Source organism: Oryzias latipes, chromosome 12 (assembly GCF_053564925.1).
Source record: "Oryzias latipes strain Hd-rR chromosome 12, Olatipes_Hd-rR_3.1".
Taxonomy (NCBI): Eukaryota; Metazoa; Chordata; class Actinopteri; order Beloniformes; family Adrianichthyidae; genus Oryzias; species Oryzias latipes.
Window position 1 is genome coordinate 23,458,141 of NC_136248.1, and position 288,358 is coordinate 23,746,498.

Sequence of the window (288,358 nt, forward strand, 5' to 3'; positions counted from 1 at the left end):
GTTTAGCAGCAGAAATCTTTAAGCAGCTACGGTCAGCACATCTGATTTCTCCATGCGAGTGTGTGTGAAGGTAACCGTAAAAAAACAACTTTTCACATACATATGTGTGTGTTTCTGTGAAAATGCTTTATGTTGATTGATTTAATGGGATCATAAGCTCTGTCTTTATGTTTTTGCAAAACCTGAGAAATAAGTGGTGATTTCTCTACAGTATTCAAGTTGAATGAAATTGTGTTATTTCATGAGCTAGAACCCCAATTTATGTAAAAATAATCAAATAAATAATTGAAATCAATAAAACGTGGGGCCCTGAATCTATATTATAAAAATTTCATTTTTTTAAATGGAATTATGGAAACAAATACACTTTTCTATTTTAGTCTAATACACTGTAAAGCTGCTTTTATTTCACTCCGCCGTTATTATGTTCGTAAATCTCAATACGATTTAAATTGGATTTTTTTCCTTCCTTTCTTAGTTTTGCAAACTCCAGTCCTTCCTTCTTGTCATTTCTTTTTGTCAGCTGAGTCTGTCTGCCTGCTCCTGTCCGATTTCTCACTCTCAAACCTGCAATTGTATTCAAGGCCAAATATAGGGGTGGGAATGTTAGGGTGGGCTGCTTGTGTGTCACACAACAAAGCTTCACACAAGGGTGTAGCCCTGCGCCTTACATCCTCCCACCTAACCGCCCGGCATGGCCAAGTTGTTTGCATGGAAACGCATCTGTGTGTATGTGTGTGTGTAGTCCAAGCTCTCCCCACCCTCCTCTCCTCGGGTGAGACAGAAAGATTACTCTCTCCTTCTGCTTTACTGCTGCTCTTCTTTTTCTTTTTTGGACAGATTTATCTCCCGTCACTCCTTCTGTTTGCAGCACTGACCTTTACAGACCATCTTTTTATCAATTCCCGACCTTCATCCACATTAACACACTTTGAAGTAACCTTTTTAGACATTCACCATCAAGATTTCTGTTAGGTTTTGTTGTTTTCTTATATCAGTGCAGCCACATGAAATGAACACTAAACAGGGAACCTTCGATTTATGAAGGACGTGTGATTTGCGCAAAGTTACAAGCTGCTGTGAGGTAAGAACTGGATGTTCCCCGTTATTACATGGTAGAAAAAACGAGCAGCCTTTAATGTTGAGACATGGAATGGAAGATGATTATGGTTTATGTGTGAGGGCATCCCGATTGTGTGACCGCAAAAACCCCGCTGAGTCACATTTAGGTCCAGATAGGAAGTGAGTGGAAAAAACAGAAACAGACCCACACAGAGAGAGAGGGAGAAACACATCCAAAGGGCAGCGCAACATTTTCCCAGTCATTACTTAATCACAAAAATATGAAGCAGTTACAGCTCATTTCATCATTTGGGGAATAAAACATCAATTTCTTATTTTATTTCTATCAAACAACTTATTACTGATTTAATGTGTGACCTTGAATTTAAACAAGTTTCAGCAAAATAATTGATTTTGTAAAAATGACTCAATGACAAAAGTAAATTCAGCTTAAAGTAGTATACAGTAACACCAGCGAGCATGAATAAAAAAATAATAAGTACAATATATTGCATCAGTAGAAACCTTTTTACTTTATATTGATGTTCTGTTGAATATTTTTTACTGGGAATGATAAATAGATAATCCAAGTTTTTAAAAATCCATTTAATAAACAAACTAAAATCAAAAGCCTAGATAGAAAACTTGAAATATTTAAAAATCACTAGTGAAATGAGTACCCAAAACAACAACTGAAAGCAAAAAATAAATATCTGTTGACTCAGCATTATCAAAGCAAGTGACAGGTGATCCTAACTGACTCCAGGTGAGGCAGGTGATAGGAAGAAGCAAAGCACAGAAGCAAATGACCAACAGAATCAGTTCAATACAGTTGAATCAAGAACACAAATTCCCACTTTTGTTAGCATTTCATGTGAGAGTAAAGTCAAATCAACTTCTTTGTTATTATATGTTTTTCTATCATTTCCTCCTTTGTTTCTATAACACATAGAGGAACTAATATCAACTGTTTACTATTAAAAATAAAAAAATATTTTAAAATAGAAAAGTCAGATAAATGAATTATTTAATAATGAATCTTTATTCTAGTAAATCTGGCATCGAATTAATTTAAATGAACTATATTTATATGTGTGACTGTTGTTGTTGATGCTCCAAATGCATTTTGGTTGTTTTCATTGACAATGACAAATTAAATGAATCTTGAATCAAGGGCAGGTAATATGACAGCAATAATGATCAATTAATAACTAATACCACAATCGAGTTAGGTTCTGGTTTTGTGTTTTTGGACAGAAAATTTTGGAACATGTGGATCAGAAATAAATTTGGGTTTCAAGAATGGGGGCATAAAAAGAGACTGAAGAAGAAAGAGAAAATGACACATTCAGGAAAAATAATCTTACTGATTTTTTTTTTTTTTTTCAATCTTAGTTTGAGAAGACACATCTTAATGACTAGAATACTTTTTTTAAAATAAAAATGCAATCAAAAGAGAAATGTTTCAGACTAAAGAGAAAAAATAGACAAACGATGTATTCAGCATGTCATCTTAGCTTAGTAAAAAAAAGAAAATCCAACATGTAAAATCTAGAGTTTAAACCTAAGTTTAGTAGCAGATCATGGATAAACATATTTTGACATGTGATAACTTTTTGCAAATTTTTTGACAGATATTAACGGAAATGTGATCCTGTCGTGTTCATGTTTAATCCTAACTATCCTGGTGATGCTGTCAGTTTTCAAGCTGCCTCCCAGGTTAAATGTTGTGCAAAAGTTTGGGAAATTTTTGAAAAGTGGTGGTAAAATAAATTAAAACATCTGTAGCAGCCAGATTTCTTAATATGTGTTGATGGAATTATCCAAACCATCTAAGTGTTCTGAGAACTTCCTCACAACAGATCGCCTGAGCTCCACTCTGACGTTCTTCTCACCCTCATGTTTTTTCTTAGAAAGCACGAGAGCAGGATTTTCCTCCTGTCTTCTGTACACGTGTCTTCCATCGAACAGGTCCTCCAGTCACGTCAACACCGTGAAACGCATGAGTTATTTGTCTGACGTGCAAGAATGCACACGGTGTGATTAGATGTCCCTTAACCCCATGATCCTGCTATTTAAACATGCTGCAAGCACGTTGACGACTACACCTGTCTCACCTGTGAAACCCTTCCCCCTCTAAACCCGTGCTCATGCACACTGTCCATGTGCCGGTCACTGACACCAACCAGGGTTTGGCTCAGGACGGGCTGAGGTGCAAGACGCCCGCCTGTGTTGCTTCAATTTTCACCTCCCCCACCATGATCCTCCGCCATTGGTGACACAAGCGGCCTCCTGCAGCACGGCTCCACTGCCGTCTGCCGCAATGATTCTCGTCTCCTCATTTTGCCCGCTCATCTGGTTTATTTCCTTTCAAGCCAAAAAAAAAAAAGAAGAGGTTTCAGCGTCTGTATTCACGAAACAAGACACAACAAGACTCGCCGAGACAACAGCACACATGACAAATGCAAACAGCGACAAGTCACAAAGGAGGGATCTTCATGTCTCTGTGCCTCTCCCTTTGTCTCCTCCTATTTTGTCTGCTGGAAGATTACAACAGCAAACATGCTGAGTTTTTTTCCTTTTTGTTTTTAAAGAAATCACTGCCAATGCATCAGCTAAATTTGATCTAGGATGCATTGTTGTGTTCCTGTTTACCTCATGAAATGCACTTTGTGGCACGGTCAAGTGGAAAGCCGCAGCAAAAGTTTGCAGATCTGAAAGGAGAACCGCCTTCTCGGGGATCTTCTGCAGTCTGTGTACCGCATGTGTGTCTCTCATCAGCTGATGAGGTGTTTACTGGGTTCTGTCTTTAGCCTGGAGGGAGCCCAAGCACACCCATGTCCCAGCCACCACACACTGGAGTAATTGGTCTTTTCACCCTGCACAAGCTTCATTACGTGCACATATTTGCATTGCACGGTGAAATGTGGCACAAATTATAGGTGCCGAATTCATAAATAGTTTGGGCTTAATTGATTTTAATAAAGATTTGGGATGCAAGACATGCCACGAAGAATTTGGTGGATCCACAATATCTGCAGCAGAACATCTCTCATGCGTTTATCAATGGAATTTTTTTTGTTCCAATGTTTTGGTTTTAAATTCTTGGAATCAACATTTTTTACTGTTAAGATCTTTCAAATAATTAAATAATAACAGAAAATCTTTAACCTTTTAGTGTCTACTAGGAACATCTGTTTATTTAAATGAACACAAATAGGACGAGGAGTTTTGTTAATTCCATAATCTCATTTTTTTAAATCCCAGGTATAAATTAAAGGACACATCTTGAAATAGCAACTTGTGCATTTGTTCCTGCTGTAACCTTTTGACTTTATTTGCTCTAATATTACTGGATGCTTCCCAGTTTGCAGATTACATCAAATTTAAAAACCTTTTTACTTTTTTGTTGATGTTTTTTTACTTTTGGCACATCTTGTGCAAAATCAATAAGCTTTTAAAAACGTATATATATGCAAACCTAAATATTTAACAGGATGTTTTTGCATCAATAAGCAAATTGGAATTATTTTTTTACATAAAATGTTCTGATCTTTTCAGCAGATTTGAAGTTCATCAAAATATTGTATTTCTTCAAAAAAATAAAGACGAAAATATTGAGAATGTGGAAATAAAGATTTAGGCTCGAAAAACAAACTGTATGTAAGATTCTAAGAGGGTCATGACAGCCATACGTTCAAAAGTCTACAGAAATTTTTTCTACATAGAAACTATTCCAGATCATAAATGGTTAAGTGTAAATGAATAAATGTTCACATTTTAGAAACACAGTCCTTCAATGATCCAAACATATTAGTGGGTTAGGAGGTTCATTTTCTTCAGGGCACATTTACAACCCTAATAGGCTGGCAAAAAGAATCAGAAAATTGTGCAAAAACATAAAAAATTATGAGATTATTTTTATGCTATAACAGGTTTAATCAAGTATAGATGTTCAGATATTCCTTAAGGAGAAATAGAAATTTAACGCTAAGAGGAATAAAACTGAACACAAATCATGTGTCAATTATATCTATTTTTCTTGTTTCTTTAAATACATACACCTATTAGAGACATGTGCCATACCATTAACATGCTGCATCCAGCCCTCCTGTAAAACAATGGCAGCGACAGCGGAGAGGGCATGTGTGACTGCTAATAGGCAGAGGATGTGAGGGTGAGTGGCCGATGCTATTTTAGTCTGAGCAGGGCTAACAGGCTGGACTGTGAGACAGCTGGAAACAGTAATGGACAGAGTCTCCTGGGGGTCCGAGGGTGAGGTCAACGCCACAAGGCTGACTTTCTCAGGCGGGCAGGAAAAAGTTCCCGAAGCGGAGGGGAGGGGAGGACAGCAGGGTGGAGGGGTGAGGACATGGAAACAGAACGACTAAACCGGCGAGAATCTGCAGAAGCTTCTGCACGCGCACCTCACCTGCACACACACTTAAAAGACGCCTGCTGTGAACGCTCATCCTGCTGGACGCAAAGAGGACACGTTTACCTGTTGCCATGGAAATACCCATTAGGACTTACAACATGGCAACCAACAAAAATTCCAACGCATCAGATTTTCTTTCAGACCTACTCTAATGAAAATCTTGTTTTTTGTGTTTTTGACCTGGTGGATATATAAAGAAAATTATGATTAAAACTCTGTTTCTGAGTATTTCTTTATTCAAACTGATGGGAACCAGGAGCAGATGAAAAAATTGCATTAAAAACAGCCTGTTGATGATACGTAGAAGCTACAATCACCCATTCACCAACCACCCTCCATTCCAATGCAGCAACTCATTAGACGATTAGATCCATGAACTTTTTACTTGACTGAGCTGGTATCTGGATCAAAACTGTACGGCTGTATAACTCCAATATTCTTGCCATTTTTGTTCCATGATAATGTTAGGTTGGGGCTGTGAGGGGCTGCAAAGGGATGATGGGAAATCAAGGCAGGGTTGCTTTGCACCAACAGTCCCGGCCACAACTCTGATACATTTCTGAAGAACTCCTGCCGCTATGCAGAAACGATGTCCTAAAACAACTCAGAAGTTTTAATCTAATCCAAAGACCACTGGGGGCACTATTACAATAGATCAGAAATCAATCCGAGTTGCTCTTTATGAAGCATCAAAGCACTTTTTCCTTTCATTCGCAGATCACTTTTGAACTTTTTAAATCAGCATTCTGAAAATAAGTTTGTGAATTCTCATGTTGTTCCAAACAAAAAAACAAAGTTCGCAAAAATGTGATCAAAGCAAAGACGTACGCAAACTGTTGAGTAATGTATAGTTCATTATTTCCAAATACCTAATCAAAAAAAGCCTCAGTTTAATCTAAAGGGGCCATCAAACGCATGAGCGTCTCATCTGTGTGATCAAAATGAACAGGCCCACCTCGCAATGGCGTGATGACACAGACTGCCTGTGACACCACTGCTAAAATATAACTCTAAGCAAAAAAAAAATCACACCGGCAGACTTTCTCAGAAGAGGACATACGTGCTTATCTGGCTTTCGCGAATAAACACCATAATCTGAACGTGATTACTGGACTTCATGGTGAAAAGCTTTGCGCAGGATAAGAATCACAGTGGGTGTAAAGGCCTGAGCCTTTAAACCCAGATGGTTTTCTTCATTCTGAATGATAACATCTTGTCAAATCTGACGTTTCTTTGTTCAGATGTAGACGGTCACAAAAAAAAGATCGAGTCCAGTGGCCCCTTATATCTACATGTTCTTACTGTGGAGAATGATGAGCTCATTGATAAGAAAAAAGTACGTACATTTTTATCGATGCTTTACAAATGAAACTTATTCCAAATGTAATCTTCCTTTATTTGATTGGTTTTCTTTATAATTATACAAAGTCATTTAACAAATCAGAATCATTTATATTCAGTGTTTTTTTCATTTGTTGGCAACATCTAGTTTATGTCTTAACTCTTCGACTGCCTTCTCAACCAAATGGTAGAAAACATTATTAAAAACATGACTCTCTCAAGGTAATTGGCAGCAGAAAAAACACATTTTTAATTGATTTTGTCTCAGTTGGCTTGTTAAAAGGGTTAAAATTTAAATTGAAACATATTTTTCCATTCATTTTTCAGATTCTTTACAATTTTTTGAAAAAAAAATCCTTCAAAGTGGCTAAATCGCCAACATGGCAACCTAAAAGAAACAGGTTTTAGTGAAGCATTAGATTCATGTTTGTGCGTCAGAAAATATTTGTGTGTCTGTTTGTGTGTGTTTTGTGAGTGGCAGTTAATGGGACAGCGAGAGTCCCGGGAAAAGATTCTGGTGGTCCCAGTGAGGCCTTTTGTGCCGTTGGCCACAAACCGTTGCCCAAGGAGGTGATGTGATTAGGTCTTGTTCCCGGCACAGCAGAGCTGAGCGGAGCCGGCTCGAAGGGAAAACAGGACAAACGTGGAAAATACAACAGACATTTACAAATGTGATGTTGTGTCATTGGTTTTTGATTTTGTAACCTGGAAGAAGCCCGTTGTGTTAAAATGACCTGAAAATACATGTGTTTGGTGTATTTTAATTTATTGCTACAATCATTTTCTAATTTTAGGGGAGTTTGTAACCCCCCCAAAAAAAACTTTGTGTCTTCGTTGTGAAAAATAAAAGGAATTTCTCCAAAATTTTCAGAATTAAAGCTCTTTAATTTCTCATGGGTAATGCACATGAACTAAAAATGAAAAATGTATAATAAGGATGCTATGACAGGACTTTCACCAAATTTCCTTTTACAACGGCGCATCAGCCCAGCTGATGTCTTCAGCCCCCATTATTAGGAAAGTATGTTGAATAAGTACACGTGGGCTGATTAGCTTCTTGGTGTTTTTATAAAGAACAAAATGACGTACTATGACTGACTTCTTGCCAGTTTGTCATTAAAGCTACTCCCTCTAAAACAAAGCACTCTCATAGATTAATCCTCTGCGCTTTCCCATGATGCACTGTTCTTCCTTCCTTTCTTTGTCCTCATTTCTTCCTGTTCTGCCTTTTTTTTTCCTTTCAGTTTTGTTGTGTTTTATACCCACCACCTGCCTAATAAATGTGCTTTATTTTAATCTGACCATGTGTAACAGTAAGATTGCTACTTTACTTTTTGATTAAACCTAAAAATTTGCTTTTAAACCTAAAGTCACCATCATGCCTTCATCTAAAAAATTAATGTTTCTTAAATGTCTTGATTAAATATTTTTTTTAGATTTGAGAAAAAGAAAACATAATCAATCCCAGTTTAAATTAATAAAGTTGATTGCAGAAAAGAAACTGATTGCATAACTCTTTAAGCTGAAAAACAGAAGTTCTGTAGGTTCATGATATTATTTTTATTGTTTTACTTATTTACTTTATTAGGATGTGTGAAGCGTTTCTGTAAATCTTGGAACAATGAGGAATTTATTAAAGAATCAATAATAAAGGTATGCAAAAATGTACAATGTCCTAAATCGTCTGTTCCATTTTTTAAAGCTTTAACTATAATTTTAGATTGATACAAATAAAACATTTAAAGCAAATTTTAAAACAATCATAGTCTTGTTTTACCTGGCTCAGCAGTCAGGAAATACCCTATCAGAGGATCAAAGCACAAAAAACACAATTTGCTCGAACACCTCCAGCGAGAGACGTCTTTGCCATTTGGCTGATAGCGACAATTGTGTTATCAGAATGGTCCAAAGCCACATTCATGCTGAACAGTTCCTCACTTTGTCAGATTGTTGCTCAAGATGTGCTCCATGCTGCAAACAAGTCTTGAACTCTGCATCGACTGGGGGAATTCAACCCAGTTTCAATGGAAAAAGTTAAAAAAAATATATTTCTAGATCATTTGAGCCTTTTTAACAGCACGGTGATGTGTAGTTTCTATTTTCTTTAACACTTCTTGTTTCCACTTTGAGTTAAAACTTGAGAAATATACGAGAATACAGGCTTAGGAGTTATAAAGTTGAATTGAAATAATTCTGAAAAAAAGTGTTCTGGTTTTATATTCTCAGATTTATGCTGCATGTTTAATAACCTTGGGCTGTTAAAATGCTTCTACATAATGTTTATAAATGTAGTTAACTGCTTTGTTAAAACTAGTTTTTTTTTTCTTTTTCGATCTTTTGTCCTTTAAAGAAAAGAAAATAAATTCACAAAAGCGTTTTTGCTGTAGCTTTAGAGTCTCAGTTTTTTAGAATAACAAACTGGAATTGTATGAAAATTTACAGTATATAATCCTAAATGCAGTGCCTCTTTTCTTACACTATACGTGAAGTGTAATGATTTAGTTTAAGGGGTACATATATTCGTCTGGGACCGTCTCTGTGTGCTATGCGTAGGTTTTCTGTGGGAGCTCCAGCTTCCTCCCACAGTCCAAAACCCTGCTTCATAGGTTAATTGATTATCATAACTTGCCCCTAGGTGTGAATGTGTGTGCTTATATATCTCTGTGTTGTCCTGTGATGGGTTGGCAAACCACCTGTACCCTCCTTCATCTAGCCTGTCCCCATGCCCCCAAGGGATTTAGCAAGTTTGGAAAATGGATGGATGGTGTCATGACTAGCAGAACTAAACGGACCCAGACGCTGGAACCCGGAAGAAGACGCAGGAGAGTTCTGGAATGGTTTGAAAAGGGTTTAATATTCAGATCTTGGTTTAGAGGGTAGTGAGTGAAGCGGCAGACTCCGAGGAGGACCCACGACGAAGATGGAGGGTTTACGTCGGCTCGTGACATCACTGGTGGTTGCGACCGCGGCTCGTGATGGGCTAAAGGCTCGGCAGAGGCTCGTGGTGGATTGAAGGATTGGCAGAGGCTCGTGGCTTGACAGGAGGTATTGACAAGGCTGTATTCTGGAAATGCTGCAGACTTAGGCGACCACTCGTGGCAATGGATTCCTGGAGACAGGTAAGAGCAAGATTTTAGGCACAGGCTTGAAACAAGGGCAAAGAACGTGACGATCATGTTATGCACCATCAGGGGCAACGGACTGGCGATGAATACTGGTCCTGGAGCTCCATAAGAAGGCAGGCAGGTGATGAAGTAAGTGGTCGCAGCTGTGTCGCATCAGGAGCCAAGCAGAGAGGGGAGGGGGAGGAGTCTGACAGAGGCACCATGACAGATGGATGGTGAGATATAATCAGACTTGAGACAAATTTGGGTCACTTTCAAGTTTTCGGTCTCGGATTGGAGGCCAACCAGGAAACATCGAATGTAGCAGGTAAATCAGCAATAAGTAATTTCCTCAGAGCATATGTGTTTTTAGGAATGTGTTTTTAAACTGGAACGTGGTTGGATGCAAGAAAAGCCCCTTTTTTTTACCACAGCTCAACCTGTAGGCCATATTTGGCATGTTGTTAAGGCAGATGAAGCAAACCTTGATCAATGGTAATCCCACTGAGGGCTTTATGTTCACTGTTCTGAATCCCACAGGTGAATGGGGGGTCAGATAGTTTCAGTCCAGTTTTCATGTGTCTATTGTTGCCTCTTTTAAGGCCAACCAACACCAGGCAAACCATTCTGAACTAAGTTGGAGCACAGAGCTGTGGCTCTCATTGTCCATAATTATTCACCTTAAGGACAATATTATAGGATGTTCCCAGAACCAACTCCATAAACTAAGCTGTGCCAATTGACTGTCTTTGAGAACTGGACCGAGTGACCCCTCCTCGGGAAGGGCATCTGGTGGAAAAATCTCTGCCAAACCGCCTGTGCAAACCGGTGAAAAGCTGATTTGCTGTAGCAACCCTTGAATGGATAAGCTGAAAGGTGAACAACAACTGAAGGAAATCTTCTCCCTCGTGTTCCAAAAAGGAAGTACCCGCTGATCCCAAAAAGACAAAATCCCACAGACTTCCTCTGAGAAATAAACAGTTATTACTCAGTCATTCTATTTATCAGAATAACCAGTTCTCATATTCAGTCAATGGTTGTGGCAAAGCCCAGACCAGAGTCATCACAATGGTCAAGCTAATCGTTGCTTTGGATCAAGCCTTTCCAGGCATTATACAGAAGGCTTGATGTAAAAGGCCCTCAGAATCTTTGGATTAATTGATAGAGTGACTGACAGAGTGATGGACTGATAGATTGATGGCTCGATCGGTTAACTTTATATGCCATATGCACAGCTCTCATTGGCACACAAAATACTACCAAATGTTGACTGCAAAGTTTTGCCTTTGGCTGTTTTTGGTAAAAATCTACACATTTTATTAATTTTGCCCTCAGCAGCACAAGACATATACAACATTTTTAAGCTCAAGGCCATGAGGGTGTCAGTGAGTAGAGACCATCCAGATGTGTCTCTGCCTACAGAAACAGTGTGTTGTACATCATCCAAGATGCAGCGGATTATTTTCTTTGACAGAATATTCCCATGCTCCAGGTGGAATGAAAGGGCAGGCTCAGTTACAAAACAGAACCAGTGAGACTTCCTAAACACTGCTGCTTGGGCTGAAGGATCATCTCTGTAAACACTGAGCCTCACCGCTGACTGTGACTTGGGTGATTAACAAAACTGGCACCATCTGTGAAACCAACAAGCTACTTGACCATCAGGTTGATATCTGAGTTTCAGCAAATCTTTGCCTTTTGTCTATATACAGGAGATTCACTTAATTTTAAACAAAAGCACAAAGTAAGCCCCTCTTGCATATAATTCCCCTAAGTGTTCCAAAGCTAATATTTTACCTTACAGGAACATAACTCTAACTCATAACGGGCAACAAACGGAAATTAATAAGTCACCAGAGCAAATATGTGAAAAAGTATATCAAAATAAAAGTTTAATGCACCCATTTAAAATGTCTCTTTTTAAGGTGTTTTTTTTATGCTGTGCATTTCCTCAAGTGAGCTGAGGATGTTAGAGTAAGGAAACAGGGATTTTTTTGTCTCTGGCTGTAACAAGTGTCAGAAATATCAAATAAAAGAACTTTGAATTGCTATTAATTTGCACACTGGTTGGATATTGAAGATAAAAACATACAGTATCAACAAACCAAACCATACCAAACAGAGAGTAGACAATAGTAGAAGATGCTTCTCTTGGACGATGAATCTAGAATAAAAAAAAGTACACTGCCATTAAGCTCTGGAAAAATTAAGCTGAAATAAATATCACATCAAGGTTTAAAAGAAGCACATTTTTGAATATAACTTTTTATTATAGGCCTTAGTCATATGAACCTGTATAGGGGGGTTGACCCAAACGGGCTCTGTGGGGTTTTGGTTTGGCCTGTGAAGAGTTGTAGACAGGAGGAGGCCGCATCTTACGGGGAGTGAAAGTGTGCCTTGAAGCTCGTACGGTCACTTTTTTTGGGCTGTCGTGAAAATGGAAAGTAGGATTTTTGTGTGTATGGCAAGTGTATCAGCAAGAATTTGTAAGGACAATGTTGAAAAAATGAAAAATCTCCATGACACACCTATTTTATCCTATACTTTCCCCTTCCAAATCTTATGTGTTGTGTAAGGGTTTGCTATGACATGTTACCCGCAGCATGCCCACATAAAAAATGTGCAGCAACATTTTCTCTCACTACAGACTCACAAATAGTCTACAATTTTAATATTCCTTGCGGGCCACCTGCATACAAGTTTACTAATTTTTTGCCCGTAGAGAGCCCGCATCCACGGGGCAGTTGTGACTAATGCATAAGCAAATGTAAAACCCAAAAAACAATCATTTTTAGCTCCAGATATAACATTACTTTAAAAAAAGAGAACTAACCTGAGGTTGATGCCGTTTAAGTAAAAAAAAAAAAAAAAAAACATTCAGTCCCTATTGACTCTAGTGTAAAATAGAATACATTTACAGTAGACTTTATATTTTTAGTTGAAATTAGTTTTTTGGTACAAATTTCAGGGATTTTCTGTTCTAATTTTAGACTTTATTTGGAAATACACACAAAAAGGGGCAAAAAATGTGAGTTTCACAAGTGTTAATCAAGTCATTAGCTTCCATATGCCCATCGTCTGATAATCTAAGACCAAAGTTAAAATATGAATGTAAATTGTATGTATTTCTAGGATAAGCAAGAAAGACGTTCTTATTCTACTTGATAATTATCTGATGCTGCAAGCCAGGAAGCAGGAATTTCATTCTTATAGGAAAGTTCCTATAAAATTACGCCAACAAAGCTTACCCTTGATTATAAACAAGTAAAGTTTATGGAAAATCAACAAACTCCTCTATAGTTCTGATCTAAAAAGCTTGAAAAGTTTCCAATAACCGAGGAAAGCATCACATTTAGCTAAAGATTATATAAACACTTACATCATAAGGTTTTATTAATTTGCCCACTTGCGCAGACAGAAACTGTCAATATTTAAATGCAGAAATCTGTTTTTGAACCCTGTCAGTTTCTAAAAGCAGAAGGGTAGAAAAGAAAATGTTGTTATGTGAGACACGCTCACATCTTTGCCACGTAAAGCTGATAACAAGCTCTGAAGGTGAGTAAAGTGTTGAAAGAACACAACAACCATCTGCGATACGGCTTCCTCTGCACCTCCCCCAGTTCATAGACGTCTTGCAACACAACTGTAAATCAGTTGGTTTTCCTTCTGTAACATAAGAAAAAATGAGGGCAATCGATTGAGCTGGAACGCCAAGTGCAGAGAAGACGCTGCTGACGGTGTGTGGCCCGGCGCGGAGCGCGTTGCTACTAGGTCTTCGGGTCACACACCCACCCACTCCTCATTTCCCATACTGCACTGCTGACATGGCAGAGCACAAAACAGTGGTGGGCGGTGGCTTCTAAGGTGAGGTTTGGGTTGAGTTTTCCCTTCATTTAATGCAACTTAGCAGTTTTATTTATTTATTATTTTGCAGCATTTGCTCTTAAGCTGAACAAATTGTGGTGGGAAAAAAAATCAGGGGGGGGGGGGTCGCACTTTTGTTTGTTCTCAGTAGACACAGGGGTGAAAAGACAAAGCTGGTAATGGTGCTTGTTGCTGTGGGGAGACATTTGACCCACTTCCAGGTTCTGAACACTTTGCAGATTCAAAACTGCATGCCTGTGTCTCCTTATTTCATTTTTCAAAACTCAGTTACTGTAAGACATGATGTATTAATCAACTTTGCAATGTTGTCTTCCATTCAGTGGGGTGCCAACCAGGAAGTGGGTTATTATACACCCCTTCACTTATCGTGTTGCAGCAGAGAAGCCACCACAGCAGAAAATAAAATTCAAGTTTCAGTTTTAACGAAGCATAAAAACAATTTGGGGGGTATTTTTTTACATTTTGAAAAGTAACAGTGATCCAACTTTCTTTGTTTTAGTACTGCTTTTCCAAACAGACGTTTCTTTGCCAGATTCAGAAGTTTGATGAAGATCAGCAGTGAGTTTAACACTTGCTTAACTATAAAATTATAAAGGTATTTCTATCCTCCCAGTACATAAAACATCCCAGTAACAACTGAAAATTTTTGTGGTTCTTTTTCTGGACACACTCCTTTTAAAGACCCATTTCGATGAGAATCACGTTTTTTTTAGGGTTCTTGCAGTGTTTTTCTCACAATGGAGGACGTATGAAGAAAATTAATTTTTGAATCAGGAGCAGACAAAAAAATTATGTTGGAAAAATCTTGTAGGTGTGACATAGAAACTACAACAGCAAGCTCTTGGTTTTCCTCATCTGAGCTGTCGTCTGGCTCAAACTGGTAATGTTACGGTAGGGTTGTGTGGGGGAGAACGTGTTAACAGATGGATGAAGGGATAGTAGGGACTGCCTTACTTAAAAAATTCTAATGAACCTTTGCAGCTCTGCCGAAACTGTGTCCTTAAAATGGCATAATCATAATTAAAAGACAGCTGGGAACGCTTTTACAACAGATCAAAATATGATGGGAGTGGGACTTTACCTGTCAATATTAAAACACCTCCTTCCTGTGCTTCTTTGAGTTGGTTATACAGACAAACTTAGAGATGCTGATAAAAATTCTGCACAGCTTAAAATGTATAATCAAATACACTGCAAAAAAAGAAAAGTTTTGTGTTGGAGTTTTCAAACTCATTTATCTAAGTTCTTCTAACTCAGTTGTAAGTTGTATGAACTTAAAAGTTCAAGTTGGATTAATCGTAATTTTGACCAACTCCGATGTAAGTTACAGTGACCTAAAATGTCATGGAATCCTAACTCTGAATCTTAACTTTTCACAACTCAGGCTTAGATGTACAAACTTAATTTTTCAGGCCGTAACAACTGTAAATTCCGATTATTGGTGACTTCACCAAAGTTGAAATAACTTAACTTTGAGTTTTAAGAGCACCTCTGTTCTTGACTTTGAATTCAGCTTCATAATCACACATACTTTTTACCCAGCCACATTTCCATGTTTCCACATCCACAACCACAACCCAGAGCTTTTCAAGATCATTGGGGCACAGGTGAGCAGTTACAGCTCACCTGCATGTGTGCAGCAGGACAAATATTTAAATTAATCCAAACTCAATCACGGCAACAACATGACGGTCACTTCTCTTCACAGCCCTCTAACTCAAGGTGTGGGAATCAACACTTCCCATGAGTCTTAGTTGCCATGGGCGGGGCTAAGGCCGGGTTCACCAAAACATTGTTTACAAACTGGCTGAAGCCCTGGGGGGTGTTCCAGAAAGCAGGTTATAGTTATAACGGTAAGTTTGAGGCTAAGGAAGTTGATAACCTCAGCTTTCAGTTCCAGTGTTTCAGGATATGCCAAGTTGCCATAGCAACTCATGCTCTGAACATAACCTGGTCTGGAGCAGGTTTAGTTGAAGGTTAGTTTGTTTACAGAGAGGTGAAGCAGCATGGCGTGTCCATTTGAAGATGATTTAGTGGATGAAGAAGCTCAGATAATACTTTTTCCACCATGAGAGGGTGATAAGACCACATATGGATGTTGGAAAAATAAACTTTTTTACTTTGATCTAACTTAGTTATTTGCTTCAGTTAAGATAAATATATTTCTTTGTTTAGTCATCTTAAAAATAACATGTAGTTATCAGACAGTTATTTTACTTTCATTCAAATTAATTCAATTAAGTAGGTGTAACTTTGATGCTGCTGTTAGATCGGCACCGCAAGGAATTGTGGGATACAACGTACTTTATGTACTTGCTAATACTTATGTCATTAAATAAGAGTAAAAACTTCTGCAGACGCTTCTTGACAAACCACTCAATCAGTGGACAATGCCAACTCCAAAAGTTGGAATTCCCGCATTTCACAATTAAAAAAGATAAGTTCACAGAACTTTATCACACTGTAATGAACTGCAACTTAGATATATAAGTACAGACAACTCAATAAATAATGTTGAACTGTACGACTACCTTAACTTGCTGAACTGACTTAAATTGTTGAATTGATTAGTAGAACTTAGATTATATAGTTATTACAACATAAAAGATTTTGTTAAGTCAAAAATTTAAGTTGGATTTATTACAGTGTACTTCTGCAATCATCAGCTGGCAAAAAGTACTGTATGTGAGTGATTTGCAGGGATGTGAGGCCCTTTTAAAAAAAATATGTAAATAGTTTTGAGGGGTGCAGTTGTTGTTGCAAGTTTGCCAAAAATATTAAGAAGAAAAAGGCAATTTGATCAATTTCTTCTGCAAATATTGGGAGGACAGCTGCTACACTTACAAAAAGGGCTGAAGCCGCATCCCCGGCTTCAGGTTTAGCCTCGTAGAAGTAGAACATTGGTAGCAAACTTTTTTGTCAATGAACACCACATCCTGAAAACTAATTCCCGGTGAACAGGCGACAGAGACTGAGCTCATTCTGAGCGCGAGCTGTTGTTTTGTGAGTCAGCTCTTCTGTTCTTGTTGATGACTTTTTTTTTTCTTCTTCATCGCTGAGTCATTGTGACACACAAACAGCTGATGGATTATTTATACGGCGACTGAACAGACATAAAGTGTTTTCATTACCATACAGTAACTTTGCGCTTTAATCCCATAGTTTTGCATGAAAAAGTTTGTAGACTTTCACACCTGTTTGTTCAGGAGGGCATTTGTAGACGTTGTCAATTTTAAATTGTGCTTCCAAATAAACTCTCTTTATATGAAAGTTTAAACAACAAACGTTACCATTGACAGGCGAAGTCGACACTGAAACACTGTAAATGTGGCACACAGATAGTATGAACTAGGATCAGATTGGAGATGAAAGCTCGGGATATAGGAAGAGATGGATGGATGAGGGAAGAAGGGAGAAAGCAATGGAGTGAAAAAGAAAAGTGTGAGTTTGGCTCAGTGAGAGCAGCTGTATAGAGGACACTGTGGGTGGAAGTGGTAGAGTCGTGGGTGAGCTCAGAGTTTAACTGCCAGCCCTCTCCAGTCTCTCAAACTGTCCGTCACACGCCCGCGTGCACACACACACAGTCACTCATAGTGCTCTTTTTCACACAAATACACTATCACATCTGCTGCAGAGTTTCAACTTGACAACCTGGAAAACTTTGTGTCATTAAGTGTGTGTCAGACACAAAAGGAATCTGTCTTTGTAATGAGATGTGCTTTCTGTGTCCCGTTGCTCGCACTTAAGCCACTTAAGCCAAATATCGCTGCATAAAAAGGGGGCAAAAACGGTTGTGCCCATGCATTGTCTAAGAATGCAGACACGGAGTGTGGACTACAGAATGGAGGGCGTCGGTGAGGTGAGGGTTGTGCCGATGCATGTAGTCAATTGCAGGCTTTCCTTTCTTGCTATGACTTCTACTATGATAAATAATGAGAGCAGCATATCCTGAAATAGAGTACCCCCCCCATCCCTTGTTCTGTGGTCCGCTTATGTGAAGCTCTCGTCCAGCCGTGACTTTTCCAAGCGATCTCCTCCCTTCTGCCTCCTCCGTTATGGTTAGCATGCCGGCTAAATCTGTAGCCATGTGCCTGTAATTAGGCGCTGCCTATGCTGGATTGAGAGCTGCACACTGGCAGCTGGTGAGCCGGGGATATTGTAAATACACACACTCGCATGAACGGCTGCACACGCTTTATCTCATGTGTAATAAGTGGATAAAGGACGTGCCAGGACAGTTACAGCACTGGGTGGAGTGCTGGGGTTAAAGGGTAAAAAAAAACTCTGTCTGAACCCCCCCCACTATCATTTTCCATTTTCCCAAAATTCCTCCTTCCCACTTCTCTTACCTCCTGTCCTGCTAAGCATATTGCATCCCAGCACTGTTGAGTGTGGAGTGGGCAGGTTGACCTGTCAACATTCAAAAACCACAGCAGTTACAAGAGCTTTTTAGCTCCAGCTATATGCACTGCTAAAAAAAAAGGAAAAAGAAAAAAAGAACCGAAAAGTGTGATGTTGCCTCAGATGTGTTATCACCTCGAGCATTCTCGTGCAGGAGTGCGTGCTGGTGCACAGAGCGGCTGCAGGTGTGCAGCGCACGTTCAGCAAGTGAAAAGCTACGCCCACATGAGGATAAGAATATTCCTGTCACCTAATTCTCAGTAAGAAGAAAGTATTCTGAAGCTTACATGAGCATTTTGAGATAAAAAAAAAAACATTTCCTGTTCACCAGCATCTCTTCTGCTTTCACTGGCACAGCCTGACATTGAGAACTTGTGCTTTTGTGGCGTCTGATTCCCTTCGGGGATGAAAGGCATCCAGGCCAGTCATTTGTGTCGGTGTGTGGTTTCATCCACTACGCCAGGACATTCTCAAGCTTCACCGGTCCCTGTAGTCACATGTCCAACCAGAGGGATGGTTATTTTAGCTGTTCTGAACTGCAAAACCCACAATCCTTCACTGACCAGTACCTTGTCCTCTCTTTGTGCTGCCACATAATAATTATGTGGATATTGAAAGACCAGGGGGATTATTGTAGTCCACCACCATGGTTTTCTACGGTCTAACATGTGACTTGCTTGATCTAAAAAAAATAGTAAACACCTTCTTATGCGGTCTTTTTACTTTCTCTTTAACTGTTATGTCTCTATTGAGCTCTTAGTTTGTGTTTATATTTAATTTCATTCAATAAAAAATATCAGAAAAAACTTTAATCCCCCTTTGTGGATGTAAAAACGGTTCTATAAAATCCTTGCACTATTTTTTTTACAATAAAAGCTTGTTCTGCAATTTTTAAAACCGAGGCAGAAGACCTACGACTCATTTATAGCTGGTAGTTCAACCACAGACTTCTAGATAAAAGGGGCTTTTCCAAACCTTTTCCTGCTTCTGTCTCCTCCCTGTGTCGCATCATGTTGCAGCTGCTCTACCTTGAAAGGAATGAGTGCAAAGCTGTGTCACTGAAATTAACTGAAGCACGGACAAAAGATGGAAAGGCATGATTTCAAAGTAAAAGCTTGTTCAACATGTGGCTATACTGTTTTGTCTATGCAACAGAAGATCATTATGTGTATGTAAATGAAGCTTCTACCAACTGTTTCTAAGTAAACTAGAAACTGTCAAATGTTGCAGTTCCTCAAATGACCACTGGAGGTTGGTACCAGAAAAGAACAACTTGCTGTTGACTCCCTAATGGAACGTTAGATTTTACACAAAAAATAAACATATGTATAATATCATTGATGAATATTACTCTATTTCTTATTTATGACAACTGTATAAGTGATTTTTTGGAAAATAATCAGTAGTTGTGAATTTATTAAAGCTCAAACGTCTACATATTTAGGGATGTAGTATTTGATTGACAGGTGAGAACATGGGAGAACTAAATAGATATTCAAAGATTATTTTATTAAGTTAAAGGAACAGATTAATAATCATTGTGTAGAAAATGGCATTCAAGGGACTTATAGATTAGGGCTAATTGATGACAAGTTTCAACTTTGTCCAGCCCAACTGTTTATTATGAAACGTTGTTAATTTAGGCGGGGTAAACTCTGGTCAAAGTGCACTTCAATTCAGTGGGTGACGTCAGAGATTATTAATCCAGTTTAAATATATATCATTACACAAAAAACAAATTTAAATGAAACACATTTTTTTTAAATGACACTTATTTTAGTTTAATTTCAGTAAAAATTAAAAGAGCTCCTACTGTATATTGATCAACAAGTTGCTTTAGGTTTGTTTTTATCCTGTAACACTTCAAAAAAGGTGGGTGTTTTTCAGCCCAACTAAACATATTATGAACACAACTTATGTTTTAAAAAATGACATTAAAACTAAATAAAAGAAATAACCAAGTTATCCTCCTATCTACCTTCCATCAGTTGACAGAAACATGCTTAAAGTTACACTTAAATGACAAGAAGAATTAGATTTCATTTGCATAGTCTGTTGTAACACAAGTTATGAAATGTATGAGTAAAGCAATGCTAAAAATGTAAAATTAGTTACACTGTGTAGTGTAATGTTACGATAATATACTTACATTTGCATTGAGTAATTCCCCACAATGCTCCTATTACAAAATTGTGGTGTAATTTTGGTCATGAGTTACAGGAGCCAGGAGGTGCAAAGGTCAGGGAACTCCATGATTATGGAGAATCACAGAAACTGATTTTATATTAATATTTGGAGCATAAGTGTCAATATTTCAGTGATATTCAGCAATATTTAAAGCAGCTGATCTAAACGAGACTTTCAAAGACCAAATGTTCTATGTAAGACTGTACTTCATGTCTTTTTGCGTCTATTTTTACATTTCAAGACATTTATGACCATTTATTTCCAATCTGATCATTGTTTTTACATTATATCTTTTTAGTTTTATTTTGTAGTTGTTGTTCTTTGCTTAGCTTATCTGCTACTATGAAATTTACTTTGGTGGAGTCACCTTCATTTAGCCACGTTACCCCATTGGGGTGTGGGTTTAGGCTTAAGGTGCGGTCTTTATTTCTTCACGCTCCAAATGACACAATCACTGCTGCAATTTAACTTCAAATAACCAATAAAACCTCTTATTTGTGCTACAACCATGCAAAAAATAGATGGTCTTTCAAAATAAAGTTACCCTTTCATTCGTTACATCCTAGACTAAGACAGTCTGGAGCTACGTTCACACGGCCCTCAGCAACGGCCACTTCCAACACGCCTTGCTTCTGGTTCCAACCAAATTAAGTCAATTTAGTCGCCATTTTTCCGCGATATGTCCTTCGCAAATTTGGCACTAGATGTCCTCAGTAAGCTATAATTGACGTATACTTGCATAGCGCTTTTCTACCTTCCTCGAAGGTAGTATAGGACAGTCACAGTCCCATTCACACACAGACATTGATGGTGGCTCCGCTGCCGAACACTGGCGCCAACTTTCCACCAGAGGCAAGGTGAGGTTCATTATTTTGCCCAAGGACACTTCGACATTTGGGCAGGCAAGCTCAACCGCCCTACCGCTGCCCTACCACGGCCGCCCTACCACGGCTGCCCCATTTATTGTCCTGTTTCTAGGGCAACCACTCTCTCCAATCAGGAGTGAGCACATCCCTACCACTGAAAGCAGGCTTGGGAAAATCTGTCAATCAAACACTTCAAACGTTCAAAGCAAGGCCACCTATTTTTTTTCGAGGCTTCTGATTGGTCTACTTATAACTTAAATAACTTGCACTACTAGCAAAAATATAATAATAAAAATAGGATCAGCAAGAACCTGTTGATAAAAGGAAGTAGAGCGAGAATGGTTTTTCTGACAAACATAATGACTGAGTAATAGCTGTTTATTTCTCAATAGAAATTTATGGGATTTCAGCTTTTCAGGACCAGGACCAGCTGAGTACTTCCAATTTGGAACACGACAGGGAAATTGTTCACTCCAGTTCTTATTTTACTGCCAATGGTGGCTCCTTACATACACCGTACAAAACATGCCGCTACTGAACGTGCGTTTAAAGTTAAACCAGGTCAAACTCTGAACAACCAGGGACCCAGATTTGGTAGTGATGTATGAATTGCGTTCATTTTGAATTCACAGAAGTGCCAATCATTTTGAAGTTGATCCCTGAGGAGTAATTAATAATTGCTGTTTGTGCTTGGCTGTAATTCTATGACACCAAGTCTTTTGTATATCGGTATAGTGCTGTGAAAGAAAAAGGCTGGAACAAGATTTGCGCCTTTTTGACATGTCACACCAAGCCTCTTCTAACTGTAGGTGGTGGACCCACGCTAGTGAAGAGTAGAAAAAGAAGCCCCTCCCTGCTTGCCCAGTGTGAACAGCATGGGCTAAACACACATTCAAGAACCTGTATTTTCCACATTCCTGAATGCGTGTCGGTTGCCCGGCGTGTCCATAGGTTCAGATTGATTGTTGTCATAATTATTCTTTGTTTTCATGAAGTGACATGTTTTGTGGTTTCATGAAGTAGATGTAATTTCTCATAGTTTAGTAAATTGGGTTTTCATGTAATTTAACAGTATTTAAATATGAATATGTATGTGTTAAACCAGGTGTGTCAAACTCATTTTCACCAAGGGCAACATCAGCATAGTGGTTTTCCTCAAAGGGCCAGATATAACCTATATATGTAACTAAATGTAATGAAAAATAAATGTAACTACTCCTCAATGTTAAAGAACTAAAGAATTATTTTTTAAAGTGACAATTACAGTTGCATAGAAAACATATGTTTTCTTGTTACTCTAGCATAAATCCTTTTAAATTTGAATTTAAAAAGGGTAGGTTATATGGACAGTGTTTAAGTCCTAATGTATAGTTGCCCAATCTGATATTTCAAGTCTGATTCCCCCTACATATGAATAAATACAAACACATTTTTATTTTTTATTTTAAGAAATTAAAAACTTTTCTGCTCTCACATCAAATGACATGACGGGCCAAATGCTAATCCCACGGGCCTTGAGTTTGACACATGTGTGTTAAACTATATTCACTCTGTAAAAACTGAACATAAATAAAGTTTTGTAATTTAGTTCCAGTTTCTTGCTTTCACTAAAGCACAAGTGATGGTTTTTTTAGTGGCTTTGTGTTCAAAGGATCTGTGCTAAATATCTCTCCTAATTGGTGCTGTTTAGGAAGTGTGTGGGTTTCCACAAGTTTTGATGTTTTCTAGAAGATGTGGGATAGGCTTAACGTTTCACATAAATGAATTAGTCAAAATGAGTCAATGAGAGGAGAGTTTTGACAGCCCGTTTTGTTTGTCATTCTAAAGAGTTGTCACATCTGCACCGGCGTCAGCGGTGAGGCCCACAGATGGATGCTGTTTCTGTTTGAAGGCCGCGCTCAGAAAAACCCCAAAAGACTGATGGCAGGTATCGAGACCTGCTGATAACAGACACCCTAACCTTTAAAGGTGCAAATCCTGCACCACATCCTGTTGCCCCAGCGTCATCGCAACCTCAAAGAGACTGCTGCAGACATCAGCACAAAAGAAGTGGAGCAGAAGAAGAAGTGAGCCGAGGAGGCAGGAGGATCAAAACCTGGAAGAATTTTTTTCTCAGACCTTGAAAACATAGGATCGTTTGATATTTTTTGCTCTCAGATCTTAAGTGGAGCAGTCACAAGGACCGTCCCTCGATGATGGCGGTGTTGCCCACCCACCCAAAGTTCTCCCACCTCCTCTCTCAGTGGGTCATCTGGGCCCAGATTGTGTGGGATGCTTGTGTGTGTTGACAGAGATGGAATCTGTGTGAAAATTGTGTAGGAGAGGCTCCGAAAAACAGTACGGCCTGGCAGTAGTGGTGATGGGAGTGCAGGATGAGGAGGAGAGTCGGGGGAGGGAATACTTGGGGGTGGGAGGAGAGGGGCGGGACAGAAGGGAAGGTAGGAGTGTGCGTTTGCGTGTGCGCACGAGGGTTGGGGGTGGCTGCTGAGGTAACATCTCAGGGAGTGTGGTTAGATCATGCTCCTCTCCCTGTCCTCTCATTCTGTGGCTGGGGCTTTGTGGCTGGAGGAGAGGGAGGGGATGGGGAGCCGAAGAAAGAATGAAAGAAAGAGGATGAGGTAGGAAAGGACACGATGGGAGGCAGGCGGAGGGGGCTGAGAGACGGCCGTGTTGACGGTTCTCACAAGAGCTGCACCCCTGCTGAAAAAGCACAACTGGTTCACACGAGTTCCAGCCAGCGCAACTTTCACGTCACATGAGCAGAGTCAACATAAAAAGAGTTATGAAATCACCATTTCCTTCACTCAGACTACCTCCGCAGTTGATAATGTAAATTTCAATCATGTTTTCAACACAATCCGAATCTGAATACGGTACTTTATTTATCTCAGGAGGAAATCGCATTTTCAGGACATTTTAACATGGACAAATAAAGAACAGCTATGTTACAAATACACTGCAGTGCACATTAGTGTGTAAAAGGAAATACACGATACTGTCAGGTGGTTTTCTGAATTAATCAGGTTTTCATAGAAGGGTTGAATCTCAGAAGACCTTTCTTTGGCGCTGAGTACTTGTTAAACAAAATATCACTACCTTTTGAGGACAAACAGGCCCCACCCCCCTTTTTTGCTAATTAAGTCTGCTCAGACCAATCTCTCATTTTCCCGCTCACAGTCACTCAGTTTCACACCAGCTGATGCCCGGTAAACCCCAGATCAACCAAAGGCCTCTGAACATCTCCACTGATGCAATTTGGATTAGGAGCCTTGCTCAAGGGCACACAGTGGTGAAACCAGGGTGGAGCAAATGCTGTTTGGCACTTGTGCCATCCGGTAATCCTATTGGCACAGTGAACCATCTGGAGGACCATGTCGGAGATTCTTGCTGAGATCCACCAAAAATTCCTCCACATATCACGGAACTGTGACTGTGTCCAAATAAAACCAAAAGATGCCTACGCAGAAACCTGGCCATCAACTAAGAACCGTCTGACCTTTGTACTAGCTAATGAGTCTTTCCGGCAAGAGGGTTCAAATACCTTTTTTCCACAATGAAAGGCAAAAAAATGTATATAGATTATTTAAAGTCAATTTCTTTATTTTCTTTCTAATTTTCTATCTCTCACTGTTCAAATAAATCTACCATTAAGATGACAGACTGTCAGTTTTGTTTTAAATGGGCAAACCAACCAGATCACCAAGGGATCAAATACTTATTTCCTCCACTGTTGGACAAAAGCATCTAAAGTTTTCACTTTAAAGACAATAACTCAACTGACACTGGTGAGCTTTCTGGATTTGAAATGTCCTATTATCTCCTTAATCGTATAAAGGTACGTTCACACTTCCGTCTGCGACTCACGATTACTTCGACTTTTCATTGACAGTAGTTTCTTGTGTTGAACGTTGATTGTGTAAACGTGCGTTTCGGGCTTTCGTGGTCAAAACTCTTGTGATCATGTGTCGCTACACAAGTTTTTGCAACCAATTTCGGGCTCTATGTGTAAAATGCGTGGCCATTGAACGCATGTTGAAAGCAAAACCAGGTCAAACTTTGACCAGTCAGGGACTTGGGTTTAGCAGTGACGAATGGATGGCGTCCCTTTTAACTGTTCAAACATTGATCATGGAGGAGAAATTAATAATTATATGACACTAAATCTTTCATATATTGGAATAGAGCTGTAAAAGAAAAAGACTGGAGCAAGATTTGCACCGCTTTCAACATTTTACACCAAGCCTCTTCCAACTGTAGGTGGCAGACATGTGCTAGTAAACAGAAGAAAATGAAAAAGAAGAATCCCCTCTCTGCTTGTCTGGTGTGAAATTGCGTACTTGAACACATGTGGCATTCAAGCTTGTGGACCTGTGGGTTCATTGGCTAATCAACACTGTGTGACATGACTGCCCAACCCTGAACCTTAAATTTGGATCAGATAGTTTCCGATTGACCATAGAAACCTAATCCAGGTCATCAGCAGCATGTTAAGGAACCTGGGAACAAAAATGGTAGCAGATTTTAAGGACCACGATAGGGCAGACCTGCTGTATAACATGAGAACCAAAGGTGCCCTATGCGTATGAATGTGTGAGTCTGCCACAGACTGGCAACCTGTTCAGGGTGTACTCCACCTTCAATAAACAGTAGCTGGTTTCACTCCAGCAATGGCCTTACATGCCATGGCCCCAAAAGGTGTTCAGCAGCATCAGAAGATGGACAGATGAGAGCAGCTTAGGAAGAACCCAACGGGGGAGAAAACCAGGAAGGTAAACTTCAAAGAAAGAATCAAAAAGCCATATCAGCATAAAAAATAGCAGACCTGAATAAACTGGCATACACCGCTGTCACATTTGGTTTGTGTTCATCAGTGAGTGCCTTGTGACACATCACCTACATCCTCTGTACACCTTCAGCCGACCAAGCACCACATCACACCTGCATGCAACAGGTTTACAGATTTGTTATATTAGTTGAATATCAAATAAGTGATTGCTAAACTCCTCCCCAGCCTTTCAAATTACATCCATTATGAGATCTTTGTCTCTCTCTTTCATCACATCATCCACTTTTCTGTGTATTCAGCCTCTTTTTTATGAGTGCAGCCTCCATGGTTAGACAAGTTCAACTGGTTTTATGACGGTTATGACGCTCAGTTATGATTTAGTCTACGCAAGGATCCATCTACTGAGTGATGAATCGTGGGACTTTAGCCCCTTAACCAACCTATACCGGCTCAAGCAAATCCTACTTTGTCACGAACAATTGCTCCCCTGGGTGTGTTTATTTAGGTTTTATTGCACAATCAGGTGAAATAGAAGAATGAGATCACGTAGTCTATGCAATGGCTATTGAGGTGGGATTGGAACAAATGAAATCTACAAAGAAAGAGGACAATTTAACACACAAATGTTACCGACAGACAACCGAGTCAATACGCATGACCCATTTCCCATTAACTGAAAGGTGCATCGTACGTTTTTTTTTTTTTTTTTTACATGGTAGCCACAGTGACAATGTTTCAGTAATTTTAAAAATGTACATCCTATTTTTTGATAGTGTATTTACTGATTTTATGGTTATAAAGGTTTTTTTTTGTTGTTGCTGTTTTTAGTTGGTTTTCTGATCACAAACATTCATTTGACCTAATGGAATATTTGTAATTCAGCCGTTCATATAAAAACAAGGCCGCTCTGTTAGGGTGTGTTGAGACAGGGAAAACGTTTTTTTCCGGATGGTGTCCAGAATCTTGCGTTTGGTCTGTATTCAGACTGGCATCAAGTTGACCATTCTGTTACGGACCGAACCCTTTACATAATACCACTTGACTAAAGATCTCATCAGTCATTGGGCAGAAACTACAAGGGCGGGTCATAACAACAAGAAATAGATGGGACTGTTAACTTATTCAAACTTTATATTTCGATTACCATTTTTGAGTGTCTGGAACAACACTTTTACTTGCTGCTTTGGTACGGCGGAGGCATGCTGCAATGCGGTTACTGGCAAGGAGACATGCCGTGTGGGCTTCAACTCAGAGGACGCTAGCCATCAGTCCTGAGGAGATGTGGGGTATGAAGGAACGCTGCTAAGTATGTTTAAGTGTTTATGAAATATAGATTGTCAGGAAAACAGTGTTAGAAGCAATGTGTGTCACATTAAAATTTGTTTTAATGAGCCTGCATTCATCTGACTACATTTCAGTGAGTTACTGTGCCTCATTGTTGTGGTTTTATGGCGTTGGTTTTAAGAGAATACTGTCAAGGAAACCACAGCAACGGGACACAGAAAAGCATGTTAGAAGCACTTTCAGCTGTGTTAAAATAATCGTTCTCAAAAATAAACAGTTGATAACATGGCAATCGTTGCTTTACATTTGTCCGCGGCTCATATTCCTATTCATTCGTCAGATACGGTGACCATTTTGGTTCAGTTGTTCCGCTCCGAGAACAAATTGTATTCAGACTGAGGAATCTCCGAGTGAACCGAAGCTCAATCCGTTTGGAAGCGTACTGAGACCACCTCAAAAGATGGGTCCGAAAGCGGTTCCTGATCCCGCACCAGGATCGGCTTGGGTGTATTCAGACTGAAAAATTGTTCCGGATTATCGGGGGAAAACAAACTTTGGTTCATGTAAAGCAAACTAAATATGCCCAGTCTAAATAAACCATTAGTTTGGGTGTAACTGAGATCTGTCCCTGCTGAAGAAACTACTCTGTAACCCAGCCCTTCAGACTGAATATACGTAACTTTTGCAGGTGTAACTATCCAAGCTGTAAACAAGGATTACTACACAAATTAAAAATCATGATTTCTTTCTGAAGATAAAAAAGCAAGAGAATTTAAAAATCATACACCCTTCTCCTAAGACTGGAGCTCAAATTGATCAATCTGCTGATTTTGCCTTAAACTGACTCATACTGGACAGTTTTAGAAAAGAGCTTAGAAAAATCAATACAACTCAACCAGAACCAGAATCCTGAATCCACAAATTCCCCTTCTGTGTCAGAAACGTGACTTTGAAGGCACAGCTGAAGATCTGTAAAGAATAATCAACCTTTAGCTTTAGGGGTTTCCCCTAAACTGTTATAATTAAACATGTTAAGAATTAATCTTTTGACTAGAAGAACATATATCTAGTTTTGTAAAAATCTGTGTTAACTAGCCATTTTTACAGATTAAAAAGAATTAATAAAAGAATTTAAGGATTTAAAAAAACGATTATTTATTTTATGGTTAATTCATACAAATTAGACTACTACAAGAATTCTGAGAGTATCTTTGGAGTAATGTTTGCCCGTTTAGGTTAGAATTCCATGTTTACCAAGAAAAATTCAATACTTATTTAATACTACAGGTAGAATTCTGCTTGGTAAAACCAAACACCAGAGAGTCTAAGTACTAATCCAATCATCTTTGATCAATTGTAAAAGTGTTCCCAGTGGTTTTTCAATCATGATTATGCTAAATCTAAAAAGCCAAAATCTAAAACCTTTTAGCGTTTTCTAGGACATAGTTTCTGCCGGGGGGCAGTAGTTCATTAGAAATTCACCACTAAGTTGAGGGCTGGACTGTTGACACAGAGTTAGCCTGCTCTCTTCCCATCATCCATCTGTTTACATACTCTCCCGCTAGCCTACAGCCCCTCACAACTCCAACCTAACATTACATGAGCAATGGTGAGAATTATTGGAGCTAAGCAGCCGCACAGTTTGGAGCCAGATACCAGCTTAGACAAGGAAAATGAAGATGTAAATGTCTTCTCGACTAGAGTAGAGCAGGAAGTTTGTGGCCCCGCCCAACATATTTTCTACGCAAAAAATAAGCTTTATTTACAAATGGCATTTTTTCATCTGCTCCTGATTCATGTTTTAATAAAGAAATACTCAGAAATGCAATTTTGAGCTTAATTATCTTCATAAATTTCTTCATTGTGAGTAAAATGCAACAAGAACATAATAAAAACACCAGAAACACCATTTTTTTAGAGTGGGTCCTTAAGTCTTCAGCTCTCAGTGGCTTACAGACTTCCCATGATGCATTGAGCACCTATTTCCTACTGTGTACTCCCCAAATTCTATAACACAATGGTTAAAAAATAGATAAAACATGATTATAATTATAAATAGACTTTATATTAAACAACTCATTTTCTTCCAGTCACATAAAATATTTTTTTAACGTGTATTTTATCTAATTATTTGTACTGCTTCATAAAAACTGTGCTTTATTCTGGTTTTAAACAAAACAAATTTGATAGAAACCAAATGGAAAAATTACTTGGGTTGTTTTGGCAATACAAAGAAAATCTTTGCAACATTTTTTCAGAGTTTCATCATTTTTTTTTTGTTTTAAACCGGCCTCTCTTGTTTTGTCACGCTCTTACTGAGTATTTCAGTTTTACGTTTCATGCATGCATGAGGTCTCTGAAGGGGAAGGGTCCTCCACTTTAAAACGTTCTCTGCTGTGGGTGCCTTGATGTTCTGTCACTTTCCTTTTTCCTTTGACCTGAATGAGTCACTGCCGCCAGAAAAGCTAAATACTTGAATTCTTTTTAACTGCTTGCTCAGTTTTTGACATTTCTCAAAATGATGCAACAAGCCCAGAACGAGGTGCACTTTATACTCCAGCTGAAACAGCACCCAAAAAAACGTTTTTCTGCAAGGCTCATGCTGTCAGCCATCGTTTGTTTCAGCTTCTGCAAAAATAATTAAAATATACTATGCATTGCATGTTAATATGTCTATTTATGATTAAGAGTGACAATTAAATTATTCACGAGTGTTTATGGATTTATGTGTATTTCCAATCAACGTCACAACTAATTAATCTGAGGTTTGAAAATGTGTGTGAATAGAAGCTAGACAAACAGGATAATGAGGGCATGCAGGCTTCTTTTCCCTACGTGTGTGTAAACCACATGTGTCAAACTCAAGGCCCGCGGGCCAGATGTGGCCCTCCATGACATTTTATGTGGACCCCGAGAGCATAAAAGTTTTGGTAACACTATATATTAAGATTCCTTAACAAGCTTTGTTAACACATTAACAAGCATTATAAATTAATTTATAGGGTGTTAGTAAGACATTTATTAGTACAATAAGTCTAATAAGGTTTATTAAATTACTTAGTTAACACATTTACAAGCATTATTATTAGGATGTTTTCAAAATGCTAATGATGCATTTACTGATATTATAGGTGCCTAACAAATGTGTCAGTGTTAATAAGCTTAATAAGATTTATTAACAACCTTTGTTAACAAATTAAGAAGTATTATTATTGTTTTGGGTTCTAGTAAGATATTTATTAGCATTATAGATGCCTGACACAAGCATGAGTGTTCATAAGCTTAATAAGTTTTATTAACTAACGTAACAAATTAATAGGCTTTATTAATGTGTCAGATGCTAGTAAGATATTTATTAGCATTATAGATGTCTTGCAAATACCTGAAAGTGTTAATAAGATTTATTAACATCTAAAGTCAGACCATTGTCTTCTAAATACATATTACTAAACTGCTTATAAGCTTTACAAATGTATTAATTAACTTTGTTAATAGTTTATTAATTGTTTTGCAGCACCCCATCTAAAGTGTGGACGTTTTTTAATACAAACAACCACAAAGCATAAAGATTGTAAAAAGAACTTTATGACATTAAAACAGACTAAACATACACAAATTGTTCTGTAAAAGATATATAAAAATTTAATTCAGACAAATAAAATCATTTTTAAAACATATATACTGTTGTTGGATGACTCTAGCATCATAGCTGATAAGGATAAAGTATTAGCATCTATCCTGAGTGAAACATTCATTGCAAATCCCATCACCAGGAGACAATTCTCTGCATTCAATGCCAACTGCATTCAACCACTGTTGCCTTGCTTCAAAGTCCACAAGAAAGTTACACAAGCCAGTAATTTTTGAAGAACGAAGACAATAAACCTACAGGAGCCATGCTAAAGCTAACACGCTAACGACCGACCGGTGCAGAATCAAAGATGGGCGGGGCTTTTTTGTCACCTGTGTGAAAGCAAAGTCTAAGAGGCCATTCAATTGGCTGAAAGTGAGCACGCCTGTTTTGCTGATGAGTTTGATTGACAGATTCATTAGTCAATGGTGACATTAGTTAACCTGCCCATCTTTGATTCAAAATCAAAGATGGGCAGGTTAGCGTGTTAGCTTTAGCATGGCTCCTGTAGGTTTATTGTCTTCGGTCTTCTAAAATGACTGGCTTGTGTAACTTTCTTGTGGACTTTGAAGCAAGGCAAATGTGGTTGAATGCTGTTGGCATTGAATGCAGAGAATTGTCTCCTGGTGATGGGATTTGCAATGAATGTTTCACTCAGGATAGATGCTAATAGTGTGGCGGCTGCTCTCTCTCACGTAGGTCAGGATGGAGCAGAACTCAGCTATGCTAACTAGCAAGGTGCTAGTGCCTGTCGCCTAAACTGTTTTAGTAGGCTAAAAAGTGAGCTAACCTGTGCCCCTTACACCGCACGACCCCAGGCAGCTGTTATTTTAGGAGGCACAAATGAAATGGCAGAGTCCAATGTCCTCAGATTAACCATTTATTAGGCCTTTTCAGAACTAAACAGAACAGACCAACATTGCAAATGTCTTTACTGGAGATACCCAACTCACTCATGGTTTCAACAAAGCAGACAGAAAACTCCCATAATGCATTCCTGCCATGGGCAGGATAGCCACATCGACAGGATCACTACACAGCCCCCCTCTCAGAGGGTTAAGTGTCCTCACAACCCTTAAATGTCATCAAGTTCAAAATCTTGTAAGTATACAGGCTGGCGGCGAACACGCACTGGTCTTCTCTTTGGTGTGTCACCAGGACCATGCCCAGCCCTGAGTCTGCTTCCACCATTCTCTGCATCAATGCTGAGGGGCATGGGGCTTTCAACAACCCCGTCAGTCCGCTGCAGAGGGGCCATGGGTCTGTATGGTGCTAACCGGTCTTTATGGAGAACCACCTGCCGTCCACGACCTGGCAGGCGGACCCGGAACACCACATCAGAGATCTGGCCCATGATCTCCCCAGGTCCCTGCCAGTGATGTGTCAATTTGGGGGAAAGCCCCCGTTTCCTCACTGGGCAGTATACCCAGACTTGGTCCCCAGGTGCAAGAGATGGTCCATGTGCCCTGGAATCATACGCCCGCTTCTGACGAGCTCCAGCGTTCTGTAGAGTCTCTCGCGCCATTCGATGCACCTCATCAAGCCGCCCTCTCAACCGCCGCAAATAATCCAGTTCAGGGCCACCCGCAATCTCAGGCTCGGGTGGAGGCCCAAACACCAACTCCACGGGTGTTCGTAGTTCCCTTCCAAACATTAGGGCCGCTGGAGTGCACTGACTGGACTCCTGAACAGCAGTGCGGTAAGCCCACAACACAAGGGGCAAGTGCTGGTCCCAGTCTCTCTGGTGACGGCTGGTAAGAATAGCAAGTTGAGTGGCCAAAGTGCGGTTAAACCGCTCCACCAACCCATCGCTTTGGGGATGAAGAGGTGTGGTCCTAGTCTTTTTAATCCCCAGGCGCTGGCACACTTCAGCAAACAGCCGACTCTCAAAGTTCCGTCCCTGATCACTGTGTAGCTCCTCAGGAACTCCAAACCGGGAGAACATCTCATCCACCAACCTTTGTGCAGACGTGGTGGCACTCTGATCTGGGACCGCATATGCCTCTGGCCATTTAGTGAAGTAGTCCATGGCTACCAGGACGTATCGGTTGCCAGTCTCAGTGGTAGGAAAAGGGCCTAAAATGTCCACACCAACCCTCTCCATTGGTGCTCCCACCAAGTACTGCTGTAGGGGCCCTCGGGAACGCTGGTTAGGTCCTTTCTGCGCAGTGCAGGTGTCGCAGCAGTGGACGAACAGTTCAGCATCTTGTCGACAACCTGGCCAGTAAAACCTTTGTCTGAGCCGTCGCACTGTTTTGTTGTTTCCAAAATGCCCTGTCCCAGCTGCACCATGAATCCAATGGAGGACATCTTGGCGAAGGTTGCGGGGCACCAGGAGTTGAACACGGTCAACACCTGCACCTGGTGCCTGCCACCGCCTGTAGAGAACGTCGTTGTGAAGCTCCAGACTGCCCCACTGGGAGTGCAATACTTTCAGCTCTGGTCCTTGGAAGGACACAGCTTGCCAGTCTGGTCGCCTCTGGGCCTCCAGCCAACCCCTCACCTCAGCCAGCACCTGATCAGCCTTTTGCTGCTCTTTGAGCTGTTCTATAGAAAATGGTTCCCTTTCAGGGATGGTGATAGCTGGATAGGCTGCAGCTGCCAAGGGTCCCAGTTCTCGTTCCTCTTGACGAAGGCAATGGCGACACTCATCAGTGAAGCAGGGGCGCCTGGAGAGAGCATCAGCATTGCTGTGTTGACGTCCTGGGCGATGCTGGACCTCAAAATCATATTCCTGCAGGATCTCCAACCACCTTGCCACCTGGCCCTCGGGCTGTTTAAAGTTTAACATCCAGGTAAGGCTGGCATGGTCAGTTCGGAGCGTGAACTTTGTGCCAAGGAGGTAAGGCCGAAAGTGCCTCACTGCCAAAATTATAGCCAGCAACTCCCGTCTTGTGACGCAGTAATTTCTCTCGGGCCGACTTAAGCTGCAGCTGTAGTAGGCCACAACCCGTTCACCAGTTTCGTGCTGCTGGGAGAGTACGGCTCCTACCCCCACATTGCTTGCATCAGTGTCCAAAGTGAACGGCTGACCAGGGTCAGGATAAGCCAGTACAGGAGCATCAGCAAGGGCAGACTTTAGCTGCTGAAAGGCTGCTGCGCACCCCTCAGACCATTCAAAACGCTTGCCTTTGTCTGTTAACCGGTGCAAGGGATTGGCAATGGTGGCAAAATCCTTTACGAAGCGGCGGTAGTACGACGCCAAGCCAAGAAAGCTTCGTAGCTCTGAGGTGTTTGATGGTGTGGGCCAATCCCTTACTGCGACGACCTTAGCAGGGTCAGTTGCCACTCCACTCTCGCTGATGACATGCCCTAGGAACTGTGTTTGGCGGGCCAAAAGGGTGCACTTGGCTGGGTTTAGTCGTAACCCAGCCTGGCGAATGGCTAGAAATACTTCACGCAGATTGTGGACTGCTTCTGTGAAGTTCTGGGCATGGACCAGCAAGTCATCCAGGTATACTACACAGCGTGTGCGGGGAATGTCTTTAAGAACCCGTTCCATAAGCCTCTCAAAAGTAGCCGGGGCGTTACACAGCCCAAATGGCATTACTTTAAACTGCCATAGTCCTTGGCCAATGGTAAATGCTGTTTTAGGCCGGGCCTCTGGTGCCAACTCCACCTGCCAGTACCCGCTGCGTAAATCCAATGAGCTGAACCAACATGAGCCAGTCACATAATCCAGTGCGTCATCAATGCGGGGCAAGGGATATGAGTCTTTACGAGTCACTGCATTGAGGCGTATGTAGTCCACACATGGACGCCATCCTCCGCCTTTCTTGCGCACCATGACCACTGGTGCAGCCCAGGGGCTGTCAGAGGGCTCGATAATGCCGTTAGCTGCCATGTCTTTGATCAGTTCTTTAGCCGCCTGGCGCTTTGCTAGCGGCAGACGGTGAGGGCGAAGGCGGATTGGATTAGCCTCACCAGTGTCAATGTGGTGCTGGACTAGACCTGTTCTATTGCAATCCTCTTCCCGAGCAGCAAAGATGTCCCAAAACTCTTGGAGTAAGCACCCAAGCTGTTCCTTCTGTGTCCCGCTAAGGTGAGTTTTGCTGCGATCCTCCATATCCTTAATTGCTGCAACTGTTTCAGGGGATGGAGCAGTAATTAGAGAAGGGTCAGGTGCAACAATTTGAACCCCATGGCTTCTTTGGTGTTTCTGTGGGCGCTGATGGTGACGCGGTTTTTGTGCAGGTTTGCTGTGTTGGGCTGCAGTGCTCTGTTGCTCTCCCTTGTGGTCTCTTCCGGATCGCAGTTGAATGACCTCAGTGTATATGCAGAGTGAGGATTGTGGGACATCAACGCATGCCCCCCAGCGACCAAGGAGGTCAAGCCCTATAATGCAGTCATCTTGGATGTCAGCCAGCCAAAACTCATGTTTAGACATAATAGCCCCAACTGCCACCGACAACAATTTCTTCCCTGGCATGATGGTTCGCTCACCTGTCACTGTGAGCAGTGCAGTCTCAGTATGAATCCAACCCTCTGGGAGAGAGCCTGATGTCCCTGGCAATAGTCCCTTCTTCACAAGACAGATGGTGGACCCTGTGTCCACCAATGCACTGCAGGGCTGGCCACCAATGGAACAGTCCAAATATAATCCACGTGTTGGGCCACAGCGACCTACCATTGGAGTGATGGTTCCAAGGGGGGTTGTGGTTTGGGGTGAGGATCCCCTTACTGCCTCACCCCGCTGGTGTTTCCCTGAAGGGACTGAGGTCTGGCTCTGGGACTGGGTGCTGGACAGTCTCTGGCAAAATGTCCTGGTTCTCCACAGCGGTGGCAGCAATTGGGCGGCATCTGGCGCCGTTGGGTTCGAACAGCTTGAGCTTGACTGAGCTCGTCCTGTGCAGAGTCCTCCAACTCATGGTCAGCAGCCCTCACCAGTGGAGATCGCTCAGTTGACCCAGCACATAAAACGTCCTCCGCCTGTTCACCTCCTTTCAGCGCCTCCCCCAGGCTAGTGGGAAAGGAGAGACGCACGTGTTGGCGCAGAGGTTCAGGTGTCAGACCCCGCAGAAATGCATGAAGGCTTAGCTCTTCCCTGGCAGCACTTGAAAAGTTAGGGTAGCCATGTCGTATGTGTAGTTGAATGTCAGCGGCATACGCTCCCAGACTCTCTCCACTACGTCGCTGTCGTCTGCTCAGCTGCTCTCTGCTCTGCTCACTGGACACTCTTTGGCCAAACCTTCTGTTTAGGGCCCCAGTAATGGCTTGTAGGTCACTACGTTCTTCTGCAGACAAGTCTACTAAGACCTGAAGTGCTGGACCCTCCAGAGCAAGGGCCAGGTGGATAGCCGTTTCCCTGCTGCTCCATCCATCATGCAAGGCAGCTAAATCCACTTGGGCAAGGAAAGGCTCAAGAGGAGTCAGGCCGCTAAATCTCGGTAGCTTTGCCGGGGTTTGAGTAATGCTGCTCCTCAGCTCTGCAACCGGAGGGGTTCGAACAGTCATTGAGGTTTCTTGAGGTCTTGCTCGAGTCACCGGGTGTGCTAAGCGGGGAGCACTGGTACCATCCGGTTGACGGTGTACCGAGGCCTTTTGTCTTGTGCCTTGTCGCAGGCGTTCCCGAAGCAAGCTGTTCTCCAGGGTAAGTCGCTCTATATCACTAGCTATCTGCTCCATCATTGCGTCTTTCTGACAGCAGCAAAATCCCTCTTCTGACACCAATGTGGCGGCTGCTCTCTCTCACGTAGGTCAGGATGGAGCAGAACTCAGCTATGCTAACTAGCAAGGTGCTAGTGCCTGTCGCCTAAACTGTTTTAGTAGGCTAAAAAGTGAGCTAACCTGTGCCCCTTACACCGCACGACCCCAGGCAGCTGTTATTTTAGGAGGCACAAATGAAATGGCAGAGTCCAATGTCCTCAGATTAACCATTTATTAGGCCTTTTCAGAACTAAACAGAACAGACCAACATTGCAAATGTCTTTACTGGAGATACCCAACTCACTCATGGTTTCAACAAAGCAGACAGAAAACTCCCATAATGCATTCCTGCCATGGGCAGGATAGCCACATCGACAGGATCACTACAATAGTTTATCCTTATTAGCTATGATGCTAGTCATCCAACAACAGTATATATGTTTTTTAAAAAAAAAATATTTGTCTGAATTGAATTTTTATATATCTTTTACAGAACGATTTGTGTATGTTTAGTCTGTTTTAATGTCATAAAGTTCATTTTACAATCTTTATGCTTTGTGGTTGTTTGTGGTAAAAAACGTCCACACTTTAGATGGGGTGCTGCAAAACAATTAATAAACTATTAACAAAGTTAATTACTACATTTGTAAAGCTTATAAGCAGTTTAGTAATATGGATTCAGAAGACAATGGTCTGACTTTAGATGTTAATAAATCTTATTAACACTTTCAGGTATTTGCAAGACATCTATAATGCTAATAAATATCTTACTAGCATCTGACACATTAATAAAGCCTATTAATTTGTTAAGTTAGTTAATAAAACTTATTAAGCTTATGAACACTTAGGCTTGTGTCAGGCGTCTGTAATGCTAATAAATATCTTACTAGAACCCTAAACAATAATAATACTTCTTAATTTGTTAACAAAGGTTGTTAATAAATCTTATTAAGCTTATCAACACTGACACATTTGTTAGGCACCTATAATATCAGTAAATGCATCACTAGCATCTTGAAAAATCCTAATAATAATGCTTGTAAATGTGTTAACTAAGTAATTTAATAAACCTTATTAGACTTATTGTACTAATAAATGTCTTACTAACACCCTATAAATTAATTTATAATGCTTGTTAATGTGTTAACAAAGCTTGTTAAAGAATCTTAATATAAAGTGTTACCAAAGTTTTTAATTTCTTGGAATAAAATATAAAAATTGGTGTGTATTTATTCATATCTAGAGGGAATCTAACTTGAAATATCAGATTGGGCAACTATACATTAGGACCGTCCATATAATCTAACCTGACAGAATCAAATGTAAAAGGACTTATGCTAGAGTAACAAGAAAATATGTTTTCTATGCAACTGTAATTGTAACTGTACTTTAAAAAGTTATAATAAGTAAATTTATAAGTTATTTAGCATCAAGGAATAGTTACATTTATTTTTCACTGCATTCAGTTACTCTTATAAGTTTTTTATCTGGCCCTTTGAAGACAGCCACTATGGTGATGTGGCCCTTGGTGAAAATGAGTTTGACACTCCTGGTGTAAACTGACAAAAATTGTTTAAAACTAACCTGACTGATCCTACACACACCTACACACCTCAGTGTTAGCGTGATGACCAAACTCCACTTTTCCCAGTGAGAGATAAAATAACAGATGGATATCTGTCATTGCAAGAACAAGAAAAGTGCAAAAAATTTTGGCATATAACCTTATAGACACTTAATTTGATTTGATATACGTTTGTGGTGCTACATACTGTTTACTTGCCTACAGTGCTCTCAGAAATATTATATTTAAGAGCATGTAAAATTCCTATTTGCCCATTTTTCTGCATATGAGTGGGGAAAAACCCTGATAAAAACAGGTTCTTAAATGATTCCACCTGATAGAGCATTTCATATAAGCAGACCAAAAAAAAAGATCAATCTGACAGATTTGGTGGATGGGATGGCGACACCCACTCTACAGGTGGCGAGCTGAAAGCAACAGCAGCATGTGGGTGTAACTAAGTTGTTGTTTTATATATTCTGTTAGCCTTTTCTTCTAGAACAAGCGCGAACCTGGACCCCAAAATTCATGCATTTAAGAGGATGCACATCAGAGAAGAATACAATTCATTCCTAAATGGGAGATTTCAGAGTCTTGTGGGGAAAAATTGCTTTTATTCATGTACATGAGGAAACTTTGGCAACTTTTTTTTGCGTTTTTGAAGTTATTAGGATTTGTTTTTTACCTTTTCTAAACAGAAGCAATTTAAAATGCTTTACAGGGGCGCAAAAAACTCAGCTGCAATAAAACAACAAAAACAATAAAAATAAAGAAATAGTTTGAGTGGTACATGTTCAGTTGTGAACCTATTTCTGCATCCTCTTTAGATGAAAAGTTTTCTGCATCAGTTTGCCCCTAGATGATGACATTTTTACCAACAAAGCTTAACCTGTGAAAACGAAAGCTGCAGTGGTTTCAGAAGATGCTGCTAAAGTGCACATATCACAAACCCACCCATGCTGTGGATCTATTTAACTCTTCTCATGCCAAGAATAGCACCTTAAACTGATTTCTTTATTTAGAAAAATTAGACACATCAATACAGTCTGCGTTGATCATTATGCTGTTTTGAGCCAAGAAACTGTGTCATAGGACCTAGTTTCTACAGAGCGACAGGAGTTCATTAGAAATGTGTCTTTGACACTGTTAGCACAAAGCAACCCCGCCCCCTCTTCCCCTCCCTGTTGCTGAGAGCTTGCTCGGAGCAGAGAGCTTCTGGTCCGCCCAGTGTATTTTCTAGGTCACATTCTAGGTCTAGCATTTTTTCATCTGCTTCTGATTTACAATGATTTGAAGAAAGAAATACTGATAATAAAAATAGAAATAATACATGTAATTTTAAGCATTTTATATATATATATATATATATATATATATATATATATATATATATATATATATATTTATAAATGTCCTCCATCATGAGACAAATGCCACAGGAACATGTTGAAAACACTTTTTATTAGAGTGGGTCTTTAAATACTGCAGACTGATAAATACCACAACCTCAGAGTTTTAGCCACAACACATTTCAAAAGTAAATAAGTATATAACATTTATTTTATATCATAATATATTTATGATATATAAAATATGTATAATATTTTATTTAATATTTAGGGTGAAAGCATTAAGAAAGAAAGAAAGAAAAAAAGAAAGAAAGAAAGAAAGAAAGAAAGAAAGAAAGAAAGAAAGAAAGAAACAAACAAACCTCATTAAGATAATGCAAAAAGTATGATTTTAATAGTCTTTTTGTGGATCTAAATAAACTAAACAAGAAGAACTTTCAAAATGACGTCAAAACGAGTGTTGTAATGCTTCTGTATTTTATATACCTCTACAAATAAAAAATAAGTTTAAAAAATTTCCACATCATGACACAAAAATCTCATCAGCATGACCTTTAGTCCTCATGCAGCAAGTCTAAGCTGGTCTATTTGGACATTGAAGGCAGTTCTTTCATTTGTTAGACGTTAGTATGACATTCATGATGAAAAGTGAAAACATTCACCTAATAAAGTGTTTAGAAGTTATTGTCCAGCACACAAAGCTTATATAATCTCAAAAAAGAAAACTTTAGCACAAGTTATTTCTCTTTTAGTCGAGTTAAACCTTGCATGTTTTAAAAAAAAGAAATGATATCTGATTGGACATATAGCAGATTTGAAGAGGTGCTTTCTAAAGTCACAGTCCCATTATCTGTCACACACCTAGGTGAGTGAAATTTGTTCTCTGCATTTGACCCATCCCCTTAGGGAGAGATGGGCTGCAGACACAGCAGTGCTCGGGAACCATTTGGTGGTATAACCCCCCTCCAATCCAACCCCTTAATGCTAAGTGTTAAGCAGGGAGGCACTAGGTCCCAATTTTTTGGTATGACTTGGCCTGGATTTAAACTCACAACCTTCCAGGCACAGGGCATACACTCTTCCACAAGGCCACTGAGCTAAATCTTACTTTATTAATTTCTTAATTAATAAATCCAAAAATGTAAATACATTACATGTTTATAGCATATAAGGATTGGTATTTCACCTAATGTTAATCCAAACAGGAATATTTTCAGTTCAAAGAAGCTTTTATTTCTAAGCAAAATAATGGACAAAGATAAACAATGTCTTAGATTTTTTGTCTTATACCCCATAATTTTCCATTTCTTCCCCTTACAGCATGTGATGTTGAATGCCCGAGGAGACAGGCTGAATCGGGTAATCAAGATGTCCCTCTCCTCAGCCATGATTTTCAGCAAATCCCGGGGGACTCTGAGGCATTCCATGGCCACAAAAATATGTAATCCCTGCAGCAAACTCTGTGTCTGACCTGGGGCTTTTTACATTCGGGTCCTTTCCTAAAAAGACACTACAGACTCCATCTACTTTCATTTCAACACAAACATATTTTTGATGGCTCGAGGTGAATAAAGAAGTTTAAAACAAATTAAGTTAAAGGAACATCACCAAGGCTTCATGAAAACAAGTCATCTTCAAACACAGTGGTTTTAATGTGTTTTGTTGAAAGTTTCCTTGAAGTTACTGAAAATTAAGATTTTATTCACTGATGAGCTTTGACTACGTTTTTTAAGATATAAGCAAAATATATCAACATTTTTTAAAGTACAGCAGAGATATTAGGTAGGTTTTTTCAGCAGCAACAACTATTTTTTATGCATTATTTTTGGGCAGTTTTAGTTTAGGAAGCTGCTTTAAAGTTCACTTTGAAAAATGATGGTTGAGATTAGAGTTAAAGGTTAATCACTTGTGGTGATTTGAAACTGGTGTCACATGAGTGGAGGTCTGTGCATTACCTGCACTAGTGCAGTAGAAAAGGTGGCAATCACTAAATGCCTCAAAGAGATCCATTTTTGAAAATACAACTATGTGTAAACAGAAGTTCAGCAGCCTGTTACTATATTTTTTCTGTGTCAGTGATGACATTTTAACATGATTTATAGAGTTCTACTTTCCCTTAACAATCAGGGACAACATGCTTCTCTGTTATAAAACGTCTCCCGGAATTAAAAATCCTGGAAAAATTATATTTTTTTGGAAACATCCAAACTTTCTAGATCACAGAGTCAGGTCCCGTTTTCTCTAATGGCAAGACCAAAGTTTTATCTGAGAAGATGCTGAAGCACCAAACTCCTCCCTCTGGCTAAGGACATTAACAGCAGAACGCAACAAACAGCAGAGCTTGGCAGCGATGGAAAAGTTGGACAAAGAAAAACCTCTTGGTAGAGTAACCCTTGTGCTATCCTAGGCACTTTAACATTGGGAGTTGGGTCATCTAGACCCACTAGACAGTGTTCTGAACCTTTTTTCTTCAATGATTTGTGATCTTCACTGGTGTCCATGGATTACATGAAATCTTTCCACCTTTATCCACCTTTGTCATGGTAGGGAGAACATGTCAATGTAAGGGTGGGGTCATCTAAGACAGCACAAGGGTTAAACAGAGAGCTCTCAGCAACAGGGAGAGAAAGGGGGTGGCTCTACAACAACGGACCCGTACATTTGAACTACTGCCGCTCTGCAGAACTAGGTTCTAGAAAACGACACTTTTGATTTTGGCTAAAAATGACATTATCATTATCATTACTAAAGGACCACAGGAAACACTTTATAGGTCAAAAGAGGATCTGAATGGAACATTAAGTGACTCCAGAAATAATGAAGGCAAAAGTGTAGGAAGACATGACTGAGACCACTGCAAATCCCATAGTCTCTGTTACACAAAAGTCACAACATTTTTTCAAATATATATTTATTAAAGGGGGTGACTGTTTTATGTCTCATCAGGATTTCCAAAAAAAAAAAAAGAATATTAATTCAAATAATTGCATTTTAATTCTGATCTAATTTACAAGAAAAAAGCAGTTCCAAAATTATTGTTATAAAATAATAATTGTATTTTTGTCATCCATGAAATAATTCGTGGATTAGACTGCTTTGGCACAAAAAATAATGTTTATTTATTAAGGGGTTCTTTGTGATTGAACAAAGTATCTCTGTTTTGGCAAAGTATGAATCACTCTTTATTTTTGTGGTCAATTACCCACGAAAGCAGTGGTTGTGACCAAAAGTAGACTATTATTATTTCTGTCTCCCTGGTCTTTGTGTTGCATCACTCTCAGTGAAAATATAGGTGCCCACATTGGCCAAAACTCATTGTGTACTTAAATATAGGTGGACTCAACCCTCAGAGGTCACAGTTTCTCTTTGGGTTGTTGCTAAGTGTTTTAGTCGGCCATTTGGTGCTAAGCAGGTGGTGGATAATATATTTTTAGGCTTCGTGTCTTGTAGAAAGCATCTGTCTCTTGCAGGTGCTATGACAACAGGGAGAGTTAATCAAGATCGACTAAAAGTTGTTGCCAGTTGAAAGTTTTAAAAACATTCCGGGGAAAGTTCAGGTTTGACTAAAGGACTTCAAAGAACAAGAAAAGGAAAACCTAGAATAGATGGTACAGTAAACCCTTGTTTTTCGCGGGGTTACGTTCCAAAAAGAACCCGTGATAGGCAAAATCCGTGAAGTAGAATCCTTTTTTTTTTTTTACAATTATTATACAATTAAATACTCTATTATACATTGAAAATAAAGAACAAACCATTTTACAGGCTCAAGCATTTGTTTCACAAATAAAAGTACTTTAAAAACATTTTTTTCAACAAATAACTGTACTGTCAAATAATAATTTTACTCATCAATGTGAACAGAAGGTTTCAAATTGCGAAGATTAGCCCCGCCCATCGCGACCCGAGTAATTGGATTAAACGGGAGAAAATTTAAAATGATTATGAAAAAAATACAAAGTACAGTCGGACAAATAGTGACTCAGGTGTAATTACTGCTTTTCAGACTGAGCCGCTGCATCCTGACTCCACTCTGCAGTGTTTTCTCCTTTTGAAGCCCGCGGTGCAGCTGTGTTTGTTCGGGAGAAGAACATGGTGATTGGCAGTTGTTGTCGCTCTTTTTTCTATGGGTTTTAGAGAAACTCGAAATTGCAAGATGATTTGCACGTATGTAAGTTAAATTTGGCAAGCTGTTTTACGTACATGTACATATTAAACTGCAACGTTATTGACGCACAGGTAGAGAAGAAGCGGAGTGACTTTTTAGCCAATCAGAATGCAGAACATAATGCACGATGCAAATCCGTGAAGTAGCGAAACAGTGAAAAGTAAACCGCGTTATAGCAAGGGATCACTGTACCTCACTTTTGATTCATTGTTTTGGTTTTTTAGATGACTTCCTGTTTGTAAAACTCAACAAAAACCTGTTATTTATGATTTGAAACTTGAAATTGAAAGAATTATACCTACAGTCCCACTGTGATCATCTTTTGATCTATTTTGAGTGTTCCCAGTTGTCTTTTAATTATTATGCTGTTTTTAGCCAAAATAAAAAACCCTGTGTCATTTTCTAGGACGAAGGGCGGCAGGAGTTCATCAAAAATTTGCCTATGAATTGTGGGTGGGACTTTTGGTGCAGAACAACCGCGCGCCTACTTCCCATCATCCATCTATTTACACTCTCCTGCCAGCTTGAAGCCCGCCACACCCCCCAATCTAACATGAACTGTGCAACCAAAATGGCTCGCAATACTGGAGCTATCCAGCCGTAGAGTTCTGATCCAAATGCCAGCTCGGACGAGGAAAACAAAGGCCTACATGGATCTAGCCGTCTACAAGTGGATGCATCAGAATGGAGCGGAGCAGGACGTTTGCTGATGTAGCTTCTACGTCACCCCTACAAGATTTTTTAGAACATTTTTCATTTTATTTGAATAACTCAGAAAAACTCAGGAAAGCTTATTTTCTTCTATATAAGTCCTCCCTCACATGAAAATAACCCACAATTTTCATCGGGGAGGGTCTTTAATTTCTGATTAATTTATTTACCTACACATGAATCAACTTGATCTCTATAACCGTCTTTTGCTCCATTGTACATTGCTTCGTGTCTTTAAGTTACAGAACGATGCCGTCTTTGTGGGGTTTGTTTGATGATTATTAGACAGGTTCAGCAGAATTTACAGCTCTGATTACACCCTCTCATTACCTCCCCATTATGCAGCATTAAGAGCTTTAGAGCAGCACAATGGGTCCTACATCTCAGCAGGTAGGAGCTGCGCTGCAGCACACACCCTAATGCATTCAGACGCTGTCACGGCCTCCCTGTCACACCATCCTTCCTTCAGCTGGAATGTAATTTTGATACCTGACATGAACCCGAAGCAAAGATCCGCCCACTGCCTGGAGTCTACATTATTCCCAAACCAGCCTCTTTTTTGCTACGTTTTTTTTTTCTTTTGAAGCCAGCCAGCCTCTGTATGGTTGTATTATTACAAGCTTGAGTCTCAATTCTTTAATTTTCTAACCCCTTCTTCCGGCTCGGCTTTGGCCCATCTTTCCATCTCTGGCTTCGGACCTACCAGCAGCTGACCTTCATCGCCCTCCGATCTAAAGCCTTAGCCCTGAGGCTGGGCTCTGTCTATTCTCAGTCCTAACCATAAAACTCAGTCCAAGTCTGCAAGCAGGTTTCTGGGTTTGGCCCTTGAGTGTGAGTGTGTCACTCCCCTCCCCTAAGCACAGGTGGACTTGAAGGGAACGCTGCCAAATACTTTTGGTTTAGAGGGAGGGAGGGGTGTTGGCTGAGGTTGGTGGGTGTAGCAGTTTTTGTTTTGTTGTGTTTCTTAGATAACCGTTTGGTGAAACGCCACCTTTTCACTCCCCCAAAATCACTGACACACCTTCAGAACACATTTCAGTCTGTGTCTTGCCCGCTCTCACTTTCACAAGTCTGCTGGTGGTGAGACAATGTTGAGCTTCCTGACAGGGAGTGAGAGCACGAGAAAGGAACTGAAATCAAAACTTCTCCTCTTAAAAGGTCAGTAATATGCTTCTGTGTTGCCGTTTCTTGCTTTTCTTTCATGCACTATAAAAGAAAAATCATAATGAGAGAGCTAAAGTTACTCTCTGGTGTAGGAGAAAAATGAAAAAGCAGGTATTGAGCAAAATCAAAGTGAAAGAAGGCTGACCTTTGAAGCAGCAATGATCCTCTGTGTTCTCACTTTCAGGTTGCTTCAAGTACCATCATATATAAAATGGATGTAAAAAAAAGAGCAGGACAGTAAGTTTGTCCAGTAGAAACCTGACTTGACCCAGCCGGAGGGGGCTGACAGGCAGATACCATTTTTCTCAAACTTGTTAATTCAGCAACAGTTGGTAACAGGATACTGATTTAAAAAAAATAAAAACTTCTTGCATTGCCTTAAAGAGTTTCCGACAAGTTCATGCTGAGCGATTACAAACCTTTAAATTAACTTTAGTTTAAAAAGATTCTTCAGATTGATTGATGGTGTAACATTTTACTGCAAAGATTTTATTTATGCATTTAGTAATAAAAACGCCCACGCGTGAGGCTGAGTGTGCACCAGATGAGGGGGCAGATGTGTCAAAGTGATTTCCCTTTTGATATGATCCTCCATCAACATGCATGAATACTTGGTAACCTTTAGAGGTTGATAACACAATCGGCTGCTCCGATCTATCAGAAATCAACATGCGAGTTGAGTGTAGGATCCTTTCCCTGCAGCTGTTCAAGGTAAACGCTTAGCTCGGATTGATGAGACCTTCGTTGGGGATTTTTAACAGATTTACGTTGAGTTTGAGCGCGACGAAACTTATAGAAAACACCAATCCTGTAGACTCGCACAAACCATTGGAGTGTGTGAACTTATGCCATAAAAGAAGTTGTTTTAAGGGGGGTGAGATCAGTATTGAACATCTTTCTTGCTGTACAAAGTGCTCAAAACCAACTTGAAACCTTATCAGTCTTTCTGTCATTAATCTAAAAAGAGCTCTCTTCCTGTTGCAGTGGGGGTTTGATGAGGATGAAATAAAGTAGACAACGCCCCACCTACTTTCGTCATCTGCCCTGACTGTAGCCCTCTGTCTGTCCTCCTGGATTATCGTAATTGAACCTGATCCTCACGAGTTTGTGTTGCAGAGGCCTCTTTTGCATCGAAGTGTTTAGCAAACATTCTTTAAGGCCGATTTCATTCATGTTTGTACAATCACACCTAAAGTACACTGTACATGATGAGAAGTCACCGCTTGAGTCGCTTTTTTTTAAACAAATGAAACAACAGAGCGACAGACACTGTTGATGTGCTCCGTGAATGAAGATGTGGCTTCAGATTTTAAATAATGAAGCATGTTTGTTAAGTGTGAACGAGTCCACACGCCTTCTTTCCACCTGACGGCGTGTGGGCACATCCATGCTGCACCGGGACAAACGATCGTTTCTTAACCTCCAGCAGCACAGATTTTAAAATGACAGACTGAGTTTGGATGAATCAAATCTTCACCTGCCTGCAGAAGCTCGAAAGCCCTGCATGTGTTCACATTAGTGCGCTCGTGATTCTGCAATAGCTCTTTCGTGTGTTTGCACGACTGCATGCCCGCCCTCCTTCGTGGGTTCGAGGTCCAGGTTTTGTTGTGTGGAGTCGGGCTGGGTGAGTAAGCCGCCCCTCACAGATGAATAGAGGATGGGAGGAGGCTTGGAGAGGCTGCCGTGGGTGGGAGGCCCAGGCCCTGCCAAAAAAACGCTCCTTCTGTGGGATTTGTGTACTTTTGCGTTCCTCACGATACACAGCGCCTGGCTCTAACGACAAAGCAGGCAGGGAGGCAGGCACTCGCATTCGCAGAGGTCGACACGCTCGCTTCGTCTCCGTTTTTAGGCTCCTTGTCCAGTTTTTTTAGGCATTCTATCGCCCTCAGATCCAGGCGCTCCTTCCCCACACGCTGCTGTTCTCCTTTGTATGAGGGGCTGATGATGTTTACATACTTAAGCAACTGGAACGGCTGCTTGAAATGCTTGGATAGTTTGCCCCACACCAAGCTTTACCACCCACCATGACAGAACACGTACTTAGTTACTGCATTTTCCAAATATATAATCAATACTTCTTCAAGAGCCAGTTGCAGAAGAAATGCAGTTTTTCAAAAAACATTTAGATGTCATGTTTATTTCTTGTTCCAGAATACTTGGGGAATTGCTTACAATTTATATTTACGCCCCCCGTGGTTCTGTCTGTGGCAGCTGCAGTTCATTATGTGGTTGTTCAGAGAAACGTTGTGAATACAAAAAGTGGGCGTTTCCTGAATGCCACCTTGATTTTAACATAATGTAAGAAAGGTCCCGTGACAAGAGAAAGCCCACCAAGCTTCGGCTCAGCGACTCCTAACTAAGCCGTTAGGCGAAATGATTACCATTGAAGTGAAAAAAAATCAGGGAACTTCTCTACAGAGCTCAGTTTAAAGTCGGAGTTATTCTGCATCAGGGAGTAAAAAAGCAAAAAGAGAATGATTTCATAATGTCTAAAAGAAAGATCTGGGTTGAATAAGTGGGTCCACCCACCTGTGTGAGAGGCAGAGAGAGAAAGCAAGGTTGGATGGCAGTTTTAGAGACATGAGTGTGTGGGTTCGGCTCGCTGGCCTGCTTATGCTATCTAATCACTGGGAGAGAAAGGAGCGCAGGGTGCCTTGATCCACCCACCCACCCCAAACAAACAGCAGTTAGCCTGCTAAGTACTGCATGTGGCCGCCTGCAGCTCTGTGTTGTACATGTGGGGGATAGAATGTGACAGAGTGTGCAGGTAACAGACACACAACACAATTACGCCACATTGTCTGCTGGGAGGGAGACAGACGTGTCAATCTGGAAGCCACCACGGGTCATATAGGAGAGTGGGACATGCTTGCTGTCCAAAATAATCATGGGGGGTTTGGTCCGGATAATCTTTAAGTCACCTGTTTTCATTTTTCGAAAAGTACTTTTTTCATTTCGCAGACTAATTTTAGATTAATTTCCTTTGTGATGTGGGTAAGAAGCAGATTTGTTACCTGTGTGATATCAGAGTGGGTGGGCTGCGATTTGCTTTGCATCTAAAAATAGTTGACCTATGCATCACCATTGTGTGTTTGTGAGGGTGAATGCGGTTCACAGGGCGCTCTCTGCCGCCCTGTGCATGTGCTGTGTGTGTGTGTGTGTGTGTGTGTGTGTGTGTGTGTGTGTCATGACAGGCATCTGTCTCCCCTGCCCTGCAGCCTGACTGCTTTTAATTAGTAAGTGCCAAAGTGCCCAAGGGCTCTACTGCTGACACAGACATGTACACAAGCGTATACAGACCCACACACACATACACACACACACAGTACCTGAGGGCAGACAGAGGCTGTCCCACCAAGGCAGGCCTCCCTCTCGTTATCACCATAAGGAGCTGTCCTCGTTCACCTGCAGACCCTCATACAACACACTCAAATACTTACTCAAATGGCACGAACACAACACTGAAATGCATTTTGGGGGTTGCGTGTTTCTACGGTGGGAAGGGGTTCTGACTTCTCTTGAGTTTTGTTTGCAGATTTAAAGACTGACTCAGATAAAAAGCATGTTTCTGTTGTTTTGTTGTATCGTTTTTCATTATGGAGGACTATAAAGAAAGTTACGCTCAAAATTGCTTTTTTCAGTATTTTTTTACTTAAATCATGATTCAGGAGCAGACAGAAAAAGAGCTTATTTGTGACGTAGAAAATACACAAGGTCCCTGCTCTGCTCCATTCTGATGCATCCACTAGAACATATAGGTCTTCCTTGTTCTTATCCGAGATGTCCTCGTGTCCTTTCGTTTTAAAATTTGATTATGTTTTTCTGTAAAGCATGTTGAGTTGTAAACGTGCTATACAAATAAAGTTTGATTATATTAGATTTGATCTCCAAATCTGTACGGCTGGATAGCGCCAATATTGCCCGCCATTTTTGTTGCACCGCTAAAGCTTTTAAAATAGATCAAAAGATGATCAGAATGGGACTTTAGGTTGAAAATGTGTCATATTTTGGCAAGATAAGAATATATTTCAACTTTAATCAGTCACTTTTTCCGTTTCACACACCAGAGTTCATACAGCATGTAACAGCCACCTGTTTCACAGTGCAACTCCATCGGTTCCCAGCTTGCAGCGTGTGTGCTTTAACTCCCTTCTGGCAAAGCTTCCAACCCTGATTAGGTTGTTTGGAGAGAAGACAGAACAGGAGAAAGTTGAAGCGCAAACAGACAGGTCAGCAGAAAGGAAACGCCCCAGTTTCACTCATATGAATGGCATGCTCCTAGGTGAGCTCTGATAACCTCGATGCAATAAGATGTGGGCGTGTGTCGCTGCGACTGAGTAAAGTGGAGCTTACAGAAGGGTTAGCATGAGTTACAATCATATTTCAGCTGAGAACAGGTCTCTGTCCTTGGACTCCTGAAAAAGGAGGGGACTCATGGCGTTATCTCTAGAATGTTTGTAAAACTTTGTGTTTGTGTGGACGTGTGTGAGTGTGGAGACCTTCCTTTTCTGGGTCTCTCCCACACAAGGCCACACCTAGATTTTAAAAAAAGAGAAGCGGTAGAAGTCCCCCCTGAGTGAGTTGGTCTGCTAATGCAATTGTTTAATCCTGTAAAGCCGAATATAATAAAGTATTGACAGAAAATTCCAATTTTGGGGGAAATAATGTGTTCTTTTGAACTCTTTGACACAAAAAGTTTTATGAGATACAGATGGTATCAATTATGATACGTTGGTTGATTTGGTACATGTTTTACTTACAACAATGCTAGTTTGGATGTAAAAATATTGACACGGGTGTTCAGGAAAAGAGCACCTTATTTAACTACTGTCTTACATTTGATCCACACATTTTTAACATGGTGTAACTATGTTGTAAAGAATTCAAAATCAACCAATTTTACAGTCTTACAATACAGTAACTGGTCATTAAAAAATAGATCAGTCATGGTCACCATAACCTTTAAAAAATTGGCAAAACTTTTCCCGCCAAAAGTGTTTTTGAGATTTCACAGAAGTAGGCATTTTGACATAAGCGGGAAAAACCCTTCTACCGCCCCTAGTGGACGGATGATGCACTACAGGTCAGAAAGCATGGACAAAGTTATATACTTTGGCTTTATATGTAAAGTTTATGCTAATGAAATGGGGGGTTCAGAAATTGGTGTAACAAATATGCACTAATGGATATATAGGGTTAAAAATATATACAGTAATATACAGTTTTAATTGCAATAAATCTGAAAATAATCTTAAAAGTTGATCAGGTTTGTCATGAAAACAGGGCACCTTCAGCGAAACATTTTAGTTTTTTTTCTAAAACCACTTCCACATGCAGATGACTGTGAGCATGAAACTAATGATATCAAATGTTACAACATCTGTCACATTCAAATGTTCATTTTCAGTCCACAAAAGAGATCAAAACGTTTTCTAAAGTTTCCCAAAGTCTCACTTCTTTACTAATGCAATCCTGGAACATGATAAAGATATTAGCATTTTTATTTGATGTACGCTTTCCCCCCCATTGAATTACATCAAGTACCAGTGAAATGTAACCAATGTGTATTTTCACTTGGTTTAAAAGCTTTTCTGAGTAAAAACTACCAAACCATCTGCACTTTAATGTTCAGAATACTAGTAAAGTTTTATTTGTTACCAAATTTAGGATTTTGTCTAATCTTTCTCATCAGATTACCAAGAAAGTGGTAAATCACAAGTAATTTTCATGGAAATAAACAAAAGAAAAACTACAGAGTACATAATTAAAAAATTTCTATCTTTAATGAACAGTTTACATTCAGAGTGTTTGGACAAATTGGTTACATTTAAAGAAAAATATATTTTGTTGGGTTAAGCAGAAAAAATGTACTTCAGGTTTAGAGATGTTGCAATCAGATGAATCTGCAAGTTTGTTGTTTGTTTTGAAACTGAAACATCTTTAGTGCTAACTATTGTACAAAAAAAACCAAAATGCATCTTCGCAGTCCTTTAAAATCTGGGATTTTAGGTCATTAAATGCAAAGTATGTCAGTCTGATCAGCAAAATACAAAAAACGGGGGAAAAAAATCTTATGATGGCTTGTAGCGTTGAAGTAAAAGTTTGATGGTAGAGCACTGGAAGCGTCACTGACTATCAACCTCTAAAAACGACATAGTACCTGCACCTACTCAAAAGATTCAAATGACCCAAGAAAAAACTTGAATCGATGGACGGTTTAACACAGTGTTTGATGCACCAAAACAAGCAGAATCCATATCAGATTTCACTTTTAAACCAGAGGAACTTGAAGGATCTTGGGGCTTGTTTCAAGACAAACCCCCTTTTTTTGCTTTTTTTAAAAAAGACTTAGAAAAGTTGGTTTTTGAAAGCATAAAACCCCAAACATCACTGACAAATACATTTAAATAAATTATGAGTGTGAACATTTAGAACCAAACAACTAAACTTTAAAAAAGAAGTTTTAAATATTAACCTTTGACATTCTTTGGACTACCGTAACTCTTAACAGCAGTGAAGTGTTTACGCGGCCAACAACAATCAGCTGGTGCTAAGAAAAGAGGTTCTGCACAACACTTTACATTAGTAATATGCGTGAACAGTCGAGGAGTTCCAGTGTGTCACCAGCGTGTTAAAGGGCTCACTGAGGCTGCAAAAACAAGGTTCCAAAAAGTTAATGTTAGGTTGATTTGACCCAAACTAATTGTTGCTTGATGACTGCAGTAAAGACACTCGGAGATATTCCAGGAAACCGGCTTCAGCCAAGTTGAAGTTTGCGATCACTTCTTTCGCCAAACGCGGTTCTTTGTTTGAGCAAAGTGAGTCAAGCTGCAGACAGCGTCCTCATAACTACATGTAATGATGCTTCACACCTCACCCGTCCTCCAAAGTGCCAATCTGGTGTCATGGTACGAGCATCATGCTGGGAGCAGCAGGGGGCCGTGAGCAGGTATACCGAGAGCCCAGTCAGACATGCAGACTAAACAGATGACTCTTACTCAGCCCCTTGGATCCTCACGTCTTCTGAGTGTGAGCATACTGACTGAGCAGCAGGATGTGCCTGTTGACATACTCAATACTGTTTATTCCAAAAACAGGCACAAAAAAAAAAAGTGAAGCTCAGTCAAATTCTATCCATCACATGAACTTGATTCTCTTCTGGAACATGGAGGATGTCAGTATTTTTCTGTCTTTCAGCTTCTCTGAGGTCCCTCGTTTTTTGAAAAACCAACCACCCAGCAAGGCAGATCCATATGAGGTGCTCCATAACATGCCAAGTTACAGGGACAGCCATGACACCTTTCGGTTACAATAGCAGTTCAGAACAAAGCCGTTCTCCCAGGTACCACTTAGTGGGTTGCTATGGTGGCAGCAATGTGTTTCCAGCAGATAGCCGAACCTATTGACAGACTTATGCTGTTTTTCTGGCTGTCTAGCTGGACTGCTAGCAGTTAGTGGCTAACCAGGTTTATATATACTAGATGCCAGTGAGAGCTGGCCTCCACTCTCACCCTGTACAAAACAGCATAAACCACCAATGGCCTAGGCTGCGGTTGACTTAGCTCCACGAATTCCCTTGAGGGGGAAGAGGGGCCCCGCTGTCAGATGTATTTTGATGTTTATGGACTCAGTTTTACTCCTCCCACACCCAACTGTCAGTTATTCAGCTGGAAGCTGCTCCAAGAAGATCAATTTGTACTTTTTCTTTGCGTTTTTTTCAGAAATAGCAGTATGTTTTTTCCTCACCGCTTCATAGCTGCAGAGGTGCTGTCAGACCTGTTATCAAGGACAAGGCGATACTTTATTTCAGTGAAAGGAGATGACCTTGCACTCTTCTTATTATGGCCAATTTGAACATTTATCATTCAAATGGACAAAAGAGAAGCCCTGTAGAGGTTGTAGTTTCATTTCTGAGGCACAGGAAAGATCAGTGGCTGTTTCAGCTTTTGTCATAAAATTTGGCTCGCCTGTGAAACAAAAGCAAATATTCAAACCCTCCTTCAGTTTCCCCCTCCCATCAAAAAAAGGGTCAACATGAGTCAATTCACACATTTTCTGGTGTACAATATGTCCCCAAAGCATTCAGACAAACCGGCTCGCCTTCGTCGCACACAAGTTGTCTAATTCTACACCTTTCAGCATAAACGACCTCCTCCTCTCCACAGACTGAGGTGGTGGTGTGCTCAACAACTGCTGCCTGCTTCTGACTCAGAGTTAGAGTCACAAAGAGCTCCTGGTTTGAAACCGTACTTTGAATAACGGCCTAACAATGAGCTTGAAAACCCACTGTTGCTTGTGGGTTTGTTTGTTTTTCAGTGTTTGTGGCAACACTTTTTTTTTTTTTTTCAAATTCACAGAACAGATTAATTCAGACATTTTTTAGGCTTCCTCGAATTCAGTTATCTAGCTGCGACTATTTATATAGCTGTGACTATTTTGAACTATTGTAAAAGTGTTCCCGGTGGTCTTTTAGTAATGATTGTGCTGTTTTTAGGCAGAATCAATATAACCTGTTGTTTTCTAGAACTCTGTTTCTCCAGAGCGGCAGAAAGTTTGTCAGAAATTCACCTCTGAGTTGTGGAGTGAACCTGCCCTGACTTCACATCATCCCTTTGTTTACATTCTCCCCCACTAGCTTACAGCCCCTCACACCAACCTAACATTACTGGCGCATCAAAAATGGCAAGCAATATTGGAGCTAATCAGACATACAGGTTTTATCGCGATACCAACTCAGACGAGGAAAACAAAGATCTGGAAAGGAAAACATGGATCTGTTGGTCAACAAGTGGATGCATTAGAATGGAATGGAGAACCTATGACACAAATTTAGTCTCTTTCTGATTTACAACATTATGAATAAATAAATACTAAGAAATGCAATTTTAAGCTCTGTGTTCTTCATCATGTGAAAAATGCCACAAGAACATGTTAAAAATACAATTTTCATTGGAGTGGGTCTTTAAAAACTTTTTGATAGAGATTTTTTAAGGAAAAGTCAATAAAAAGCAGTGGCCGTTTAACGTAAAGCGACTGTTTTGCTTCTTCTCAGTTATCTCAGCTCAAAAGTCAAGCTTTTAAAATGTTTTTCAACATTTTTCTTTTTTTTATCCTTTCCTGTTATTCTTTTTGTTTTTAACCCTCCCTGAGTCTCCCCTCCTATAGAGGTTTTTGCCCCTGTCCCTTTACACCAAAATCCACTCTAACACAACTAAAAATTCATTTTGTCTGACCTAAATCAGAGGGTGTCTGCACCATGGGCTTATTACACACTGCACTTAAACTTGTGTTGTGGAGGAGGATGGGGTATTATTATCTTCCAGCTACCCACCCTGCTATAAAAACTAGTGGTGCGACATCTCCTCAGCGCAGTGCTGCTGCCCTCCCTTCCTCTCACTCCCTCGCGCTCGTCCTACACGAGCCGCACACAACAGAGCGCTTGGCTCTGAACTCCACTTCAGCCACTCAGCTACAAAGACAGACCCAAGACTCACACTCCACTCTCCCCTGCTTTACTTGTCGCTTGTGGATATTCCTTCCAGGGTGTTTTTTTTTCTCCTTTAGAACTTGATTTTTTTTCTTTTTTTCTGAATGGGCATCTGAGCCCGGTGTGTGGAGCGTGTGAATGAACTGGAGCGCAAAGAGAGCAGCAGCTTCTTGTCAATTAGGCAAAGCGATGCTGGGAGGTCAAGTGAGGAGCAGCAGGGCGTCTTGGTGATCTGGAAATACAGCGAGAGGCACATCGAGCAGCTGAAGGAAGGTAGGTGACGGCTTCTGAGAGCTGAGGAATGCCGGGGAGCGGATCAGGACATGTGCACCTTTCAGTGGATGCCAGACTTGTGGAGCATGGGTGTGTGTGTCTCTTAATCAATTGTGCATCACAGTTTGCATATGTGTGAACAAGCTTGCGCTTGTGTGGTGTTGTAGTGTGCACGTGTGCCTCACTTTTTTACTAATATTGATTGTAGCCTCGTGCAGTTCACTATCAAAGCCTGACAAGGTGAAAAAAGCACATAAAAGGGCTTGAGTCCTCCTGTGGGATAAATGCTGCTTTTTAAAACTCTATAAATACCACGGGCATTTATAGTATCACAACACATGTTGTAAACGCCAAAAATAGTAGATTTCAGTGTTATGTGTGTGCTTTGTCACCTGCTGTAATTACACCTCAGTTTCCCCGGCAAATACTCAGGTCATTCATGAAGTTGAGGTGGGTGTTTGCCAGTGTGGACAAAATAAAAACATGTTATGGATTTGAGACTGAGCTGCAAATTATTGTTTACAACTCATCTAATAGACTTCCTACGTCACAAAACAACTAGCACATTAGTTCTCCAAGGACTGCCATTTTTGTTTTTGTCAATGCTGAACAACATATGGCTCATCATAAACTTTTCTATGATATAGGTCAACATTTTGATGCATCAGTAGCTTTAAATGCTAAACTATTGTTGGTGTCTAAAACACTGGAGGCACAAACCTTCCCCCCTTCCTCTTAGAGTTTGTTTTCTATATATAAAGTTTTAAAATTTGAAACAAACTACTATTGGAATCAGAGGTTTAGCATAAAAAGCATTTTGCCTCAATAAATAATTTGGATTTTTTTTCTTTGCAAAAAACTTTTTGCTTTAACTTGTTTCTTAAGAACTGTATAAAATACAATAAAAGTTTCATCTGTATGGAAAGACTGTCTAAAATCAGCAATTTGTTAAGCAAACACAAACAAAGTAACATACAAAACTAAGGTTTTTTTTGTGTGTTTCAGTTCATATGTTTGGCTTTGGGCCCCCCCTTGAAGGCTCCACATCTCACATTTGACCTCAGAAGGCACTTGGACAAGCCAGCTAAATTTAAAATTTAAATTTTCTTTATTTTTGTATTCTTGGATGTAAATTAGTTTTTAGTTTAATATTTTGGGTGCAATTAAAAGTCACGATTAAGGATAAATAATTATTTGCACATATGTTAAAACAAAGTGCACAATTTAGAGGGAATAAAAAGGCTCTTAAGCCCTTCCCCTGACCATACTGCTCAGCCGAAACTTTGTTTTTTTTGTGCGTCGGCGTAAATACAAATTGTATATAAAATTGTATACTTGCAATTAAAAGAAGTCGCCAAACAATCCCCAACTTTTCCAGAAATCCTGCAATCAATATCAGGAATCTGACCCGGACATGTCTTCATTACTGGGTAACTGGCATTTATCCAGCTTCCCCCCATCCACTGTAATTGACAGCATTTATGAAATGCGGCTGGAAAGTTCACAGCACAAAGCGTAGGTAACAGGTGCACTGTTTATGGCGGATAATGGAGTGGCTTGCACAGCAGCTCAAATGAATGTCCTCTCCTAATAAGGGGCTGAATTTGGACTGTCAATAATAGAAATTATTGGCTCTGCAATTGTGACAGTTGTTTAGCAGACCTTTGCAGCGGGCAGTTGGTGACAGGGGCAAACTCTGGCTGATGGTGATTTACCATGTGGGTCAGGTGTATGCACTGGCCTGACAGGAATAAACTAGGCTTTGGCTGTTGTGGCTTAGAGGCCAAATGAGCGTCTGCCTGTGACGAGGGTTGAGATGGACATTAGCTGCTGATTTGTGGCCTGAGCGGTCAGGGCTGGGGAAGAGTTGGCCACTCTAGTCTGGGCATAATGATGATGCTGCAGCAGGATGGACAGAAAGAGGAAGAGGAGGAAAGGGAGAATGATTAGGAGGAGGAGGGAGGAGGCGGTGGTCAGCGCGCAGAAAGCAGATGAAGTTCTTGGCGAAAGATGACACTGAATGGAGGTGACACATAATTTGAGGTGGGAGTGCTGAGATGAAAGTGTTAGTGACTAAGTGAGGCGTGACAGGAGGGCGGGAAGCGAGACGAACAGAAAGGTCTTTATTTGAGGTTACTTTAAACAAAAAAACAAACAAAAAAACTTTGAGCCAATCCAAGATTTATTGATAATCTGGATTAACATTTGATCCAACTGTGCTTAAAGAGATGATAGACTATGAGTCATAGCACTTTAAAAGTAAATATCAGTGCCATCCACACCCTGGCTGCTCGGATGGGTGGGTGGGGTAAAAGCGGCTTGGCTGATGAAATGTCATGCAGGACCTTGTGGTGGGAAAGCTGTGCCCTCCTCCCCTCCCTGTCTATGTGGCACATCCTCCTTAGATCCTCTCCACACTGTAATTAGGGGCCGGCCACTAAGAGCTAGCGCGAGCTGGTGGCGAGCAAACAGTGGGAACGGAGGGGAGTGGCGCACACTGGGGCACCAGGCGGGCAAACAGCAGCACGTGTCCCACAGCTCCAGAAGTGGGTGGGATGGATGAAGAGCAAACGAAAGACAGTGGGTTCGCCAAACCCTCCCAGTCTTTTTTTTTTTCCCTTCTCCTTATCCACTCAATGTTGTTCCAAGCGCTGCACTATTGTTTGCCTTGGCAGGCTGTGGCAGGAGGGGCCCCTCTCCTGGTGTTTGTGCAACCTGTTCGGGAACTTTTTGGGCCATCTGATCTCTCAATCACTCCCCGCCTGAAGATTCTCTCACCTTTCGCTTCAGGGCTTTAGCTTTGAGGGTGCTTTGCAGAAAAAAAAAAAAGTTGCACATACTCTTTTGAAGTTGATCATTTCTTGCTCAAAACTGCCTGAAGTCGGATGTTTCATTTTCTGTTGTGCTCTTCTTCTCTTCGGCTTCATTCACGACAGAAACTCTTTTGTTCAGTTTTTTCCCAAGTATAGCAGACTCGCTGGCCCTATATGCTGCACCACCACCCCCTCCATGGACATTTCAATTATGTCCATACTCTATCAATGGCACGAACACAGCCAGTTCCCTAGCAACAAGATCGACAAGAATAAACTACATGTAAGATTCGTTTCCAAGTTTTTATACCTGCAACTACTTGATTTAAATCTTTTTAGTGTTTCATATTGTACTTTGAGACCCTGAGCAGCTCTGAGGAGAAAGAGAGACGCTTCTTTGTGTGTCTTTGTGGCTTCAACCTGAGCCAGTCAACAATGCAGCTGCGGTGTTTGGGGCTGCTTCAAACTATTAATCTACACATGCCTGCAGTGACCACCAAGTGTAAATGGCTGAGTTTAAGCTCTATTCATAGATGCGAATGAGTGAGCGCCCCTGCCAGAAGAGGCTTTATCACAGGCATTGAGCGCAGTGAATCAACAGGTAAGAAACCCCGGCTTAAAGTTAGGAAAACAACCGACCGAGTGGAGATCTGGCTTCCTGCTGAGACTGCTGTACGTCAAACCAGCCAGGAGACAGACTGCAAGTAAGCATTTTGACAGGACATAGTATATCTAGAGAACAATCTGACCTCTTTTGTTGTTGTCTTTGCGTCTCACCACATCCAAATTGTGCTTTGTTTGGTTCACGTGAAGAAGGGGGGGGGGGGGTAGGTTTGCTGGCATCTACGAGACACAGAGAAGGAGGGATGGACACGATCGCAACCATCACACCTCAGGGTGTCAAACCAAATCTGCTAAAGCAGGTTTCCCCGACTCACACAGATGTTACGCAAGAATCTAAAATCACACCGCTGAGCATAAATATTACCCAACATGATGTCTTATCCTATGAGACATGCTGTATTTACCACTTGTTGCACAGATGGAACACAAACAAACATGGCGAGATTGAAAGAGGCTCGAATGTCACTGCATCAGCTTCCTACCTCCGCCTGCTCCAGCAGGAGCGCTTCTTGCAGAGCCTTCATGTAATGAATGCATGCTGTTTCTAATCAGTGACACTTCATTTCAAACCCAGATGTAGGTGTTAGCCGAGCTGCAGAGCCTTCGCCTCACCTACTGCTCTCTTTAAATAAGTGTTGCAGGACCTGTATCCTCATTTCTCACAAGGCGGCCTCATTATTTCTTGGGGGAAAACTTTCTGTTCTGGAGGCGGCAAAAAAGTATGAAATAAAGCAAAAATAGAAGAAAAAAAAACAATGATGTGTTTAGAAGGCAATAAATGTTTAGCGGTTTAATTCACATAAGAAATGTGACCTATCAAAATGTCAGCAGGAAATCAAACAGGCTGACGCGGTTTCACGTTTGTAACGGGGTCAGAGTTTGTGCCGTTAATGATTGAATTCAAGTTTCAGTGGGAGTATTTTCAACTTGTATGTTAAAACACTCTTTTTGCTCCTAAAGTCCCACTCCGATCATCTTTTGATCTATTTTAAAAGCGTTCCCAGTGGTCTTTTAATTAGGATGAAGCCATTTTTAACAAAAACCTTATGTCGTTTTCTAGAACATAGTTTCTGCAGAGTGGCAGCTATTCATTAGAAATGAGCTTCAGAGTTCTGTGGGGGGGACTGTTGACACGGAGCAATCTCACCCCCTCTTCCTGTCACCCATAACTAGGAGCTACTGTCCTCTCACTAGCCGCCAACTGTATTTTCTACGTCACTTCTTTTTCAAACTGCACTTTTCATCTGCTCCCGATTTAAATAAAGAAATCCTCCATCATTAGAAAAATGGCACAGGACTATGTTAAAAACACAACATAACTTCCATTGACGTGGCTCTTTAAAAATGTGTTCATTTAGACATTTCTAATGTGTCTTTCACTACATGTGAACCCTTGCAACTGTAAAAGATTGTTTTTATGATGTTTTTCAGTTTGCGGTTTTATTGAAGCAAACTTTTCCTTTTCCCTCTTCTGTCTCCATCCCAGCAGACACAGGGAGGAGAATGGTTCATCACAGGGAGGAAGACTTAATCGGGATCCCATTCCCAAATCACAGCAGCGACGTCCTCTGCAGCCTCAATGAGCAGCGGCGTGACGGGCTCCTCTGTGATGTCATCCTCATTGTGCGTGACCAGGAGTACCGCACACACCGCTCTGTTCTCGCCGCCTGCAGCCAGTACTTCAAGAAGCTCTTCACGGTGGCTACCACCGATGGGGGGGACGCTCACCACGCCGCCGCTGTGTACGAGATTGACTTTGTGGCTCCAGAGTCCCTCACCGCCATCCTGGAGTTCGCCTACACGTCCACCCTGACGGTGACGGCGTCCAACGTCAAGGAGATCCTGAACGCAGCTCAGATGCTTGAGATTCCCTGCATCATCAACGTTTGCCTGGAGATCATGGACAGCGGGGATGGAGGCGGTGGTGGGGGAGGAAGAGAGGAGGAAGAGGACGAGGAGGAAGAAGACGAGGAGGAAGAAGAAGAGGAGGAGGACGATGAGGAGGAGGATGTTGGGTCAAGGAAGGATGAGCAGGAGAAGGAGGAAGATAACGCCAGTGAGAGGTCGCTGGAGAGCAAGGGTGAGCCGATGCATCTGGGTGCAGAAGATTCGCCGCCTCCCAGCACCTCCACGCTCCACCAGCGTCGAGAACCGAGCCAGGCCCAATCTCCAGGGGGAATGAGAGGCAAACAGGTACAATTCTGTACTTTTTTCCGACTATTTTATCGCTTTCCAAGTTAAAAACGGTGCGGAAGTCGCTGATGGAGCCGTTTTTGTTTTACAGGAAAGTATGGAGAGTCGAGCCCTGAAGGACTTCTCCATCGACTCCCTTCTCCAAGAAGGGCTCTATCCCCGAATGGCCACAGTGGACAGGAAGCCCACATTCTCTCCCCTCATCCCGGGCTTCTATCCTTCTCTGTGGGCGGAGTTTCCAGCATTTCCCCAGCAGCTCCTCAACCCCACGCATCCCCACGCAGGAGTTTCACCACAAGTCAGGCTTCCTCCACCCTTTCCCCCGTCTGCACCAATTGAGCCTTCAAGACCGCTCGATCTGGCAGTAAAGAGAGAAATCATCAAGGAGGAGATGAAGGAGGAAGTCCCACCCTCTCTGCTGCACAGCGACTTCCTGAAAGAATTTGTCAGCTCAGGATTGGGGAGCACCATAAGCCCTGGGCCAGCACCTTCAGAGGGTCACCCGCTGGGTCCGATTAAGAGTGAAGCGGACTTCCGGTCCTACTTGAGCCTCTTGAACTCTGCGTCTCACCTGGGGGCTCTGTTCCCTCCTTGGCAGCTGGAGGAGGAGAGGAAGATGAAGCCCAAAGCATCGCAACAGTGTCCCATCTGCAACAAAGTCATCCAAGGAGCTGGGAAGCTGCCACGGCACATGAGAACACACACAGGAGAAAAACCTTACATGTGCACCATCTGTGAAGTGCGATTTACCAGGTATGTAGGCTTCTAATCATTCAGCTCATCATCAGTTTATGTAAAAAAGCTGGGCTGACGGAAAAGCACCCCGGCTTTTTGGGCTGAGGTTAATCTATTTTCACCTCATCTGAATATCAAAGCCAGATAGTGGAAAGCCCCCTCCATTGCTTCTCTGCATTAATGGTGTCACATCGAGCTACATCCTCTAGAGACTTAATGAAATTATGAAGTGAACTTATGGGTGGATTTGTAAACTTTGAAATCTACAACTGTTTGCTTTCTTTCAGGCAGGACAAACTCAAGATCCACATGCGGAAGCACACCGGCGAGCGCCCGTACATCTGCCTCCACTGCAACTCAAAGTTTGTCCACAACTACGACCTGAAGAACCACCTACGCATCCACACGGGCGTCCGGCCTTACCAGTGCGAGCACTGCTACAAAAGCTTCACGCGCTCCGACCACCTTCACCGACACATCAAGAGGCAGAGTTGCCGCATCTCCCGCCCCCGGCGAGGACGCAAGCCGGCAGCTTGGAGGTCTGCGCCCGCCGGGAACTTCCTCTGTCCTCCCGCCGGCGCCACCAACCCACTGGGGGAGAACGGCTTCAGTCATGCGTACCAGGGGGTCAAGGGTCATGGACTCGGGGAGTTGCTCGGTCTTGGCAGCAGGGGTCTGGGGTTTAAAACTGTGGACGCTTCGGTCAGGGAGGAGCGGCAGAGAGAGGGGAAAGACATCCGGGAGGAGGAGAAGGCTGGAGCACGGAGGCAGAGGGGGGTGTTTGCATTTGCGCTGGCCGGAGAAGACATGCTCACCCACTCCCCGTTTTATGCTGCGCCCTCTGACCCTTGGACCATGAGACTGGAGCGGGCTCCTCCCATCCCAGAGCCAGCCAAATGAGCTCCACCCTGTGGAAAGAAAGAAAGAAAACCCAAGGACAGGAAATTCCCCCGAGCATCGGTGTCTGCTCCACCCCAGAAGCTAAAGCACCTTTTAGAAGTGTCATCAATGAACTTTGTGAAGCCTGCTGATGATGCAGAGGTTGAGCCGTCAGCGCGTTAAAAACCAGCGTCAGATCTGAGAATGTGCACAGAAACGAACTGCTCGCTGCAAAACTGTTTGCATTATTTTTTAATCTATAGTGGTATTAAGTCAAAAAGCGAATAACTTCAGTGCAACCAACCCCTCTAAAGTGTCAAGTTTTGTTATGCAAGAAAACGCACATCTATGCTGAACAGAAAAAGGATTTTCTTTTATAAAAGACACATCTACAGGAACGTTACAAAAAATAAAGGTTTCATTTTTTTATTGGCTGTTTAAAGCTGAAAAACTACAACTTCCAGATAGTTTTTAATGTTTTTAGAACAAAGGAAACCCACTTGAAGATGAACATCATTCCTCTGCATTTAAGCTCCTCGTCTGCACTATTGTACATAGCTAATGTTGATTACAGTTGATGTAAATTTTGGAAAAAAAAGGTTTCTCACAATTATATATATTGTTCTTTAAGAAATCCACCCAAAGAGGAGTACTTTGACATTTTAAGACTTGAATGCGATTTTGTTTTTTTGATTATGTGTCTTTAGAGGATGTACAAGTTTGACTAATCAGCTGCCGCTTCAGTTAAACATGTATGCTTGTGTCTGTTTTTTTTCCAATGCGACAAATTAAAAAGGGTTTGAACTCCATTTCTCCCACACAAAATTCCTCTCCAATATGTGTTAAAAAAAAACGTACATTTTGTTTTAAGTCTAAACAGGAAAGTATTTTCTTGCTATTTATGCGTATTTAAGATGAATGAGCTCTGGATATATTTTGCAAATCTGTTTTATAAAGACACTAAATGTTGACCTTTTGTTTTTGGGTGTATCGTTTTTGCAAAAGTACCAGTTTGTTCAAAACAGAGATGTGTGCTTTATTTCTGAAACGCGCGTGTAATTCAGTCCAATAAACCTGCTTCGTTCCAGGTTTGAAAGAAATAGTTTGGATGGAAAAAAAAAGCATCTTTGTGAGCTGAAGTTTGCAGTTTTATAGCTTGGAGAGGAAGAAGATGAGGCTTAGTTACTTACAGGCTTCAGATTTCAGCTGGAGTTTACACCTCAGTTTACACTATGTGTTCATTATTTTCATCCCATAGCTACAGTCTATTGACAGAGTCCAAGGCCCCCCAAATAACCAATTGGAGCTCTCTGCATGACAACTAATGGTGAACTTTTTTTTTAACAGAAATTAAAACCAGAACAAAAACATGACAGTAAAAACACAATTCAATATGCTCACTACCACCTCTGATACCAAAAATTAACTTTGATGCTCCTCACACACAGACTATGAACCAAGAATGCAAAACACTGACATTTATGTTAAGTAGTATACTTATAGATAGTAAAAAGTATGGAATAAAGGGTTGAAGCTGTTGTGCTTTTTTTTGTTTGTTTGTTTTTTATACCTTAATCAGTCTTAGAAAAGGTCCAAAAGTAGCATTTTACCCTTCTATTTGGCTATACTACTTATAAATCAGATTTTGCGCCTTTTTAGCACGTTCCTGCTTCTTTGCACTGCCCTCTAGTGGCAAATTAAATCCATTGCATCTACATTTTGCTGTAGTTATTTTTCTGTGCACCAGAGGGCAGTAAAGATCTGAATTTGGCTTCAGTTCTGTAGAGACAGTAAGTTTAGACGTTCCTAAAATATTTATTACAATACACAAAGGAACATTCAAATAAATAAATAAAACACTCGAGTAGTGAGATTCTCAGAAACATTATTATCAGGAAAATGTAGTAGTTATTTTTTTCCCTTTTGGTTATGAACAGGGGCAGACTTACCATTAGGCAAAGGCAGCTGATCGCCTTTGGAGCCCACCTTCCTAGGGGCCCCGAGCTGAAGACTTGTTGTCTTCCTCACCTGCATTTATGAGATGTAAAGTCTACTGATAATAAAATAATCAGTCCACTAACCTGTTCCATAAATGCAATTGATAAGTTTGATTCTAAACATTTTGATCATTTCTATCCTCATAAATGGCTGTATTTTGCATATTTCCTGTTTAATTTCAGCTCAGGCTGCAAGCTCTGCCGCAATCTTGAGTGAAGTCAGGTTAATTGTTTCTTTAAGTTTACTCAGCGTATGCTAATAATGTAACGCTTATTATTATTTTTATACATTCCAGACATTTCTATTCCATGTCCTGCCTTTCTATCTAGTCGGTCATGTATTTCAAGTCAGATCTAATGTAAATCTGCGCTGAAAACAACTTAACATAAACAATAGGTCATTTGTTCATTCATTTGTTATGAAAAGAGAAGAAGGCAAAGAGAAAGCAAGAACGGTGTTGTCATACTTTCAAAAATACTGGTAAACAAGACCAGAATAAGAAAAACTGTTTCTGTTGCCCTCTTCAGTAAAACCTGACAAATGCAAGAAAAGACAGAAAATCGTCGTTTGTCTCTTCTAGAAAGTGAGGGATGCATTTAATAAACGCAATGTTTATCCAAGAAAAAATAGTGTATATCACGTAAAATACATTTCTCTAACATTAAAATGTGATTTAAATTTTTAAATCCTTTAAAAACATTTGGATTCTTGACTTTGATATTGTCTAAAAGCAGATCAGTAAGGAGGTTTTTAAATGTTTTACCCTAAAGATAAGAATTAAAATAATGCCCCATGTTATTCTTTGCCTGAGGCCAACACACTGTTAGGTCCGCCACTGGTCATGAGTAAATACTAAAGGGCAAATAAAGATTTGTTTCTATAGGAAAGAGTCTGCATCTCTGCCTCCTGATTGTTAGCCCAATTTGTTCATTTGGTTTATTCATGCAAGACAGGAAGCTCCAGAGCCACACTTGGCTCTATTAATCCCTCATTGTGGCTCACTGGGTAAAGACCAATGAAAAAAGACAAAGAAAAAAAGTTTTTTGTTTTAAAAAGTAACTGTAAAGTTAAAACTAAGTGGGAAACAGACATACAGAAATATAGCTAAGTAAAAAAAAAGTGAACTTACCAAACTTTACTTAGCTCATTCACAAAAAGTTGAACTACGTGTGTAAAACATTTAAACCGCTTTTTGTGTGCTGCGTTCCACAGATAATTAGTTTGAGATAAGTAAGCACAACCGGATTTAAGGTGCACCTTCCATATTTTTTTGAACAAATTCAAGGATTTGAAGAGCACTTTCTTTGAAAAATACAGAAAGGGTGGCTAAACTAGTTTCTATTTAGTCTAGGTTAGTTAGATTTAAACATTTCTGGCTGAGATGCTCACTGCTGGCATTACATCACCAACTATTGCTTTTACAGGACAGAGATCATCTGTGACACACTGCGTCTTTTATTTTGAAAAGATATCATGTAATCGTAACAATAACACAAATACAAATTGGTGTCTTATATTTCTAAAGAGTGAAGTAAGACTATGTGGCTCCAACTGGGCTCCAATAGTAGGAAATCAACCCGAATGGCTCTTTTAAGCATCGAAGCTTTCACACCGCTCATGTAAGAAAATGCTAAAATGATGTCATGACCATAAAAAACCTCAATAACCACAGTTAAGCAAAAACAAACTCATGTGACCCTTGTGCTATCTTAGATGACCCCACCCTTACATTAACGTGTTCTCCCTACCATGACAAAAGTGGATAAAGGTGGAAAGATTTCATGTAATCCATGGACACCAGTGAAGATCACAAATCATTGAAGAAAAAAGGTTCAGAGCACTGTCTAGTGGGTCTAGATGACCCAACTCCCAATGTTGAAGTGCCTAGGACAGCACAAGGGTTACAAGAGGATTTTGGTAATCAGTTGCTAAAGCCCCTTAAAAAAAAACTGACAGGAAATTAGAATAATGCTCAAGCTTTTTTTTAAGTGGATGTTCCAGATAAAGAAGCCCCTTTTTTGAAAGTGTTAAAGCATTGACGTGACCATTAGGTGGATTTTAGCTGCCTGTGCATGTCTGTGTGGTTTGCAGAGACAACTAAAGTCATATATTTGTGTGACAAAACCACCATCTGCTCTACTGGGACTTTCTGCAAAGCTTCTTGCTTATATTTGAATAGAGCACAGCAGAAAAGCATGAGTAGGTAATGAAAGTGAACTGACCTACAGGCGATATACATTTCATGGCTTTAGTTTCATACTTTCGGTGCTAATCCTGCCCGTTTATTTGATCACACTATTGTATTAAGAAGCAAAAACCCCCACTGTTCTGCTGCTTCTCTCTTATGTTGCTTGCTTATGAAAGTTGCATTTAAGTAAGAATAAATTTAAATTGCATTGCTGAGTATTTCTTTATTTAAATTGTTGTGAATCAGACAACTGCCGTTGGAAAAAGACTGTATGTGTGACATAAAAAATATAGAATTCTTGACTAAGAGCTGCTTTCTCTCTATTTGGGAACTCGACATTTCCTTTTTTTGCTTGAAGGAGGTTCTTTCTTTCCATGGCTAAGGGGAGTGAACCTTGGTCTGTGCCTCAACGGCGCCTCCTGGCAGCCGTCTCCTAGTTTACGAATGTCGCCCCGTCTACATTTTTCTTTACAGTCATTTTAACAACGATTTGATCCACATCATAATTTGTGGTCGCTGATCCGATTCAGGGTCAATATTTGTTCTTTTTTCGTCATAATTCCTTGTATCTCTCGAAAGATAATCAAGTGTAAATTAAATATACGTACAAACAAACAAGTAAACAAGAATGAATGTCAAATCCATTCACACTTTAGCGTCCTAAAGTTCAGCCCACTGTTGTTTTTCCACATCAAAACAATCCAAACAGAAGATTATTAGATATATGGTCACGTTTGCTAAATTCAAAGTGTTTCCACGCACTGGACTCATTGGCTTGATCATTTTTTGCTGTCACTACATGTGTGTTGCCCGCTGTGACGCAACTTAAAAAACATTCTACTCTAAGAACTTGTGCTTTTTTTTCAGAAACAAATTTTTAAATGTTTGAAAATTCTGAGCCATCTGTCCATGGTGTATCTCATCTTTGCCCAAAGGTAGCTGGGATAGGCTCCAGCAACGCTTTAACTAGGGGTGGGCAGATCAATCGGAGTATCAATAGTATCGAGTATTGGGTGGCCGTGGTGCAGGGCTAGGGCAGTTGACCTCAGATTGCGGGTTCGATTCCCACCTTGCCCGCCCCGTGTGTCGAAGCATTTTTGGCTTTGCTTGTTAAGAAAATTGTTAGAAAATTTCAGAAATTGTCTGTTTTAATTCAGTTTCTTTCAATACTTAAGCAAAAATCCGCCCCTTAAATGATCAACATTCACAGTTAGCCAGCACAAATGCATATTTCCAGGAAACCAGAGATTTACTTTTGAAGTATAAAAATTCATTTACAGATTTTAAGAGAATGTTTCTCTAAGGTTTTTTTCTTCAAAATATAATAAAGTCTTCAACAAAGCTTGGTTGTTGTTGTTTTTTGCAGCTCTCACAAAGTAGCTGAGCTAAGTGTCAACACCAGGTACCATGACAACTTTGGTTTGTGGGCAACATGTTTCTCGTAAACCTTCACAAGTTTCCAAACTCTTTTTCCGGATCATAATTGGAGCATTGCTTCACATGAACTCCGCTCTACCCTGCAGAAAAATCTGCAATGACAGCCTTCACTTTTCAAAGGCGCATTGGGTGGTTTGGGTTTGTTTTAATAAAATAAAAACTGGAATAAATCTGCTCCGGTGCAAGCTTCCAGACTCTATCCTTGGAAAGAGGAGAGGACATTTTTCATTTATAAAAGTCCAAAAAGTGAACTCTAACTCTACTTCTCCATCCCTCATGATGTAGGATTTGTTGTTTTTTTTTACCAATGCTCACTCACTTTTCAGTGTAGTTAATGCACGAATGACACACAACAATCAGTGTTGTGTGTTTTGTGAGCCTGCACATACAAAGGCATTTCTGAAGGGACATCCTCTGAGGAAATGACCAAGCAGGTATACAATGCAACCACAAGTGATACAAGAAGGACGGCATAGCTTCATGTTCTCTCTTCAGGCGGCAAGGAAGCCCCGTCCCAACAAACAACCTCGAAATAGCAGAAGCTACCCCAGGCAAAGATCAGTAGGGACTATTTTTCTGAAGAAAAAAAAAAAAGTCCAAAGGAAGTCTACCATCAAGTCAATTAAAATTTTCTAAGTCCTCTTAGCAACATGCAGAGCCTATCCGATGACTGTAACCGTGGAGCATAAAGAAAATTAAATGGTTAATGTATTTATCTTTAAATCTTTAAAAAAAAAAAAAACTTCCCAGTAAACCTTTAAAACATACAGAGCCCCAACATGGACATAGAAGTAAAAAGGAGAAAAATGAATACTGGTTTCTTGTGCATCTGAGAAACTAACCCATACGCACGAGATACTAACTGGTCATTTCAACCCAAGAGATATTTTGTGAGTGACTCACACTTACCTGAAAGCAAAAGTACGTGAGCTTACAGAGTTTTTTTTCACTTTCCAGAATCGCCAACAAAGACATTGTAGATTTGTTTGCCCAGCACCACCGTTATGTAATCTCTGAAGCTGTGGTCTGTTTCAGTGCAGGGGATCCACCAGCTTTGATGAACTGCTGCCCTGCGCATGAGTCTGTGCAATCGACTTACTTTCTTGTGTGCACCAGACAGTTATAGTGCGCACAAAAAAACAGTAGTACTGTTTTAATCACTTTGATGTTCTTTTAGGGGCTCCATAAAACACAGGCAGTGCCAGATAAATATCTGCAAAGCTCAACACACAAATCTGGAAAATGTGTTATGCCTCACTTGGTAATTAAATATCTCAGTTCAATGCAATTAAAGAGATCAGATCTGCATTTACACAATATTATAAATCTAATTTGCATTTCAATATAGAGTGCCTTGCAAAAGTATTCACCCCCTTGGATTTTTGTCCCTTTTGTTGCTTTCATAAGTCACTTATGGTCAATAAAATTTGTGTTTCCTCATAAAAAAATTTACTAGAAAAGAACTTTCAATGTCAATGTGAAAATAGATTTCTACAAAGTAATGTCAATGAAACAAAAATATTAAATGAAATATAATTGTTTGACTAGAGTCAAACTAGATTTTGCCAAAAGGCATGTGGAAGACTCCGTGATCAAGTGGGAGAAGATTCTTTGGTCTGATGAGACCAAAATTTTGCTTCTTGGCCATGAGACAAGACAAAATGTTTGGCAAAAAACCATACCCTACACATCATCAAAAATACACCATCCCCACTGTTAAGCATGGCAGTGGCAACATTATGCTGTGGGGATGTTTCTCAGCAACAGGCCCTGGAAGGCTTGCAAAGACAGAGGGCAGAATGAATGCTGCAAAATAAACACGGAAATCTTGGAGTACAATCTTTTATGGTCTGTAAGAGGACTACGGCTTGGGAGGAGATTTATTTTCCAGCAATACAATGATCCAAAGCATACTGCAAAAGCTACACGGGAATGGTTTAAAGAGAACCAGGTAAATTTTCTGGAGCGGCCGAGTGATAGCCCAGACCTAAATCCCATAGAGAATTTGTGGCTGGACTTGAAAAGGGCTGTTCATGCCCAGCATCACCACAACCTGACAGAACTTGAGCAGTTTTGCAAAAACGAATGGAGCAAAATTCCAGTACAGATGTACAAGACTGATTGAGACTTTTCCACACAGACTCGGTGCTGTGATTGCAGCCAAAGGTGCGTCTAAACACTGACTTGAAGGGGGTGAATAATAATGAAAACAATTATATTTCATTTTATATTTTTGTTTCATTGACATTACTTTGTAGAAATCTGTTTTCACATTGACATTGTAGGTTTTTTTCTAGTAAATTTTTGTGTGAGGAAGCACAAATTTACTGACCTGAATGGTTTATGAAGGCAACAAAAGGGACAAACATCCAAGGGGTGGATACACTGTATCAGAATTAAAATTAAAATGTCTTTAAATGGGTTTTGCATTGCATTGAGACAGGACATGAAGCTGGAGGTATTAAGATTTCTCTCTTGAGAACCGTATAACGCCCTCCTAAAAATCTAATAAACACATTTTAAATTAGAGACAAGTATTTCCATTTGTTTTCCTTAAGCTTCCCATTTTTGCAGAAGTCACGTGCTTAAAGCATGTTTATTTGTGATGCAGCAATCAAAGTGTGATCTAAGACTTTAAACCTGAGCTCATGAGGATATCACATTTTTACAGACATAGCTGCATCTCAGAAAAAGTCTGACAAAAAGCCCCAAAAAGATCCTTTTCTGCTGTTTAAATCGTATTTTCCAGCACAGATACTGTGACAGTTTTAACCTTTGCAGATTAATCTTGTTGGTTTAGTTTTATAATCTTGCGTTTCTCAGATCTGGTTTTGCAAGTCAACACTGTAAAATATTTTCAAGGCTTCAGAAGCTTTTTTTGTTTTAATAATTGAGTAAAGTTTACCAAAAGCTACAGCTGTAGAGAAAAAGGGCACTTCATTAGGAAAAGTTTTTTCAGTTTGCTCTCATTTGTGTGCATTCTTTAAATACCTATAATGTATAGATTTGAGCTGCAAGCGTATGGTACACATCTCCTTAGTTTCCAGTCCCAAGTAATCCCATGTTTTCTATCTTTGAAGGTAGAAACATAAGAAGTGATGCAAATGAAGGACAACCACAAACAATGTTTTAAGGAAGCAAGAAGAAGGTTACCTGTGGTTTGGCTAATCAATTCAACAGGAATAATGGAGTAACGTGTGCTGTGAAGAGCTTTGTGAAACTGAAGCTGCCTTGGAACGCTGCCTGTTGAACAGGATGCTGCTCCTCTTAAAAATAGTCCTGGCACACTGCGACCAAGTGTGCAAATAAGCCCTTATGAATTAACCAGTGAGGTCCCATAGCAACCATACTGGGGAGTAATTGCTTTCCCACACTCTCTTACTTAAGAAGCAGAGTAAAAACAATCCATAAAAATCTTGGGTTGAACAGGAGAAACAATTCTTAGATTTTCTGAATGACTGAAGCTTTGGCACCTGAACACATCTCCAAAAAAATGGTTTGCTTGTTCTGAGGTTCAAGAGTAGATGCCTTCAAAGGGTTGTATGAGGAGGGACACTGAGGAAAATGTTTAGCAAGTTTTGTTTTTTAACTTCAATATAATCAAATACAAAGGTGAGGCCTTTCACAGTTGATCTTTCCTAAATTTTTGAGCAATTAAAAAAAAAAAGAATAGTTAACTAGAGCAGTGATCCCCAACCTTTTTCAGGCCGCGGACCGGTTTAATATATATATATATATATATATTATATATATATATATATATATATATATATATATATATATATATATATATATATATATATATATATATATATATATATATATATATATATATATATATATATATATATATATATATATATATATATATATATATATATATATATATATATATGTATATATATATATATATAAAAAAAAATAAAAACGCCCCTCTCACCCTCCGCGGGTTGTTTCTCCTCCAAGCCCGGGTCCTCTACCAGAGGCCTGGGAGCTTGAAGGTCCTGCGCAGTATCTTAGCTGTTCCTAGCACTGCGCTTTTCTGGACTGAGAGGTCTGAGGTCTTTCCAGGTCTCTGTTGTAGCCACTCCTCCAGCTTGGGGGTTACTGCCCCGAGTGCTCCAATTACCACAGGCACCACTGTCACCTTCACTTTCCAGGCTTTCTCCAGTTCTTCTCTGAGTCCTTGATATCTCTCCAGTTTCTTATGTTCCTTCTTCCTGATGTTTCCATCGCTTGGCACTGCCACATCCACCACAACGGCTTTCCTCTGTTCTTTATCCACCACTACAATGTCTGGTTGGTTTGCCATTACCATCCTATCAGTCTGGATCTGGAAGTCCCACAGGATATTTGCCCGTTCATTCTCTACCACCTTCGGAGGTGTTTCCTATTTTGACCTTGGGGTTTCCAGTCCATATTCTGCACACATGTTCCTGTATATTATTCCAGCCACTTGATTGTGGCGCTCCATGTATGCTTTCCCTGCCAGCATCTTACACCCTGCAGTTATGTGCTGGATTGTTTCAGGCGCCTCTTAGTACACCTTGGGTCTTGTCTGGTGTGGCAGATATGAGCCTCTATCTCTCTGGTGCTCAGGGCTTGTTCCTGAGCTGCCAAGATGAGTGCTTCAGTGCTGTCCTGTAGGCCAGTCCTTTTAGCCATTGGTAGGACTTCTTGATATCTGCCATAGATAGATAGATAGATCAATTGACCTCACCCTTCAGCCACTGTCAGTCCGTCTGCTTCATGGGGGATTGCCACCAGCTTTATCTCCACCATTGGTCACTGATTGCCATCCATCGAGACACCAAGCAAGGCTCCACTCTGCAGTCGTCACTACCTCCACTAGACCAGCAGCTCTTCCATTCAGTCATCCATCCAAGCAACGTTTCTTCCAAGCCAGAACCATCCACCACTACTGGGACTCTCAATAAAGACTATCAATTCATCCACCTTCTTTTTCTGTCCTGCTTCTGGGTCCAGCCTCATTCAACATAATAGAGTCTGCAACTTCCTTATCTGCATGTGTGAAACATTCAAGAGTCAGTCGCCGCATGTTTGGCATAGCAGGTTCTGGTACGTGGGAAAAACTGTCTCAATGCATCCATATTTTCAAAAGTCAAAGTCAGCTTTATTGTGCTGCATGCACAAGACATACAGCACAGATGAAATTACTTTCTCGACCCACAGTGTAATCAGCTTATCTTCCACTTTCGGCTTCTCCCATCAGGGGTCGCCACAGCGAACGAGTCGCATGGTAGATTTGGCAATGTTTTACGCCGGATGCCCTTCCTGACGCAACCTTCTCAAACTTATAAAATTATAAAATAAATTAAAATAAAATAGATAAATAACAGTAATAATAATAAGAATAACAGCAATAAGAGCAATGAGATGGTTAAAGTGGCAGTCTAAAAGGACAACAGTGCTAAGAACAGTAAGTAGATGAGTCGGTGATGACAGTCTTTGGGGAAGATGATGTTCTGATGCAGAAGTGAACATTTTTCAGTGTGAGTTTGAAGCAGGGAGTTGAGGGGGCAGAGGGGTAGGGCAGGGAGGGAGTTGAGTTTCCTTATCGCCTGATGGAAGAAACTGTCCTTGAGCCTGCTGGTTCTGGCCTGGAGACTTTGCAGTCTTGTTGTGTGCATTGTTGTGGTTCCAAGACAGGTCGTCGGAGATGTGCACCCCCAAGAACTTCGTGCAGCTCACCCTTTCAACAGCAGCACCATTGATGGAGCGTGCTGGGTGTGATTTCTCCTGAAGTCTACAACCATCTCCTTTGCCTTCTCCACATTCAGGTGGAGATTGTTGTCTCTGCACCACAGAGCCAGCCTGCTCACCTCACTTCTGTAGGTGGTCTCATCGTTGTCGTTGATGAGACCCACAACTGTTGTGTCATCTGCAAACTTAATGAAGAGGTTGGAGCTTGATGTTGGGGTGCAGTCGTGAGTCAGCAGAGTGAAGAGAGGGGGGCTCAGCACACATCCTTGGGGGACCCCTGTGTTCATTGTGATGGTGCTGGAGGTGTTGCTGCCGACACGAACTGCCTATGGTCTCATAGGCAGTTCGTGGCCTCCCTGTGTAACTGGTCCAGCAGCCAGTTACACAGGGAGGTGTTGAGTCCTAGCTGGTCCAGCTTGTGGATGAGCTGCTGGGGGATGACGGTGTTGAAGGCGGAGCTGAAGTCGATGAACAGCATTCTGACATGCAAGTCTTTTGTTTCCAGGTGGGTGAGGGCTGAATGGTTGGTTGTGGAGATGGCATCATCAGTCGATCGGTTAGACTGAAATGCAAACTGGTAGGGGTCCAAAGTGGGGGGGGGGGGGGGTAGACTTGATGTGATGCATGACTAGCCGCTCAAAGCACTTCATGCGAATGGGGGTGAGAGCGATTGGGCAGGTAGTTGTTGTAGCAGGAGGGAGAGGACTTCTTTGGGACCAGGATGATGGTGGTGGCTTTGAAGCATGCAGGGACAACAGCCTGGCCCAGTGAGAGGTTGAAGATGTCTGTGATGACATCTCTGAGCTCATCAGCACAGTTCCTCAGGACACAGCCAGGAATGTTGTCAGGTCCTGGGGCTCTCTGTGGCTTTATCCTTCCCAGTGAGCGCCTCACGCTGTCACGTGATAGTGTCAGCACCAGGGGAGGAGTCTTCTGTGCTGGGGTGCTGTTGTCTGCCTCAAAGCGGGCAAAAAAGATGTTTAGCTGGTCCAGCAGAGGGTTTGAGTTGTCACAAGCCTGTGGGGCGGGCTTGTAATCTTTGATGGTCTGAATGCCCCGCCACAGGTTCCTGGTGTCACCGCCAGCACACTGCGGTAGTGGTTTGTTTACAACGGGACCTATTTCCTCATCCTGGGATTTTTTACAATACTGCGCATGCCCAAATTATTCATTCCGACCGAAAGTGTGAGCCATGAGAAGGATGTAACCGCGGCTAGTGCCATGATGTGTCATGATGCCCCTCAAGGTGCCATATGAGCCTCAAGCGAAACACAAGACACACCTATGTTTCCTCCGCTCTACAAACCTTCACAGGCACCCATGTGAGTCAACCCCTATACAGATGCATGTGACTAATGCTTAAGAAGCAGGACAGACCCAAATATGGCTGCACTTAATATACTATACTTACTCCTCATGTCTTATTTATTGCTAGCGCTGCATCGTTCTCAGCAGCTGTTTATCGGCTGACCTTTCAGACTTTTTCTTATTGGCACCAGACTCTCACTAGAGACGATCCTTCTGTCTCAGTCCAAGACTGTGTGAGCGTCCCGGGAAATATAAAGTGAGGAAGGCACCACTTATGGTTCTCATGAAAGATGCATACGGGAATACAAAAGTTGATAAAACCCTTACTGATTTAAAGTCTAAGGAATTCCAAAAACATGGAAATTCAAACTATGGAGATTTACTATTGATTCGTGTACTAATTCTTTGAAAGAATAATCTATATTTACAGTTTGTTTATTACTAATGTAAAAAGTGAAATTCTTCAGTCACCTTCAGTGGAGTCATACCAGGGCTCCAGACTGCGACCAAATGGTCGCATTTTGCGACCAAAATTTGAGAGTGTGCGACTGAATTTTACATCCAGTCGCACTTGTGCTACCAGTAAATTTGCCTCTCCCACCCTCTGTATTTTTTTATGCATTAAACGCGGAAGGGGCACGTCAATGATCAATGAAATGAGCAATGAAACAATCAATGAGATGCGCGCGCACACGCACGCACGCAAACACACACACACACATACTCATGTGGATCGTTGGGGAGACCAGGCCGGGGGGGGTATGAAGGCGAATCTGCAGCGAGACTGGGGCGGGAACAGGAAGGTGGAGTTGTCCTACACATTCAATTTAGTTTTAATATGCCTCTCCCCCTTAGTATGATCTGTGTTATTATATATTTTATATTTATTTGAATTTTTTGTAATGTATGTAGCCTTTTTTTAATCAATTGGTATTTTAAATTATTTCAAGTGATCACTCAACTACAAAAACCCATCATGTGTCCCATAATGCATTGGGGTTTTTTTTTACCAAGCACTTGTTTTTTATTCTGAATGTATGGTATTTTGTTTACTATTTGTACTGTCATGACAGCGATGGTGCTGTCAGTTTACTTTGCTGTTGCATCTTCAAAAGTGCAGAAGAAAATGTGACACTGAATTTGAAACAGCACATTATAATTTCTGCATCTATTATTAAAGTATTGGGGCCACAGTGCTCCTAGTGAAAAAAGTTAGTCTGGAGCCCTGCATACTATTTGGCATCGCTTTAATTTACAGAAAGTGGATTTTATTAAAAAATAAACAAATACTGTTGATTGTACCCAAATTGAACTACATTGAAAACTGTTGTATTGCTGTAAATATTGCAATTTATTTTACTGAAATACAATATATGTATATATCAACACCTTTTTATGAGGTAGGTGAGATAGAATGGAGTGATTCCCATCTTGAGGGCTCTTGATTTTCCAACTACAAAAAAAGCTCTAAACACATTTTTCCTCTTTATTTTCTTTTTAAACAAACACCTCAATCCAAGTCTGTCAGGCATGTTCTCAAATGCATGCTACACACTTGTCATCAAAACGCACCTCAACCTTTTGCAAGATACTGCAGAACTGCACCAAAATGTAATCATGTAAGCTGTAATGGCTTCCTGTACACTTGTAATGCATCTAAGAACGTTTGCAGCTTCCTGGAGAGCTACTGCATCGATTTTATCAACAGGAAAGTATTCAACTTTTTCACATGTTGAAGATCATGGAACATAGGTTTGACGGTAAATGAGGCATTTGTTTTATTTTCGCTTTACACTGTCATTACAGACAAAAAGGCTAAAAACAACCTATTAAGACAGATGTAAAAGCTGACTGTCTAATGGATGGAAAAGAAGACAGAAAGCATTGATCCAGCAGAACCTTTTCTTTCTATTATCTCATTACTGAAAACTACCTGTCTGTCTTTTGCAGAAAAGCAATACATACCTGAACCTTTCAGTGGAACATTTCTGACAAATGACTTTAAACTTGCTCTTAGGGTTAAAGCTCTTAGGTTATAGGAAATTAATAAAAAAAACAGTTCTGATGATGGAAATATTGATTTGAAATCCATTATAACCAACTAAACAACTCCTCAGGGATTTTCTGCATCTCCCCACCTACTGTGATAAAGCCCAACACTTAGAAGTTGATGTCTTTACTTTATGAAGCTCTTGCTTTATGAAACATAAATCCTTGTCCTGACAGCGTTAGGAATCTAAATGTTGAAAGCATTCCTCCAATCCTAATCTGCCATTGCTCATGTGCAATGAGACCAGCATAAAGCCTTTCAATGATATACATCTTGTTTTATAATTTTTATAGTTTAAGAAAGTAAAAAAAAAATGGTTTACGTACATTTTCCTACATGTAAATTAAACAAAAGTTAAAATTAAAATGTCAATTCTAACAATACACATGTTAACATTTTGAATTGACAGCAGCAGGAGTTTGATCATCTAGTACAGCATTCATTCAAAGCACTCTGAGTGGTGTTGATCTAATGGACCTGAGAGATAAAAGCACGGTTTAAATCATGATATCAGGACTCCTCCTGTGTCTCACATTATCTGTCTAGAAGGCAAACTCTCACCAAATGCACAGGAAGCAGCTGGACCACAGCAGCCTCACACAAAAAAACCTGTCATTCTCTCTACCTAGCACAGACTGAAATAAATGAACCTGGTAAATAGTCAGAAAAGCTGAAGAAGAGTTTCTTCTCTGAGAAAGACCAACTAACTTCCTATTCCTTTCTCAAAAGTGAAGTATTTATAAATTCATTTAACAAAAACGAAAACTTTGCATGGCAGATAACCACTTAGAATAACTACTTCCTTCTTAACACAACTGCAGACAATAATATTTGCATTAGAAACACAAAAAAAAATAGGTGGCACTTTCTTAAACACAGGGTTATCAATCGTTTTGTCTCTTTGATGTGTAAAAGTGAAGAAAACAGAGAAATGAAAGATCTGCAAGTGATTTGCTGCTTTGAGCTCCAACACGAATCTGAGAGGACTCCCTCTAAAAGAGTGTTAAAAGGTTATCTTATGCACCTTTTAAATCACTCTTGCATAACAAGAAACAGAAGAATAACAAGCTTCTGCTTTTCAGTCGTTTACATTTTTAAAGCAAAAGTTCAAGCCAAGTTTAGGTGGAAAAAAAAAAGACATCTATGAAAATATTGTTCTGCTGGTTAGTGCTATAGAGCCACAGCTTCCATTACACACTCACATTTAACTGGATCCACAGTAACGTGAAATCATGTTGAACCCCTGTAAATACTTTCATTAAAAAGGACATATCCAGACAAACAAACATAAAACATCATTTTTTTTGTTAACTTCTGAACAGGTCAAACTCTTCCTGATTTAGAAACCACCTCTGTGTTGAGTTTCCTTCACAAAGTTGCGTTCAATGACAAACCCGCAGTGTCTTACAGCTTTGTTTCAGATGACTAAAAATAAACTGCATCCAAAGGTCCAGAAAATTCACAGAGAAAAAGTGTCGAGGAAAAAGTCGAGGAAGCAAGGTCAACCCGCAATAATGGAAAGGAAATATTACAAAGTTCAAACTCTAGAGACCATATTTATCATAAATATGTAGCAATTCAACAGATTTAAAGAATAAAGTAACAAGTCTTCTTTTAAATTTATATTACAATTACCCTTTTAACACATTTACCGTAAATTTGGAAAGTTTCATAACCAGACTGGCAATTTGGGAACATTTATGCTGTAGTTTAACAAAAAAGTCAACAACCAACAACCAAGACCTGTATGAAAGTGGTTGTGTTAAACATTTCTTGTCTTAAAAAAAATATATATATATACACAATCACATTTTTGATTTTTATGAACATGGGGAAGTGAAAAAAAAACCTTTGTGCTGTGGTCCAAAAAATGCAGCTCAGTGAGATGGTTTTAGATGCGACAAAGCTCGAAAGACACTGATATAGTTAGAACAGCACTTATTGACTTAGATATCTGTTTTTCTTTTACATTTCATTTTAACAGAACTGAGAAAAGGCAGTAATCTGACTCAAAGTCTATCTTTAACCAGTAAAAATAAAATAAGCTCACCTGTGACAGATAAAATACAACCAAGTGTCATATTTCAACATTCTACTGTCACACAATGTGGCAAAGAAAGATTAGGCAGCCACCGATTCAGCACTTCGACCTAAAAAGATGAGACACGTACGTCTGTGACTATAGATGCACTTCAACTATTACAGACAGAATGTAAAAAAAAAAAATAAAACAATCCAGGAGATCACATTTTACAATCTTGAATAAACTCAATTCAGCCTTCTTTCTCCTCCAAATAGTGGTGTTTATACCAAAGAGTTCCATTTCGCTCTCATCTGACCACATGACATTCCTGATCCTCCTCTGGATCATCCAAACGGTCTCTGGAGGACTTCAGACGGGTCTAGCCATGTGCAGGCTAAAGCAGGGGGACCTTTGGAGCTCTGTGGGATTTGAATCCATGATGATTTGTAAATTTGTTCTTTTCAGTGTGGTTCAGTTCTTCTAGCAGGTCCCTGGTGTCCTTTAACAGTTATTCTGTCTTGGTCATGATGGACAAGTTCTGACTGTTTAAGGGTGTGGACCGGTGTTTTTCATACAGATAACCAGGTCAAAAATTACTACAGGTAACAAGTAAATGATGAAAAAGCTTATGTTCGGTTCACTTTAGCCTGGCAACACGCATTCAAGCACCCTTTTGGGCTTCTGTGTTCAAATCTCTAGCATTCAGGCGTCGCTACACAAGATTTGAAGTCGGTTTTCAGGCTCTATGTATAAAACGTGCGGCCACTGAACGAACATTGAAAGTTGGAGCAATGGAACTTTGACCAATCAGGGACTCTGATATGGATGACGTCCCTTTCAATTCACAGAAGTGCCAACCGTTGGATAATTGATCATAAAGGAGGAATTACCAATTGTGGTTTGTGTTTGGCTGGAAGTATTTGACACAAAGTCTTTCTTGTATCGGAATAGAGCTGCGAAAGAAAAAGCCTGGAGCGGGATTTGCACCGCTTTGACATTTCATATCAAGGCTCTTCCAACTGTGGGTATATGCGCTAGTGTTGGGCAGCAGCAGTCCAGTGTGAACACCATGTGCTAAAAGCTGGTTTAAGAACCTCCTACACATGCCCGGTGGGACTGCGCATTGAAGAAGTAACAGGTCTGTGAGGGAAAGAATTATTGTTTGTTTGTTGGTTTTAAATGCTTATTTTCTGCATCATTATACAAAAAAAATCCTTTATTCTGTCTCTAACATTACAGACCTCATCTTTTTTTGTGGGACTAATTGCAGAATCTGTGACGAATACTTTTTTGCCCCACAGTATTACACGAATAAAATGTAATAAAGGAGAGCAATTTACCGCTAAAAAGTCCCCAGCGCCAAAACGAAACGGGAGACCTATTTCTGTTTGTGTGGCCCTCTGGAGTTGGCATATTCCAGACTAAACTGTGCCAAAGCTGGAAGCAGAAACATTTCAGAACTCTTGTTCTGCTGCTGCATGTGAGGGACCGCCCTGCCTCGATATACTCGCACCACAAAGCCACAGGGGCAGGAGGGGAGAGTCTGCCTCCCATTTGAAGCTCAGACCTAACCGGGTGTGTTTCTGCCTCAAAATGATGAGGGTCAAATTAGAGGCAGCACATTCATGTAATTGCACATGGACGTGGCCAGTGGAAGCAGAAGACTGACCCTGACTTTGCTGCACTGATGAAGGGTTAAGAGCCTGAAGAAGACAAAGTGATGACTACAGGCATCCTGGCCAATTAGACTTTAAAATGCAGAGTTAGCACAGCAGCAGAGAAAGCTCATCTCTGGACATTCGCACTTCACTAGAGTCCTCTGCTATGAAGGTTTAATGTTGCCAGTCAATTTATCTGCATCATAATCAATCATGAACGCACACATCCAATGTCTATAGACAATGCACTTAGCTTCTATTCAGCATCTAGATTAACAAGAAACAATTTGGAAAACCTTTATTTCAGAGAGAAGAACTGAAGCTGTAAGTATTTCAAATCCAACAGCAATCATGTTTTGATCCATTTTAAGAGCGTTTTCAGTGGTCTTTAATTGTGATTATGCAGCTTAAAAAAAGGGGTTTTCTAAGACGTAGTTTCTGCAGAGTGGCAGTAGTTCATTAAAAATCCGCGTCTGATTTGTGGGCAGGACTGTTACCGGGGAGTGGGCTTTTCCCCAATTCCTGTCATCCATCTGTTTACACGATCTCCTGCTAGCTTACAGCCCCTCAAAACCCCAAGCTAACATTACTGGTGCAACAAAAATGTCAGCAATATTGAAGCTCTACAGCTGTACAGTTTTGTTCCAGCTCCGACAAGGAAAACAAAGAAGTACAAGGATCAATTTGTCTGCAACTGCATTGAATGGAGCAGGGCAGGGAGTTTGTAGCCTGCGGAGGGTAATTTTATGTAACTACAAGCTTTTTCAAACATTTTTTTCATGTACTGATGATTCCCAATGGATTTAAATAAAGAAATACTCAGAAATGTATGAGTGTCTAATTATTTGCATTACTTTCAATTGTAATCTGATCAATTATTTACACATAAATGCTGCTATTTTAACAGCTTAATTAGCTATGACAAGTAGGAATAATCCAGCACGCAAAGCAATTAACCAGAAATATTTCATTAAGTTTTAACACGACTAAAAATAAAATAAAAAAGCAGCAAGTGCTATAAAGGAGCAGCGTGTTCTCTGGTGCACAGAAAGACTTGTGATCACGAAGGTTCTACTGTCTGGGGCTGGCTGTGGCTAACTAGCGGAATTTTTTGTTTAGTGTTATTAGAGATGGTTTTACCATCTGTGAGGCTCAGGGGAGGTTAAACATGCACTGCATTAAAAGGATGCAGCCTGTCCTTTATAAAAAGAAACTATAACACACATTTGGGATTTTTAGGGGGGATATAACTGATGCGTTTAGAAATAAAACAGCACAAGAGACAGTGACTACCATCCTGCTGACATGAATGACAGCAAAACTAAAACGGTGAAGCTGCAGCCTGAAACGTAACATTTTACCCATACTCTGCAGACTATGAATATACATAGACTGCTTCTGACCACATATTATGGGTTAGTACAAGCTGATGGTTTCATGCTCAGCCCAAGGTTTTGCAAATGCAGATGTGAGCCCCACACCACTGCAGTTAGCTGAGAAAAGATTTTCCAACCAATGTCTGCTAATCCAGCTGACATTCCACAAACCCGCTCGGTGATTGGTCCCAGATTTTCTCTGTCTGCATCCAGAGTATCACCCGTGTTCCCATAGCTGCTGGCACCTTGTGACCAGCAGGAAATGACTCAGAACTGGGACTGGAACAACGCTAATGGACCATTTTTGGACCACATCTGTTTATTCAGCCACACAAAAAGATTCTCAGAGGTTAATAACTGCAAAAACGGGAAGATATCCACAGTGTGAGCATCTTGAGGCACAAAGACAAGCGTTGAGATTCTGCGCGATTTTGGTCTATGACTCATTTATTCTTGATTTAGTTTAACTTGTGTCTCTCTGTGGAAACTTTTGGGTCAAAAAACGTCTCCAGATTCCACTTTGTCCCATCTGTTTCAAAGAGCCGTCTTTGCGCCTTATAGACCTCCGTCTGGGTGCCCTGCCCATCCTTCCTGGTTATGAGGTCATGAATGGAGGGCCAGAACAAAGGATGGGCCCGGCCGTCTTAGCAGACTCCTACAGCACACTTCATTTGTCCAATTCAAGTAAAAAAATAAAATAAAAGAAAAAGAAAAAGACAGATCTTCTGCTGACTTTTCAAGAAACTCTAAATACCCCCCCCCCCATTTGAGCTAAACATGCTCTGTGCCCTCTTGGGGTTCAGCTGGCAGGAAAAGCTGTCCAGTACAGTGAGAAAAGCCTGGGAGTGCATGTACAGGCAGTGAGTATGCAGATCCGGGCTGCAGAGCTCAAATGCTTTCATGGCTACAAAGAAGGATCAACACAAAACTGTGTCAGGTGTTTCTGCATTCAGTTTCACACAATCACTGAATAATACTTTGTCGTGGTTTAACAGCAACACAACCGTCAATCAAAGACCTCCCGGTTTGATGGCGGTTCTATAAATCACCAGAGAAGCAGCCACACATAAGGACGAAATGTTTTTTTGTCTCTTCCTCCTCTGGCCTCATATTTGCCTTTTACTTGGCCGCCCTTCTTTCCCTTTCATGTCCACCCCTCCCTCCTCCATGACAAACCTTTCTCCTCCCTTTCTCCACCTCTCAGCGATCACCAACAGGTCCATCACCACAAACTTTCTTTAGCGTTCTTCTTTGTCATCGTGCAGCAGAGCTCCTACAAGTTCCTCCAGAGCTCGAATTATTGAAGACCTCGATTTTGGCTGAAGGTGAACAGACAAAAGGAAACATGTAGCAGATGCATTCAAAAGTAAATAAATACTCAATACAAGATCTCAATTCAACATAAAGGAAAATCCTGAACATAAAACTAGATTATTATTAGTGGAACTGCTCATGGTTTCTTAATTGTACAAAAAAATCAATAAGAACTCAAGTTGGGATGTTTTTCACCCAATTCTGAGGCTAATGAGGATTAACTTAAAAAACAACTCAGGACATAAAACAAATTAGGTTAAAATGAAACTACTAGAACCCAGAACATTTTTGTTTGATGTTAAACTTTAAAAAAATATTGATTTTGTTCATTATTTTGGAAAATGTATGCACAATTTCAGGGTAAAGTCAAACATAGATTGGAGGCATTTTATGATTTATTTTAGACTGGAATAATCATCAAAACTATTTGATCTAATGCCTAATGTGGCTGGAAAACTTATGAAAATGAGGACAGTTAGACTGTACAGAAACTTAACAGTAGGTTTTAGTTTCAGCTTAAAAAGTCATTCAGACACATGTTGTGAAGTTTCTCTACTTTAACATTGATCAAGTTTCTGTCTGACTGAAACTGTGAGTAAAACAGACATGGACTAAGTTTTTTTTTAATCCACTTGTGAAGAACCCTGAATACTTTAGAGTCCCTCCGATCATCTTTGGATTTATTATAAAAGCCTTCGCAGTGGTCTTTTAATTGTGATTATGCTTTTTTTAGCTATAAATGTAAAACAGAAAAACTGGTTTTCTGGGACAAAGATGGAACCTGACATCATTGGCCAGACGTGGAAGATAAAACCCAAAAGTACCCTAAACCAAAAGTGTTTAGAATTATGGAAAAATTTATTAAAATCCGCAAGGGTGAGGGTCACCCGTTACAATACCCAATATGTGGGTATTTGGTTCCGGACTTACAGTTCTGGGCGTTTATGTCTGCAGCCAGGTCCCCTTGGTAGCTGAGCGGGGTGCAGCAGGGAGCTTTTGGCCCGCGCAGCGGATTTTCTACATCACAAATACAAACTGTTTCAAACTGCATTTTTTCATCTGCTCCTGATTCACAACGATTTGAATAAAGCAATACTCAGAACAGACATTTTAAGCTTCATTTCCTTAATATGTGTCCTCCATCGCAAAGGAGACGCATAGCGCAAAAGTCTGAGAAAATTGCGATAAACTGATACCTTAAATGTGTTACAACAATCTCTTTGCAGCTTGAAGTATTAAATGAATCAAATAAATCCCTTTTATGTTAGATGCTCGCCTCCTATGTAGACGAGGGTCATTTGGAGAATAATGGAAGTTATGATGACTCTTATTTAAATTAAACTGTTGCAGTGAAATTAAATTGATGTTTTGGGTTGTTTTGGTATTTGTGCAAATAATATCTTCATTGCAATATTGATCACTAATATCGCAAATTGCAAGTTTTCCTCATATCGTGCAGCCCTAATTATTAACCATGACAAAAGTGTTTGATAAGGTTTTGATCCTTTTATTTGTAATGATCTTCCACTCCGCTGTTCTCGTTTGCCACCCTTTTAAAGTCTTCTCCCCCCTTTTGCCCCCCCCCCCCCCCCCATAAACTGTTCTAGCTCCACCACTGTTGTACAGAAACTTCACAAAATACGTTTTAATTACCATTTTAGAATGAAATTATGAGGGGACAATTATTAATTTGACAACATAGAGAAAACAAGACTATATAAAGTCAATAAAAAGCTGGTTTGGACAAAGGTGGATGTCAACTTCCTAACAAAGAAACACATACAATATCTTTAAAGTGTCGAGAACTGTTGAGATTTATCCCAGAAGATTACATTTGTCTTGATGAATGGTTTAAACGTGAACTTCCGTGCTGTGTTTGTATGAATGAACCTTTGACGTGACCTCTGGCCGCCTCCGTCCGGGCTGAGGCGGGAACGACTCCGGGGGCAGGCGGGGAGGGAGCAGCTGACTGACTTCCAGCCCACCGCGCGCCGTCGAGCTGCGGACTCCTCGGAGAGCGGCTCGGAGATGGGGAGCTGCTGGTGTCCGTGACCGGACCGCGGAGAGCAGCTTCGAGAGGATGTCCCATGGAGGTCGAGAGGAGAAAGAACTTGTCGGTGCTGAATTTGGTTGAGTTTTCGGGGAACTTTCAGAGTCTGTCCGGCGGTGAGTTGAAGGCTCACGCGGCCGCCAGCGCGCGCGCTCTCTCTCTCAAACCGCTCCGCGTGCGCGCGCAGCTGTGACCAATTTACTTTAAATTTGTAACTCAAAAAACGAATGAATTTAGTTTATACATTTTTGTAACTGTAATTTAAAAGCTTTTTAGACAAATATTTATTAATTATTGTTCTTTTATGTAAAAGAATACCCAACTTATGGGCACTTTTACAAGATAAAAGTATTTTGTTGTCGTGTTTGTTGCTGTTTTATAGATAATAACCAGCATCCTCTGGGGTTAAATCACCCTGAAGTGCCAGCTCAAGTCTGATATCCAGTGTCAGCAGATGGTGATTCCAGGATGAACCCCATTATCTGCCTCCACTACAACTACACAGGGAAGCTGGGCCACCGGAACTGCTCGGGCTCCAGCCCAGGCACCGTCGACGCCAAAACCACGGTGTTCCTCATCATTTGCTGCCTGATCGTCCTGGAGAACCTCACTGTCCTGGTGGCCATATGGAGGAACCACAAGTTCCACAACCGCATGTACTTCTTCATCGGTAACCTGGCGTTGTGCGACCTCCTGGCTGGAGTTGCCTACGCGGTAAACCTGTTCCTGTCCGGAGAGAAGACCCTGCAACTCTCCACCACGGTCTGGTTCATCAGAGAGGGCAGCATGTTTGTAGCACTTAGTGCCTCCATCTTCAGTCTCCTGGCTATCGCCATTGAGAGACACCTGACCATGATCAAAATGAGGCCTTACAACAGCAACAAGAACTACAGGGTCTTTCTGCTGATCGGCGCCTGCTGGGTCGTTGGCATAACGCTTGGAGCTTTACCAATCTTAGGGTGGAACTGCTTGGACAACCTCAGCGACTGCTCCAAAGTCCTCCCTCTTTACAGCAAGAAATATGTAGCCTTCTGTATCACAGTGTTCATGGGTTTGCTGTTAGCCATGTCCATCCTGTACGCACGCATCTACATCCTCGTCAAGTCCAGCAGCCGGAAAGTAAGCAAGCACAGCAGCTCGGAGCACGCCATGTCCTTGCTGCGCACCGTCATCATCGTAGTCGGGGTTTTCATCGTCTGCTGGACACCCGTTTTTATCTTACTCCTGGTTGACGTGTCGTCTGAGGAGCGCTTCTTCATCATCTACAACGCAGAGTGGTTCATTATCGTGGCCATGCTCAACTCAGCCATGAACCCGGTCATCTACACTCTGGCCAGTCGAGAGATGAGACGGGCCTTCCTGGGTCTGATCTGCGGCGCCTGCTACAGGCATAGGGGTTCCGCCACAGGCAGCGGGAACAGGCAGTATTTGGAGCCCAGCCGGAGCCGGAGCAAGTCGTGGAGCAGCCAGAACAACCCCAACCAGCAGCACCAGCCCAGCTCCAGTCAGGCAGAACTGGAAAAGGATCGAGAGGCAGATCCCGGCAAAGCCTCTGGGAGGAAAGGAGCCGCGTGGGAAGAAAAAGACTGAAAAGACGGAAATAATCCAATGTGGAGAGAATGACTGGCAAACAAACAAAACTGGTCCAGAATTGAACATTCCTGCAGTGAGCTGTGACCTTGATGCAGGTGCATGGTGGCATTTGCAATTGGGAAGTATGTGCAACCTCTGTCATTGAAAGGCTTCTTAAGATACTCCCATTTGACCTTAACCATATCAGCACCCAAGTAGAATACACATGACGGATGAGAGGGTATAAAGAAAGGTATGTATAAAGACTATTACAGGCTTATTATCTTGGGGGAGGGGGCAAGCTAAAGTTGTTTTCATACCAGAATAGGAAGTGTACATTTGTTGTTAATTTATTGACTAAAAAGTAGATCCTGTCACTTAAGGAAGGGTTTGAAAAAAGCAGAAATGGATCCGTAAGAAAAAGTACATTTACTCTACAAAAAAAGTAAGAAACGAAAATGTATGTAAACGTTGTTCCACAAATCGCATAGTCTTATCTTGTTTTATTATACAGTATTATATATATTATGTCTTGTTGTAAATGCATGTTGTAGCCATACTGTAACATAAGTGTGCTCATTCATACAGCAGAGCTGCAGTTTTAGTGGTGTCAGGGCTCCATCTGCTGGTCATGGATGGTACTGATGCAAAAAAAAAAAGGTAATGGCCCTGAAATGAACCAAGCCTGGTCAGTCCTGGGACTACCATGTGCTGTAAGTTACTGTAGCCATATCGGGGCGCCTTCCAGCATTTCCATGAGCTGGTCCCAAATCTGGATAATTGCAAAGGGATTGGGTCAGGAGGGGGCATCCGCCGGAAAAGGAAGCCGGATTACGCCTGGCAACCCTTGAAGGGAACAGCCCAAAAGAAAACATACAAAACTTGGGTTGAGGAGGATGTAAATTATAAGTTAATTTATGTTGGATTTTTTATGATGAAATGACTAGAATTGACACTACATAATTAAAAGTAAACTGGTCGTTTACTTCACTCTCCTTTACCTCATAGTAACAGTAGAGTAACATATTATTTAGGATTTAAAAATCCTGTTCACAGTTGAAATTTTGATTATTTTCACCAAAAAATGTGTAATAATTTTGATACATTGAAATGCAATTTTAAACCATTGGCAGCTGCTTGTTAATCTAATTTAAAATGATTTAAAGGATTTTTTTCACACACAAACATGAAAAAATCTCAGATTAGGTGTCAGAGAAGAGAACAGACAACAATTTACAAACTCAGACTTCCAGATTCCAACTTCAGAAGAGTCCTTTCAAATGTTACATATCTGTCACTGACTTTCTGAAATCTGTCTTTCAATTGTTGTAGTTGCCCAATTAGTTTTTTGAAATAAATCATATAGTGATTCCTTTCTGTATGTTGTTACAGAAACATTGCCTGATTGTCTTGAGATTGCACTTAAGGAGTAGGATAATCTGTCGAGAAAAATCTTTATTATTGTGTTGTTGTTGGGAAAACTTCCATTTAAGTTATGTGTAACTCAAAGTTACTGGATCACAAATTGTTCAGTTTTTAAGAAAAAAACATTGTAAAAAGTTTAAGCAGGAATGTTTACCCAAAAAAACTGTTGGTTGTCCTAAAAATAAACCTATTTGCATCGTATCATCATTGGGCGATTATTGTGTGTCCGCGTTAGAGAAATAAAATTCACTTATAGCCTTTACTGAGTCGTGCTTGTGGGTTTCCTTTGAAACAGTATCTTTAATGTTTATTGCACATAACTGTGGCATTTTTCATATTCAGTCTGAAGTGTTTATGGTTTGTGAAAGCAGTTCAACTGACAAAATGTGAAAAAAATAAGACAAAAAAAAACACCCAATACATTTTGTCATTTGGCTCAAGGGTGGGCAGTTTTAAAGGCTTGCATGTTTAAGCGACGTTAACTAAAAGCTAACAACAGTAAAGAGGAAATCAGAACTTCAACACATTCACGGTTTTATTGCCCACAGTCGTACAGAAGAAGGATAAACCCAAACCAAAGGATTCAACCTGTAAACATCATTTAAAACAGCTTTTTATTTCTTTTCTCTTGAAATTACTTGTTCCAAAATAGTGAGCTTCTGTGAGAATCCCTCTGACAAAGATTTATATTCAGAATATGGAAATGATACATTTATAATACATAATAAGAGAGTGGGAGGGAGGGAGACAGAGATATAGAACCAAAACAGTAGTCTCAAGCAGCAACTGCGCAGCAGGGCAAAACACAACCTTTAGTTAACAGGCATGCCCCATTGAAGATCAGCTATTGCACTTTAAAAAAGGAGGGGAAAAAGAAAGAGAAAACACTATTTGTACAAATAAAAGGCACATTTTCATCAACGTAAAATAGTAAAGACGCCTATTAGTGTCCCAGCGTGTTTGGTTGATTTCTCAGAGTGAATCCTTTTGTGTTAGCAGAGATTCAAGTATGGAGTCGTTTCTGTTGTTGTTGTTGTGGGTCCTTCGAAAAATAATAATGCTTCAATCCATAATGTTAGCATACTGCTTTAGAAAAAACTCTGAAGTGAAAGGTGTAGAAGGGCTACCTTCCCAACACTCCTTTTTGGCTAAATGTGTGGTAGTGAGACGCATGAAAGCTCCCTCTTGCAGCAGAACACAGGCACGTTATTTTACATTGCATCTGTCTTGTCAATCTCATTGAACATGGGCTGATTTTGGTTCAGATGAAGCGGTCCAGTGCATAAAAAAAAACCCCATAAACCTCATTCATTTGGTTTCCATCAGAGTCCAGACAGTAAGAATGGTGAAGAGGCGGCTTCTGCATTGGATGGATTCTGTTAGCCGGGCTGAAATTTGGGTCTCTTTAACAAAAATGTGGTTAATCATTTTTCGTACAAAAGAACAGCTGAAAACTTTTTAAGGTTTTAAAACAAAACAAAAAAAAAAGAGCTACACTGAGTGACCGGCGCAAAGAAGTAGTGCTGTAGTGACATCTAGTGGCTACATAGAGGTCATGCCTGGAGATATCATCACAGAACTTGTACCAGTAAACGTGTAAATGCAACAATGTTCAGTTAATTCTAAACATCTTGGTACAACCGACATTTTGATTGTGCTATTCATAAGTGGAAAAAAAAATCGAACTCATCGAGGTTCAAAAATATTTATATGAAGAAAGAAAAGCTGTAGATGTTGAGCAAGAGTGTCAGAGTGTCCACCGAATGACCGAAGCACCAAAAACGAATCACCGACTACACACCTAAAAGAAATAAGACCTCTGAAAATAGGTTAAAAAGCAGAAATATTTTACAGTGTCAGCAAACACAAGCACCTCTTCCAAATAAAAAGGGTATCAAGATCTACGAATATGGCCACGAAAACAGTTGAGTCCAAGTCATGCGACTGCAGTGACACAAGAAAATACTCTGTAAAAAGTGGATCTTTAAAGCCATCGGCAAACAGATGAGGATCCCCTTTGTACCCCGGTGCTTTGTGGCGACTGCGAAGCGAAAACGTGTTCTAAAGGTCGAGAAAAGCAGGTTTTCTTGAGTCTAAAGTCTGACTCAAATTCCTCAAAAAGAGCCTCTGCATCCTCAAACTCATTTGTCTGACGGCCTCTGTAGAAATATGGTTGTGCTTGACAGACAAAACTAAACTTTTTGAATTTTATTCTAAAATATTCTCCTATTTATGATTCTCTTCAAGGTTCAATTCACACATAATCTTTCCTACAAGAATTATACTTTTTTTTCTACCTTCTTAAAACACCAAATCAAGATTATGTCCAAATGTACCATTATCTTCTTAAAAATATAGCATTTTAGTCATCGCAACAAAATAATTAACAGTTCTAGAAATCTTCATAGTTTCTTCTTCTCTTCAACAAATCTTGCGCCTCCCAGTGATTCCAGAACAGCAGGTCAGTTAGGAGTGAACTGATCCTTTAGGCATCTTCTCATGTTTCAACTTCGAGTCCCAACGATGGGAGACTTCAAAAAGCTGTACGTTTCCCACCAGGCATTGGAAGCGTCACTGTTTCCTTGCAACCGGCTGTAGGAGACACAGCTCACTCCCCGCTGAGACGATTGGCAGGTTGTTGTCACGATGATGGCCAATCAGGTGGCTGATGCTGTCAAATATGTGGTCTTTTGTGCGTACCTTTGAAAAGAGGAAAACATTTTTTTAAGTCATTTTTTTTAATCTTTTTTTGCTACTCTTCATTAAGCTTTTATTTTTGTAAGTTCATAGTAGATACTGTAAAGTTTTTATAAGCAAAATAAAATTGGTTTGAGAACTAAAATGTGTCATACGAACACATATTTTATCAGAATGTGTTTAAACAGAAATCTTCCATAAACTTTTGGATTGAAATTGAATTGATTCAGTAGTTTGGTACCATTACAGAACCCAACTTAATCATAAATTGACTTGATAACAGCATTTAAAAATTGTATCAATAAACAGCATTCATTTCCCCCTTTCTCTTACCGTGCCTTCTGGGTCCACCAACAAAAGATGCTTGGCAAGTCCACTGTGCATGCCCGTCAGTACGTAGGACCCTGGATTGGTAGTGCTCTTGCGGACGAGAAAGTCCCCGTCTTGTTTCAGCAGTTTTTCAGCATCCCTGCGGCTCGTTTTGCCGTGGTACCACGTTTGGTCCTCTAGCTCCTCTTGTGCGCGGAAGGCCAGCGATCGAACGAGAAGGGGGCTGGAGTTGTCCACAGATGCCGCCTTGTGAAGATTCGACACGGGCGTTTGGGTTTGCCCCTGAGACGGTGGATGGGACTGGATGGCATCTTCAAAAGGCTCTGGTAGAGACAAAGAAAACAGTCTCTACCAGAAAAACAAACTTGTTCTGTGACGACAAATGTTATAATTTCAACATAACATTATGACTTACTAAAAACTACACTTTTTTCAAGTCTTTCTGTTGAATGTCCTTTGTAACAATGAACAATGTTAGTTATCTCTGGGGTAAAAACAAACTTAGGTCACGATGTGTGTGTAACAATGTGTGCCCTAAAATCTCAAGCAGTTCTATGAAGATGACACTGTGCTAAAGCTAGGAAGCCCAATTGTTTTACATTTGATCAATGCTGGGCTCACATCACCTAATTCTGCAGACAACGGTTTTTACAACAGTGTATGGGTTTATTTGTGTTTATTGATCACAATCATGTGTCTTTTTATTAAACTGTAGTTAGGATTTATTCAAAGAAGCGAAAGAGAAATGTTAGACACAAGAGATAATAATCTGAATTTATACAACTTAGAAATAATTATTTATGATATTTCAATATTAACACTATTTGAGTTTTTTATGCAGCAGGAAAAGAGGCCGAACTCTTTGGATAAGAGGCAGATCTTTTTAAAAAAATATGTTATTAATAGGTTTTACAATGTAAAACATTATAGATAAAAAATAATTCTCATGATCAAAGAATTACAGGGGTGAAAAGTGGCACACTGGTTCTAAGGGAACATTTTAACATGACTTTTTAATGGCTCACATGTAATTTATGCCGCTAGAGTCTTCATACATAGATAAAGCAGCACTTTATCAGTGTTCTCCTCTTATCTCCACATTAAACATAATTATTAAAGATTTCTAAAGTCATGGAAGCAATGGCTGGAGAATCTCTGTAATTAGAACTCAGATGTTAAAGAGCAATAATGACAGGAATATACAGACTCTAATGAAAGTCTAGTGAGCTTCCACAGATTTGTCTCAAAGTCACTCTCACTCCCACATCTTACTCATGTCAAAGAGGTCCATCTGTGGGCTGTCTTTGGTTGTGGCTGCCATGCCCTTCATCACGTTTTCTGCCTCCGCCTGGAGCGCCGCCAGCACCTGCGCATCAATCTGCTGGGTGTTCACATACGTGGGCATCTCTCCTGTTTTCGCCGCCTGACTTTTGCTCTCAGGGAAACCGACGATATCAAACGACCCTAAACATGTCAGACAAACAATCGCTGTCAAAGCAGAAAAAATGAAATGCTGATGGAAACTTCTTTTATCTCCAGTGTTCTTACCCTGTTGAATAATGATGGGCCTTCTTTCTTCTGCCCAGCCCTCACAATGCCGCCCCTGATAGTACATTTGATCCACTGACCCTGTAGCCATCTGATGACAGAAAGAAAAGACTGAAGATGCTTCTCAGTGAAAAAAAATAAAAACCTTCATAAGCAAAAACCATCCTGACACAGATTTTTGAGGCATTTACACTCAATACGCTAAAAAAACAACACTTTTTAGTGTCTCGGTGCAAATGTGTGAAACATTTCTCCACTTCAGACACATTTCCATCTAAGTGACCTCTTTGTTTCTCATATCAAGAGAAATGTGTTTGCATGAACCAGACACAAGCTGCTGACTACAGAGAACATTTTTGACCAAGTTTAGCAGGAAACTTAAAAACTTTCAGAATAAAAGCATCTCTGCAGGCAGTGGACACTGGTTAAGCAGCAATGAGAAAAACAGTTCACAAATCTGCTTTCTTTTCCACATACCTGAGATCCTTCAGATGCTGCATTCTGGTTGGTAAGTCGAGTGTCTATGAAGCCTCCAGGAGGTGGCATTTTGCCGGGTATGTTGTTATAGTACGGGTGATCTGTTGACTCCTCCTCTTCTTCTGTCCATGGCAGCTCCTCCATGTTCAATATCCTAAAGAGAAAGAACACAGGACTTAATCACATATATGTTTCTCCTATTGTTTCTGTATTTTGCTGTGAACTGCAGCACCTACAAACAGTAAAATATAATTCAATAAAGTAGTTTTAGCTTGATTTTGATTTTATTTTGCATTGTCGCCAGTCTCCAAAGCCTTCGCCAAATGCTCCCATAGAAAGTTGACCCCTGCGGGTTGGGCTGTTCAAGCCTGTGGAGAGTTGTAGTGGTAATGACCCCATGCAAATGCTGCATGCGCAGGTGTGCATATCGGACAACGTCAAAATGATACCCAGGCTAGCTAGGCTCTAATTGCAGGCGTGTCATACAATGTGCTTTATGCTATGTATTTGAACAACCACTTTTAATGAAAAGTCCAGGTTAATGCACATATTTTCACGTTTTTTGAGCGTCAGCATTCAACACAGTTTTTTTTAAAGTCAGTTTTCGGACGCTATGTACAAAACGCAGGCGTCAAAAGTTAAGCCAGTTGAACTTTGACCAATCAGGGACTCGGATTGGGTAGTGACGTATTGGTAGTGTTCTTTTCAAGACACAGAAGTACCAACCATTTGAATATCAATCATTAAGTAGTAATTAATAATTGCAGTTTGTGCCCTGCCGGAATTGTACGACTCGAAGTCTTCCATATCTTGGGAAAGAGCTGTTAGAGGGAAAGCCTGGAACAAGATTCGTGAGATTTGCACCACTTTGACATTTTGCACCAAGCCAACGTCCAAGGTACATGCGCTTGTTGTGTAAGTGTTCGCTACACTTACACGGCCTGACCATAGAAAGAAATGCTCATGAATCTTTTCACTCTACAGGCTTATCTAGCAGTCTAAGACTTTAATTTTCCTTAAACTACTGTTAAACTGATACAGCAAAAGGTTAGGGACCAGACAGCTTAAAAACATGTTTGGGAATAAAAAACTCTTGCGCTAAGAAAATCAAGAAAACCTTTATGTCATTCTGTTGTTCTATTTATGATCAAAACTCTGACCGGAGTCCCTCAGGTTTTGATTCTTGGAAGTCTGTTTGTATGATCGTTACGAGGGGTCAGGTCATACATAATGATGTTTGAATTCATAGCTAAATTTGTTGAGCTTAGCTAACCTCTGTCATAACACAATCAACAAAACTACCTCTGAATGGAGATGTACATATAAAGCTGCCTTTCCATTTGAAACAAACACCTCACCTGTCGTGTGTGGAGGACGGCTTGTTCGAGGGACACTGCAGGTACTGCTGGAAACGAAGGTCAAACGCCTGACCAATGGTGCTGATCACATCCTGGGCCAGGCCATCAGCGCATTCCAGGATGTGACATGCTAATGAGGGTTAACATGCACAACAGGTGTTAATGTGCGTTAGTGAGTAGGGCTGCATAGAGTAAGATGGTAGAGACTATTCCCACCTCTTCTGTTCACAGGGTCTTTTGCTACATAGGCAACAAAGTCTGTTGTGTCCTGAAAGAAAAGGTTGACCCTTTCAACTTTCAACATTGAGATAACAATCTCAATAGACTTTTATGTCAGATATATAAGGAAATAAAACATATTTGAGAAACTTACGGGATCTCCACCTGATGCAAAAGAGATGGACTGCATATGATGGTTGGCTATGATCTGTTAGACACAAAAATAGGAAATGCAATCTAATACTTGTGGATTCATAAAGATTCAAAAACATATAAAAATTAGAGCCACAAACCAAAACTACTCTTGTAGGTCCCTTTTGTCTACCTTTCTCAAAAACGTGGATTGTAGTTGATTAAAATAGCTTTTGTTCTTGACAAATAAAATTATTTTTGTCTTCAATCTGTATAAATGAAGATTTATTTTCCTTCTATCAGTCCGCTTGATTAAAAGGAAAAATCTGAATGAATTTCAAATTATTTAAATAGTATTAATCCATCTCTTAGAAACAATAAGTAAAGCTTCAAACCTTGAATCAGCTCATTTGGTTTGACTTGGTTAACACAGGGTACAGGGTAAATATTTGAAACCAAGATTGCACACATCCTACTATTCATAGAGCTTTTGAACCTGGTTCACTCCCCTATTCATTGATTTCTTTTTTCTTTCGATGTTAAGAGCGCTGAACAGCGGTTTGCATTAGCCGAGGGGTTTAGTTACTAATTCATTTCTCATCCACAGCCGTTCAGCTCTCAACATTGTTTGTACAGCAGGGTTTTCATTACAAAAGTTCAAATTCCATTCAACTATATATAATGTATTTGCATGTATTTGTGCTAAAGTATAATTTGAGAAAAAATACCACCTGGGTTTGAAAAAAATTAGATAATTTATACATTTTTTGTTTTGCTGTGTAACCTCCACTTTAAGCTGATTTATTTAAATAAAAGTAGAATAAAAACTGGCTGGCGACCAGTCCAGGGTATCCCTTGCCGACGCCCAAGTGGCCGGGATAGGCTCCGGCAACCCCGTGACCCCGAAAGGGAATAAACGGTTAAGAAGATGAATGAATGAAAATAGAATAAAAATTAAACATCTGACTCAAATGGCAAAAAAAAATTTGTTTTGTCTTATTTATATTGTTTTGAAAGCTAAAGAAGATTTAAACACTTATCAGTCCCTCTGTAACTGCTTTACATGATTTAGACTGACCTGTTTGCAGTCGGGGGTCATCAAGTTGAGGCTACTGGTGGAGATATTTAGGTTTATAGACATCCCAGCAAACTGCAGGTTACTCTTTCCCAAAATATTGGAAAGAGCTTTGGAGGGGGGCTGCAAAAAGTAGAGAAAGACAGGAAAACCAGTTAGGGTTTTGATTAACAAGACACTGGTTAGACCCAAAGATCCACAGAAGCAACAGTAAACGTGGGTTCGTCAATGGAATGATGGCATATCCTGAGTGATTTCTTGGCTGAATTACAAAGTCACCGCATAATAAGACAAAGTAAGTTTATTATTAAACTCCTAAGTAGTTTTTATTTCTGTATTTTGCCACCTTATTCAAATACAGATATTATCAGTGACTATAACAGATACTGAACAGATCTGGCTTTGTTGAAGCTCAAAAACTGAAACCATAAGTGAGTTGCTAAAGCAATGTCATCAGGATTGTTCCTTACAAGTTTCATTGAACTCAGGAAACATTCCCAAAGTGGCTTAAAGGAGATTGTCGGAATCTACACATGTTTCATACATGACGATTTTCTCTTATCTTCAGATTTCTATCCACAAGACTGTGATAGAGAAACATTGGTTTCTTCTTTTGGCTACTCCCTATAGCAAATCATCTGCCTCCATCTAATATTTAGTAAACCCCTCTACCACACCTACCACCCTTATGTCCTACTTCATTACACCTGTGAATCTCCTCTTTGGTCTTCCTCTAGACCAGTGCTTCTCAATTATTTTTTGCAAGCCCCCCCATAGGAAAAAGACCCCCCCCCCCACCTGCAGCGGTGACAAAATATTGGGTTAGTATCTATAAGAATTGTATAAGCATACCTAAAATTGTATCTTTTAACATTAACAAAAGAAAAAAAGAAAAATAAATCCACTTTCAACAAATATTACCTTTATTTTGCCACAGAAACCCTGATATAGTCTAAAACAGAAAAAAAGCTTAAAGTGCCTGAAATAAAAAAAAATCTGTCAGTCCTTATTTAAACTAGAAACATTTTGACCAACTGAATCATTTGATGCTGAGAAAAATAATTAAATCAATAAATAATATTAAATTTAAATTGATCTGAAACATAAACACAGCAGCATCAATATATTTAACGTTTTAGTCTGAAGAAATAGGTAAAAACAATCGGCTGATTCTTTTTCTAAATGATGGATTGTTTATCCATGATCTCATAAAGGGCAGCTGTTTTCCTGCATTACCTGCTGTCTTTCTGTCAAATACTGACACCAACTAAACCACAGGCTGACAAAGAATACATTGATGGAAAATATAGACACGTCATCAAAATGTCTACAATAGGTAATAAAGAATGACATTATTAGAATGAGCTTAGGAATCTAAAGGCATGCCATGATCCTGGTCAGGGCTCCGTGTGCGCCATTCCACCTCGCAGCTTGAGCCCACTATCCTTCCCCTCTCCTTCTCACTGCGTTTGACAGGAGACAGGAGCAACTGCAGGGACAGCAGTTCACAGTTCCAGGCTAATACAAACTCTGTCATGTAACAGATAATAGGACACCAATAGTGGCGCAGATTGTTTTCCAAGCACTGAGCCGCTGTCACGCTGTCACTACATGTGCCTAATACCGCTACTATTGCATGCCCCCCCTGCCCCACTATTTGAGAAGCACTGCTCCTTGGTATCACCATCATCAGCATTCTTTTAAGTTTAATTACTTCAGCTTCCACCCAGTCAGCAACCACTGATTTAAAACATTCCTTATCACCACACAACACCCAGAATATCATCAAAATAGTTTATGGGGATTTTGTTTTGTTTTGGCAAACATTTAGGAAGCTCTGTGATAGATGTCATACATTGATGCGAAAGAAACTTCTATGTTTCAAAGAAAAAGGGGAAAACGTCCTGTTTTTTAAAGATATTTGGAAATTGGAAAAATAGTTAAAAAGGTTGAATTAAAAAAAAGTGATCATAAATCTTATTAAAAATGCTATTTAAAATAAATGATGTCAATCAACACAAGAAAAAAATAAAGTAGCAAACTTGGATGTGAGCAACGTGCTTCTCATCCAGACAAACTAACATTTTACATGATCCATTCATTCAGACAAACCAGCCTGGATCGATTGAGTTTCATAAACTCCTCCCTGACATTTGAACAAGCTTCATTTAACATCCCAACCCCCTCAAAAAAAAAGAAAAAGAAAAAACAAGCCCAGTATCACTGATCACAACAGATACTGTGAGCTCCATGAGTCACTAAGCGCTGTGTCCAAAACATGGTGGGTGGAGCCACCCCCACGCACATGCAGACCCGTGCCTCTTCATCCCCGTCCTCTGCCTCTCTTTTTACAGGAAGGACAAATGAAAAACACACTGAGTAGAGACTATTTATAGAACATGGATGGGGGGAAAGAAGATCGTTTTCACTTTTATCAACCAAATATGCTGTTGGCATAATTTCTTTCACGCACACACACTCCTCCTATACGCTTCTGTCCATCAAAGCACCTTTTTCTTCCGGAGGGCTCCTTTGGTCCCAGGAACAGCTTCACACACCAGACTTATGGCTTCCCTAGTGGGAGGGGGGAAGAGTGGGGAAGAATACAACAATGAGAGCTGAACATGTTATTTATCTATAGCAGGAAGATAAAACAGGGATGGAGACAGGTCAGCTGGTTAGTGAAGCAAGCAATTGATGGAGAATGCTGTAAAATGGCTTCAGTCTCCAGACTGAAGCAGAAGATTTTAAAATCAGGGTGGAAGGAGCATCTTAGGAGGAATCTGTAACGCCTGTTCAAGCTGCGTCAGGAGAGGAAATCCTGCTTCAATCTGGTAACAAATAAATGTTAATTCATCTGCCCAAGGTCACTCTAGACTAATTCCTCATGGTCCTTTAGAGACATAGGATGAGGTATAAGAGAACTGGACTGAGTGAGTGTGACGTTGCCTATAAAAAACGGTCAGTCAAAAATCACTTGCCATTTTTTGCAATAGATGCCACCACTTCGGAGACAGATGTAAGCAGTGATTGGCCCGGGTCAGTCGGAGTCAACATTTCTATGGCAACCACTCTTGCTAATTAGGAGTGTGCTTGTTGAAAAGCCACACCCCTACCACTTGAAAGAAGGGCTCGGGAGAATTTGTCAATCAAACGTTTCGACTGTTCAACATGGGGTGCCAGAGGGCAGCATATGCTTTCATCGAGGGATCTGATTGGTCAGTTTATGACTGACCAATAACTTGAAATAAAGGAAAACATGTGACTAAAAAATATGAAGATTATCAAGAACATGTTCAAAAATCTGTGGTAGAACAAGAACAGTTAGTCTGACAAATACAATAACTGAGTAATAGCTGTTTATTTCTCTATACAAGTCTATAGAGAAAGGATTTTGGCTTCTTGGAACCAGCAGGTACTTCCTGTTTGGAACGCAAGGGGGCGAGGTCACTCAGTCCAGTTTTTTCATGTAGTCAATGGGTGGAGGTCACTCAGGAAGCTAAAGGAGGCTTTTAATGGCTGCTGCAGCTAGTTTTTTGTCCTAGAGTTGTAGTTAAGACTACTTCAAAGTAGGCGACCATGTGACTTCCATGTTTTTTCTACTATTTTCTAAATCAAATAAACCCTAGATTACACAGATCCCAACACTGCTTAAAACTACTACCGAAAAGAGAGTTAATGGTTGATGATGTATGATTCAATAATACATGAAAAACTGAGCTAATACAAGAAAAGATTTGTTTCCAATGTTGCTATAAAATTTGCATTATTGATTCTTTCAGTTCCCTTTTTTCGGTGTAAATGACCAGCCCAGTGTAAATTCGTTAAAAAAAAAACAACATCAACTGATATTAATTTGAATCAGATCATGACCTTGTGAATATTTAATATTTTAGGGTTTAGGTGCTTTGTGTCGCCCACTCAAAGTACCAGAACCCTAATTATTACTTTACTTTGGGACGGTTTGGGACTCATTAAAGCATCAAGTGATGCTTAAACTTTAACTCGTTTTTTGGACAGTGGATGATTGATATTCAGCAAACTCAATGATCTTTTATGATTTTATTTATTTCTTTGTTTTGAAATATATTAAAAACTATAAATATATATATATATTCTCGTTCATTTCCCTAATAGATAAACTGCGACTGCTTTAAAAAAATGTCTTTCCTTAAGGTTGTTTTCTGTCACAAATTACAAATGACAAAAACAGAACAAAATGCTTTTTAATTCAAGTCTTTCATCTTTAAATATATCTTTATTTTTTAACAATAAACACCAATTTTTACTTTTTTTTTGTTGTGATTCTCAAAAACAAATTAAAAATTTTACTTGCAAGGCCAATTATTGGAGAAATCCTCCCTCCATAGCTTTGGTGTAAAGTAGGACAGAGCCGCTGTTGTGGAGTTTTACTAATCAATGATGTCGACTTTAGGAAGTCAAGCAGATAAGCAAACATGACACAAACCCATCTTTGGCCTGCATCAGCACCACTCCACCTCCATTACTGATTTTAGGGATCACACTCTTTAAATCAATGTTATATTATGAACTTTAGTGTTTAGAATGAAGTAAATTTCAGCAGAAATGTGAAGAGAACATGCATGTAAATAAAATAAAAACAGCCTGTGCGGAAGTGATTTAAAAATGAAAAATAAAGAAGGTAAATTATCAATTAAAAAGGTAGTAGAATGCTGTAGCCATAATAGGAAAAAAAAAAGGAAAAAATATTGGTTAACTGGTAGAAACACAAGAAAAAGAAACAAGCAGAAAATGTAATTCAATTAAATAAAGCTAAGTTTCACACACGAGCTGTAACGTACTGACTTAAGGCCTCATCACGGGTTTTTTGTTTAGAACTGTAAGCAGACCTGTAAGGGTTTTTGGGTTCTGGGTATTTCACATGTTTTCATTTGGCTTCAGTTAAAAGAGAAGGTCCAAGTTTGTTAAAAACCAATAACATAAAGAATCATAAAAGTGATCCTAAAGCTGCAGGGATTTCAGATGAGCCTTTGTCTTGGTAGATGAAAAAAATAAGAGCGTTTCTGTTTGGAGCATACCTTGTGATTTGTGATCTTGTTGTGAAATCCAGGGATCTCATCGACCGCAAGACTTCTATGCACCCCAGATACTGCAACACAAGAATGACGAGTGTGAAATAAGAAAGTGTTCAAACATGCTAAGACACAGAAGAACTGATATGAACCAAGTCGGTTAGCTGCATGAGTGTCTACCCTGAGATTGGAAAGTTGTGTTCAAGTCCAAATACTGTAAATACTGTAAAAACGCTACCTAAAGTCTTTCTGCTAGACATATAGCAGTCCTGGGAGCTTAACTTTTTCCAATACCGATAACTGATATTTCACCTGCGGCCGATAGCCGATATTTTCAAATACCGATATTTAAGCGTCCACAGTAACACAAATTTTGGATTTCGTTTTTGTTTCTTTATTGGAAATGTATAACTTTTCTTTAACTGGAAAATCACATTGTACTTAAACTTTTTAACATACAGCAAGGAATCTTATACAAACAAGCATCCCAGCATAACATGGAACAACATGTATCCCTATCAAAAAGAAAATTTACTTTGTAACAGTCAAATACTGGCTATGACTGTAAATATAAGCTTCCCAATATTTTAGAAACAAGTATACATTTCAAAAATAAAGTGTATCTAAAAACAATCTGAATAATATCGGTAGATTTTTCAATATCGGACTGATAACGACAAACTCAAGTTACGCAAATATCCTCCAATACCAATACTGGCACCGATATATCGCCCGTCCCTAGTTGAACCCCCAACTGGTCCCCAATAACTGCAGATCACTTCTCCCCTTGATGATGGTTTTAATATAGAGAACAAATTTAACACCCAGGTGTTAGACAGCTAATTAGATTTTAACTTTAGGTCAAATTTCCTCCAGAAATTGACCAAAATTAGTTTTAAAAAAAGCAAAGAAAAGTTGCAACACAATTGATTAATTTACGGGGCATTCTCATCAACGGACCTCTTAATAAATTTGAAATGTATTTGTCCAGCTCCATAATAACTTTACCACAGTTTACTGAACTTGGGTACTTGACCTCCACAAGCGTTCAGGTGAACTTTGACACTTTCCAAACAAAGTGGACTATCTGAGCGAAGTTACCTTAATGCGCCATTATTGTAACTTTTTTGAGCAACTTTCTCTTTCCAATCCCAGAACAAACAAACTAAACACATTTTGATAGGTAAATAAGAAAAGTGTAGTGCAGAGTGAGCCAGAGCAGTTCAACATAAAGAAGCCTTTTTAGAACTTAGAAGGAACAACTTGACCGTGAAAAACAATTTATATTACCATGGAATATATCTTCTCTGTTCAGCTGAGCCCTACAAAATAGGAAATGTATAATCTGGCCTACACTTTCCAGTAGCAGATGGTAATCACCGTAGCCCCACAGTTGGAAGGGTCTGGTTCAAATCTTGGCAGGGTTCTTTTGTGTGAACTTAGCATGTTTTCCCCGTACATGCGTGGGTTTTTCTCTGGGTGCTCCGCTTTCCTCTTCAATCCAAAAACCTGTTTAATTGGTGACTGAACTGTCCCGCAGACTGGTCCCCAACCTTTTGCAGAACCCGGTAGTTTTTCAAAACAAAACTTCCTTTATAATAACAAATAATAAATTAAAAAAACGGAAATAATGGCAGTTAGCACAGGCATTTTTTTTCTGTCTGCGGTCCGGAGGTTGGGGACCACTGCTGTAGAGCATCAGTGTGTGCGGCCTTCCGATGGACTGCATTGTGCAAACTATATGGGATGTACCCTACCAATGTCCCAAGGTTTAGGCTCCAGCAGGTGACCTTGCACAAGAAAATGGAGGAATAAAGGATGGATGGAGGTTTTCTAGTATGTAAATTGTGAGCCAATGTCAGAGGCACAAATAGACTCAAGTGGTTAGTGAAAAATAGCAAGAGAAGCAGATAAACTGACAGGGTATCGTGCAACAGCTTATGAGTGAAGCCTGCTGCAGGCGTGTGATGTGTCCAACGTCATCATGCTCATAAGATCGAAGGAAAAACCTAGCGGTACAGTTTTTTCCCTATCATCTAACACAATAATTACTTTTATAAAATATTTAGCTAAAAATTGTACCAATGTTGTTATGCATCCCAACACATAACAATGGTTTATGTTACTGAAATAAGGATCAGCAATGTATACTTTATTTGTACTGTAGTGTCCTTTTTGGCTCTTGTTCTCTTGGTAAAATAGTGAAGTGTGTCTCTAACATCAATTAACTATGCCTGATTATATGTTTAAGGAAATCTATTACTACGTTCACACCGGGATCGGAGACGTGCATTCAAGCGACCACTTCCAATGAAAAGTCTATGCGTGTTTCGCGTTGAACAGTCTCATGCTCGTGTATCGCTATGGAAGTTTTCAAGTCGAACGTGAGCTGAAAGTTAAACCAGTTCAACTAATCATGGACTCGGATTTGGTAGTGACGTATGGGAAAGATCTTATTAAAAGAACAACAGTGAAGATTTAAAGGTTTAAAGATTTAAGAATTGATGCTTGTGCCATAATTATATGACACCAAGTTCTTTATATATTGGAGTAGAGCTGTGAGAGAAAAAGCCTGAAGCAAGATTCCTGAGATTTGCATCGCTTTGACATTTCGTACCCAGCTTCTTCCATCTGTGAGTAGTATCGGTTATTGACCGCAGGACTGGGATGAGGGTTCCTTTCCCATTGGGTGCGATGAGCTTTGTCCAGTGTGGGTCCGTGGTCAAGACGCTTCATGCTACTGTCTAACCATATTCCCACAAGCCCTAAGTCTGGGTCCCCCAGTGCCGGTCCCTAGCACGGATAAAATAAAGGGTTGTGTCGGGAAAGGCATCGGGCGTAAAAAGCTCTGTCAAACCACCTGTGCGAATCAGTGAAAGCTGATATGCTGTGGCGACCCCTGAAGGGGTATGCCAAAAGATGCACAACAACATGTTTAAAGTGTTTCTGCACCAACGCCAAACATAGCCAATAAGAAATCAAAACACTGAGGAGGACAAAAAAGCTCCCATAGCAACAGTCTGACACAGAGCTGACAGTGACTGCTTCTTTGCTAAAAAATAGTTTGTGGTTTGGATGATGCTGGTCCTTCTGTGTCAGAAATTCGCCTTCAGTTCCTGCGAGCTACTCGCATTACAGACGTTACACTTATTCTGATTAATATTGCAGAGACCAGGAACATTTTGTGCTGACAAGTCCCTATCATTAGCAGATCCACGTTGATAATCTGGCTGTAAACAAACTGGCACCCAATGCTCCCTACTGTTTTTTGTAAAGATTTCCAAGGTATTACAACAATAAATTGGGTTTTTTTTACTCCTCAGTTCTCCACTGGGCATTAAGAATTTCAAACAACTTTTTTTTTAACATTGTATTTGCAGATATTTTTACCGCTCTCCGCTTTCAGAACAATGAGATCGAGGGGGCTGATTCTGCAAAGCTAAAAATACATCAAACCACTTGAAAGGGTAGATCTATTCTCAGCACAAAAATAAAACATTTTCTGCTGCCTTGCTAAAACAGTCAAAGGACGAGTTCAATTTTGACCTGATATTAAACACAGCAGAGCATCCATTATTGATTTTGGTAAACAAAACAACCTATAAGTTATTACACCTTCTGTTGCCAACAGAAAACTATTCACAACCATAGCAACAGTTTGCATTACAGCAATTTTTCACAAGTTCAAAAGACGGTATTTTTCCAAACTCCAGATGCCAACAAAAACAGAACCTGCAGATTTACTGCAGGTTTACCATTTAAAATGTGTTTTTTTCTTTTATTTGCTTTTTTTTTCTTCAGCGTTCTTAAAACTGTTTTGGTTGAATATGAGGAACAAGTCAATTGGAGTGAACAACACGCATGACAGTTGTTGGAACACAAGCTCTGTGCTGCTTAACCCCTTAACAACAGAGTTTTAGCTTTAGGGTTGACATTTTTTCGACTACCGTAACTCTTCAACAGTTTGCTCAGCTACGATAACTCAGGTAGATTCTACGCTGATATGCAACATTAATGAGTACAGTAGTGAAGTGCTTAGGCCGTCAATGTAAACAAGCTCATTCTTTCGTGTAAAAAAAAAAACTTTGCACCATCTTCACGTTGATCGCGTGAATAGTCCAGGACTTACGGTGTGTCAAATATAGTGTTTTTTAGATGTCGTCAGCAAAATCTCCAGTGTTAGAGGGTTACTAGCATTTCAATTGACTAAAAGAACAAACAAACTTTTAAGCTTTTGACAAGAGTGACTTATAAAATTCAGCTTTGGCAACAAAAGATGTGGTGCTAAGACAGAGTAGACCCTGAATCTAGAAAAAAGCCACCTGGAATTGGATTCAAAATGTATTTTGTTCCTTCTCTCATCTGTCTCTGCCGTTTCAACCATTTACCCAACCACAGAGGGGCCACTTTTGTGGCACAAATATGGTAACTATGGGTTCCACACGTGTTTTGTAGGCTGATAAGTGACTCTTTGTCTCTTAAGTCTGAATGTGTGTGGTTGTGGTAAATGTATGTGGCCCAGACAAACTCCTCAGGGATTATCCCTCCGTTGCCAGACAGCGGCTGAGATAAGCTCCAGCAACCTTTTGACTCTATGCAGGAATAAGCAAGTATGGAAGATAAATTATGCAATTGTTCAGCCAATAAAAATACAATATGTTTATTCTTAAAAAATGGCTTGACTGCTTGCTTTATTTAGACCGAGTGGAACCCTTTCACACCAGAGCTTTAGATCCAGTGTTTGCATTCTTTCGACCAACGTAACTCTTCAACCTTGTACACAAAAGACCTGATTCCAGCGGATTCTGAAGCAGATGAAAAAGCAGCTTTGCGCTGATATGCAACACTTTACAGTATTGACCGCAAAAATGGTCAAAGAGTTGCGGTAGGTCAAAGAGCATGTGCTATTAAGGTGTCGTCTGCGACAGCTCCGGTGTTAAAGGGTTAATGAATTCCTAGAAACAATAAAGATGTCAGGAAAAAATTAATTAACAAATGACTGAAAGTGTGTATATGTCACCCTCAATCAATGTCCCTTCAGTGTGCTGAGGTGTGATGCGTGGGAGGGACCACATGACGCTTATTAAAAGTGCTGGGAGCACAAACAGGGGGAGCAGAGGAGTTAGGGGGGCAACAGACCCACATCACCACCCCCCACCCCTTCCCAGTGTGGATGCTTTCAGGATCGACCGGACAAATAGGCGCTCCTTGCTTTAAAGCGGTTAATGGAATGTCACGCTGCAGGATAGTGAAGGCTTTATGTTCCAGTTGTAGGTGTCATACGGTTGCAATCATCCTGTTTAACTTGGAGCATAATGCTTTTCAGCGTGTGACGATGCTCTGCACGCTATCGTGTCTCCAGACCAAAACTATTTTCGCTGTTGACTGTGCCGCACAAATGAAGGAGATTCATTTTTAAATCTTTTTATTTTGGGGGGGGGGCTTCAGTTAAAAAGACACCCCCCCCCCTCTCCATTCACTTCACACCTTGAAGAGCATCATCGCTCCTGATGCTAGTGACTCATTGCTGGCATGATGACATCACAGCTCCTCTAGTTGTGCAGCAACTTCAGTGATGTACGTCGGCCAAACGTATAAAGAACAGGGATGCAACCGTAATGAGACAAACACGTGCCGCTTGCCTTTTTTGTCTCCATTCAACCTTTTTTAAAGATCAATCCCAGCTGTAGAGACCAGAGAGACTCACAAGGTACAGAAATAACACATCACCATGGTTACAAAATCAAAACGCTGGAGCTCCACATGCAGAAGAATGAAATGCCACACAAAAGGACATTTTTACATCCGTTTTTACCCTGACAAAACGGGCTTTTGTCTCTTGCTTTTCCGACCGTTGACCTTCAATTCCTAAATTATTCAATATCTGCTTTCTGACTGCTGCTCCTTCACTGAGGCTCCTGCTCCTGCCAGCATAAATACACCCACTCAGTAGCATGTTGTACTGCGCAAGTGGAAGTACATTTTCACGCTTTTAGTCATCTTGCAGGTAACTAAAATATTCATTGAAAGCAAGCACCAGTGAAGTAATAAATAAAAAAGGACAGAGAGGCTGCCAACCTTTACGATGTATGTGACTCCTGGACCAGAAATCTTCTCGTTTGAGTGAAGCCATCCTCTCGAAGGTTTGCTCACCAATCCACCACCTCCGCCCGGGTTCCAGTCCTCCCCGCTCGGCAGAAGTTCGTCCAGCCTGCTCTTCTTGCTCATGCTGAGCGCTGGCTCCTGTTGCGAACAGGGTACTGAATGGGAGCTGCACAGAGAGCCTCCCACACCAGAGGCAGCTGCTGCTGTGGCTGCACTGGGGCTCGAGCCGCTGGAGCTCCCTGATCCCCCACCCCCCTGCAGCTTGGACACAGCCAGGTCCTTAACAGCCGAGGGCAGACCTTTGATTCCCAGCAGGCTGCCCGAGTTGCTAAATTTTAGGTTGGACACCTTGTTGATGAGGGTGCAAAGGGTGGTGCCTCCATCTTCCAGGTGGTCTGAGCCGTGGCTGGTGGGGGCGTTTGACAGAGGGGTGCCGGAGGAGGACTGAACCTCGGTTGGGGGGGTGTAAGGCGTCTCGGCTGCAGAATGAGGGGTGGCCGAGACCTTGGGGTTCATGGATAGGCCGTGGAGAAGCTCATCGACCGATGTTACTGACTCATTCCTGAAGCGGTTGTACTTGGTACGGTGAAGCATACCCTTCCCTCTCTTGCTGAAACGCCTGCCTCCACCAACCAACACGCACCGCCTGCCTTCCTCACAAGCCTGCTGGCAGACGTGGCCGAGCCGCCGAGATGATCCTCCTCTCCTGTGACATAGCAGCAGCAACGCAGGCAGCAGACGCCATTCAGCTGTTACAGGCCACCTCACTGATTTTTTTCCTTCCTTGTTAAGGTTACAGTGTTGGTGGTGAGTTGGGGCCGATTCTGGCGCTGCCACCAAAGTCCAATCCCCGCGGAGTAAAATCCAGAGCTGCAGGCGATCCGTCACAGAGGAATATATACACACAATCCGTGGAAACACAACATCTGAGACAGAGGAAGGGAAAGGAAGAAAAAGCTGCTGTGGTGTAGCTTTTCCCGTGCTGTTTTGCTGTAGATTCCTGCCTTAAAATCCAAAAAGTGAAACAGGAGGAAAAAATAAAAATACAAAATCTCCACGGCTGATGATCACGGACACTGAAATTGAAGAGCAAATACTCTGCTGCCTGCCTGCCGGCTCAGAGCTAAAGCATGACTCACTGATCTGAGAAAACCTTCCCAACAAAAGGCTTGCTGAACACTGCAAATCACTTCCTGTTCGAGGGAGAGAGGGGGGAAAAAACTCCCACTTATAGCACACTGGAGCCAATCAATTTTTAAATTCCATGCTGAATCTCTAGAAACATTTCCCCTTTTATTTACTTTTCTTGGGGGGGAAATGGAATAAGAAGAAGAAGCCTGACAGTGTCAGTCCTTAAATAACAATTCTGCATCATTTCTGATGAATTGAGACCAGCAGTCGCTTGAATATTTCGACATGAGGATGCCACAGCATGTAGTGGTCAAAAAGAGATAAGCAACAAAAGATTCAATTTAAAAGGTTTTCCATAAATACGTCATGATCAATTATGCTACAATAAATGATGTTCCTTGTGCAAAAAATATATTTTTTTAAAATAAATTCAAAGATTTCAATTACATCAATAAAAGGAAAAGAAAAGAATTTAGGGATTTTTCCCAATGAGGATTATTATATTATACAATAACTGTACAACATAAAACAAACTGGCCACTTACTGAACTTGCTGCCTTCCTTCCAAAAAATAATCAGAACCTCATTAAAAGCGCTTCCTTAATTTTTGAGGAAAAAATGGTGAAAAAACGAGAAATCTATCTCTCAATTAACAAGCCGATTCATAAAATCCCAGTGCAAACTTGTAAACGCATCTTAAAAGAAAGGGAACAAAATAATAATTGGGAGCCACATTGTTGTGAGTTAAAAAAGAAAAAAGTGATGTGACAAAAAAGCTCAAGAATCTCCCAGAAAAGGCAGCTCATCATCGTCTCCCCGGCAGCAAGAAGCGCACATTCATATAAAATGTCCTCAGAAGCGTGCAGCAAAGACGAACGAACGGCTGCTGCTCATTCATAAGCAGCTTCCGCTCTCACTGTGCTGCAGATTTCGCACTGCAGTCCCTCTAAATATCTTCCTTTCCAGCCTCGCAAAAGAGAGGGGGGGCAGCAGGTCTGCTTTCCCTTAGCAGAAACAAAAGATGAACAGAAAGACACATCAGAAGAGGAGGCAAAGAGACGGAAGAAAATAAGAGACAATGACCCCCCCGTCCCTGCCGGGGGAAAAAATGTGCTAAATTGAATGTTTTGTGTGAATGAAATAACCGGCTGGCATAGCAGTGTTTCTGTGAATGGAATAAAGGTCTCTCTGCCTCTGCAAGGCAATCCCTCGGGATGGCATGGTTCTGTCCAATGAGGAGCCAGATGGATGACTCATTCAGAGGACGCTTGCAGAATAGTGGAAGAGACCATTCCCCTCATAGGTGTTCATTTTTTTACCTACAAACAGCTCTTTTTTAAATTTAGAAATAAAAACACTCCTTTTGTGGGTGAAGATGAAAGGATTTCATGAGGAAATCAGCTGCATGCTTTTCAGCTAAAAAAAAACACACTGTACAAAACGCCAAACGGAGTCCTGCCACCCCTGTCTTTGGAATTGTCATCATTATCCCTTTTTTTCCCTCCATGTGACCAGTTGCCACCTACCCATTTAATTCATTATTTCTGACAAGTATAAGAGCCAATAAAAAAATCAAAAAGACAACAAATACATTTAACTTCAAAGATACATTTGGAATAAATAACTTATACATATTTAGTACCATCCTATAATTCAGTATTAAATTTTCAGATAGCTAAAGCTTCAAACTAAGCAATGGTGGTACATACATGAGGCCATACCATTAAGTTGACCAATACATTTTCGATTTAAAGATCTATTTTAATGGGTTGGTCCATTTTTCTAAACCCAGCGTCATCTATGACTGTCCATTTCTTCCATTTAATTTCTAAATAGGTGGCATAGGTTGCAATATTTGACTGTAAATGAGAACTGGACTGTGTGAGTGTGATGTCACCCATAGAAAATGTCCAACGTCTCCAACCAAATCAAGTCAATTCAGTCGCCATTAATTCGCGATATAGACGCCGGCATGTAAGAGCCAGATGACAGCAATAAAAAACTGATTGGTCTGAGTTGGTCTGAGTCATCATTTTTATGGCAACTACTCTGGCTAATCAAAAGTGAGCTTGTTGATAGGCCACGCCCCTACCACTTCAAAGCGGACTAGAAAAAATCTGTCAAATATTTCGAACATGGGGGCCAGCAGGTACCATACTCTTCTACTAAGGCATCTGTTTGGTCAGTTTATAACTTGAATAACTTGCACAGCAGAAAAAATATGGAAAAAAATGCGGATTAGAAAGAACATGTTAAAAACAGGTAGCAGAACAACAATGATTATTCTGACAAATAGAAAGAATGACTGAGTAATAGCTGCTTATTTCTCAATAGCAGTCTATGGGATTTTAGCTTCGGAGCCGACGGGTACTTCCGGGGGAATAAGTCACTCAGTCTACTTCTCAGATACAGTCAATGGTTGTAACATCTGCGACTGTTCAGCTGGACTGGCAGTACCATTGGCAAACATATTCAAGAAAGTTTGACATCATTTATTTGGCTCTAAAGGAAAAATACAACATATAGGATCAATTTTAAAAAATAAAACTAGTATAAGTATACAGAATACCAGCCTTTTCCTCTCAACCTCAATATTAGTTAAATTTGTACGACAATGTTCACATGACAATGAAATACACACAAGGGCAAGTATCTTGTAAGAGGTGGGTATGATTTTGAATCATTGTGATGTGCGCAAATACTATGGGGTTTAAGCATGTCTGAGGACGGAGGCTTTAAAATTTTGAGGTAAACATCGGTTTTCTTAATAAAATATGTTTTCTATTATCTTTTAAATGTGAGCATATTTTAAAGCTATGTAGATAACCACAAGATAGATCGTACAATACTCTTAATCACCAGATTCTTATTCTGTTGGAGACAATAGAAAACAGATTCTTTTTCTTCTAAATTGGTTCTTGGTTTGAACATCTTCAGGACAAGAGACCACAGCTTCTATGAAGTGAAGCTGACTTCATGATGGAACGACTAGCAGCTGCTGTTTAAGTATTTGCACAACACTTGTAGCCGTTCACCTGAAGGTGGAGGGTTTGAGTCCCTTTGGAGAGAAACAAACATTTAATGCTTGAACTTTTGAATGTAGTTTACTAAAAGCACCGGTAATAGTGATTTTTAAAAAGCAACTAAAACGTTAAGCATGAATTTCTTTGTTTAAAGTTGAGACATAAAAAAACGTTTTTGGATTTTGATCCGAACCTGATCTTCATACAATAGGTAGAATATACAGATTTAATCAAAAACAATATAATTAGTGTTAGTATAAATCTGCATGTAAATTTATATTGAAGAAATTGTGTGATGTTCATTCTTTATGCTTCCTGTTCCTTCTTTCCAGGTCACGGAGTAAAAATTGTTTGATTAATAAAGTTTGTAGCCTTATTTTGCACCCACTGACACTCAACAGGAGTGCCTGGTACTGATGGAGAACAGGAGAACAGCACAGACATCACAGAGGGAAACTTTGACACATCTGTGAAAAGAAACATGACCATGCACCTGGAAATAACAACAAAAATAAAATGTTAAAAGCTTTACAATTACATTTCAGTAAAATCTCATCAACCTGGACCACTAAGGGGCTAATGACAACTGATCTAAATGTATACTATACGGTACTCATAAATTTACTGGTTAAGCAAGTGATGGTGTTGACGCTGTTGATTCAACTCTTCCTTTTTTAAGGTTAAACAGCAAAAACTAAAAAATTAAAAAGAGACAGCTGAAAAAAGAAAAAGAGCATCCAATGGAGACTTCTCTGCTTGCCTACTGTTGCCTAGTTACCAAAACCGTTTAAAAAAAAAAGCTATTTATTTTCATAAACTGAAGGCAAACGAAGCAGAATTGCAGACAAAGAAGATCCATGGACATGGAAGAAGATAAATTGAAACTGGACAACAGAAAAACAAACACACCCAAATGACTTTACAGATGAGAAGGGTCAAAACGATAACATGAAGGAAGCAGCAAACAGCCTCAAAAACTCATTTGTAAACGTGGGTTCAAAGTTGGCAGCTGAAATTCCAAAGTGCAAAACCAATGCAATGTGAAGAGATGATTGCTGGATTAATATGAAATTGTATTCTGATTATAATCAATCAGTATTATTACATCCCTGTTACATGATGTGTGATTCATGTTACTGTTTACTGAAATCATAAAAGAATGTTTTCTGAAGAAAAACAATAAGCACTTGATTTTGTTACTTTTCGTTAATATGCAAAACTATCAAATGAAATAACTCATCAGGTTGGGATTATATAAACTTGCTTCTTCCCACTCCCCTCCAAGCAGTAAATCAAGCTGTACTTGAATTTAGTTAATGATCACTGTATTTAATGAATCAAATGTGACTTAACTGTGCTTTGTTCTTGTTTGTTCGTATGTTTGTTTGTTTGTTTGTTTTACTTATGCATTTCATTGTTTCTGTAATGAGTTTGATTATTAATCAGTGTGCTTTTTTTCTTTGTACTGTCTACAATTAATGCTTGAAAATCAATCAATCAACCAATCAATCAATCAATCAAAATCAAGAATTGTTTCACTGATTGTTTAATTCTAACTGATGCATTAAATGAATGATCACTCCCAATTGTGCTGGAAGACTGATCCTGTGTGGAAAACATCAAACTCCAAATCAGCTTAAATTACTAAGAAAGAACAACATGCAGAAAAACTGATGCACTAGTCAATATTTAAGGAGTGGAGAATTTATTTATATACTGGTGCAGATAGATATATAAGTATTTAGCTCTTAAAAAAAAACAACCAAGAATTCAGTCCCTCGCAGACATGTTCCAACTTTAAGAAGCCCTTCTATCCTCTACTTTTTTCCTGTATCAGTGTCACCTGTTTGGACTGGTTATCTGAAAGACACCAGTTCACAGCCTTAAACAGTCAGACTGTAACCTCTCCACCATGACCAAGACCAAAGAGCTGTCGAAGGACACCAGGGACCAGATTGTGCATCTGAACCAGACTGCAATAAGGAATCTAGTTGGTGATAAGTGGTCAACTGTTGGAGCAATTATTTTTTTAAAAAGGAAGCAATACATCATCACTGACAGTCTCCCTCCATGAAAGATCTCACCTGGTGAAGTACAAACGAACTCAGCAGTAAGTTAACAACCCCAAACTATACAGGGAAACAGATTTACGACCTGAAGAGAGCTGGAACCACAGTGCAAAGTTTAGTATTGGTAACACACAACGTCATCATGAATTAAAACCTTATGGAGCTCCAAACGTTCCCCTGGTTAAGCCAGAACATGTCCAGATCTGTTTAAAGTTCTCCAGAGACCATCTGGATGATCCAGAGGAGGATTGTGGTCATACGAAAGTGAAAAGGAACTCTTTGGTATAAATACCACTGATCGTGTTTGGATGAGGAAGAATGCTGAGTTACATCCCAAAAACACCATACCCACTAACAAGCATGGGAGTGGAAACATCATACTTTGGGAATGAGACTACAGGATGACTGATCCGTATGAAATAAAGGATGAATGGAGCCATGGTGAGATTTTAGATCAAAATCTCTTTCCCTCAATGAGAGCATTGAAGATAAACTGTAAATGGTTCTTCCAGAAGGACTCTGATCCCAAAACACATCGCCCAGGCAACAAGGGTTGGCTATGCAGAAGGTGTCTCAAAGTTCTAGAGTGGTCTAACTAGTCTGTAGACCTCAACCCGAAGGAGATTTTGTAGAGGGAGTTGACAGATCTAAAACCTCACAGCTCTTGAGAAGATCTACATGCCCCGAAGAACGGGCCAAAATAACAGCTACAAAGACTTACCTGTCTGAATGTATATAGTCTTTGGCAGGTTTAGCCTGGTCTATACGTCAGTCAGAGGTATCACATCCATATGTAGGTTTGTGTTTACAGTCCACACAGATGTTCTGTCACTGCTACTTATCTGTCAATTTAATCATCAGCATCAAATATATATATTGTTAATTATCAGATGCTAGAAAGAGTTGTAGGAGTTTTGTGACAGTTATCTACATGTCAGGTTTTCCTTCCATACTTCCGATTTTTATCCATATTATGTGGATGAAGGACAACTCTTCAATTAATTAAATGGCAGTAAAGGTTATGCAACGCGCATGTATTCAGTGCTCACAGTAAATTACATTTTTTTGAGTCATTTCTATACCTTATAATCCCACAGTCACGCTGGCCTTTTTGTGATTGTCAATATCGCTGTCGCCTTTTGGTAATGTACTCTTAGAAGCTGCTAATAAATAGAGTTTCAAATACATAACCTTATTTTTAGTCTGCTTAAAAAGACTGAGGTAAGAATATGACCGTCCATAACCTTGTCTGAGCTCATTTGAGCATCTTGTAAATGGTTTTACTTTGGAAAAAAAAGGGAAATAAAATAAATAAAACGAGTCAGCACAAATTATACAGATATTTCATAAATATGCGTATGTCTGTTCACTAAATATGACGTCAAAGAAGCCACCAAAAGAGAAATGGATCCTTTCAGTGAAACGTCATGTGAAGTGGGGGAAAAAGAGATATTAGTGAGAAAATACAAAATTAATAAGAGTCTAAACTTAACAAATCTCAGATAAATTCTCAGATAAATAAATATCTGAGAAGGAGTTGTTTTTTTTACAGAAAATCTGCTTAATACATCAACTATTTGACAATAGTATTGTTGATAATTCGGTTACATGTGGAAGCACAAAATATTTTATACATTTATATACATTGCAATATTCTGGTAATATTGTTGCTGTGTTTTTTTTTTAATCTAATGGAAATCGCCATGTTAGTACAACTTAAATTGAACATCTAATTAAGACATGGAAATAAATATCTTACCTTTTTACTATAAACTTTAATAACCTGTCGAAATGGTAAGATAATAATGGCAGTAGTTACCAACGAGATAGTAAATATTGAGAAGTGCGTCACTAATGGCTACTTCTTTTTTAACAGCAGTTATAAACTTGACTTACCTGGAAAATAGGTTAGGTTTTTGTCCCTTGTAGGTTCCCGTAGGTATGAAACGGCGCAGACCAACAAACATAAAATAGAATAAAATAAAACTGCTTATATCCTGTTTTAAAAGAGACTAAATTAAAGCTATATCTAAAAAGTAAGTATCCGTTAAATTTGAAGTAAAGTGACGACGCTAAAAGCTCAGAAAATGAGAACATGAATCCACGTTCACTTGGGTCACATGACCAGAACTATTTAATTAAAGGCGTTCAATTTATTGGAGCAAATAAACCGTGAGAACATATTTTAATTGATTTTAAAAAAAAAAGGTCCCACAGCTAGCAAATACATGCTATTCAGACAGGTACAGGTGAGTGTAATTAGTGAACGTATGCGTCTATCATTCTGTTTCTCTTTGATAACATTTGTTAAGGTGGTAACGCATTCTTTGTCAAGAGGCTTTCCGATAAATAAATACATAAAAACTAGGCTGTTACTTATCCGTGAAAGTTTTTATTTTATTTATGTTTTAACATGAATGAAGCATCCAGCCTCACGCACAGCTGTATAATTGAACTAATAAAAATAACATGACTTAACAATCTTTATGATCAAAATAATAGTGATTTTTTTTTTACTTTAAAACAACGTCGGTCGCTACAGTATGTTGTTTGTGTCTATTTTAATTCTGAAACAATGTAAGAAAGAATTTTTTCCCCCATGTATTTGAAGCTTTTAAAATGGGATTGAAAATACATTGAAAGCATTTCATTTTGGGAATTATTTACTTTTAAAATACAATTTCTTTTCATTATTTTTTCGAGAGTTTGTACATTCTTTGGATTTAAATTGTTTTTTGTTTGGAAAGAGTAAAGCAGTATTTAAACAACAGATTTATACCAATATACCTTTTATAATATACTTTTTTGCCTCTCCAGACATATTGAAACATCTTATTTGTAATAATTCTATTCTGAAGCGAGTTACCTGTTTACTTATGTTACTTGTTTTTGACTAAATTGAATGGGTCAATCTTCTGCTAGTTATTTATTATTTCAGAACCTCGCATCCTTGTGTTTAAACGACCTCTAGTCCATCAGTGCTTGGCTGGAGTCATATTCTTGAGATTTTCTTATGTAATTGATATAAAGTGAGTACACTTGCTTCGTTAATAAATGTTTATTTACATTGAGAGAATTTTGTTACAAACAGAATTCTATCCTTTCTTTTCTGTTTAATTTGTTTGATTATTTATTTATATAAAATATTGTGACCAATGCCATTCATGGATTCATGTGCCTTCCTTTGAATGTTTTTTTTGACACTAGATGGCGCTGTGGCTCCATCTGTGGATGACAATATCAGAAAAGCAGACATTTTTTAAGGTTAGGTAAGCAAATTGTCAGAATATTCCATTGATGTTTGATCCTTAAGAGGTTTAAGGGTGCAGCTATAAATGCAGAAAGTACGGAGACACAAATGCCAGCTGTATATAATTGCAATGCAAAAAACCAACCAAACTTTTTCTTTATTTTTTTTTTTAACTTGAGGTGCAAACACCTGATCAATTCTTCCAAAAAAAAAAGAAAAGAAAAGAAAAGAAAAAAAGCTTCACAGACACTTCTGTCTGAACTGTGTAGTTCCACTGCTCCGTGCAGGCGCTGACGTCAAAATATTTGTCTGCTTCAGTAAAAACACAGCTGAAGCGCCAGCATCTTCAGGTGGAAGGAGGAGCTCCAGAACCCCAGTGGAACCAGACCGAACCATGCTGGTGGCAGGAACTGTCAAATCACGGCTTCATGGTCCACCGGAGCCTTTTCAGGAAGCAAGACAGGGAGACATTCAATCCCTACGAAAGGTTCCCCATCAGCGGTGTGTTCCAGCTGGAGTAGGGGGGCCAATTCCCAACCAGTTTTCAAACATGTTCACAAAGCTGTGTTCCCATCACAGCTTTCCTGTAAAAGAAAATGCAACATTTTTAAAGTCTTAGATCTTCAAAGTGTTCTTAACCACATGGATTTGACCGTCAATGAATCCAGATGCATACTAGGAGTCAATTTAAGGTTATGAGGGGAAAGCTATGTCAGAAGGTTTTAACCCCTTCGTGACATAATTTGCATCATAGGACCCGAGACGCTCCTTAATTTTGCATCACCTTAATCAGCAAAAACAATTTTTATATATAATTGACAATAAATTCAGGCATAAAGAGGTTAAAAAGAAAAAAAAATCCTGAAAAGAAAACACTTGAATGAAACTGTAACAAGATTAGTCTTCAGGGAATTTTATCTGCTGCGTTTAGAGATCTGTAATCCAATTGTGGAAATGGGGTTGATGATCATGTGCTCTCCACAATTTACTAATGCTTAACGAAGTTAAGGCAAACACGCTTCGGGAATCTCCAGATTTAGTTTACATCAAAGTCTCTTTTTCTTTACTCCAACTCATCAAGATTTTTCAGACAGCTTTTAGATCCTAAAAGAAATTAGTGGAACGCTGACCTACCAAAGCCTTTTCCCATCTTTTTATTAGCTGCTCGTGTTCTGTGAGTGCACTTCTCCACTGATTCAAATCCCTGGATGGAATGTTCTCATCTGTGGACAAAATGTTTCCCATTGATATACAATTGTTTTGATATAAATCAGTTATTTTGTGTTCAAACCTCAGCATGCAGACCATATCTTTCACACTTCACATGCAGAACGTGGAGCAGATACCTCTAATAGGTAGATGAACGTTGACCTCAGATGTGTCACTTCCTGTTTTGCCTTCAGCAACACACTGGTAACGGGCGTCCTTCATCGGCGGCCCTTCCCTGACCCAGCTGCTCACCAGTACCTCCGCCCGCCCCAGCTGCTGCCGAAACTCCACCACAGGGGTGTCCAGATGACGCCCGTCTAAAAGCCAGTGAATGTGGATGTCGCCGGGGCCTGCGATGAAGAACAGGAGCTCTGTTGAGCTCTGCATGAATGCTTTCCTTGTCGGGCCTCCTTGAGCGTTCACTTCCAACCAAACACCAGGAGCTTGTGAACATGCAAACACACAACAGCTATGACCTACTTCCAGTGACATGCAAAAGAACAGGCACTGTTCATGTGCAACACTGAAGATCCAAATCTGATTATTTCTGTATTCCAGATAAAAGAACCGAAACCAAACAAACTAGGAATAAAACCAAAAAATAGTTTATATATAGAAAAAGCAGATGCTAAACCTCCCTTCTTGGTCCTTATCTGAACAAGGGGGGTTCAGATAAGTTCAGGTAAGACATTAAAATGTGTTGATCCATAAATATAAAAAAAAACTTCAAAGCAATTAAGGTTGATCTCATTAATAGATAAAAGGGTTCAGCAGGCTTCAATGATTATGTACTTTTTACTAAAACATGCTGATCCTAACGTTTTCCGTGGGTTTATTTTTATAATTTGTAAAACTTGAGTTAGGATTGAACTAAAAAAAAGTTTGGACTCCATTAGTTGTTAATCTTCATCCAAAGCCATTTTCAAACTTTACTTATTGTCATTCCTTGTGTACCTCTATACATGTTTTTTACCGTTACAGTTTTAAATGACCGGAGAACATTGTGCCAAACACCGTGCAGTCCCTAAAGTGCTTGTACACAAGCATTTACTGAACTAGACTGAGTGACCCAAACCCCCCGTTTTCCAGTAACCATAGACTTCTGAGACAAACAGCTATTGGCTGCTACCCATTTTTCTAACATGTTCTTGCTAATCCTATTGTTTTCCATGATACATTTTCTTTATTGCAAGTTATTTGAATTATAAAACAGGCCAGAGACCTCAAAAAAAGTTTGTGGTGATTGAACGCTCAAAATGTTTGACAGACGCTCCCGAGCCTGCTTTCAAGGGGTTAGGGCGTGGACTTCCTACAACTGATGGTTCAATATTACCATGGTAACAAGTCTGGCCAATCACTGCTTACTAATGTTGTCTGGCTCCAACATGGCGGCGTCTGTATTGCGACTGAATTGTTTGTTTGAAAGTTCAATATTTTTTACGGGAGACATCACACTCAGTCCTGTTCTGTTAGACGAACTCGCTAACTTCCAGGTTGAAGCACATTTCAAATGAAAGTTAAAAAGAAGTGTTCAATAACTAACCCCTTTAGAGGCTTGGTCCACATAATAGTTGGTCCAGTTTTACTCCAATGCAGAGATGATTCATCTTTACAACAGTAATAAATATACTTACGGTAAATCCTAGTTACAAAATCTCCTTATAGCCAAGTTTAATTTTTCTAATTGCAACTGTTCAGTTTAATATTGAATGAAATGGATTCTTTACATGAAACAAGTTTTTACTCTAACAGATGCATTTCTTCTCTTTAGGCCAACATCACGTTCATTCTACTTAATCCTTCATGTGGTCTTCTAGGGGTTAACCACCACAGTTTTTCCCCCCTTACACGTCGGTCTTTAATTTGTTTTTGCATTTAGTGAACATTCAAAACCCAAACTGCACCAAGCTGCTGATTGTTAAAACAAAATCTGAGGCTTCAACATGCTCAGACATTCAGGTAAATGTTTTACTCACATGCAATAGGTCGGAATGACAAAAGGGTTCATTTCTGTTCAAAACATTAAAACCATAACATAACTTCAGTTGACTCATCACACAGTAGGTTAAACGCTTAAAGATACAAAGTTAAAACTAAAAAAAACATTTAGAAAAACCTTTTTTAAGGCTTTATTTACCTTTCTAGCAAGAGCCACAGGATGCTCTCTTCAATTATGTACAGCTTCCATATATACAGATTTAATTACAAATGTTTACAGGTCAAAAACATTGAAAAAAATACAGTTTTTGACTAACTGGCAGCTCTGGATGATAAAATGAATATGAAATATTCTTTAATTGAACAACCATGAAAGGTCGACAGTTCAACAGGGAACTCCAGTGAAATTTGTACATTTTGTCATCATTTTGAGGTTTCCCCCCCCCCACAGGTCTGACCCAAAAAAAAATCTAAGACAAACCCTTCCCTCTCTGTTAGTTTTTTCCGGTAAAAACCAGCATGCAGAGTAAAAAGGAGAGTTATAGAGTCGAGTGGTAAAAATTTCCAAACCGAGCATTGGAGATGAGTGAGGGCTGGTCCCAAAGCCACAGGCACCACTCACCAAGAGCAAGGCAGAAGAGCAGGAAGGCCCCGTGGGCATGAAGCCCCCAGGCCTGGTCCTTCAGCAGGGGAGGCAGAAGTCTCACCTCCGCCTCCCGAGCCTCCACAGTGTGAAGTTTGGTGGAAGAAGAGGAGAAGGAGGGAAGGGCAGAGCTCCCGCCAGAGGAGAGTGAGGAGGATGAAGAGGAGGCTGTGAGAGGAAGTGATGGAGAAGAAGAGAGTTGAGGAAATTCTACATGAGGGGCGACATGCAGAGGACAAAACAGTGAGAAATCTAAAAGCTGCAATAAATTATACAAAACCTACACAAGTGGAGAGTTAAGTGGGATCAAAATAATGCAGATGTGCCAAAAAAGCTCTGAACTTAAAAAGCTTCAGGTTATTTCAGGGCTTAAGCTTCAGATTGTGCTGTTCTTCATACTTCATCTATAGGCTGTGAATGACTGAAGGTTAAAGCACCAGATCATCAGTGAAGTTCACGTCACAGGTACAAAGAAAGCAAAACACCAGTGTCACTTCTCGCGAGACAGTGCTTGATACATTCCAGCATTTCTCCTCCCCCCCCCCCTCCTCCTCTCTCTCTCTCTCCGGCCGTATAACCTGCAGCACCTCCTCATCTCAGGTTCTGTACAACACATTTCTCCTCAAAGCCGGCCCAGTTCACACAGAGCAACCGTCCCTGAGAAATTACTGTTACCATGGCGCTTTGAGCATTAATGAGGAGGAGAAAAAGAAAAAAAAACACCGGCTGTACAAAAAGAGGGACTGTTTCTTAGGAAAACATCAGAGAAACTTACCAATTTGGTAAACAATGTTTCCAATTTGGAATGTAAGAAGTAGCTTTACTTGCTGGACTGAGCTGGTTTCCTTACATCTACACAAACGGACTCTACCCAGCACAACACTTAACCCCACTGAACGCTCAGGAGAACAGAACGTCCGAACGCAGCATGGCTTCAACAGCAGATGAATGAGAGCAGAGGGGAAGGCCTCTGGCTAGCAATCATCTGCATCTGCAAACTTGATGGACTGAGAGTCGCCGTCTATGTCGAAAGGTTTCTCCTGGGAGGGGCTGTCCCCTCTGAAGCTGTGAGGGGGGATCTGGCCGTTGCCACACTCTGGTTCGGTCTCGTAGCCGGTGTCTCGGAGCGCCCGCAGGCTTTGCTTGCCGTTCTGGGTCGGCTGGTCGCTCAGGTTCACCTTTTCCTGGGGGGCCGTTTCCATCAGACCCGCCTCGCAGGCCCTGTACTCTGGCTGGTGGGCGCTCTTGTGGCTGCCCAGCAGAGCGGCTCGCAGCCTCAGGCAGGGGGCTGGGAGGTACTGCATGTAGCAGTTGTACACCAGTGCAGCCAGAAAGAGGGCGAAGAAGAGGAGGAAGAGGAGCAGGTAGGCCATGCCGTTGCTATGCTGCAGATACTCGGCCTCTGGGTCTTGGCTGCCCGGATGGGGAACGATGGGGTTTGAGAGAACGTGCTGGTTACGCAGAACCTTGACGGTGCTGCTGGTGGGCGCAGTTAGTGATGGATCAGTTTGAGGGGGGGTGGTGAGGACCGCAGCGGTGAAGCTGGCTGAAGTTAGAGGGGCTCTGCTTGCCTTTACATTACCTTCAGCTGCAGCCTCGCTCCCTGCCTCTGGGCTGTTGGGGGAGCTGCTCCCGTTTGTCCCTCGCGGCACGGTTCTGACAGGAAGATCCAGAGTCAGCACATATCCAGCCAGGAGGAAGCTAAAGTTCTTCCCAGCGGCAGGAACCCATTCCACGCTCCAGCACTCATAGTAGCCCTGTTCTTCAGGAGCCACGCTGTAAATGAGGAGCCCGTTTTCGCCGATGAAGTGGAAGCGGGACGCCTCTGTGAGATCGGAGCCGTTCAGCCTCCACGTCACCTGAGCCAGGTTGGATTTCAGCAGACACGGCAGCACGGCAGAGCTCCCCGGCTTCGCCGCCACTCGCTGGAAGTCCTTCTGAGACAGAGATGCCACTGACGAGAAAGCAGACAAAAATATTACTATTGAAACCTAAATGGCTAAACAGAGGAGAACTCATGCAGCAACACTAAGATACACCAGAAGATGGAGACAGAGTTCATCTCATTTGTTGTTAAAGACCCTTTCACTCCAATGAAAAAAGGTGTTTTTGGTGTCTAACATGTTTTTGGGGCATTTTTCTGATGGAGGACGTTGATAAAGAAAATTAAGCTCAAATTTACATTTTTTATACTTATTTATTCAAATCGCAGTAATTAACAGCTGACAAAAAAATGCAGTTGGAAAAAGATCGTAGTTTTGCTGGGTGGGCCACAAGCTCCCTGCTCCGCTCCATTCTGATGCATCTCCTGCCGACAACTGGACATCGTCCTGGCTAATAGACTAATGGGAACGATTTAATAAGAGATCAAAAAGGGATTGGGGTGGGTCTTTAAGTCAGCTAAGATGATCATCTTAAGACTGTAGGATCTTGAATTCTCCATCATCACTGTTGATATGCTAAAGTTTGTTCATCAGAGCCTCATACCTGAAGGACACCTGTCTGCATCCCCTCTCAGACTCTGGACGAGCCTCCTGCAACACAAACGTCACAAAACTGTGAGATGGCATCTAGCAGGATAGGCCGGTCTAACTAGAAGGCCCATCAGATTTTGTTCTGAACAGGACGAACGTGCATGAATGCACCGGCGATGTGCCAAAAGATCCTAACGATAAAACGCAAACATCAGATTTAGTATCATGCAAACTCACCTGCGCTGCTGGCTAGGAGCATCAAAGATACTGATGCAGGTCCTGCTTTTTGGGTCCCAGGCACAGTATGGGTCTCGAGCCAGGACACAGTCCTGGCAGGACGTGTACCTGCTACAGAAGGCAGTGGGCGACTGCACAACACCAGAGTCGGAACCAGCATACATGGAGCGCGTCTGTTTGAGGAAACGGGAGCAGGTGAAACTGATGCCCACTAGATATTGAAAGAATGGCATCATAATATTCTCTCCTTTACTCTGAAACCACCAAGTTTAGCTAAACTTTAGTCGTCATTCATCATTGAGCACCAACTCTGTTCAGTCTAGGTTGAGCATTAATGCTGATTTGGTGACATTTTGATCAGTCAGTCCCCATACACGGTTGTGGGAAAGTTACGTTTAGCATCACAGATGTCAGTTTGTGTGGATATTTTAGTCCCTGACATCTACAGCCTGAGCCACCCCTGCTTTTTTCCTTTTCATGCAGCCAAAACAAACTGCAGCTGACCTCAGAGGAGAGCAGAAGATTCTTGATGGGCTCGTCGCTCTTCAGCAGCTGCATCTCCTCAACAATGTGAACCTCGCCTTCAAACAGCACCGACTTGTGAAGCATCCCTTTATCTGAAAAGACAAAGAGTTCAGTGATTTAGTCAAAGCAAATTAAAAACAGTCAAAACATTCCTTTAACAAAATACTTTCATTTTTTTTTCTGTAAAACTTTTTTTATGTTAAAAACAGAACGGATGAATACAAATAAAACGTGAAGCGGATGTGTTAAGAAGTCATTACACATCGGTTTAAAATTTCTTGATTTTATTCTTGTAATGTTAGTAATTATGCCTTCGTAAAAAAGGAAACTCACAAATTCATTCATTCATCAAATTTACGAGAAAAAGAAAACCCTGAAAGATTTCAATTAATGTGTAGTGACTTTATAAAATTGTTTTTCGGGGTATTTCTTTCAAATGGTTGTGAATCAGGAGCAGACAAAAAATAGAAGTTTAAAAAAAAAAAAACAAGCCTATTTGTTGCGTAGAAAAATACATTTTGTGGGCCAAAAGCTCCCCGTTTCGAGATCTCAACAACATGGAGGGGAAGGGGGGGCGGGATGCTCTGCGCCAACTATCCCACCCACAACTCTGAGGCCAATTTGCAATGAACTCCTGCCGCCCTGCAGAAAAACTATGCAATAGAAAATAACAGTTTTTTTTCTATTTTGGCTAAAAACAGGATAACTGTAAATAAAGACCTCTGGGAACGCTTTTACAGAAGCCCAAAGGACGATCAGAGTGGGACTTTGACGTATGAACAGCATCATCTCACCTGTTCCAGTGAAGATTATATCATAGGTGTTTCCGTCCAGCGCTTCGACTCTTTCCACCACAATCTGGGTGTAGTTGACGTCTTTGGTGATGAGGCGCGGCTTGTTGCCGATGGGCAGGACGGGATCTTCCAGCAGGGGGTGATCTCTAACAAACTGGAGGGTTTTGTCTGGCAGGTGGAGGGAGCTGTTGATGTTCTGCCGTCTCATCAGGTTGTTAATGCACTGAAGAAGAACATGAGGGCGTAAAACACAGCATTAGAAGAAATGCCGTCGGCTTTACCGATCAAGGTTTAGGGTCACTTACTGCTCCGGGGCGTGGAGACGGTGTGACGCCGTTGTATCGCACCCACTTGGTGTGCGACTGTTCCACTGTGGCCTTCTGCATATACTTCCCCTTGGAGAAGACTTCCTCCACAGCCGACACGTTGTAGGCGCACACAGCTGACAAACCCACATTCCCCCTTTAAGGATGACAAAAGGGAAGGGGTTTGATATTGGTTTGGAGAAAAAAACAACAACATAAAACTCTTTTTTAGAAGCGTGCATCTTTCTGCAGCTTTAAAAAAGACTGACCACTGAGAGGTGAAGACTCCGTAGAAAACGGTGTCTTTCCACTCCGCCCCCTTCAGGGTGAAAATGTCCTGCACCACGTTGAAAACGAAGTTGAGCTCTGGCATGGAGCACACCAGCTTCGCTTTCAGAAAAGACGTCCATTTCTTCTGCAGCGTGCGCTCGCCGCCAAGGTCCCCCTGTGAAAGGACGGTGCAGATGCTCAGCCGTGAGAAGAAGTGGTGCAGATAGGAGCAGATAGGGAACATGAGCAGCATTTGGAACAAAAAAAAAAAACAAAAGAAACACAAGGCTTCTTATTTAAGGGGGAAATTCCCAGCTTCTCTCAAACTGCTTTGATTACTTTGGGTCAAGGACTGTTGGCGTGTAAAATGAGCATCCTCTTAAGAAGCAATTTATGATTTGAGCTAACTGGTCAGAGAAGAAATCTTCCCCAAAACAAAGGTTTGATTACGGCTCTAAAGGCTGGTGGGTGCAGATGGTGCGCGACATGTACCGACCTTGCAGACGCGAGCCACCCTGGGGATGAGCAGCTTGCCAAAGAACTCGTATTCCACCGACACTTCGGTGAAGAAGTAATAGATTTTGTCGTCATCGCCATCTGCTCTGCTTTTCCCTCCTCTGATCACGTCGGCAAACACGAAACTCGGCTCTAAAAAGGAGCAGATTTGGAGCCTTCAAACCATTGATGAGTCATTTGGAAACCAAGCGGCATTTAAAACATCTGTGTGAATGTTTCATATTTAAAGTTTTAACCTTTAAAAACTTTTTTGAGGAACTAATACTTCAGCCAGACATGCATCTCCCTTTGTTCACTTAATTACAAAGAGCTGCTAAGTAACCAGTAAGTACAGACACTTCAGCAACAGAGTCATTTTACAAGCTGACGGCAAAGTTATTGCTGAGTCAATGTGAAAGCTGATAACAGAGAAAGGAAACCGACTGTTTTTAGTCACAGAGAACAGAAAGGGGATTTATTTCAACATATGGAGGAACTTACACATGCAAAAAAATAAATCTAATAAAAAAATGTTGTCTTTTAATGAAGTTCTCTTCTGAGCAGCTTCCTCCCTTTATTCAAAGCAAACCTACCGTTTAGCCATGACGTGGAATACTGCGTCCTCAGAAGAGAGCGGGACTGGGAATATCTGGAAATAATGGGCTCGCTGCCCAGGAAGTTATAAGCTGTCCCAGAGTACAGATCTCCATCTGATGGATAAAAAGGAGATTATGGGGTTTGAAAGCACTATGATGAAGAGCTTACAACCAAAAAGGAAAAAATAAAACAAAAACAAAAAAAAGTCCTCCCACTCACCAACCATGACTGTGGTGAAGCTTTGTGACGGGTCAAAGGAACACTTCCCTCTGCCGTCTTCAATCCGACCCGCCAGCGAAAAGTCACCAAGGTTCTAAAAGGGATCAGATTAAAGTTTGCACCTTTTTTTTGCTCGTAGGGCTTTCAGAGGAGAGACATAGCAGCCTACCAAGTGGTCACACTGAGGCTGAAAGGCGTATGTCCCGCAGACGTACAGCCGCTCATCGTCTACAACTTGGAGAACCCGGATGTAGTTCAGACAATCCCTCTGAAAAGCAACAGAACACATTTACAACAGGAAAATGCAGAGATAATAATAAATTAATATAAGTAAAAATTAAATGATCAAACCTCTTTTGACTTCCCCTTAAGTGCGCACATGTTCATGGGGGTTTCCGCTACTGTCCACTGAACCTAAAGAAGCATCGACGTTTCAGAGACAGAAGGCTTCGCCGTCATGTTTCTCTTTCGTCGTAAAAAAGTGTTTCGGTACCTTGTTGTTTCTGATGGTCACATTTGTCATGCTGAGCTCAAAAATGGCCTCTCTGGCCCCCACGTACAGCGCAGCCTTCTCTTCGCTCAGCAGCAGAGTGGAGTAGTTGAATATCCCGGGCTCCGAAAACTCCATCAGACCCAAATCTGAATGTTTAAATGGAAATAAACATGTTTAAACAAGTGAGAAAGAAATCAAATCTGCTGTTTTTAGATAAAGGAAACAGACAATAACTTCAGAATAAAGGCAGACAGAACTGGCAAGGTATAAAAATTTAGTACTCAAGTTTTAACGATTTTTGCTTGTAATGTGCCGTTTTTTTTAAATGAACTGTCAATTACCTGAAGAATGTATTGTGCTGAACATATAACCTTGCTTTGCTAGAGCTAGTAATTTAAAACTACAATTTTAAAAAAGCGCCTTTTTTGGAGAATCATCCAAGTTTGACTGAGGAATGCGCTCCTGCTCACGACATCTGCTGAGATGCATTGGCTGACTCAGCTTTAAGCAGATTTACGTTGCAGGTGCAGGTTATTGACACCACAGCGGTGAAAGGAAATCGGCTTGCTGTAAGTGGAGAAGCTTGTCACAGGGATGAGACGTCTCGTTTCTCTCCCACAGAGTCACCTAAGATGTCCTACTGTGGATGACGGTTTCTCCACCCGACGAATCGCCTGAGGAGACCAAGGGGACTTTCTCATGATAACTTAGGCAACAAGTGAAACCTATAGTGTGAGCCTGAGGCGCTGAGAAGCCTCGTTCAAAGGTCTATAGCCAGGGAAACTTCTTCCTCCCTTTTAGTGCCAGTAAAACAGCACCTATCTGACATTAGGGTCTCGGATTTCTAGTTTCAGGAGAGCATGAAGTGAGAGAACAGCTTCAAGTGAAAAGTTTCACTTCTTAAAATGAGACATCGCTGCTCAGGATGCTACTGCAGGAATAGGTCGACCTCTGATAGGAAGATTGCAGGTTCGATTCACTCCTTGCCTCTAAAAGAAGGTTGGTCGCCAGTGTTCGGCAGCAGAGCCGCCATGATTGGTGTGAGACTGGGTCGGTGACTGAAGCACTTTGGGCCTTCGAGGAAGGTAGAAAAGCGCTACAAAAGAACACGCCATTTACCACAGAATTCTCTATTTAAGACCGAAGCGTATGTTACACCTTTGGGGAAAGGGAATCGATGCATTCCTACAGAACATCAGTAAGTCTACCTTGAAAGTGTTAAACGTGCATTGTGTTAAATTTACGAAGGACTTATCTATTGTTTAATTACAATACACCAGGCTTAGGAAGGTTTGATGTCACTGTTACCGTATTTTCTGGAGTACAAGTCCCACTTTTGAGAGAAAAGTCCAACACTGATGAACAAACTGGCCAAACCCAGCATAATGCTGCGTTCACACCAAACGCCATTCATGCTCGAACGCCACTGCCTCTTTTGACGTGCGTCACATTTAATGCTCAATACTTTCCAGAAATGTGTTCATAAACTAGACACGCCCATTGTGTGTAGAGAGAAGCTACTGTCTGAAGTGTTTAGTCTCATCCCTACATGGAGGCTTTGACTGTATATCTCATTTATAATGCACGGAAAATGTTGAGAGATTATGTTTATTTCTTTTGAAGAGCTTTACAAAAGCATCGATAATCACGTTTCCATCTCTGGGTTCATGAGATTGTTCAGTTTTTCTTCCAGTGATCGTTACCTTCTACACTGCAGGAGCTGCAACTACATGAGTGCATTTAGCTGTTCTTTTGTCTGTCTGGGACCCCCAGTTTGAAGACTTGCTGTCCCCCACTGTCTCAGCAAATAAGAAAAACATCCTAGTGTTCAGGAGAACGGTCAGATTCTACTCAAAGTTTGCTTTGGACAAAGCTTCTTCTTCTGCTTTGAGCTTATATGAGCCCATTTATGTTTTAAAAAATCATGAGTGTAAGTCGCACCCCTGGCCATTCTAACAAAAAAATAAAAAGAATAAATTAAATTTAAAAAAAACGTGACTAATACTCCAGGAAAAATATGGTACTTGCCAATTTCCAACTTTAAAAATTTTGAGTTTTTTGTTTTGTTTTGTAAAAACTGAGGTTTGAACCAAACTGTGTGGAAAGTAAACGGCTGCCATGCTAAACTCCACTTCAGCATGGCAGCTTCAGAAAAGTATGCTCCTTTGGGGCAGAGACAGGAACTTTATTCATTTGTTTATTCAAATATTTTAGCTTCCGGACGTCACGGTCAGATCCAAAAGTTAAAGCCATGAACTGCCCGTTTCTGAGTCTTCACAAGTTCTTTAAAAATAGTTTGACTATTTGTGACCATTAAACATTTATTTAACTCAGTTTTCAGACTTGAAATGAAATGAAATGCAAACATTTGGAATGGACTTGCAAAAAGGGACAGGCAAGAATCTTTGCTTTAGAGTTTTCTAGCAAGTCATGGTGAAAAAACAATCAGCACTTTCCTGCACCCTTACCGTGGTGCTTCCAAGACGTCCGAGGCACAGTGTGGGGTCCGTGGGTGGAGACCTCCAGGAGCAGCCCCAGAAACACCCCCAGCACGCCAAACCCCATATTGGACTCCGATAGCTTCGAAACCGTAAAGTTAACCCTAAAAAAGATAAAGACAAATTTTAAAACCTGCAATAAATACATACAGCCAAGTTCCTTCTGCGCCAATTATATCCTGATACAAAGAAGCTGAAACAAGCATGCAGCTAATTTCAAATTTAAAAAAAGCATTGACAAATATGTTAGAAGAAAAAAAAAGCTCAACATCCATTTTGCTTAAAATTAATGAAAAAAATTAAGCATGTTAGTCCGGTACAAACAAAAAGCTAATTTTTTGTTTAGGTTTTAAATATATTAAAAATCTTCAAACCATTACTGGTTTAATTGAAAATAATTCTAATATTTCTGCTGAAAGTAATAAACAACCAACAGATCATTTGGTTCTTAACTGCTTCCGTTTTTGCCTACCAGTAATCTCGTGGTTGTGCTTTGATGCATTTTTGCATTTTTAGTGGATAACTTTATGAATGTTCTTCACCATCTATGCTGATAGCAAAAGCAAACAGACACACACACACTCTAAAGAATTATAAACACAAAAAACGTTGAATTTGTTCTGCCAACATTGAAAGTTGTTTGCCGAGTCAAATCCAACCTTTTCCAATGACCTGCTGCATCGCAAACACAGATGCGTCTGGTTTGACTCTGAGGAGAACTGACAGCTCCTGGTCTCTATCAGCTCTTATCAGACGTGTTTGTCAGAAAACTGTAAACTTCCTGCTTCCAGCTGCTTTCCAAGTTCACATTCGCCACAGCGTGAGCCGGCTAAGACTCCAGTAACCCTTTAACAGCTTTGCCGAAGGCTTCCAGTCTTCAGACCCTCCATTACAGCAACACATGGAACATAACCATAAAGTTATTAATGAAAACTAATACATCCTTTACTCACGCTTAAATAAATACAGAACATTAAAAAGACGAGGTTTGCTTTTTCCTTTTCAAATAAAGTTAAAAGACCCACTCTAGTTAAAATTGTGTATTTTAGTGTTTATAACATGTTCTTGAGGCATTTTTCTGATAATGGAGGACTTATATAAAGATTATTACCGTATTTTCCGGACTATAAGTCGTCCTTTTTTTCATAGTTTGGCAAGGGGTGCGACTTATACTCCGCAGCGACTTATATTAGAAATAAATTGAAATAAATACATTGTTTACCCTCCTGTTATGTTCATTTGTGAAGAACAGAGATGATATTCCTGGGTCAATTTGATGTATGAGGTATGTTAAGTGTTAAGAGTATGTTAAGTGACTCAGAGAATCAGCAAACTTTTTTTTACAGTAAGATCTTGAAGGCTAACAACATAATATTTTATTTTCCAATGATTTCATAGATTCAGAAATGCAATAAAAGTGAAAACTGTTTCTACAAATACAGGATGAATACAGAGTATTAGTTGGCCAATGATGCTTCATGAAAAGAATAAATAAATAAGTATGAGAAAGAATTATTGTGAAATTATTAGATAAACAGTCTGTTATGATTGTGTCATATAAGGTTGTGAAAGTTAAAATGCGACTTATAGTCCAGTGCGACTTATCTGTGTTTTTTTCTACTTTATAATGCATTTTTGGGCTGGTCCGACTTATACTCCGGTGCGACTTATAGTCCGGAAAATACGGTAAGCACATTTTCTGAGCATTTCTTTTTCAAGTCGTGACGAATCAGCAGCAGAGAAAAAAAACTGTGCCGTAGAATGTTTTTTGATTCCGGCTAAAGTAATTAATAATTAAAGATCACTGGAAAAACTTTCAGAATGACTGAATGAAGAATGGAATGGGACTTTAACGTCAAGAAATAAAGGTATAGGATAAATTAAATGAATAAATAAGCACATTGAAAAGTGTTTTTAATTGGGGTGCTTGGTCGTCGCTGCTCCTTGCCCTTCTGTCGTGGTTTGGGGTGGGGGTCGGGGCCTCCGGTGCCTGGCGGGGGCGGTGGGGGCTCCGTTTGTCGGGGGGTCGGGTCCGGTGCCTGGGTGGGGCGGGCTGGGGCTCTGCGTGGTCCTCTGGGCTTGGGTGTGGGGGTGCGTGGTGGGGGGGTGGGGGGGTGGTCTGGCTTGGCTTGGGGGGGGTGGTCCCTTTGCCTGTGCTGGGGGGGGTTGGCGGGGGGCCCTGCTCGGGGGGGCTGCCCATCTGCGCCTGGGGCTGGGATCGGCCCTTCCCTGGCTCTTGGACGGGACGGGACAACCCTCTCGGGGCCCCCGGTCACTCTGGGTGTCATCCGCTTCGGCTGCGGGGTCTGGGGTGGGGCGGGGTGGGGGGTTTGTCGGCCCTGTCCTGTGGGGGGGCGTTCTGCGGGGGAGAGGGGGCCCATTATGGGTACGGGTCGGGGGGGCTGACGGGTCGGGGTCTCCGCTGAGGCAATCGGTGGTTGCCTCAGCCAGTTGGCTCCCTTGGTCCCGTCAAGGCCTGACCAGAGCTCTTCTAGGGCCGGCGTTTGGGGGTGGGGGCCTGGGCTTGCTCCGGGGTGGGTGGTGCCGGGCCTGGGGTGTCGGCGCCTCCGGGGGTGGGGCCCCTGGGCTGGTTGGGCCTGGCCCGTTTACTGGGGGGGGGGGGACAGTTGTTTGACCACCGGGGGACAGTCTACCAGCTGTCCCCAACTTACCCCTTCCTCATATAACCTCATATTAGGGTGAGGGGGTGGGGGGTCTAGCCTGCGATGCGCCTTGGGGGGGGGGCTACTTGGCAGTGGCCCCCCTCCTATGGTTGCCGTATGGAGTGGGCCCCCCCTCTTTCGGTTTTATTTGCACCTTAGACATGTAAGGTCCTTGGTAGGGGGGGTGCTTGGACATCACTGCCAGCAAGCAGCAGATGTCCTCCTAGCACCCTACCCGCCAATTTTAACCACACCTTAGACATTTAGGGCCCCTTGGTGGGGAGGGTGAGGGGACATCACTGTGAGTAATCAGGAGATGTCCCCTTAGTGCCCTACTCGCCAATTTTAACTGCACCCCCCTTAGTACACACACCCCTCCCCCTTCAATATATACATTCCAACATAAACACACACACATGCACACACACACCCTGTCAAACACACATACACGCACACACATTTTGCAAGGAAGGTGGGACCTGGGTCCATCTGTCCCCTACCCCTTCCCTGGTGGGGGGTGCGGGCCCCTTGGCGACGGCGGCCGTGTCCCCTGGGTGCCGGCTTCCTGGGCCCGGCGGTGCTCTCTCCGCGCGGTGGGGGGGGTTTCACATTACACCTGAGCCGGGGGTGTTCATGTCCCTGGGGGGGTGGGTCCTGGTCCTTGCCCCTGAGCGCTGGGCCCCGCCAAACTACCAACAGTGGCCGAGCCTGGTCGGGCCATATTTACAACACCCCTTGTGGGCCCCCTTTTTTTCCCCCGGGGTTTCCCCCTCCTGGGCGGGGGCGGCGGGCCCCTGCCTTGCTCCTCCCTGGACCAACCGTGGGCCGGGTGGGTGGCTGCCTGGAGTGCGGAGCGGGTCTCCCTTGGGGGGGGGGTAGTCCTGGCTCGTACCTGGGGTTGGGGCGGGGGGATGCCCGGAACTCCTGGGTGGTGGTGGGGTGCTCGTCTGGGGCTGTGGGCGTCCTTCTCCGGTGGGGCCCTGCGTTGGGCTCTCCCGGCGCGGCGGGGGGGCTGCTTTCCTGGTTGGGCTGGGGCGGCGCTCTCTTACCCTCCGCGCCTCCCTGCTCTCTGGCTCTGGGGGCCTCGCGGCAGTCCTGCTGGCCCTAGCCTGGGTGGCGGGCTTGGTCGCCCGGGGGGCGGTTGTTCCCTGCCTGTTCCCGTGTGGCGTTGGGGGGATTCCGGATGCCGCTGCTGTTGCGGCGGGGGTCTGGGTGTGGGGGTGGCTGGGCGCTCCTTCTTTTCACATTCCACCATCCATTTTAGAAGAACAAACACTCACCTGAACACAGGTGTTAGCTCACCTTTGCACTAATAGTTTGCATGATTGAATGAATGAAGGATTTCACACTTGTTGGTTTAAAGGCATAGGTATGCATTTGTGAACACTGTTTTGTGTACATGTTGACATGTGGACATTTTTGCAGCTAGGAGGTGTGTTGATAACATTTGAGTGTGTGTGGACAGGCCCCGCCCTTTTTGTACTACATTTGAACCGTACCGTAATGATAAACAACCAGTAAACCTGTCTGCTCTATGCTGCTTCATGGTCTTACCCCCCCTTCTCACTATCAGCCCCCCCTCTCTAACATCCCTCTCTCTTCTTCCCTTCTTTCCTTTTCCGTCCGGTCCAACACCAAAGATTTCCAAACATGGTTGAAACTAATAAAGTTTGGCCACAATTACAAAAGGGGTTTATTCAGTCATACCTTTGGTTTGTCTGAAGATTAATAACCCCTCTTGTTAAAGTAAAATATGTCCAACACAAGAGGCCCTCAGCTCTTATCTGCCTGCCTAGCTGTTGGACAGGACAAGTTTAAAAAAAATAAAAAATAAAGTGTTTTTGTGTGTTTTTTAGACCTCTAATTCTGTCCCACTCTTGGTTCTCATCGTGCTAAAGGGCGGACACAAACTGAGGCTGCTTTTCCTAACTAGCAACCACAGAGATGGAACAAACATTATCAATTCAGGCCATTTTAATGGAAAATAATTGTGTGTGGGAGGATGCAATGTAATAATGATGCTTCTGCAAGTCCTCCGTTTGTCCAATCATGTCAGGCGAGCGACATCTGCACACCTCCATCTGTGGATCTCCACCTCCCCTCCACAGAGACGACACTGGTAATGAACACTCTGCAGGTTGAGTTTATTGAAAGCTGACGTCGGGGACGGAAACCAGGCAGTTCCGTGAACACCTCTCTGAAAAGCTGGTTATTCTGGTTTTTTACCAGAACACAATCACAGAATGAACCCATGCATAGTGGGTGGAAGTCATGCAGAGAATGTGATCAGGGTTACTGGACGTCTCTTTAGGAGGTAAACGGAATTTCACCTAAGAGGTTATCCTTTAAAAAAAAAAAAAAAAAAAAAAAAAGGTAGTCCCCCCCCCCCCCGTTAATTAGAGCAAGCAGAAGTTCACTGAACACATAAATCAATGTCTGACACTTTCATTTGACCCAGTGACCTCATTGTAAAACAATTTCACTCAGTTTTTAGATTAGGGGTCAGTCAGCCAGAAGAGGGCGGGCATGTTGTGAGTCACACATCCCATATAGTCAATGCAGCTATTGGGAATGGGTATCTGGAGGGGTAATTGATTATTGATTTGGATGTAAATGAGGAAAAACTAGCCCCACAGTGCTGTCCTTCCTAACTGGAGCAGCCCCTCCTCTGGTCCCACTTATGAAAAATCTGGCAAAGACGGAATTCCAGCGCAGCTTCGGGCTCAACCGTGGCCTCCTCTCTGCTGAAAGGGGGGAGTCAGGGGGTCAAACACAGAAGAAGCCATTGTTTACTGAAGATGAGGGTAGCCTCCACTCGACTCCATTCCCCCCCCCACCATCACAACCACGTCACCACGGTCAACAATGAACAGGGACCGGGGAAAAAGGCGTCACTGCTCCCTCCCCGACGGTTTCTTTTGACAGCGCTGCCAGCCTGAATGCCAGGGCGGCTTAGCCATGAGGCGAGCTTCGAGCCAAGCTTTTCAAAGATCGCACAGGCCCAGGAGATCTGGAGGCATCCCGACAGGATGAAACAGAAACGCTCTGATGACAGCGGCAGAAACTCTGTCGGTTAAGGAGCTGCAGAGATGGACCAAAATAGCAGCGGCGTGGAAGGACGAGATAATGCCGGAACCACGATAAAGACCTTCAGGCGAGAAGAATATTTCTCTCGTTTTTGCCTTTTGGGAAAAAAACTTCTTCTCATGCCACCGTTTAACACCAGTCAGCCAGCCTCATTCCCAGACTGAGTCCAAACAAAACAGTCAGAAGGCCGAAACAGAGGCTGCTGGGAGAATCAGAGGGGGGACTGTAATGGCCTGGGATATTTAAGATGGTTACCATGCTGGCAGCTCTCTTTGAGGCCTTTGTGCTCCCCTCTCAGCTCCTTTGACCGAGCAGGGTGTTGACACCTGCTCGGGGCATTTGGGTTCCCAGCACCGCGCTTTTAAACAGGCACAGAAAATGGCAGACTGCCACTGCCAGAGAGGACCACAGTGTCGCAGATGACTAGGAAACTTGAAGTTAACACACATTTTTCTGTTTTTAGAACTTGTTGCTCTACATGATCAGTACCCCAAAAGATGATCGTGTTGTCCCTTTTCGCTGCACTTCAAAACCGATTCTCCCAACAGGCGGTTTTTCGGGACAATTCCCAAGTGCCTTAGGCCTAAACAGGTGGAGCTGTTAAACTACAGCTCACAAAGAAATAGGACTAAAGAGAATCAGTTCTGTTCATTTGAATAAAAACCTTTGCTGAGGTGAACATAACCCGTTAAAATAACAGACTCTACACAACATCCACATGTTGGGTTGGAAATGATTATTGAAGGAACTGCTACACACCTGCAGAAACAGCTGAAATTCATTCAATTATTAACCTGCAAAATACCATTTGGAGCTTTTTCCTACAGGATTTGAATCTTTAAAAAGGTGAGAATCTAACTACAAAATCGGAGTACGAAAATGCCAAAACTCTGAGGTAACCCGAGGATCAAGGACTCTGCTTTGACGGCTGCACCAGGGCTTGTTCACATAGGGCTGTTTGGTCTGGACTACTTTCTGCAGATAGCCCTGCTTGGTAAGGCAGGTGGGAAAACTTACTCTAACTCTGGTCAAGACTAAACAAGTGAACCCTGGTCCGAAAACTGGGGTGGCAAGTAAGTGTGGTGAACAACAGTAGGAAAGATGATCCAAGAACCAAAGAGGAAGGAACAAGGCAAACGCTGTGCATTTTGCTATTATTAAACGTGGTGTAGTCATCCATGGATGATGCCAAAAGTTATACAAGAACAAATAGCAGTTCTCAAGTTCAAATTTCTTATTGGATGTTGGGCTGTGTCCAAATTCCTTCACTACTCCCCAGTTAGCGCACCATTGGAGGCACTCGTCATTTACTGGGAGTTTATAAATCTAAAGCTTCAAAAATCAAGTGCACTTGGAAATTTCCCAGAATTCTTCACAAAAACCAGTGTTTATTCTATGCTCAAGAGATTGGCAAATATAGACTACAATGCATTGTGCTTGAACGATTTGTCATTTTCAAAAATGGTGGAACCAAGTCACGCAAATGTACTTCAGCAAATGGCTGACAATACAATTGGTGTATTAAAAGGAAAAAAAAAAAAGCATTTAGCATGTGTCCATATTTAATTTAAATCCAGAGCACTGGATAGTCCTGCACTTTAGTCTAGGGACACTGCTGTGGTTTCTGACATTACTACAAATTAAGAAGCTGTTAAATGTAGACTTTGCTTAAAGCAATGCACATTTCACCGTTTACTGAACTTGAAAACTTCAAAACAGTGGAGGCCTTTGGTGCAGAGGTAGATCGGATCAGTTCCCACCTTGCCTGTCCATGTGTTGAAGCATCCTTGCTTCAACACATGGACAGGCAGTGAACCTCACAGTGCTCCTGGTGGTTACAAGTTGCCACCATGCAAGGCAGCAGAGCTGACGGTGTATAATTTGTGCACGAATGACTGTCAGGCTTTAAGATAGAACATTACTATACAGGTATACTCCAAGTATGAGCCTGTATTGAGGTAGAAGATGTGGCCATTTTTACAGTTTAATTCTAACACCAGAGATGTCTCCGGCAACATTTAAACAATTTTTGACTGATGGCAACTTTTTGACCACATATACGGTCAACATGAATCACCCAATTATGACGCAGAGAAAAGCGCCTTTGCGCAAATATCCGACTTAAGATTGATATACACTATACAACATAACACTTGTATAGATATCTCCAGACAGAATCCACTGGAATTATGTTAATTGTGTTGATGGTTAAAGAGAGAGGGAGGCATTGACCCGCCCATTTGAGTTGCTGCTCCACAACTGAGAGCTTTTTCAAACCGCGGGTTTTTATCTGCCTCTGATCCACCACGATTTGCACACAAAACAAAAAAAACTCATTGCAATATTAATCTTACATTTTTTTTCATGTCCTCCATCATGAGAAAAATGCAATATTTTTATTTTTTATTTTTTTTCATTTATTTATTTATTTGTTCCTTTCATGAAAATTGATGTTCAAATGTTTACATGTTTGTCTTACATATTGAACATTTTCATGATTGGAAGGGAGCAGAATTGAAGAACACAATTCTTATAATTATCTGCTCCCTTTTAAACATTACATTTACATTTCTCACACCATCACCTGTGCTCAGATTTCACAATGTACAGTTCCACTACACAGTAAATACATTCCATTCATTTAATACATACATTCCAAAAATTGCATTCAATAGTCAAGTTTGTACAAACTAATTTGTTTAGCTTTATACATGAGTTTAAATTTAATAATATTTTGACAACTTTTTAACTGATTCTCCTGGGAATTCCACATTTTTACCCCTGCAATAGGCTCCGTGCACGAAAGAAGGCAGTTCTACTTCCGCCGCCTTGAGTGTGAGGCCGACCATTTCCGGCTTGCGACTTCTATAGCAGCGACACGGCAGATTTTGATTGCGAAAGATGTTATATTTCACCCGTTTTCTACAAGGTCTCCCGAAAATCGACGTGAACGACATCTACAGGATTGTCGACCAGTGCGTGGTTACATGGGCAAAATATCGTGTCTAAAATATATAGTGTCGAAAATACCGAAAGGAAATGTGTCCCGTTGTAGACAAACCTGTGCTGTCACATTATGCAGCAGCTCGGTAATATACGTGGCGATCTTCCAAACGTGCTTTTATTAATTTTATGAATATTATGAAGTGCCTGTTTGCTCATCATTTTATATTTAATCCTTGTGGTCAGTGCTTTTTTTTGTGGAAGAAGAACAAAACTGAAGAACAACCCAGTGTTAGGAGAGGCTAACAACACGGGCTAACAACATTAGCCTTTTGATGGAGACAAAATCCAGGACAAACCATGTGGGAAACGCTGCAATCTGCATCCTGGCTGCACGTAAATGATCAGCCTTTATTTGTCGGGGCACAATTAGATACACAATTCCATGTGTCGTGATTTTTTTGAACAGTTTCTGAGGACTGAGCGGCATTTCTGCTCTGAAAAGCTCACACACACTGTGTGCTCTGCTCTGCCCTCGCGAGTCCGGCAGCCGCTAACCCAGAGCGGCGGCTCGGCTTTCAGTCCGAATTCTCACACACAACAAAACAATAAACGCACACGTAACAAAGCATCTCTCCCCTAACACATTAATAAATCCGGCTGCTCTGCGCAGAGAGGTTCACTCGGTCCACTGGCACCGGAGCCCGAACGCAGAGCTCGGATGCCGGGTCCAGACGTCAGTGGACACGCATCCCCCCCCCCCCCCCCCCCGCATCTCCCTCGTGAGGGGTGAAAGAGACGGGAGAGCCAGCTGGGCGAGAGCTGAGCGGGGCTTTACGCGGGGCGTCCGCAGAGCCGCTGGTCGGTCCCGTATGAGCTCACTAGCTTTCTCTCAGCGAAACACCGTCTATCATGACGTAACCCAGAGCAGCAGTGACACACGATCGGAATGAACCGTTTACATTAACAACGATCGGTATACCCAGCTATCTCGATCGGAAAGAAATTTTGATCCGAACGAGACCGGGGCAGAATATTCCGAACGGCGTGTTTACATGACGCATTTTCCTTCCGATTGCTGCAAATACGAAACACGACTCGTCTTGCTTGGGGTGAAGTCCTCCCGCCGTGTTCACCATCCATTCGGCTCTCACCGACACATAGTATACTGGAAAGCTATGAAAGCTTATTAGTACTGTTGTACTTTGACAAATTCGCACACGGGTACACAACAATGTTGTGATGTCTTTGTCACGCGTTGAAACACCAAACGCCTTTCTTTTACCCGAAATCCGCTCCTATTTACTCAAAACTAGCAACTCAACAAAACTCCCCACAACAATAACACGACCAACAGGAAGTTGTCGGCCTCACACTCGAAACACGGATGTTAACCGGAAGTTCTATCGTGCACGTAGGCTATTGACAAACACTTTTGCTTTAATGTTGTTCGAGCAATCTGTTGTTTGAAATCAAATTTTCTCCTATGATTTTCATCTTCTGTGGTAAAAATAAAAAGCTTTTGTAGGTCTTCTGGTAAATCTCTGTTTCTGGCTTTAAACATAACTAATAAGGTCTGCAATTCAATTAAATTTTTAAGTTTTAATAAGCCTGACTTAATAAAAAGTTCATTTGTGTGATCTCTAAAATTAGCTTTGTGAATAATTCGAATAGCTCTCTTCTGTAGTAGAATTAAGGGCATTATATTAGTTTCATATGTATTTCCCCACACTTTTAATATGAACATGTTAAAAACACCAAAAACACAATTTTCATTGTTGAGGAAATTCAGCAAACAAACTGCTTAAAACTTGACTCAGCTTTCAAATGTTTTGTATTTTTGAAACTTCTGCAGGGTTTTTAGATCGTTTCTGCAGATGAAATACCACAGAGACATTGTGCAACGATCACAGACTTTGCCTCCAAAACCGCCCTGCCATACCATTTATCAGCAGTCTGTGTGGCACCCAACCAGCTGCGGGTTTGACGACACCAGCATCAACCTTAAGATCAGTCAGGCTGCATTGCTGAAGTTCTTCCAAATAGTTCTGATGGTTAGATTCTCACTGGTACTCATGTGACAGTCACTAGATGTTCCTGATATATCAAAGTTAAATGCCACATTTTGAAATCTTTTGTATGTTAAATAAACTGTTTAAAAAAAACAAAAACAAAAAACTACCACTTAACCGAACATTTTCCTTGCCATGTAACGTTTACTTTGAGCAATTGACACCTGGAACTAAAACCAGGAAGAAAGGTTTACTACGAGAGCTCTATCCAATCAGACAACAGCAGATGACTTCCATTTGAGGACAAACTCTCAATCCAGTGTCATACCCAGATTAACAGTTTGGCTCTAGATGTGGCACAGACCTGATCACGCTCGCATGCACACACTGATGCCAGCTGTGGTATTAAAAGCCTCTCAGGAACCCTGACAAAAAGCCAGAAGTTTATCCCAAAAGACGCTAAAACTGCCATAGGGAATTTGGGGTTGCATTTGTTCACAACTATGTAGAGGCAAATCTGCTGCAACCACAAATCAATCCAACGGTCACATGACTGTTGGATTTATTGATGATTACGGTCAATTCATAGACACAAGTGAAGTTTTTTTTTTTTAGTTTGTATTTCAATTGCTATAGTGTCAAACTTTGTTACGATAAAACCCAACCAACATTTGGCTTTCCGTTTTCCCACAGTTTATGTCTGCTGCACATGATGCAGCAGTCTGTGCATGACACAGAGCTCCAATGCGCATAAACTAGAAAAGGTTGCATTTTTTAAACCGCACTGAGGTTTTTCTAAAAGATCTGTCGACAACACTTAAGACCAAATGATAAGTTGTGCGTTCCAATCCAAAATAAAGTGAAAACAAATAGTTGAACTGAACCAACTAGGTAGAATTAAACGATGGGTACGACCCAGATGGTTAAATGGGGAAGCGCTTGTGTGAAGGTATCACTGAAGGGCATAGAGCGAAAACCGTGCTTTGTAATTACTAGCTTTTGGACCTCTGCTGAGCTAGCATGTGGACACAAAGAGGCCGCAGCATGAGCAAATGAAGGGTCAGGTCCAGTGAAGAGTATATTTAGTCGGCCGATGGCAAACTTTGTAAAAACAACACACCCAGTCCCTGACTCACGCGACTCTGGAAGATCGGAAAAACATTCCTATAAAACATACGGGGCCCGGTGAAGTAATCCAAGTAGAGGTGGTGGTGTTCCCCTCCGTACCAGAAGCGAGCGCGCCTCTGTAGTCCAACACGAAAACATAATCACCAGCTTCCTCTCATTTTAATTACAGGAGGGCCAGAGAGGAGAGGTTTTATTACTGACATTTGTGAAAAACACGTGGGACATATTTGGGATCGTTTTAGGGAGTCACTTTGAAAATCTGGAAATTTCATACGAGTCCAAAGAGATGAAAAAAGGTTTATTTTTATTCTCTGGACTCCAACACTGTTCTTTAATTTATTACAGAGGAATATTACAGCCTGGGGGTCATATTAAAGACACCACTCGCAGAAGTACTAAATCCATGACTTGAGATCAGTTCCTTGGGGCTGCCGCGATGTCAGCCTGGCCTTGGGAGTATATTTTGCGGGACTATTTTTGGAAGTAGTGAAAGCCCAGCTGAAGGTCCTGTGGTTCTCAGCTTAAGGTCCTAGGTCCCAGTCTGGGGATTGATGGCCACTTTGGAGTAGTTTTTATACAGCAACAGCTGATGACTCCAGAAAAACAAAACAAAACCCGAGGTCTAGATAATAAATCAAGCCAGCTACAACAACTACTTGGATCCAAATAGATTGTTTTTGATGGTTTTTGTTGTTTGGTGAGAAAATGTGATAAATACTTGTCGGGATGACAGATACTAGGTTCTCCCACCAGCCAGTCAACATTTAAAAAAAAAAAAAGTACACATTACTACAAACAGGCCATATTTTCTTCCTCCTTTTCTGCTTTTCAACACCACTTTTTTTCTAATGCTTTTATCTCCCAGCATTCTTCAACAGGGACCGATTTCATGGTGGTAATTTTGGCCAGCAGGAACATAAACCTCCTTTGGAGTGCTGTGTGAAAATGCACCCCATCTCCCACAGGCTGCCACAACACAAAACGGGTGTCCCCCCCCCCTTAAGCTGGCATAAAAGTGCACTAAAAGAACAACCCTTCCATCCACAGCAGCACAGGGGGATAAATGACACAAAGCCAAACTTTCAATCACTCCAATCGCTCCTGATCTGCCCTACAGATTGGGGTCAGGTAAACTTTTTCATGCACAGCACAAACTGCTCACTGTTTTACTGTAAAAGAGATTAAACACTTTTTTAATGCCATCACCCCCATTTCATCGGGGGGGGTTAAAACATGTGCTTTACATAAGTTCATAAAAAGCAACGAGTTTAACTGACAAATCCTGAGATCTTTTATCTTTTGTGCTAAGCTTACTTTTATAAACGCAGCAGGTTTTAACGCAACCATATTCAAGGGATCTAACAGTCCACGCCCCAAATCTAACGATCATTAAGAATAGGTTTTGATTTTTGAAGAATGAAAACCTGTGAAGCTTAATATGCCATTCACATGCCATTCTCTGTAGAACATAAATGACAAAAAAAAGTAAAAGGTCTGTTACTTTATTAAAATAAATGCTAAAAAATTTGGAAACAACAACTGTTTTTCCTCGGGGCAACAAGACTTTAAAAGTTTCACTGCTCATCACAGCGGCTTCTTCTCTTCTACTTCTTCATTGTTCATGGTGTTACTGGTTAGAAAAGTAACAATGATGTTTTATATAGCGACTTCTGGTATACATGTAGATTTCTTCCCGTAAAATTGGGTGGCAACCCTCCGACTTCCAGGCTGAAGCCCATTTGAAAATGAAAGGAACCCAAGGCCAGACCAAATGGAGGAACCACTAGAAGGGCTGTTTATAAAAGCAGTCCATCCAAACTTTACTGAAAAGTCTTGTATTATAAAACATTAACATTCATCATGGTTCACAAACATTTTAATGCTCTGGTTACATAAAATTTGTACTTATGGGACTTTTTTTTTTTAGGAGTTTCTGTCAATTTCTTTAAAAAGGTGGGAATTTGGTCATGAAATAACCATGTGGGGTGAAGATGGTGACATCCATAAATTAAATGATTGGCTTCAAAATAGCATAATACAAAATAAAACGCCGCAGACGACCATCTCAAATCTAGGATGTGCTTCTATGTTCCTCTGTGCTTTCTGATGCAGATCACCTAGATCAGGTGTGGTCCACCTAGCAGAAGCAGCAAAGGAGGATCTAGCTGAGAAAAGTCCGGTCAGAGGAGACGGAAACCCCCCCCAAGCAGGTTTTCAGAAACTGATCCACATCCTGGTATCAATAAAGTTTTTAAACAACGACAGCGTCGCCATGCGATCTATTAACATGCATGAAGAAAAGCAGCAACAAAATATAAAATAAAATTAAAAAAAATAAAAAAGAAATCCGCCTGAGAAAGAAGCCCAGAACAAAGAGGGAGTGAACACCTGCAGCATTTCAAATGAAAAACCACAGTGCAAGCAGGAGCTAGTTGAAAGAGGGTATCAAAGTAAAAACACACATTAAGAAAAGAAAAAGAAAAAACAAGCAGTAAGGTGGTGGCAGATCAGGGTGGAAAGAGCATTCAAGAGCAAGCTTGCAGCCCTCCAAGCATCACAGCAGCAGTTTGTACAACAACAAACAGGGAGGAGGAAGAGGAGTAGAGTTTCTAACCTGTGGCTCCTAAAAGATGCGACGTCTTCGGATGGAGAGCTATAAAATCCTCAGGCTAGGGAGGGGGGAAGAAGACAAAGATCAGACAAGACATGGATGAGGTGTCAGTGAGATGTGCATCTACTTTCACGTGGGCAGTTAGTTATCAGATCATGGTTAAACAAATGAATCTTAGAAAGTCTGATGTAGAAGTAACCACTGAACATTTAAGAAAGCTCAACCATTCAAAAAAAAAACAACAAAAAAACACAGACTTCTTGTTGCCTTGTTAGGTGTCAGAAATTGAAGCAGAGGCGAAGAAACATGAAATCTTAAATATGTCTGTCAGTGAAAGGTTTTCAAATTTCCAGGTGGCATTGTCTTGAAGTTGAGTCATGGCATCCGGAGTAGATCTGAATTTCAGATGGCAACATCAACACATGAAATCTTAAAAGATAATTTAAGTTTAAAATGTTCATATTATTGGTTTTTTTGAAACATTTTTTTACTTGAAATGGATCAAATGAAAGAAAAATGACTAATTATCCAAACTAAAACCCAACAAGAGTTTTAAGTTTGTCCCATGATTTGACTTTAATGGGGGAAAATGCATTTATCCATCGATGGACCATGGAAGGATGGATGGTGAAAACAAGGAAAGAAGAACTAGAGTATGAGCAGCGACTTTACAGGAACTGGATTGAGTGACTCCTCCCTCCTGCATTCCTAACAGGAAGTGCCCAGTGGCTCCAAGAAGCCAAACCCCCATAGACTTCAATCAATATATTTGTCAGAATAACCATTCTTGCTATGATAAACGTTTTTAACATGTTCTTGCTAATCCCAATTTATTTTTCATGATATTTTTCTCTGTAGGGCGGGTTATTTAAGTTGTAGACTGGCCAATCAAATGCCTCGATAAAAGCATGTGGTCCCTGCTGGCACCCACATCCAGCGTTTGAAACGTTTGACAGATTTTTTGTTGCCCGCTTTCAAGTTGTGGGGGTGTGGACTTCCAACAAGCTCACTCCTGCTTGGTGAGAGTAGTTGCCATAGAAATGCTGACTCACACCAATCACTGTTTACTGACGATTTCTGGTTACATCTTGACATATTGCAAAAAATGGCGACTTGACTTTATTTTGTTGAACTCTGAAGCAAGTTTTTCTTATAGGTGACGTCATACTCTGTCCAGTTCTCATATACAGTCAATGGGTATTAGACAAAGGACAGAATACAAGTGGGGAAAAAAGTTGCCTTCTTTATTTTGGTGCTGGAGAAATATTTAGCCCTTTTGGAGTAAAGACAGCGAAGCATTGTGACAGATGGTTGGGCCTCCTTTCACAAACACTTTCCAGTCCGTTTCTTTAGACTGCTTCCCTGACCAAAATGAAAACCCTCACATCAAGGCTGAATATGTTCACAGTGCACGAGCACACCGCCTTTATTCCCAGAGTCCTGTACAAGCCAGCACTTTTTGACTGGAAAACAGGCCTACTTGACTTTAGTGCAGTTTCTCATGCCCAGATTAAATTTGTGCCATTCAAAGAATCATTTTCCTCTTGCCACTACTAATCTATAGACATTTATGTGAATAAGTAACAGGAAAAGAGCTGAATTTAAATGGAAAAAGAACTTGTGGGTCTGGTTCACTGCTAAACATGAGTGATCTGGCCTAAAAGACATTTGTGTGATAATGAGCCAGTGTTTAAGGTGGATCGAGTTTCTATTAGTCAATATTGGCTATACAACACCTCTGATCAGTTCACTATTCACTAAAAAATGAAGTCATCAGTGGTACTAGATACCTCCAGAGTAGAGTTGTGTAGTTCCACACTGTGAGCAATGTTCTTATAATTAACACTTTCCCAGCTTTCTGTCAAAATATCACTTGGACTCTAACAAAAGCATCTATGCAAATATACACAGAAACACAACCCATCAAACCTCTGCCTCCTGTCGCTGACCGACGGCTTCAATGGAGCTCTTGGAATAGATGACGTTCAATTAGATTGATGAGGCATAGGCCAAAGGTCGCATCCCCTTCTTTATCTTCAGGAAACACTTCAACTTGGCTTCCTTTGGCCTCCACAAAACCATGTGACAGCTGATCTGGACTTTTTGCCATTTAGCAACCAAGCCTTGCGACAGCAGGCTTTCAAATGTCTCAATTCAGGATGTGCTGAGTCGAAGTGCAAGACGACCAACACCCCAAACCACACCCTTAGTGACACAGCGGTGTGAGGAGGTGACAAAGAGGAAATGGAGATGTCATGAGGTCCAGGGTTTTCAACTGATGAGGGGATCTGAATGAGAACTGGCTGATGCGGACCTTTTAAAGGCTCTTTGAACCAGAACAAATGTACTGATGGCCCCACTTCAGAAACAATGCACACGCACCGAGACAGGAAGTCAACCCATCGTGATACTTAACAGATTAAAAATAAACAAAATAAATCCCAGATTAAACTTGGCACCATGCTAAATTTGCTTTAAATCTACCAAAGCACCAGCTTCAAAACGGCTCATAGACTCCCACAAAAATATCTGATGGTTGGAAGCCATCAAATATTTGCGAATTTACAATATAAATACCACAGACAGAAAATCTAAGTTTGTATTAAAGCCAACTTTGGGATTTTAGAGATTTCCGTGCTGTTACTTTCAAACTTTAATTCTTTAAGAGGAAACACCTGTCTGGTTTTAAGAAAGATTGCAGCAGGAATGGTTGAAGCATTAGCTTTGCTAATGTCGAAGCTGATAGGTCTACAAAATAGACAACGCGCTGTTGCCTTGGTGATGCAACACTATTCCAGGATGTTGCGTTTTTGTTTGCTTGCAAAAACACAGATGTAAAAGTAGAAAAAATATATCCGCCATTGTTGGAAATGTGGTCAGAAGTAATCTGCTTTTCAGGGAGAAATCGATGGTGCCAATTAGGGCTGCACGATATGAGGAAAACTTGCGATATTAGTGATTAATATTGCCATGACGATATAACTCGCGGTATATGAACATATAGCAAAACAGACTAAAACATCATTTCCATTTCACTGCAACAGTTTAAAAATTATATTCCAAATGACCCACATCTACATAGGAGACAAACATCTACCATAAAGGGCTCCATCCGATTGGTCCATGATGTAAATGAGTCCCCATTCGATTGGTCAAATGCATACAGGGATTGGTTTGTTTCATTAAACACTTCAAGCTGCCATAAGATTGTTTTAGCATATTTAAAGTAACCATTTATTGCCATTTTCGTCGTCTTCTACGATATGCATATTCCACAGCTTGATTCTGCGTTAACGATAAATTTGCGATTCATTGTGCAGGCCTAGTGCTAATTGATATTCAATTATCAGGTGTTATCAGATAAGGAAACACCAGATTATTCAATCTTCATGCTACCTGAAAGTCTGATAATTTGAAAATCATAAAATGTTCATAAAACCTTTTATTGAAGCTTTAAAATCCTACATAAACTGCTTACAATGCGCTTCTGTTCCCACCCTTATGAAGGCTACAAGCGCACAAACACGCACACACATCCAGAGGAACTGGACTGATACAGATAAGCAAAGCGGACATATTTAAACAGAGTAGGCTGGGAAAGGCCACTCATCTCTTTCACACTGTGGTAATTACAGTAAAACATTCCCCAACACTAAACGTACATGTACACACACCACACACACACTTTTCTGCAAACTCCACCACAGGTGGAGGTAGAGGACAAACTGGAAAAGGTCAGAGACAAGCTTCAATATAACAAAAGAGGATTTATTCAGTTTTGGCTTATAATAAGGAAAGAAAGACGATGAAGATTAAGGATGACCGTAGGAATAGAGGAGAGAAAAAACATTTAGACTTTACAAAATATCCCCTTTGTCTCCAATTCTCCTCAAGAAATGAGACCGAACAAATTTGAAAAAATTTCTACAATGATGTCACTTATTTCATTACTATTGACCATTTCAGTTTTATCCAGTTTATTACAAAAGTTATGTTCTAAAAATAGCCTGTGATAGGTGGAATGCCCAAAGCAGCAGTCATCTTAATTTTTTGATAATACTTCTAGATTTTACAAGGCTGTAAACCCTCACACTTTTCTCAGACAGACCTGAACATTTTCAATTCAATTCAATTTTATTTGTATAGCCCAAAATCACAACAACAGTCGTCTCGATGGGCTTCGAAGTAAAACATGAACTCAAAAGGATCACGAATACAAAGAGTTCAATAGAAAAATACTAAAATGAACTAGCAAACTGACTAAGCTATACTGGCATCCCTGCCCTTAGACCCCCCTTCGCGGTAAGGAAAAACTCCCAAAAAAAACGGATTCCGGAAAAAACGAAGAAACCTCAGGGGTGCCCACATGAAGGAGGGATCCTCCCCCAGGACGGACAGGCGATTTACCAGAAATCTTAGAGAAGAATTAACTTATCTAAATCTACAACTACATATATAAAAGTCCAGCAGACGAGCTTCATCCAGCCGTGGTTGTGGGGACAGTCAAAGGCGCGAGTCGAGCCGGAGACAGGAACCACAGCCAGGTGTAGGAGCAGGAGCAGACAGGAGCAGGAGCAGAGGCGAGGTACTCGGTCAGGTACAGAGCAGAGACGAGCCAGAGATGAGCCAGAGGCAGGATCCACAGCCAGGTGTAGGAGCAGGAGCAAAGGCGAGGTAAACGGTCAGGAACTGGAGCACGGATGAGCCAACTGGAGTTGGCTCATCCGTGCACACTTCTCTCTCGTTTAAACTCTCATAGTTTAAACCTTAGGTACCACAGCAGTTTCACTGTAAAAACTATCCTCCCGCTCTTTTATGATGGTGCAAAACCTTAGAAACCATAGGCCCAAAGTGCAAATCTTTTCAAAAGAAACAGAACTACTAGGTGAAACTCCCTTTCTCTCCAATCCTGCAGAGGCAACAAATGGATTTTAGCGCACACTTACATTACCCAGAGTGTGCAGGAGAGGATTATCCAGGCCTGAACTTAAACAAAAAGGATCTCGGCCCACATGGAACACAGAGCAAATCTGCCTTTAGAAACTCTCCCAAAGAGAAAAGCATTTAGTCACAATGAGAGAACTTCCAGTTCAGTTACTGATGCATGAACATCTTACAATGAATAAACACTATTAGAAATATGAGGATTGTCAGGATAGTGGCTACGTTTCTGAAAAAGTTGAAAGAAAAAAAAATTTTTTTGGTGGATTGTATCAAAAACACACAAACTGGAGGAATGTTCACCAGTTTACGTCCATGCGTAAATAATTTCTCCTAAAAAAACAGCCAAAATGGAAAAAATAAAATTAATTGGAGCATTTACGTATGCATGAAAGAGAAAAACATCTACATCATCATTTGGCCGTTTGGAATCTTAATTAGTCCCAAGTTGAGAGACTCTTTGTTTGCCATCACTGTTGGGGGGGCACATCCTCCAACTTTTCCATTTAGCGTAGCATTTATCATTCTCTGCAGTCAAACAATCGTCCTACGACACGGACTCCAGCCTGGCAGACAATGAGGGCCCCCTCCCCGTCGTTGCTCAGATACCTTTCAATCCTGCGGGCAAACTGGTCAACAACTTACTTAGAAACCTGCAGCCTTCTCTGTGCTGCGTCTTTTTGGTTGAATGCTGTAAAGCATTCAACCCTTTGTTTTCCTGTTTCTCTTTATTTATTATTATTATAGTATCTTCCGCCGTTTTTTGGCGTTTAACTACTTCTACAATTTTTAACCTATTTTAACCATTCTACTATTAAAATGTTCATCTCTTTCATCTTATTTCTGCTATGACTTTTGGTTTTTCAAATCCTTTTACTTTTTAAGATATTCCAGGTTTTCCGGGAATTTTTGCTCCATTGAAATACATGGAGAATTTTTCGTTCAGAAGTTCACAGTTAAACTCCTTCTACAATTTTTCACCTATTTTAACCGTTCGACTATGAAAATGTTCAGCTCTTTCATCTTATTCTAGCTATGACATTTTGGTCCTTCAAATCTTTGAACTTTTCCAGATATTCCCGGATATTCCCAGATTTTCCAATGTTTTTGCTCCATTGGCCACACCTTTGCTTCTTTAAACAATTGTAACTTTAACATTCTTTTGGCTAGAGACACCGTTCTAATATTGAAATGTTCACAAGGTTTTGGACTTCAACATAAGGTTCAAAATTATTATGGGATGGCAACACCACCTACAGTTTGGCGGCCATTTTGTGCCAAAATGTGAGGCAATTTTAAACTTCTTCAAACTTTCACCTATTTTTACCATTCTACTATTACAATGTTCAACCCTTTCAGCTTATTCCTTTCAGCTATGACATTTGGTCCTTCAAATCTTTGAACTTTTCCAGATATTCCCGGATATTCCCAGATTTTCCAATGTTTTTGCTCCATTGGCCACACCTTTGCTTTTTTAAACAATTGTAACTTTAACATTCTTTTGGCTAGAGACACCGTTCAAATATTGAAATGTTCACAAGGTTTTGGACTTCAACATAAGGTTCAAAATTATTATGGGATGGCAACACCACCTACAGTTTGGCGGCCATTTTGTGCCAAAATGTGAGGCAATTTTAAACTTCTTCAAACTTTCACCTATTTTAATCCTTCTACTATTACAATGTTCAACCCTTTCAGCTTATTCCTTTCAGCTACGACTTTTAGTCTTTCAAATCTTTGAACTTTTCAAGATATTCCAAGATTTTCCAGGATTTTCCAAGATTTTTGCTTCATTTAAATACATGGAGAATCCTTGAAAACCTTTGTTGCTTTCAAGCATTATAACTTTAACAATCTTTCAGCTAGAGGCACCGTTCAAACATTGAAATGCTCACAAGGCTTTGGACTTCAACATACGTTTTGAAATTATTATGGGATGGCAACACAACCTACTGTTTGGTGGGCATTTTTTGACAAAATCTGAAGCAAATGTTGCAATAAACTTCATCCATGGCTGGAACTGAATATATTGAAATTGACTGGATCTGGACATATAAGGAATGTGGGCGTGGTTAGCAAACAAAGCTCGTTGCTAAGGACGTCCAAAAATTTACTTTTTCCGATTCATCTGAAACCGACGTTGATTTGTTCCTCATCTCCAGGCGACCCAAACATAAAATGGTTGCTATGGAGATAAAATCAATAGAAAAGCCGCCATTTTGAAAAGAGTGGATTTTCTATCAACTTAGAACATGTAGCTTTTACCAATATAATACTCTCAAACAACGTGTTTTTTGGAGTCAGTTGATGATGCTGATTCCAATGCTAGTACTTTTAGCCATTTTAGCAACAACTTCAAATTTTCAACAATTCAGCCATTTCTTCAACAATTTCAGCTTTCATGCTGAAGTCCTACAAATTTTGACCTATTTCAGCCATTCTACTATTACAATGTTCAACTTTTTCAGCTTATTCCTGCTAGGACTTTTGCACCTTTAACTTTTCATGGTTCTTCCAGTACAGTTCAGCCATTTCTTCAGCTAATTCAGCTTTCATTCAGCAGTACAGCATTCAACCCTGCATTTTCTTCTGGAAATGCAGCTCCTTCTAGTTACAAATTAATTTTGGCCTCTAGTTTACAGAACAGATAAATCTTTCCATTGCATCCAAAAACATTTTAGGGAAAAAATAAAACGTGTCTAGAAGTGCATATTTAAAAAAAATAAAAATAAAATATAAAAAAAGGGGGAAGAGCCTTATAATTTGTGTCAAATTCCCCTTTAAGTAAACATGGAACCGTCCGAGCCAAATATATACCGGTACATGATATTTTACCCTGACAAAAGTGTTAGTCAGGAAACGCACCCCAAGGCCCTAACGGACTCCATGAGTCACCAGTCCCTTCCCCCAGTCTTCCTCTTTGCTCTCTCATGGGTGAACAGGTGCATTAGAACAAGTGGAGAGAAGACGAAGAGCACACAAACTGAACTCACAGCAGGCTGCTTTCAACCAGCAAATATTAATCTGCATTCAAAATTTTCACTTTTCTTTTTTGAGTTCCTAATATATCTTTGAAGCTCCACTCCATTTGCACTTTTGATCTAGTCCAATTAAGTTTATAGTGTTTGAATTTGGAAACTGACTTCATGGTTCTTTTGTTATGGGTTATGTTGGACATAAACCTGACTTGTTTTGATTTCATTGAAACATCTTTTGATGTATTGTAAAAGCATTCCCAGGGGTCTTTTAACTAGGATTGTCCCGTTGACAAAAATGTAAAAAAAAAACTTAAGGTTTTCTAGGCCCTAGTTTCTGCAGAGTGGCAGAGCTTTATTAGAAATTCGCCTCTGAGTTGTGGGCGGGACTGTGGGCACAGAGTAAGACTGCCAACATTTCCCATCATCCCTCAGTTTACATGCTCTCTTGATAGCTTACAGGCCCTTTAAAACACAATCCAACATTACCAGCTTGTGGCCTGCTGATTGTAGATTCTACGTAAACAATCTTTTTCAAACTGCATTTATTCTTCTGCTCCTAAACCACGATGATTTGAATAAAGAAATACTCAGAAATGTACTTCTAAGCTTAATTGTCTTTATACATGTCCTCCATCATAAGAAAGACACTACAAGAACATGTTAAAAACACCAAAAAACACAATTTTCCTCTGAGTGGGCCTTTAAACCTTCCTTTTTTCCCTGTAACAGCTCAATTCTCAGGCCAACAGATCAAATCCAGAAAACAGTGAGCTTGGAGTCAATAAAGTCGACAACGGAGACGAAAACAAAATAATAGAGATTGGCTAGAAGAAGAAGAAAAGGCGGGGGGGGGGGGGGGGGATGAGTAAGGAATGCCACAAAACAGAAGGAAAAGAAAAAGAATATCAAGTAGGTGCAAAAAAAAAAAAGAAAAAAGGTGCATGACCAAGAATCAAACTGCTTTAAACAACTGTTTTTGTCTGGCAAATGGAGAACAGTGAGCGAGAATGCAAATCAGCTATGATGCAAATGTCATACGTCTTTAGGGGTAACACAGACCGTCTTTATACCAACCCCCACAACAACAGGCACTTTTTTTTCTATCGGTGCAACTTGAACCCCTGTTTTTTTCTTCCAACTTTGCACTCAAAGCACTCCCAGGACACAATCTCATGTGAAAGTAAAGAGGACATTGACTTCAAGCACAGGAGAAGGTCAGAGTACAGCAGGCTCCTCGCAAACACAAACACACCCTGGAGGAAGAAAAACACTTACTTGTCGGCCATAGCGTCGGCAGGGGAAAACTGATTCATTAAAACTTCTCTTTGCTTTCTTCACACAGCTGGAAATGGATGAAGAGGACAGCGCCAGGTCCTAATGCTGGAACACGGGTCTGGAAGAAAGACGACGAAATTCAGACAGTCGTATGAACAGAAAGCATACATGTCAGAAACTTGCTGTCACCAAGATTGCAGCTGCACTAAAACGAAAGTGTTTTACACTGTACCATTCTAAAACTTTCTGTAGTGATATAAAAGATTGTTGTTTCTGATCTGCATCAACAGTTTCAGCTCACTGAAATACTTGCACAACATATTTATGCATAACTTACTGAAGGTCCTGCCTGAGCTTTTAAGTCAGGTTAAAGTCTGGACTTCAACCAGATGGTTGCAACACCCTCAGTCTTTTCTGATTACCAAGAATTCTGTGGTGTATTAGCTGGAGTGTTTAGGAACACAGCTTTGTTGCAGAAGCCAGCATCCAGTGTTTGCTGCAGGGCTGATGCAGAATATTCTGGATGTGTGCGTTTTGTTTTGTTTTTTCAATATAGGAGAAGATTTTCTATAAAATAAAATAAAAATAGTCAGGAGAAACTTAGATTCACAACAGTTAAGTTATGATTTTTAAGTAATTGGAGAGTAAAGTTTAAAAGTTTAGGTACGTCAATAAGCAGAAGTCTAAGTTCTGTCAACCTGAAAAAAAAAAAAAAAAAAAAAAAAAAAGGGGGGGGGGGGGTTTAGAACCATTTCAAGCTAGCATGTCCAAAGTGTGGCAAACTGCGACCCCAAGTCAATGTAATCAAACTTGTATTATATTTATATTGTTCTTTATATTACATATTTTTTATTTACAAGTCAGTTTTAAGTAGTTGGCTAAACTACATCTCTGCTGTAAAGCACGTAAAATAATACACCATTTCTAAAAACAAACTTTTGCATTTCATTAATTAATGTCTGGCTGGAAAGAAGTTCCTAAAACACATTCACCTCGTCAAATTGGCCCTTCTTAAAAAAAAAAAAAAAAAGTCTGGACGTTCCTGATTTAAAGCAACAGGTGTAGTGTTCTGCTCAGAAGAATAATCCACATTTTCTTCAAAAGAAATTAAAAATTCAATTAAATAAGAATGACTTTTTCCAGTAGGAACTTCCGTTGCCGGTGGAACTCAAAAGAGACAAATGATCATCGGTAAAATCAATAAAACACACAAAAGAAAGACAGTTTATACTAAGACCTGCTGAAGCAACCAAAGTAAAGGTTTATTAAGAAATAAATAAATACATCTTGTGTACCTGTACTGAGAGAAACAAAAAATGTAAGATGAATATGAATGTTTTGGCTTTTTGGTTGAATAAAGTTTTGAAGAGCTAAAATAGTAGCCGATTGATTTCAGCAACAGGTTAGACAAGACTTGTAACTGAGGCAGAGCCGCCCATCCCTGGTCCTCCAGATGTAGGGTTAGGGTTAATGCTGGGCCTGTTCTCCAGCTCTCCTTGCCCCATTTGCTATGGATCACCTGGATTAAGGTTTGTTCAGTCAATCAAGCTGGAAACAGCTGATCCAACTAATGAGCCGTAAGTAGGGCAGAGAGAGCTGGAAAACAGTCAGGCCAGTAGATGGAAGAAAATGCTGAAGAAGCTCTCCTAACTGTTTGTGTGACTTTGCAGATTGCTTCACACACAAACATCATCCTAGCAAGTGCTTTTGGGTAAAACCTGTTACCGAGGCAACCCAGCAGCCATCTAGCATGCATAAATAGATTGCACAAACAGAATCCTGATAGTTGGCAGACTACTCAAATACAGTTAGACACAGTTAGACGAAGAATGCACAATAACCGTTATAGCATATCTGGTTTAAATAACAAAAATTAGATCAATTACTTATAAATTGTCAGAAATTCTTGTAAATCCAGTTACATACATCAGTGGTGCAAATTTAAGAATGCATATAAATCTGTTGTGAATTAGACTAATCTGCATGATTTTCTGTCTGTTGAGTAGAATCCAAATTTTCCATTAGTCTTTAGTCTTATCTGTCCTTAACAGATTTTGAAAAAAGGAGCATAGATTATACATTTCATTGGCCTATCACTGATCATGACCTGCCAGACTGAGATTTGGCCCCATAAGCAGATGAATACAAACATGGAAGAGGAGGTGTGAGGAACAGGGGTGAAGGTAAGGACGGGACCCAGCCCGAACCTCAGTTCCAAGAAAACGCAAAGGAATGATCCACCTGGAGCCAGCAGCAAATGAATGGATCAGTCCATTCCAACACTTCCCTTTTGACACACACTTTCCTTTTTGCAAGGCATTTATTTGGTCAACCTCACTCATTTTTCCCATCAAAAAGCCAATTCCTGCCCTTTTATCCACACACCCTCCTTCAGGAAACTCACAGGCTTCAGACATTACCCCTCACTGTCCAAACGGCTCTCATGACAATGTCAAATAGTAGAGACAGGCACAAACGCAATGGTAACCTGATAATGTGGCACTAGCAAAACGGGTCATACCAATTTCAAAACTGAAACACACACAATCGTATTGATTAATCTAGATAACAAACACGTGCTAGGCAATACTGTCAATCATTTCCCACAGAGTTAACCAGTTTCATAGTTGTTTGGTCTAAACCTACCAAATAAAATGAAACAAAAACAGTGGGGGGGGGGGGCTTAAGGTTGGTTGTTTTTTAATCTGCCATTTGGTTTCACACAAGCTTGAGAGAGGAAACAGCTTTTCTTTTAACTAAAACTTATCTAACTCCACAGTGAGGGCTGATGAATGTGTAAATGCTGAGCCTTTTCTGGTAACCCTGGAGCAGTTCTTACCCGCACACCAAACCGGATGATGTTTCGATTCTGCAAATGCAACACACATGCAGCTTAGTTCTTTTTGGCCACTTTCAGTTTTGGTGTTAAACCTGTGAGTATGTACAACACATCTCAGTGTTTCTGTCCAAATAAGTGTAGAAACGCTTAACAAGTCGGACCCCAGCAGTACAGCCAAAGTATATGGTTTATGCCTGGTCTGAACAAGAAATCCTTCCTCTGAAGCTACATTCACACTGCAGGGACATCCAGTTTCAATGTTAAAGTCCCACTACAATATTCTTTTGATTATATTGTAAAAGCGTTCCCAGTGGTCTTTTAATTATGATTATGCCATTTTTAGCCTAAACTAATAACTTTGTCGTTTTCTAGGACATAGTTTCTGCAGTAGTTCATTTGAAATTTTATGTTGTGGGCGGGACCATTGGTGTGGAGTAAGCTTTCCCCCACTTCCCATCATCCATTTGTTTACACACTCTCCTGCTAGCTTCTAACATTAGCGGTGGAGAATGGTGAGCAGTACTGGAGCTATCCAGAAGTAGAGTTTTGAGCCAAAAGCCAGCTCGGATGAGAGATCAGGTAGCGCAGATTCTGTCAACCAAAGTTTTCTATGTATATGCATCTTGAAGTCCTGAGTGCAATTCATTAAAAAAAAATGTATAAATTATAAATATGGGGGTATGGAACAGATGACAGGGACTCTGATAGAGAGCTAGTAGGACTAGTTGGTCTTTTTTCATGCCGTCCCCACCTCTCCCTTTAATTGGTGTCTTCCTAACTCCAGGTAATAGCACACCCTTGAGGCGCCTTCACACTAGAACTGTTTAGTTAAGGGGAAAAAAAGCTGCTTCCCTTTAATCCTCTTCTCTTTAAAAGCTCATCACAACTGTTCCTGTGTGATCAATGATAATCCAGAGGCATCAAACTGATACAGATAAAACCCTCCTGGTGTAAAGTGACAAGCTGGACAACCCGAACCTTAAAAGTTCAACTTCTACATGTTTCCCTCACCTCCCTGAAGGTTTTGCAAAATGCAACAATGGTTACGAGCTTTGGCTCTGTTGTGACTGCAATGCAAACACAGCAGCACAAACTCTGCCAGTTTCTTTGCAGCTAAGAAACTAGGGCACAACTGCCAAGGCTAGAGGAAGTATGTGTGCACAGCAAAGATAGAGTTTTAACAGAGCTCTTTGATGCAAAGTGATAACAGTTTCATCCACCTCCCACAAAACTACAGTAAATGGGTCAAATATTGATCCACACAACTGTTAAAAGATGAAGAATGAACAAAAATTATGTAAACATTATCTTTTCTGGGTAAATCCTCTGAAATATCACTAAACAAAAGCACGAGTCCAACCTTTTCATCACAGGAACCTATGAGAGCACTGAATTATTCACCTCTCATCTGAGATTCAAAACAAAAATAGCACACACCACGCCAGAGGCTCCCAACAGTGAACAGAACAAGCTTTTAGGTGACAGCGGAAAAAGGAGTCGACTCCTAATGTCAATACAAGACATGCATCAACCTTACCATCAACTGAGAGGGAAGATCCTGCAGGGTGGAAGAGCAAACCCAAAGAACGGGTCTTCCCTGTAGGCTCAGAAATAGTTATTACTGTAGAAGAATGATTTGCATAACAAACGACCAAAAAAAATAAATGACTGGTCACCACCTCGCCATCTACTAGCTGCTACTGCTTCTCCTCGAGGTACCCTTTAGTGCCCTTCTAACCTGCAGCTTAAATTTATGAAAAAAAGAAAAGAAAGGAAGCACAAAATGCCTCAAATGGTAGAGACAGTCTTTGTGCTAAAACCCATTTGGTTGGAGCACATGGCAGTGACAGACCGTCTCCTCCTAGCAGTGACAAAACGTAAAGGATCGCCTCCCCGTTGTCACTGCGGTCAGACGCTACACAGCACCGGAGAGCAAGGGTGCACCGATCGCGCCTCTGGAAAGCATCGGCGCACACAATTGCTGAGGAGGGGGGAAGGGGGACGTTGGGGGTGGTGGGTGAGGACAGGGGGAAGGGGCTGCAATCGCCTTGACGCGAGTCTGTGGGAGTGTGTCTATTGTCATAGGAACATGTTGGGCTTTTCCTTGAAGGCTGAGAAGAAGAGCAGGTACAAAGGCGTTCTCACCAAAACCACAGCACACATTTTGACTGCAATGACCATTTATGGCAAAAAAAAAAGAAAAATGGTGTGTGATGATGCTGCAACTTCTTTCTCTATATGCAAACATTAAAAACAGGGATCAACAGTTCCCTCGCCTCCAAAGCTCAGCCATGCAAAAATACCACCTTAAAAAAACCAGGAGCCTAACATTTGACAGACTAAACTTGGACAAAGACAGAAAACACTGTCTGCTGTGACAAACAGTCGTGCTCTCCGCTGCAACAGAATGTACTGTATGTGGGCTCCCTCGCTCTCCATTCCCTTCCAGCTCCCTGCTCCCAATAACACGACGCCGGGAACCTTTTCAAAACATCATGGAAGCTGTCAGCGGAGCCCCCGCATCTGATCAGCCAGCTTCCTGCACTCCCACCAGCACCATTTGCTGCTGTGGGGGCAGCATCTTGGGAATCTGGTCACATTTCCTGGTCAAGTTTGTGACCATCACCAAATGTTTTGATTATTTTGCATTGTAGCGTAGGCTGAGCAGAGGTTATGCTGTCAATCTGAAACCACAACCGCATTGGTGAGGCAATTTTGCTGAGACATCTCTGGAATGTGGCAATGCATTATGCAACGTAGAAGAATTGCCTGCACATGCACCTCCGCTGCTGATGCAGACCCAGATACTACTCTCTTGAACAGGATGAGGTTACCCCAGCCTGGGGCTGCAGGGGGGGAAAACAGTAGGGTGTGGTAGCTGAGCTTTTTGCCTTTGATGTAGATGTGGGAGGTGGTCACAAATGTCACCATCATCACCAAACCAGGACAAAAAGGGTAAGTCTGTCTTTCTAAAGTTTTGATGTTTAAAGTTACACTCCAATCATCTATTAATCCATTGTCAGAGTTCCCAGTGGTCTTTTAATTATGATTTTTTTTAGCCAAAAATCAAAAAGCCGATCGTTTCGGTTTTTTTTGTTTTTGTTTTTTCAGAATGGAAGAGCAACAGTAGTTCATTAAAAGTTTGACCGTTCGTACGGAGTAAGCCTGCCCTCATTTTCCATCATCCCTTTGTTAACACTTCCCCACTAGCTTTCCCTTTCATAACCTCCACCCAACATTAGCGGTGCAACAAAAATGCCAAGCAACATTGAAGCAATCCAATTTTGAGCCAGATGCCACTCAGACAAGCAAAACAAAGACGTACATGGATCTATTTATCTGCAAGTAGATGCATCAGAATGGAGCCGGAGCTTGTGGCCTACTGCCTGTAGCGCCTACATTACAGCTACTAACTTTTTCAAAACAGCGTTTTTTTCATCTGCTTCTGCTACACAACGATTTGAATCAAAGAAATACTCAGAAATGCAATTTTAAGCTCAACTTTCTACCATCCATCATGAGAAAATGACCACAACAGCATGTTAAAAAAAACACTATTTTTTATTGGAGTGGGTCTTTAAGGTTGTGTGCATTCCATCGGTTCCTATCTTTTAGGGTGCTGCAAGAGCACATACAATGTTGTTTACAGAACAATGCGCTGGGAGATCACTGGATTGTTAGAAGTAGGGAGAAACAATAGGGTTCCCCCCTGTCTAGATCGCCTTCTACAGTCACCTCCACAGCAGGAGGTGAAGCAATACCGGGTGGATCTTTTGCAGGTGTCCCCGCCTTTTCATGTGAACCGACACAGGAAATTCCTTTTAGCCCCAGAACCAAAGAAAACTCAAAATCAAGTATCAGTTTCCAAGATAACTACTCAAAAAAGGCGTGTGAGAAAACCAGGAATTCTTTCCAAAGAACTTCTTAGATTGAGCTCCAGACATTTCAACACTGGATCTGCTCCAGTAAAAAGCTCTTCCAGGCTTTCAGCTGTGGTGAAATCTGTCAACCAGCCAAAGCGTGCATTGAAAACACAACCAGGACATCCACATAAACAACCATGAAGATCCCAAACCAAGGCTTCTGCTGCACACAGTTCAAGTTTAAAACAAAGCTCCCCTTCAGTTTCCCATTTCCCGAAGAACCTCCCACTTCTTTTTTTAAATCCATTTTAAATTGATTAAAGATTTTAAGAAGGAATTCCAAGGATGGGTTTGCGTGCCTTTGTGTGGTTTTCATCAGGCTAAAGCATTCTGTGTAATTTGATTTAGCACATGGAAGTCTCGTGTTGTCAATACAAGTGTCCGTGTGGGAAGGATATACATTTAGTTGGCCAGGCTCTCAAAAATGTACATAAATCAAAGGCAAACAAGTTTGGTAGTGGACTAGAAGCTAGAGGAGAAAGACGGAAAAAGATTTAGGCAAGAAGTATTTGCAGTTCATTTTAAATAACTTAAAGTTTAAGGTTCTTCACAAACAGAAGCTTCAAAATCTCCACGAACGCTGACAGCTTGCAACACTGACAGAACTCCTTCCCTGAGGGAAAGTTGGAGTGACAGACAGGAGGCTGAAAGGCACAGCAGAACGCAGCCCGTGATTTAAAGATTTGTCTGCTGCTGGTGGATGGTCACGCAGCAATATCCTGTTCTAGCCAGCGGACCCCTCAGGGTTTGGCTGGCAGGATTCTGGCTCGCTTGGGTGCCAGCCAGCCCGTCAGATTGACAAGATCCGGGTGGCTGCACCGATGCCTGATTTCTACCAGACAAGGACCTGTGGAATGACGATCAATGAGGCAGGATAATTGGTTGAATGCTGTAAAGCATTCAACCCTTTGTTTTCCTGTTTCTCTTTATTTATTTTTATAGTATCTTCCGCCGTTTTTTGGCGTTTAACTACTTCTACAATTTTTAACCTATTTTAACCATTCTACTTTTAAAATGTTCATCTCTTTCATCTTATTTCTGCTATGACTTTTGGTTTTTCAAATCCTTTTACTTTTTAAGATATTCCAGGTTTTCCGGGAATTTTTGCTCCATTGAAATACATGGAGAATTTTTCGTTCAGAAGTTCACAGTTAAACTCCTTCTACAATTTTTCACCTATTTTAACCGTTCGGCTATGAAAATGTTCAGCTCTTTCATCTTATTCTAGCTATGACATTTTGGTCCTTCAAATCTTTGAACTTTTCCAGATATTCCCGGATATTCCCAGATTTTCCAATGTTTTTGCTCCATTGGCCACACCTTTGCTTCTTTAAACAATTGTAACTTTAACATTCTTTTGGCTAGAGACACCGTTCAAATATTGAAATGTTCACAAGGTTTTGGACTTCAACATAAGGTTCAAAATTATTATGGGATGGCAACACCACCTACAGTTTGGCGGCCATTTTGTGCCAAAATGTGAGGCAATTTTAAACTTCTTCAAACTTTCACCTATTTTTACCATTCTACTATTACAATGTTCAACCCTTTCAGCTTATTCCTTTCAGCTATGACTTTTGGTCCTTCAAATCCTTGAACTTTTCCAGATATTCCCGGATATTCCCAGATTTTCCAATCTTTTTGCTCCATTGGCCACAACTTTGCTTCTTTAAACAATTGTAACTTTAACATTCTTTTGGCTAGAGACACCATTCAAATATTGAAATGTTCACAAGGTTTTGGACTTCAACATAAGGTTTAAAAATTATTATGGGATGGCAACACCACCTACAGTTTGGCGGCCATTTTGTGCCAAAATGTGAGGCAATTTTAAACTTCTTCAAACTTTCACCTATTTTTACCATTCTACTATTACAATGTTCAACCCCTTTCATCTTATTCCTTTCAGCTATGACTTTTGGTCCTTCAAATCTTAGAACTTTTCCAGATATTCCCGGATATTCCCAGATTTTCCAATGTTTTTGCTCCATTGGCCACACCTTTGCTTTTTTAAACAATTGTAACTTTAACATTCTTTTGGCTAGAGACACCGTTAAAATATTGAAATGTTCACAAGGTTTTGGACTTCAACATAAGGTTCAAAATTATTATGGGATGGCAACACCACCTACAGTTTGGCTATCATTTTGTGCCAAAATGTGAGGCAATTTTAAACTTCTTCAAACTTTCACCTATTTTTACCATTCTACTATTACAATGTTCAACCCTTTCAGCTTATTCCTTTCAGCTATGACTTTTGGTCCTTCAAATCCTTGAACTTTTCCAGATATTCCCGGATATTCCCAGATTTTCCAATCTTTTTGCTCCATTGGCCACAACTTTGCTTCTTTAAACAATTGTAACTTTAACATTCTTTTGGCTAGAGACACCATTCAAATATTGAAATGTTCACAAGGTTTTGGACTTCAACATAAGGTTTAAAAATTATTATGGGATGGCAACACCACCTACAGTTTGGCGGCCATTTTGTGCCAAAATGTGAGGCAATTTTAAACTTCTTCAAACTTTCACCTATTTTTACCATTCTACTATTACAATGTTCAACCCCTTTCATCTTATTCCTTTCAGCTATGACTTTTGGTCCTTCAAATCTTAGAACTTTTCCAGATATTCCCGGATATTCCCAGATTTTCCAATGTTTTTGCTCCATTGGCCACACCTTTGCTTTTTTAAACAATTGTAACTTTAACATTCTTTTGGCTAGAGACACCGTTAAAATATTGAAATGTTCACAAGGTTTTGGACTTCAACATAAGGTTCAAAATTATTATGGGATGGCAACACCACCTACAGTTTGGCTATCATTTTGTGCCAAAATGTGAGGCAATTTTAAACTTCTTCAAACTTTCACCTATTTTTACCATTCTACTATTACAATGTTCAACCCTTTCATCTGTTTCCTTTCAGCTATGACTTTTGGTCCTTCAAATCTTTGAACTTTTCCAGATATTCCCGGATATTCCCAGATTTTCCAATGTTTTTGCTCCATTGGCCACACCTTTGCTTCTTTAAACAATTGTAACTTTAACATTCTTTTGGCTAGAGACACCGTTCAAATATTGAAATGTTCACAAGGTTTTGGACTTCAACATAAGGCTCAAAATTATTATGGGATGGCAACACCACCTACAGTTTGGCGGCCATTTTGTGCCAAAATGTGAGGCAATTTTAAACTTCTTCAAACTTTCACCTATTTTTACCATTCTACTATTACAATGTTCAACCCTTTCAGCTTATTCCTTTCAGCTATGACTTTTGGTCCTTCAAATCTTTGAACTTTTCCAGATATTCCCGGATATTCCCAGATTTTCCAATGTTTTTGCTCCATTGGCCACACCTTTGCTTCTTTAAACAATTGTAACTTTAACATTCTTTTGGCTAGAGACACCGTTCAAATATTGAAATGTTCACAAGGTTTTGGACTTCAACATAAGGTTCAAAATTATTATGGGATGGCAACACCACCTACAGTTTGGCGGCCATTTTGTGCCAAAATGTGAGGCAATTTTAAACTTCTTCAAACTTTCACGTATTTTTACCATTCTACTATTACAATGTTCAACCCTTTCAGCTTATTCCTTTCAGCTATGACTTTTGGTCCTTCAAATCCTTGAACTTTTCCAGATATTCCCGGATATTCCCAGATTTTCCAATCTTTTTGCTCCATTGGCCACAACTTTGCTTCTTTAAACAATTGTAACTTTAACATTCTTTTGGCTAGAGACACCATTCAAATATTGAAATGTTCACAAGGTTTTGGACTTCAACATAAGGTTTAAAAATTATTATGGGATGGCAACACCACCTACAGTTTGGCGGCCATTTTGTGCCAAAATGTGAGGCAATTTTAAACTTCTTCAAACTTTCACCTATTTTTACCATTCTACTATTACAATGTTCAACCCTTTCATCTTATTCCTTTCAGCTATGACTTTTGGTCCTTCAAATCTTTGAACTTTTCCAGATATTCCCGGATATTCCCAGATTTTCCAATCTTTTTGCTCCATTGGCCACACCTTTGCTTCTTTAAACAATTGTAACTTTAACATTCTTTTGGCTAGAGACACCGTTCAAATATTGAAATGTTCACTAGGTTTTGGACTTCAACATAAGGTTTAAAAATTATTATGGGATGGCAACACCACCTACAGTTTGGCGGCCATTTTGTGCCAAAATGTGAGGCAATTTTAAACTTCTTCAAACTTTCACCTATTTTTACCATTCTACTATTACAATGTTCAACCCCTTTCATCTTATTCCTTTCAGCTATGACTTTTGGTCCTTCAAATCTTAGAACTTTTCCAGATATTCCCGGATATTCCCAGATTTTCCAATGTTTTTGCTCCATTGGCCACACCTTTGCTTTTTTAAACAATTGTAACTTTAACATTCTTTTGGCTAGAGACACCGTTCAAATATTGAAATGTTCACAAGGTTTTGGACTTCAACATAAGGTTCAAAATTATTATGGGATGGCAACACCACCTACAGTTTGGCTATCATTTTGTGCCAAAATGTGAGGCAATTTTAAACTTCTTCAAACTTTCACCTATTTTTACCATTCTACTATTACAATGTTCAACCCTTTCATCTGTTTCCTTTCAGCTATGACTTTTGGTCCTTCAAATCTTTGAACTTTTCCAGATATTCCCGGATATTCCCAGATTTTCCAATGTTTTTGCTCCATTGGCCACACCTTTGCTTCTTTAAACAATTGTAACTTTAACATTCTTTTGGCTAGAGACACCGTTCAAATATTGAAATGTTCACAAGGTTTTGGACTTCAACATAAGGCTCAAAATTATTATGGGATGGCAACACCACCTACAGTTTGGCGGCCATTTTGTGCCAAAATGTGAGGCAATTTTAAACTTCTTCAAACTTTCACCTATTTTTACCATTCTACTATTACAATGTTCAACCCTTTCAGCTTATTCCTTTCAGCTATGACTTTTGGTCCTTCAAATCTTTGAACTTTTCCAGATATTCCCGGATATTCCCAGATTTTCCAATGTTTTTGCTCCATTGGCCACACCTTTGCTTCTTTAAACAATTGTAACTTTAACATTCTTTTGGCTAGAGACACCGTTCAAATATTGAAATGTTCACAAGGTTTTGGACTTCAACATAAGGTTCAAAATTATTATGGGATGGCAACACCACCTACAGTTTGGCGGCCATTTTGTGCCAAAATGTGAGGCAATTTTAAACTTCTTCAAACTTTCACGTATTTTAATCCTTCTACTATTACAATGTTCAACCCTTTCAGCTTATTCCTTTCAGCTACGACTTTTAGTCTTTCAAATCTTTGAACTTTTCAAGATATTCCAAGATTTTCCAGGATTTTCCAAGATTTTTGCTTCATTTAAATACATGATGAATCCTTGAAAACCTTTGTTGCTTTCAAGCATTATAACTTTAACATGCTTTCAGCTAGAGGCACCGTTCAAACATTGAAATGCTCACAAGGCTTTGGACTTCAACATACGTTTTGAAATCATTATGGGATGTCGACACAACCTACTGTTTAGTGGGCATTTTTTGACAAAATCTGAAGCAAATGTTGCAATAAACTTCATCCATGGCTGGAACTGAACATATTGAAATTCACTGGAACTGGACATATAAGGAATGTGGGCGTGGTTAGCAAACAAAGCTCGTTGCTAAGGACGTCCAAAAATTTACTTTTTCCGATTCATCTGAAACCGACATTGATTTGTTCCTCATCTCCAGGCGACCCAAACATAAAATGGTTGCTATGGAGATAAAATCAATAGAAAAGCCGCCATTTTGAAAAGAGTGGATTTTCTATCAACTTAGAACATGTAGCTTTTACTAATATGATACTCTCAAACAATGTGTTTTTTGGAGTCAGTTGATGATGCTGATTCCAGTGCTAGTACTTTTAGCCATTTTAGCAACATCTTCAAATTTTCAACAATTCAGCCATTTTTTCAACAATTTCAGCTTTCATGCTTAAGTCCTACAAATTTTGACCTATTTCAGCCATTCTACTATTACAATGTTCAACTTTTTCAGCTTATTCCTGCTAGGACTTTTGCACCTTTAACTTTTCATGGTTCTTCCAGTACAGTTGAGCCATTTCTTCAGCTAATTCAGCTTTCATTCAGCAGTACAGCATTCAACCCTGCATTTTCTTCTGGAAATGCAGCTCCTTCTAGTTACTAATTGAGCCTGTGAGCGACGGGATGTCAGAGTCTAAGGCTGAAAAGCTGAGCGACGGGGGAGAGGTGCTCAACAATACGACTCATGAAACCGATTAAGAATATTTTTTTTAACTAAGTTATAAAGTTTTATAGAGATCTGAACTCACTTTAAAATCCACTAATAAAATCACTACGCAAAAAGAGGAGGAAGAAATTGCAATTCCCAAGCTTGACCCAAAAAAAAGGAATACAGGACAAAACTATTACTACTTCACAAGTGTTCAGACAAAAATAAATTCATTTTTTAATATATATTTAAGGAAATTATTAAATAAGAAAAATAAGAAAACGCAACAATATGGCATCAATTTGGATTAAGTCCGAAAGGAAAACTTTAAAAAATATTTTTGAAAATAGAGATCTGACCTAATTTAAAATCCAGTAATATCCAATAAGTAGCCATTGAAGCCTTTTCTATGATTTTGTTTTTATATTTGTTTGAAATTCTAAAGTTTACCCTTAAAAGGTGCAATAAACAACAAAACTATTTTAAAATTTATTTTGCACACGTTTTAGACAAAATATTTCATTTTTTAACTCAAATGAGGAAACTGAATAGAAAAACGACCATTTTCTACACTGACCATACGCAGAAGAGTCTACTTTTTAGATAAATGAGCCGAGACTTTCAAATCAAAAGTTCACTAATAAAACACCTGATGGCATTTAGTAACACGGAAACTTTCAAGTAATTAGCGTCCAAACAGCTGTCGGTGATTTACGGACAATGAATCCACGGTTGTTCACCTCCATCGAACTTGTTTTCAGTTTTTAAAACATATCTGTAAGAAAATTCAAGGGGGAGCGCTCAGCTTTTTTCATGTATGAAGTTTAGAAGAAGAAAAAAAAAATTCGAGCCTCTAGTACTAGCAGGTTTGGTGCAACAAGTGCAGCTGGGCTGAAAAAGTCTGCGGCGGCACGCGCAGATCCCAGAAAACGTTCAGGAAACCAAACGTTAGAACTCAACTTCCACTCCATTACAACAACGTCAAAGTACTCACCGCGGGGACGTCTTCCTTTGTAACGCAGCGAGGACGTGCAGAAGTGGCGGCGTGAAAGTCTGCCGGGTCTCTCAGCTCAGCATGGCGGCTGCTGGGGCCACAGAAGAGATTCAAAGCTCCGGGCGCACATATCAACTGCCGGGGGGGAGGAGGAGGAGCCGGGGTGTTTGGGGGGGGGGGGGGGGGGGGGGGTTCAGGTAGCTACACGCAGTCGCGGTTTCTGTCAACCAAAAGCCGAATAAAAGCTCCCCCCTTGTTAAAAATGGAAGTGTCAGGAATAAAAGTAGTCTTTTATAATCCACTGGTGACAGTCGAAGCAACCCAGTTACAATGCGGATTAAAAACATCCATCCAAAGCACTTAATCGGATCATAATGCACGTTAGCTGTACTATTAAAAAATGTTGTTTGACAATATTCTAACATAGAACTGTTTTTGTGTGGAGGGAGAGGAACTTGCATTATTGCAGGTTTATGACCGCTAAATTCTAAGGTAAAATAGTTCTGTTTTGGGGGATTTAAGACCCACACTGATTACAAAAAAAAAGTTGCGAATCAGGAGCAGAGCTTATAATGATTCAATGAGGTTCATTGTGTCTATAAATTATACTGCGTACTTAAATGCCATGTTTCGGTGGAATACCTTCCGCCCTGACGAAGGCGGAAGGTATTCCACCGAAACATGTCGGTACGTTTTATAAATTATATTTAAAAAACAAACCAGTGTCTGATAAATAATAATTTAAGTACGCAGAGCTAATTAATGACGTAGAAAATACACTAGGGAAAGGGGGCGGGGTTGCTCATGCCAGTGGTCCTAGCCCAAAACTCAGAGACAAAGTTCTGCTCTGCAGACACTGTTTCTGTTTCTGAGTAGTAATTCCTTTACTACTCACAACTTGGTGCACTAGAGTACCTTTTCCATTTTGTAGTGCTATTCGAATCTACAATTTCAAAATCAAGTCCCCCAGAAATTTCCCAGAAGTCTTTGCAAAGAACCAGTGTGCATTGATGCTCATAGATTGGTGAATATAGACTAGAATGCGTAGCGTTTAAATAATTTTTCATTAGAAAAATGTATATACAAATATATATACAGTATATACTTATATATATATATACACATTTTTCTTCTTTTTTTTTAAGCCAATTTTTATAAAGCATCCAAGTTTACATCTTCAGAACACAGAGAAGATTCACAAATAGTCTTCATAAAATGTTCATATGTATTTGGTATTTACTTCGTGACGTGATATTTATTGTCTAAATAAAAAAAGTAGGATGCATAGTGTACAAATTGCACTGTTTTGTTTTTTTCTTTTTGGCTAAGAACAGCATAATCATTATTAAAGGCAACTGGGAACACTTCAAATAGATCAAAAGATGTTTTTGTATTTTTTACCAAATCACTACAAAAATGCATTAGTGTACTTTGCCACCTTTTTGAAAGTGTGGCTTGGTAGTATCGAATTTTAGCGTTGAATGTTTTTTTAAACAGGTGCTTGCAGTTGTGGGTAACGTTTAAAACAAATGCGTTGCTGCAAGTAGCACTCATAAACACTAATTAAAGGACCTGCGTAAGTAGTAATTATGGAACGAAAAAATATTAAAACAACACAATTCTTCATCAGCTGAACCAGCTGCCATCTTGAGTTTTTAAATTGCTGCACCTCTCAGAGGTAAAGTTTAAAGTGGAGTTTCTTTTTACATTAGTATCCAACTTAAAAAAGGAATACAGTATCTAACAATCAGGAATAAACTGGTTTCTATTAGTTCTTTTACTAAATCAGAAAATCAAGTAATTTTGTTTGACAGAAATTGCAGCTGTTGTCCAGTTTAACCAACTCAAATTAATTATTTACCAGTTAAAAATAAAGCAACAAGCATGTCTATTCTAATTTGAAAAAAAAAAACTTTTTCCAATACTTCAATGCAGGTAGAAGTAATTGTTCATTTCTCCATTTTAAACAATTGTCAGACATACATTTCCCACTCTAAAACAAACTTCTTTAAAAAACAGGGAAGCATAGTTTCCCAAATGGCTCTTTTTATATGTGACAATATATTACTTTTCAATAAAACTAAATAAAACAAATGAACCAGACTGTCAATAGTAAATAAAATCTCCAAAATTAGGAAAAGGAAAAAGCTTTGAGAACAACAAAAGGGAGTTGTTCAAGTAGTTGAATGTTATTGCATTAAACTGTCATGTTTTGAACTGAACTATGCATGAAAACTAAGGGTCATCAACAAAGCTGCAGGTAAATGATTGCATTTTGCAAAAGGGTGCAGGTGGAAATTGTTTCTTTCCTACAAAATATGTGACATTAACTGATGTTATACAGATTAATTCATTTCCTGGTTCCTGATCTGTGGGTGGGTCTGTTGGCGTCATAGAGGTTCCATGAGTGAGAAACTCTTTGCATGCTATTTACCTTTTTTGTGTTTTAATATTAAAGGAGACTAAAATTGTCATACTTTTATAACAAATACTGTTTGTTCTGTTTCTACACAACTTTTTGAAGCCATTATTTTCTGTAGTTTGGCTAAAGCGGAGGCACTTTCTGGTTATTGCTCATTGTTCGGTCTATTCAAGAGGAATTGTGTAGGTGAGACTACTGAGTTTGAAAGGTCACTTTTCGGGGTCAGAGGTTATATAAAATTTTTACCCAAGTAGGACTGAATCATAAACACATTGTAGAAAAGACAGACTAACCCTTGTGTGGTTGTGCAGGGCACAGCAGAAGAAGGCAGAGGGATTTTCCATGGCCTTCCCAGAGCAATACAATACCATCTTTGAGGAAAAGCCAGGCTGCTGCAGTTAGAAACAGAGTATTATCATTGCCTACTTCTCTGGCTTTTTGCTGGATTTATCAGCAAGGGTGGTGGCTCTTGTTGAGAAACCCAGCAAGCACCAGTTGATCTGCAATAAGTCTTTAATGATCATGCCTTTAGTAAAAAGGAATTAGGCCATATCCCCAAATATGTTAATATTTCCAGGCATCATCAGTCACTATGGATGGCCTGTTTGCGTTTCAGCTCTTGATGATTTGAGAGCTTAGACGTGAAGGCCGCTTGCAGTTAAAAGGGGATGGCAAGTGCTGCCTGAAATGAATACAAAAAGCAGCTGGGTTTATCTTTACTCCCCCTGTGACATGTGCTGCTAAAAGAAAACAGGTGACCAAGGAATGTACGCACAGACTTCAACGAAACCCTGCAAACGATCGGCTGTGTAAAAAATGTTTTCATTGGGAGATATTTTATCTTGTCTTTAAGCTGGTGCTTCGTTTTCTCTCCTGTTATGGACAAAAACATCACATTGTTGGCACCACTGGTTTCAGATTGTAAAAAAACACAAAGAGCCCAATTTCAATGCTTTATGTGAGAGTATCAGATAAACAAACCCAACAGGTACAGGGAGTATGAGCAACGCTTACACACACAATAGAGACAGTAATACAGTCAGGTGTAGATTTCCAGTGTAAGGATATCAACTTCATGCCTGAACTCTTCAGACACACCAGTTGGATATATTTAGACTCCCCAGCCCGGTGTATCCATGCTATAAGGCAGACCGCAGTCATTTCTTAACACAAGAACCACCTGTGCTGGTCTGGGATCAGTCTAGAGGACTGAGTGTCAACTGGAACAGGATTAACACCCGCAAAAGTTAAAGGCCTAATGGTTCACTCGTAATGTAGGATACAACCAACCTGGATTTTATAATGCAAAGCAAATCTATGCTCAGTTTGATGTAATTGCTACAAATTCAGACTCACATAAAGCCGTATTCTTAAAAAATCTGTGATTCAAACATTGTGGTTATAATTTATTGATCAATTTTAGAGGAATAGACGTTTGTCTGTGCAGTTTCTGACTCTCAACATCCCAAAAAACACAGGTCCTACTGTCACTCCTTATATTTGATTTCCTCTATTTTACCCCAATTTCCTTATTAGCGGAAATTGCTACAGCCCTAAAACAGCTGGATGATCCATCACGATCAGACATTTAAAATGTTTTCAATTTATTTTAAATTAATAGTATTAAGACAGTCAATTTCTTGTACAATCAAGAGTGTGGGAGGAGTGAGATCTACAGCGCTGTATGCACTAGTATTAGTTTCCTGAGTGTCTTCACTCAAAAATGTTGGGGACATCGCCACCTAGTGGCAAACACTTAGCACTTAAATTAACAGAGCCATTGCCTTTGTGCACACAATTGCATCTGCTTTTGCTCTCTGTCATGGTTACATAATAAATGTGTATGTGCCTCTGCAACACACCTTTAAATAGATCTGCAAGTACTGTGTTTGAAAAATGAAGCCACCTCAAAGCCATTAAAAAAATACAATCGTATGCACACAAGTGGTGAACAATATTTCATACATGTTTGCAAACTCTCTGGGGTTCATCTTGGAATATATATGGTTTCGTGTTTGAGAACTTTTATTGTCTTTTTCACATACGTAAATCTTAAAAATGATGCTATTATGGGCCTGGTTGAAAGATAGGTGCATACTTGATTGAGAAAATTATAAATGGAGAAATTATGAAACTGTAAGAACAAAAAAACACCATAGCTTAAATCTAAATCATCTAAAAAGTTGTGTTTATCCTAAACAATTAGGTTTGACAGCTGAATAGTTACACGTCTGTGGCATTACTGAATGTAAAACAGCATTCAGAGGATCATAGGTCATATAAATGGAAACACACGGGAATTCACCATTCTAAAGACTGCAAGCAATTATTCACGTTTTGGAATAATAATTATACAAAAATAATTGTTATTTTGAATGGACTTGATGCAAAGGTCTTAAACCAGATGGATCATATACTTTGCTGTGAGGAGGAATGCGACTAAATATCTAAATGACATGAGATATTTACCCCAGAGAACAAACAACAAATGTATCACTGCTTTTAAGGGTGGACCGACTGTAATGGAGTTATGAAAAACTTAAAACTCTTTGTTTTCCCCAGTGATAGAAATGAAATTATACTAACTGAGACTTCCTGTAACATGCTGTGAGGGTAATAGAGTTAGATTAGGTATTTTGAAGCAACATATATCATCAACGTCCCAAAAGTCAAGTTCCATGATGGTGGTTTGGACGTCAGAGGCACCTTTGACTGCCCCCCCAACCACATTGCACCGTCCCCTTTTGAGGTGTCCTACGGGTGGGTGGTAAGCCTGTGGTAGGGTGGTCCCACGTCATTTCTTTGGGCTGGGCCCGACCAGGATCCATGGGGAGAGGCCCGGTCACCAGGTGCTCGCCTGTCCTAGTGACGCCAATCCGGGCAACGGATTGGGTCATTGATTGTACTTCTCATAGGTGGGTTTCTGAACTGCTCTTTGTCTGACTCCTCACCCAGGACCTGGCTCCCATGGGAGACCCTTTCAGGGGCCTAAACCCCAGACAGCTTAGCTCCTGGGATCACTCGAGCTCTTAAACATAAAATAAACACATAATATTTCCAGCAATAAAACAATTTTTTTTAAATCAATTAAAAACAGCACAGCAGTATAATATCTCAAAGTTTGTTTAAAGCAGAATTATTGACTTAGTCACAATCATGAACAAGGCAGAAATAGACATTATAGTAAAACTGAAATATACAAAAGTTCATTTAAAGAATTAGGAATGGAAATATGGAATAAATATTACTTTAAGCAAATATTTATATTTTAAAAGGGTATAGGAATGTTAAGTGACCATTAAAAGGGTGTAACTGCAGGAGAACACTTAATCTATTTTACAACCACCAGTCTAGAACAATGCAATGACATATTTTGCAACAGAATTTGGCAAATAATATCAAGCGACGCTACTATGGGCAAACATGTATCAAAAATGTAAATTTATTGCATTAAATACATTGTAAATAGATTAGAGAGTATTGACGTGTAACTACAGTTTACTTATCAAGTGTTTTTGTATTTTTGTTTGGTATGAAAAAAAAATACTCCCCCAACTATGGCGATGGTTGGTTCATTGTCCAATCACCTGATCCGCAGATGTCACGTGTCATTTTTTTAGCCAATGGGGAGCCGCAGATTAGCCCTTGCCGCACCCAAGTGGGATGATGGTAAATGGGTGGGGGGGAAGGACAAGCGCAGAGAGATAAAGCTCTGAAATCAGCAGGGCAGCGGATAAAAACAGTTCAAACCACAGGCTACCCGTCGACTTGCTTTGCTTTCGTTCCACCACAGCTATAAAGAGGGTAAGCTTTTAGTAAACTTACATACATTGCAGCTGTGCAACACTATTAAAATGTAACGGAGTTCCTATATGTTTGTCCTGGTTTTTTTTGCGTGTTTTTGTCGTAGCTGTGTCGTTCAGTGGGAAACTGTTAGGCTAACACGGACTGACGGAGAGCGGGGGAGTATCATGAACGCAGACGCCTTCCCTTCCACTAAAACAATTGTTTGAGGGTTGTGTTTTAACGAAAAACAACGCGGCTTCAGAGCCTAAAGCCCCTTAAGACGAGCAGCGCCGCTGCACACTTTCACTGGCGTTAGCCTGCTACCTGAGCAGGCCTGTTGTGGTTTTACTTTCCCATCAACCCCCAGTCTCTGTAGTTGTTTAATGTGGACTCTAGGCGGTTCAACTCGGGTGTGTTTAGGGGGATTCTGGCGTTAGAGCACGAGCCGAATTATCCAGAAATTGCGAGCAAACATGGACTAAATGTGGTGCTCAAACACAAAGTCATGCAGTTGCTAAAATAACACCACCATGACTCAGTAAATTGTATTAATTTAATTTAAACACGTTCATCTAATGTGCTGTTTGGGACCACAAACACGTGTCTACTTTGAGTTTCTGATTGGACGTCACAATTAGTCCATTTTTTTGTTAAAAATATAATATACACATTGATTTTAGTTGCTGACTTTGACCTTTTTTTTTCTCATTAGGGTCACTAAATTACCTCCATCCAATTTGTTGTCCTGAACCCAATAAAAAAAATATTTTTGTTTAACAATGGAAATTCCCTAAAATGAGTAAATCTGAGTAATGATCAGTGCAGATGGAGCTCAGATCTGGCAATCTAAGCCCCTCTTGGCATCCTTGAATACACTGTATAATATGCTACAGCACGCAGGCACTGTTCATACACAAAGCTCTGTGTTTGTTTGCCGCCCACTCCTCGGTACTCCCACACCCTCAACTGCAGGACAGTTTATAATAATGTGTTCCTCTTTTCGATTTCCTCTTTACCCTCTCACGTTTTCTTTTCATCTTCTGGATGTTTCATCATTTTGAAAGTAGTAGGTTGATCCTTTGAGGAAGGTCAGAGATGGGGCAGAAGTCATGAGGGACTGGTTCAATACCAAATGAGTCCCTCCACAACACTTCTGTAGTTATGTTTGGTCAGAAACCTCGCAGATCTGTACATGATGGCACTGACTTAAGTCTGAGACTGCACATGGGGAAAATGTGTTTGTTTCGGCCAGGAATCCAAACACCATCTGATGTGACATGTGACAGGGAAATGAACCAGTCTGCACTGGCACAATAACATTCCAGCTGGCTGGAGAAAGAAGTTTAATACAAAATGCTCCTTTTCCCTTTTAAATCGGTTGATTTATTCAAATCTGAAACTGAAAACGGCTGAATTGTTGTATTAATTTGAGAAATAGAACAACACGCATAGACCTACAGCCAGGACTTTTACTAACATATTTAAAGTCTAGTGATTGTGTTCCTTTCAATATAATATTTCAGTTTTCTTCAGCTTTTACTTTAGTGGATCTTTTTGCTGTAGTTGTGACTGAACAACCAGAACTAACACAACAGAGTAGCTTAATGTAGTGTAAATATTTTGAATTATTTAGCAGGTTTCCATTGACGGGAGCGGTTTGTGCATTTTAACTTCTATATGGAAGCAAATGTGTCGTGTTTAAATGTATATGAAATATAATGAAAAGGTTGCTTACAATGTCTGCAAGGCGTTTTTATTTTTAACAGAAGAAATTAAACCTTTTTTCATGGTTTTTATGGAATTTCTTTTTCCTTATATATTTTGTAATGATAAAAAAGGTATAATTTGCTTATCATTTTTGTTAACTATAGTAAAAGGAGGATGCAGACTCATGAGAGGCTCTCACTGATGCTTCAGTCTCAGTAATGCCAGTCATCCAGCTCTTTTATATGAAGGCTGTGGTGTCACTCTGAATGATGATCTCTTCATTGGCAATCGGTTGAACAGCTTGATTTTTGAATGAATAGAATATGTTGAAATTTGGCTTTAATGAAAACATTTCCATATTATTAATCTTCTGTTTCTTGCTGTAGAATCCATTGCTTAATCCACATAGATTCTTGAAGTCATTTGGGGTTTACGACTAAAATGGAGTTTCCGGTTCTAAATAAGGTTTTAATTTACAATAAAACTTTGTCATTAACACGAGGTTATAAAGGAGAATAGTGTTTGTGTGGACAATTGTTGACTTGTTTGTTTTTTTAGGTCTTGCGCATTGCTTTAACTTGATATTCATCTTTTTTTTTTTTTTTATAATTGTTGGCAGTTAAGAAAATAAATGTGGATTTTGTTTTGAAAAATTTTGGCCATCTATTTATTTGGCAAAAAATTCATTTTAATAAAACAAATGATCTAGGAAATTATATATATTTTTGTTCCAAGTATTTTGGATCTGCAGGATGAGACATATTTACGTTTTTCTTTTCAAAAAACTTCACAGGAGTTTTTAAGAGTTTTTTTAGGATTTCCATTTTAATACATTTGAATGTTCATCCAGATTAGGGATGTACAATGCTGGATTTTTGACATTTCTGACATTCAGTATGTAACCTTTTTGCTTTCATTTATATAAAAAAATCCTAACTTGTCTTTGAGATTTACCAAAAGCCAATCAACTCTAAGCAAAATAAAAAGTTAAAATATTGAGTATTAGTCCCTCTGAAAGCTCTAAGTGGAGGTCTGTTTAGTTTAGAATAAGACAGATCATTGAGGACATTTAACCAAAAACCTTTTTTTTGGATCTCAACATTTAAATCTCTGGAAAGCTGGTTGAATCCAATCTGTGCAATTCCTGCATGGTGTTGTTAGCAATCAGCTATGCAGCAAAGAAATAGCTATTGTTGTGGAGAGGAGCTGGAGGAAGTGTCAGAGGACCCGGTCCTGGATGAGCAGAAGAAAATGGATGGATGGATGTTGAACATCCTTCATCCAGTTGTCTTAGTCAGTTTGTTAGACAGGAAGTGTCGGAGTTGTCTGGTAAATCTACACCACATTTGGGTGCTTTAAATTTGTGTTTTACATGAGCGCTCTGCATTCCCAGAGGTTTTAAAGGTGCATAATGATCCTATGAGTGCCCATTTGCCCTCTTTTATTATTTAAAAGACATAATGTGATGAATTGCCGTGTAGGTTTGGAGATGGTAGATCTTCTAAGCCCATCTTGGCATGTTTCCATGCTTCCCCAAATCTAACTGGCTTAAGGTTTTCACCAAAAATGGACTTGATAGCAGCGTCCGATGGATCTTGTACAATATAGTGAAAACTTACGATGTGCATTATTGGGGGATTAATATTGTGATGAGATATGACTTGCAATACATAAATAAAAAGCAGAACAAACAAAAAAACTTTTCCATTTCACTGCAACATTTTTATTTAAATAAAAGCTAAAATGACCCAAATTATACTCCAAATGACCCACGTCTACATAGGAGGCGAGTATCTAACATTGAAGGGCTCCATCTGACTGAATGCCATGGAGGGGTCCATTCAGTTGGTCAGATGCAAATGACCCACGTCTACATAGGAGGCGAGTATCTAACATTGAAGGGCTCCATCTGACTGAATGCCATGGAGGGGTCCATTCAGTTGGTCAGATGCTTTAAGCTGCCATGAGATTGTCTTAGCATGTGTGTAAACATGTATGAGAACCTTTTTATGGCCGTTTATGACGTATTTTGCTGTTGTCGCGATGATGAAACATTTTTAAATTAATGTGCAGGCCTGTGATTCCAGTTGGGGTTTGAAATCGGAGAAAATCTGTTAATCTTTAGCAACATCCTGTCCATAAAACTGCAGCTCTGCCTCTTTGGGTCATGGCAAAGGATTTATCTTTACGTTTGTTTCGTCTGTAATGCAACTGCAAAATGGATCAACACAAGGCTATGAGTAAATAGTTTGCATTATAAAACAACTTGCATCAATCAGGGGATTCGCAAGCTGAAGCTTCATTAAAGCGTCTTTTATTTTTTTGTGAAATACAGGAGTTTTTAAAAAATTCTTTTTAATGGTTTTAGCTGGAGGGAGGCTGCTTTGTGTCAATGACGGACTGGCAGTGTGATGTCAGCCTGCAGCTGTTCTTACATAACAGTTCGTGAAGGTTTTCATATGTTCCTATGGTAACGTATCTCGTTTCCATAGCAACTGCAGTCCACTAGCGTGAAGACCTGACGGGTCTGGTGAAATTTGTAACACGGAGAAGAGATATTAATGATGGTTTTTCAGAGAAGAGACGGTGTTAACTCTGCTGGCTCAGCTGTTTTAGGGTGTTTCTCTGCTGTGGAGTTCTTATTGATGTTTTCTCCTGCAGCTGGACGGAATCCGTAAACACTAGTGCAAATGACAACCTTTTAAAAGATGTGTTTGTTTAGCCAAAGAAGTGCAAAGGTGTGTTTTTGGGACGTTTTGCCATGCCATGTGACCATGGAAACGCCCTCTAGTCTGGTCAGGTTCAAACACCAGCTGTACATGAGTGCAGCTGCTGATGGTGCTGATTCAGCATTCTGATGGATGTCAGAATGAATACGCTCTCCTGTCCAAACAGAAAAGGTCAACAGGAAGGGCTCTTTCAAAAAAAAAAAATTTTTTTTGGGTCACTTGAGACTTTATTATTGTTGGACTCTGTTTCACCTTATCTCCACAAAAAGGGGAAAACACATTCAACTTCAAATGTGACTACTCATCAATTTTTGTGTGAAATAAACAGAATGTTAGGGGCAATCTGAAAGGATTACGACCCTCCTGTACACCAGAGTGCAACAGCAATGTCTGCAACAGCAGACATTGTAGAGTTGGCTAAATTTCTTGTCTGTTGGCGTAACTCATAACCAAATGTTTGATTGTTAGAGAAGATATTCTTCAAGTAGCTTTTGGGTTTCTAAATTTATTGTATATGCATTTATCGCTATTTTCCTTTTGGGGTAACTAGGATTCTAAGAAGATGCTGTGTGCTGTTTTTAGGGTTTTCCTGAGTTACATTTTAGTCCCTTTCTTTTCCCCCCTGACTTACCTTTGTATCCATTTTATTTTTGCCTTCAGATACAAAGCAGTAAATGTGACTTTCCTTTTGATCTCTCCCAAGGCTCCAGTGGATTCCGTGTGTTTATGACGTGCTTCTATTTTACAAATCCTTACACTGGCAGCATGCCTGCAGAAAAAGTGTGCAGGAACATTTTCTCTCTCTACAGACTCGCTGAGCGGTCTACAACCTTGATATTTTGCACAGACCACCGTACAAGTTTGCCCATTTTTCCCCCTTATCCACCCATAAGGGCAGTTGTGACCAAGGCCATAACAATTGAAAAGAGGAAGTTTGCTTGACAACAAAAAGAATGCGGAAATTTATATAAGTACTTCAGTAACCAGGTTACCGTCGTCTCTCTAGTTATCTGCTTTTTTTCATGCTATGTAAACCAAAACTATGATTTCTGTCATCAGATTAGGAGACTAATAATCTGTGTTAGGGCTGCACAACATGAGTAAAATTCACGATTTGCGATTTTTGTGATCAATATAACGATGATGATATAACTTGCGATACATCAACAGCAAAACAACCAAAAACATTATTTCCATTTCACTGCAACAGTTTAATTTAAATAAGAATCAACATAACTTCAATTTTTCTCCAAATGAACCTTGTCTATATAGGAGGCAAGCATCTAACATAAAAGAAGTCCATCCGATTGGTCAAATGCATAAAGGGATTTATTTGACTAAATACTTCAATACTTCAAGTTTATTTTAGCACATTTAAGGTATCAATTTATTGCAATTTTCACTGACTTTTGAGATGCGTGGATTGCTCAGCTTGAGATGGCGACAACGATAAATTTGCGATTTATTGTGTGTTTCCATGCTTTTATGTGCACAGCTGTAACCAGGCTCCCACACCTCCTCTTCCTCACAGGAACACCAGCAGACTTTAGTCCAGCTGCTTCTCTTCTTTGAAAGTCTTAATAATGCCCTTTGATGTGGAAATGTCCTCTAAGAGAAACCACATTAAGGGAGACATTTTTCCTCTCCAATCTGGTTTTTGGTTCTAAGATTTAGCATTTTACTTCAACATTGACAGTAACCGGATAACTTAACTGTGGGTCAACCTAGCTATTAATTATTATAATCTCCTTCTGAGATTCTCCAGTTTCTCCAGAGTGGAGCCTGGAGAATAATCTTCCCTATAACCCAAATTCTCTCATCTAGCTTCACCAAGTTTTTCTTTGCTGTGCCTCAAACTTCGTTTGATGAAGCCGTCCGTGGTGAACATCGGTGTCACATGAGGTTCTCTGGGTGTTTATTTCTGCGGTTTATCAGCCATCCGCTCCCTGGAAAAATCACTGGGGCAGTGTGGGTTGTTCCGGATCATCACATGGATGTGAACGTCAAATGTGGCCTGGAGAAGGCTGGTGTTTAAAGCAAAGCTGTCTGTCCGTGTCAGCTGCTGCCTGATGCTGATGAAGGCAGACTCTTTGTGTTAAAGGCTGTCTTTTTGGCTGCAAGTGCAATCACAAAAAACATTTATTTCTCCTTAATTTGTCGCTTGATGTTACTGAAGTGGAGCAACCCAAAGACCATTCAGATAAAGACAATATTTTCCATGTTGCTTAGTTGTTGTGGAGACTCTGAGCATGAATAAAAGCTGACGGGACCTGTGCGGGTCAGCTCGCTGGGGAACGGGATGCCCAGAGTTCAGGCTGCAGTTGTCATGGAGGCTTTGGCTGAACGTTTGTATCGATGTGAACTAATGGGCCGCATTCTTCCGCCAGTGCTCAACCTGCATTCCTGCATGTGCATTCATCAGCTGAGGTTCAGAGTCAGAGGCCGGCTTTGTTTCTGTGAAACAAAGATTTTTGATTTGATCAAACACTGAACCATTACATGGAGAAAGAGCTCTGTAGATATGAATATATATAAAAAGGATTTGGCTACTTTACATCATTTTATTATTATTGCATAAAGGATGTGTAAATGAAAAACTTTTGTTTTGGATTTTGCTCCATTCTTTTGCAAAGCTTCAACAGTCGAGCTGATTTGTGATCCCAGAAAATGAACTAAGGATTGATTAGCTGAGAGGTGCTGCCACATGACTGTCAGGAAGGAGAGCCTTAACTGCTTTTCTTGTTTAATCGGTGGGTATTTAAAAACCCAGTCCGATGAAGATTGTGTTTTGGGTGCTTTTAACACGCTCTTGTGGAATTTTTCTGATCATGGAAGACATATTTTGAGTATTTTTTTTATGTAAATGTCAGAAAAAGTATTGTACACTGGGACACCAGCTCCATTCTGATGCATGCACTTGTAGATGACTGCAGTTCCACGTACGTCTTAGATTTTTATTGTCCGAGCTGGTATCTGTCTTAATGCTGTACAGTTGGATAGCTCCCATTTAGTTTGCTGTTTCTGTTGTACTGGTAATTTTAATTTTGGGTGAGGGGCTGTAAGCTTGTGGGAGAGCACAGAAACAGATGGATGATGGGAAGTTTGGTCTAGCTTCCTCGCCAAAAGTCCCACCCACAACTTGGGGTAAACTTCTAATGAACTCCTGCTGCTCTGCAGGAACTATGTCCTAGAAAACAACGCAGTTTAAAAAAAAACATTTTTGTCTAAAAACATCATAGGCATAATTAAGATTGCTGCTTTTACAGCAGATCCAAAGATGTTCGGAGTAGGACTCCAATTATTTGAAAATAAAAGTGAAAACTCCATCATTTAATCTCTTGAGTCTTATGGAAATTTACAAACCGCTCACTTTAGCTGCGTTTACATGGATTAAAGTAGTCGGAAAGAACGCCTGATCGCAAGTAAAATGTGTCATGTAAACACGCCGTTCGGAATACTCTGCCCCGATCCGACTCGTTTGGATCAACATTTCTTTCCGATTGAGATAGGTGGGTTATGTCGATTGTTGTGCACATATGTAAACGGTTCATTCCGTACTGCTCTGGTTTAACGTCACGCATAGACGGTGTTTTATTCGAGAGAAGGCTTTGGAGCTCAAAACGGACCGACCGGCTCCTCTGCGGAGGCCCGGTGTGAAGTGCCGCCCCGCCCTCGCCCCGCTGGCTTTTCGCCTCTCCCCTCTCTTGCACCCCTCACGGGGGGGTGCGGGGCAGGAGTGCTTCATGCCCTGTGACGTCTGGACCCTGCACGGTCCGGGCTCGGGTGCCGTTGGACCAAGCGAACTGTGTCTCTGAGCCGAGCAGCCGGATTTATAACTTTGTGTTTCAGGGGAGGGAGGATGCTTTGTTATGTGTGCGTTTTGTTGTTTTGTTATGTGTGGGAGACTTCGGACTGCGATCCGTCTCGCCGCTCTGGGTAAGCGGCTGCCGGACTCAGGAGAACCGTGTTTCTGAGCAGAGCTCGGACCGTCAGCTCACACAGCGGCTTTGGGGCGGTGTGTGAGCTTTTCAAAGCAGAAATGCCGCTCATTCCTCAGAAACCGTTCAAACAATCACGTGGATTTATGTTTCCAGTCGTGTCCCGACAAAATAAAGGCTGATGTTATTCCCACATATTTACGTGCAGCCAAGATGCAGATTGCTGCATTTCCCGCATGCATTTTGTGTTCATCAAACAAGGCTAATGTTGTTAGCGCGTGTTAGCCTCTCCTAACCCTGGCTTCTTCGGGCTCCGTTCTTCCACAAAAAGAAAAGCACTGACCACACGAATTAAAAATAAAATGATGAGCGAACAGGCGCTTCATAATATTCATAACATTAATAAAGACACGTTTGGAAGATCATCTCATATATTACCGAGCTGCTGCATAAATGTATATGGCAACTCAGTTTGTTTACAGTGGGACTCATTTCCTCTTCCGATATTTTCAACACTACTGCGCATGCCCAAATGATTTCCGACCAAAAGTGTGACCATGTGAACGTTTGTTCTAATCGGAAAAAGTTTTTCTGGGGCCATGTGCACGGTTAGATTTTGATCCGACCATTTTTCCGATCAAGACATTTTGCACATGTACCGTGGCTATTGATTGTCTTCTGGCTTCATTTTTTTTGTCGTTTCCATGTGGATCAATAAAGGTTTGTTGTATTGTAGGAGGTCGGCCCAGGATGAACGGAGAGTCAGGTCCCGGGGTGGTGACGGCTCCCCCTCCCACCACAGCCCCGCACAAGGAGCGGTACTTTGACCGGGTGGATGAGAGCAGTCCGGAGTACCAGAGGGAGAGAAACATGGCGCCTGACCTGCGGCAGGACTTCAACATGATGGAGCAGAAGAAGAGAGTCTCCATGATCCTTCAGAGTCCGGTTTGTGGACTTCTTCTTTCGGAGCTGTTGCTGATCCAGTCTGTTAAAAATACGAATGTCTGGTGTGATCCTGATGAAACTGATTACCCACTGAATGCCCAGCTTTATGTCCCGCCCTTAAATGACCTTCGGCATCTTTGCAGGCCTTTTGTGAAGAGCTGGAGACGATGATCCAGGACCAGCTCAAGAAGGGGAAGACCCCAACAAGCTTGCTGGCTCTGCAGCAGATCGCAGACTTCATGACCACCAGCATGCCTTCCATGTACCCCGCTGCCCCACAAGGAGGCATGGCAGCGTTAAACATGAGTAAGCACATATAAGAATGACTGTGCAACTTTTGGACCCAAGATCCTCTGTGTTTGTGTTGCTGTGAGTCAATCCACTGTGAACTTCTGGATACAAAACCTTCTTTCTTTAAAAAAATAGATTTTTTTTCCCCTCCTCTGAATACTCCAGCCTCTGCCCTGTGATGACCTCCGCTAACCTTTATGACCCCGTGTGTCCCCTCAGGTTTGGGGATGGTGACCCCGGTCAACGACCTTCGTGGCTCAGACTCTATTTCTTGTGAAAAAGGCGAAAAGCTGCTGCGGTGCAAGCTGGCCGCCTTTTATCGGCTCGCCGACCTGTTTGGTTGGTCCGAGCTCATCTACAACCACCTCACCGTAAGATCGCAATTTCTGACTCTTTTGAACATTTCTGGCAGCTTTTACCTTTAATTAATTTAATTAAAAAAATAGTTTTAACTTAAGTGAAGCTGTTTAGATATTTTTAATTTAAAGTACTTATAGCTGATGGTCATCAAAACAAATTATGTTTCCAAATAAGAGGGCAAAAGAAGTTTTTTAGATATTTATAACTCACTTCATCGTCAGTGCAACAGTCAAGACTTCTGGGAGAGTATTTGAGTCCACAAATTTTCTAATAAAAAAAATAAGAGGCTATAACCCAAATTTGGGTTTCGTCAACATCTATAAACTGATAAAGAAATGCTTTTTAGGTTAAGTTTTTATACATTTTTTGGGGGAAAATTAGGTAGTTTAAAATATTAGGTAGGTTAAACCTCAAAACAATGTTTCATTTATCACAATGGCTAGAATGGGACCTGTTTTTTTCCTCAATTATTTCAAAGTAGCTGAAATTTTGTGTAAGCTTTTAGGATGCCGGCTGCCCTCAGTTCTGTCTGTGACTGCGATCACATCAGAACTGCACTGTTGCATTTCAAATGCACTGCTGCGGTGTGTTAGCCGAACGGGTTACCATGAACTTAACGTATGGTGTCAAATCCAGCGCCTAATGTATTGCGCATCAAAACCGTGGAATTAAAATCCCAAATCTACAAATCAAAACGCATAAATTGAGAACCAAAATCCATATTTTGCAACCAAAAGACATAACCCAAAGCACAATCATATTTCTCAGGTGTTGATTTTTCTCGCCATTCTGAAATTTTCTTTTTGAGTTGCGCTTTTATTTTTTGCGGTTGCGATTTTAAAACATGCACACGTAAAATCAGCGAGACGTCAATCAAGCGGAGGGAAGGCGGGACATCCCTGACATCCAGTAGCTCGTTTTACGGTTTTGATGCGCAACACATTAGGCGCTGATTTGACACCATACAAACTAAGCAGACAGGAAGAGGAACTGCAGGTCCCCTCAGGTAAACTCTTAGAGCTCATGGACATTCTTCAAAAAATAATCGGTGATATGTAATGTCCTTAAAGTAGGATTATAGATGTTTTAAGGCAGTAAAACCCTTTACTGCACACTTCCTACACGTTTCTTAGACAGACGCGAACATTTTCTGACTTTTCTCTTTTGCTTAAACTCTCAAAGTCCAGTATTATAAAATAAAACAAAGATCAGCTCCCAAATGATGATTTATATAACTAGCAAACTAACCAAGAGACACAGCTCAGAGGAGATTGATTGACTAAGTTTACAGCCAATTAGGATGCAGAAAACGATGAACTAGGAAAAAAAGTAAGCAAAATTGCTTTGAAAAAACTCAGTGAGACCGAATGGTAAACTGTAATATAGCGAGAGAACACACTGTAGATATATTCTTGGTCCACAGCCTTTTGTTAAAGGTCAGCTTAATTTTAAAATGCTGTGTGTGGCGTTTCAGGTCCGAGTGAACTCTGATCAGGAGCGCTTCCTCATTGCCCCCTTTGGGCTCCTGTACAGTGAAGTCACTGCTTCCAGCCTGGTAAGGTGTTTGCTTCGTTTTTTTAAAAAAAGTTTTTATGGATGTTGAAGCAAAAAAAAGGGTTATATTCTTTGTTTTTTTTTTTTTTTTTTTGCCTCGTCCTCCAGGTGAAGATCAACCTCCAAGGAGAGATAGTGGACCGGGGGAGCACCAACCTCGGGGTGAACCAGGCTGGCTTTACTCTTCACTCTGCCATTTACGCGGCCCGGCCTGATGTGAAGTGTATTGTTCACATACACACAGCAGCAGGCGCTGCGGTAAAGAAGCAAAAGAAACCGTTTCACCAAAGACAACTGCAGCCTTTTTTGTTGCGTAATCTTTCGTCTTTTGGTTTAGGTTTCGGCCATGAAGTGTGGACTCCTGCCCATCTCACCTGAAGCACTGTCCCTCGGTGAGGTGGCCTACCACGACTACCACGGCATACTGGTGGATGACGAAGAAACGACTCTCATCCAGAAGAACATTGGACCTAAGAGCAAGGTAGAAGCTCTGAATTATTGCATAAAAAGAATCTATACAAGTTGAGACTCCAGATAAGTGTTTTGGTGTTGTTTCAGGTGCTCATCCTGAGGAATCATGGTTTAGTGTCAGTTGGAGAAACGGTGGAAGAAGCTTTCCATTACATCCACAACCTGGTCACAGCCTGCGAGATCCAGGTAGAACCCTCTTTGTGCTTTAGATTACCTATCCCCTCTGAAATCTGTGGTTTGGAATGGAATCTAGCTCAATCTAACCCTTTTTAGTGTCAGACGTTTGAAATGGTTTCCTCCATCTTAACACCGACTCATCCAATTGGTTCCAGGTGCGAACACTGGCCAGCGCTGGAGGGCCAGACAATCTGGTGATGCTGGACCCTGCCAAGTATAAGTTGCGCCCAAATGTCCCTGAGCCGGCAAGCGATGGGTCCTCAACGCATCCCAAGTGGCTAATTGGGGAGCAAGAGTTTGAGGCCCTCATGAGAATGCTCGATAACTTGGTAAGCAAAAAGAAGGAAGGATTGTTTCTTCTTAAGATGGGTTCACACCGGGCTCTAAAACATGCTTTTTAGCATATGGTGTTCACCCTGGACTGTCCGTACCGGATCACACACACATGTGGAAGAGGCTTGGTGGAAAATGTCGAGCGGTGCAAATCTCGTGGCTTTTCTCTTTCACAGCTCTATTCCGACACATGAAAGACTTGGTGTATAATTCCGGCCTGGCACTATGTATATACATAGACTTTTCATCGAAATTGTCACTGAACATGGACTTGGACTCTCTACACTTCGGTTTCACTTTTCACTTTTTCGGTCGGTTAAATCGGTTTCTCTTTGAACACATTCACTCTGGGAGGTTTGATCTGCACCGGGGTTTGTCTGCTTACATTGTCGCATCTGAAAACCTCCTGTAACTTTGGTGCAGGTCAAACAAGTGAACCCTGGGGGGCCTCGTTCACCTGTAAACAGTGTTTCACCTGTTGGATACAGAGAAACCTTCTGCGGACCACAGAGCAGAGGGCAAAGAACGTCAGCGTTGTGCATCACGAGTAACAAAGTTAAAACATCTGACATTGCAAATCTGAATCTGAAGTATGAGTCATAAAAAGTTGGAGATTCTTTAATTGTGGGGAAAGAAACACATTATAAACAGTTGAGTATTTTTGTAGATCTGTGAACAGTTTAAAAGCCTTCTTATTCCCTTAACATTTAAAATGTTTCTTATAAAACAAGAACCAAGTTAGTTCTTCAGTTCATGTGTTTCCTTGATTGTCACATTGAATGGATTTGCACATTATGGGTCATGCTCTCCAGAGATTTAATGGATTTATTTAGTAGAACATGAAAAGAGGAACTGATGGGACATTTCACACATTACTACATAGAGCTATATTTGGTCAAAGGTGGGCTCCAAATGCATGGAAGTGGATGCAGGCTTTGGCAGAACACCGAGGCATTAGCTCCAGTGTTTACGTTCTTTGAATGATCTTAACATTTCTACCATTTATGCTATTATCATAATTCCAACGGATGAGAAAAGCAGCTTTGCGCTGATATGCAACACTTTACGGCAGCTTCTTTTCTACGCTTCAGAATGTATTGAATTTTGGGTAATTGCGTAAACTGTTGTAATGTTACAGTAGCTGGAAGAACGTGTGTCATTTCCTGTCACTGGTGACATACCCAGTATAAAAAGGTTGAAGCTCTTTCCACAAGAAACCCACATTCATTCAGCCATCCTCTGTTGTTTCAGGGCTACAGGACGGGCTATCCTTACCGCTGCCCAGCTCTGAGGGACAAAGGTAAAAAGTACAGTGACGGGGAGCTGGCCCACGGGGGCTACTCATACGGTGAGGACAGTGACTCAGGTGCACGCTCCCCACTGAAACACAGCTTCCAGCGCGGCCAGCGCGACAAGACTCGCTGGCTCAATGCCGGCGGCCGCCCAGATGAGCCCTACGAGGATGGGCCCGACGGCTGCAGCCCCAAGTCGAAGCCTAAGGTGTGGACGAACATAACACATGATCACGTCAAACCCTTGCTGCAGTCTCTCTCGTCCGGTGTCTGCGTGCCAAGCTGTATAACCAACTGCTTGGTCTGTGCCTACCTTATTGTTCATAGTATAGATTTTACTTGTTGATGTGAGCAGGTGGTCTGCACTCAGAGGGTCAGGAGACGGTTAGAACCACAAATCTGTCCATCACTGCCTGAAACGACAACCAACAAGGTCCAACTTTTCATTTTGGTCAAATAGTTCCCATCTGGCTGATTGGTCGGCCTGCACTCTTGGTCTCCTGAGACTCGGTAGTGCCGGGCCAGCTGCTCTGAGCATGCTCACTGCATGTGGAGTGGTGAAATGCTTTGTTGGTGTTAATGTTTTTCCCAGAGGAGCGAGCGGCAGGGGTGTGGCAAGAGTCCTCTAATAGGCAGGTGAATGTGGCAAGAACAGGTGACACCACTGTTGCTGACCACACTGCCCCTCCCCCACGCACACAATGCTTTTAACATGTTTCTGTGCTTCCAGACGGAGGTCATTTTATTTGAGCTTTTACCAGGAGTTCCCTCACAATGCTTTGTAGATTTGTCTGCATTGACTTTAAAGGAGAGAGAAATGAGAGCTTTAATATAGAAAACAAAATGTTATTGAAGTCTCACTCCAAAGGGCTCCCAGTGGCCTTTTAATTAAGATTATGCTGTTTTCAGCCAAAATTCAGAAACCTGTGTCGTTTTCTTTGCGCAAAGCAACCCCGCCCCAACTTCCTGTCATCTATACCTGAGAGCTCTCTGTTTACAAGCTCCCCCGCTAGCTTACAGCCATTACCGGTGCAACAAAAATCACGAGTAATATCGGGAGCTATCCAGCCGTACAGTTTTTGAGTCAAATGACAGTTTAGACGAGGAAAACACAAAGACGCACATGGATTTGTTTGTCTGCGAGTGGATTCATCAGAAAGGAGCGCAGCAGGGAGCTTGTGACCCGCCCAGTTGGTTTACGCCAACAGATGCGCCCTTTTTCCAACTACATTTTTTCATCTGCTCCTGATTCACAATTTAAATAAAGAAATACTCAGGAATGAAATTTTGCTCTGAATTTTCCTAATATACGTCCGTCGCCATGAGAGAAATGCAACAAGAACATGTTAAAAACACGGTCTTCATCAGAGTGGGACTTTAAAGATGGAAGCTAAATGTAAATGCTAAGATGTTGTTAATTTTTTTAATTTTATTTTGAAAAGCAGTCAGAATTGTATGTGTGGTCTTGTTTAACAAAGAAAAGCAAAAAAAAAGCAGGAAAAACAAAACGTGGATATTTTTTAATGAACTATCTCCTGTTGGGAAAGTAGGAAATGTTGTGTTGTGAGACTCTCTCTCAGTGAGTATATTGTGTTCACACCTTCATCTCATCCTCGACTAAACCACTTTCCATGCAGTTTTCCTTCCCTCATCCGGCCTTTGGTTTAGCAGCTAATGACCCGAGCTGGGAGCCAACACATGAGCAAAGCCATGAGCTTCTTCACTGTGATGCTAACTTTCAAAAAAACAATAGAAATGAATGCATGAAGTATTCTCGTCACCTGCTGCTTCTTTCACTTTGGAGCATTATACGGATGCAGAGTTTGATTTATTCTCTCTCCATCATGCTGAGCATTACCAGGTTTAAAAGTTTAGAGTTATAAGGAGAAAAAATCTTTTATTTTATTATTATTTTTTTTTGCGTTTGTTCTATTCTGGGTGAGTGTTGTCGGGGTGTTTTCTCTCTTATCTCTGTTGTTGTTGTATCAGCCTGGAAAATGACTTTGGTGATGCCAGCTCACCCCTCACTGCCACCCTCCGCTTCGTAAGCCAGCCTCATCGCTCCTGTCGGCCATTTGTCACTCCTCCCCTCCACACATCCCCCCTTACCCCCCTTTGAATTTAATTTAAATTTAATTTCTCCTCTGAAACTGTTCCAGGTTGCGATATTTTCAATGTTTTTAGTTCAAATCTGAATCATAATTATTAATTAAGTCCAAAACTTGTACATGTATTATAACTATTATAACATTTTGTATAACAGACTAGTGTCAAAAATAATCAGTTCAATATTTGTGGGTCTTTTTTGTTTTGCTGCTGATTGACACAATTTATTTTAACCCTGGAGAACCCACAAAATCTAATTTGTCTGTTATTTTTATAACACACAAATTAATATAATTTTTTTGTCAGACTTTTTGTACTTTTTCACTCCACTTTTATATTTTTATTTCATTTGGTTCATTTTAGTTCTTCTTTATTTCTTTGGCTGTTATTAATTCCTGCTACCCAAAATAAACAAACAAATTAAAAAAAATGTCAAATTAACTTTAAAATCCCTGAAGATTGGGTTTTCCAGGGTTTGTCAGGGTTAAAAAAAGAAAAAGTAACCTGAAAACTGGGTGCATCACAAACTAAGACAGAAAGTAAGATAAGCCTTGTGGTTTTTAAAAATCTGGTTCACAGATCTGTTTCTTTAAAACATTTATTTAGCTTTAAATTAAATGAGAAATGTACAGCAATAGGAGAAGTGAATATAAGAAATCTCATTAAAAAAGTAAATATATGGAGGGTAAAAAACTGAAAGAAATCAATCTGTTTTACTTTTTTTTAATACAAAACATTTTATGACAAAAAAATGAAGTTTTAATTGAATATGTTTATATAGAAATATATTTGGGACAAGTTTCACATTTTGTGTTTTAATATTTTAAGGCTTGTTATTCTTTATTATTTTAAGATTTGAATATAAATAGAAGGGAAACTGTCTTTTTTTGTCGGTTTTTATGCAAAATTTAACCAAGTTTGTTAGTGGAAATATCTTCATTTATTTCCAAAATAGGTAAAAAAAAAAAGTAATAGAAATTTATTTAAAAAAAATTAATCTACTTTTACATTTTGTGTAATTTTCTTTAGAAAATATCTTACTAGTTTAAGACCCCCAAAGTGGGTCTGGAAAGTTTTAACAAGTGATTTTAATGTTGTGGTTGTATTCCTGCAGTGAAGTCACAGTCATACCAAAACCTCCAAAACCTTTAGTAGTTTTTTATATTTATATATAAATATATATATGACTTTCAGCTGGATAATGAGATCATACGCCACTTTATAAAATCACATATTTCTTTACATTTTTCCTGAATGTGTCTCTTCATGGTTTTGTTCATTTTCACATCAGTCATTTTCATTTCTGCATGACTGTTGTCAAGCCTGCTCTGTTTTTTTTTTTTTATTGTTTTTTGTGCTTGTTTTTGTCATACTGACTCTTCAGTTAATTTTTAGTTTCTTTTCCTTCTGTTTGTAAATTTGTATCTAAATGTGGAACTTGGTGTTACAGTGGTCAAAGGAAGATGGACTCCGCCAGGCTGCCGTAGCAAATCAGTTCATCCCTATGAACACCAACCCAAAGGAAGTCCTGGAAATGAGGAATAAGGTACGGCTGCTTCTCATTGGCTGTTTGAGCCGTGGATGAACTCCGTCACTGCTCAGACAGATTCATGGTTTCTGTCATCAGGATGTTTATAACCCTTTCATGGAATGCTGTGCTGTTTCTAGATCCGGGAGCAGAACCTGCAGGACATAAAGACGGCTGGTCCCCAGAGTCAGGTTCTGTGTGCTAGCAGTGTGGGGGAGCGGACCTTCAACCAGGTCAGTCTGTGGGCTGGATGCATTCCCCACTGAGGCAGCTTCCCTGACCTGGACTTGACGGCGTGAATCACAAACATTGTCTCCAAATCTAGATTAATCTCAGTTTTTGTTCAGTCCAGGTCAGGAGTTGGCCCCAAAACGCCGCATGAACTTTTAAAAAAAAAAACATTTTACATTCGGCTGTTATTCACAGCAACATCAATGAAGTCTGTGTCCATAGCAACCAAACAGAATCCCTTATTCTGTTTACCTGCAGTGCATGTGCTTCTTTATTCCTTTCACATCATGTCAGAGTAAAACAAAATCTGAAAAGCTGCCTCTAATTTCATTTTAGTTCAATTTTAGTTGCAACTAACTTAGTCTTTATGTGCCTGATAAGGCGTAGCGCCCCCTGGTGTGGATGGCTTGCTTTTGCAGTGCATGCTGATGGCGGCAAACCAGGATGAGCTAAAAGGGAATGAAAACCTAAATTGTAAATACATAAATAAAAAACATTGTGACATAGAAAAATATTTTTAAGTTTGAAAACCGTTTTAAACTAAAAATTGCATGTTGTATATTTGAAAGAAACATTGAATTTTTTTTAATTGTAAATCTGAAAAATATATTTTTAAGTTCAGACACTGAAACTGAATTAAAAAAAAACCTGACAAACCTAAAACTGTTACCAAACAAAAAGAAACATTTATTTTTAACAGCTGCTGTTTTTGTATTGGTGCACTATACTGGGTTTGGCCAGCCTTTACTGGGATGTCTGAATCTACAATTCTAAAATGCAGCGCCCTAGAAATTTCTCACAAGGCTTTGCAGAAAACTAGTCAGCATCGGATCTCAGTGTTTTGCGTTTGAATAAGTCTGTTTATATATATATATATTATAAATCATCAGAACACAGTGGATAAAATGATAAAAATGTTCATAATTACTAGGTTTTGCTGTGAAAAAATATTTGTCATATTTCCTATATTAAAAAAATAATTGAAAAAAAGGACTGATCGTGTATGGAAATGTATTAAAATCCAGGTCACTAGTCTTTTGGGAGTTGGGGAGTCGTGTGAGAATTTGGACGTAGCCTTTGGCTGTTCTGGAGCGGAAGTGACATCACCATCATCACTGTCGCCTGATGTCAATCATGTCCTGAAAGCCAATAGGCTAAATATAAACGATAAATGTAGGACTCGAAATGAAGAGGAACGAAAAAAACAGAAGCTGAAAACAGTAGCTGCTTCCAAAAAAAGTTTGTTTTAAATGCAGATTTTCAGTATTTCTGTAAATTGAAAATGTACATTTTCAATATTTCTTACAAGTTTACAATTTTTACTTTTAAGATTAAAACTTTTTTATTTATTTTACATTCTGGTTTTTCATCAATTTTAGGCTGATCCTGATTGAACCCCATCCATGCTTTTCAACAGTTTCTGTGTGCATGCACCTGTGTGTTTGGGAGTGAGAGCACAGAGGAGGAAAGTCTACACCAGGGGTGTCAAACTCATTTTCACGAGGGCCACATCAGCATAGTGGCTGTCCTCGAAGGGTCAGATATAATGTATACATGTAACTAAATGCATTGAAAAATAAATGTAACTACCCCTTAATGTTAAATTACTCAATATTTATTTATTATAACTTTTTAAAGTGTCAATTACAGTTGCATAGAAAACACAGCTTGTTACTCTTAACATAAATCCTTTTAAATTTTCTCAGCTTATTAAAACCCTCATTACTCCATAAGTGAAGGATCAAACTGTTCAAGTGAATGAAGAAAAATAACATAGAACTGAGTTGCAAAGAACATGTATTACAAGTGTAACATTTTACAAAAAAAGGCTGCACCCAGCCTTGCATCCAACTGATGGTTTGATGACAACAATTTGTCTGCATACACACATAAGACCTGCAAACATTGAATAATTACAACAGTAACTACACATAAATAATATCTTATCAACAAAAAAAAGTATTTTAAGAAATGAAAAAATTTTATGCTCTCGTGGGCCACATAAAATGACATGGCGGGGCCACATTTGGCCCGCCTTGAGTTTGACACGTGGTCTACACGTTTAGATATTCCATCCAATGACTGATATTGCTAGAGACGCTGCGCTAGCCTGTTACCATTGTCCAGTATAGGTAAAGTGTGGCGCCATATTGCAAAGGTCTGTAAACAATAAGACATGGCTTAGCAGCGACATTAAAATCACAACAAAATGCTTAATTTTGGTTCAATTTTAAAAAGAAAAAAAAACCAGGACCCAGGTCATGGTATTAATGTTTTTGTACAAGATGCAACATATGAACGACATCCCTTTTCTATAACGAAATACGTGATTATTTAGGAAACGCAATGTATACCTGATGAATGGTTGTGATTTTATTAAAATCTACACACAGACTAAGATTTACACCAACTGTTAGACTCCTCGGTCTGTTTCTAAACAGATCGTTGGGTGGCCATTGCATTTATTTATGGGCCGGTCTGCGCCCGGGGCGACGAGACGCTGTCTGAGCAGGCTGAGAACAGTGCAACCCAGTGGACAGTCCAGGACAGCCCCGCGGACAAAAAAGAGGGGCGCAGTGAGCACTACGGTGAGGTCTGGGCGGCGTTAGCTATAAAGCACGCCAGGGCTTGACCAGCTGGAGCCGGTCGCAATGGACCGCTGTGGGGGATATGAGCCAGTGGTCTTCACTAGCCACTACCAAGGAAATTCTGTCAGTTTCTTGTCCTCCGCTTAGCAATAAGGTTCAATTAAAGGGGTCATTCTCCAAAAAAAACAAAAAATTGGTGGTCCAACCAGAAAATGTGGAAATAGTGCAAACTCTAAAGCTACTATTGACTTTGAAAAAAACCACAAGATCAGCCTAAACGTTCACTATTGAGAGTAAACTCACCCAGGTCTTCCTAAAACGTATTCTAAAAGTTCTCCTTTAGTAGCCGACAGTAATAATTCACTTGTGGGAAGTCGCATCCTTGTTTCTCCAGCTCCGTTTGTGCAATAGTAGTAGTTAGCCGGCATCTCGACCTTTCCAAAATGGCGCCCAACTTTGCATAGGCAGCAAGCTAGCGTAGCACCTCTAGCCTATATAACTCATTGATTCCAACTATGGGATTTGTTTTAAAGTCACTAACACTTAAAAAAAGACAATAATTTACACCACAGCCGACAGCTTCATATTTAGATTGTTTTTGTGCAGATTAAAAAAAGTTCCCTCCGTTTGACTTTCCCCCTTTGTGTGGTATGAGCGTTTGTTGGTGAATGGGAGTCGGCATTCACGGTTGCCTGGCGCTAACTTGACTGCTCGGTTGTGCCCCCTCCCGCCTTCACTGGGTTTACTATTGCAGGATGCCCCTCTGTCTGACTGTACAGACACTATTGATGGCCTCCATGAGTCCGGGGGGTCCTATAATCCTGCTAAATCATTTAGAAAGGTACTTCCTGCTGTAGTCACAAATACTTTGCATCTGTAGTAGTGGGGAAAAAAGACTTAACCACCTGTAGAAAAAAAAAAAGACCGAAATACAAATGTTCAAACTTAGAAATGGATAAATCAAAGCACATTTGACTTTTTTATCTTCTGTTTCATCCTTTTGTTCTTTACTTGCTTTATTTTGAAAGGCTTTTTTTTTTGCTACAATTCAAGCCCCCCAAAAAACAGACATAAAAAAGTAGAAATAAGTCAACCTTAGCACGTGGAAGTGCAGAAAAAGAAAATGTGTCACTTCATTTTGAAACGACAAAGGATTTTTTATCTTAAACGCACCTTTTGGTTCATTTTAGTGCTACTCTTTGTGTGCGACGTCCACTCCTTGTTCTATTATACAATCTTTCCATTTCATTAACCTGCTGTATCCCTTTCGGGGTCATGGGGTCACTGGAGCCTGACCTGGCTACTGTTGGGTTGAAGGCAGTTACACTCTGGACAGGTCTGTTGCAGGACCACACAATCACACCTAGGGACACTTCAGAGTAACCAATCAACCTGTGAAGCATGTTTATGGACTGTGGGAGGAAGCCGGAGAAAACCCACGCTTGGACGGGGAGAACATCCGAAAGGTCCCAGTCGGGATTCAAACCAAGGCCGTCTCACTGTGTGGAGAGAGTGCTAACCACTTTCTCCACAGTGCAGTGCCTCTATTATATAACACATAGCTACATCAAGATGCTAATCTTCAAAGTTTTGAGCGGCATCTTAAATAAATCCTCACCTTAAGCCTCCAGTCTGGTTTGTTTTTCCAGAATCCACAGCCCTGCTGCTGGATGATAACGCTCTAAAGAAACATGGGCTGTTGTTTTCTAGTTTTCTTTTCTGATTACATGATTACTAAACTATTTGGTTCTTGTCGTGTTTGGAAATAAAATCCCTCTTTAGGTTTGTTAAATCTCAGCTTTATTTAAATGTTGTTCTCAGACTTTCTTATTCTGCTATTTTTATCCCAGATGAGTTGAAATTCCAGTTCTGTTTGGATCAAGGCAGACATATAATTATTTCACGGGTCGTCATACTTTTCTTGATATCTATTTTAGATTCTATGCTTTCAGTTAGGGCTGCACTATATGAGGAAAACCCGCGATTTTTGTGATCAATATTACGATGATGATATAACTTTAACCAGTTATTAGTGTTTCTTAAGTAATGATGCCAATATTTAGAACCTCAAATAACTTCATGAAAGAGTACAAAAATGGTTAAATGTTCATTTATTTACAGAATAATCCCTGAGGATAAAGAAATTATTTCTCATCATTTTTATTACATTCTTTGTCGTTTTACCACCTTTTCTTGTATCTCTGTAAGATCAGGAGCATCTTTTATCTGTGCTGTAATGTCACTGTCCTTGGATTTTTCACGTTTTCTAATAAAAACCCAAAGTTTTTCCCTGCTGCTGCAGCTACGCTCGCTCCAGTTTAACAGAAGCTCCTCATGCCTCCTCTTCCTCTGTGTGTCGTGCAGGGCGAGCTGGTGACTGCATCCAAGGCCATCATCGAGAAGGAGTACCAACCCAAGGTGATCATCAGCAAACAGGGTCCAAACCCCTTCACCAAACTCACCGACCAGGAGCTGGAGGAGTACCGCCGGGAGGTGGAGCAGAAACATAAAGGAGGTGAAGGTAAATGGATACAAATCGGCTGCACCAAATACTCATTAATGTTAAGATTCTTCAAGGTTTCTGAGTAAATGCAGCAAATGGGGGGGAAACACAACTTTATTTAGTGTTAATTAAGTTTGCTCAGGAATTGTTTTAAATACAACTTTTTTTAAATTGGCAATATCCCCCTAAAATCTAACGGGGATCATCTTCTGTGTCATTTTAAATGCCTTAATTGATGTTTCCAGCTCTAAAATTGGATGTGTCACCTCTTGGCTCCACGCAGACTGGTCAAATTGTCATGTTATCTCTCCACATACAAACACTGGCTCGGCCTCGCAGCGCGGCGCCAGCAGGATTGTAGGGAGGGCTCAGCCTGTCCAGAGCCGCAGCTTTCAACCCAGTCCCCCAGCTTAGAAAAAGCTCGGCCTCCAGCCCCCACGCCGGCCTCCCAGCAGAGCTCCCCCTCTGAGGGTGTCTCTGGAGGGCCCCCTTTAGCAGACTCTGCAGGGACAGTAGCGGATGATGTTTTCTCCACCGCTGACGAAGCTCCGCCGGCTCCAGAGTCCCCGCATAAGGAGTTCTACAGTGCGGTGGTGCGGGCCCTCAGCATGGACTCGTCGGTGGTAAAAGCGGGGGAGGCAGGTCAGATGAACCGGAGTCTCGCCTAAGCTGTGGCCTTCCCTGGTTCCCTGCTCCGCCCCGGCCCGGCCCGGCCCGTCGTACCTCCCGCTGCTGCACCGGGGGTTTGGGAACCCCTCCCTGCTGTCTTTTCCTTTCAGGTCTGGAGCCTGCTGCCATGATTTAAACGTGTGCAAGCACGCTCCTCACCTGCTCAGCCCGGGAGGCTTTTGCTTGATTGTTTTTCCCCTCGTCTCCGATGTTAACTTAAAGACCCACTCCGATCATCTTTTGATAAATTGTTCCCAGAGGTCTTTTGATTACGATTATGCTGTTTTTAGGCTAAATCAAAATACCTGTGTTGTTTTCTAGGACATAGTTTCTGCAGAGCGGAGGGGTTCATTAGAAATTCGCCTCTGAGTTGTGGGTGGGACCGTTGGCACAGATGAACCCCGCCCCCTTTCCCCTCCCTGTTGCTTAGGGCTGTATGTCTCGGACGACATGTCACAATCTTTTTCAGTGACCTTTTTTCCTTTTATCTGCTCCAGATTCTCAAAGTAAGAGTGAAAAGGCAATTTTGAGTTTAACCATCTTGATACATGTCCTCCATCTTAAGTAAAATGCTAAACACATTTTCCATCGAAGTGGGTCTTTAAGGCATCAGAGCTTTGGCAGACTCTGGAAGCTTACTGATCATCACTGTTGTGATTGGAGAGCTGAGGAGAGCCACCGGCTCTTTAAAGCTTCACACTTGAGTTAAATAAAGCTTTTTCTTAGCGAAGTGAAGCTGCGTCAGACATCCGATCAGACCATCACTCATGTGGGAAAACGGATCGTGGCCTTCCTTCACTAAACCTGTGCGGGTTTATGTTTCTGTTGGTGTCTTCTCCCCCCTTCTTACCTCCACTTCAGCCAGCTGTTTGGGAGTTTTTAACAGATTTGAACCAGTTTGCCGCCTTTTCCTGATCAAAGCTTTTCCTGGTTTGGGTTTTGATTTTCTTCCCCTTTTTGTTATAGTAAAAAATGTTTTATCAACGTTTCTATTTTGATAGAATTTGTTGATTTTCTTTCAGATCCAGAACAAGTAGAATGCGAGGAGGAGAAGGGCTCGAAGCCCACATCCACCCCGCCCAGCACCCCCATCAGAGCGGAGGAAGGTAAGTCGGCCTGACGCCTGGCTCTCAGCTGCCTGGTTGAGCATGACTTTGTGGTTTCAGGGTGACTCTGATTCTCTACTTCTATCCGCTCGTCTTTTGTGGTCTTTAAAACTACTGCAACTGTTGTGCTGTGTTTCTGTAATAACAGGCCAAAAGGATTTTTTAATTTCCTGTTTTTACCCCTAAACCTGTTGAAATTCACATTTAGAAATCAAAATCCTATTAAAAGGCACAAATGGTGCTTGTTTTTTCCTTTACTTTTAATGTTGTCTAATGTCAATATGTCTGTAGAACGGCACTGATTTTTTTCTTTCCCCCCTTTTTAACTCCAAAGAGTTGATATTGTTTTAAATAAATTCCTGTCGATCCTCTAAGAATTTACAGTTATAGTAAAAGGTTATGTAGTTTTGGACACAAAAGTTGTATATTTGTATAAACCCCTTTTGTACTTGAGGCTAAACTTTATATTTATTCAAAAGAAGAATTTCATTGTTAGGCTCCGCCCCCGCTGAGGCAAAGTCTCTTCTAACTGCTCAACCTTTTTAGGGTTTTTTCCACGTTGCAACTACCTTTTTAGTTTTCTTACATTTAGAAGAAAAGATTCCGACTGTCTGTGTACAGTAACACAGGTGTGCAGGTGGAGATTTGTAACCATCAATTAATGTTTACATTTTTGACAAAGCAATTGAACTCTAGAGTTGTCATTTGTCTTCAGTCTAAAGGTATTTGTTGACTAAAATTAAAAAATTACGAAAAAATTATACTTGAACTGTTAAAAACGTGTATCAAACATCGGCCTTCGTTTTTTCAGCAGACTTCTGGCCAAATGAAACCTACCGATTTCGCCCTAGAACACTTTCGCTATAAAAAACGACACCATCACTTTTGCCGGGTTAGTTTTAGCCGATATAGAATAAACCGAACAAAGATTACATTTTTAATAAAAAATAAATCGAAACATGACATGATAAATTTAAGTAGTTTTCTTTTATTTTCAACTGGTATGTATAACAAAATGAAAAAGAAAAACATAGGAAGTTCCTAAAAACTTTAAAAAATTACTGAAAGATTAGAAATTTAAGAACAAAAAATTCCTAAAAGAAATAATAAAATGATAATAGAAACTTGGTCCTTGGTCCACCCATTCCTGGAACATGTGAGACTTCCCTGGTGAAGGCACAGACTCCTTGACACACGAAAAATTGAAATTCGTGTAAATAGTTTTGCACGGGTGAAAACCACCCGGCAATAGTGCTCTAGGATTAAAAAGAAACTTTGAAGAAAATCCATCACAAACTTTTATTTTTTTTATCTGTCCTCTATAAAGTAGCATGAAGAAAGCAAAAGTTTCACTGTGGTACATGAAAAATAAACTGCATCCACTGCTTTCTTGTTTAAAAATCCATTAATATCTATTAAGAACAAAAACACATGCCATATTATGTAGATTCAGAAAGTGTAGTTTTACTCTTTATTATAAATAAAATAATTTTACAAATAAAATTGTGTTGGTTAGTGGTAATATTTTCCATCCTATCCTGTGTAGTGTTATACTGCCCCATGCAGGTTTAACACAAAAACTATAATAAAACATTACATTTCATAATGATAAAAAAATGTTTTTATAGCAAGGATAGATCACAAAGCAGACATTTCCTTTTTATTTTTGTCCCTCTTGGTCTTTATTACAATTGGATTACACCGATATGGGTGGGGTAAAAATGGGTGTTCCTTTTCTTTCTGTATATATTGTTTGTTTTCTTTAAAAGCTACCTTGGAAGTATAAAGGGGATTGGAGGTTTCAGGTGTAATCTAAAAGCAAAAAAAGTATTTTATAACCTGTATCTTTGTTCAATGTGTCCTCTCCACTCTCGCTTACATCCTCCATAGTTTTTCTTTTTATTTTGGGTTGAAGATGGGAAATGTATCAAGGATGGTTCACAACCATTCTGTTATTTTCAATCTTCTAACTTTTTCCCACCATTTTGAATTTTTTTTTGTTTGTTTGTTTTAACTCAGTGCCTGTGGTTTGACCTGCATAGACATTTGTTTCTACTTGTGCTTTTTTTTTCTTCTTTGTGGCTGCGATTTCAATCAGGAGATGGAAATGCAAAAGAGTACCTGTTACCATAGTAAGTATGCACTGCTCCACCTCCTCGCCATCCTTTTTGATTACCCATCAGCCTCCACGCTCGTGTCTGCATGGCTTCAGTAGCAGAGCTGTCGTGTGACCTGAACTAACTCCTTCCTCTGTTTGAGTCTTCACTTCAAACTCGGGCGCAGTGGGGGTTATTTCAGAACAGACTCTTCAAAATAAAAGTCCCTGTTTCTGCACAAATCCTTCACCGTCAGATTCCATTCACTTCCATTGAAATAAAACCAGAAGAAGTCCTGAAGTAGACCTCACTGCTCACTCTTTGGTTAACCTCTCCTTTCTGTATTCTTTCTTTGTAAAAAGCTCCACACCCTTTTTTCTGACTGTTTATATAACTGTTTGTACCTTTTTTTTGTGTCTGGGTGACGACGGTTTGAGAAAATGTGGAAATGTTTGTCTTGCAGACGGGTCCTTTAGCAGGTACATCAATCATTTGTTGGCCTGTGGCTTTCTAACCAAACTGGCTGCTGTTGGTTGAGCTTGAAGGCGTGGGTGAAGCCTGGCTGGCTGTGTGCTCCTCGGTCTCCTTTAACTTCAGTGTCTGGAGTTGGGCTTCACTGCTGTTGTGGCGTGAAACCAGGAGGCTGCAGTGTGTTTTCTCCGGGTTTGTTGCTGCTCCTCTGTGGACTGTGGCAGCTTGCAGCTCTGTTTGGATGTTTTTTCTGTCTTGGATTGAAGCCTGCTGTCTGGATGTGTGACAACTTCAGGGAGTCATTTTAAAAAAAATATATTTTTGCAGATTGTTCCAATAGTGTTCTAGTCGTTGTGTTGTCGCAAAATTTTTCCTTTAAAAAACCAAAACTTTAACATTTGAACTTGTTGCAGAAAAACTAATTTATGATTAAATGTATCAAACTAACATTAAACTAGGGATGTCCCAATCCGATCGCGTAGTTTCAGACTATCAAAATTCGATGCTGTCTCCTGATCAGAGATTAGATGTCTATTTTATTCTTATTATAAAGATCAGCACTTTATATTTCAAGCTTGTTTTTTTGTCAGGATATCATGAGCAAATCACAACACTTTATTACCGTAAAATGCAGCAGGAGGCGTACAAATCAGTTTGGTAAAGTTAGCATAATATTGGAAGATTTGGACCTCTGGACCCAATAAGGTCTTTTGGAAAATGTTTAAAACTGACATCAAGTGTCTCTATTTGTTTGTCTTAACTCTAATAATGACCTTTTAAAGGCAAAAGGTTTGTTGATTTTATTTTTAGCGAGAGTCAAACCGAGAAACGGCAGTAAGACGGCTGCTAAGGGACCGTCTCTGCAAGGTTCAAGTTCTAGAAAAACTGATCTAAAAAAAGAATCCCATAATGTCTCAAAATCAACCCACACTTATAAATGTTACATTAATGATTAACATCATCTTATTTGTGCTACTACAACGATGTGAAATGAAAGTCATCATTAATTGTTACATTTATTATGGAAATGTGGATCGTGATTAATCAAAAACTTTCAATATTTCTAAGGATCCTAAAGCTACAGTCCCCAAACTTTGTCACATTGATATTTAGCATCTATTTTTACTAGTTCATTTAGTTAATGTCTTATTTCTGGCTTATAGTTAAACTATTTAAAGCTGATTGTTCAAGCTACTCTAGAGAAGTGCTCTGTTTGAACATTGAATGACGAAAGAGGTTAATATATTATTATCATTATTGTTTTTAATGTGTCACAGAAGTCAGGACTTGATATCTATCTGCCGGTACTTAAAATCAAATGACTTGGATTCAGTTTGAGGCCAATGTGATGGGGACATCTCTAAAGAAAAAGTACCCGCTGGGTTTTTGCTTCCAGAATCCAGAGTAAAACTCTGTTTAAGCTGCTGGACGAGTGTGAGCTCAGAACTTACTGCTTTATGAGAGCTGCTCCAGTTGACACTTTTTGGGGGGGGGGGGGGTGTTTGGTTTTTTATGCTGTGTCTTTTTCATTGTACTGTTTTTGCACACAGGGTTCAAATGAGCAAAGGAACTGCTCTGGTTAAGCTTTTCCTGTATAAATGAAGGTAAAAGCAGCATGGAGTCCAGAGAATGACGCCGTGTTTTCAGAAGACTAGATTTGATGTGCATCTTCGGTTTCAGACTAAACTGTCAGATTTTAAGCTTTGAAACGGTTTTTAAAAAATAAAGTTGTGCAGTGACCGCTTTTACTGAGCAAAGAGTTGCAGTTTCAAGTTTTCTCAGTCCGTTTGTCCTCCCGGGTCTAAAACCTGTCTCTCCCCCCCCCATCAGAATCCCTGCCAGAACAAACCTTTAAGGATGAGGAGAGTGATGCAGCCACCCTGAGACAGACCCTGCCAGACCTCACGCCAGACGACCCCTCCGACGCCCCAGCGCTTCCCGCCGAAGACCCTGCCGCCGCACCTGCCGCGACCGCCGCAGACGCAGCCGAGGGGGAGGGGCCCGCTGAGGCCGAGGACCAGGAGGGGGAGGAGTCTCCCAGCAAATCCCCCTCCAAAAAGAAGAAAAAGTTCCGCACTCCCTCCTTCTTAAAGAAAAACAAGAAAAAGACAGAACCCTAGATCGGAATAAGCTGAATCAGACCCAGAAAGCTCACATTTTTTTTCTCCTCTTTTATAATCGCACCCTTTAACCTCCAGTCATGCTTTGTGTTGTTTTGATATCATTTGCTGCCAGCTTATTAACTGTTTTCCTTGTTAGTTTGTGCCAATTTTGAATTTTGAATACAATGTGAAAATGAGTGCATAAAGGTTTTTAATGCATAGATGCTTTTAATTGTTAAGGATGCAGGTTATTTTCTCTTTTTTTTTTTGTCCACTCCTCCTGGCCTTTGATGCATGTTCCATGCTGGCTCGCACTCTTTTCTTTAGGAATTTAATCATTGTAACCACTAGAATGTATTGGGATTGTATCAAATATGTAAAGTGTCTTCTTAAAAAATGAAAAAGAAATTTAAAAAAAAGCAAATGTTATAGTAAATTCTGATAACTATGAAGTGCTACTCGTATCTGCAGAAGTGGGTGCTTGTCTACATGCATGTGAGCTGAGCAGGACGGCCACATTTGGGCTTTTATTTTGAAAAGGCTCACTATACATTGACCTATTAAAATCCACTTCCTTGTCCATATAACAATTAAGGAATCCTTTGGTCTTTGTGGGATGTCTGGTCAATTATCACAGTTTTTCTTTCCCTTTTAAATTCATAAAAATATAATTTGTATTTGTGCAGTTTCTGTCGGATTCTTATGATAATTGGACAACAGCGCACCAGTTGAGGTTTATGCTGTTGGTCCTAATTATAAAAGGAATGTTGACTGTTTTTTTGTATTTTATTTTCTTTTTTTCATGTGGAAAATCATAAAACAATAGCAACACTACTTATTGTATGATGGACTTTTCACCTGTTTTTTAATTAACATCTCAGAGTGAGGAATCACTGTCACCTCCCCTCTCCTTTAATTTCTTACTTGGTTTAAGAAACACTATTTGTAAGAACAGCATTGCAATCAAACGTGGCTCCCTTTTTAACTTCAGTCATCTTTTTTTTTTAACTCCATGGGATTCAGAGCAGTTCATCTTAGGTTTGCAGGGCATTAATACCAGACCATCTGCTGTGCTGTACTTCAGTTAGGATAAGCCTTCTTTTCTAAATGGTAGTCTTTCTAAAGGCTGTGATGAACAAAATTAATTTGGAAGTGTTAAAAAAGAAGCATTGCATGAAAGTAAAGAATTCCTAAATGACTGCAGTAAACAGCTTAGTGTCTTAATTAAATGGCAACACCAAGTCGTTTTTTTATTATTTTATTTTCTGCTGACTACTTCTTTATTTTTTCTTTATTTTATTCTTTATTTTACTTTTTATGTTTTTGTTTTGAAGTTCAAATGTTACAGAATTCATCTATGTTCACTTCAAATGTCTCAGTATTCCTTTTCCGGACTTAATACTCGATATATTTTTTTGTTTGGTTTTGTCATTGTTCTGCCATAATTACAACCATGAATAAACACAACCTTGAAAAGTACGATTGTGTTGATTCTTGTGTAACTGGGACGTCTGGTGTTGCATAATAAGTTTTTTTGTTTTATCAGTTCATTGATCACCTCTAATTTGCAATATGGATTTTGTGGGATTATTAGCATGGGGGTTTAGATCTTTATCAGAAAATGTAGTGTGATATTCAAAGACACTTTTTCTTTTATTTTTGTAGAAAGTCTGGGTTTAAATAAATAGTGACATTCAATCATTGATTAGTGTTTTTCAAGCAATTTACATCAGAAATAACAGTAATACAAAAAATAGTTAATACTGAAAATAAATAAAAGTTTACTGTTTATCTTGACATTGTAATTACCTCTAATCATACATTTCACAAGCATTTATTAAACGTAGTCGTTGTATTCATTTTATAATCTGTTCTTGGGTTGAACGCTAGGGGCGCTGTTCAGGGTCCCAACCGGAAGTAGGTCTGTCTTGAACTTTGGTGCTTCCGGAGAAAGATGGAAACCCCGGCGAACAAACGTGGATATTAAAAAACACCAACATTTTTATTAAAGTCAAGATGTTTAAATATTAGCTTGCATCTATTTTTTTAGTTAAAGTTGACCATTTGTCTTCACTGCAAACTAAACGGTAAGTTATTTATTTACGAAGTTACAGGCGGTTAGCAGCTCTTATAGCTAGCTTGTTGTTAGAAGCTTGATTTGTTCCCTCTCCTCTTCTTAGACCTTATAATTTTTGTTTTACAAGTCAACAATTTCATTTTTACGTTTTTTTAGTAAATATCCGATTATTTACATTATTACAGCCTCCTTCGTTTTCGTTGCACAAAATGGTAAAAAAAAGAAAAATCCACTTCAGAAAATCTGCAGACATGAGTGAAATTCGTGGGTAAAATCCAGTCCAGGGGCCTCATTTATAAACGTTGCGTACGCACAAAAGAAGGCATACGCCAGTCTTTACGCAATAATTGAGATTTATAAAAAGCAAACTTGACGGGAAAATGTGCGGTCCTTCACGCAAGGTCTGACCCAGGCGTACGCACAAAAACGGATGAAATGAGAAACGGCGACACCGTCGGCAGATGGAAGAAACACGTGAAAGTGAAAATGAGAATACTGCCTCTCATAAATAACATGAAGACTTCACAAAGCTAGTCTTACAATTAACAGCCTACACGAACACCTTTTTGATCGATCAGCAGTGAAACAAACAAAAAAATTAAACGGAAAATACAACAGAAATTCAAATGAACACTTATTTGCAAAAAGAAAACCCGGTACATCTGGCGTGTCGGCGTTCCCCCTGCGCCTCAGTCACCACACTCCACTTAAAAAGGATTCCCCAATTATTGCCGCCAGTGTCCCCCCACCCGTGGCAGACACACTCTGGGGATGCAGCGCTAGACGTTTTTTTGCCTCGACTTTGATGTCCGACCATTTCTTTTTTATTTCGGCCACGGTCCAAGTAGGGTTGGGCGATGTCCCCTAATTTGGCCGTTGACGATGTTTGCTGTCAACCATCGGGATGGACGATGACATCCTGGGGGGGGTGGGGGGGGGGTATTTTTACATTTTTCGTTCTTATATAACTGCTATTCGTTATTTTGCTTTTTTCATTTTATTTCCCAACTAATGGTTAATCCGCGATGATCCAGTATAAACTGAGGGGAGTGACTTTAACAGAAAAAGTAACAAACAAGATAGAAAAGAAGTGTAGTCGCTCCCGCACTTAATTAGTGAAGTGGACCGGCGGAGCGCGGACTTAAAGCTTTGTGTTTGATGGGAAGGGGGGGGGGGGGGTACATGAGCGGTATGTGTGGGAGATTTAAGACTGCGATCCGTCCCGCAGCTCTAGGGGTACAAGCAACCGAACTCAGAACCGGGTCTAAACGTGTGTCTGAGCACAGCTCGGATCGTCAGCACACACAGCGATTTGAGCATCAAAGCAGAAATGTCGCTCAGTCCTTAGAAAACATTCAAACAACCACGTGGATTTGTGTTTCCAGTCGTGTCCCGACTAAATAAAGGCTGATGTTATTCTTACACGTTTACGTGCAGCGCCACCCAAAGCTAATGTTGTTAGCCCGTGTTAGCATACTGCTAATCCTGGCTCCGTTCAGAAAAAGCACTGACCACACGGATTAAAATTCAAATGATGAGCGAACAGGTGTTTCATAATAACCGTAACATTATTAAAAGCACGTTTAGAAGATCGTCTCGTATTTTACCGAGCTGACATGTCAATATATATAGCCGCTCGGTGCTGTTATCGTTTTGTATTGAATTGTTGCATTCAATAAAGTTTGGAAAAAAAGCCGCTCGGCGGAAGTTGTATCCCCTTCCTGTTTTCAAACTGCGCATGTGCGAATACTGCGCATGTGCGAATGATTTATTCCGACCGAAATTGTGACCTTAGTGAACGTTTTTATATTCTGAAAACATTTTTCTGGGCCCATCTACACGGTTGGATTCTAATACGACCATTGATCCCATCAAGATATTTTGTACATGTAACCGCGGCTTATGGTGTCGACGCGCAACGTGGCGGGGGCGTGGCATCACGATGGTGGTCTCTCCATCGGGATGTCAGTCACCCATCACGATGGACGATGATATCGTCCATAGGCACAACCCTAGGTCCAAGGTTGTGAGGCTACAGCATTAACGGCGTCTGCCACCGTTTGCCACTCACGTGCCTTTTTGGCATTAGTTATGCCAACACTGTGCCCTCCAAAGAACACTTTTCTCCTCTTTTACACCTCGGCAACGATAAATTCTACTTCACATTGAGTGAAGTAACGTTTTTTCATTTCCTCTCTGTGTTTGCCATGGTTTAGCAATCAATGAATATTCATTAGTGGGCGTTTCACGGACTATGTATGGGCAACTATGGGCGTGTCACGAAGCAGCAAAAGCTGCGCTGCATTTATAATTGGTTGTGATTTATTAAGGGAAAGATGCATAGGATGTGCGTGCGCACGGTTTTATAAATCCGAATATTTCTGTGCGTACGCACGTCCTATGTTTCATCCGTACGCCAATTCTGACGCAAATTCTACGCAAAGTTTTATAAATGAGGCCCCAGATCATCCACTTTTTGTCGCAGATGGGGAAGGCGCCGAAGAAGAGGAGCCTTGCTGATAAAGTCCGCAAAACCAAGACCAATGCAGCCATCAAAAACAACCCGTTTGAGGTGAAAATCAACCGCAAGAAGTTTGAAGTTCTGGGAAGAAAAACCAAACACGACGTTGGTCTGCCAGGAGTCTCTCGATCCAAGGCCATCAACAAGGTAACAGATGACAGAACCTCCAGAGATTTATCTCTGAACTGATGGGTTTTGAAATCAAAAGTTCGTTCATCTTTGGGTAGAATAAAAAAATCAGTTTAATTTTCAAATTTTGATTCTGTTTGTTTTCAGATGATCAGACTGAACAATCATCTCTTCTTGCATAAATAAATATCAGAGAATGTAAATTTTCCCTGAAAATACATTTTTAAAAAAGTTATAAAAAATGTAGTTCTTAAATTTAAAAAATGTATTTATTTCAAAGAAATCAATTGGAATAATTGATCTTTTCAAACTTATTTAAATCTTTTAAAACAGGTTAGCAAACCATTTGTCTTTCCTCATAATTAAAACAAAAAATGCCTAAACATTAAAGAATGGAGTTTTATTTAAGCTGCTTTTAAAAAAACTCCTAAAAATCCTAAAAGCTTCGTATTCAACGTTAAATGAGATATAAGGAAAACTAAAGTCACCGAATCTGACAGCCGACTCTTTGAGAAACCATCTTCTGTGCTGTCTATCAGGGAGAGCTCAACAGTCCAGTTTTCATTCTAGCTGCCTGAAAGGTTTTTATCTGTCTGAAGGTATAGCAAGCATAAACTTCAAGCAGATCTTGAGTTTAGTTTGTTTTGTTTTGCAGAGAAAGGAGACCCTGTTAAAGGAGTACAAGCAGAAGAACAAGGCCAGCAAATTTGTAGACAGACGACTTGGAGAGTATGACGCCAAGATCGCCCCAGAAGACAAAATCCTCCAGAGGTTTGCCCTGGAAAGACAGGTCAGTCGCATGATCACCATAAATCTTTTGCTTTTACTGTGGAATTGGATTATGTGGTAAAAGAAAAACAACTAATTTTTGTTTAAGTTTTATTTTTCTCTTTCATTTCAGCGCATCCATGAAAAAAAGGACATGTACAACCTGAATGAGGAAGAGGAGCTGACTCACTATGGGCAGTCACTGGCTGAAATGGAGAAATTCAATGACATGGTGAACAGTGACGATGAGTCAGAGGAGAAAGGCCTTTTATCAGGTGAGTTTGAAGCAGATGCTCATAAATGATGCTCTCCTGGCCCAAAGCCTTTATCTTTTTCACATTAGAGCTGTCTTTTTTCTCCATTTTTCTCCAGGATTTGTAATAGAATATTGCAATTGAAGTGGGTTTCTTATGAGCTCCTTTACGCTTTCAAAAAAACATGTTTTTCTCCGTAGAAAACTATCACACCTGAAGTTTACGAGGACTGTTGTCAAATTTTCCGTTTTCTTTCTCCTCGCTTGTGTTTTTGCCTGCAGCATGAAAGCTCTGTTTCACATTTGTGATTTTATATATATATATATATATTTTTTTTTTTCTTTTTAATTAGCTGAGCTGACTGCCTCCCACTTTGGAGGGGGAGGCGGAGGAGGCCTCCTCAGGAAAAAAACCTCAGGCGAGCAGCAGCAGGAGGACGGAAACCAGCGGGCCAAGTCCAGACAGGAGCTCATCGAAGAGCTCATCCACAAGTCCAAGCAGGAGAAGGTGTTTTGCTGTTTTCCTTTTTCAAAGTGCTGAGGCTCCGGAGCTTTCTCCCTGACTGGTGTTTGTCCTCAGAGGGAGCGGCAGGTGCAGAAGGAGGAGGCGCAGGAGCTGACGGAGAAGCTGGATCAGGAGTGGAAGAGCATCCAGGCTCTGATGGTGAAGAAAACGGCCAAAGCCGAACACACCGACAAACCAGAGGAGAAACCCAAAGTACGCAAACGCCGCCCTGTCGCTAAGCTCTTACCTGCGTACGACGACGCTCGCCATTCATCTCTGCTTCCTGGTTGCAGCTCGATGAATACGACATGATGGTGCGGGAGCTCGGCTTCGAGATGAAGGCCCAGCCGTCGGAGAAGATGAAGACTCCAGAGGAGCTGGCCAAGGAGGAGAAGGAGAAGTTGCAGAAGCTAGAAGTGACGGAGCTTTTGATCTTTACTTTTTCCACGGAAATCTGTTCCTTGTATTTCATTTGCTCTGATCTCTTCCCAGGCCGACCGTCTGAGGAGGATGATTGGAGAGGAAGAGGAGACCAAAGCGCAGAGTCAAACCTGCATGTCTGCCGATGACCTGAACGACGGCTTCATCCTGGATAAACACGACAGGAAAACTCTGGCTTATCAGGTCTGCGTTTGAAACCTCTTCTGTCTGATTCCAACCGCTGCGCTCGTCTGATTCCACTGTTTGATTCCCACCAAGGACGGAAAATGGAACATTGAGGAGGAGGAGCGGGAGGCAGTGGAAGACGAGGAAGGAGAAACAGGAGAGAGTGGAGAGGAGCAGGAGTCTGATAAAGAGGAGGGTGAAGAAGAAGAAGAGGAGGAGGAGGAGGAGGCCAGCAGTGAAGAAGAAGAAGATGGGCAGTCAGATTTGGAGTCGGAGCAGGAAAGTGAGGCTGAGGAGAAAAACCTGAGGGATGAAGGGAAACCGAAGAAGACTCTTAGCAAAGAAGAGATGAAGGCTCATCAGCAGGCGGCCAAAGCGGAGCTGCCGTACACGTTTGCCGGTAAATTCACTGCTTACTTTGACGTTAAAGCAAAACGCCTCTGCATGGAATCTTTTCCTCTCCCCCTTTAATTTTCTGTCTGATGCGTTTCTTCCATTGGCTGGGTTTTTATTTTATAATTTCATCAATTTTTTTTTAATTAGCCCCTGAGAGTTACGAGGATTTGAAAGATTTGTTGTGCGGTCACACCCCGGAAAACCAGCGCCTCATAGTGGCCAGAACCCAGAAGTGCAACCACCCAAGTTTGGCTGTAGGCAATAAGCTCAAACTTCAGGTATGATTCAAATTCAACTATCAATTTAAGAATAAAGTTTTTATTTGTTTTTGTATGATGTTGCAGAAAGTGTTAAGCGTTCCCGCCTTTGTCCCCAGAAACTCTTTGGATTTCTGTTGGAGTACATCGGAGAACTGGCCCTCAGAACCTCTCCAGAACTCACCGCTGTCGATAAACTCCTCCCGTGAGTTTTAAGAAACGGCCTCACAAACATCCGGCCGGATGATTTCCTCATGTTTTTTGTGTTTGTAGGGAGTTGTACGCTCTGTGCCAGATGTTTCCTGAAGCAGCCGCTGCGGCCGTGCAGCTCGTCCTCGCCGACGCGGCTCACAGCATGGAAGAGCAGATTGAAGTCAGAGGCCACGCCCCTTTCCCCACCTTAGACTCGGTGCGCCTTTTTGTGTGCTTACTGAGGAACTTAGAGGAAAAGTTTTTGTTTTAATGATATTTGTGGTGTTCTTGTTTTATTTCTAGTCATTATTTTTAGATTCATAATTAAAGATGTTGGTGTTTGTCTCCTCAAATCCATCATTTCAGCTGATGTTTACTCCTTTTTGAAATGTTTGTGACAGATTCATTAACTAACATTTATTTACACAAATTTTGTCTTTGAAGCTCATTTACTTGAAGCTGACGGCGCTGCTGTTCCCCACCTCAGACTTCAGACATCCCGTCACAACGCCGGCGCTGCTGTACATCAGCCTGGCGCTCACAAAGGTAAAATCCAAACATCTGTGCAGCTGCTTACTGTCTACCTTTTTTTGAAGTTCTTTACATTTCTTTGATAAACTTTCTCTGAAACCTCCAGTGTCGGGAAGTGGATAATAGTAATAATAATCGAATTTCTCTTGAAAAACATCAAAAAGTTTGAGAGAAAAAGACAACATTTAGTTGTGAAATAAAGATAGTAGAAGGTTAAAAAAAAAACCTCTGTTCCTGTGTGAAAAGGTTCATGGGTAAATCAAAAAAGCTTTTTCCACAAACTGAATCTAAAAAATGAACAAATTCTTCCATCAAAAGAAATTCAATTATGCAAGGTCCATTATTAAAAATTTAGAAAAGCATGAACTACTGCATACCAGAGGTCAAGGGTCAGCAAACCTTAATGCTAAGTGAGCAGTTTCTTAATGACCAAAACCCAGCATCAAACCGTTTTTTGTGACCATTCATTCATTCATTCATTCATAAAATATTGCTTTGACATATTTACAGTAATTGAATTATAGCGTTGTTAGCTGCCTTGTTAATCATATCTAATAGATTGTAATGATTTTTTCGTTGGAGAATTTCTCCAGAACGTGAGCTGTGCTCCTTCAGTGTCCCGTCAGGTCCCTTCAGGACGCCACGGCGGGATTACTCCTGTGTTGCCTGGCGGTCGAGTACGTCTCCTTCTCCAAGCGCTTCCTGCCCGAGCTCATCAACTTCCTGACTGGATCGCTGCACCTGGCCGTGCGGGACAAAACCTCTCTGGGTTCGTTGAAGGCGTTTCCGTCTGGAACAGCCGTAACTCGTTGACCGTTTACGCCAATTCTAATGAATTCTGAAGCAGAGAAAAGCAGCTTTTCGCTGCTTTTCGCTGCTTTTCTCTACTTCAGAATTCATGGTAATACAAATTTGGTAACACAAATTTGCTAGCGCTCCCGTGTTAAACGCTGCATCGTTGGATAAACTTGGTTGCAGGTTACACCGTGGTGCCGCCCTTCAGGCCAGCGGGGAAGTGCAGCGACCTGCTGGTGCTGTCGGACCCGGAGTCGTGCCGCAGCTGGAGAAAGAAACCTCTGCCGCTGTCTGCTACCAGATGTTTGGAGCTCAAGAGCGACCTGGACAGAGATCATCACAGGTTTGGCATTCTTCTTCTGCTGCTTGGGGCTGTCTAGAGATGGATTTTACCCCCAGATGTGGTCAATTTACAAAAAATATTGATCTATTTAGTGTTTTTACTCACTATTGTGGGTTTGTCTTTTAAATAACTGAGGCTTTGGGGCTTTTCAGTTTCAACAAAGATGCAAAAATTGTTCATGAAAGTGTTAAGAGTGTTAAGTGTCAGTGGAAATGTTGTAGCAGATGTGCCGATATCAAACCAGAGAAGCATGGAGACCTGATGAGGAGGAGGAGGAGGAGGAGGAGGAGTCTTCCTCACAGCAGGCAGACCATCATACTGTTTATACCTGTGTGGTCTGAGGCGCCGGCAGGGATTCACACAGCAGCCGGTGTGTGGGCTCAGAGAGAAGCATGCATGGACTCTACAGTTTATCCAAAAATTTACTGCAACTCGACTTCAAATCTGTTCCTGTAGAAAAAAACAATATGTTATTTATTAAAGAAATAAGATTCTTAGCTGTAAATAAATGAAACATTAGTTTGTTTGATGTTATATTTAAAAATAATTAATATTTTTTAAACCATTGTGTGAGACTGTCCAAAAGGTCACTTTTATTTGGACTCTAAAGTAAAATAAAAAAAACAGAAGTTCCACTTAAATATGGAAATCTGTTTTTCATGGTCTCCCTGTTTCACTTTTTTTTGTTTTTTTGGTGTGTCCTGATTGGCTGTGGACCTTGTCAATCAATCTCCTCTGTGCCTTGTCGTCTGTACAGAAAACCTCAGTTTGCCAAACAGATCTTTGGTTTCATTTTTATAAAACTGAACTTATTTTTCTCAAAAGGCTTGAATTTTAACAGTTTAAAGTTCCACATAGTTTCTCCCCCCTTACCCTCTTTGTTGCTGGGCGCTCTTTTTTTCGCCCCCTCTCTCTAGCTTACAGCCCCTCACAACCTCAACCTGACATTAGCGGTGCAACAAAAATGTTAAGAAATATCAGAGCCATCCAGCCGTACAGTTCAGATCCAGATGTCAGCTCAGGCGAGGAAAACAAAGACGTACATGGATCCATTTGTCTGCAAGCGGATGCATCGGAATGGAGCGGAGTGTATTTTCTATGTCACAAATAAGCTCTTTTTTTCAAACTGCATTTTTTTTCATTTGCTCCTGATTACGATTGAAATGAAGAAATACTCAGAGATGCAATTTTAGGTCCTCCATCATCAGAAAAATATTAAAGCTTGAAAGTGTTAATGTAGAGGGGAGTCTTACAGCACTAAAGCATCTGGAATGATTGTAAAGATGAAGATGACTGCTTTGACTGCTATTGTGAGTTACTTTTAGAGCGCATCGGGAGATAAATAATGGGAACTCTGCAGGTTGACGTGTTTGTCAGTGTGTCTGGATTTGGTGAAGAGGTGCTGCCTGCTCTACAACGACCTCCCGTCCTTCAGCCATGTCTTCCAGCCCGTTGGCTCTCTTCTCTCCAAGCATCTCTCCATCCAGACGCTCCCAGAAGCTTTGCAAGTGAGCGTCAGGCTGTGGTTGAAAGCTTCCCTCCACGGTCGTCTTCTATCAGCTAGTTAGGAGTGTTTGTTTGCTGCAGGAGCTCCACCGTGAGATCATGGATGCCATCAGCAGCGCTCCGACCACTCACCGCCATCTGGTTTTCAACAAGAAGAAGCCCATTCCTCTGAAGCTGCTGACACCCAAGATTGTGGAAGTGTAAGTTTTTAAAGAAGGGACTTTAGATTAGAGTGTTCAAAAGGCTGACGGTGTCTTTACTTTCTGGGTGTTTGATCAGCTTGGACTACGGAAAGAAGCGTGGTTGCACCAGGGAGGAGCGGGAGAAGGAGCGGCTGAAGCACAAGTATAAGAAGGAGTTCAAGGGCGCTCTAAGGGAGATCAGAAAAGACTCGCGCTTCCTGGCCAGAGAGAAGCTGAATGAGGTCATGAACAGGTATAGCAGAAACCAATCATCAAAACCTCTGCTGCCTTCCAGAAAAAAAAACATCAATCCTTTGTGTCTTTCTGTGTTTCAGAGATGCAGAGAGGAAGAGGAAGGTGAAGGAACTGTTTGGCAGTTTGGCCACTCAGGAGGGAGAGTGGAAGGCGCTGAAGAAGAGGAAGAGGAAGTGAAATTCCAAATCTTTTACGTGTTTATTTTTGGACTCCTAAAATTAACATTTGTGCTCATTTCAGGTAGTTTTGATGGTTTTGTACAGATGTGTTTGAAGGCTTCATAACTACATCAACATATCAGATGATATGAATAAAATGTGCATGAATTTGAACTAAGGTCATGATTTTTCTTTGGTTTCTATGAGATTTATGTCAGGTTCATGTTTAGTTTGAAGCCCAAAGGAATCATAGGAATTTGTCTTTTGTAGACATTTAGTAAAAACACTGCAAAAAAGAGTTTTTTAAAAAATCAATTACATTACAATTACCATATTTTTGGATTATAAACTATGATTTTGTTGCATAGTTTGTCCTGGGGGTGCGACTTTGTATTTTTTTTTTTCTTTTAATAAATGGGCTGATTGGTTCATAAAAGTTTAACTATCGACCACCAGAGGGCGCTGTGGGGCGCGTGTATCAGTATCTGCTTCTGACAGCAGCGCAGAAGAAGAAGCAATAGTCCAATTCTTCCAAAGTAACTGAAGAATTCAAGGGTTTTGGTGGTTTTGAAGTGATTTGAAGAGTTTAGTTGACTTGTTAGCATATTCTTTACAGTAATCTTAATATTTTTTCTTGTTAATGTTAATATACTAGATTCCTCCTATGTTTAATGAAGCTAAATATGGTTATGGTGGTAAAGCATTTATTTAATCCATTGTAATCTATTCCGTTACAATTTGCCTTTCAAGATGAAATATTAGTTCTTGTTCCCGTATTTTAAATACATTTCTCCTAAAAGTGCAACTTATACTCCAGTGTGACTTATAAATGATTTCTTTTTTCTTCTTTATTATGCAATTTGTGGTTGCTACGATTTTTTTAAATCCAGACCGATTTATAGTCTAAAAAAATACGATACGTGCAGCAAAACAAAACTATATGTAGAAGTTTTCAGACTTCTGAAAGGATAGTTTTTTGTGCTAATATACCCAAAAACAAAAGTTTTTCCATTAATATAAAAAAAAATCCATGTACACGCATACAAGGAATCCATAATCTCTGACATCATCCGTATTCTTCAACAACATGTTGGAAAATGTCTGTGTTGGTGGGACAAAGTAAAAGGGAGAAATATTGATAAAAAATAGAGGTACATTGTTGAGTTGGGTGGAGTAAAAATCAGTCGATATTTACCTCAGGTTGAATTTTTTTAAAGTAGAGAATTCTATGTATTACATCAGAGATTATTGATCCAGATAATATAAATGTTTTTGAATGATTTCTAGAAAGTGTTACTTTTTTTTTGCTTTATTCCGATTCCGTTCAAAAGTTTGATTAGTTCATCAGTTTTTTTTTTTTACTGCACATTCTGTATTCCTCATGTTTTGACACCAATTCCGTTTCCTTTAATGAATGTAGAGGTGAGTTAAAATACACACCACAGTGCTGAGGGACTGAATGAGCTTTATATAAGCACAGTGAGGCCAAAATTAGGCTTCTGAGGACAGACCTTCATTAAACAGCTCAGCCCAGCGGCTGCTTTCATAAAAAAGATCGTAATCAGATCTGCTGCTTCAGGCTCAACTTCAGTGCATTTTTGATCCACCTCTACATAAATGTTTCTCCACACCAGAAACAGCAGAAGTCGTAAACATTCTGAAGTCCACCAACAGCACACGCTCGTGTCCTCTGTCTGCAAGAATCACAAATAGATGACACAAGGCCGCTTTCACGCCCGCCCACACAAACACATTCACACACACACTGCTGCTGTCAGGGGGAATGACTCACTGTTTTTATCCCACTTTCTCAGCGGATCGTGATGAGTGTGAAGATGCTTTGACTTCCAGCTCAGCTGTTTACATTGTTTTCAGTTGCAGTCATTTTGCTTAACTAATGGTCATTTAGATAAATAATTACAAAAAGAAATTGATAAAAACACAAATAACACATATAATATTGAGTTAATTTTTAAAATAAAGCTTATGGTTAGTTATTGACCACCTTAACGTCCTAACAGGATAAAGAATAAATATTACGAGTGATAAAAATCTAATGGAGAACATGTAAAAAAGATTATGTAATAGAGAAAGAAACACTACAATCTTTGTTCATTATATCTGCAGAACATAAAAGGAGACAAAATGTCCTTATTTAACACCTCCAACACATTTTCTGCTATGAATCAGTGGGTGGCATGTCACGTTTTAGTGAGATTATTGAAAGAACGTATAACACAGACAAAAAAGAAAAATACAAATGAAATAAATTTACTTAAATTCATCATACCATCCGTGGAATTTAATACAAGACACTATTTTCATTTTTTGTATTTGTCCCAGTATTTGTGTTTTAGCATTAATTTGAAGCTCCTTTTATTACTCACACTTAATGAATGTTTTTTTTTTTTTTACATTTTATGCTCATTATGTTAAGATTTTGTTCAAAAATGCAAATGCTTACTTTAAAAAAAATCTGGGGTGGGGTTAAGTGCCTTGCTCAAGGACACAGTGGTATGTGGGGAAGCTAACCTCTTGCCATCATGTCAAACATTTTAAGGAAAAAATATATATATTTGAGTTGATTAATTTAGGGCAACCATGTAAAAAAATAAGAATAAAGTCAACCTTCACATTTAAAACAAAACAGAAATTCTTCAACTAACTATTTTATTTATGGCAATTTTTGTGTATTTTTCAGGCAAAAAACAGCATTTTTTTTGTAGTTTTTAATGTAAAAATTATATTGTTTACAAATAAACTTTCAAATCTTTTTACAGCCAAGCAAAATTTGCTTCTAGAAAGAGAAATTTAAAAAATGAATCAAATTGTGTTCAGTCAAAATCAATTTCATAGCTTGGAGTATAAATCAATAAGCATCTTAACATCTCTTAAATTTTGGCTTTTCTTTTTGTTTTGTTTTTTCCTTTTTTCGGGTTTGGTGTGTATGTTTTTATTTACTGGTTCCCCCTAGGTGATACTAATCCCATGTTGGTGCCACTTGGCAGCTCATGACGGTAATATGCTTTGTGGGGACATGTGTCAAACTTGGTGCTCTTTGCTGCACTGATGCAGATTTATAGTGACGAACACAACTGACCGGACAAAACTTTTTCTTTTTTGGTTTAGGTCCATATATGGCATCTATGTTGTCTAAAGTGTTGACTTTTCTTTTGCTGTTTCTTTGCGCTAAAAGAGATGAAAACCTGCGATCCCAACATTTCTATTAAAAAATTTTTTACCCATAAAAGCAAAGCTAAGGAAGTTTATTAAAGCATTTAACAACCTTCAAATTCCATTAGCGTCTGGCTAATAGGTATTTGTGAATTGCAGTGGTCCCTAAGCTACATTGCAGTTCACCTTTCCCTGGTATCAGGATTTTCTTTTACAGTGCGTTGTGTTCTGTATCCTGATTGGCTGTAGACCTTGTCAATCAATCTCCTCTGTCCCACATATCCTTTACAGAATGCATTAGTTTATCAAATCTACATAAATCTTCGATCGCTAACTGATCTTTGGTTTCATTCTATAATACTGGACTTATTTTTCTACATCATGGATTTGCTCTAGTTTTTTTAGAGATGGCAACAAGATGCTACTATCATTTACACACAAATAACCAAAACATTTTTAAATAAAACGTTGAGATGATCAAACACTTGGTTCCTCGTTAGCCTCTATAAAATTAAATTTAAACTTTTAACATTTGGATTTTCTATAGTCACTAGTTTTCTTTAGTGAGCCTCAAGTGGCCATCCAAGGTAGTGCAACCAAATTAAACAGATCTTTCTCCTGTGAACTTAAGATTGTATCTGTTTTTGAAATATTTTTTTTAATTTGATAATATGTGTTTATTTAGCTTAAAAAACAAAATAATCAATACTCGCCATGTATTCTTTAGTAAATAAGTTTAGTCTTTTTTGTGGCAGATTCAAGTTTCTATACTAGACCACAGAAATCTATAGAAATGTGAGTAAAATGCCCAAATTTACAAAAATAAAAATAGAAAATAGTGGAAAAAACACATGAACAGGAAAAATAAGAATTTTACGCGACTCACACTTGTATAATTTATTCAACATTTAAGTCCAAATAAATTCATGAATAAAATATTACATGCTAGAAAATACAATAGGAATTCACAGATAGCTTAGCACATCATAGTCCATCGCATAAAAGAAGAGACATTGTGCAGAAAGAACAGAGAACATCAGTGTCCAAAAAAATTAAAAACCATGTAACTCTTTACTTATATAGAGACACTTAGGTGTTTGTAGATTGTGGTGTTTTTTCATGATTAGGTTACTGTTATAGCCACGTAGCTGACAAAAGACACAAACACACGCACACACACACACACACACACACATGTTGTTTCATCATCTTTGAGGGGAAATTCCCTGAAACCTTCTTTCACTTAAGACCAAACACTGTTTCTCTTTGTAAATCTTTTAATTCGAGTGTTTTCTGCAATACTAAACATGTTCTTTTGTGTGCTTCTTTATACTTGTTGCAAAGCATTTATTATGTTTTTACTCCGCTCATAGAGACACACTTTCCAAATGGAAATCATCCACGACATGAATGAAGTAGGTGTTGAGTTTAGGTTTTGTCTGCATATGTTTTCGACAATTTAACCAAAAATCCAAAAGTCCTTCTGCTAAGTTCATACCAGGCTCTGAAACGCGTCTTCCAGCGACCACTTTCACAAAATCGTCTATGCCAACGCACATTTTTTCATGTTTCGCGCTTCCGCTACTTAGATTTTGAAGTACGGTCACGGGCTCTACATACAAATCGGGCATTCAATGAATTTGCGCTAGTAGTTGAACTAGTTAAACTTTTGACTGCTAAATTGCGCAAACGCTGAACTTTGACCAATCAGGGACTCAGATTTGGACATGATGTGTGGGTGGCGTCCTATTCCAAACACCAAAGTACCAACTGTTGTAAACATGATCACGAAGGAGAAATGAATTATTGTGGTTTGTGACGGAATTATACGACGGCAAGTCGTTTATGTATCGGAATAGAAAGGAAAAGTCTAGAGCAAGATTTGGGATATATGGGCACCCCTGAGGTTTCTTCGTTTTTTCCGGAATCCGTTTTCTTTTAGGAGTTTTTCCTTACAGCGTCTAAGGGCAGGGATGTCCAGTTTGGCTTAGTCAGTTTATTAGTTCAATTTAGTATTTTCCTATTGAATTCTATGTATTCATGATCCTTTTGATTTTATGTTTAACTTTTTCAATGACCTATACGAAAGCCCATTGAGACGACTGTTGTTGTGAATTTGGGCTAAACAAATAAAATTGAATTAAATTGAATTGAATTGAATGCACTGCTTTGACATTTCACACCAAGCCTCTTCCAACTGTGCTAGCATCGGGTAACGACACCGTATGTTAAAATTGCATTTAAGAATGTCTCGTTAAGCGTATTCATGTCATAATATTCAGTTGCATACAAAACAGAAGGCAAGTTCTTAAAGATGGTACAGTTTGGTTCTAGGTTCTGGAAGGCTAACTTAATCCCCTTTTTCTCTATATAATAAAAAACTGACATAGCATTCGTCAATATTTAAACTATATTACTTTGTCAACTCTATCAAAAATGTTAAAGTAGCAATAGGACTTTTTGGTGTAGCTAGAACCCCATGTAAACACTGCCAGCATAAACATTGGAATGGTCCCGGTACATCCACAGTTTATTGTAATTTCTTGACTCAAACTTTACCTGTGAAGTTTATCATCTCTTCTGCTTAGCATACGGAATGAATTTAGATTCAAAATCCACCTGGAACCACAAAGTCAGGAAGAATTTAACTGACGATCAAACGTTTGACACTAGCTTCATCGCAGCTGAAGCAGAGATAAATGCTTCGTCACATGTTCAGCTTCCCTTGTGCATATGCAAACAAAATGTTGGCACGGCTGTAACCCTGTACATCACTTCCTTTAAATTTGAACTGCTGGTGTGCTGTTTCAAATCCTTTCATAGCCAAGAGACACGAGGCACAGAAGGCAAGATGGAGGAAAGAGCTGATACTGGGTGTGTGTGTGTGTGTGAATTCCCTGAAGTAACGCAACTTTGTGTTTTGTTTTATTTATTTTTTTTGCCACTGTTCCTGCCACTTCCTGACAGTGCAGCTTGGTCTGCTTTGCAACACAGACGGGTACATTTTGGGCGCTCTTCTGCTCGCTCCAGGGCTGCTTCTGATCGATTTTTAACAACTTTTTTTCATAAACTATGAATTACTCCTGAATCAAACCCAACTAAAACCTGAAAATGCATTTTTTAAAATCTTTTTGTGTATGATTATAGCACATTTTTGCATCACGCCCCCTGCTGTTTGGCATAAGAAAATGCTTTTCTTTCCAGAGAATAGCTATCAGTTGTTCCATTTTATTGAAAAAATTAAAAATTACCAGGATTTTGTCAGAACTTCCTATATTAGATAATTTGTATAACTTCCAATGAAACTGCCAAATAAGTGACTTTGGTTGTTATAAAACTTTTATATCTTCAATATATAATCTTTTTCTGTTAATCTAAACAGGAATCAAAGATGCAGTCATTTACCTGGATTATATTGATAAATGGAGCATTTGAGGGAATTTTAACTGAAATCAATCATTAAAACAAATTAAAATAACATATTTGATTCAGAACTGCTAAGCTAAATCCCACTTCCCCATCGGATTTTCTCACTTTTAGGGACAAAGGACTCACATACAGAGACAAACGGACACACACACCTCCACCCACCCACACACAGAAGCACCGTCTCCCAGTCTCTACAACAGCTAGAACCAACAGACAAACAGAACGATACCAGCAGCAACACAGAGACTTCACGCACAGACTCCATGACAGACCCAAAGCGAGGCACGACGGGACTTGGCAGTGCGACATGGAATGTTTCGGTCTTCGGTTTTTGATTGAGACGCTCTGGAGCCAATCAGTCATCGCTGTCTTCCTGAGAAGGAGAGGAACAGGGGGAGGCGTGCTGAGAATGTAACACCGGCCATCACTCCACCCGTTACAATCATTTATTAATGGGCTTTGGCTGCAAACAGCGTACTCACTATTCACCTCTAACACACTTCTTAGACCTTCATTTCTTTTTCTTACTTCTGCAATTATTGAACAGATTCACAAAACAATTCTGCCTAGGAGACATTATTAAAATAAAAATTTCTCCTTCACTTTCATATTTTGGCAGTTTAGAAAAGCAAAAAAAAGGTTTTTAATCCCTTATTTTATCATCTTTAGTGCTTACAAATGCACATTGTAAAATACAAAACAGGTGTTTTTATTTAAAATTAAAACAAAATAAGGTTGGTTTAGGTAAAGTCACATTTTATCGTTTTAGTTCGGTGTGACGAGAGAAACTGCATCCACTGTATAGAGGTGAGCTTGACCTTCAGCGGGTGGATGACAGACAATGGAGTTTGACAGCAGGAGGGGTGTTTGTTTGTGTGTGTGTGTGTGCGTCCATGTATGTGTGTGCGTTTACCTCTGTAGCCTCAGCAGGATCAGTATCAACAGGTGACTCTAGTGCATTCTGTACCGCTGAGGCGTCGTCACTCTGAAAAACAAAGATAAAATCCGTCTTTTGTTGTATTTTATAATCCACCATATTTCTTATCTGCAGGGAAAAAGAGATGTTATTGTATTTTTTTATTTACCCTCAAATTCAGGCTGTTTCTGTGTTTGTAGAAGTCTTTGGAAGAAGGGATTCTTCATATAAACACAGCTAAATACATCATTTTTTGAAATTCCTCTGGATTTTGGTTTGCATTTAGTGAAATTGTTTGTTCTTCACATGAATAAAATGACTGTTGGAATATCTGCTGAGGGAAAAGATCAAGGTCTTATGATGGATCAATAAATCATAATTCCCTCCCATTAATCAGATGTTTTGATTCAGCTCTTACTTAATGACATTTTTGTTATCTACGTATCTTTAAAATGGCTACCAAGAACAGTAGCGGTTCATCATTCTAATAGGGTTTAATGAGTTCTTTGAAAATTGTAAAATATTTATGGTTTTCATGACATGAATGTTGTTTTTATTTCCTATTTTCCTACCTTTAATCTTCAGTCATTTTAACCCTGAAAGGGATTGAAACACTCGTAAAGAAGAAACAAACGTTGATTTAAATGTTGATTTTTTTTTTTTTTTGTGTTGGAGTCGGTCAAAAACACAACTTCTTCCTCCAGAAATCACATTTATAGTTACAAGAAGTCTTTGTGCAGTTAAAATAAAGTAAGCAAACGTTACAATCTTTTTTTTTGCATACATTAAAAAAATGTTGTTAAGAGTGCAGAGACTATTGAGTGTTAAAAACTGAGAGAATCAACAATCCGACTTTTACAGGACTGGAACTTAAAATAAGCAGCTTTGTTTGTGTTTTTCTTTACAGAAAGCATTTCTACAGCGAGTTGATAAAAGGTCTCCATTTATCTTAGAACTTAATAAGGTCAAACTGGACTTCTTGTAGAATTCAGAAAGTTTAGTTCCTTCTTCAGTCTAAATTAAAGTTGGTAGTAAGAGCAGATGTGGAGTCTCAGGTGGCTCCATTTCATTAATTTATCATTGGATCCCCAGGGTGACTTGCCCGTCCACAGCGTTCTAAATAAGACCTAGATTTTGTCTTGAATTCACCATTTCTGTTCACAAAGAGCTTCTCAGATTAAGCACGAATTCATTCATTCATTACCGTCTTTCTCACACAAGCTGTCTTCTTTGTCACATTTTGACCTCGAATGAGCGTATTTTGTCCTTGAAATGACTATAATCTGCTGGCTCGAGTCCTGAGGTGTCGCTTCTCATGTGTTGGTTTCAGTGCCTGGACTGTCCTCTTGTGCTTTGGAATGTGGTCCTTAACGTGGCCTGGTTTTTCTTCAGTGTGCGAGTAGGGTTTAAAATAAACATGTATGTGGACGAAGAAGTCCAGTTGACACAATTAAGATTTACTCTCTCAATGAACTGCAGGTTGTCTTTTCCAGACATTATAAACCCCTAAAACTGCTGACATTTGAAAAATCGGAAATACAGTACATGCAAAATATCTCTGACAGCAAACACTAATATTTTTTATGCTGATTTCTATGCATATTTGATCCTATTTGACCAAAAATCTGTTTAATTTCCCATTAGATCATTTCAAGAATCCCTGGTTTCATAGCAGTCCTTCTGATCAGCTGTCAGAGAGCAGCAGCTGCTCAAAAGAGGGAAGACACGAAGCGCTAATGAAAAGCACGAGTGACGTCTCAGCTGTCTCGCCTTGATCACACTGTGGCATTGAACCGACCTTCTTCCTTTGGAGGATGGGAGGTGTTCGCAGACAAACTGTGGAACTTTAAGCCTGTTCTTTCTGAAAATAACCCTTCAAAGCGTCATCACCTCACCGGGCGGAAAAGTCTGTGCCCCATTGAAAAATCATTTTCTTCTATCTTCTATTTTTCCAAATATTTAAGCAAAACACAGCCCAAAAAGGAGATGACAGCAGTGCCTCGCATCGTTTTAGAGACAATTCTTGGCACAAACAGTTTCTTTTTTATTACCAGCCTCTGCAATAATTTGAGCAATAAGACCTGTAATCTAATTTTTATTCTTTCAACTCCCTCACCTCCAATTCCGCCTGATTTCTCTATCTGACAGTTGTTTTCCCGTACTTCTCCCTTTCCGACCTTGCCGCCGTTTCCGGCAGCGGATGAAACGGTGAAAATGAGAAGATTAATCAAGGTGAAGCATCTCGCCGGGCCGTCTGTTTGCTCCACGGCGTTTGGGGACAGTCACTCAAGGACTTTCTCAATATTTCAATATTTTTAAATCAACATTTGTGAGGAGGCTGGCACGGAGCTGCCTGAAAACGAGGTTTACTCATTAGTTCAGGTGTTTTAAATGATTGTTTTTGTCTCCAAGCATGCATCAGTGTGTGCTCATGCTCTCATATGGTTGAATGATTTACCATCACCGTGACACGATAGCCAGATTTCCACATCTATAGACCAACAAATGAAAATCTTATGGATTTCGTTGGCACTGCTTTACTAATTTAATTTCATTAATGAATCATTGTGTCATTGAAATGGGTGCACGTGAATAAATGCACTCTACACAAAAGCTTTCCTGCATTCCTTTGTGCTAATTTGGTGAAGGGTCGACTCGGCACTACAAACATTTTTACTGTGCTGCAGTTTAAAATGAGCTGGTTGGCTCCGTTGCTTACGAGAATTCGGAGGCTAATTACAGACGAGTTTAGGTCCCCCTAAGAATTAGCTGTTCATCAATTCAGAAACCTTAATTAATCCAGGTACATAAACAGTGGATGCTCAATGATGAGGGGGAAAAAAATAATTGAGATGTTTTCCTCTGTAAGATTTTACTGGTTCCGTTGCTGTTTTGCAGTCTCGCAGATTTTATTTTGTGCAATTGTGCATGCTTCTTTATCAGTGCATTGAGTTCTGCATGCTGATTGGCTGTAAACTACTGTCAATCAGTCCCTTCCATGCCACGCCTCCTGTACAGAAAGCGTCCAGCTTTCCAAATCTTCGATCGTTAACAGATCTTTGGTTTTATTCTGTAAAAATGAACTAATTTTTCAACAAAGATTTGAACTTTGACACCAGAGCTGCGGCTCCAGTGACGACATTCTTTGGACTACCGTAACTCTTCAACCGTTTATGCAATTAATGGAGTTCCAGCAAATATTGTTGCGGAGAAAAACAGCTTTGTGCTGATATGCAACATTTTACAATAATGAAGAGCTGCGGCTTTGCAAAGCCGATATGAAGAGCGCCACTTTTCTCCGCATCAGAATCAGCTGATGTACCTTGATCGCTAAACCAGGGGCGTCAAAATCCAGGTCTCAAGGGCCGGCCTGCTGCTTGTTTTCCAGAAATCCTCCCTTATCTGATGCTGATTACCTGGAACAGGTGTGTTTGCCCAATAGGTAGCTTCACTGACAGGTTGGTTGGAAAACATGTTGGACATCGGCCCTCAAGAACTGGATTCTGACACCCCTGGCGTAAAGGGATAAAGATTTATGGTATGTCAAGGAGCGTGTGTAATGTAGGAGTCGCCAACGACATCTCCGATGTTTAAAGATTAAACAAGAGGGAAAAGTGTGAAAATGTTCCTTTTTGACTGGAAAAAGCGTCTAAAGTGTGTAGTAAGGGCTTTTACAGCCTTAAAACATCTACAATAATTGTTAAATTAAAATTAAACATGAGTACTCGGCGGATTTCACCTCTCGCTGTGTGTTTTTAGAACGACACTCCAGCAATAAAGGGAACACCCTATTTCAGTTGCTGTTACTGTAAAATATTTTCAGTTTTCCTCGAACATCATAGTGTTTTTTGTGAAGTCGAAAAAAGTAAATGTGACCAATTTTAATACATTTGAGGTGGAATCTACAACTTTGCCACTAGATGTCAGTGCATTCTAAAAAAAATAAAACAATGAGATTATAATTAATAGTATATAACTAAAATAAGTACACTTATGTGTTGTGTGTGCTCTGGCCCCGATTACTCCAAACCCACGAGAAAGAAAAGCAAAAAGAAAAGCTCTTTTGGGCGGACAAACAGGTTGTCATTTTTCATGTTTCACTCAGCCCTAAATTGTTCTTCCATAAATTGTGTTCTACAGTAGACTGCCTTTGCCTCCCCCTTGTCCTTTGACAAACGAAGGCCAGACTGACTGATGAAGAACACTAGAAAGCTAACACCACGTAACAGCTTTCATTTTACTGAAGGAACACAAAGTGATTCCAGAAGTGATGACAAATGGTTCAAGGTTGGAAGGTTATTTTGACATGGTACAGTTAGCTCGGAGCTTCTTCATTAAAGGATGTGCAGAGCTGAAGTATATCACAATCTGTGGCTTTATAATTTCAACAAATCTCACTGTGGTGCTTTATGGACAAATTCTAATGCAAGTTAATAAAAAAAAGGTAAGACGTATGGAACTGTGTGCATGCAAACATTGCTTGATGCGTAAAGGGAAAAAAGACTCTTGATGCTTTTACCTCCATTGCTGATTTAAAGAAAAACATGAAAATGTATAAAACAAAATGTTAAATTGCAGTAATATAAAAACAAATTTCATACAGCTGTTTTCTATATCACTACTCTTCCACTTTTAAACTTAATTTGAGGTGTTTGCATTGAAATGCAGTCTTTGTTTATGTCAGATTATTGTTCTCCATTCTCATAAATCGTTGGGTTCTGTTTGCGCTTCTTCAGACCCTCAAGCCATGCTCTACTTCTCTTATATAAATGGGATTCATTCAATAGCCTTTTCTTTGGAGCTGTTATTTCTTCACTCATAACTCCAACAAAGACCAACCAAGTGACGTGTTTCCTAAACCATGTTGGATGTACGGTGACGATCCCCCCTCCCACAGGGCGTCTAGGGGTCCACCAAACGTCTGTGTAAAGGGTTACTGTAGGCGGAGTTTATGCTGACGTTATCAGGCGTCACAGTGCCACTCCTGGAGGGAAGTGAGAGGCGCCAAACACATTCATACAGTAGTTATGCTAGTAGAAGCCTGTGTGAATGTCTTGAGAATTCTTGAGATTCCGAATTCTTCCCCTACCCCTACGGCTTCTTCCTACCTCTACATTTAGACCTCCAAACGGAGAGTTATGGAAAAATTGTGTCTTCGAATTTGGACGTCTCTCCCACTCGATGACATCATCAATAGTCGGTGAGCTAAGGTAGCACGGAGCTGCTAGTGCTTGGAAATATATAACAGCATCGGTTTTACAAGGTCATGCTAAAACAACACGTTATTACTTACATCTAAATGTAAATTCCTGTACTTCAGAGCACACCCACGTGAAGAAAAGCGCTTCTCCTGTGCCGTGGAATGCCCTCCACCGCAAGGGTTAGCTCTTGAAAAAACAATTTCGGACAACACTACCCCTACAAATGGTCCTTCAATTGGAGGGGTAGGAATAAGCTGTAGGGGTAGGGGAAGAATTTGGCTTTTTTTTGTCTTAGTCCACACCATTGACTGTAAATGAGAACTGGATCGAGCGAGAGTCATGTCATGGCTAACTTCCGGGTACAACAAAATGTAGTCAATTCAGCTGCCATATTTTGCGCCATGTTGGAGCCAGAGGACTTAGTCAGTAAGTGGTTGATTGGAGTCAGTGTGAATCAATGTTTCCGTGGCAACCACTTTCACCAATCAGGAAGGAGCTTGTTAGAAGTCCACACCCCTACCATTGACAACAGGCTGGGGAGAATCTCTCAATCAAACGTTTCGAACCCCTTACTTACTTTCTACGGAGGCATCTGATTGGTCAGTTTAGAACTAGAATAAACTGTGCTATGTAAAGAATTACATAGCACACTTTACATAAACAAAATTAGAACATGAAAAAAAAGTAAAAAAAAAGGAAAGAACAACTCACTCAATCTTAACAATAAAAACATTGAAAACAACAAACTGACCCTGCCAACTGACGATTTACAGTGGTCTTTACAGTCCACTGTAATTATTAAGCTCTTTTACTAGTTGTTATTATCCCTACTGTACCCCCCCCCCCCCCCCCCCCCCCCCGAAATACTGACTCTGGAGTATGAATAATTTACATAAAACATGAGGCCATTCATGAACTAAAGCCTCTGCAGTAAATTAATGAAGGCTGGTTAAATCATGTTAACATGATGTTAAGGATTGAAATGGTTAAATCTCTTCAATAATGACCACAAAGCCGAAAATGAAAGAGTTTAAACTTTATAATGTAATATAACAAAATACCAGATAGTCAGTTGATAAATGATTGGCCTTATGGTGAACATTAGGGGGGAAATTTGAAAGTATTTGTTGTTTTTTTGTCTTTTTGAACACTTGCTTTGACTGTAAATTGACAGGAGTTCTAAACCCTTTCAGAGCTGAATCCTTTGGTTCTCTCACATCACTGCAGCTTAATTTACACACTTGACTTCTTCAGATCAGCAAACAGCTAAAACGTCTGATTAAAGAAGCAGCATCCAGACTCGCAACCTATCAAACCACGAAGGACGTTTGATTAGCAACAGATGACAGCGAGTCACGCGCCTTCGTCCGGTGGCAGCCGTGATGGCGGACCTGCCTTTCCTTGCACGGCTTCTGCGCTTCGGCTCAGCTTTTGTTTAAGAAAAGTGATGCAGTGATTTGTCATGACAAGCTCCTCTGATGTGGTTTTAATCTGATTTAGGGGTCTGGTCAATACAGATTACCTCGCTCTAAGAAAAAAGGTCAAACTAAATAATCGAATTGAAAGCCAAAATGGGGAACAGGAGGCCATCTCGGCATGTCTGGTTGGAACATGAGGAACACATTTTAGCTGGTACTGGTCCAGTCAGCCAGATAAATGATACATAAACTCTTTTAAAGCAGTTTCCTAGACCGGACCAGAGACCAGACCAGAAACCGGACCTTCACTGGAAGAATTTATTCCATCAAAAGTCTCTTTCTTACTTGTTTTGCCGGATCCCTCTTGACCAATCCAGTGGCGGCAGCAATGTTACCGGCACCCTCCACAGTTTTCTGGGCCACGGCGGTTACCCCGGTGACCATAGCTCCGCCTACATGAGAGACTCCAGACACAGTTTTACCTGCAACTGTAGGGACGAACGCAGGACGGAGAACAGAAAAGAATTGAGAACAATTAAAGAGGCTTCATCTCTGCGGAGCCTCAACTCCTGTGAGGATAGCAGACACTAACACGCCACAGATCCCGCCATGCCGGATACCAAACCCTCCAGGCCAATTTAGAAATGTGGTGATCCTCTTTAAGGACTAATTTCCAGGATGTTCCTTCTTACATAGCTTTTTGCTGCTGATGTGTCCTGAAGCAACAAAATTTGTTTATCCGTTTTTTGTTGCTGTTTTTTGCCCATAGGGTTATAAAACCGGACATTAAAATATCTGGAGGAACTTCCAACTTTCTTCCACCAACTGTTTTTGTAATTAGTGTGTTGTTAATTTTTAAATTGCAGAAACTTTTACTGTCTGATCCGAGTTTTAGATTGAAGCATCGAGGTTACATTTACATATTTTTCCCCTTTTAAGTTGGTGCAAGCAACTCCGCCCCTCTTCCTGTCACCCATAACTGAGCTATCTGTTTACACGCTCTCCTGCTAGCTTACAGCCCCTCACACCCCCAACCTAACATTACCGGTGCAATAAAAATGGCGAGCAAATAAGCTGTCTGCTCCTGATTCACATAATAAAGAAATACTCTGAAATGCAATTCAGAGTTTCTGAGATTAAATATTTGGTCTCCATGGTCAGAAAATGCCACAAGAACATGTTAAAAACACCAAAAAACATAATTTTCTTTAGAGTGGGTCTTTCAGACTAGCCTGCTAGACACGCAACCTCTTTATTCATCATTATTTGTTGAGCGGATCACACTGGCATTAAAGCAGAGGGAGCTGATCAGGCAAACTCTTAAGAAGGGGGCCTCACTCGAGCTGATTATCAGATCATCAACCTCAGTCCGCTGACAGGACATTACCACACATTTGATCTGCTAATCGCCCAGCAATCCAATTTTCATAAGCACTTTGTTTACGTGCAGGTGGCATATAGGAAACCATACAGTCATCTCCCTGGATGATTACTATAGCATCCAGCTCCCTGCGGCTTCTCTGCAGCTTGACTTGGTTCTTTACCTGCAGAGTCGTTTATATATATTTTTAAAAAGCTGTTGAGAAATTATTTTTTTACTCTTTGGGATGTCAAAATAAACACAAAAATGAGAATGGGAATGTGCTGTTACCTGTGGAAACACCATCTTTTGTTTTAGTGCCTGAAAAAAATACAAGAAAGCTCAGTTAGGATTCAGATTTCGAGGTGGGGGGGGGGGGGGGGGGGGGGGGGCAGCACTGACAGTTCTGGAGCAGTCATTGAGAACCCACCGACATACATGACCCCATCCTTTGTCATCTCGGCCGCTCCAGTCACTCCCTGCTTGGTTTTCTCCGCCGCTGCCACGACTCCGTCCTTGGCTTTGGAGAAACCCTTCATTAACGCGTCCATGGCGGCGTGGATGGCTCGGGATCGGCGCACGCGCGGCTGCAAGGGGCGCAAAACGATGGTTTGGGGCAGATGGGGTAAATGATTAGCATCGGTATTACCACACCATGCCACCACCCCTCTCCCCCTCCCTTTCCCAGGTTTCAACCAAGAAATGTTGGTGGGAATATTCCCTGGAGCAGCTCCGCTCTCCTCTAAATCCCACCTGTAGGAATGGCTACAACTAGGATGATGGGGGAAAAAATTATGAATGCCTTTAAGCTTAAAAATAATTCATACGGGGAGGGGAAAACCTAGAATTTAATTATAATGCGTGTTTTTTTTACAGAGCAAAACTGTTATGTTTCAGAATTCACGCACCTGTTTGATCCAACTTCCTCCTCAGACGAGAACGCACAGAACCTTCCAGCGACCAAATCCCCGGCTGAAGCCCGCGGATCGTCTCCAAACTTCGGCTGCTCTGAAGGCGATGAGCGTAGTGTCCTCCACACGGACCGACGGAGCCGGAGAGGACGTACTGACGCTCCGCAGGTTTGACAGACGCCTCCCACGCCACTGACGGAGATGATGGAGAAGGAGCGCGCGCGCGCGGATTACGTAGCCGCTGAGCGTGCTCCCGGAGTCCTCCTTAAAAGCAAGCCACCAATTAAGGCTGATGGCTCTGTAATTACTGCGGGAAACTTACAAAAGCTAGGATGCTTTCTTTTCTTTTACATTTAAGGTAACTAGAAGTCTTAGTATAGTAAAAAAAACAACCTTGTAGGTTTCCATGGTTACAAACGGGAGTGTATCAGTGACACTTATTTATCACTTCTGTCCTAAAGGAGCCACTAAAAAGAAAATTGGTGTTTTTAACATGTTCTGTGGCTTTTTTCTGATGGTGGAGACATAAAGAAAATAAACTTAAAATAGCATTTCTGAGTTTTTCTTTATTCAAATTTTTGTGAATCAGGAGCAGACAGCTTATTTGTGACATAAAAAATATGCTGGGCGGCAACAAGCTCCCTGCTCTACAATGTGGATGGGAAGGGGGGCGGGGTTTCTCTCACCTAAAGTCCCGCCCACAATTTAGAGATGAATTCCTAATGAATTTCTGCTGCACTGCAGAAACTATGTTGTAGAAAATGACAAAGATTCTTTGATTTGGAAGACCGCTTGGAACACTTTTAACTTATAACTCGAAAGATAATCAGAGTTAGACTTTAAAAACAACATAAAAGGTCCCTGAGGTCATGAGATCAGGATCTGCTGGTTGTTAAGAGAACCCGGTTAAAGACTAAAGCAGCACTGGCTCCATCAATCAATCAATTGCTGTTTTCCTAATTCTTACCTGGACTGATCCATTCTGTCACTTATTACCTGTCACTTAGCAGGCCTTATTTTCACAAAGCTGAATCCTGTGAGTGACAGCAATTCCTCTACAGATGACTATGAATGTGAAAGTTGCTGCTAAGAGTGAATTATTTTTGCTTTTCAACTTGACAATTTCCTTTTAGATGTTTACATTTAAAGGATTTAACATTTCTATTTAAAAATAATATCTTTTAATCCTTCTTTAAGTCACATCTTAACTACGAAAAAACCCTCATAAAATGAATTAACCCATCGGAAAGATCAGCATATCGCTTTATAGCGCCGAATCTTGACTGCAGCAGTGGTGCGTCGAGACGCCGACTATTTGTTACGTAACAAATAGTTAGCTTTTTGTGAGAAAAGCGATCCAAAATTGAAAAAACAAAACAAAAATTAAGGACTAAAAACTGGTTACTATTTATTTCTTTTGGAAGTGACCATGGTATAAGCAAGTTAATGGCCTTCGAAGTGTGCATTATCACTTTTTAACCCACTTCGCGGAGCAACCGTCTGACGCGAAGGCTTCCACGGCGTGCGTTATAAAGTGATAATGCATACGTTGTCGGCCATTAACCCTTACATAATTGTGTTGTATTTCTCACATTCTTTTCCTGAAATTTTAGTTCAACCTCAAGTACCAAAAGCTGGAGTTACAAATATGGCCACTAGATAATCGGAGGGAGTCATTTCTCCATGACTACTGCCTATAAATTTACACAAAAAACAAACTTGCAGTCTGTTTATTAAAAAAAAAAAAAAAAAAAAAAAAAAACGGAATTGGTAAACGTGTCATTTTCACTGTTTATTCACCCATTAGTGTCACTCAAAATGTTATTGAACCCCTTTGGCCCCCTTTCTGGAGATTTCTCCAGTTTGGTCTAGTTTAAAAACAAGAAGAGATTTCGTGTGAACTCCATCTAAAACATTTATTAGTAGAGCCAATGTATTCGTCTCAGAGCCGTGTTTTTGCAACCCGCTGCTCATTTACCAGCGAGTGTTAATAAGTAGCCGACTTCACTGATGTAGACCTAAAACGCAGGTTTCATTTTAACCTATTATTAATCATTTGTGTGTTATCAAAACCTGATACACAAATATTTTAGGCAAAGTTACAGATAAACATTAGGACAGCTGTACTCGTGTCCTTCATGGTTTTCTTGTAACTGTAATAAAATAAATGTCTATACCTTTTATGGTAACTTGTCAATGTTTACTTCCTTTTTTGGAAAACGTTTTTAAAAATGCTAGTTTCATGAGACATTAGCGAAGATAGGTGATGCTTGGGTGGATACAAGGAAAAAAAAAACCTTAAGTCACCTCATTGGCTATTTTTTTTAGTAACGGGTTTGCTCAACAGGTAAACTCAAGAACCAGCCAGTCGTTGTTTTGCAAGGTTATGACAAAACACAAAAGTTTAAAGCAAAAAAAGTATATAATTGTCCCAACACAATAAAAAAAAAAGCCAAAAAAACAGGGATCCATACGACCCAAAAGAGGCAGGCACACAGTAATCAATCAGCCACAAAATATGGAAAAAATGTACAGTTGTAAACAATTACAAAAAAAATGGGAAAAAATTGAATAAATTATGACCTTAAAGTTTTATAATACCTTATTCCTAATTACTGCACCACTTTATTCATTTATTTTTTTAAGGTCTACTTCATGGCATACCTAAACTGCTCTACGTAACTCAAACCATAGCATGAGATTAGAAACAGGTTTATTTCCTGCTTTTCATTCTCCTCTTTCTGCTAAATATTAATACTGTAAACTTTGACTCTAACATATTTAATCCTGGATTTGAACACATTTCTTTGAGTTTTTGATTGTTGCACCATTTAGTGCAGAAGTTGTATGTCGTTTTTAGATCGTAAGTGAAACCTAAAACAGAGTCTTCCTGGTTGTGTTTTTACGGTATTTTTGTCCAAATTGGCTGTGGGTCAGAGTGTGAGCATTCATTGTGTGGCCACAAACTGATCACAGCCCTGTCATGGTTTGTGAATGCTGAACTTGCCCCCTCTGTGTTTAGGGGGGAGGGAGGGTGGTGGTGGGGAAGCAGGCTCCGAACCATCTGTGGCTCTGAACAGAATAAAGGAAGGATGGATTTGAAGTACGTTGCCATGGAAACGTTAAAAGCCTGAAATCCTACGTCAGATTGGATTTAATCTTTTCTTTTCTGTCCCTTAGCAGGCCAAACTTAAAGATTCTGCAGGACAAATGTTGGGTTGTTTATGTTCAACAGAAAGCGGAGACGTTCTGTTTATGGTGTTGCCATGAAGGCAGCTAGGCCTTGTATTTGAACACTCACGACTGTCATGACTCCTCTGTGTGTATTAATCACAATATCATCATACAGTTATGAACATATGTTATTTCAGCATGAATCTTTACTTTCCTCACGGACAGCCATACTTGTTTTTTAAAACAAAATCCTCACAGCTTCACATTTATAACCAGGATTTATAGGCTTCATATGTTTGTATTGATTCAACCACAAAGTACATTATCTCTGCAGAAAGAGGGAAAAAACCCACACTCTTTGTGTATTTAACGACATTTTTAAATTGATAATCATAAATAACAGGAATTTAGCCGTTTATTACACAACAGTCCCATGGAAATGTTTGAGCTGGGTTCATAGAACATCCCAGTTCTGCTGTGGTGTCAGTCAGATGCTGCAGAGCAGAGCCATTACACCTCCGTGTCATCTATCAGCGACTATGAGGGACAAGCAGACTCATTACTGAGCGTGCTGCTGAGCTGCTGTGGCAGCAAGAGCTCTGGTAAATGAAGCTGACTGACTCCTTCATGAGAGCCATGTGACAATAACTTTTGACTCATGGTTCATCTGATATGTATCTTTCCTTAAAGGACTTTTGATTAACCTTTAATGTAATGTAAACCTTTAATGTTCATGCGAGTGCCTCCGTGAAGCAAAGATGTGATTAAAAAAAAAGGTGTTGCAGTTCCTCAAAAGGAGGAGGCTGGTTGTAAAAGGGAACAATGTTATCATGTGAAAAAGTCAGATTTTACACCAAAAACTAACTTATTTTCAATCTAGTTTCAATATTTATTTCAATCTATGTTGCTTTATTTCTCATTTCCCATTCTGTGTAAGTGTGGATTTTTTTGCATTAGGTTGTTTCAGTTTGATCAGATCTCAAATTGAACCAACACATAATCTCTGCTGTCACATTATCCCCTGGATTCAGCACTGCTAAAATGAAGCCTGAATTGGTGGAAGGACAAACTGACCAGAATTTGCTTCCCAACTCAACAATTTTCCAAAAACGTCATTTGGCCCTGAAAAAGTAACATTTATTGATTCCACACACCTGCCACTCAAGAAAGAAAAAACACTCCTTCAAGAAAATTTGAGTTTTACTAAAATGAAAACTGATTCTGTGATACATTCCTACACTCCACAGGTGTCATAAGTAGGAAATCTATATTATAGATTAACATACTTTAAAGGATCTTTGAAACAAGACTATAAATGTGTTTGTTTTTGGCGTAAAATTAAGTCCCACTCCGATCATCTTCTGATCTTTTCTAAGAGCGTTCCCAGTGGTCTTTAACTTATGGTTCTGTAATTTTTAGCCAAAATCCAAAAACATGTGTTGTTTTGTTGGACTTAGTTTCTGCAGAGCTTCTGTTGTGCAAAGTAAGCCCACCCCATTTCATCATCCATCTGGTTACGTAGTCTGTCACTACCTGATCTGTAACGGGTTGTAACATATTCCCCCGCGAGCTTACAGCCCCTAATTACCCCAGAGTGGAGCAGAAAGTTGTTTCTAGAGTCAATCTTTGGCATTTTTTGTGGGTCAGGCTGGTGTAAACAGAACATCCACCTGTCAATGGTTAATAACAGAATTACTTTTCCAGATATGGCGCCATCTGCTGGACGACAAACAAGCAGGCAAAGCCAGGTGAGGACATTCATGGATCTGTTTTTTATTTTAAATTTTCTTGTGGCACCAAACCCGAGAGCTTTTGACACAATGATGTTTTTTAACCTTTGTGCTATCCTATGGGGTCAAGATGACCATTGACGTGTTCTCCTTACCATGACAAAGGTGGGTAAATGTGAAGAGGATTTCATGTAATCCATGGACACCAGTGAAGATCACAAATCATCACAAATCTAGTGGGTCTAGATGACCCAACTCCCAATGTCAAAGTGCCTATGATAGCACAAGGGTTAATCTGAAATCCATATTTTAAATCTCATTATTTGGAATTCTAAAGGAATAATCTGCAGAGGATCTATGATGTGATCAAATTCTGCAGTGACTGTAAACTAAAATAATGTATTTCATATTATTAAGAAAAGTGCACATTTTTAGCAATCAGATATTTTTATTTTGAAATGTTAAAATAAAAATTACTAAGGTAATTATGTTTCAAGACTCACAAGGTTTTTCTCCTCAGTGTATCTATTGGAGCTGATGCTCTGATCTCCCTTTACATTCAGTTTATAAACGTACATTTTTTTCAAAAAAAAAAAGGTATTTTCATTGATATTTGTGACATCGTGGCGAACTAAATGATCAAAATACGACATAAAAGTGGCTTTATTAAGTTCTGTCACATAAATATAAAAAAAGGGATTTAAACTTAAAATAGCAACATTAAAGCACTAAAAATATATTAAATATTTACTTTTTTCTTAGCGGCCATTGTATAAGTGGGACAATGCCCTTTTAGGTGTGCAGATAATAATAGAATTTGCTTATTTCCTACATTGATTTCTGATAATGGACAGTTGATCAGGCATTGTTCCTTACATAATAGATAACGGTTATAGTTTAAAAATAAGAATAATATAATTTAGAAAAGTGGTTGTTGGTCTGTAATTGATTCGTAACTATCAAGCAATATGACACATCTAACAATGACAAATATTTTTAAAAAATTAAAAACTTCATAGATGTTTTAAAACATATTAACAATGAATAAGGTCGTTTTAGCTAGGAGGCAAATATCAACAACAAAAAATTAATGCAACAATTATTTATGGTGGAAAACCACAGATGAATTCATTTCCTGTTACACAGTGCCCCCTACTGCAGCGCATGCGCTAAAGCAGTTTGAACCCACTGACCTGCACAAGAAAAGATGAGAAGCCAGCTCACCTCATTCTGCCTCAAAGTTTTTTTGAGTACTGCAAGAATTCTGTTCCCACATGGATGAATTAGAATTAGTTATAATAGATCTGCACCAAACTTTTCTTGTGTAGGTTTCTTAAAATTCAGAAAAAAATGTTGTATTCCTTTAGGGATTTATTTAAGAGTAATTGACCACACCAAAAGTAATTAAGTTCCATTGAAGGTAATACAATTCTATTAAAATTTATCAAATACTGTGATAGTAATTAAATTGCTGTCAAAGTAATCACATTACATGAAAACTAATTAGATTACATTGTTAGTTTTCCATTTTTCTGTGACATACCTTAACTCCAAGGGTCTGGGGGGGGGGGGGTACTATTGAAGCTGTTGTGTACAGATGACTGTAAAAATCATGTTTACATTTAAAGACGACATTTCTTTTTGAGAAGGTGCTCCTTGTCACACGTCTTACTGTCACGCTGGGGGATGTGGCGGTTTGCTACATTAAGATAGATTTAGAACATTTGAGGATTTCTGATGGCACCCTTGACCGTCTGTCCATGTAAGATTCCTCTTAAACAGACATCTTATCAGGTACTTTTCCAATGATCAGAATTTGAACCGTTCGTCTTTAAAATATTTTTCCTTTTGATGACACATCGGCCACGTCAAACCTCCCTCTCCCTGCGTTTTCTGGACCTTGCCTGTTTGCTGAATCATCAGACACTTGGCAGACTGTGGAGGAGTGCCGACTTTAGCTGAGTCACTCACTGCTCAGGCATTGATTGATGTGAAAGTGGGTGCAGCTGAAAAAGGTCAAGGGGTGACAGGTATTGCTCTTCTTTATATTGATGAACATGAAGATCGGTCATTTGAAAGAATCATGAAGGATTCCTTGCTATAGAACTAATTTACCCACAATTCCATTGAAGATGTCACAAATCTTTTGTTGAACTTTATTTTTTGCTCTTATCAGAGCCCAAAAAATGTTCTCCTTTTCTGCCTGAGCTATGTTCAAGAAAAACTTTAACTATAACTCACATTTTGTACATAACACAAGCTCTAAACCCATTTTTGAAAGGTTTTAACGCAGTTTTTCCACCCAAATGTCTTCAATACACAAACAAGGTTAGGCTGGTTAACCTTTGCAACAGTGATTTGTTAGATTCCACGAACTGATCTGGAGGAATCCAAGTGATGATGACTAAGGGAGTTAATGATGGGCTGAACAGATGAAAGTAATTTTGTGCAACCTCTCTTTAAAAGCTGCCAGTTTTGGTCTGCACACCCTGCAGCCCAACGACAGTTTCATTCAAGCTTCACAAAATCTCACAAACCTGTTCTCTGTTGTCACACACTGCAGCGCCTGAGACGTTTGGTTGCTGCAACACCTTCAAATTAATCCAATGATTATTTCTGCTCTAATCAACTCTCTAGGAATTTGGTGGAAGAAAAACTCTTAAAACAAGAAGGTCATGTTGAATTGAAAATCTCCAAATTGAGTTTTGTACATGACTCTTTCCAAAAGATATACCAATAGATGTTTACTTTTTTTAAAATATACTGTAAGTGAGTATAAGTACGCTACCGCCCATGTGCATGTAGGATACGAAGTATACGGAATACTTCTTCAGACTAAAGTGGAACATTAAAAATTGTATTTATAGTAGATTCAAATTAAACTATAATTATGCTGCCTCATTTTTAGCATGAACTATTTGTAGTACACTTAAATAAACTACTTTTTGCTTTAAGCCTCAGTCTTTTGTTCCACAATATGATATGTTAAAATATATTTTTATTCACTTAAAACATAAAATATGAGTCCATGCTTTTATTTTAGGACAATCTTGTCTCTTGCTGCATTTTCAAGTGAAATATTTTCCTGTAAATAATTTCAAAGTGTTGTTTTAAGTGCAATAAAAGACCTAATTTTCCACAATTATAACTTTGACACTATTTTCTTTCCCCCCTGTGTTCTCAGGAAAAAAAAATCAGTTGTTTCAATTGTTTGGGATTCCCCAAGTCTTTGCGTTGATTCATTCATCTTTCTAAACATGTTTTGTACGTTTCTGAGCCTATCCCGACATCCTGGACAGGTCGCCAGTCTGTCGCAGGGCCACAAATCACACACCAGTGCACGCTCACGTTCACACCTAGGGACAATTTAGAGTAGCCATTTAACCTATGAAGCATGTTTCTGGACGCAGGGAGGAAGCTGGAGAAAACCAACGCATGCACGGGGAGAAAAATTTTATAAATCTAAAAACTGTACGGGTCATGGCTGTAATTAGTTTTTCATTTTGGGAAAGACGAGTAGAACATTTTACTGCTCATACTTTTCATGATCACAATTGGTATTGTTCACAAACACTAGATGTCGCCACTTGCTCCCAAAATATCCTACAGGGCTGCATTCCTGGCAGGAGTTCCCTTCGATTGAACTGATCTTCACGTTTGCAGTTATGGCCAAGTCATTTCTCTAACACTGGTAATCTTAACACTTATGGCATTTAAAAGATCATCGAATGAGCCACAAAAACATGTATAAGACCTTAGTTGTTGTCGTCAAACGTTTTGTTTTTTAACTAATGTTTTATTCTTTTAATTGTATTTAATTGTTTTGTTTCTGTTAGGCGACCTTTGGTGTCTAGAAAGGCGCCATATAAATACAATTCATTATTATTATTATCAAGTGGAAATATAATGAAGTATGGATCTGAATTTGTTGTTGTGCTTCTGCAGCAACAGATTGTTGTCCTCCATCTCCCCGGGACTGTTCGCAGTCTGAGCAGGAGGCACGTTTGCAGTTTGCTGCAGAAGCACAACAACAAATGGCAGCTTGGGGATCCTGACCTGCACTTTGGGGACCATAGAAAGCAAAAAGCCTTTTTGAAATATTTGAGTTGTGATGCAGCTAAATAATTCCACACTTCAATTTTTGTGTAGCATGAAAAAACAACTACATTTGAACATAACATTGCCCAAACAATTTAAAGCTGTTGATTTCTTCCCCTTAAAATCTTAAAAACACAAAAAATTCTTCCCTGATGACTCAGATTATCACTTCAAATCTTTAAAACAAAAGTATGTCATGAAACCGCATTAAGTAAATATATAAAAACATCCTAAATCCATCTTATGATCTTATCAGATCTGTGCCACATCTACCAAAATCTAGAAGGGAAACTCTAGGAATGTGCAGAAACTCTGGGTGACTCATCGGAAAACCCACCTGTGAAAACAGGGAGTGCTCAGAGTCAGATTGTGTGATAACTTCAACATAACATGTTTGAGTTTTCTCTGTCACTATGGACAAGCAGTCTGTCATCAGATGAGCCAAACACTACAGGCTGCAACAGTACATTCAAATACAAGCCAGTATTTTTTCTGTTTGCGTGGGAAAAGCTCTTTTTTTTTTTTTTGCTCCAAACAATCTGCAGATTGTAAGTGTAGGTACAATAACGCCTTTTTGAATTTTGCTCACAATTTTACTTTGCATTATTGGGTTTTGGAGATTTAGCTGGATGCTCTAAAAGAGGAAGTTTTCATCCTCATCTAAAGAAACGGCATGAAGTAAAGGTCCTCATCCGATTTTCCTAATAAATTATATCTGTCCTCAAAAGGGAAAAAAGAGATAAAGAGATGTTTCCCCACGAAGGGTGAAAAATAGTATTTTCATTTGGGCCGAGGAAGACTAAAACAAAGATAAAAGTAGAAGGAATTTGTGCAAAAACACTTGAATAACACCCTCAAAGTCCAAAAACCGTACAAATTTCCCTGATTTTGATGAATCACAAAAAGATCAAAAGCCTTAAATTCTTTCCACACTTACAGTACAATAAAAACTATTTCCTATGACAAAGTGAGAATTTGAGCTGTGGGGAAACGGAAATTGAATTTTCACCTTTGTGTGTACATCTTTGATGTAACCCATAAACCCACAAGAAAATAAATAAATAAATCCATCCTTAAAATGACAGATTCCTAAACTGCTCACTACGAGGTGCATGTTTACAAAAATAGATCAATAATTCTCTATTTCCCTTGGCGACACTGTTTTCCAAAACCTCCACTACTCTACAGTAACCCTTGTGCTATCTTACATGACCCCACCCTTACTTTGACGTGTTCTCCCTACCATGACAAAGGTGGATAAAGGTGGAAAGATTTCATGTAATCCATGGACACCAGTGAGGTTCACAAATCATTGAAGAAAAAAGGTTCAGCGCACTGTCTAGTGGGTCTAGATGACCCAACTTCCAATGTTAAAGTGCCTAGGATAGCACAAGGGGTATTCTGCCATAACTTCATGAATTCATCAGAATAATTTCCAAACTAGCAGTTTGATTTTATGGTAATTATGTTACAAAAAAACAAAGCTGTTTACTAAACTTGGTAGTGTTTTTTTTTTACCAGACAGGAATTTGCTGAAAAAACAGGTTAAATTGTTGGGAACTATCAGTCATTTTTGTTCTCTTTACCTCTCCCATAGAAACAGCTGCTTTTCCTTATTTTGTGAAAAGCACTCATTTAAAGGGACATCGTGAAAATGGAACGTACCATTGTCGTGTGTGATGTATTCGTACACACATTTATGATGGATGGGGGATGCTGTGATAAGGCGCCTTAAGTTATTAGTGAGGTGTGTACTGACCGTGCACAAATGCTGCATGAACAGGGTGTCCACGTGATACATAAGTGTCCGTAGGACTCTTGTAGGACGTCCACACAAACTACACTCTGATTGAACGAATGAAGCTTTATTTATGCAGCACTTTATAACTCCTTGAGGGAATCAAAGTGCTATACCACAAAAAGAAAGTTTAACAAGAGACAAATTAAAGGGAAAAAAGGGAAGAACAGCATAAAATAAAAGAGGGCACAATGAAATACATAAAAACAGATAGGAATGAAAAACAATGAATAAAAGAAAACAAAATGCCACTGACTACTGAGTAATGACAAGCCATTCTGAAAAGGCTCTGATTGTCTGATTTCCTAATGTCTGTCATTCGGTCTGCACGTCAGGAGGGCACTCTTTCGTTCTTCACCCATGCGGAGTGCATAGGTATTTGCTACGACCTGATACTTGCAGCAAGCCCGTAGCAAAATGTGCGCGAACATTTGAATTCTACAGGCACACCAACCTTGATATTCACGAGGGCCACCTGTTTTGCCCATTTTTCACCCACAGAGAGCTGGCACCCGTAAGTGTAGTTGTGACTAAGACGTAAGATGACGCTTCATCTGTACAAATCTCCCACCTCTCCTGAGTGTTTCTATGGTCGCTGGGGGCGGGGCATCCCCCAGAAGCAGTCAGAAAGAGATTGGGGAAGAGTGAACCAATGAGAGCAGCTTACCTTCTAAATGACTGTTTTAAACAGACTCAAGGCTGAATGCTGGAGTCAAAAGCTTTAAACAAATGAAAATAGATAAAGCAGCTTTGACAAAAAGAAAAAAATGTTGTATTGCCTCAAAACTATCAGGTGAAAGTTCGCTTCTACTCAACAGCTGTTCTGTGCTTTCAAACTCTTAAGAAATCTGCACAAACTAACAATACACGTGCGTGTATCAACTGTCTGCATGGCTGATAGCGGCTCTTGAGCAGAATTTACTTGCACTGCGAGACTTTTAAAAATGTTTTTCTTTCTCTGTCTACAAGGATAAGTTCAAAGGGACCTGGTGGAGTTTGAGAGGGAAGGGGACAGTTTGATGGATGTTTCATCGTACAGTATATACAGCTGGAGAGCCGCAGCTGGTTTCTGTTTGAGACGGATCAAGAGGACAACCGTAGGAACCGAAGCAGCAGAGGATGTCGTCCTCAAAACATTTCAATTAAGTTCTAGGAAACAAAAGAGCGGACCAACAGCCATCCATCTCCAGGTTAACACCCCATTTAACAATGTTGCTGAGAGGCCAAAGACACTTGTTTACAGTTGCATTTGGAGTTTGACTGAAATCTTTTTACACCCCGAGGCATGTTGGGATTGCAGTGGAGTACATATTTTCCTGTGTTTTGTGAGATAAAGCCATATATCTGTGGTTTCCAATACAACTTAGCGTGCTGCTGCACAACACCAACAGTATGTCTCACTTGTTTTCTTAACTTTGAACTTATATGTCAAAACCTGAATAAGAGTATAGTTAATGTTCAGTTTTTTTTTGCCACAAATCCCTGTAGGTCGTCACAGAACATCTGCCATGGCTCCAGACCGCATGCATTAACCTCAAAACATGAGGTGCTACAGCCACCTATTACATGATATCATTTGAAGTGCACATGCTAGTGTGTGTGTGCATTTGTGTGTTGTCGTTGGAGGCAATCCAGGATTGCAGATGGCCCTGGTTAGTGTTCGAACGGCTGCAAGCCTCCCGCATCCCCAGTGACCATGACAAACCCTCTGCACACACTTTCTGATAAATGTGAGACGAGCTCCACGAGGGTTACATCCAATCTGTAAATCATCACTTCACAGTGACCTGAGGTGACCCTCCGGAGAACGCCGATGATTGATGGTGCAACATGTCAGGCTGCATGGTTTAGGCAGGGGAGGTCCTCGTCATCACTCTGAGCCGTGACGTCTTTCAGGTGTGTCCCTCGCAGTGGTTCCGCCTTCTGTGGAGTAAATGAATCAGAACAGGCAGGACGTAGGTGCACCCGCTTTCACCTGAGCCACTGGCACTATAGCAACAACAACACAGCAGGAAAAGCTTTCCCACTTCCTGGGAGATCCTCTGGTATGCAGGCTCAATGTTTGTCGACTCAGGAATGTTGCTGGGGCGACCGGAGGCCGTGCAGAGGGAAGCCCCTTATCTGCTGACTGTAAAACGGACACGGTTTGTTGCGGTTCAAAGGCCGCCGGGGTAGAGATGGAAAAAAAAAGATACACACACCTTGAAGGTTGGTCTATATACAGTAGGTGTTGCCATGGCGATACTGTTTGGGTGGAGCTCCACATGGCATGAATGGCTGAAGGGGCTGGGACAGTGAAAAGAGTACAAGGGCGTTGCTTGGCTCACAGTCAAAACTTGTAGACTTGCACTTTCAAGCAGGAACTCCAAAGTAGTGGATTCATGAATGAACTACAAACCGTGGGCTTGTTTGTGTTTGTTAAAGGCAGGGAGGGCCGGATTTGAAAGTTTTACTCCGGGGTGTGCTTGCGAAAGTCTTCTGCTGTTTTGTAAGCGTCGATTAATGCTTTGTGAATCTCACAATGACTTTAGGTCTGGTTTTTAAACTGGCTCCTGGTGGGTGATGCACGTTCAAAGGCCACTTAAGTTTTTAGCTTTTACCCAGCTGCACGTCAGCACAAGATTATCCTGACTGCTTAAAACGGTCATAAAGATGCTCTGTAGGCGGCTGTGCATTATGAAATAAAGTGGGTCATTTATTAAAAAGATTCCTATAGTCTGAAATGCATAGGCTGAAGGGGGGATTTCTATGAATGTCTAATAGATCTGTCTCGTCTAATTATGAGGAAAAAATGTCTCTTTAATATTATTTTTTTTAAATCTATTTACAAAAATCAATTTTTCTAACCAGCTAAATCAGTGCTTCTCAAATCCCCCCCCTGCGATGCCAGTAGTGGTTTTAGGCACAGGTAATATGGGCCATTGCCCGGGGGCGCAAATTTAGCGGGGGGCAGTGGTGCTTGGAAAATAATCTGCGCCAATGTTGGTTTCCTATTATCTGTTATATGACAGAGTTTGTAACAGCCTGAAACTGTGAACTACACACGAGAAGGAAAGGGGAGGGGTAGTGGACTCAGGCTGTAAAGTGGGCACACGGAGAGCTGCAAGCGCTGGCGTGATTGTGCAACACCAAGATCCCCGCTGCCTTTAGATTCCTAAGCTCATTCTAATAATGTCATTCTTTATTACCTATTGTAGACATTTTGATGACCTGTCTTTATTTTCCATCAATGTATTCTTTGTCAGCCTGTGGTTTAGTTGGTGTCAGTATTTGACAGAAAGACAGCAGGTAATGCAGGAAAACAGCTGCCCTTTATGAGATCATGGATAAACAATCCATCATTTAGAAAAAATAATCAGCACATTGTTTTTACCTATTTCTTCAGACTAAAAACTTTAAATATATTGATGCTGCTGTGTTAATGTTTCAGATCCATTTACATTTAATAATTTTTATTGATTGAATTATGTTTCTCAGTATCAAATGGTTCAGTTGGTCAAAATGTTTCTAGTTTAAATAAGGAATGACAGATTTTTCTTATTTCAGGCACTTTAAGCTTCTTTTCTGTTTTAGACTATATCAGGGTTTCTGTGGCAAAATAAAGTTAATATGTGTTGAAAGTGGATTTATTTTTGCTTTTTTCTTTTGTTAATGTTAACCAACCAAACCAAATGGGTTGGGAACATGGATGGATGGATGGTGCAGAAGTGTGTCAACAGTCACAATGTACAAATAGTTAATGCACAGGGCTAAAGGTGCTGACACAATTGAACAGCACGGCCTAAAACTAAAATACATGCACATGTGTGTATTTTAGCAACTCAAAGTGCTTCTGTCTTCATGCGCTCCACTTTGCTCACACATCCAAATGTTGAGGTTTTGCTTTCCCTTCTTGTAACAGTGGAACCGTCTTGATAATCTACTGGGAATTGTGTAAAATATTCCTGCTCACATTCCCGCACATTCTCTCTCATCTGTCATTCATGACAGGAATTTCTTAACCATCCGTGCCACGTTTAGCTGATATTTTCAGATGGATTTCATAAAGTTTTGGCTGTAGCAAAATAAAAATAAAAAATTAACTCCCTTAATTGTCTCAGATTTTCTCAGAAAAGACATATGAAGTCCCGATTGCACTGGTAATATTAAAAGGAATCTGTTCTTTATATTCAACTTGGGGGAAAAAAGAACAAACTATATTTTGCTATGTAACTCCATCTTCTCTTTTCTTTTGCACCAAATCCTCATATGGCCTCCATTAATAACTGCAGAAAACTTCATCCTTCACCAGATTGACGATTTAAAGCAGCATTCGCCATCTGATTTCTATAAACTGGACTGATTCGAATGGAGTCCCTTCAGCCCTCCTTAGATAAAGATGGTGAATAAAAAGAGGTAAACCACTTACTAACAAGTCTGTCGTGTCTTTTTTTTTTAGATATCCCACAATAGCTTGGTTAGTTTGGTGCGTAAACCCTAAAACCCTGCAGGAAACCGACTCAAACCACACGAGCAGTGGATTAGCACAACTGCAGGGGTGAGACATTTCGCACCAGATGAATGAGTCACGCTTGCACACAGAGATTTTTACAGTTTCATTCAAACGGAAACTTTGATTTGCAAACAGCAAAATGGATCTTTCCCTATTCATTTGTTGCTCTTTTTATTTTTCCGACATTAGGGTTTTTTTCTTAGCCGCTCTCCTGAGGGGATACACAAACATTTACTGGAAGCATTGATCAATATTACACCATGTCTTCCCACGGAGTCCTCAGGAAGGTACCCTGTTGGACAGCCAAAAACATCAAGTGACCTTTCCTTTGATAAATAACATTTAAGAGGATGCCATGGCACAGAATCAATTTGGATAATGTCAATGGATGCATTGAAATATTGATAGGGATGAGCTGCCTCCTGTGAGCTGAGGCTCGTTAAAAAACTTAATCCTATGAGCATCCAGCCAGCAGAAAAAGATCAGATGGGGCTGTTTATGCCGAGGTTGACCTGCTGAATTAAAGATCAACAAAAGTCTAATGTAGCCTAAAATTTGCATCAACGATTCACAGGTTGGATATGAGAAAATAATCGTTGTTGTCTGTGTTTTCTGTCAATCTATTTCAAATATTTAACACAGTGGCGGAGTTAGAAAATTTTATTTGGGGGCACAGGAAGAAGACTTTGGAAGGGTGACAAATGGGAACAGCAGTATGAAGGCAAGAGAAAGGGATAAAAATAGTTTTAATATTGTTATTATTATTTTAAAGATAGCAGTTCTTTTAGTGCCATTACCAAAGTAGCAGCAAAAACAAATAGTGTAAAAATTCTTGACAGATAAATCTTCACTTTTAAAATGGAATTCAAGCACAATAAGAGATCAATTTGAATTCTCACAGCGAGATCAAAAATAATCAAATCAAACTTTATAAAAAAGCGCTTCTCGTTGCGCAGCTAAGCGCTTTAACATTAAAAACAAACTGTGAAAATCAACGCTGTGTCTCCTGATGACATCCATCAAGAGGCAACATATATAAATTAAAAAGTATTGGACCTAAAATCGTCCCTTGGGGAACCCCACAACTTATTTCATGGATTCTTGAAGAGCATGTATCCATGCTTACATAAAAGTGTTGATCTGTAAGGTAAGAGTAAAACCACTTAAGAAAATTTCCAGAGAGGCCCACTAGACTACTAAGTCTGTCTAATAGAATCTGGTGAACTACTGTATCAAAAGCGGCACTAAGATCCAGCAGCACCAAAACAGAAAGTTTCTGTGAGTCGTAGTTTATTCTAAGATCATTAACGATCTTTTAAAGAGCCGTCTCTGTACTATGGTTTGTCCTAAAACCAGACTGATATTTTTCTAAAATTTTTGGGGAATTTCAAAACTCATGTAGTTGAGTAGTGACTCTTTTCTCTATAATTTTACTTAAAAATGGTAAGTTGGATACGGGTCTGTCGTTATCCAGAGTTTTCGGGTCTAAATGACTCTTCTTCAGAAGGGGCCTCACCACTGCCGTCTTACAGGCAGAGGGGAAGACACCCGTCTAAAGAGAGCAGTTTACTATATGTATGCGCTGACTCAAAGAATCCATAAAATATTTTGAAAAGTGAAGTGGGAATGGGATCTAATAGGCAGGTGGTAATGTTTACTTGGGATACAACTTAACCAAGCATCTCCGCATCAATCAGGACAAAACTCCCCAGTGTTTCTTCTGGTAAAAACAATACTGGTGATCTGTTAAACCCAGTGTATGGCATAGATGAAATGTTTGATCTTTTTGCATTGATTTTATCCATGAAGCGGTCTGCAAAGTCCTCACATGCAGCATTAGATGATGCCATGGAAGACTTGTTAAGGTCTTTGTTTATTAAAATATCAATTGTTTTAAAAAGAACTTTTGGGTTGTTTTTATTTTTGAAATGATTTTTGAAAAATTTGAAGTTCTGGCCCGTTTAACTGAGTTATTGTAGATTTTGAGTTTTTTTTTTTTTAACTGTCTTGATCAATTATAAATTTCGTCTTCCTGTATCTTCTCTCTGCCCTATGGCAGTAAATAATATTTTTGGCTAAAGCCAAGGTGCGGACAGCCAAAAAGTTATGTAACCCTGGTATTATCCTAGGCACTTTAACATTGGGAGTTGGGTCATCTAGACCCACTAGACACTCAGCTGAACCTTTTTTCTTCAATGATTTGTGATCTTCACTGGTGTCCATGGGTTACATGAAATCTTTCCACCTTTATCCACCTTTATCATGGTAGGGAGAACACATCAATGCAAGGTTGGGGTCATCTAAGATAGCACAAGGGTTAAAAATATTGTTTTTGTTTATTTTGAAATGCCTAAAGAAACTTGTATTGATGATTTTATTCATCTTTGTCAAAAATATACTAATAGTGAACCAAATAGTGGAGGCAGCTGCCCCCCCCTTGCCCCCTGTAGCTCTGCCCCTGATCTTTTTTTTTTTTTGTCCAGTTAAACAGATTTTCAGCTCATTATAAGGTATAAAAGACGGAATAAAAAGAGCAATAAATTAAAAATTCTCTTTTGTGAATTGATTTGAAGCAGAAAGTCAACACAGACTTCCTGAACATTGTTTTGGGTGATTATTTAGCTCAAGTTGGTGAATGCGCCGCACAACGTTTGCATCGTTAGATATTCATTATGTTCCAATTTTTTACGAGGCAGATTGTCTTCAAACTGGTCCAGCTGGTTCCCTCAAAGCAGCGGTGAACAATGTGACCTGGGAAATGGCAGGATCCACGCCCTCGTGCACCACCGTTGTCTCTGTGAAACCCTCGCCGAAAAGAAAGACGTGAACTATTTGGCGTCCACAAGCGCGCAGCAACACTTTCCATGATGACAGAGACGGAATCCTGCGGTGCAGCTGACGGTGATTATTCTACAAGTGCGTTTTATTAAAAAAAGAGTAGAGGTGGTTCTGAGACAGCTTTGATCAGTGGATGAATGAGTTTGTGACACACTGACTTGAACTCCAGCTTCACACACCTTGACCCAACTCTGCCCCCTTTCAGTGACGCAACTCTCCTTCAGTTCGGGTAGAGTTACGGCTCTGATCTAACACCACTCTGGGCTCGGGTCACAGATGGCTGACAATTACAGCTCCCATTGTGCTTCACGCACCCTCTCACACAGTATCGCCCCCACTGGCCTTTTTCATCCTAGCTTCCCAGCCGCCCTCTGCCCCCCGAATCAAAGCAGAATAAGATTTAGAGAGGAGGTAAACATTCTGGTTTTATGATTGGGCCCCTTCTTACAGCGTGGACTGCATAATTGAAAAGTGACTATTTTCGGATCCTAGTGGGAACACACTCCCATGTGTGTGCAGCCACTGGGAACCGTGCTCTCGCCTTTCTCTTGTGCTCCCTGATCGCTCCGCAAGTGCTCGCTCTTCGGCCCTTTCCTCCTCTGGGATGAGAAAATAGTGTGGAAGGCACCAAACATCAATCATATGTCTTTTTCTGTCTTCTGAGCTGCCATCTCTCATTTCTTTTCATTTCTTCTCACAATGGCGGGCAGAGAGGAAGCTGCACCGTCACAACCCGGCTCTGTGTTTTCCTGCAGGTTTTTACACAGACCATCTGTTCTTCACACCGCTCTGCAATCCCCGACCACCAACATCCCACAAACCCAAATTAACGCTGTTTCACTGCGAGTAAAAAGTTTAAACAAACAGAAATATCAGCAGTCAGCGTCTCCTGGCCATGAGAGAGTCTTTGTTTAGCTGGAATTATAAACTCTTATTTTGGAGCTTGCTTGCATGTGTCAAACGGTGCATGTGCGTCATGATGATGAATGTTTGGACTCAAGGCTTTGAACCAAATTTCTCTGTAAAGACATTAAAAAAGCCATAGTGGATGGTTAGAAATGTTAACAAAACACAATAAGATTACATTCTTTCAATAAAAAAAAATCTAGCAGATGTTTATAATTCCAAATTTCCCCTTTATATATTTAACTACAAGTCAGCTTTTTGACTATTTGTTCCAATTGTTCCCAACTGAAAAAATGCATCGTTAACCCTTTTATTCCTGCCTTTATTTTCCATTAAATGAAAAAAAAACTTCATTGTTTTTTTTAAGTGATGCTACATTGGATTTAATGGTATGTTGCAATTTAGCAACATACAGCATGAAATGGTTTAACTTAGCAACTTTGACATCTTTTTCCAGCGTTCTTGCAGGATTCGTCATGTGAAATCAAGTTGCATTGAAAGCTTCTGAGCTAAATGGTGCTAATCTCACGCTTGTCGTGCTCGCATTGCCCACACTGCCACCTACTGGAGACGTTGGTTTGTGTTGGGTCAACTCTACGAGCCAGTTTTTTCACTTTGTAGTGAGCCCCATCGTTGCCACCAAATTCTGAAAATGCATAATATTTCACCGTGAAAGATAATGGAACTTTAATTAAGACCATTCCAGAGAAGAGGCTTTGACAAATACACCAATCAATCAATCAATCAATAAAAAAAGCACCTTTATTTTTGTGCAAGATTTTAATCTTGACTATAAAGTATTAATCCTTCAAAGCTCTGTTGTTTACATTCTTTCCACTACTAAAACTCTCCAACCGTTAATTCATGTAACTCCAGCAGATTTTGTTGCAGATAAAATTCCAGCCGGGCACAAACCAAAATTATTCATTTCTCCTTCACGTGCGTTCAGTGTGATTTCTGCAACTGACTTAAAAACGTGCAAAGTGACACATAACCGCAAGAGTTTTAAACACGTAAGCCCAAAACATGCTTTTGTTGAAAGTGGTCACTCGAACGTAGCATTATAGGGTTAAGGAGCTTTGTCTTCATGAAAACAAGTTTTGGTGTCAAATGTTTATGTGAGTTTCTTTCAAATACAAACATTTGACACAGAAGAAAATGAGGCCTGTATGAAAAGCCACCTAGTGGTCACCTAGTAAACTGACTTAGCTCCAGTTAGTTTCTGCCTGTCGTCACAATAAGCTCTGTTAGGCTAAAGTCCAATGGTTCTTTGGGTCTTTACATAGTTTTGGTTGGTGACATTACATGTACAGCTTAATTTAAACAAAAGTAAGTGAAGATTTTCTGGTAGCAATAAAGGAAAGAAAATAGACAAATAATAGACATTTTAAGTGATATTTATGATAAAAGTAATTTTTCGTTGGTAAAGCAGTACTACTGGTACTACTGGTTCTATTTAACAATTAAGATACAATTTGGGCAGACAGAAACAAAAAGAAAAACGTGTTTTCTCTTTAAAATTAACCATCAAATAAAATAGATTCTATAGGATTTGTGGTAAAAGGATATTTAGACACACACAGAACGACAGCCTCATAAAGCTATTTCAATGACAGGAAAGCATGAACCCTCAACTCCAACAAATAAAATTCATCACCACATAAAAGGCAGAGTCTGTTCTCATGTCTTCCACCATCATAGTTCAAAATGCTGTCAGTGTTTCTATATGGAGAGTTCCTCTTTAGGCAGAGTCTTTTATCTGTGTTTTAATGAAAACCTTTGTCTTTGCTGTTAATGACTGGGGGGAAAATTTAGAACTATAAATACTCCATCCTATAATGTTTTTTTTTTACATTTGTTCACCAGCTCAGATTCTTGTCAGTTTTCCTATCTTAACACTAAAAAAAAAAAGAAAGAGAAAATGTGTTTGAATTGGAAAATAAACCTTCTTCTAATCAGGAAGGATGCTGCTATGGTTACCACTCACTCATCATGTAATTAAGACTAAATTCAGATCAAATTCAGAGTTTGTGTCCTTGGATAGTTTGGTTCGTTTCGCAGCTGTCAAAGTTTAGTCGAACTTTCAGGAACTTTCATGGTCAGAAGATATTTTTGTTTAGAGTTTTTCTTTTTCTTTTGGCCTTTTTGTTTTTGGGACTTAAATGCGAGTCTTAAACTTTGCTGTGAGTCTTACATGACTTCTAACTTTCTTTATGGATGTTCTGCAACAAAACTGATGGAAAACAAAACTGTAGGGTGAGATGTGGTGTAAGAAAGCCAACTGTGTTCAAAAATAATCTTTTATTCATTTTCCTCATAACTTGGACATTATTTTGTAACACATTGTTATCGATGTGGTACGTTCCATAAATAAACCGCGATAGGTGACAAAGTAGGATTACTGATGTTTAAAGGCTGTGAAACTCCTCACTACACGCTTGGTGCACTTTTCTCACACAGATGGGAACATTTTCATACTTTTCCCTTTTGTTTAAACTGTCAAAGTTCAAACGTTTAAAGAAAAATGAATCCAGTACAGACTGAAGACAAAAATGTGCTCACAGTTGAAGATGTATGTAAATGTCGCGGCGTTGTCAGTCAGGAGACTGACTGAGGAGGTCTACAAGGAGACAGAACACGACGCACTGTTAGAAAATACAAAAAATCCGCTAAACAGCGAGACGTCGAAAGGCGAACTGCCATGTAGCGAGGGACCACTGTAGTATAAACATGGACGTTGCTATGGATAATAAAAAAAGGAATTATTTTCAGTCACTGAGTATTCTTGACTACGGTTGAGCCAGAAACCGATTTTTATTAAACCTTGTTATTTTAGTCACCTGAAAACCTTTTTAAAGAAACTAGTTTGAAGGGTTTTCAAAGACCTGTTAAGGGCATAAATCATCACTCCAGTTTTTTTAATGCCTTAACCACAGCATAAGTTGACCTTGTTACCAGATTGTTCATCATGACTGCATTGCCTTCAGACCCATTTTTCTGAAAAACACACTCATAGCACTGACTTTCAGATAAGAAATTAGAAGCTAACTTCAGTGGAAGTGTTAGTGAACCTTTTTACTGCAGCAAAGAAAGAAAGCAAACCAATAAAAACAACAAAAGCCTGGTGTGTTATGTTTTCTTAGACAAAAACTGGCTGAGCGAGAATCTTGATGAATCTTGATGAATGTGATAAATGCTAAACATGCTAATCCCCATGAGAGTCTGAGGAATTATTCAAAGGGAATTACCCATTTCTCTTTATTTCTTTCATTCTGGTTAGATCTTGTTTTGGGGATTACTGCTGCCAAATCTGCAGTTGTAACGGCTGCTTGTGTTTACTTAAAAAGAGACCTTTTCCAACCACCCTATAAAAATTGTAGTTAGAAAGCAGAATAAACCAATGACATGTAATCGTTTTTCTTACCCAAATCTTCAGGATAAGTCACCGCTATTTCAATCCAATAAAGATAAGAATGGTACAACCCATTAAAAAGAAAAATTTAAATATGTAATTTTTTTTTTTAATATTTCTATATAGTTTGGATTTTGAAGTCCCACTTTGGGTCATTTTAAATCTATTTTGAAAGTGTTCTCAGTTGATTATGCAGTTTTTAGCCATGACAAAAAAAAAACAGGACATAGTTTCTGCAGAGCAGCAGGAGTCAATGCTTTTCATCTGCTCCTGATTCACAGTGATATGAATAAAGAAATGCTCAGAAATGCAATTTTGAGCTTAATTTTCTTTAAATACGTCCTCCACCATCAGAAAACTGCCACAAAAACATGTTAAAAACACCAAAAACATGATTTTCGTCGATGTGGGTCTTCAAAAGAACACTGAACAGCAGCTAGAATGTGCCAGTGAGAGCTTTGCAGAGAGGCTATGCAGAAAAATTCAGCGGTTGTGTTTGCAGTCAAAGTTAGCCACAATCATTACATTTGACTCCAGAAAAAGATCAAAGAGGGCTGAGGGGAAGCCGCACGCTGCACATGCGAGGAAAAGCTGCTCACCAGAGCTCTGTGAAAATAGATGTTATTACATTTCAACCATTCTAGAGGTCCAGGTCAGATTTCCTTCAGTGGATCTCTCATAGCAATTTCCATGCAGCAAGGGATGCAGTCTGAAAAATGCTGGGCCGCAGTTGTGGCATGCTGCACATGACAAACAAAGTTAAAGAATGACTTGTTTTATGGGGATCTGCTGTGGCAGCAACCAGCATCGCCACACTGTCTCTGCCCTGCAAAACAAAGTGGGAGTGAGTTATAGCAAAGGATCTGGTCTCAGCCATTGTTATAAACAGAAAAGAGGAAAAAAAAGTCAAATAAATGTTAATGTAGCTACAACTCACCTTAACAGTTTCCTCTGAGCTGAGTCAATAATTTTTCCTCCTCATATTTTATATCTGTAATTTTAAAAGAAAATGAGAATTTTACTGCTGCTGTGTGCTTTTAACTTCGTTCTTTTATTTAAAGGTCCAACGCTTTACGACAGTAACAAGCTTTTTGTGGGAAATCTTTAAAAAGTCCCGTTCTTTTTTCTTTTTGCCAAGTTGAAAGAAAATTGTCGGACTTGAACTCCCGCTATCAGGTTCAGGTGTGATGCTGATGAAAATGCAAGTTCACATTTATTTACATCTATTCTTGTTAGGTTTCTTTTCTTTCAATTTTTCTCAGCTGGGAGATATTCTTGCACATTGAATCTGCACACGCTGGTTTTTGTTAGGCAAATTCGAAAAGCCGTCAGATAAGGATTTAAGAGCTGAAACACCTCATTACTTCTGACTTCGGACAAAATTTTTCATTTTTAATCTCTTTTGCTTGATATTTCTGCAGCTTTAAGGACACAAATGTGTGCAGAAACTGCAGCAGGGAAAGTCTTTACTCCCATCTCTTCATTATAGTTAACTTCAATTAACAGCCACTTCAATAACAATAAAGCAGCAGTGTAGGCAAGCTCATGAAACGGAGCTGTTCCAGTGTGCAAACCTGACCCAAACTTCACTCGCACCCACCATCACTCTTTCCCCTCACATCAGCAAACAACAGATCTGCAAAACGCCGTTTTATTATTCATAAAACAAGATAATATAAACTGTCACTGCAGACAATGTTGGGGATTTTTTTTTAAACTGCACATTATGTACTCATAAAATCCCCACTTTTTATTCAATACAGCATGTCTAGACTATATTTTTATTATTTTTACTGCCAGTAGCTAATTAGGATTTTATTGTGCAAGTCAATTTGGGTTTTGGTCTGCCTTTGTTTTTCTAAGTTTTTGTCATTCCATGTGTCTCTGGGGGGAATGCCAGTCGACCAGTTTGTCAGCCACCCACTCGGGTTCACATCTGATGAAGGAACCACATGGAACCAGGAACCCGTCTGCATGTCTCCCCCGACCGAGACACCGAAAAGATCTGCGTAGGCATGCGAGACGGCTCTCTGAAAACACATAGGCTGGTTATCAAACATTAAAAAAAGAGAGAATCATATTTAAAGCATCTTTGTGTATGATTGTCAGGATTCATCAGACACGTTGCAGGGTTTTTGTTAAAGACATTTCAGCTCACAAAAAAGTAGGACAGCAGTCTTTACACATGTGGTGCCTTCAAGTACCAACAAAGATTTGCATTAAAAAAAGCTCCATTAATTGGGAAAAACTCCCATACTTGATATTCTACATTTCCTTTTTATCGTTAAAAGTTAGAGCTCTTAAATTAAGTATCATCTTATTAAGCTGTGTTAAAAAAAAATCGATAAGCAAGAATAAATTTGTCACATGTTTAGTTTCAATGGTAAAAAAAAAGATATATTTTTGTGATGTACAGGATTTCGATGAAATCATTAATGAGTAACTTGTGGCTAACCCTCTATACAATGTATCTCTTAGCATTTACTGTGCTTGATAAAATTTTGACTTTGCAAACATGGAAAAAAAAGGGAAATGTTTAGATAATGTGCCAGTAGAATATGACTTAGTATACTTAAATTCTTCCGTGTTTCCCTTTCTATTTAATCTGAAAATCCCATGTAAACATGCATAAATGCATGTTTCGGACTTTAAAATGCTCACTTTCACGCTTATCTATGCAAGTTTCTACAACATTTTTCGGCCTCTACATACAAAACGAGCTGCCTTTGAACGCGTGTTGAAAGTAAAACCATGTGGAACTTTTACCAATCAAGGACTCAGATTTTGTAGTGACGCATGAATGACATCCGTTTTAATTCACCGAAGTACCAACCGTTTAAAAGATTACGGAGGAGAAATGAATAATTATTGCCTGGCTGGAATTCCATAACACCAAGTCTTTCATGTATTGGAATAGAGCGGTGAAAGAAAAAGCCTGGAGCGGGATTTCGCACCAAATGAGAACACCAAATGAGAACACCATGGGCTAGAAGCGTCACATGCCCGGTGTGATTGTGGCTTAACAGACAAATCCTTAAACACTGGTGATGTCATCCGGACGCCGTACACGGCTGAGGCAGTAATTTTGCTTTGTTTGTGCATTTGGAGTGTTTTCTTTTGTTGTCTGCTGCAGTGGGAAGTTCTGTCTTTCTTTTTTTTTTTTTCCTCCCATCTTTGATTGCAGGTTGGTGCCCAAATCATCCGGAGCACCTGATTGAATGAGGATGTCCAGCTCCGAGTTTAAATACTGCCACATCATCTGTTGGAACCCCCCCCCCAACAGAGCTTAATTTGTTTGACTGCTAAAGGCTTTCGTCCTTGTGTATTTGTTGTTTTTGTCTAGTAACACACGGTCTTTGACATACTGTTGCTCTTTGATGTTTACATGGTTAATGTGAATCAGTTGATTGTGACGCAGAGAAAAGTGGTTTTTCATATCGACTTTGCACATAGCTGCAGCAGAATCAGCTGATTTACTTTGATAATGTAACACTTCACCACTGTAAAAGCTTGCATATCAACGTATTGATATCTGTCACATAAGAAACTTTAAAAGTGCAAATAAACACATCAGTTAATTCATTGTTTGTTGGTTTTTTGTGTATAAATATACTTGCAGGGTTCACAAAGGGGGAATAGCTTCCCCTTAACTAAAGTGACAAATGCATGAAACCTCCTTCATAATACAGTTTTGACATCAGCTCTATTCTTTATCCCAAATTAATTGCAGCTAACTGTTTATATATATATATATAACTAACTATATATAAACAGTAACTGTATATATATATATATATATATATATATGTAAATTAATATAGGACAGAAGCGATGCCGGTAAAGCTACCTAATAATAGAAGTGGTTTTTGGTGTCAGTTTCCTCTCTCTTTGAACTCCCTCCTTGCTCTTTTAATCTTTTTTTTTTTTAAACTTCACATTTACTACGTGTCTACTCCTCATTATGTCAGTGCTTCCACTCTGCAGCTGTTGGTAGAAGGTGTCTAACAGATGAAAACCTCTTAAAAGGGATTCTAGCTTGCACACGCTGCCTTGGTTTTTTGAATGTCACGGTCTCATTTAGGCAATTTGTGTCCCGATGATAGAGAGGTAAACAACAGATGTTATATATATGATGCCCGCGGGGGGATAACCTAAGACGGGATTACTTAAAATAGCAAAGAGTGTATTGAATGACACAACAAGAAACTTAAAGTATTATTTGACGAGCATCGCTAACCCTTTAGCGCACAGTCAGGCTGCTGATCAGTTCTTTCATCTGGACATTTTTCTCTTCTGGTTTTATATGCATTATTAAAGTTTTCTGTTGTTTTTAACTTTTAGTCCATCATAGCCTCTAACAAATAAAAAAATAATAAATTAAAAAACTCATATTTAATATCTGAAATTGACTTTTTTCCAGACAGACAAAATCATCCAACTCATTCTTCCCAAAATATTGATCATTTTCTTACAGTGACATTTTCTGCAGGAAAACTTTATGCCCAGGCAAGATTGAAGAAATAGTACCAACAGCCCCTCCATGTTTGGAACATTCTGGATCAATTCAGGACAAGTATCCCAGTTACAGACACATATTGACTTTAAATAGCGTCCAAAAATACATTTGTAGTGAAGCAGAAAATCCTTTATTATCACATGAAAAACAACAAAAGATTACTTGTTTTTGTTTTTTTTTTTATTCTGAAGGCAATATTTCATTTTGAGAGAACTAATTTGAGCCTTGATATTAAATACGTGATTGTGACTGTTTGATTTTCAGATATTTAGTTTCACTTTTGGAGATTGGAAAATGAAAAAAGAATTTCACAAAAATGGACAGCGGGAAACATTCTTAAACATAGATGTAAGGAATGATGCCCAAGGAGGTTTCCATCATCATCTCTGCTTTGATTTGGACGGTTGCTTTCACAGTCCATTCATATCTGATAATGGACACTTGGTTTGGCATTACTGTGCTCATACCATGGCCCCTATTGAAAAGGGAAAAAAACCCAAAATATTAGCCCTTTAATCTGGCTATTTATAACATTTAAATCATTTTTCACAAAAAGCAGAGTATTTGACACTTGGTGCAACGTGTTGTCATAGTGACGGATACACAGCCTGCATCAACCTCGCTATGCAGCAGCAGAGGAATTTCTAAACATCACGATAAGCTAAATAAAGCATCATTTTAGAAGGAAATATCACATCTTACAGCTTCTTTTGGCCCAGATGATGAAGCAAAAGTTTGTTTCAAGGAAAAAAAAGTCTAAATTGTTCAATTCCTCTGGTGTCACATCTCTTCCTTCTTTTATCGTTATCTCACTCTTTCTTCTGCTGCATCCTTTGAGTACAAAATGATCAAATTCACCAAACAGGTTAAAGGAAACTTTAAAATAAGCTAATTAAAGCATCATTTCAGAAGGAAAGATCCCCTTTTACAGCATTAAAGCCATCATGTCTTTTTTACTATCTTGCTGTTGAGAGAAACTGTGGAATAAGGTTATAGAACATTCAAGCTGTGACTGGAGCTTCTTTTTTTAGGTGTCCATTACCACTGTGTTGTTATACTTGTTTCAGAGATCCTGGTTTCAAATCCCAATTCATGTTATATCCCTGTCTAGAGGCTAGTAAAAGATGTGACAATTAAATACTCCAACAACTCAAAAACTGTCTTAAAGACCCAGGCTGAAAGTAAGATGGGATTATTTTACAGAAAAAAAAACTATTTACACAAAAATAACCAAAAGACAACCTGTATGGATGAAGGACAAAATAAAGATCTGTTGCCAGCAGCTGGGTGGAGGGGGTTTCCAACAGATTAGGCTCAGTTTTTAAATGTTGCCCAAGAGGTCCTCATCCAATCAGCTGCTTTGGGCAATTAGGCACTAATCTGCAAAGATACCAAAAGAAAAGAAAGTAAGAAAACCTCCCACTCCAGAATAATAATAGATGAAAACAGAGATAGAAAGACAATCCAAAAGTACCTGAGCCATGACAATGCATAACTACTTTTTACTGCACACCCTGCAGCCAATCAGAATTGAGTATTCAACCAGACCATGTTATAATATGAACAGTAAAAGTTTTATTAATGTTTTATGTCTCCAACTGAAAGGCATTTTCTCCTGTTGAATGGACAGCCTGAAGGTGGTGTGGTGGACAGAGAACTGGGAGTGAAGCACGCTTGGCTGTCATGCACCGGAGGAGGAGGAGGAGGAGGAGGAATTGGTCGAAATAAAGAGAAAAAAAATTATATCTCTACATTCTTTGCAAATGTAAACACAAACCTCTTGCCAGCTGATAGCCCAATACTCTCCTCCCTCCTAATATAATTTAGAAAAGCATGGCTTGATTTTAATTATTTATGAATTTTGGTATGCTGGAGGACAGACATGGACTTTGACACAGCGTTTACATGGATATAGAACATATGGAGGCAGAGAAAACTCTGTAACCAGATGCTGGAGTTAAGTGGAAACAGGGTTTGGTCAGTACTCCTCTTTCTGTGCACTTTTTGCTGGAATGAACCTCGACAGCTGAGCGGGGGCTTGCTGAGCAAACGTTTTATCCTCCCAAAAAAAGCTGAACCCGAGCAGACATTTTCACGAGCAGAGAAATGATCTCTGCTCTTCTTTTGTGGCACTGTCTCTTGTCTTATTCCCCATGCACACATGGCATGCCCCTGCAAGAAATAATGTGTTGCGCCCACATGGTTTGACTCATATCCCTGCTGTTAGCTGCTGATGTTAAACAGGTGCTACCTGACCTTCATTCCAACGCCGTGCTGCCTCCATTCGGCCCGCTTTACTTCCCTTTGCCCTATTCTTTTCACAATAAATTACAGTAATAATGAGGCTCTTACTTTGCCAATATTCTAATCAGAAGCCAATTATGTCTTGAATAAACTCGTTGTCCTCCAGACTACCATGTGGTGCCGTCAGTCATTACTCCGTTTCTCTAAACCGGTCTTCTTTCCACTGTGGTTACCGGCATCGTTTCGCACCTATCAAAGCGTGCGTAGTGTTGATCAAAACGTTGCTTTTCTACCCTTAAGTGGCTTTTTTAAGAGGAGCGTGTGCCCAATTTCCCTAATGACCCATGCTCCGTTGATTGTTTGTCTTTCTCTCCGGTGGGGAAACGATTGATTGGGCAAATGTTATTCCTGGCAACGCACCTGATTGAAATGAAAAGATGTCAGATTGCCCGTGTCTTTGAGGTTTCTTCATTCCGTACCAATCAACGTGCAGCTACCCCTTATCTACCCTACCCAGATATGACCCAACGCGGCTGTGCAATAACAAAAGGCTGCTCGTTTGGCGAGGTTTTTGCAGGAAAGCAGATCTGGCGCTTCTATGCTGGTGCTATGGGAAGTTTTTAATTATGCCAAAAATTTATGCTCTGAGAAAGTTCCAGGCATGGGGTGAACATTCTTGCACAACTTTCCCCATCTCGTGTGAAAAAAAAAAGGTCCAGCCTTTTTTTGTAAAGTAAATGTAGCTCAACGATCACAGGTTTTTGGGTGTCTTTCCTTTAAAGACACACTCCAATGAAAATTGTGTTTTTGGTGTCTTTAGAATGTTTTTGTGGCATTTTTCTTATGACAAAGCACATATATTTAAAAAAAAAATTTGCCTGAATTTGCATTTCGGAATATTTATTTCTCAAAATTGTTGTAAATCAGGAGCAAACAAAAACAATTCTGTTGGAAAAAGTCTGTAAATACTCCATTCTGTTGAATCCAATTGCAGACAAATAGAGCCATGTGCGTAACATCGCACTCATAAATACAAAAATTCTACTACACCCCTTTGACTGTTGCAACGTCTTTTTTTCCTCGTCCAAGCTAGTGTCTGGCTCATAAATGTATGTCTGGATGGCTCCAATATTTATTGCTTTTTCTGTTGCTCTGGTAATGTAAGGTTGGGGTTGTGAGGGGCTGTTAGCTGGCTGGAGAGGGTGTAAACAGATGGAAGTTTGGAAATGGGGCGGGCTTACTTCACACCAACAGTTCTATTGAACTCCTGCTGCTCTCCAGAGACTATGTCCTAGAAAGTGAAACAGGTTTTTTGATTTTGCTTCTATCGGCATAATCATAAATAAGATGACTGTTAGAATAGATCAAAAGGTAATTGGAGAAGGACTTTAAATTCATAAATGATTCTGCATATTATATTAGGCCAGACTGACGTTGGTGAGCCATTAGTCCTGCCTCGGGCACTATAATGATATATCTTTCTCCCTGCTGAATGCAGAGATGCACAAAGAGGGAAGAGGAAGGCGGTAACCTGAGCTTCGGGCTGGTGTGACTTGCTAGCGTGTATTCTGTGAGAGGCCAGGATTGCATCCTGTGTTTCCCGTAGCACAGAGAAAAGAGTAAACTCTCCTTGGTGGTGTTGAATATCCCAGGATTCACTCTGCGCTCTGGTTACAAGTGGCTCCCAGAGGAATCGCTCATTTTTAAAAGCAAATGTAAAGAAACATGGTGTCGTAAAAAATCCAGCATTGTTCAACACGGTCTGTATATGGGGAGAGTTTGGCCCTTACCATCGAGGAGACTGAGCAAAAACTAAAACAAAGAGGCAGGTGTGAGAAGAAGTTGCTCAGAATAATTTGACCAAGCTCTGATATTCCCAAGGTAACAATCAGTAGCTTGGATTTCCAACCGTCTCCTTTACCCATGTGGGCCAACATTGCATCTGAAAGGTAAGTGGGGGATACATAATTCAAGGATCAGGATGTGCTATATGTATTATATGTATGGTGATAAAAGATTTTTATTTTAAAATAGTCAAAATATTGCACATTTAGTACTGGCATGCTTCAAAAAAGTCCTGGGTTGGGTAATCTGCTAGCGTAACGCAATAAATCTAAATTTCTTCTAATCGACATCTCCTTTAAAGTGTAGCTACTCCTTGTCAAATTCCCATCGACCGTCTCTCTTTTGACATGTGTCAAATTCGCTGCTGGACATGTCCAAAAATGTGTTCACAAACCTGCTGCTCTGGCTGGGTGTGGGAGGAGCTACTGTTTTTTAACTTCATCCCTAATGGAAGCATTGACTGTTGATCTTTTATCTCGTTTACAATGCGTGGATGACACAGATGATGTTGAGAGATTAGATTGATTCTACACTGCCCAAAAATATAAACGCAACACTTTTGTTATTGCTCCCATTTTTTATGGTATGAACTCAAAGATGTGAAACATTTTCCATATACACAAAATAACCAGTTCTCTGAAATATTGTTCACAAATCTGTCTAAATCTGTGATAGTGAGCACTTCTCCTTTGCCAAGACAATCCATCCCACTTCACAGGTGTGCCATTTCAAGATGCTGATTAGACAGCATGATTATTGCACTGGCCACAAGAAAAGGCCACCCAGTCTAAGGCACACCTGTGCAATAATCATGCTGTCTAATCAGCATCTTGATAGGGCACACCTGCGAGGTGGGATGGATTGTCTTGGCAAAGGAGAAGTGCTCACTATCACAGATTTAGACAGATTTGTGAACAATATTTCAGAGAAATGGTTATTTTGTGTATGTGGAAAATGTTTCACATCTTTGAGTTCATATCATAAAAAATTGGAGCAATAACAACAGTATTGCGTTTATATTTTTGGGCAGTGTACAAAAGCATTGTCAACCATGTGTCCATGCCTGGGTTCATGAGGTCATTCGGAGACTCTCCCAGCACCGTGAGCTTTACCATCTACTGCAGGATCTGCGTCGGAATGACGTCCGCTTTTAGCAGTACGTCCGTCTCTCTGTGAGATTATGTTTGGAGGTAATTTTTGTCAATATATTGTTCAATGGTGTTTCAAGGAGTTTAGTGTGTTGTGCTGTCAGAATAAGTTTCAGCATAACTCCTGTTGGATCCTTTTAAATTGAAAAACAAAATACACTTACTTATAAATGACAAACTAAAGTTATTTTAAAAAATACATTTTTCAATCTTTTTTTCTTTTCAAATTAAAAAAAGCAACCTTATGTCGCGGTAAAAAGTAGACTCAGTCTCTTCAGATTCAGTCTCTTCTTTCTCAACATTTAATCCAGACAAAGCACAGAGCAGATAAAGCGCTAACATGCAAAGGCATGTGCACTGGTAATCTCACAGTCATTATTTAGCTTATATTTCACTTAATATAGCTCCTTTCAGTGGCACTTTAAAGTAGCAGCTTGTGGTTTGAGGAGACGTATGTTCACAAGGCTTTGAAGAGGAGAGATTTTCCCTCTGATGTGTTTTTTTTAGCTGTTTGGTTCAGCTCGTACCCCCTCTGGCCTATAATTAGCCTCCAAGAAATCTAGAACATCCTCACAACAGAACGTGGGTTGCTTGTTTTTGCTGTGAGAACACTTTTTGCTCAGACGTTTTATCTGTTTGAAGAAGTGGTTGAAATAGAAAACACTCTAAATACATGGATTTTAACCCCCCCAAAAAGTTTGATCGAACTTTTTTCTTTTGTTCATCTTAGTCCATGCTGGGAGAGAAGACAAATGTGCTTACTTTGTCTGAATTCCTCTTGAAATGTTTTGCTGCCAAATCAAGAGCCTGCTTTGTTCCAAAGACTTTTTGTAAGACTAACATGCTAATGTAGTTGCTGCAATAGTGTCTTTATTTGTGCCTGAGTTCATATTTATTATGCATGTAGTTATAAATCATTTCATATGTACCAAAAAACTAAAACTTAAACAGGACCCTGACACCACCTGAGTGGAGGAAAAACACCCAAATGAGCGTCAGAGTGAGGCAATCGCTAGTCAGAGAGTTTGGAACCAAAAACTCACAAACATCTGTTGCTTGGTGATGCAATATCATCAGGATTGCAGCTCAAGGAAGCAACTTTATGGTTTTCTGAAATGAAGAAAGCTATTACATTTGGGCTGCAGATGAATTTCAGGTATGGACAGGCTGCACGCAAACTTGAAAGGGGTATGATACCGTACAAAAATGTACACATGAATCATCTACAAGACAGAGCCGTGTTCACTTTACACACCCTTGTAATGAGTGCCGCCCTTTCTGTGTTCCTATTGATATAAAAGATGCTGCTACGCATTCACACGCAGGAAACAAGTTCAATGCCGTTGTCACATGGCGCGGTGCCCAGTTATTCCAGATCTGCGCTCCCGCTGCAGAGCCAAAAACGAAGCCACGCCACGCCTGGATCTGCTCTGAGTCAGCAGAGCAGGGAGGGCGCCCTGCAGAGTTACTTCATGTTTGTGTGAACGCGGCAGATCAGACATGGTGAAGGGGCTGGAGACTTAATTTCATACACAAGAAAGGCAACAGGCTGAGCTATATTTAACCAATCTTAATGATATAGTCAGGGAGACGGAGGGAAACAGAGTTAAGAGCTAAGTAGATAATCATAGAAAAGTATTGCTTTCAATCTTATTGTAATGCAGAACAATGAAAAGGCGTTAACATGCGTCTGTATGATAAAAAATGAAACAAATCTGGTTTGACTGGGGAGCATTTCAAAGAAATAATCTGTCTGAGATCAATTACACATAAAAAATGATCAGTGAAAGTGGTTTGGAATTTTAAAACTGGAAATGAGCTACTTATATTAAATTGGATATTTGAAAATAAAATCAAGTTTCCATAAATATTTATAATCTAATTTACTATTAACTCAATTCACCCTTACTAGTCCCTCTGGAATGAAGTATCACTGATTGCTAGCAATTATTCAACCTAATCGATTAATCCTTACAGTTTTAAAACCAAAAAAGAAAAGGATTTGGAGAATGGATGATCTGAAATGTTTACACGTGATTATGTGGCAACCCGGTCTGTGTGTGCTGGATTATGTCAATCCCATCAAATTGCATCAGCAGCCTTCTCAAGCTGCCTTGCCCAACAGAAAAAAACGTTGGTTCTTGTCAGAAAAAAGGTGAAGTAGATCTATGTTGTGAAAAATTCTCCTGCTTCTTGGCAAAAATGGCTTTTCTCTTCAAACCATGTTTTAAAAGTTTACAGTAAAAAGAATTTCATTAGACCTCTACAAAAAAGGGCATATGTGGCTTTGAGATACCATTGATAAATCCCACTGCTGCCGCCAGTGTGACTCTGCTTTTCATTTACACCATATTATCAAAACAGTTATTGGAGCAAAAAGGTTGTAGAAAGGAGAAACCGGTTCAAGATACATCTGAAAGATCCACTCCAACCAATGAAAATTGGGTTGTTGGTGCTTTTAACGTTTTCTTGAGGCATTTTTCTCATGATGGAGGACATGTGTGAAAGGATTTAAGTTTAAAAAGGTATTTCTGTGCATTTCTTCATTCAAGTTGTTATGAATGAGGAGCAGATAAAAACCGGTTTGAAAAAGGTCTAAGTTATGACGCAGCAACTAAAATGGGAGGGCCAAAGTCTCCCTCCTCTGCTCCATTCCGATAAATCCTCTTGCAGATAAATAGATCCATGTATGTCTTTTTTTTTTTTTTTTTTCCTAGTTCGAGCTGCCATCTGGCTCAAAAGTGTACAACTGGATAGTTCCAATATTGTTAGGTAATCTTGAGTTGGAGTTGTAAGGGGTTTTAGCTAGCGGGAGAAAGTGTCAACAAAGGGATGTTGGGATATCAGCGGAGGGATAACTCTGTGCCATGATGAACTGATGAACTTCTGATGAACTACTGCCGCTCTGCAGAAACATGTCTTACAAAAAAACAACACATTGATTTTGGCAGAAAATGGCATAAATCACAATTAAAAGAACACTGTGAACGCTTTTACAATGAAAGTAGAGTTGTAGTGGGACTTTAACCCTTGTGTTATCCTAGGCACTTTAACATTGGGAGTTGGGTCATCTAGACCCACTAGACAGTGCGCTGAACCTTTTTTCTTCAATGATTTGTGATCTTCACTGGTGTCCATGGATTACATGAAATCTTTCCACCTTTATCCATCTTTGTCATGGTAGGGAGAACACGTCAAAGTAAGGGTGGGGTCATCTAAGATAGCACAAGGGTTATGCGGGTGAGTCTCGGAGTTCCCTTAAGGTTTGTTGAAAATGGAACATAATATGTCTTGTGTGCGATAAGTGTATCGTGAAATATTTGTAAGGCTAATGCAAGTTGATCACACCTGTGACATGTGAGTTACATTATCAAAGGGCGCTCTTTTCCCACACGTTAGTAAAGCATTAGTCACAACTGCCCTAATGGGCTGTATGCAGGCAAAATAACATTCAATTCAATTCAATTTTATTTGTATAGCCCAAAATCACAACAACAGTCGTCTCGATGGGCTTCGAAGTAAAACATGAACTCAAAAGGATCACAAATACAAAGAGTTCAATAGGAAAATACTAAAATGAACTAACAAACTGACTAAGCTATACTGGCATCCCTGCCCTTAGACCCCTGTCACGTTAACACCAAATACAATTCAAGCTTAAACTATGCATCTGGGTTCATAAGACTATTCTGAGATTCTACAGTGAGGTTCGCTGTGGAGTCTCTTATTAGTTTTATCTTTGCCAAAGTTCGGATTTTTTAACTCTTGATGCGCCACACGACGCACAAACAGCGCCACAGGACCTCTTACTGCGTACTGTACTTTGACTTTACATTAAAACTAGACAGCCCTAAAACACGGATCATGTTTGGTGTGAACGCAGCTTATCAGCACATACGTACTCCACAAGATTTGGGGGCGGGGTTTAAAAAACAAAATCCGTACAACACACCTACGTCTCACCTATCCTTATTTGTTGTTAATGTGTTCGCCACAATCAGTTGCCTGGGGTATTCTAGGCTTATCAGGCCTAGAATAAAATATGCATGAACTCCATGGCTCTATGGGCTCAACAAACGGTCTGCGATCTTGATATTTCATGCGGGCCGCGCCCATTTTTCAACTGCAACTGCAACAAAACTTTCTTTTCTCCCTTTCCCCACTACTGTCAGTATCTGTACTCACAGGCAGCAGTACAACATCCACTGCCAGACTACAGAAACTGGGGCAAAAAGTCGGGTTAGGGTCTAGGCTTTTTCCATAAACCATCAACAGTGACATCTTCTGACTGGAACCTGGAACAAATTAAAAGACAGCATGTTGAAGAATTGGAAGCATCGGCTGAAATGTTGCATTGTAACTTAATACAGGAATACTTGTGTGTAAACGAGTACATTGAAATAACCTGATTCAGTGATAATGCCTTCGTGTTATCAATCCTTAAAGTGACTCTATGAGCTTTTGAATAATTTGGTGTGTGTACGTTTCTGCCGCCTGCTTCTTGACAGAATGATTTATTCATTTATACTTTTGTATATGAAGAAAATGCTTTTCCTGTGGCGTAAGTTTCTGCACCTCACGTAAACTTTTCTTCCAGCCTTCGGCTTGGAAACACTGACATTTCTATAATTTTATGACAGCATTTACTGCACCCTCTGAGACGGGCGTTCTATGTCACCGGTGTTTCAGGGGTGCAATGTCACTCAGCTGGTTTTAAACATCTGTGCTGCTCCTGACAGCCATTATGATGTTGATGTAGTCCACCAGATATTTAAAACAGTGCTTGGAGATGTGACATTTTAGATCCTTCATATTCTGGAACTGCTCGTGGAAGAGACTCGTTATTCCCAAAGGAATCTGCGTGATGAAACACATTCATGTTTTGTGACAGATTTCATATGGTGGAGTTGGAAAGTTAATCAATGCAGTTTTTAGGTAAAACATTTAAACAAAAATATGTTACAAGTAGCATAGAGTTTTTTTTTGACAAAAACTGAAAGGATACCATGGGAAGGAACTAAACAAAGCCAAACATAGATGTGCTACAGCGTAGTTTCCTGAAACATTTACAGCTGACTCTTTGATTAGCATCAAATAAAAGCGAAGGGACAAAATCATTTTTAATTTTTGTAAAATTTGTTTTTTTATATTTTAATGGGATACTGTTTAAAAAATAAATATATATTAATTAAAACTATATATGTTAGTTGGAGTTAAAAAATCTGAACTCTGACGATGTTGTCACCTCAACCAATCAGGGACTCAACTTTAGTCATGTGACGTTTTCAGTGACAGTGGCTAGAAAACACATCGCACATAGTGAATCGATCCATATTTACCCTAAAACACATTCCATTCAATTTCTTAACCCGCTGTATTCCTTTTGGGAAAACAGGGATTCTGTACCCCATCCTGGCTACTGCAGAACGAAGGCAGGTACACCCATGACAGTCTGTCACAGGAGCCATGGAGATGGAGCGATAAGGCTGAAAACAGTAGCTGGTAGCTCCTCCCACACCTGGCCGCGGTCTCAAGCTAAGGAAGGTAAAACCAGAAGTGAACGCAGCTTTAACCCTTTTGCTATCATAGGCACTTTAACATTGGGAGTTGGGTCATCTAGACCCACTAGACACTCAGCTGAACCTTTTTTCTTCAAGGATTTGTGATCTTCAATGGTGTCCATGGATTACATGAAATCTTTCCACCTTTATCCACCTTTGTCATGGTAGGGAGAACACGTCAATGGAAGGGTGGGGTCATCTAAGATAGCACAAGGGTTAAAAGTTCAGTGGTCCATCATACTATACATACTGTATATATTACAATATATTGACTGATTCATTAAATACTTTTGAAATAATGCAATGAATAACATTTAAAGTTTGAAAAAGTTTGAATTTGAGTATCTGTTATATTTGAAACAAATATTAAAGCATTTTGTAGTTTTTTGTATTATCTCTGGTTTAAAAATGAGTTTACTTGCCACAGTCATACAAGAGTCTTATGTTTATGCCTATATATAAAAAAAGGTAGATGCAGTGTTTTAAAATGTCCATTTTTCCAATTCTAATCAAAGAATGTTCTTTTAAAAAAAAAGAAATTACACTTTTTAAAAGACATATTATAATTTATAATAATTCTAACTACATAAGACAGGAATAACTTACTTACTTTTATTAACAAATGCTGATTACACACTAAGAATTCATGAATTGGTTTCCTCAAAATAAATTGAACCGAGGTAGTTTTTACTCTAACAAGCAGATCTAAAACTATGTCAGTGACTGACAACAACATAAAAGACATATAAACTAGTCAGAAAGTAGAATGGATACGAATGATGAACACAATATATGGATTCAACATTTGTTTGCTTTTTTTATAAGCATGAATACCAAAAATTAACAAAAAAGAATCAAGCGCAAACATATTTTACAGGTTGCTGCTTTGAATGAGGTTAATTTCTACATGTTACAAATTTTCAACATAAATAAATATTTAAGATTATATTACTACAAAAAAACCCTGAAATCCTGTTTTTCTAAATTTCAAACACATTTTAAAGGCTTAAAAGTGATCTGATAATATGTGAAAGATTGAAGATCATCACGTCGCCGACCTGTTTTGTCCCTGAACAACATTTTTCTGGTTTTGTATCATGCTGCTGCAGTAATATATCCATCTGGCTGAGGTCAGCTCTGTTTGTTTGAGAGATAGAGATATGGAGAACTGGAGGAAGGAGAGAAACAGATGCTCTCTCAGGAGGAGGGTTGAGCTGCCCACCTCCTCTCCTCTGCTTCTTCCTCACGTTTCCTTCAGAGAGCATATGGACGATAAAGAAAGACCACAGGAAAAGCTGGAGACGGTAAACAAAGAGGAGAATGGGAAGACAGGGGGAGAGATACTCAAAGATAAAGAAATGTCAGAGAGACGTTTTACATAAACATGCTTTTTTTCTCCTGAAATTAGAGTTGGAATCGAGCTATGAGTTATGGAAAATAGCAAGCATAGCTTCACCCATGAGGCAGCGGGCGGCTCGCCTGCTGAGGCAGGGTGCGGTGAAGATATCCTTGACTTAGTTTGGACCCTTCTTTGGCCCAAATCTTACAGATACGAAGCTACAGGACGTCTGTAAACCTCTTGCTTTGTTTGGTAAACTCATCAATGCTTCCTTTTGGAATCCACAAGATTCAATCTGTAGATTGGATAATTACATACAGACAGATGACTGGGATTGAACTGTTTCAAGCCAAATAAATGACAAATTCAGACCTTTTGACTCCAAATGATTTTTTCTTTCAAAAGTTTGGAAAAAAAATTGGAAATAATAAAATTTCCTGATATTAATTTGATAGAATATTCCCAAATGAGCCAAATGTTTATTACCATGTGCATTTTACTTTACTGAAAAACCATAAGAAAGACTAAGAATGTTCCTGGTAAACATATTGAGCGTCACAACTGACATTGCATCCAATTTCAGAAAGATAAAGTGATATGAAACTATAAAACTATAAGGTTGGCGTACTTGCATGCCACATTATAACCTTTTGGTTAAATACTGTATACAGTTCTTGAGCCATTTGTGTGATTGAAAAAAGGATGCTGAGGTTGGAACTACAAGGAAAGAACTAGAGAGTGTTATATGTGTATGTATATATATATACACACACACATATATATATATATATATATATATATATATATATATATATATATATATATATATATATATATATATGTATGTATATATATATATATATATATATATAAAGTATACAATTATTCTGAATTAAAATGGTAAATTTAGAAGAAAATACAAGATTACAACAGGATAAAAAGCTCTCTGTCAGTTGTTTGTAGTTTTCACGTCAACATCTTTTTGAGTGACTGATCGTGGGCCAGTCGAGAAAATGATTGACGTGTTGGGGACCTCTTGTGTCCGTTTCCACCTTAGTATGAATCAAAACATTATGCAAAACAAACATTATCTTTACCTAGCTTTTTATGATAATCCGTTAGTGCTGTTCATCATTATACTGCATTTCAGCTCTGGTTTGTCACTAAAATTACAGAATGTAAATGTAGGTTGACTGAAGGTGTAGTTTAAAAGCATCCCCCAGCACTGCCACTTTTGCTTGATTTTTACAATTTTTTAAGAGCTCCGTGATATGACTGTTAAATCCTAAAGTCTTGTGATCCAAAGTGTGGCAGATCAACTAATACCAGCTTTTGTAGAAAACTCCACCACTTTCCTCAGTTTCATCCCTTCATCCCATGTCTTCTCTGATTCAGATGTTGGAGTTGCTCACTAAACCCCAGTGGTTGCCTCATGTGGTTCTTATGATCTCAGTTCTCTGGCCAAATGACAGATCAAGCCCTTATTTTTTTCCCCAACTGCAACAGAAATCAAGAATCTGGAGTGAGTGCCTCAGGTCACTGAAAGTATTGTTTGCCTGATGAGGCTTTTTAACCTTTGACCTTGGCAGGAATGCTAAAAAACGCAACATACATCGACTCCAGAAGAAATACGGCTCCTCTGAGCAGCCTCAAGGTGACGCATGGATCCAAGAATGTGCTGATTTCAGATGTGGTGAATGGCAGCCATGATGATCGGCGGATTGTTGCAGTGTTGTTATTGAAAACACGTTCCCCTCTGCGGGAGAGACTCGATCTGTGTCGATGAAATTTGGTGAACCGCAGCAAATGTAAAAATGAATAATTAGCAGATCTGAGGGTCGAATTTAAAAGCTGGAGTTGCATCAGATCACCACTCGGATCAGGCGACCAATCACACGATGGGATGACTGATTCCTGTGATTACTGGCTGCTCAGCTCCAGCTCTTCAGATAAATCAGCCCCAAAGTGATTGTTTTAATACATTAAGTAACAACAAGCCCCGCTGGGACTTTACATTGGCCTACAGTTGTGTTTTGTATTTAAGCGGGATTAAAAGCAGGAGTTTGTCGAATTCCTGTGGCTGGAAACCTCCGAGAGAACGATTGTTTGCCAGCGTTAATTAATTTTGCAGGAGACACAACGTCTAATACGGAACAACCAGTTCTGGAATTTCTAAAGCATATTACAAATTAGGAATGCTTCCTTGAGCGGTTATAAATAATCCCTTTCTTCCAAATTTATTGGACAACTACTTTTCTAAAAGCCACAATGAATCTGCGTTATATCCTCTCTGTTGCGGAGTTTCAAAGGCCTCCTGAGGGAAATGTTCTGACAAGCCGCCATCAATCTTTTAGTGCCGAAGAAGAAAAAAATGGAGGTAGTTATCACTGACATCAGTAAAGTCAGCATAATTTCAGTTATGGACACTATATGCATGGGAAATGTGTTGTTTTTATAAAAAAGAAAGTAAACATATTTTTGAAATATGCTCGATTTGTATTTTTACTTGTAAAACTAACAGTTTAACCTATTAGAAAAAATATTTAAATGGAATCCTTCATGCATGTGTATTTTTGAGTTTGTGCAGTCTGTAATTCCTTTGAATGAGGCAGACTAATCTAATGCCCTGACATTACTGTGAGCCTCTGCAATCACTACCTGAAATATGTGTTTACCAAAACGTCCAACTGCTTTTCTTCTGCGGCCCCAAATGGATCTAATTGTCTTTGATTTAGCACCATTCTGGGTTTCTTCAAGAGAAAAGGGCCAAACACAAATTCTCAGAAAAAACTGGCAGAGAAAGCATCGCCTGTGTTTTTGTTTCAGCTGTATTTACTGGCAAACAGGCCTGACACTGTGATGTGTCTTTTAAAGTAAACATACTGTGTTTTCCTTCAGCTAAACCAGGCAAAAGCTCCTATATTCATTTTCGAAAAGTGCTATTCAGACGCCTTCGGCTCACATCAAGCTTATTTTTTTAAATCTTTAAGTTTCAGGTCAAAATCGAGTTTTTTTTTGTACAAAAATTCTTATTACATCAAATATATAAAAAGATTTCAGAGGGGCTTCATCGTGTGAAGGTCCTGGTTCGAATCCCCGCCTGGTCCGTTCTGTGTGGAGTTTACATGGTTCTCCAGCTTCCCCCCTCAGTCCAGAAAGATGATTCATAGAATGAATTGGTTACTCTAATTGGTTTCTAGGTGTGAATGTGAGTTTGTGTAAGATTGTGTGGCCCTGCAGTGGACTGGCGACCTTTCCAGGGTGTACCACGCCTTCACCCAACAGTTGCTGGGATAGGCTCCAGCAACCCTGTGACCCTGAAAGGGACTCTGGAGATCTCTGAGTTGAACAACAAAACAAATGTGTTCTATTTTGAATTTTTGGTGGTAATTGTGTCCACAGAATTCTTTTAAACATTAGCTTGTTAAAATAAATTTTCCATTCTTTTTGTTTGTTTGCACACATTTACACTTTACGCTTCTTAAAGTCGCTTTTCACTCAGAAGAAGAGAGCAAGTATTTACGCGCTTGTCAGAATCAAACAAAGAAAACATGAATATTTCCAGCACCATAGCTCTAGCTCCAGTTCCAGCGATGAAGAAATTATTGTTCTGTTGAATGATGAAAGACGGCGGAAAAGACGTCTATTTTGGGTACATCCCATAGTTACCGTTTTTTTCCGGGATATTTTAGAGTGTCCGTCAGTGAGTGTATCTTCTTCGTCTTATTTCTTTGCGGCAGTGTAGACGCTACTTGGCGTATATCTTCTTCGCCGTTACGTATGTGTGCTCAGCAAGACAGTTTTGTGTTTGAGCGCCCCCAAGTTGTGTTTTACTGTAACTTCAGAAGCTCCAGACACGTGTGCAAAAGCGGAATTCTCATTGGTCGTATAGTTTTTGACACGGCGCGTCAAACCCAAAAAACGAACCCGAGGCGTTTTTAAAAAAATGAAGCTTTGACGCGTGGCGTTTTTCGCATCGGTGTCCACACTCACATTGGTGCCCTTTGTTTAGTCACGAGGCGTTAAACGTCGGCGAATATCGCGCGCGTAATTTGTCCCGGTGTGTACGGGCCTATACATTGAAGTGTTCTCCCTACCATGACAAAGGTGGATAAAGGTGAAGATGATTTCATGTAATCCATGGACACCAGTGAAGATCACAAATCATTGAAGAATAAAGGTTCAGAGCACTGTCTAGTGGGTCTAGATGACCCAACTCCCAATGTTAAAGTGCCTAGGATAGCACAATGGTTACATGCAAATGTTGATAAGAGTTAGTCATTCAGGAAAGGTAATTGGAAAAAAGTACATTTCTGGGACAAATAATATGACTTAGAGGATCTAGAAATGTTCTTGTAAACATGAACAGAATAATACATTGTAGAATTAAAAAAAAACCTTTAGACAACAGAATTTACATTTGAACCCTGTAACACCAGAGCGTTAGCTCCAGTGTCGACATTCTTTGTTTAACCGTAACTTTTCGACTGTTTATGCGATTAATTCCAACAGATTCTGAAGCAAAGAAAAGCAGCTTTGCACCGACATGCAGCACTTTACAGTCAAGAAGAATTTAAGGATTTAACGTATACCAGATGATTTTGACATGGATAAAAAAATAAAGAAGCAAAAAAAGCAATCAGCACAAAGCTGAATTTCTTCACGTCAGAATCCCTAAGAATGACATAAAACGCGTAAAAATTCTTTTACAACTTTAAAAATTGAAAACCCCTTAATGCCTGAATTTATTTCCAGCTATGAAAATAGATCTAGGCATTACACAGCAACAATGTTTTTGCTTTTAAGTAAATGCTACACTTAGGTAATTTTGGAGCCAAAGTGGTTTATCTTTTTATTTTACACTGACAGAACAAAGCTTCAAACCAAAACCACAAAAAACATTTTTTTTAACTTGTCCTGTTCAACAGCTGAGCAGAGAGATGAGAGCTGAAGGCCTCTTGTGTTGGACACATTTTACTTTTACAACATGGGGTTATGAATCTTCTGACACAGATGATATTTGAATAAACCTCTTTTGTAATTTAGACTAAACTTTATTTATATTAATTATATTTGTAACAGTTTTTTGTTGGACTGGATGTAAAAGAAGAGAGAGGGAAGAGAAGAGAGGGATGTTGGGGGGGGGGGGGGTAGGAGGGTGATGGTAGAAAGGGGGGGGGGGTTAAAATCATAAAGCATCATAAGGCAAAAAAAACAATTTTTTTTTTAAATAAAATCTTCTACATGCAGTTATGGCGGCAAATCCAAAACATACTTGTAGATCTTTTGCCTATATGCTTGATATTTATGGGTAAATTGTATCATTGCAACAGACTTACAGACTTTTACAAAGCTAAGTTTTACTTTTCTTTTACACCGTTTAACCAACAGGAACTGGTTTCATTTTTAAACAGCATGTCCTTTTTCATGAGAAAAAAAAAAACTTGAGCTGTTAACACGGAGGAAGGGGGACTCTAGCTGCTGGATCGATGTGCACATGATCCACTAGAGTGGAATGAACACAGCTCTGAAATTCCACTCATTGCATGTTGTTGGCATAAATCATGAGAAGATTTCTTCATGGCCGCAAAAATTTTAGCATCTGGGATAAGAGCAGGGTTTTGGTTAGACAAATGAAACGGTTTGGTTTAGATTATGTTCAGGCCTAAGAGGCTGGATGTCTGATTAAAAGTGAGGTTAAGATTTTGAAAGCATTTGGATGAAGCCCCCCCCCCATCGACACTGGAGAGCTTCTAAGTTTGAGCTGGGAACTAAGCACAGGTCACCCGAGGCCACGCTCACTCATTCTCACTTTCCGTCCTCAAATGTGTAAAAAGGAAAAACCAGGGAAGTTTCAGGTCACATGACTGGAAGTGGGCTGCACAGCTTTGTAGTAAGTTTCTTGATGATGGGAACCCTGCCTTTGCCTAACAAGAGCTGGGATAGGCTCCAGCAACCCTGCAACCCTCCCCCCTCCCCCCAAATGGGATTCAGTGAGTTTAGAAATTGGACGGATAACTGGAAATCTTCATTTGTAGCTGCTCATGCATGCGAAAATGTGACAAAAATACTCTCATAGATTCTAGAACACATCTCGTGAACCTTGCTCCAGGCTTTTTCTTTCACAGCTCTGTTCCGATATATGAAAGACTTGGTGTCCTAGAATTCCAGCCAGACACAAACTGCAATTATTAATTTCTTCTCCATGGTCAATTTTCAAACAATTTGTACATCTGTGAATAAAAAAGGACGCCATCCACATGTAACTACCAAATCTGAGTTCCTGATTGGTCGACGTTTGCACAGGTTTACCTTTCAACAGAACCACTTACAACAGAATCCTCTGGCTTTCAGCGTAGCTTGAACACAAAGCCTGAAAACAGGCATAAAAACTAACGTGGTGAATGCTTGAGGTTTGAGTGCTGAAGTGGTCACTTGAATGTGCCATTGCCAAGGGCTTTGTTAATGTAGCTTTAGCGTAAAAGCCTTTTCTGTGCACCTTTATCAAATTGCACACTCCTACAGTTTTTATGGAGAAATCCAGCATCATCTACCTTCTACTCTTTTCTTTGAATTTTTCTAGTATAATTGTTATATTATTTGCCTAAGCTTTTTATTTATCATAAAACTGGATTTATACAAATAGTATTAAATCACTAAAGTTTCCTTTTCTTCTCTTCAGTTATGATTATACTAATAATTAACTTTTACAAGTAACTAGCTTCTTCCATCTCTGTTCTAGGGATGTCAGACACTTAGAGGTAAAAATACAAATCAATGATCCAATTCGCTTTTACTTTTAAGAAAATGTAAATCTTGTCATTTTTTTCAAAATGAAAACATCAGCTGACAATTATTTCCCGTTATTCTTATAGATTTATTGATTTTTTTATGTGAAAGTTTATAATAAAACTCTGTCAGCCTTTCTTGTGTGTGAACACTTTTAGCCCGACAGAAATAAATCAGCCTGAAGTAATTACCTTCAGCTTAGCTAGTTTCATAAACTCAGCAGAATTAAATTTAATTTTAGACTGTGGTATTTTATCAGCTTATTGAATGTAGTGTTTGTTTTTGATGCATGAAGGAACATTTTAGATATGCTTCAAGCAATTATAATGACATAGAGCGGGGGGGGGGGCTGGACAAAGAGGGCTCTTTTACAGTCCTAAGTGGCATGAAGACTAATAGGATCAGTTTTATTAGTGTTGTCTTTGACTGCAAGTGGTTTAGATTTTGGGGAGGTCAAGGGGTCATCATACATCTTAATCAGCCTGTAATAAGTATCACCATGAACTCTCACCTCTGTCATCCCTAAGTCTACTTCTCCAGACGTGAGGACTGGAGCTCGGAGGTTGAAAAACAGGTTTCTTCAATATCTTAGAAGTCTTTGTTTTGCCTAGATAACCATTTCAACTTCAAAGTTTTTCACTTTGTTTTAAATATTTTCTCATAATTTTGCTCGTGTCGGCCAAATGAAAACTGTGGATGAAAAATGTGGTTCTGTCGCAGACAAGCCTAACGTTTATAATGTAGAAGTTTGGGAGACGGTCCTTAAGAGGACGGAGCAAACACCAGAGCCTCCCAGGAGAAAAGCTCTGCAGACCCCCCAGATGTCTGTGTGCTCAGCAAATGTGATTAGGACTCAATTAGGAGAGGAACATTTTGACACATGTCTCATATTTGGAGCGAGAAGAATCCGATATCTGAAGAAGAGGAAGAGTGAGATTGAATGGGTGACATTTGATACGATTGGTGATGTTAAGTCCACACGGTGCGTTTAAGTTTATACGTTTTAGGAGTCCAAAAAAAAAAAAATCCTACCACCGCAGCTGGAATAAAACAGGCCTCTTTCAGTTTAACAGATTTTCACAAGCGCTCGTATAAAAAAACAGAATAAGTGCAAGACCAGGCTTTAATTTTCAGCACATTCTGGTGAGAAAGTAAACTTACGAAGCTGCAATGACCTTACATTTCTACATAAATTCAGAATTATATCCAGCTCTCCTACGTCACTGCATAGCTTAGTGAAACCGCTGAAGCAGAGCCGAGCGTCTTGTTTTGGTAAACACTCCTCTAGAAACCACTCCGATCACAATGTGGCTCTGCGACGGCTGCCAGAATTAATAAGTGGTTAATGACATTGTTTGGCAAGTCGCCCCGCTCTATTGATCAAATGTGGATTCTTCCAGTGCCTCTAATGTAAAACATTCCCTGTAGAGGATTTCCCCTCGCCCGACTGAGCCGAAACCTGCACAGTATGTGCAGTATTTTGTCTCTAGCAGCCACAGGACGGCTGAACAGAACGTGGAAATCTGAAATCACCAGACCCTATCGGATCAACATATTTGGGTGCACTGCACCCCGGTGTGGTTTAAAGGCCACCAGCCAAGAACCTGCTGAGAAGTCTGCAGAAGTCGTTTGGGGGTCTGAACTTCCCACCACCAGTTATCCCCTTGAGCTGAAAAATATATAGTTAAGTGAGCTGCTCAGATTTGCAGAACTGTTGCATCAGACCAAATTTGGAGTAATTTTGTTTTTCCAGGGAATACACATCTGCAGTTTCATTAGCACTGGCTCTCATTTAAAGCTGAAGGTTCAAACTCCACGTTTTGAGATCCTCCAACCTCTGAATTGGGACTTGATAAGGCAGCTGGACCTTGTTATGTTCAAGCGTAGTGCAGGTTCAAAGCCCCTGGCCCTGACCATACAACAATATTGAAAGAGTGGAGGGGAGGAAGGTTTCACCTCAGGTCAGAGTGTTTTTAGTTTTAAGCAACGTATTTTCTTCAATATACTTAAAAGCACAAAAGTACGCTGTGCGACAGACTGGCGACCTGTCCAGGGTGTCCCCTGCCGTTGCCCGCAAGGCGCCGGGATATCCTACGGCAGCCCTGTGACCCCGAAAGGGATAATGGATTAGAAGATTCAATGAAAAGTGTGGTTGTGTTTACTCATGTCAAAGCAATTTTGAGAGATATCCGGTGCGCTTGGTAAAATGTCAGACAGTTTTCTTTACGTGTTGCATACAAAATTGGGGCTTACAGGTATTATGAAGATGCTAATGCAGCCAACGCTTCTAACGTGGCTATTGTGTAGCGTTTCACAAACAAATTCTATAAGTTTGCATGGCCAAGGCGTGTGTTAATTTCTGATAATGCACACTTCGTCGGCCATTAACCCTGACCTGACTAACTGACTCATCTCTGAGTCTTTTGTCTTGCTTAATGCGCCTTATAATTTTGTGCCTTATATATGTCATAGGTTAAAAAATAGACCATTCATTGACTTATAATGATATAAAAAAAATACTCCAAGTGTTCCCTCATTAGCTAAATAAAAATAATAAATAGCTAAATAAAAATAGTTAGTGAATGAATAAAGAAACGACAGAGTCTCTCGTCGTTGCCTAGAAATTTCTGTGTGAAACCAGTGTGCATCAACGCTTACTAGACTGGCATAAATAGACCACAATGCATTAATTTATCATTCAAAAAAGTGTATGAAAGTTATTTTTTTTCTAAATAATCCAATTGTTTATCACACAGTGGATTCATGAATAGTCTTCTTATAATGTTCATACTTAATGGGTTCTTACTTCAGCAAACGGGTGCCGTCACATTTGGCATAAAAAAACAACCCCAAACAAAACAAAAGTGCACTAAAATCCAGGGCACTGGATAGTCCCGCACTATATTGTCTTTTAGGGGTTAGGGAGGGGATTCTGTCACAGCTTTAGAGTCCTGAAGGACTGTTAGGTCCTTTATCTGTATTTTTGCTACCTTTTTAATTTGACTGGATAATCCCGTGTTGTATCTGAGCAATTCAAATGAAACTGAAGAAAAGAAAGACATTTTTGAAGAAAAAACAATTGTATATGCCATGAGTGCTACCACTTCTTTATGTGTTTATCATGTCTTCATTTTATAGAAGAGTTTGGAAAAATGTGCAAGAATAAGCCAATTTAAAGCAAAGATTTATGCAACTTGTAATAAAACTATACAATAAATTATTTTATTTAAGCTTTATTGCTCTGTTTATGCTTGTTTATAGAATTTTCTTTCTAGTTGTGGCAACAACAATATGGATTTTTATCTATAAAATGCAGCACATAGGGATAGGATTTCCAGATATACATGTTTTTATTAAATAAAATGCGACGTAAGCATGTAAAATGTTTCTATTGTTGACACATTGAACACAAAAGCTAAAGGCATCACCATAAATTCAACCTTTTACATGGAATGCTTGCTATTGTGTTGTTCTTCGTGGTATTAAAACAAACAATTTTTCTTCTAGAAATGATTTAAGTTGGTGACAAACTTCCACATTTATTCTTGATAAGATGCAGTAAGATGCCCCCCCCCCCCCCATTTCTGAATGTGGATGGGCAAAACTAAAAGAGAAGTAAAAACTAAATAAGCATTCTTTTTGTTCACACTGTGTTCCTGACAAAAGAGTATTTCTTTGGTAAATTTAGGCTGCACTTGGAAACATCTGGAAATAATTTCTTTTTTCAGAATTGCAGCACAATTTTAGCAATAACACTTGACAGCCAGCAGAAAAGATGGAGTCGCCTTTCCCCCCCGAAGCTGCAGAGGACAACCTTAACGTACAAAGTCTTTCTTAATTGTTGGTTAATCTTAGCTCCGATGCAAAGGATTTTGAGACTCTCGGGTTTGTGCGTCTCTGTTGGTGCTCGTGTGCGTCTGTCCCTGGGATGGGCTCCAGGTGTGTTGTAAGTGTGTGGTTTCTTCCAGCAGAGACAATACTCTGGCGCCAGAGTGCTGTGGTTCCTCATAATAACTTTTCATGAACAGTTGGTTTGAACAGACTGGAGCCAATTCCACTTTTATAAATTTCCGGACATTAAATGATGCCAATTGAGAACAATTAATGCAGGTTTGAGTTCTGGTATTAAACTTACAGCAGGTTTTCATCTGTCCAAACACAAGGGAGTGTAGGATTAGCTAAAAAGCAAAAATATTTTTGGCAATACCTTTCCCCAAAACACAAGTCACATATAAGTCACAAACTTGTGGTTTTGTTCTTGTCAGAAAAGGCAGTTGGAAGTTTTGGCGACGTTGTCAAATCGTTAAAATGAAATATATCAATGTGGATTTGATCAGCTTTTTTACAGCATATGTGTTGTCAGAACTGGCTCTTGGTTTGAACAAATGTGGCAAATTTCCACCAATGCCAAAGGCCGGCGCAGGGATTCATGTAGAGCAACATCACTGCAAATTCAATCAGTGCATCATGAAAAGTCATTGGGATATACATTTAGCTGTATTCAATAATTTTTCTGGTTTTATTGCTGATTTTTTTTGGTCACTTTGATTCGAATGTTTTCTGTGAACTCTTCTGCTACATTCAAACCGGGCTCAGAAACACACATTCAGGTGACCACTTTCAAAGTTGTACATGCGTGTTTTAGGCTCCGCATTTAAAGCACAGTTCACGTGTCGCTACACAAGTTTTCTCATCCATTTTCAGGTTTTACGTACAAAACGTGCTGCAATTGAGCAAGGCATAAAAGTTAAACCAGTTGAACTTTGACCATTTCCACTACCAATGTGGTAGTGGAAATGGTAAAATTTTTGAACAGCTCAAATTCCTGTAAAGACCCAAAACCTTTAACGGACATCTGTGCACATCGATGAATGCAAGAAACACTTGTAAATTACGCATGTCACGCATGTATCACAGAAAGGATCGAAAAAAATGGGCAAAATGTTGGCCGTGGCTGTGTGACACGACCTGTAGTAAGATGGAGGCTAAAAGAACATAATTGACATTTAATGGTGTTGTTTGTTTTTCACTCTAAACTGTGAAATGTTAGAGCTGCACTGAAAATAAGTCTTTGGTTCCACACAAATATATCTCTGTGTTTGCTTATGTTTTGCAAAACTTAAACCCTTTTCTTTTGAGTTCCTCCTCTGTTTTCCGATAATGTTTCACTTGTTCTCATAGTTGCATAGTTCACACCATCCCAGCCTCAGCCCCCTTTTCCTTGTTTGTTCTCACAGAGCAAAATAACAGCATCACTCTTAAGTAAGTTATTGTGTTAAAGTTTCTATCTGCCCTTTAATTTATTGTCTTGAGTTAGAAGAAAAAAAAAGCTTGTTTTAGTCTGAGCTTTGGAAAACAAAGGCCCACTGTGTTGCCAAATTTTTCCAAGAATCCCTCATCTATATTAAAATTAAAGATTTATAAATGTGACCTCTTGGTTTTACTGTTATTTAGAATTTATTGCACAGGTTTTAATACAGGTTGTAGGAAATAAAAAGTGAACGATGAGAGCGAAGCGGTGAGGAAAATCTCAAAAGCAAGAACGGTTTTCTGACAGCTGCATGATTTGCTGACACAACTGACATATTTTAAGAACATTAAGCACAAAATGTCATTTTTCTTTATTTAAATTTTTGTGGATCGGGAGCAGATGAAACAATGACGTTTGAAAAAAGTTTATTTGTGACCTAAAAAATATGCCGGGCGGGCCACAAACTCCTAGCTCTGAGATCTTAGCTACAGGGGGGGGGGTTGCTCTGCGCTGACGCTCCTCCTCAACAATTCAGAAGTAAATTTCTAATGAATTAATGCCATTTTATGTCCTACAAATTTTTTTTATTTGGGCTATAAATGGCATAATTATAATTGAAAGACCACAGGAAAGGCTTTTAAAAAAGATCAAAAGATGCGTTTCGAAAGAGAAATCTAATATACAGCAAAAACTTAGCAAAATTCATGCAAAATAAATGTATATGGACACTAAAACACATTTTTAACATTCTGAATAAATCACATAAAAACTCAGTGCAAACCAATTTAGCCGATTCCTCAACGTTTCACCAAACAAATGTTTATTTTCTATTTGTTCGTAAACTTTATGAAGAAGAAAAAAATCTCTTTCTGCACATAGTCTGCATGAAGTGCTTATGTTCCATAATGAACATGTGAAATTGCACCACTGGGCCACATGTTCAGTATTTATGTTAAAGGTGAACATGTCAGTCCCAGACGTGCAGTCCTGCAGCTGCATGTAAAAAACAAAAAAAACAAAAAAAAAATACAACAAACTTAAATCCCTGAAGTTTTCTGGCTCCTTTTCTTTTCTCGCAGTATTTCAACTTGCACCCCTCACAACTTTTTCTCTACATTTCTGGTTTGCATAATCCAGTTTTGACCTCATGTTACTCCCGGCCCGTCGTGGAATCACCTGGACTCACTCCTTTAATCTGTTTTTAACTTCTTTTATCTGATGAAAGGCTGTCACTGTCAAATGTGTGGTTTTATCTGAAACAGAGGCAAACTTGATGTGAAACCCTCCGCTGAGTCTTTCACAAACCAAGCAGGTAACTGAGCCCCGCTTGGCTCCCCAAAGCCCCGCCCCCCGCTGCATGCGCTAGGAGAGCTGTTACAGTCCAGCTGTGTCCCATCCGGGGCTCGTCCACCGCTGCCAAAGGATGATTACGCTGATGATGAAGTTGTGTTCGACAGCATGCCAGCGTTGGTCCCTCAATGACATCACGGGCTGATGTCAGGCTGAAGGGTGTGGTGATTAGATAGCCAGCTGAGAGGGGTTGGAGCATTTGCGCTGGCGTTTGTGTGTGATCGTTAGGGCAGGGTGAAAGTATGCAGCGTCCTCCAGGGCTTTTCTGCAGTCCCAGTTTTGGATGGACGCTCGTTATTACGTCTGCGTTGGATGAGACCCAGGAGGGGAGGAAAAACCAGGAATGAATGAAGGCAAAAGGGAAGGGGGGTGGGGGGTGGACTAAAGAGCAGATTTGTTAAACCGGGTTAATCAGCGTGTTTGCCATAACAAAGATGGGAGTGTCCCCGACATCCTTAGACTAACTTTCAAAACAAGAGCTCTTCTAACTAACAATAAAGTTTCCAAACAGGAGCAAATCAGCAGGAGTGAGGACAAGTTCCTGATAATCTGAAAGCGTTTTCACTTCATGGAAGCAGGTTCTTCTGCTTACAAACTCTGCCCTCATAAATGGTTAAAATATCTGAAGTATGCTCTTTTGGTTTGAAATAAAGACATGAACAAAGCTGATCTTGTCCTACTCCGATAAGTACAGTCTTAAACCTACTGTACAATATTTTCACAGGCATGATCACGTGATCTGTGACTGAGGTTAAGTCATTGAAGTACTGTGTTTTTCCAAATGTTAATGTAAGGTCTTCTATTATACGGTTCTGCCGCTCTGGATAGGACTGCAAATCCCAGACAAAAGTCTGTGTGATCTGGAACCAAGAGGAGCCTGTTGTTCCTTCAGGAACTTTTTTGGTGTTGCAACTCCAACTATAAATGAAGCACACCTATTTCAGGATGGCCTCACGACCTTCAGTTTTTAGCTCATGTCAACTAAAACGTACATTTGTCTGTGACCTTTTGGGAGGCGGAGTAAAAATAGAAGAATGGCCCGTCTGTCGGCCAAAAGGGGGAGAGACTTCCTTTTTGAGGCCCTTTTTAAAAAGGAAATCACTAAACCGGGTCACTTCTCCAGCCTTTAAGGCGCTTGTTTCACGAGCAAAAAAGCCTCCATTCACACCAAAGTCAAACGGCTAAAGTTTATTTGCTAAGGCAACTTTGCTGAGGGTGAATACTTTATTATATATGTGTGTGTTGCAACGGCTGTTTGATTTAAATCTGATTTGTTCAAAAGTGAAAAAGTGTTCAGTTCTTCCTTATAACTGCAACATAAAAAAAAGTCACAAATGTGTCAAAAGTTCAATTCTTTAAAGGGATTCGGACTATTTTGCATGTTTGATAGTTGATTGTTTGCTAAAAATGGCTTATGTCCGCAGACTGTAAAAACAATGGACGAATCGAGGCGTGACGTCACCCAAAAATGCTTTACCTCCAAAAAGACCTTATCGCAATTGCCACAGATGCAATGACTGAGAGCGACTTGGACCAATCACTGTCGACTGGATTCAACATGGCGGCGTCCATATCAGGAAGCAATGGTACTTCCTATTTGGGAACACGAGAAGAGAGGTGTTGAGTTGTCCACTGTTTTTACAGTCAATGCTTTTGTCTCAAATTTCTTATGAAATTGTTCACAAAAGTTGCAAAAAGTTTTAGTTTGGATGTTTTTTTTATGGAACCTCTGTTATGGTTTTAAGGAATGCACAGCTTCCCTGGTCGTCATGATTATGATCACTTTTCCTGTTGTTGTGTTTGAACATAACGGCAACTTTTCTTTTTCCCTCATAAAGTTTTAAAATGAAAGTGATATATGCTCCAGCATATTTACTGCAGGTTAAACCTTGAACTGAAAAGCTATAACTTTAAAGGCATGGCATCAAGTCAATGTTAAAATGTTCCTGCTATGCTATGTAGTCACCCAAAAAATTAAACCATTAAAAGATGTATAAAAATAGGTGCCATAGCATTTTCATTGATAATGATGAGAAACCTTCACTCAAAAATCCCCCCAAAAAGGACGCATGATTAAATTTCTCCCTGATTTAGAGAGGTTGCAATTGCACCATCTACAATTCCATCCATTTTCCAAAGCCGCTTACCGGGTCATGAGGATGCTGGAGCCTATCCCAGCTACCTCTGGAGACAGGCACACAAGCAGTCCATCACGGGGCATGACTGCGACAGCTCCCCCTAAATTCAACAATCCATTTTCTTGACCCGCTAAATCCCTTTCAGAGTCATGGGGTTGCCGGAGCCTGACCTAGCTTCTGTTGGGTGAAGGCGTGGTGCACCCTGGACAGGTTGCCAGTCTGTTGCAGGTCATGCAATCACACCCACGCACACACTTTCCAACAATTTAGAATACCTAATTAACCTATGAAGCATGTTTTTGGACTGTGGGAGGAAGTCAGGGTGCATGGAGAAAATCCACATGTGTGGAAGGAGAACATGTAAACTCCACGCCAGGATTCGAACCAGTGAGGCGAACCACTGCGCCACCACGCAGTTTCCAAATTCAACCAATTCTCTCACATTTTCTAGAAAACATACAGAACTTCCCATTAACCCCTCTGACCAATCATCTGCCTCTTGGCCCCTCAGGGGATTCTGGGTATTATGCAGGTGTGTGTGTGTGTGAATTTACCACGCAGGTTATAAAGAAATCCACTGCTCAGGTTCTCTAGGTGAAAATAGTAGCTCTTTTAATGTTCTCAGATAAGGAAGACATCTTTTAAGCCACACTGAGTCAACTTAATAGAACCAATGACTTGTTGATGAAAATATGTAAAAAAACTCTATAAATACACAATTGATGCATTAATTCTATAATAAAATTGATTTTTATAACAGGCAGAGATACAAGTGTTTGGTCCAAGTCATGTTCCTGATTAAAACGGCTGTTTTCTAACATTGTTTGATGACAAATTTAATTGAATAAAACTTTGGCGTGCCAACTTGTTATTCTGCAGTTAAAACTTAACTTTTATTCATGAATATCATGTCGGTTATTCTTGTGTGAATTTTAATTATCATACCGCTTTTTAAGTTTTAGAGTGTTTCTTGCGCAAAAAATATGCTCTATTTTACAATAATATACATTTTGATAGAGAATTTCATCAATTGTTGGCAATTTTTGTGGGGTCACATAAATAAAATGGGGGAAAAATCCCAAGGAAGTTCTTTAAAGTTTATTTATCCTCCTAAAGCATTTAATCAAAATATTGTTGAAATATATTTCAACTTTTTGGGAATAAAATGTCACAACTTGAGGCTTTTTGTGTTGCAACAATCGTCAAAAAATGCCCCTTCACATCCTGGTGATGACACATTTCAATGATCACGTATTTCTCTTTCTCCTGTTGGACACTAGAGGAGTAAGTTCCTCTTAAGAATTCCTGCTGGTGTTTACCTCCAGTCAGAGAGGTAAAGATGACTTGGTGAACTTTGTATGGCTTCTCTGTGGCAGCAAATTGCACGACAAACCTCCCACGCAGTCCACAGGTGATAAGCGCATATTATCAGCAGCAGGGACTGCTCATAATTTGATGTGATAACAGTCAAACGAGCAGTTAAACGGTCCTGACAGCCCGGGAAATAAAACACGAGCTGGAATTTGTGAAATATGTCAAAATGGAAGGAACACCTGGTAGGAGAGCGTTCCTTTTGTCCAACTAGAAGAAAGAACAATGAATCTTTATCAGATAACAGGGTAAGGATGATTCATGCGCTGGTGAAAGTAGGCCAGACCAAGTGTGACAGTCTCAGGTGATTACCAAAGAACAGGTGTGAAAGTTATACTTTCACATGTTCAACTGCACACAGTTAAGTGAAAAGTTAAGTTGTGACAAAAACATCTACTGTTTCTTTAGCTTTAATTAGAAATATTTAAGTTTTATTCTTTCATTTCTCAGAAAAACCCCACATGAATGATGACTAAACCCCTGCAGTTGCACTTTTCGGTTGCTTTAAAACAAAGTTGTGTGACAAAATATAAAAATTTACCTTAAACTTGACACCAATTTTTCTTCAAGGTGAATATTTTCCATAAACATGTTGCAAGAGAGTTTTTAGCAGACCTCTAAGCTTCCGGGGAGTCTAAAATGATGGGAAAAAAACTGTTAACGAAAGAGAGGCTGAAGGCCAACTCACCTGGATTTTTGTCAGATGACTAAATGTCCTTAAACGGTTTCTGTTTGAATAAAAGAAACACTTTACAGCAGATGACAGCTGCAATGTGTTCAGGCTTGTTAAAAAAAGCATTTAAAAATCCTAACAGCCTAGAAACGGACCACAAGCAAACATGACATGATAAACATTTCTTTACATGATAGGAAGAATGTGTTTTTTAATGGTTTCATGTTTTTGTCTGATGCAATTCAATGCATAACAACATTTGCCGTATGATCATGCAACCTACCTTTAAAAAAAAAATCAGCTTTTGAAACTCACAAATGGAATATTTTGAGCTTAATTTTATCATTTTTATTTTCTAAGTTCTCTTGAGTTTGACTTCCTGTTTTTAGTTTCATGTAGATTAAGAACCTTCTGTGTCATGATAGAGGAATTTTTTGTGTTATTTCTAAATTTTAAATTCTCTGCCTGAAACTTTTTTTTTCTTAAATCCAAAAAATTAAAAATCAAGTTCAAGACCTGAACTTTCGCATTTTGATCCACCTTTCCAATTCCATGTCCCACCGCTGACCGCTGCAGGCCATAATAAAATAAGTGATTGGGCGGGACAAGGTAAAGTAAGTCAATCAAAAGTCAAAACTCCATCTCTTAGGCCCGCCCTTTAACTCTTGTCATTAATAAATAATAAATCAATTAGGCTGTGAGAACCTTTTTGTCAGCAGGCTGAGCTAAAGCGCAGACAGTGAGCATGTAAGCCGTGGAACGAAGCGACTTCACCTGCTGCGTTTTCTGACAAGCAGTCCGGAGGGGACAGCTGTCAAGACTTTTACTCTGAAAGTGCAAACAGGTAGTGAGGTCTGCAAAAGTTGACTGCC

The 288,358-nt window shown here is 40.0% G+C and overlaps 7 protein-coding genes and 2 long non-coding RNA genes across 62 annotated transcripts; 5 read left to right on the plus strand and 4 right to left on the minus strand.

Annotated features, from left to right (window-relative positions):
• The first annotated feature begins 45,428 nt into the window (after window positions 1-45,428).
• Window positions 45,429-63,559, plus strand: zbtb7c (zinc finger and BTB domain containing 7C). Of its 4 annotated transcripts, none has more exons than XM_023960861.2 (4): window positions 45,429-45,578; window positions 60,268-60,974; window positions 61,066-61,727; window positions 61,997-63,559. In XM_023960861.2, the coding sequence occupies exons 1-4, from the start codon at window positions 45,509-45,511 to the stop codon at window positions 62,607-62,609; spliced, it is 2,052 nt and encodes a 683-aa protein (XP_023816629.1). In that variant the 5' UTR covers window positions 45,429-45,508; the 3' UTR covers window positions 62,610-63,559. The 4 variants fall into 4 exon arrangements, with proteins under 4 accessions (XP_023816629.1, XP_023816630.1, XP_023816631.1 ...); XM_023960862.2 differs by having other exon boundaries at window positions 45,434-45,578; window positions 60,271-60,974; XM_023960863.2 differs by lacking the exon at window positions 45,429-45,578 and adding an exon at window positions 54,950-55,344.
• Window positions 63,560-82,636: 19,077 nt separating this feature from the next.
• On the minus strand, window positions 82,637-85,695 carry LOC144996557 (uncharacterized). Its single transcript, XR_013659479.1, has 3 exons — window positions 85,555-85,695; window positions 84,595-84,681; window positions 82,637-83,669 (listed from the first exon to the last, which is right to left on the minus strand). It is a non-coding gene; the product is annotated as an uncharacterized LOC144996557 (long non-coding RNA).
• Window positions 85,689-88,973, plus strand: s1pr3b (sphingosine-1-phosphate receptor 3b). Its single transcript, XM_011481614.3, has 2 exons — window positions 85,689-85,830; window positions 86,097-88,973. The coding sequence occupies exon 2, from the start codon at window positions 86,183-86,185 to the stop codon at window positions 87,302-87,304; it is 1,122 nt and encodes a 373-aa protein (XP_011479916.1). The 5' UTR covers window positions 85,689-85,830; window positions 86,097-86,182; the 3' UTR covers window positions 87,305-88,973.
• A 255-nt stretch (window positions 88,974-89,228) lies between these two features.
• shc3 (SHC (Src homology 2 domain containing) transforming protein 3) lies at window positions 89,229-110,010 on the minus strand. Its single transcript, XM_004074585.5, has 12 exons — window positions 107,680-110,010; window positions 101,608-101,678; window positions 99,058-99,121; window positions 96,551-96,670; window positions 95,495-95,548; window positions 95,338-95,389; window positions 95,122-95,251; window positions 93,764-93,917; window positions 93,287-93,377; window positions 93,011-93,202; window positions 91,742-92,061; window positions 89,229-91,411 (listed from the first exon to the last, which is right to left on the minus strand). The coding sequence occupies exons 1-12, from the start codon at window positions 108,298-108,300 to the stop codon at window positions 91,283-91,285; spliced, it is 1,998 nt and encodes a 665-aa protein (XP_004074633.1). The 5' UTR covers window positions 108,301-110,010; the 3' UTR covers window positions 89,229-91,282.
• A 6,962-nt stretch (window positions 110,011-116,972) lies between these two features.
• On the minus strand, window positions 116,973-167,859 carry sema4d (sema domain, immunoglobulin domain (Ig), transmembrane domain (TM) and short cytoplasmic domain, (semaphorin) 4D). 14 transcript variants are annotated; one of them, XR_013659478.1, is made up of 22 exons: window positions 167,526-167,859; window positions 153,515-153,632; window positions 144,324-144,378; window positions 129,847-129,980; window positions 127,379-127,524; window positions 127,237-127,299; window positions 127,055-127,153; window positions 126,886-126,979; window positions 126,663-126,779; window positions 126,071-126,222; window positions 125,574-125,749; window positions 125,305-125,461; window positions 125,000-125,222; window positions 124,185-124,297; window positions 123,681-123,853; window positions 123,457-123,503; window positions 122,552-122,923; window positions 120,949-121,137; window positions 120,365-120,398; window positions 118,526-118,738; window positions 118,314-118,402; window positions 116,973-117,763 (listed from the first exon to the last, which is right to left on the minus strand). XR_013659478.1 is itself a non-coding variant. In XM_078956160.1 (21 exons), the coding sequence occupies exons 4-21, from the start codon at window positions 129,941-129,943 to the stop codon at window positions 117,734-117,736; spliced, it is 2,550 nt and encodes an 849-aa protein (XP_078812286.1). In that variant the 5' UTR covers window positions 129,944-129,980; window positions 144,324-144,378; window positions 153,515-153,632; window positions 167,526-167,859; the 3' UTR covers window positions 116,973-117,733. The 14 variants fall into 14 exon arrangements, 12 of the variants coding, with proteins under 12 accessions (XP_078812286.1, XP_078812287.1, XP_023816178.1 ...); XR_002874247.2 differs by lacking the exon at window positions 144,324-144,378 and having other exon boundaries at window positions 167,526-167,675; XM_078956160.1 differs by lacking the exon at window positions 120,365-120,398.
• Window positions 167,860-173,594: 5,735 nt separating this feature from the next.
• Window positions 173,595-204,409, plus strand: add1 (adducin 1 (alpha)). 37 transcript variants are annotated; one of them, XR_013659405.1, is made up of 20 exons: window positions 173,595-173,751; window positions 182,844-183,052; window positions 183,196-183,358; window positions 183,563-183,714; window positions 185,178-185,258; window positions 185,366-185,515; window positions 185,595-185,738; window positions 185,816-185,914; window positions 186,061-186,234; window positions 187,490-187,831; window positions 191,087-191,182; window positions 191,305-191,397; window positions 194,738-194,824; window positions 196,348-196,504; window positions 196,826-197,128; window positions 198,178-198,261; window positions 200,360-200,393; window positions 200,821-200,836; window positions 202,379-202,432; window positions 202,659-202,733. XR_013659405.1 is itself a non-coding variant. In XM_023960939.2 (19 exons), exons 2-18 carry the CDS (start codon window positions 182,858-182,860, stop codon window positions 202,428-202,430), a joined length of 2,388 nt encoding a protein of 795 aa, XP_023816707.1. In that variant the 5' UTR covers window positions 173,595-173,751; window positions 182,844-182,857; the 3' UTR covers window positions 202,431-202,432; window positions 202,659-204,409. The 37 variants fall into 37 exon arrangements, 25 of the variants coding, with proteins under 25 accessions (XP_023816707.1, XP_023816709.1, XP_078812098.1 ...); XR_013659407.1 differs by having other exon boundaries at window positions 200,363-200,393; XR_002874313.2 differs by lacking the exon at window positions 200,821-200,836 and having other exon boundaries at window positions 202,659-204,409.
• A 410-nt stretch (window positions 204,410-204,819) lies between these two features.
• nop14 (NOP14 nucleolar protein homolog (yeast)) lies at window positions 204,820-214,578 on the plus strand. Its single transcript, XM_004074584.4, has 19 exons — window positions 204,820-205,017; window positions 207,493-207,675; window positions 208,313-208,447; window positions 208,559-208,700; window positions 209,032-209,186; window positions 209,259-209,396; window positions 209,477-209,599; window positions 209,676-209,807; window positions 209,883-210,189; window positions 210,333-210,463; window positions 210,562-210,647; window positions 210,716-210,851; window positions 211,079-211,180; window positions 211,781-211,934; window positions 212,144-212,303; window positions 213,664-213,811; window positions 213,891-214,009; window positions 214,089-214,244; window positions 214,327-214,578. Exons 2-19 carry the CDS (start codon window positions 207,493-207,495, stop codon window positions 214,421-214,423), a joined length of 2,604 nt encoding a protein of 867 aa, XP_004074632.1. The 5' UTR covers window positions 204,820-205,017; the 3' UTR covers window positions 214,424-214,578.
• Window positions 214,579-218,460: 3,882 nt separating this feature from the next.
• Window positions 218,461-231,125, minus strand: snca (synuclein, alpha (non A4 component of amyloid precursor)). Of its 2 annotated transcripts, XM_004074583.5 has the most exons (6): window positions 230,811-231,125; window positions 230,333-230,489; window positions 230,194-230,223; window positions 228,888-229,030; window positions 221,921-221,992; window positions 218,461-221,380 (listed from the first exon to the last, which is right to left on the minus strand). In XM_004074583.5, exons 2-6 carry the CDS (start codon window positions 230,451-230,453, stop codon window positions 221,363-221,365), a joined length of 384 nt encoding a protein of 127 aa, XP_004074631.1. In that variant the 5' UTR covers window positions 230,454-230,489; window positions 230,811-231,125; the 3' UTR covers window positions 218,461-221,362. The 2 variants fall into 2 exon arrangements, with proteins under 2 accessions (XP_004074631.1, NP_001292336.1); NM_001305407.1 differs by lacking the exon at window positions 230,811-231,125 and having other exon boundaries at window positions 221,363-221,380; window positions 230,333-230,453.
• Window positions 230,840-243,001, plus strand: LOC110016053 (uncharacterized). The gene is made up of 3 exons (XR_002291315.2): window positions 230,840-230,981; window positions 235,692-235,735; window positions 242,583-243,001. It is a non-coding gene; the product is annotated as an uncharacterized LOC110016053 (long non-coding RNA).
• The last annotated feature ends 45,357 nt before the right edge of the window (window positions 243,002-288,358 follow it).

Bases quoted from the DNA above. Each gene is read 5' to 3' on its own strand.
- s1pr3b (XM_011481614.3), top strand. From the start codon at position 86,183: ATGAACCCCATTATCTGCCTCCACTACAACTACACAGGGAAGCTGGGC.
- zbtb7c (XM_023960861.2), top strand. From the start codon at position 45,509: ATGTTGAGCTTCCTGACAGGGAGTGAGAGCACGAGAAAGGAACTGAAA. The intron at 45,579-60,267 runs GTCAGTAATATG...TCTCCATCCCAG, and splicing joins AAAACTTCTCCTCTTAAAAG to CAGACACAGGGAGGAGAATG. The intron at 60,975-61,065 runs GTACAATTCTGT...TTTGTTTTACAG, and splicing joins GGGGAATGAGAGGCAAACAG to GAAAGTATGGAGAGTCGAGC.
- add1 (XM_023960935.2), top strand. From the start codon at position 182,858: ATGAACGGAGAGTCAGGTCCCGGGGTGGTGACGGCTCCCCCTCCCACC. The intron at 196,505-196,825 runs GTAAATGGATAC...TCGGCCTCGCAG, and splicing joins GAAACATAAAGGAGGTGAAG to CGCGGCGCCAGCAGGATTGT. The intron at 197,129-198,177 runs GTCAGATGAACC...ATTTTCTTTCAG, and splicing joins GGTAAAAGCGGGGGAGGCAG to ATCCAGAACAAGTAGAATGC.
- nop14 (XM_004074584.4), top strand. From the start codon at position 207,493: ATGGGGAAGGCGCCGAAGAAGAGGAGCCTTGCTGATAAAGTCCGCAAA. The intron at 207,676-208,312 runs GTAACAGATGAC...TTTGTTTTGCAG, and splicing joins GATCCAAGGCCATCAACAAG to AGAAAGGAGACCCTGTTAAA. The intron at 209,808-209,882 runs GTCTGCGTTTGA...ATTCCCACCAAG, and splicing joins GGAAAACTCTGGCTTATCAG to GACGGAAAATGGAACATTGA.
- sema4d (XM_023960407.2), bottom strand. From the start codon at position 153,552: ATGAATCAGTTTTCCCCTGCCGACGCTATGGCCGACAA. The intron at 126,223-126,662 runs GTAGGTTTGCTT...GCTCCTTTTTAG, and splicing joins TTCCACGTCATGGCTAAACG to AGCCGAGTTTCGTGTTTGCC. The intron at 122,924-123,456 runs GTATGAGGCTCT...CTTTCTCGTCAG, and splicing joins TGCAGACAGGTGTCCTTCAG to TGGCATCTCTGTCTCAGAAG.
- shc3 (XM_004074585.5), bottom strand. From the start codon at position 108,300: ATGCTTCACCGTACCAAGTACAACCGCTTCAGGAATGAGTCAGTAACA. The intron at 95,549-96,550 runs GTCAGTCTAAAT...TGTGTCTAACAG, and splicing joins TGACCCCCGACTGCAAACAG to ATCATAGCCAACCATCATAT. The intron at 91,412-91,741 runs GTAAGAGAAAGG...CTCTTTTCAAAG, and splicing joins TGGTGGACCCAGAAGGCACG to GTACGCACAAAAGACCACAT.
- snca (XM_004074583.5), bottom strand. From the start codon at position 230,453: ATGGACGCGTTAATGAAGGGTTTCTCCAAAGCCAAGGACGGAGTCGTG. The intron at 230,224-230,332 runs GTGGGTTCTCAA...TATTTTTTTCAG, and splicing joins GGATGGGGTCATGTATGTCG to GCACTAAAACAAAAGATGGT. The intron at 229,031-230,193 runs GTAACAGCACAT...TCGTCCCTACAG, and splicing joins AAAAGATGGTGTTTCCACAG to TTGCAGGTAAAACTGTGTCT.